The sequence below is a fragment of the Python bivittatus genome, unplaced genomic scaffold (genome assembly GCF_059951505.1).
Source record: "Python bivittatus isolate LINGU-HERP-01145 unplaced genomic scaffold, Pbiv_v1 ctg000840_np1212, whole genome shotgun sequence".
In the NCBI taxonomy this organism is placed as follows: domain Eukaryota; kingdom Metazoa; phylum Chordata; class Lepidosauria; order Squamata; family Pythonidae; genus Python; species Python bivittatus.
Genome location: NW_028277113.1, coordinates 48242571 through 48530928, shown reverse-complemented (window position 1 = coordinate 48530928; position 288358 = coordinate 48242571). Strand labels below are relative to the sequence as shown.

Sequence of the window (288358 nt, the reverse complement as noted above, 5' to 3'; positions counted from 1 at the left end):
TGAAATCAGAACATTTGAAGCATAGAAGCAAACTAAGCCTGTAGCAATACTGTATGTTGTCTATATACTGCCCTCTAGTGGATCCCTGTCAGAAACAAAATAAGGCACTGGCATTACTTCAAATGCATCATATTCATTCTGCCTTAAAAGCATCCAAAATAGAAGACATTATATAATTAGCCCATCTTCTTCTCCTTAATGGATTTTCTGTGATAAAGAAAGAGATGGATGGGTTTTCATCATTTTTCTAAATGCTAGGAGAATGAAAGCTAAATTCCGTAGCCTGGGGACAGAAAAATGCCCTCTCTTACATATTAAAGAGAAGCTTCTAGCAGTGAGGGGGAAGAGACGTATTCCAAAGGGCCCCTCCTGCTGATTGATGCAACCAGGCAGGTTTATAGTGGGAGATGTGGTCCCTCAGATAGGCACACCCTAAGTTGTTGAGGGCTTTACATTTTATTTTAAAGGCAACTGGCAACCCATGCAGATCTTTCAATAATGGTATTATATGATCCCTGAACCTTGCATCAGTTAGCAGCCTAGCCATCGTATTTTCGATTAATTGCAATTGCCGGATGCTTTTCGGAGGCTGCTCCATGTAAAGCACATTTGATTGTCACGATGACATGCAACGAAGGCTTAGTTTGACTGGCTCAGGAAAGGGCACAGTTGGCACGCTACCTGTAGTTATGGAAACATACTCTTTGCCACAGCTGTCAACTACAAATCCGGTGACAGCTGCTGATCAAGAACCATTCCCAAAATGTGAATCTGCTCTTTCTGGGAGAATATACCTCCTCCAAAACAGGCTTCACTTCAATCACCAAACTCAGCTTTCTCCTTATCAGCAGGTCTGTCATTGCTTCTGATAACAGCCTGGACTGGAAGCAATTAATTCCAAAATTATATTAAACTTGTAACTTTTCTAAAAAAATTTCAACTGACATTCATCTTTCACTCAGCCTGACTCTACCAGCTATTTCATCCCATTCTCCTGTTAATCCAGGGTTCAGCCTATTCATCTATTAATTAAAGGTACTGTAGGTCTTGATTAGTGCGGTTAATGAATCCCACAAAATGATTGCATTATTCGAATTCACACTATTCAAAGTGATATTTCTATGGAAAATATGGTAATTGGTTCCAGCTCAATGGAAACAGGAAATGAAAATTTTCAATCATAAATGTTTATATGTTTGTTAATGAAATATGACAGTAAAATATTAAAAGAATATACTTACAACTTAAATTTATTTTTAACAGTCACAGAACAGTTATAGAAAGCAAAATAAAAACAAGCAAAATCTAAATATTATTCCTATTTATCTTCTAGATAGATAGATCTCATAAATATTTAAAATAAATAAATCAAGTGAACGAAGGAGAAACTGGAGGATAAACTCATGTCCAAAACATACCTGTATCTCCTATATTCTGCTGTAGTTCTTCAAAATTAACCTTTTCTGAGCTTTTCTTGAATGGAACCTGACTTTTCTCCATTTTGCACACACAACTATTAGCTTCTAAAACCCCAATGGCAACTGCGCAAGTGTTAGCCTTGCATTAACTGAATTTTGGCTCACATTAAATGCGACCTGGCATCAAGTTATAATTCGCACTAAATCAAATATTGCACTATTCAAACTTGCACTAATTGCAACCTACCTGTAATATAAAATGTACCAGAATGCAAGGTTTTTACTTTGTCATCTGTTCCTCAACTGCCTTTATTTTTTTCTGAACATTTTTCTTAATTAAAAAATAAATAAATGGGAAGCTGGAAGCTTGCAAAGCAAAATGTTAGCCTTTAACATCAGCTTTATATTCCTAGAAATGAAAATTATAGATTTTGTACCAAATAAACATATTAAATACTAAGCACTAACTAAATCAGACCATTTCTGAAGTTCTAAAGTAGGGCTGTAAATTAAGCCCTCTGTTTACAAAATGTTGTTATTGTATTTTTTGTGTTTTGTGCCTTTGAGTCAGTGTTGACTCCTGGCGATTGCCTGGACCAAGCCCCTGCAGTTTTCTTGGCAGAAGTGGTTTGCCATTGCCTGTTTCCTAGGGCTGAGAGAGAATGACTGGCCCAGGGTCCCCCAAGTAGCTTTGTGTCTAAGGCAGGACTAGAACTCACAGTCTCCTGGTTTCTAGCCTGCTGTCTTAACCACTACACCAAACTGGCTCTGCTGCTACTGTGTTTGCACATTACTAATTTGCTTGACTAGTGGTATAAATGTAGATATATACTAAAAGCATATATATCACTTTTATCATATCAAACCTACAGACTAGAGAATAATAAAGAAAAATTAAGAATACACATGCGCATAAGTATTGTATTCCTTGTTTTCTTCAAGAATCTCACAACAGAGTGCAAAATGCTCTCCCTTCTTATTTTCATAATAACCTTGTAAGGTAGGTCACAGACAGCAGCCAGTCCAATTGACCAAATTATTCTTTAAGGCTATAGTACAAAACACATTTCCTTTTTTAAAAAAATTATTTAGAAGGCATATATTGTCAGATTCACATATATGTCACTCCAATCAAAGTCGACTCTAAATGATATACAATTCCCTAACTTTGTAAATTCAGATTAAAAACAAAACTGAACATAACGGTGTAAATAATAACCACAGGTCAAATCAACTGGAAAAAATGTAAAAGGAAAAAGGGAATGCCACATTTATGGATCAGAAATGAAAATGCCTGTTCGTTATCAGAGGGAGCTGTCATAGTCTCCACAGCCTAGGTCTTGGTCTCCATATTACAATCTTTTCAATATACTTCACTGACTGTTCAACAAAACATTACACCAGTAAACATCCCAAGCAACTAAAAACTAACACAGAGAGACATCCACAGGCACACATAAATAGCAAAGCAATAATTAACATCCAAAAATTAACTGTATCCATTTGGCTAGATGGCTGGTTAAGGAAAATGTGCACACCTTCCATTCTTCCATATCCTTACTTAGTTTGAAGGTGACAGAAAGATAAAAAGAAACAAGAGCTCATACACTGCGGTCTGTTGAATGTAAAATACCCTCAATTTAATTCTTCTGATATGTATTCACATACCTTTTCTACACATCCTTAAAAAAAACTGTTTTACTTAAAGAAGCCTCTGAATTGAGCTTGAATTGACTCAACTGAATTGAGGCTGGAGCTGATAAAAGAACAGAATTATTCCTGTAAATTCCATCTAAAATTTCTCAGCTTGCTCCCTAATAACATACATTCCTTATAAAAAAAAAAAGAGTAAAAAGGCTGTCCTACTTTTCAAAGGACACGTAGTGCTGCTTCTTGTGGTGAAATGGGTACTATAAATAAAAAGTAAAATAGTACAGATTCTGAGGATAGAGATTTGTTCTACTGTGCCTGGCCAAGAGAAATGAAATTAATAGGATAACCAATCTGAGTCAAAGCAGCAACTCCCAACTGATTGGAAGAAAATGTGATCAGTTATTCCCAACTGATTGGAAAAAAGCATACCCACAAGAAGATGTCCTTACCTACAGAAACTTGTTTTCAAAATCATATTCAAGAACAATTTTTTAAACAGCCTTTTATCTCTTACTGTTTTGTGTAAATTACTTTGGCATCCTTCTGCACCCTGGTCTCCTCCAGTATTTTGGGACTTTCTTCCAGATAATCCTAACCAGCCTGGCCTACAGTTATGCAATGGGATGGAATGTATCTACGAGGAGGAGAGTGATGTGGGAGATCAAGGCTATCAAGAGGGAAGGGAATCCCCTCCCTCCTGATAGTCTTGATCTCCCACATCACTCTCCTCCTCGTAGATATATTCCATCACATGCAAGCTGGAAATTCTAACAGTAAATAAATCTTATATATCTCAAGGCTCTTGTGTAAGTCACAATGAACAAGACTGATCATTATGAAAACCTTATTCCAATAGTTCATTATTAATCATAGCTTGTTTGTAGTCAATTCCTCTTTAAATACTTCAGTTATAAAACTTAATTTAAAATTAAATTAAAACAACACAATGCATAATTATCTCTATGTAAGCTTTATTTAATTCAATAGCTTTATTTGTTTCAGAGCAAACATTAATTGATATACACTATTCAGAAGACATCAAAGACCAATCTTCCAGTTATCTGAGATTGCTCACTCATGTGACCACAGTAGCAAACACATTCATGCTGGGGAGGAGAAACACAGAGAGACTGATAAACTTAGGAGGCTGGGCTAAGAACAACTGGTTTAGAACAATTATTGAAATTGAGAGAAGAACCTCCTCCCCTCTTTGCAACACAAACACACTAAAACAGCGCAGTGAGGAATTAATAAATTTAGTAGGTACAGAATACTAGCAGTTGGGGAAGGGAAAAAACTGAAAAGAGGGAAGGGAATAGACTACCTGGAATTTTTAAATTTCCATCTTGCAGTATTTTATTGCAAACTTTTATTACTATGAATTGCTAGTAGTTTAAATTTACATATAAATATTTCAGATTGAAACACAATTATTCTGTTTATATATAATGGTTAGATCTTTCAAGTATATTATAAAAATTAAAGCATCACTTAACACTACTCTTCTATACACTCAGAGATTTGTAAAAAAAAAATCAAATATTTAAAATTAGATTGGGAGAATAAGTAAATATTTCTCTATCTTTTGTAATCTTAAACTTCTGTGGTCAACCATCTTGAAGAATGTGAACAATGAAGTTTAAGCCATTTCAGTGCAAAAGAATGCATGCAAAATCCACAATATTATTTTCTTTCCATTTATAACTAAAAGTTAAATGTGTATTGATATTTACTTGTGAAGCCTGAAGCAAACAGAGTGCATATGTTTAAAAATGCAGATGGAGCTGTATTAGTGGAAAGCTGTCAAAATTATATGCATGCAATTGGGTTTCACAGTGGAAACATGTTGCATTTAAGTTTAGATTTTAGATAAAGTTCACTCAGCTCATAAATAGCTGGACAGTTTTAAAGTTCAAAGTACTTGGTACAACCTAGCAAAAAAGAAGTTTATTGTTCTCTTATAAATAGTCTAATACTTACACTCTGTGTTTTCCATTTAAACAGATTATTTCAGCAATGTAACTATTCCATTCATTACTGGACTAACAATCCAAAGTGATTAAACAATCAAGAATCTTTATGTACTGTAGTAACTATGAGCCTAGCAATGTTAGACATTAATTGGGCATATCCAAGTACAGCTGTGAGAGCTGGACCATAAAGAAGGCTGAGCGCCGAAGAATTGATGCCTTTGAACTGTGGTGCTGGAGAAGACTCTTAAGAGTCCCCTGGACTGCTAGGAGGTCAAACCAGTCAATCTTAAAGGAAATCAACCCTGATTGTTCATTGGAAGGACTGATAATGAAGCTCAAGCTCAGATACTTTGGTCACTTAATGCGAAGAGAGGACTCTTTGGAAAAGACCCTGATGCTGGGAAAGATTGAAGGCAAAAGGAGAAGAGGACGGCAGAGGATGAGATGGTTAGATAGCATCACTGAAGCAATGAGCATGAAACTGAGCAAACTCAGGGAGGCAGTGAAGGACAGGAAGGCCTGGCGCAATATGCTTCATGGGGTCACGAAGAGTCGGACACGACTTAACGACTGAACAACAACAACAACAAAGTACATGTTTGCTTGCATGGAGAGCCAATCTACTCCTTCAGTGAAAAACAAAGTCTGATACCAGATCTGACCATTACCAAAACAAGGAGCAGATGGCAAGGGCTCTGCTGCCCAAAAGACAGACGTTTCTAGCTCTTTACTTACAGCGGGTGGGAGAAAGAGGAGCAAGAATGTGAACATAGATTTCACTATACAAAGATCTCACATTTGATACACTACAATTGCTGGGATTATTTTAACAGCTTCTTAGGTTTTCTACAATAAATCAGAAGTTCTTATATCCTGGTGTGCCTATTTATCTGTTTCAGTCCAGCTTGCAGAAGAAACCAATAAATCTAGATTCTACTTCAAATACAATCAATGTCTGCTATAGCTGGACAAAGCCCATCCTCTGTATCCAAGACAACTATATTGTGAACATTCCTCTTTTTAATGGGATATTCTGCTACTTAATTATTCATAATTCTTTCAGAACTTCACTTACTGTATGTTCAGGAGCATATCCTCTAACAAGAGCTCTCATTGAATTCAAATCTTAAACTTCATATGACTTCAGCATAAAGTTCTGCTATAATCAATGATAAATGTCTTCAAATTCTTCTTACAATATATCTGTCTGCCATCCATAATTTTGTTCCATTTGGCACAGAACATCAACATAGCAGTCTAGAAATGCCTGAAAATTGCCCATGCCATATGAAAAATAATAATCCTACATATTTCTTCACCATTACTTCCACCCTAGGATAATATATAATATTCTTTAAAACCTGTTGTTTCACATGGTTTCTCATGAATGGTTGTTTTAATATATAATAACAGTTTACTTAAGTTGATACTAATGACTGGGGTAAATTATTTCCCCAAAACAAATGCAGTTATGGATATATTTGAAAATTTTGGATTGATTGGACTTTATGGTCAAGATTCAGTCAATGCTCATTTAGATCTGTTCAAACGCATATCAAAATTTTGATAAAGTTTTGCAACTGTATGAACTCAATTGTGCAAGCCTAAAACTCTTTTTTCTGACACTAGATGGCAGAAAATTACACTGTTTCTAACATAATTCTAATTTCATGCTTCTTATGAAATTAGAGAAAGCCTGCTCATAATCTGCTACTGGATATAATCCAATACTGAGCAAATAAACCACTGCTTAATGGAAGAGACGGTTTTTTCCCCCATACCTGCTCTGGCATATCAAATAATCCACTTAAAGATATTTGTAGGGCACTGTATGGAGGACCAGTTGCCTCTTATGACTTATAGAGAAAGCCATTTGTCAGCAAAAGAGGAATTATATTTTATTATATCTGCAAGCTGGCATCCCATTCCCACGATGCTTTGGAAACCTTTAGGGAAGGAATGAGAGGTGCAGCTTGGGGAACAGCGCGAGGTGGTGAAGGCCAGCAGTGTGGGGCTTGAGGGGCAGCGCTGGGGCTGAATTTGAGGCCTGGGGATGGTGGCAGCTGGCTGAGACTACTGAAGGCCTCGGACCTCTACTTCAGCCCCAGCCCCAGCACTGCCGCCAGTGAGTGCCACTGTGCAGGGTGGCCAAAAGGGAATAGATGGGGGGAGATACATGAGTGGGGGGAGTTGCAGTGCCCCTGCGATTCTAAACGTGGGTTGGCTGGCAAGTGCAAGCTGCAATGGCCATATTTTCAGGGACAGATCATAAGTCCATTTTTCCAGCGCCATCATACTTTCGAACAGTCGCTGAATGAGGACTACCTGTACATCAGGTTCCCTTGATCTCACATTTGCAGATGAATGACTGAACAGGATGCATTACAACCCACCCCCAATTAGTTTCTCTTCTTGCTATCCTACAGTTATGATTAATGATATAGCTATTTGTATATTAAATTGGAATCTAGCAGGTTGGAAGGACAAACTTTGTGATTTACCTGAATTTCTGTCCAATTTTGGTCTGACTGCAGTACAAGAGACTAGTTAACAGCTGGAGCTGAACAGATTTTGATACCTGGCTTTAAGTCCTGTGTCACCTTGGCATTGAAAGTAAAAGAGAAAGGCCAGGCAATAGGGAGGTTAGCCATATTGATCAAAGAAGAGCTAGGATGGAAGGGCATAGAAATGATCATAGGTGCCTCTTCACCTTTTTGCTTAGCTGTTGAATTCCAATATAAGGCCTCTGTCATTGTGAAGTTAAATGTTTATATACCCCTGCAAACATTTGCATATTATTCCCTGATATATGGGTGAACTTAGAGCAAACCTTGATAGAGTTAATCTCAAAATTTCCTAAAACAGTTATAATTGTTTGGGGAGATTTTATTCCGAGGTTAGGGCCTTCTATACAAGATCTTATCAGTAATATGAACATCCCCAAAGAATTCCACTCCCTGTTACCTTTATGGTCTTTTAGGGACCAAAGTTAAAAATAAACATGTAAATATTCTGCTTTATGCAGATGACATGGTATTGATGTCATACACTTAGGTAGGGATGAGAAGACTGCTGCGCAGGTTTAGTTCATACTGTGCACTCAACTACCTGAAATAAATAAGTCCAAGACCAAGGTAGTTGTTTTTGGGAAGAGGCAGACTAGGTATAACTGGGGCCTGGATAGGGAACATATAGATCAGGTTAAGTCCCATCTGTACTTAAGACTTGTTTTTACAGAGACAAGTTCCTGGCTGCCACATTTTAAGGAGTCCTTTTAGGGCTACACCCTGTGCCAATACCATAAGGTAGCTCACCAACCACCACTACCCAGGTTCTCTAATTCCAATCATAAAGGTATATAACAGCAAAATAGTCCCAATGATTATATATGGCGCAGAACTGTGGGGATATATAAATGCCTTCTTGGGGGTGGACCAGTTTACACCAACTCCAGTAGTAATGGCAGAGTTGGGTATACCCCCTATACAAAGCCATTTAGTAATTAAAGTATTCAACTATTGGCTGAAGATCTTATCTATGGACCCAGATAGATTACCCAAGCTTTGTTCTGAACAGCAGTTGCATAATATGCCTACACTTTGGCCTGGAACAATCATGTTTTGGCCCATGTCTGGACCAAACAGCCCCAGTTAGTTTCCAAAATGTGTGTGTTTTGGTTCAGATATAAACCATATGAAACCAATTGTTTCATGCACAGAATGATATGTGCATGAAATGTTTTGAACATCCTTATATATAGTCATAGTGTCTTTTGAAACTGTTCTCCCTCCCATTTCTTACATTTGAAAATAAAACGAGCCAAATTTATTAAATGTGATCAGATCTTGATGATGATGATGATGATGATGATGATGATGATGATGATGATGATAAAAAAAAATTTATGCCACCTGACTCCCAGTAAATGGCATGGTTTTTGATGGACTATGTAACTTTGGATGACATGGTAAAGCAGAGAATATATGAATACTTCCAGGTCTAAAAAACAAACAAAATCTCTACACACTTGTAAAATCAATTTGCATCTCTTCCTATGTCTTTTTCTATTAATTTTTCCAGTCCAGATTTGAAAGCCCTAAACAAAGTAAAAGCCTAAGCTTCACACAAAACTTTCCTTTTCCTCTGAGGGGTAGTTTAGAAGGGAGTAGCAGAAAGCAAATTGCAACCAGGTTGTAAATCCCTAAATTGTTTGCAAAAGAACAGCATAGATTTCTGGTTCCCAATTTTCTTTCAGTACTGCCATCTAGAAAACTTTTTAAATGAGATTGTTTCAAAGATAATTACTGGGAGGAAATTAATACTTTTTTCTTTTAATGGAGGGACTTGTGATTTTGATTCAGTTGGTGTCCATAAGTTTCTAGGTTGAACATATCTCTGCAGGCACTCTTATCTTTAATTCTTCAAACATACTCATCCACCTACATTACTAAAGTTTTGCATCTGGATCCAGTGAATGGATTTTAGGGTTCTAGTAAAATACAGAGTAGAACATGCAAGTCCAAAGTCTGTCCAAGGCTGTAGATCTGCTGTTCCTATATTTCTTGGATAGCGTATACAGGTTCAAGATGCCACATCCTATAAAGTTTCTTAAACTTTGCTAGTGTCACAGTCCTATGATGAATTTCTGCAACCCCTGCTGCGAGAAAAAAACTAATATGTTCATGGGTGTTAGAGCTCGGCAAGAAATAAATATACCACTTTTAATAATTAAATGTTAGTGTATTATTCAATTGAAATAATAAAACAATACAACTTTATAAAATAAAACTGTTTAATTGGAAACGTTTTCAAATATGTAGTTTCTGATGGGAAAGATGAGCTTGGGTAATAGTTTTACGGAATAGAGTTTTAACAATTGCAATTGACAAAAATCTCAGTTTTGCAGAGTACAACCAGCAAAATCTATTCATCATGTCCCAAACATTGTTGGACATTGGAGATCTGATGACACCAACCACCAAAGTTGGGTTTATCACTAAGCTAAAAAATAAGTGTTTTGCCATCCAGATTATGCCGTTTGGAAACTGAACAATGCCAAGATGCCAAAAACTTTTGTTAATGGAAAGCACACTCTTTTGTAAGCCACATGCTGCCAGCTATTTATTATTGTTGTTTCTCTACAAAGGCTTTGCAAAGCACGAACATGTGCTATTCTAGATTAACCCTGCTGGCACACAGGCACCCACCACATGAGGCACTGCCAATTAAACTGTCAAATGGCAGGAGAAAGCAATAGGTCACTCTGATGGTAAAGCTTTCATTTTCTTGTAATCAGGAATTCTTTATTTTTAGATAGTCTGAGTAATAAAGAAATCAAGGCCCACATCTTCAGATTTTTACAGGACTGAACAATCATCTCATGTTGTCTGTATTGCAGATTGATATAATCTGCATTACTGGTAAGGACACAGAATGGTTTATACAATCACTGGTGCAATTATGCTGCTATCTGATTAGGGCAATAGGAGTAGTCATCACTCTTTGCTATACCATTCATAATGTTTAAGAGGTACAGCCCTCATCAACTTTCTTTCTATTCTACTACCTTAGGATAAATTAGGCACAGTTCTAGCTACAGACAACATTTACTGTATACACAAATCAGTTTAGAAAGTTTTGGCTCAGATCCTTGAGATACTGGAAGGGTAAGTTAGATAGATATAGACAGATATTTTTTTAATTTATTTTCTCAGAGTGCATGCCTTTCTAGAGCATCATCACAGGCTGTAACATTCTTGGACCAGTCACTATCTCTCAGCCTAATATTTTTCCCTTGCAGAATTGCTGCAACTGCAAAATGGGAAAGAAGACTACATATACTGCTTTGAGCATACTGAAGAAAACTAGGGTAGAAATGTAATTTTAAGTTGTTTTCAACAAAATGCTCCAACATAGATCTCGCATAAACTCAATTTTTATCATGCAAAGCTCTATAAAAAGCCAAACTTTTATTTATTTATTTATTTATTTATTAGATTTATCTCCACCCATCTCCCTCTAATGGAGGACTCTGCCCAGCACACAATACAACATTTACTTATTTACCTATCTAACAATTTATTTACCTATCTAACAATTTAACAGTTTACCTATCTAACAGTTTAACTTTAAGTAGCACAGCTGTTTGGAAAAATATTCAATTAGATAATTGTAATGTTGTGTAACTTCTCTATTACAACTCTATTAAAACTTTAATATACATTGCAGTATTTCTTTCAGGATTATTTTTGAGATCTGAGTCCAAGGAGGAGAGAGATTTTCTACCTAAAATAAAGGTACATTCAAATCTCTCTTCTGAGACAATGGTTTGCTAACCTTTGCCATAATCAGGGCCAGGGGAACCTGAAGCAATGTCCAATGGCTTTAAAATGGCAGACACAATCATGCAACAAAGCTCCATCCCTTTTTACATGTATGAAATACCTGTGATGCAAGCTAAAAAGGGGTGTGGCTTCAATCACCCAGTCATACCCACCATTTTGATGCCAGTGTCACTGTGGATGCCCTTGACCAGGCTGCAGTCTTCTTTACAAACCAATATGAAAGTAAATTTAGCTATACTTTCACTTACAGCCTCAATAAAGTTCTTTAAAGTCCCTTAATATCTTCATTAACAAGTAATGAGGGTAGAGGTAGGAGCAAAATACTTCCTTACTCAAGATAGAACTCTCATCTATATGTCCCGCTTCATCCAATGGGAGGATGGCCCATTCAACAACTTCTTGAGAACATGAACATGAATCATCTTTAGTCCCCCTCCAGCTCACCCAGCTCTGCTGCAGAAGTTGCGTTTTCCCACTTTTTAAATTATTTTATTTTAAAATAGTGAAATACAAGGAAAAAACCCCACATCACCAACAGAGAAAAAAGATAAACAGTGATTACACAGTGAAAAAAGAAAAACTAAATATTATAGTAATTATAAGCAATTAAATATGACAAAAGAAAAAACTAATTACAGAAAAAAAGATTCATATGGTAACTATAAATAACAATATGTAAAGTTAATTTAATCCTTAAGTTTATCATTGAATCTAGACCATATACCAACATATTGTATCATATTCTCTTTTTAGAACACAGAGATTTTTCAAAAATAGACAGTGAACTTATCTCCTGGATCCCTTCCTTAAAATCAGGACAGCAAGTTTTTTTCCAGTGATATAAAATTATCCTCTTTTTCTTTGCCATGACCAGGCTCAATCCAAAGCTTTTGATGAGATGACAAATTCCATGCTCTAGGAATATAATTCAACATCACACTGAGATCCTTAACTATAATATTTTACTTCTGATGGCATAAAGTGTGCTGAGTGGTCAGTGTGTATGCAAATAGGTCTGAGGTACGTTTATAGGCAGGGGACTGCCTGTTCCCATGGGTGGCAAACACAGCAAATGGGAGAGAAGAACCATAGAAGTACCCAGCACCAACAGAGCCATTTTCACCACTGAAGATCTGTTTAATCGTAGAGTTGTCACTGGAGAGACACTTCCCCTATGATACAGCTCACTGCCACCCCATGCAGTTTAGGTGCTGTAGCTTCAAGGGTGCGTGTATTATACATGACCAATAGTCTACCAGTAGACAGCTGGATAAGTGCCATTTTGACACATGACAAAAAATCCCCTGGAGGAATGAGGAGGCCAAGTTGCTTCTCCCAGGTGCAAACTGCTCCTATCACTGCTGCCTCCCCACTGCCTCAGTGCTGCAGTATAAAAGCAGCAGAGAGTGTTGTAAGCCACTTGCACTTCTGCATGGAAGAAGATAGGCCCCAGAGCCATTTCCCCCAGTTGCAGGTTGCATCTGGGAAAAAAAGCTCTATAATCTGGACTCCTGCTATAAAGCATGAGAAACCTGCTTCCCTCTACCTTCTGTCTCCCACCTCTACTGCCACCCATCACAAGAAAAGCAGGGGGGGGAGAGGGAGAGACTGGGTCTCTTCTCTTTGCCCCTGCTTCTCTTGCCATAGGATGCAGGAGCATCAGAGGAAAGAGGCTGGAGAAAAGTAGTGGATAATAGTCTTCTATGATCTTGTACTGCCAATAACTAACACCAAGATTATTCCCTCTCCCAGGTTTTTATTGCAGGTAAAACCCCTATTCTTATTACAGGTAAAACCCCTATTGTGCTTCACTGCCCAGGCAGAATAGAGGTTGGAAGAGAGGTGTTTTTTTTTTAGTACAGAAGTTTTTTGCTTAACAACTGCCCTGTTTAACAACCATTCAAAATTATGACAGTGCTGAAAAAAATAACTTTACAACTCACACAACCACTGCAGCATCCTTGCAGTCATGTGATCAAGATCTGGGCACTTGGCAACCAGCAGGTGTTTACACCATTGCAACATCCTGCAGTCATGTGACTAGCATTTGCACACTTCACAGCTGGCTTCCTACAAACTTAACAACTGTATCACTTAGCCACAGAATTGCCAGTCCCAATTGTGGTCATTAAGTGAGGACTACCTTAAGTTGTTTTTTGCCGTCTCCTGTACTGGGTTATAGCATATTAGTGTTGCTGTGCAGAAAAGCACATAATGAGCTATTAATTGCAAAGAAGTCCAAGGTCATACTAGTATTAAGAAAGATTCAAGCCAGATTTCACAAATGTACAGGAAACGTATCAATGGTATATGACACCCCAAAGACTATCAAAGATGTATGGGACAATTTCCAACGTCTGTTGGAAATGTAATCAACAAGAGGGGTCATTCTACCATATGTGGTGGGCATGCAAAATTGCAAAAAAAAATTGGATTCAAATACAAATGTTGATGCAGAGCATACTACAAATACAGATTCCATTTAAACCATAATTATTCCTGTTGGGGATAATGGACTTTCAAATAGGAAAATATCTTACTAGAACTACTCAATACATGATTACCGCAGCAAGACTTCTTTATGCAGAATTTTGGAAAACTACCAACAATACAAGAATGGTTGTTAAAACTGATGGACATGGCAGAAAATGATAAATTGACTTGCTTATTAAAAGAAAACTAGAACAATTACTACTTTAAAGAATGGAAACCGTTGATGGACTATTTGCAAAATACAGGTAGGGTGAAGCTTACATGGGGATTTGAAGATTAGATTATAAATGTAATGGGATATATTAGACAAAGAATTATTCTTATTTAATGTACTAAAAACTAGCGCTTATGATAGCCTTATTATTTCTAAGACCAGAGATAGATTGGAAGTTATCTATTTTTCATACCTTTTTTTATTTTTACTTTACTTCACTTTTTCTTTTCTTTATATTTCGTATTTCAAATTTTCTTTTCTATTTCTAACTTTTAAATATGCATCTTTAAAATTTCAATAAAATATTATTTAAAAAACCCAAATGTACAGGAAACATGAATGACTCTTTATAATGACTTAACATGATAGATAAGGGTTGGATATAATCTAGTCCAACAATCTGCCCAGTGTAGAAATCCAGTGCAGGACTTGGATAAGTTCATCTGTAATTCTAGTTCTCAATTACTACCTGAAAACTCTGGGTAGATATAGCTTAATATCTTTACTGAACCACAACATTATTTAATGGTCTTGAGTAAGTCAGTAGCTTTTAGTCTATAATCCAGGAGCAGGCAAAATACTTGTGTATATTTCCCTTGGCGCAATTATTCTTATTGAAGCTTATTTATACCAAATTAATTTTTTAAAGGGAGACTGGCATCCTGCAAAGTAAAACATCAGCCTCTAGCATCATCTTGATTATTTACAAAAATGTGTCTGGGCCCCATACAGGCACCAGAGGCACTCTCAGAAAATAAAAGTAGTGAGTGGCTGTAGTCCAATGCTTTGCTAGGAGTGTACACCCACTCAGAAAAAAACAACAAAAATAATGTAAAATGGGAGAGAATATTCTGGGTGTGAGAAGAAATGGTGAGGTGCTACTTTAGCAGTTTGCTTTATGATCAACAGGTGCTTCGTGGCTTATCCTACCTACCATGATTGCCAATGAATAGGCAAATTCCCCAAGGTAGTCATTTTGTGAATATGCCCACTGCTTGCCTACTGCTGGCCTTACAGCCCCCAGAATTGCCTTGTACTGAGTCAAACCATCGGTTCATCTAGCTTTGTATTGTCTGTATACTGACTGACAACAGTTATCCAGGGTTTTAGACAGAAGTCTTTTGCACCCTTCCTGCCTATACTAGGAATTTCAAAAAGTTTCTTTCATATACAAAACATGCAGGTCCAGCTTTCTGAAAACCCATGGCTGCATTCCCATGACCCACAAGCAAATCTAATGTGTTATGCAAACCCAGCCCATGTCAATGATTTGGTGCATCCTACAAGCCCAGAAAACTCATTTCAGTATACAGTGATTCCGTTTATGATAGGTATAACATGCAAAAACAACTTAAGGGGCTTTTTTTGGAGTAAACATGCTTAGAATAGTACATACTTGTTTTCCTACTTTTCCTGTTTTACATATATCTGTTCTTGCCAAAAAATCTGTTACCATTCCCACAAAATTGGCCCCTAATTCTTCTAAAGCAGGGAACAAAGCTACAACCTCAATGTGAAAAGCAAACTGAAAACTCATTATCTAAGGCAATTGATACAATATTTAATCTATATTAATTAAAATAATTAATAAAGTATTACCATCTCTCTTTAATTTCTTTCTAAGACCACTGTTTATAATCCATGAAAGTTTATGCCATAAGACACTTGCTAGCCTTTAAAATACCACAAGATGCTTTGATGGTTCAGTTCTCAAAACTCTTAATCTCTTAAGAAAGTCCTTCCTTCCTTCCTTCCTTCCTTCCCCAACCTTGGTGACTTCCATGTTGAACTACGACCCTCATCAACCCCACGTAGCTTAATCAAAGCTGAGAATGATGGGAGTTAGAGTCCATTCAAAGCTGCTCATTTCTTTGACAGACTTTATCTGACGTGTAGCGCACGAACGGCAATTCCTCCTATTTCGCCCCCCCACACACACACACACACGCACGCACACACACACCCTTCTTCCCCTCAAGGGAAAAGAAGAAATCCCACTCCCACCCTCTGCTCCTCCCTCCCGTTCCAAACCTCGTCCTCTCGGGGTGGCTGGACACGTTTACACGCAAGACAGACGACGGTTCTGTCCCGTCTTCTCTCGGGATCCTGCGGCGGCGACCATGGAGCTTCCCCGGCGAGCACTTGCTTTCCTGTCCGTTGGGCTGCTCCTCGTCCAGCAGCGGGCTGAGGTGCCCGGGCGCACCTACCTTTACGACAACCGCTACGCCGGGTAAATCGCGGGCTTCGCTGCTCCGTTTGCGCGCGGTTTTTTATTGTGGGGTTTTTTTTGGCTTGTTGTTGTTTTTTCTACCTGGTTTATTACTCAGATTTCTTAACTGATGTTTAAACTCAGTTCCCGCTTATTCGAGAAACGCGCTCCTACTGCTATTTTTATTAACGGGACAAGTATAATTGAATATAGTAATACTATACTATAGTACAATAATAATATTATCGTTTAGTATTAATTTTTGGAACGGCATAGTGTCTCTCCTGCTGGAGGGAGGAGTTAGGAAACACTTTAAAATCCTGCAGGCCTAATGGAGCAAATGGTCCTTGGTACCTAAGAGGAAACATGCTGTGATGGTTGCATTTGTTAATCTTATTTACAGAGGATGGGTATGTAAGCTTTTCACAGGTGATGTCCATTGGTGTGGTGTACAAGCCCAGTAAAAGAAATAAATGAATAAATAATAAAATTGATAATGGACAAGTAGAGTTGCATTTGTAGGAATATATTAACCTATTCTGGGAGGTAGTCTTTCATTTTAATACGGTAAAAAGAAATGTGAAAGAACAAGAAAAATGAATTAGCTTTGAATAACTTCTAGCCTTTTAGAGTAATCATTTGCACATTTACTCAAAGAGGAGTTCCCCTGAAAGCAGGTGCGTGAAATTCCAATGCAAAGGTCATTACTATCATTGCAACATGAATTATGGCAAAGGAAGGTTTGGATAAAATGATATTGATCAAAACTTATTACTTATTTTCCTTAAGTTTATTTTAATTTTTTAAAGTATGGTGTTTTACTTATTGTCCATGGTTTGTTATTAGCTGTCATGTTTTGCCATTTTCCACGCCTCTTTTTAATCCTTTTGGCTTTTCAGTTGTCTTCATACAGCTTAGTTCTGTGCAGTGCAATTCTGATGATAGCCGGAACAGAATAGCATGAAGCTTTAATGGGTCTGCATGCAAAGCAGAAAATTAGGGGACATAGAGAAATCTAACTAAAAGAGAGTTCTATTATATCCACAACCCATTATCTATATATATCAGTTCAGGGGCAGTTATACTAACTGAATTCTAAGCTGTTCATAAACTGTACAGGCTTTCCAATTATTTATAAATCAATGCAAAACCCAAATCAAGCCACATATGCCCTCAATAAGTTAAAACTAGCACTTCTATAGAAGGTGCCATGGTATCAACCAGTGTTTCTCAACCTTGGCAAGTTGAAGATGCCTGGACTTCAACTCCCAAAATTCCCCAGCAAGCTTAAAGGTTGAGAAACACTGGCACAAACTATAGCTCATTGCTAGAAAGGTGTGTAGGTTAAATCCCTGGCAAATCCAATCAAAAGAATCAGGTATGCAGAACCTGGGCTTGGAACCCTGTGAAAAAGCCTCTGACAGTTAAACAGAAGCAAGTTACCTTGTCACATCTTAAAAAATAACAGATGTGGTGTACAGTAGCTTAATCTTGGGGTAGATTAATAACCATCTACCCTCTAATTAGAAAATATGTTTAAAAAATCAGAAGAAAGAAAGGATGAAGTAGTGAGTGGATCAGTTGAGAGAAACACCTACAGTTTAGGATAAATTAGGATAGAACTTTATTCGCCCCAAAATGGCTATTCAAAGGATCCCCATGTTTTCAGGCTGGCTGAAGAAATCATAGTATTATTAACTAGAAATATGATTTCTCAAATGGTTCACACTACTGTCTGCACTGCATACTTACTGTATCATAGAGTTTATTGCCTGGCTTTTGTTAACCAGATACAGACATGGTCCCATATTGGGAAGACCGCTGAACGCAGTTTAATTTTGGCCTTTGAAGATGTGATAGTTATTTCTCATTTTCATTCTGCTTAGTGAGAAAAACTCAAGAGTGATTGCAATATACAACATTATTAAAGATAAAAATAACATAAGAATATAGCTTTAGAAATTGCTTGCATTTTGCATCAGTGGAACTAAAATCGTACTTTTTCAGTTAACAACATATTCAGATTTTGTTCATAACTGTTCTGTACATGATTCAGGATAAACAGAAGGAAATAATAACTGCCTTGAGTTTTTCATTTTTATTAAAACAGTAGGGCCAAGTATGTACATACTGAAGTCAAAACACAACCATTCATTGAAGTTTAAAAAACATTCCATATGCTTTAGGAAAAAAGTACATGGAAATGGTAATATGATACAAAGCATTTCACCTCTAGGTCATGTAGCAGTGACAAAGCATTTAACACATGACAGCTGCTCTATGGCCTGAGTCCAATGCCTAATTCTATGTATCTGAATGAAAAAACAACCCCACAATTTTGACCCTTCCTGATGATGTCAAGGCAGGCCAAGAACCTAATGCATATAGAAAGAAAGTTACTTACAGTGTTCAGTGGGAATTCTAGGGCTTTAATTGTTGCTGGAAACAATTTGGGATTGTGGAATGATTGGGAGGAGCAGTCTTTGCTACATAACCAAATTATATTTTCAGTACTTTCTTTAAATTGCCAGTTAGATACCAGATATAGCCATGCAACAAAGGAACATGAAAGATCAGCCATACTGGAATAATTGATGTGTTATTTTAAATTGTTATGGGCTACTCTTCAGAGTCAGAGGCTGAGGAGCTTGATCCATCCAATGCCTATAATTGAGCCCTACCTGTATTTGCCATATTTAAGAACAGCCACCAGCTACTGGCCCTTCATTGACAACAACTTGGACAACCTTGGATTCGCATTCCTGTTTCCTTGCTTCTCTCTTCTGCTCCTTGCCTCTCGGCTTTTGACTCAGATTGGCTGACTAACCTCTCTGGTGTTTGAGTCAGACTCTCATAGACTACATTTACTTCTCTGAACCTGTGCTCTGTTCAACTTCTAAGGTTGACTATGACTCTCTAACTGCCTAACAACCAGGCAAGATCTCATTTTCTGATTTAGCAGCTCCTTTGCCTTATCTGAATCTGATGAAATAGAGAGATAGAGCTCATGTCATCAGCATACTAATGACATTTTAACAAAAATCTTAGTATGATCTCGCTCCATGATTTCATACAAAAGTTGAACAGAAGATAAAAGGAACCCTTTTGGAACCCTGCTATTTAAGCACCATGGATTTTAATAGAAGTCACCTAGCACCACTACCTAGAGACAGCTATCCAGGTATGAGCAGATCCATTTCCAAGCTGTTCCACACACATTTAATTTACTCAGTGGTAAAGAAAGTGTCTGTGAGATGTAGCAGTATCAATAGGATTATACTTCCCTATCTTTCTCCTGGTAAATATCATCCAAGAAAGCAATGAAGGATGTGTCAGTGCCAAAAGCCTGATTTTAATGGATCTGTAAGTTCTGTTTCATTCATTCAAGAATGCCTGGATCTGATCAAGCACCAAATACTCAAGCATCTTGCCCAAGAAGGAGATATTGGCCACCAATCTATAATTTTTTAGACCAGGATCCAATGGTGTGTTTTCCTCAGTGTGACTAAAGGAGACCATAGTGAGATCACTCCTTCTCAAGGTGTAAGAAGCCATGAAGATGACCTTGGAGAAACTATTCAGAAATTGTTACAACAACAACAGGTGTGAAAACATGTTTTGAACCTGGAAAACAAGGGAAGTATTAGGAAAAGACACAGACTGGCTCCTCCCTGACTCCCTGGGGTATAAGAAAGAGGGAAGGGAAAACACAGTCTTCCAAGATTCTTCTACTATAGCCCAGTATTTCTTAAACATTTTTCTTCACATTTTTATGGAAGACTCCCAAAAGAGCTTTTGTTTGTAAGGGTTATATTTATCAATATTTACCATATGAAAAATTAAAATTCATGCATTCACTGCTGCTACCACTTCTCATCATTGTTTGATGGGATTTTCTTCTACAATAACTAACAAACATAGCGTCATGGGGTGAGTTATAATGCTCAAAATGATGCAAAATGAAAGCATCAGCTTCAGCCAATCAAAGTAGCAGCAAGAAGACATGATTATCAACACTTCTTACTATTAAAACATACCATCTCAATGAAGAAAAAAATCCAAAATTATATAGTGTTGGAGTGTGCACATGTGACCTGCCAAATGTTGTTAAACTATGGTTCCCAGCATCCTCACACTGACTAAACTGGCTGGGATTGCTGGGAAGATTATTTTAGCAACACTTGAATCTCCATCCCTCATAAATCCAACTGGAAAGTATACATAAACACAGCATCTGTAGCCAAATACAATGATGCCAAAATGACAACATGCATAGAGAATAGTTATCAGGAATTTATCTCAGATCTTCACACAGCTAGCTTAAGTTTTCAAATGGTGCAAATCTTGTCTCATCCTAAAGTTTATGTAATGCACCAATCTTTTAAAAATCACAATAAGTCTTGAATGTAAAATAACAGATAAAAATGGCCTTTTAATGGAATCGGATTACAGGTGGTCCTTGCTTAACAACCACTTGTCCAGCAACTGTTCAAACTTACGACAGTGTTGAATAAGTAGTACTTATGACTCGTCTTTGTACTTACGGCCGTCACAGCATCTCCACAGTCACATGGTCGCCATTTGCAATCTTCTTTGCTGGCTTCCTAAAGCAAAGTCAATGGGGAAGCTGGCAGGAGGTCGCAGATGGCAACCACATGACATCCTCGCTTAATGACCCGTGGTGATTCACTTAACGGCAAATGGAAGTGCCAGAATTTCCATTGCTAAGCGGTGCAGTCATGTGACATCACACTTTACGACCGCATCGCTTAGCGATAGAAATTCCGGTCCAAATTACCACTGTTAAGTGAAGACTACCTGTATTAAAGGTAAAATATATATTGATATGAAAGAAATAGGATTGCACAATAAATGTACACAAGAACTATTCAGATTATATCCCAGGAAAGTTCATGAACGACCAGGAAGTGAAAGGTATGCTGTTTTATCACATAAACTAGCAAGCAATGTCAGACAGCATACCCATATTTACCATCAGCATTTCATTGGTCATTAGTCATCTCAGTATATGTACAAATCTTGTTCTAATTTTCCAATATCCATTTAGGTAAACTGCTTAGAAACCTTAGAATGTGACAAACTTAGTATCTCCTGAATGTCTGCCAAAGAAAAATTGGGTACCCTAAATAATCTCCACATGATCGTTGTGTATTTAAGCCTTTCTAAAATAAATGAATAGATCGGGGTGTGGTGGGGTGTAGGGTTAATACTTCACTGGATGGCGTGTTATTTTTTTCTATAATTAATAATTTGTTTACAAGTCTGAACAATCTCCTACCATTCCTGGGTATTAAATACTGAATATTAAACTGTTAATATTTGTCCAATTGATAATAGAAAAATATAGTTTGAAGTTTCAGGATATACCTTAACTGTGCCTCTTTGTCAGTTGTGTTTTCTTCTCCAAATATATCCAAATTTGCTCTGTGCCTGTATATTATGTGGCATTACAGTCAACTGTTCACTGTATTGGAGAAGGTAGGATTTTCTAATCATATCACAATTGCAAAGTACATACTTTATCCATTACTTTATCCATTACTAATGACTATCAGTAGAAACCCATTTTGAAATATTAGCAGAGTAAAGAGAGGTAAGGAATATACAGGTATACAACGAAGTGTAACATTACCTAGATGAAGACCATTTATTTATTTATTTATTTATTTATTTATTTATTATTAAATGTGTATGCCGCCCATCTCCCCCCAACAGGTGACTCTGGGCAGCTCACAGCTAAAATCAAAAACCCCATCAACAATTAAAAATACCCCATAAATAATAAAAAATTAATCCATTAAAAATCAAGTATAAAAAACAAACCCTGTACATAAATACTAAAAACATTCAAGATGACAGAGGGGGCCAAGGTCAATCACCCCACAAGCCACCTCCACTGGTGCAAGCCCCCATCTGGCCCCCAGGCCTTCTGGCACAGCCAGGATTTCACCCTTTCCTGAAGGCCATGAGAGTGGGAGCACACCGGACCTTGGGAGGCAGATTGTTCCATAGGGCGGGGGCCACAGCAGAAAAGGCCTTCTGCCTAGACCCCACCAGTCAAAATTCCTTGGCTGGTGGGGTCTGCAACATGCCCCTTCTGCTGGACCAAGTGGGGTGGGCTGAAGTAACTGGGGCGAGTTACTTCAAATATATATTTATTATATATTTGACAGAGAAGAGCAAAATAGATAAGATAAATTCAGTAATTTGTCCATCAGATTATGTCAGCCACAGACATCACTCCTTTTTTCAAATTTTCATTTAATCTGGTAGAGTTCAAACTTCAGTATTATCAATCCCAGACCAAGTCAGTTTGGACATGTTTGCATGCATGTGGTGGTGTTCAACATAGCTGACAAGCAGCAGCATCATACATGGGCTGTAATATGACATGAGTAGGTAATCTTTTTATGTTCAGAACTGGACACTAGGCCCAGACCAATAAAAACCACAAAGCTCTCTAGTATGACAGAAAAAAAGAAGGCATTCCTGTATATCTTCTGCAGTGTCATTGTCTAGTATGGGTTGTAGCTTAATGTTATGCATTTGAGCAGCTTATCAAGTGTAAACATGGCCATTATGTTAATGAAATTGTTTTTAGGGGTTGTTGCTTCACATTTCCTTTTTAGATACATATGAAAGCCTTCCTCAACCAGGTTTCAGCAGGTAGCAGTCAAGCCAGGAGCTATGTTGAAGACAGAGTTCCAGTGAGTCAGAGCAAAGGAACACATCAAAGCATAGCTGAAAGATTCTTGTATTAGGGAAAAGCTCAGTGCAAATAAGTGTGCTAGCAGCTGTAAGCAAAGCTGGATTTCCTGTTCCTTGCTCTCTCATGGTGCCATAATGAACTGTTCTAGTTAATCCAGGTTAATATAAGTGCTTCATAATAAATAATACATGCCGGAAGAAAGCATTTCCATTGCTCAGTCTGTTTTGGAACTGCTCAACATGTGCTGAACTTCAAGGCCAATATTTCCCTTTGATCATGCTTGCTGGGAATTAGGGTAGTTGAAAACCAATCCATCTGGAGCACAACAGGTTAAGAAAGTCTAATGTAAACTACTGCATTTTATTTCTGTTTCAAGGTTACATCATTTTTGGCTAAAAATAGAATCCTATTTAGGATTTCACTTTAATATTATTCTACAGGCATAAGGTAATACGGATTATACCAGAGAATGACCAAGTGGCAGAGACACTGAAGATCCTTTCTCAACAACTTAAGGTGAGTGTGTGCTTTGCGGTACTCTGTACTGTATCATAAGAAGTGTAGACTTTTCTGCCCATAATCAGGGGATCTGAAGTGTGATATTAAGCAGGGGTGGTTGTGGCTCTGCAGATATTGCAGAACTACAACTCCCAACAGCAATAGCCAGCATGACTACTGGCGAAGGATACTGGCAGTTATAGTTTGCAAATATTTCCAAGGCTACAGGTTCTTTAACATGGTGTAAAGGATTACCACAATACATGCCAGCAAGAGCTGAAGAATTTTGAATTCATATGGTTCTGGTCAACCATTTATAGTCTTTAACTAGTTGAAAGAGCTGATGGAAACAAGGAAAGTTGATTAAAAGGAATCCATAGCCTAAGAAACTATCTTAGATTATTTGTCCTGATTAGCCTGGTGTTATTCTAATTAGATTGGGTGCTCTAATCCAGGAACCCTAGCAAAGTCTTTCATATTATTTATAACATAGTTCTTTTGTTTGAAAATACTATTAAAGCTCTACCATTGAGCTTTGATCTCTCCAGAGTTCTATTTAATTTACTGCAGGGTGCAAAGCATTTGCTATAGGACATTTGCAAACAGAGAATTGGGCCCTGAAGAATAGCCGTGTTGGCTGCTTGAGTTCTAAGTGGTTGCCGTACTGTGAACTGATTATATTGAGATGTATCAAGCGAGCCTCTAACTGTATTACTGCTTTTTTAAGCAACATTCTTATTTCTTCTTAAGCAGTACCTATATGTAGTCATGAATTATTTTTTCTCCAAAGAAAAATTGTGCTACTTTTTTTAGCAGAGTATCTTTTGAAATATTATCATCCTTCCTTTTGTGTCTTTTGGGCAGCATGTATAACCATGCTTGCTGTTTACAGCTGAGAGTCTATAAGTCAGCTTTGTTGGTGTCCTAGGAACACCATTTACCCCTCACTATTGGTCATATCTGGACAGACTACTGCCAACAATCTGGAGAGGGAGGTAAGCAGCTAGTTCTTTTTAAGTAGCAGGTTAGGAAAATATAGCAAAGGGAGATTCATTTTAAGAAAGACAGGTTGCTCCACAAAGTCAGTATCCAGGCATGAGCAATGAAGTATCACCATATCACCTGTCCTGGAGAACATCATCTCAGAATGTTGGTTGGTGAGCAAGAGATATACTGCCAGACAACTCTTTCCAAGTCTGGTCAGATCTCATCACCTTCCTCTAGTTTGCTCAAGTGGTACTCAGTATAGCATTTTGCATTGCTAGCAGCACCTCTCTTCTTTTTGGCAATGCACCAAGCATGCTCTTGCAAGTTGAGCTTGATGCCCTTGTAACTGCCAAGGAAGATCCCATATCAGAACTTTGGCTCTGATTGCTGCTTCTAGGGAAGGAATGTCTTCTGGAAAGCTAACTCTCTCCTCTTGACTATGGTGTAATCTTCTCTCCGTCACCTGGGTCATTTACATCCACGAATTTTCTCCACCAGAGGAGATATCAGTACTGATATCACCCCTTCAACTTTGGATTGTGCAGGCTGGGTTTTGATCAAAACCCAAGGCTTTAGCTGCTACCTGGCTTATTGTGAAACTGGGCTGCCAAGGCTCTACTGTTGTTGGAACCCAGCTTTTCCTGGAGATCATCCAACACAAAAACAAAGAAAATGGATCAGTATGGCTATTTCTGTACTTCACAATGGTTCAAGTCCATAAACGTTCAGCCATACTCCCAGGAATAGTGGAGACCACTATTCCCCAGAGACGGGGGGGGGGGGGGGCACACAAGTAAAAAAAAGATGAGAAGAGACAAAAGAAAGCACTTATTTGCATAGGATTTAGCAAACTGGGATTTGTTATCAGAAGATATAGTGATGGTATTCTAACTTGGATGAATTTAAAATAGGATTAGGCATATTCATGGAAGATTATCTTCATTTTTTTCTGCTTGATAATGATTATAGAGCTAAGAAGGAGATAGATATATTTTAAACAATAGAAAAAGATAACAATGTTATCTTGTTCTGATTCAGAGATTCCTCCATTTCAAAAAATAATAGCATCTTATCATCTTAATAATAGTTTCGTATTCTGGTTAAAATACATAGAAATGGTTCAGACTAGAGGTGTAGAATCATTCAAATGTACAAGATTCCTTGAAACCACAGCATCTTTGCCAGTCAGTTACAGTATACAACTGCTTTTGTTTTTGTTTTTTAAATAATTGTGTTTTGATATCAAAGAGAAATCCGTAATGGGAATTTTTTTCTTCCAATTAAATTAAAAGAAGCACAAGGCTACTTGAGCTGTTGACAGCAAACTACCTCTATCAGTAGTGTGTAGCCTCTCTGCATACTACTACCACTCTGAGAGTTTTTAAGGTAAATTATGTTTTCACTTCTGTCACTTTATATAGGATCACATGTGTTTATATGCGATCTTATATAATAGTAATTATATTACTCAGAAACAAAGTAGACATTACAACACCAGAAACATGCATCAGGATGGTTCTAGAGACCAGGGAAGCTTAAAAACAAAGCATTTGAATTCTGCCATTACCAGCATTTTTCTGTTTAAATTCATTTTTCTTTAGGGAGGGAGTCATTTTTGTTCTGGGAATTTCTGACTGGAATTCCCTTCTGGAGAAAGACAGTGGCTTTTCGAAGCCATTTTGTGCAGAAGCTATGGGTCAGAGATTAACTTTGCTTCTGCCAGTCAAAAAAGGCTCTTTTTATTTTTCCTAATGATTTAGTCTTTTATATATTTCTATTTTTAAGTTTTACATCTTCTTTGCCTAAAATATATTATATTTGGCTTCAGCTTTTTTCTAATGTGTTTTTTAAGGAGTTGCATAATGCTCTTGGAAGGAATGTGTGGCTATATTTTAAAATATTTCTTTCATTTCACAATCCTGGTGAAAAATAAGGCCAAAAGCAAATATTTTATGTTTATAAAATTATATATATTATAATTATATATATATATAAAATAAATAAATAATTTTGAGGACATATACAGTGGTACCTCGGGTCACGAACTTAATTCATTCCGCGACTCTGGTCACGACCCGAATCAAATTTTCCCATAAGGTTCAATGTAAATACGGTTAATCCGTTCTGAACCATATGTATTTTTTTTAAAAAACCACAAAAATATGACACAAAGTACAGTACAGTACACTATGAAGAGAGAGAACACTAACCTTGCTTGAGGCGCGGAGGACAGGAAGGCGGGTGGGGAGGCGGTTATTGTTTGGAGGGACAGTCCCCCTCCCTACAGGAAGCCACGACCACGTGTGTCAGCAGAGAAAATGGCTGCGGATCCTGTTCGTCACCTGATGCGGAGTTCGCAAACGGAAGCAAAATTTTGCAAACGGTGCTGTTCGTGACCCGAATTGGTCGTGAACAGAAGCGTTCGTGACCCGAGGTACCACTGTACAATGTTTTGTGCTTCAGTAGGATTCTGACGATTTAGGAAGCTAAAAAAATTGAATTACATTAGTCAAATGCCTATTTAAGTTGCAGCAGCTTCTTTTCTTTAGCATATTAGACTTCTATACCCACTGGTCTGGGAATAATATTTAACTCAGTGGAGCTTCCTTCTGAGTAGAATACATAGGACTTTATGTCAGATTTGCATAAATACACTGGAGTCTTCCTCAGTTTGACAATCATCACTGTATTAGAACTACAGTTGCTAGAATTACACTGGCAGTGCTACCCAGGATTGTGGAAGCGGCAGTGCAAACCCACCTGAAGCATGCTAAATGGGAAAGTCTGATGTGCTAAGATTAAAAATGCACTTGAAAGCTAAGAAAAAAATATAATCAAGCTATGTAGTGCATATTTACAGGATTTATTTCAGCATTTTCTTTTAGGTAAGATAAGATACAGGACTGGGTTAAAATAATTCCAGTTTGGGTTGGGTTTTTATTGCATTGAAAATGAAATTATACAAATCCCAATGCTCAAAGTGTGTGTTCTTCTCAATTTGCAGAAAATATCAACTAACTATTCACTAAAAATTCAGCAATAATCTCTGCTATTTATTGTACAATATTAAGAGGATATGCTCTTTGATCTATTCATTTCATGGGTGTTTCCAATCTAGACTGAATAAATATGAATTACAGGTTGGTTCCTGCACTACAGGTGGACCTGTGGCAGCCAAGCAGCATCTCTCTCATCTCCAAGGGTACAGTTGCAGATGTACATCTGTCAAGAAACAGTTCACAAATTCTTCAGTACTCCTTAGAACAAGCAAACATCCAATATACGTAAGCATGGATTTTAGTTGCAGAAAGTTCTTTGTGTCACAATTTAAGGTCTCCTGTCTAAGGTTTACTAGAAACAATAATCAATATATTTAGCGTGCCCTTTTAATTAAATAATTTGAGAGTATCTTTTAAGTGTTATTTGAACAGAAGTAGGAAAGAGCACCCATGAAAAATATTTTAATTATATAGTCTTCTTTTTAACATAGATTAGTGTCTCCTTCATGCATGTAGGCCTGCTTTGTTTGTTAAAAAAGCAGTAATTGTCACTAGTACAAGCATATTGTAAATTCAAGTATCCACATGTTTTTAAATTATATGCTTCAATGTATATATATTGTGCTGAACTATGCCAGCCAACATCTGTCACATTATAACCGTTAGTGGCACGACTTAACAAGCATTTATCAAATTTCTCTCTTAGATGGAAAGGATAAGGATTTGTCTGTCAAAGAAATTACAATGGGTAAATAAATCTTACTTTATTCAGAAAGCTGATATTCAGGTTCTTAACTTTACTGTACTTGTCTTGTCATTACATATTCAAACTTTTTCAAAAGCTCCGATGGCTAAAAGGATCACCTTTGAGCACAAGGAACTGGCAAGATTTTAGCAAAACCTGAGCACAGAATCTATTTCTGGGGTGCTGATGTTTCTCTGGGCACCTTTCTTGACAGCCAACATCAAGCCCTACCTAAGAAAAAGAAATGTTTAATTTAAAAAAGGAACTTGCCATCTACAAACCAAGCAGGTTATCTGAAGGATTGCCCCTCTCAGTATGAACCTGCCCAATTGCTTAAATCAGCATGAGGGGCTGATGAAGATAACTGAAGAGGTAACTGTAGAAGGATTTAAGAAAAGAGAACAAATCCCTGTTTAAGTTTTAGGGGGAAAAAACAAGTAGGCAAACAACCTTCCCAAGCAACCGGCTAATCTTTAAATGTCAAAAGTATTCACTGTTTTCAGCAGCAGTGTCTGAGACTATTTGCACCTCCTGCCCATTCCTCTGCTTTTAGCTACTTATTGGGAGAATAATTTACCCATAGTTCTATAGGTAAATACTGTAGTTATTGTTTATTTAAGCATTATTTTATTATCAGTCACAGATAAAAAATATCCTTTTAAATGCTGGTTAATTAGTTTTTACTTGTTTCTTCAGTCAATTAAAACACATTGCCTGTTTTTTTTTTTCCAAATTATTGTTGCATTCCAAAACACGTTGTTTGCTTTACAACATGCTACGATATGTTCTTACAGGCAATTTACCTGGGTTTGTTCAAATGTCATAAATAGTCCGTACAGTGTTAAAATGCTTGATTTTGGCTTATATAATGTAACTTTCCATTCCTTTGTATTATACCATGCATTTATTCAAAGTGTTATTTTCTTTTTCTCTTTTTTGTTTTCTTTTTGATGTAGAGTCCTCATATCTGATCTGCAGAAAACAGTAGAAAAACAAAGTGATTCAAAGCCATTCAGGAATCGTAGATCATTGCCAGAATATAGTTATGAAATATATCATTCGCTGGAAGAAGTATGTAATATACATTTGCACTCTCATGTTCTTATTCTTAAATAAGAAAATGCCAGGGAAATAGCAAAATAACATTTTTGTTTGCTTGTTTAACAATAATTAATATTTGATATAAGATTTTAACATTTATAAATTGGAAAACCTAATAAGAGATGGAAAACTAGAACTTTTATTTTCTGATATACTATATAATTGTATTTATTCTATTTAATAATGCCAAAGGAAAATAATTCATATACATTTATATAATCTTTTTCTTCTTTTTTCAGATTCAAAGTTGGATGTATCATTTGAACAAAACTCATTCTGATTTCATTCACATGTTCTCTATTGGCAAGTCATATGAGGGAAGACCACTCTTTGTATTAAAGGTAAATTTTGACAAAACGTTGTTGCAATGAGGTAGTATCAAGATAAATGAATAAGGAAATACTTATGGAAACAAAATCTATTATATCTGCCCTATATCTGAAGTCACAAGCTGAGGCCCCAGGGGGTCACTTGCAGTCCCTGACAGCCTTGGGCATATATCACAGAAACCTGCCAAAAATTGCCACTAACTGATATTATTTTTAATGTATTAGAAGGGGAAATTATTAAATACATGAAGAATTCATATTAACTGTACTTAATTAGACTCACGTAACTTTTAGACTCATCTAACTTTTGCTTACTTCACTATTTTCTTATATGTAAGTCCAACAGATCACTTAAAGGCCATTTGTGGTCCTCTACCGAAAACATAGTTATTCCTACTCCATATACCAGTGTTTCTCAACCGTGACAACTTGAAGATGTGTGGACTTCAACTGGCTGGGGAATTCTGGGAACTGAAGTCCACACATCTTCAAGTTGCCAAGGTTGAGAAACACTGTCATATACACTTATAAAAACACAGGTTCATATTCTTTTTTCAAGATTCTCACCATTCTTGCTTTGCTTGCAAGTAAGAATCATAGGCTTGGAAGTGACCTTGCAGAACTTCAAGTCCTAGGAGATACAGAGGATCTATTCAAAGAACAAATTCCCGTCTTTTGCTCTAGCAGACATACCGCTTCTACAAGTTACTATGATTTGTACAGATTGCTGTCTAGAGGAGATATTCACTAAATCTTTCTTAATGGGAATCAGCTTATCAGAGTTTTGTTAATTAACCAAATTAATTAATTAATCCTTATTCTGTAAAAAGACAAACTCACATTAGCTTTCCCTCCCAGTCTTGGTAATATATATTTTTCACTTCTTTGAATGGCATTATGTAATTGTTTCTGGTAATTTCTGCATCAATACTTAATTTAGAATTTTCAGGATGGATACCAAAGGAGATGACAGGATGGCAACCAACTTTTGAGAAAGTTTATTAAATAAATGTCCCCAAATACACTCACAGCACCAGGGAGTTCTTCCTCAATCAGCTTCAGTGAGCCCAAGTGGTATAAAGTATAAAAATAGCCCTTTATCTCATTCCCCTGCCCTTAGGAATGTTTACCCCCAGTGCTGGGATAATTAAGAGGAAATTAGTGTTTGTGTGTGAACATACAGATAGTCTTTGGTTAACAGTAACTGAGACCGGGGTTTCTGTCACTAAGCAATGTGGTCGTAAAGCATGATTACATATGACCGCATTGCTTAGTGACGGCGGTCCCTCTTGCTATTAACCGAATCCCACTGGTTGTTAGAAAGGACACACCCCGATCCCTCCCAGCCCAGAACCTTGGTAAGACTGTCTCCTCTTGAACTCCCTCCATCTGCCTATCTCCCCCCATAATCTCTGCCCTTTTGGCCACCCTGCACAGCGGCACTCCTCGGCGGTGGCCTCTACTACAGCTCCCGCACCACCAGCTCCACCAGAGTGCCACCTCAAGCCCCGCGCCGCAGCAGCTACCCCAGCACCACAACACAAAGCCCCAGCTGCTTCCGCTGCCCTGTGCTCTGCTGGCCCTGCCAACCCCAGCTGACCTTCACCATTTTCTTCCTCCTGCTGCTGACGAGGCATGCCTGGCCTGGCCCTATGCGAGGCAGCTGCTGGCCACGCCAGGCCTTCTTCTCAAGGCCACGTGCAGTTCTCCAAATCTGGAGGGGAAAGCCATGAGTTATTAACTTATTAAGGTCAAGACAGAGATTTTGTTAGTTGCCAGCAGTGTGAGCCATGCTAGAGGTAACTAATTTATTTATTAAGGTCATGGAGTGGAGCTTGTTAGCTTCTTAGGAGCACCATGCCACAGAGAAAAGCCGCTCAGGAAGAAATAACTTGTTCAAGCAATCTCTCCACTTAGCGAGACGGGGAAAAAAGAAAGGAAAAAAACAGGTCAACCATAGGACAGTAATAGAGTATGTTGTTCTCTTGAAAGTGTTGTGATATGAAAGTACATATTTTTGTAACATAATAAAGTCAGAATTCAAAGACACAGGAAACTACATTAAACTAGAGGAATCCTTTCTTCTACTACAGTATTTCCACATTCTGTTTGGTTAAATGGTTTAGAATCCATTAAAATGGAACATTTCATTAAGTTGCCACCTGTCACTGGCAGAACATGTGTTTCAGATTTTTTCAATCCATCCATATTTTTCTTTTTCTCATGTATGTATCTTTACAATTGCAGCTAGGCAAAAGAACAAGGGTTTATAAGAAAGCTGTCTGGATAGATTGTGGAATCCATGCAAGAGAATGGATCAGTCCAGCCTTTTGTCAGTGGTTTGTGAAAGAAGTAAGGATAATTTTTAAAAACTAGTATTATGTTTTGAAATTAGAAAAGGTTCTGTCTTTTAACTATACAAAGTATGTTATCACAGCAGAGATGTACTGTTATGATGTTTAACTAGACTGTATATACCTTATCTGTGATGATATTTCAAACCTTACAGTCAGTGAAAATATTGTTAGCACCATGTTACTGCTGAATTTAAAGTCAGTCTTTGCAAATAAGGATAAAATAACTTTGTGCATCCTAGACTATAGCTTCCCTGTCTTAATCACATTTATAAATCTCAAATTTGACTAGGTAATGTTGAAAAATTCACACACTTGATTTTCTTTGTCCAACTGATTGGCCTGAACTGGATAGTGCAGAGATTGCAGAAACATAAATCTGTTTATTAAGGCCTACTTTATTTACTCTATCCCATCTTTTCACCAAAATGAAGAGGTGTGATACAGGATCTTACCTACAGGATAGAACTATTTTTAGTGTTAGGAGATCCCAGGAGGTATTATAAGTATGAATGAAAAGTGCAAAGTATTCTCTTGTGTAATATAGTTTTGAAGGACTAGGAGCAATTGGGATTAAGAACTGCTTTTTCTTATACTTATTTTTTATTTAGGGGAATTCCATTACTTGAGCATTGTTTGAACTCTCTGCCTCTGTTTTTTCTTAATATGTCCTGCAGAGTCCAAAGAAATATTAGATAGATTTGAAAAAATAAAACTTGTTGAGAACTAAGAAAAGCAGTGGCTTTGATATTGCACAGTTCAACATTATTGTCCACTCTCAGTTATCAAGATTTCAAGAATTTTACAAAGACATAGACGTGTTAGATGTGGAGGACATATAGCCCAGTAATATTTTATTTGGAAAATACTTGATTATGGCCTACAAAAAATCTCAAACATTTAAACAAAAGTACTCTTTGAAGAAAGTATAGATCTCACATAACTCATTTACCTGTTTTACCTGGATTTGTTGTATTTCCATATACACTTTATAGTTTGTTTTTTAGTTTATTTAGTTAGTAATCTAGATCTTATTATTCTTTGACTTATGTGCTGAAGTTCCTGCCAAGGAGGGTGGGGAATGTTGTTGTTCACTTTCTAGTCCTTTTCAGGTATATTAGATTAATATAAAGGAAATGGAGGTACAGATTTCTACTGTTGACAGGTGATCATTATTTCAAAGTTATTGTAAACAACAGGTGAAGGGCAGAGCATGACTTTCTTAGAGAAGGGCAAGGGAATGAATAACACATGATATGCTTGTAGTTCGTTAATTTATTACACATATTCTTTAAAAGCAGGGTGCAGTATCATCATCACCACAAGGAGGCATGCTAGACATGCTTATCTACATAATAACTATGGATGTTTGCAGTCCCTTTGAGCTACATTATGGGTTTTTGGGTTGTTGTTGTTTAGTTTTAACTATTTAATTGAACACTTTTGAAACTTGGAGTTTGTTGTGATACTAATTGGATGTCTGGCATAATAAGCAGCAGCCCAGATACTGTATAAGTACATCAAATTACATTATTAATCAAGTCACATATTTTCTATAAAGATATGCGATTTGTTGGAGGCTTCAAGGCAAGCACTGTTCCTTTCAGCAAATTGAAAGAATAAAACTGAAGATTCTTCCTCCTTAAAAACAGCTTGTTCCTGCCTTTCACTGGGTAAATAATGCTGCAGTGTCAGCTTCTGCAAGAGTACAATATGTGATAACTGCCAGTACCGTAACATTATGGAAAGTTCAGTAAGTGCCTTCACCCATTTAGTCTTTTGAAATGAGCTTGCTAACTCATGAACAGAAATACAGCAGAAGAACACCTACTTTGCTGAAAGTCCATTGGTTGCCAGAAGCTTCCAGGTCCATGTCAAAGTGCTGGTTATTATTCTTTAGTAATGATTCTTTATGGCTTAGATCTTCATTCCCTTTGGGACTGTCTGAGGCAGATGCTGCTTGCCCAGTCTGTGCTGGTTAAATGGGCAGATTGAGAATCCATGCCTCATAAGAAGTGAAGGGGAAGGGAACTGGAAACAGGTCTTCTTGGTAGTGATCTCCTCATTTTGGAATAGCATGCCTCTCAAGTGTAGAATGGTCCCTTCACAGGTATAATTTCATAAAGCAGTTAAGCCTATGCTTTTCCAACAGACCTTCAGTATGAAGAGTGCAATGTAATTAGAAGCATGTTGGGAAATGTAGTTTTACTTTAGTACTGAGGTTATATAACATATTTTATTTTGTTTGAACATGTTTCAGTATCACATAAAATGTTTTATTTTGAGCTATTTGGAATTTTTAGAAAAGGCAGCATAGAAATACATGTATAGCTCTTTTTTAAAGGTTCAAGGAGCTGGTTCCCTGTTAGCCCTGCGAGGTAGTCCAGGCACAAAGCACAACCAGGAGGACTAGCTCTATCTTCATTGTAAGATTACATTAACAGAATCTTGCAAGACTGAAAGTATTTCTCCCCTCCTTTCCTTTTACTCTCTGGAAAACTAGGGAGGGTCCCTTCTGAAATATTTCCCCCACATACCCCTCCTTCTATGGATTGAGATATCTTTTACACGCTGGTTTTCTAGTCTTCAGCTCTTCCTTCTGTCTCCCAAGGTCATTCCCACATAGCATTACACTCCTTCAGAGATACCCAAGTGTTAGCCCACCAGTACCATTCACTTTAAACAAGCTTGCTACCATGTCTCCAACCAGAGGTATGTGTGTGTGTGTGGGGGGGGTTCTAAGGGGCTACTTCCCCTTCCATTCTGGGGCAACATAAGTAAAAAATCCAACAACTTTATTGCTTGCATTAGAAAAATACTAAGACAATATCCCATAGACACATAAATAACTTTAAACAACAGTAAGCTGTTGAACTGAAAGGGATGAATCACCCTGTGTCTTGTAGAGAGGCTTGTTCAGTTTGTATGAAAGAGACTGCATAGTCTCCTTAAAGGTGTATGGTATTGCAAAAGCACACTGCTTATTGACTCAAACTGATTTTGCGCCTGTCTTGCAAAATGCCCACAGAAACATCTCTGTCTGCAAACATTTCATGTAGCAATTTCTCTTGCTCTCTTCTTGGCTGTTTGATTCCTTGTCCTGGACCAGTGTTTCTCAACCTTGGAAACTTGAAGATGTGTGGACTTCAACTTCCAGAATTCCCCAGCCAGCATGAGGACTTGAGAAACACTATCCTGGACTATACAGTAACTCCTTCAGCCTGGCCTGTCTGAATCCAGGCCACTTCTCTCAGTTCAGTTCTGAGGCTTGAGATGTCACCAGGCAGCTCAGCAATTTTCTCATTGGTGAAACTGCCAACCTCTTTCTTTTCCCATTGGCCAAGCTGCCAACCAATATTGCTTTTTTTAATGGTAATTTTATTAAAGATTATAATTACAACAGTAAAAACTAATACGAACTAAAAGAAGATAGAATAAAAAGAAAAAGTATAAGGTGCAGAAAAGAAAGAAGGAAAAAATGAAAAAATATAGAAATAAAAAAGAAAAGTAAGAATATAGTAAAGAAAAAGAAAAGAAATATATAAAGTGACTTCCCACCTTCATCAAAACAAGCGTAAACAAATTTAGTAACTTATCACCTCCTCATAAAATACAACAAATGATCACTTCTTCCCATATCCCATTTCTTATCCATAAACAAATCCATAAAGCATAATCATTTCAGACCTGGTATAAGCAAAAATCCATTAAGGGTTACCAGAAATAACAATATACTGTAACTGTTTCAACCTTGATCAAATAAACCAACTTTATATTCCTTTTACTTCTAACAATCTTAATCTTTAGTCCATTCAAATAATGTCGCAGAACTTGACTTCTTTTCATTTTTTCTTTGTCCCTTCTCATGAGATTCTTCAAAACTTTAACAAGACTGTTTTGTAAATCCAATATAGGAAAATTATCCAGACCACTCTCTCGGTTTATTGTAGTATATCACTTTTAATTAATAAGACATCATCTGGTTTCTTTTGTATGTCTAGCGTAACATCTTTTTCCATGTCATTCTTGTAGCCTACTTTCAACTCATCTCTGTCTTGTCAGGTAAATCTTGTTCCTGTTCCATAACATCTTTTAGACATAGTCACTCCATATAGGCAGATATTGCTGTTGACATTGTTAATATTAATTTCTGACTCGATGTTTCAAAAATATCCTTTAATATGTCCAATGTTAGAAAAATTTGCTTCATTCTGTAATTGTAAATCAAGTTTATGTATTCTTCTCCTTTATTTGTAATCTTCAGTTCCCTCTAGTGTCCAATTTTTAAATTATTATTATTATTATTATTATTATTATTATTATTATTTAATTCAAAACAAAAGCATTTTCCCACTGGAAGGATTTTTTATAATTAATTCCAAAATCTTTTTTTCAAATTTATCTGGACCCTTAGTCCATTTTAACTTTCTAACATCAAAGTTTTAATCATTCTTTTGCTGTTTGTTCCAAAAAAAGTTTTTTAAAGTTCTTAAACTTGTAGTTAAAACTTTCTTTTGCTGAGGATTGAATTAAACTCACCTGATGCTGTCAAACCTGTTGATCCAAAGGTTTCTAATAGCTGGACTTCTGGGGAACAAATAGCAAACTCAGCAGAGCTGACAACTGCAGCAGAATGAAGAGCCAGCAGGATCACCCACAAGTACTCTAGACAGTTGCTCCTCACGAGAAGACAAGACAGCAGTCTTCAGCAGGTTTAGAGCTCTGGGAGGGAAGGAAACACCATCTTTGCCCAAACCACGGTTGGCACCTTTATGGACATAGGGTTTACATACTTCCTTTTCTAATCGCTTTTGGAAATTGCTTGTTAACTGTTTTTCAGCTGTTAGGTACCTTTGGAATGACAAGTTTTACAGCATCGGGTGAGTCTCCTTCAATCCTTCACATAAGGAATTTTAAATACAGAATTAAACACTTAAAATTTTTCTTTTTTGGGAATAAACAGCAAAAGGGTGATTAAATGTCAGTTTTGGAAAGTTACAAACCGAGTAAGGGGCCCTATGGATTAATGAAATTAATGATAAGAATCCTTCCCATGGGGAAATGCTGTTGTTTTGAATTCTTAAAAAAAAAAAAAAAATTGGATGGAACTTTGAAGGTTGGACACTAGAGGGAACCAGAAGGAACTAAAGATTACAATTAAAGGAGAAGAACATTTAAATTTGACTTACTAATGCAGAATGGAACAAAATACTTTAACATTGGACATATTGAGGGATATTTGTGAACAATGGACCCAGAAATTAATTTTAAAAGTGTCTGGCATTATAGGCAGACTGTGTTTAAAAGATGTTATGGAAGAGCAACACGTTTTACAGGACAAGACTAAGATCTGAAAGTGGATTTAAAAATGACAGGCTACAAGAATGATATGGAAAAAGATGCTACACTGGATATACAAATGAAACTGATTGATGTCTTAATAATTAAAAGGGATATACAAATAACAAACCAAAAGAGCAACCTGCATAATCTTCCTATTTTGGATTTACAAAAGAAGCTTGTTAAAATTTTGAAAAACTTTTGTGAGAAGGGACAAAGAAAAAATGAAAAGAAATCTGGGACGTTATTTGAAGGGGTTAAAGATCAAGATTGTTAAAAGTAAAAGGAAGGAATATAAAGTTGGTTTATTTGATCAAGTTTAAAATAGATCTGCTGTTATCTCTGGTAACCCTTAATGGACTTTTGCTGAATAGGACTGAACGACAGGGTTTTAAGGATTTGTTTATAGATAAGAAATGAGATATGGGAAGAAGAGATAATTTGTTGTATTTTAAGAGTTGATAAGTTACTAAAATTGTTTATACTTGTTGTGATGAAGGGGGAAATCATTTATTTATATATTTCTTTTTCTTTATTCTTATTTTTTCTTTCTTTTCTATTTTCCTATTTTTTTATATTCTGCACTTTCTATTATTTTATTTTATTTTTCTTAGTTTGTATTAGTTTTATCTTTTTAATTGTAATGTTTAATAAAATTACTATAAAAAAACCAAAGGTTTCTAATAGCTGAAAAGCAGTTAACAAACAATTTCTGAAAGTGATTAGAAAAGGAAGTATGAGAACTTAAGTGTCCTTTCAAAGGCGCCAACCGCGGTTTGAACAAGATGGCTATTCCCTCATCTCCCAGAGCTCTAAACCCACTGGAGACTGCTATTGTGCGGTATCCTCACAAGGAGTACCTGTCTGGAGCACTTGTGGGTGAACTCAAGTCCCCTCCTTGTCTGGAGAGATTTCAAAGAGCTGTTCTACTTGCTGACTCTTCATTCTGCCGCAGTCAGTGGCTCCGCTTTTTGCAGAGCTGTCCTCAGTCTGCCATTTCTTCCTCTGGAAGTCCACTGCCAACCAATATTCCTGAATTGTTTGCACCCTCCCAGGTGGCCCTTCGCTAGTTATTAGCTGCAGGGAGTGGAATTCCATTTAAGCAAAGTGCTGTAGGGAGAAAAGCCCCATGTTTTCTTCCTTTTACCTCTTTTTTATTCATGAATAGGCTTTCTCTTACACTTAATTTAAGGATTTATTTCTTATTTCCTTTATCTCCTTATGTTGCCCCTTTCTAGATTAAGCTTTTCCTTTTCCTTTTCATTCTTTTTTTGCTAGCCATCGCTCATCAGGCTAAACCTTGTCTGCTCTTCTCCTTTCTCCACCCACCCCCATTCCTGCAGCAAGTGTATGTCTCTCAGTGTCAGTCTGTCTGTGCACTGACAGCTTCTTGGCTTTTTACACATTTCGCTAACTCCTCTGAGTTTTATTTCTTGCCTCTCTACTCTTTGTGAAAGATGTCCTCCCTTACCAGACTGGGATTTCTTTCACTAAATTATCCAGCAAGGAGCATCTTACTGTTTCTTTTAAGTTCTAATTCTGTGTGCTTTAACATACCTGCGGATCCCATTTCCCTTATTTCTGACTTCTTCCACATACAGACCTGTGCAACCAGTATCCTAGCATTCAAGTTATTTACTTCTCCTGGCAAGCTCCTGCGAGTCTGTACCAGATTTACTTACCTCTTAACTCTATTGCAACCAGCTGGGTTATACTGTAGAAATAAGTAAATACAGTAAATGGTTCCTTATCACAGTCAGTGGAACTATGAACAAAATCCTGCAGTGAGTGCAGATTGCTTTTGACATTGAAGCCATTGACGAATTCAGACCAGCTTGCATGAGCCTGACATAACAAAAGAAAAGGAGGGCCAGCTATGTTTCTGCTTTTCTTTCTTTTCCAACCTACTTATTTTGCCATTTCCCAATCCATTTTCTCTGCCTCTCTGGGTATTGAAGCTAGGAAGTTAGGAGTTTTCATGAACATTCTCTCTGCCCAAAAAAGACTGTCCAGGCCACTATTGAAATCATAGAGTAACAAACATTGTTTAAAATATTGATAATATTTTGTTGAGTTTCATCTGCAGTAACTCTTAGAAATTACAGTTGAATCTAATTCCAGATCAGAACAATTCACTAGAACAAATGTGATTTGGGAAAATAATTGCTCCTGCAGTCAGAGATTCTCACATGAAAGTTGCTAATCTCTGTTTCTCTGAAATTAGTAATCAGCAGGACATAAACAATTAATCAATTAATATTGCAGTATTGTTCATCAGAGTTTACTTGCACATGGAAATTTTTACAAAGAAACATACTACTGTATGCCATAAAGGATCAGTTCAGTATCCTTAACTGTTACTGATGCTCTGTAGTTTGTTAACAGACACCTCAGTTTTATTATTGTATGTTGACATAAGCCAGACTCAGGCATTCACTTAAGTCAGTGTTGTCCAACCTTGGCCACTTTAAGATGAGTGGACTTCAACTCCCAGAATTCCCCAGCCAGCCATAACCTTCATTATATAAGGTATAATGAAGTAAGATGACACTGACTTAACGGAATGGAAGCTGGTTCCAGGTAGTTTGATTCCATGCTTCCTTAGTAACACATGAAAATAGGCTCCAGAACTATGATGCTGAAGTGATAATTAGTAACATAATCAAGTCTATCTCAAAAGTTCTGTTTTCAGAGTAGTGTAAGACTTAGTCATGTCAAGCTGCAGGCAGTGATATAAATTTTATATTTTTATATATATATATATATATATATATATATATATATATATATATACATACATACATACATACATACACACACACACACACACACATATATTTATATTCATTCCAGTGATATTATATAATGTGGCAAAAATGTATGAGAATATATAACAGCTGTGTGATTAGAGTAAAACACATGGGCCTATGTGATCATTGAGATCTCTTCTGATTGTCTAGTGATTGGATGGGAATTACCAGCCTTTTTCAGTGCTCATATGTTTCATAGAATACAAGTGAAATTACTATGATGGGAAACAGAATTGCACCTAAATAGGATCTCAGTCTCTGGATCCTAGTAAATTCAATGTCAAAATGCCTCTTATTTCAATTGAAGTTGTAAAATGAAGCTTCATTTCATAAAGCAATTGCATATGTTGATTCTATTTTACAATCATTACTGTAGTTCATGTTTCTTCCTATCATGCCTAAAAGATTGATATCTGTGTACCCCTTCACAGGTTGTATAAGAAACCCAAGTAGACAATGCAAGTGTTGCCACTGACTTAATTGTTATTCATATCCTAGTCACCTTGTGGCTTGACTACTGCAACACACTCTACATGGGGCTTCCCTTGAAGACCACATGGAAGTTTCAACCAGTACAGAATGCCTTAGTATGGCCATATAAGGCCTCAGCTTCATGAGCTCCATTGGTTATCGGTTTGCTTCTGGGTACAATTCAAGGTGTTGGTTGTTACCTATAGATCCAACCATGGCATAGGGCTTGGTCACTCGAGGGACCATAACATTTGCCTGGCTAATTCGATCCTGCAGGGTTAGTGCACTCCGGGTTCCTTCAAATAAACAATGTCATCTCTCAGGATCCCGGAAGCGCACCTTCTCTGTAGCAATGTCTGTCTTCTGGAACAAGGCTCCCCCTGAGATCCAGATGGCCTCCACTCTGCTGTTATTTAGAAGAGCCATGAAGACCTGACTTTTCACCCTGGCCTTTGGCAAGAAAAACTGAGACCTCTCACTTCATCACACTTGCTATTTTTTATCTTTATCTTTATTTTTTATGTTTTATTGATTTTATTGTAATTTGTTTCTTTGATTGTTGTGAGCTGCCCATTGACGTTGAGAGTCAAGCGGCATACAAGTTTAATAAATTATTATTATTACTAATGTATAGCCATTTTCATGTTCCAAAAGACTTACAGGCATTAGAAATCCTTTGTAAGGAAAACAATTTGGACATGTAATATTAAGAATCATAAGTAGTAATAGTAGTATAACTTTATTGATTAGTCACTTGACCGTATCAAAAAACAGTGGGCGTCAGCCACAATAAAATAGAATAAAATAAGGTATAATGAAGTAAGATGAGATAAAATAGAGTAAGATAGGATAAAATAAAAGATAAGTGAAATAAAATAAAGATAAAATAGAGTACATAAACGTAAGTACTAAAATACAAAACAGTTTAAATGAATGTATCACCTCTACATGCTACCCCAATGTGTTCTACAAAATGTGTTCTCAGTTGAACAGTCCTGACTATAAACTTAGCAATTCTAATGACTACATATGTGTTTGTGCCCTGAAGGAAATAAGATAATCTTTTGTTACAGTCCCAATGTATAGTTCTGTATAGTAGTGCCTGTAAATATTGAGCCCTAGCTAGGGCATATAGTTGGCAGTCGAATAGGATGTGTGGAATGTCTTCTGTTTCTGGTACTCTACAAACACACATTCTCTCAAAGCACTTGGTGGAATTGTCCATATTTATCCATAAAATCCAGCTGCTCAAATCTGGCTCTGGTAAGGGCTATCTATGATACTCTGTCAGGTGTTTTTCTGTTTGAAAAGACATTTTATTCTTGGCCAGACATTTCAATGAATTGATGTTTGCAAGTGACTCAGTATCAGTTTGGGCATTAACATACGACTCTTTGAAGAGGCCTGATGTCTGGCTGAGAGTAGATATTGTGTTGAGAATCTGTGAGATGATTTTGAGAATTTGATTCATCTGTGTGGTGGGTTGAAGTGTGCCCATTTGTTCCTCAAGGCACATTTTTGGTAGCCTTTTGGGTCCTACTGGAAGAATCTTCCACCAGCAGTTAAAGACTTTAATTACTGTTAGGGTGTAAATGGAGTGGGTGCCTGTTTCAGCCCTGACTGCTGTTGCAGGTGCATTCCTATCGGTCCCCAGAATAAATCTTAAAAAGCAGGCTTGATTTTGTGCAGGGGGGCCTTTTATAGGCCCCACAATTCTGCACCATATGTTAGCACTGGTGCAATTTTTTCCTTGTGAACCTTTAAAATGGAGGTCAGAGTGCATGCGTGGTTATAACTGAGTAATTTAGTTAGCATTTTAGAGCTTACTGTGGCCTTTACTGAATTTAATTTGAAGTGGTTAGCCCAAGGCCCTGTATACATAAAAACCACACTTAAATATGAGAAAAAGTCTATTTGTTCTATAGGCAACCATTCCAAGTGCCAGTTTTCCAAAAACCACCACTTTGCATTTAGTCTTGTTAATGTTCAAAGAATTGCAGGCACCCTAGGAACTACATTTTCCCATCAATCTTCTCAAATGATGTGGTTCATCATCTACATACAAAAGGATGTTATGTCTGTTAAGGATTTTTGGCATGCATCAGTAGAATGGAGGAATACTGAGATATCATTAACCCAAAGGTTGAATAACATCAAGGCCAAGATGCATCCTTCCCTAACACCTTTATAAGTGGGTATGCTCTGTGTGAGAGAGCCGTTGACTCCAGTGTGGACTTTCACGCATGTATTTGTATAGAGGACCTTTACAGGTATAGAAGTCTGAGTTCCATATTGGCCTGCTTCTTCATAAGGTGTCTCTGTTTATGGAGTCAAATGCCATGCTAAACTCTATGAAAGATGTAAATAGGTGCTTACCATCTGTTGTATATTTAGTAATAGGATGGTGTAGAATGAAACAATTATCTATTGTAGAGCGCCCAGGTCTGAACCCAGCTCATTAGTTCTTCCACTAATATGCTCTTCTCAATCACCCAGTTCTCTATTTTGCTCAGGAGATGTTTTGCATATAACTTAGCTGTTATATCAATAAGGCTTATGAGTCTAATTTTTAGGATCTTCCTTGTCTCCTTTTTTGTGTATGGGAACTATAATAGAGTTCCCATCCTGCTGGGATATGGCCAGTGTTATCTACATAAGTACACCGCCTTGCCAGTAGTGGATCCCACCAGTTAAAATGTGTTCTGAAAAGTTCTGGGGGTAGGAGGTCTTCACCAGGTACCTCACTAGGTTTCAGTGACTGAATAATGTGTTTAATTTTGGTCACTCATTGGTAGCCAAGGAGGGAGGTTATCAAGGTCAGAAGCTCAGTAGTCATCTTTTCTGGGTTATACGAATCATACGGACAAAGATTGTTATGGGAAATAAGAGACTAATCAATTGATTGTTGTCTAAGCTTTCATTGACCAGTCATTTCATCAAATTAAAAGTGGGCTGGGATCCACAAAGTCTCTGAACTACACATATTATTACAACTATTTTTATGTACACTGATAGGCTCTTCAGACATATCAAAATGACTCAGCCATGAGAAGAATGCTAAATCAGCTGTATTTTTTTATCATGCCTATTTTTAATGTGGACGGATATCAGTTTAGCTGGACCCAGGTAAGAAATATTTCAACATTAAGGTATTAGTGAAAAATAATATTAATATTAAAGAAGTATGCTTGGAAAAAAGTTTAAATATTTAACTTCTCACTACCTGTGAAAAGATTTGTTTCAAGCATGTCATAGTGTTTTATCTGTATATATGTTGCATTTTCATACTTCAAAAATCTATGGCTAGGATCGATTTTGGAGGAAAACAAGATCAAGGAATTCAAAGTTCCACTGCCATGGAGTAGATGCTAATCGTAATTGGAAAGTGAAATGGTGTGGTGAGTCTAGAAATAGCCTGAGTTTGAACAACAGTTACCTTAATCTGTGTATAATTCAGGTAAATATACAGTAAGTATATGGCTGGCACTCTGATGAGTACTGTTGGAATTAAGTCAGGATCAAATCCCTCTTTTTACTTTTGGCTATAGATTCCCCTTGTCTCTTAATTCTGGCCTCGGAACCTTGTTTGAGTTTTGATCAGATTGTTATATGATCATCATGATTTCACAATATAGATAAATATCCAAACTTTGGCCTGTTTACAAATATTTATTCATATCCCAGCTAATTGTTGAGACTTTGAGATAGCTAAAAACAATAAATATAAGAATAATAAGAGCAACACTAAATGCTAAAAACAGAGATAGTTAAAAATAATTCTAATTCACAGGGAGAAACCATTGATTAAATCTTAAAAACAGGATGGGCTTTGGCTAGCTTGTAAAATATAGTAATGAAAACAGTAGAGATATATGACTCTGAAAATCATTCCCTAGTTTGAGTATCCTCTCCGCAGGCCTATGCCTAATCTCCAAGAAAAAGCTTAACAAACAAACAATTCATGTGGAAGAACATGGACCCCAGATAAAGAGACAGGATGGAGAGTGCCAAATTAATAACACAAATTACAGGAACATTCAGTAGAGAAAAAATATATTTTCCAAAACACAGCCTAAAGTAAGAACCCAGCTGAAATTAATTACAGTTCCTAACTTGTACAGACAAGTAAGACCATGGGACAATGAGATTTTAGCACAACACAGAAACAGAAATCAGAATCCATTTCTGCAGAAATAAAGGACTCAAAAAACAGATGTTTCCTTTGCTTCAGTTACCTGGAATTCCCCCAGAGGCATCAGGGAATGATGATAGTCCTAAGCATTTTCCAGCCTTGGTATTGTTTTAAACATCTGGACATTCCCTCTCTTAGCAGAGGGAAGGAGTTGGGTATCTGACTTTGTATGTGACCATTTTTCCCTTTGGAGATGTGTGTCAATAGTCCAGCATGAGTGGCAAGCTACATTCATAACACCGTTTACTCCAGGTCTTCTGATCAATACTTTTTCTTCAATACTTTATAGCATACAAACAGAAGAGAAAGGAAAAAATCTGTCAATGTTAAAGTCAATCACCTACTTAAAACATGAAAAATAAACTTGTATCAAGTGATACTTTGAACTATATATCATTTATTAAAGTTTCCAGTCCAGCCAAAAACTCTTTTCTCCTTTCTGTCCATTTAACTTTTGCTCAGATAGTACTGTACAGGTAGTCCTCACTTAACAACCACAATTGGGACTGGAATTTAGTTGCTAAGTGATGCAGTCATTAAGCAAATCATCACATGACTGGACCTGATTTTACAAACTTTTTGTGGCAGTCATTAAATGAATCACCATGGTCATTAAGAGAATGACATGGTCGTTAAGTGAATCACGTGATAGTTAAGTGAATCATGTGGTTCCCTATTGATTTTGCTTGCCAGAAGCTGACTGGGAAGGTCGCAAATGGTGCTCAAGTGACACTGGGATGCTGCAACCATCGTAAGCATAAGCTGGTTGCCAAGTGCCCAGATCATGATCACATGACCGTGGGAGTGCTGCGATGGTTGTAACTCTGGGCACCAGACATAAGTCATTTTAGTGCTGTCGTAACTTTGAACGGTCGCTAAACAAACAGTTGTTAAGCAAAGACTACCTGTACTTCTATTTGCATTTTTTCCAAATACAATTTTGCATAGAGTAAATTCATATAACTGTCCTTTCTTTTAACATAAATATAGCTGTCACTTCTTTTAATATAAATAATTTTAGGGGAGAAAAAGGGACACAACAGCAATGAATTTATCCAAAGGTAAAAAGAAATCAATAATAATGACAGAATAAAAGTTAAAAATATTTTACTCTGAATTCTATAGATGTTTGTCATCTTACATTTCCTCTCTCAAGAAAACATGAATAGAGAAGTTGTGGCTTCAGATTTTTAGATCCTTCAGAAATTTAGGTCTTTATTTATTTTAAATATATTTACTTTGAATTTTAAATGAGAAATCTTAGTTCAATTTGCAGATATTAAGCCTTGAAATTCTAAACGAGTGTCTCAGGGTAAATGTGCTTGAGCACATATCTAATTTTTGCATTTGGTCTGCCCAAGTTTGGCATTCAGTGAGCTTTTATTTTGCTTTGCTTTGCTTTTTTAATTCTTTAAGGCAACATTTTTCTGTCACCTCTGTTTTCTTTCTTTTTCCAACCTGAGTACCTTGATGCCACCCTTACTGTGGCATATTATTCTATATGGAATTCAAAAAGAAATATTCTCTCATGAGACAAAGTCTCTGGCCAATATTGGACAGTTGTTTAATTGTTCCTCTCTTTCATTTTACAAATGATTTAATGCAGGGCTCGGCCAAAGTTGTAAGTCCTATAAGACAGATGTTTTTTTTTATACAAAATTGTGAGAGCAAGAAGTTTTCTTTCTACATCCTGTTTTTACTGCACAAGGAAAACCTCACAATAAGGATAATATGGCTAGCCCCGTCTCTGGAGCTGCACATCTGTCTCTATCCCCACTTCTCACCCCCACCTACTGAGCAAAAATGTGAAGCTGGTATGTGGACCTTTGTGCACATGATCAGAAAATCCATATGACTGGCACTCCTAATCACATGGAATAGCACTCATAAACAAGACTGGCTGTTACATTGATTTTTTGATCAGCATATGAAGATTGGAGATGAAACAAGCAAGTTAGAATGTATGTTGGAGGTGGGGTCAGTGATATAGCTCTGCTTCCCTTTCTTAATTAATTAATTAATTCATTTTACTTATTAATTCAATTTATATGGCCACCCATCTCACAATTCTGACCCCAGGATGGCTAACGTAGAATACAAACTCAAAATACAAAATAAATAACAGTATAAAAATATATATAATGACAATCAAGACAAACCAATTAGCAATAAATTAACAAAATGTCATGGGCTTGACAAACTTCCAAATCTCCATTTCCTTTTTTTCCTCCATTTGTTCCATTGGTTAGAGCTGCTATAGTAAAATCTAGAAGTCACAGTTTCCTTATTCTTGAATGGAGTCTCTTTATGTGAATAATACATACGGGCCAGGCAAATCTAACCTACATCTTAAGTTATAAGTTGCTGGAGTTTTTCCTCTTGTAACAGTAAATGCTGCTTAGCTGAAGAGTAAAGATCAAGCTAATTTTATAATAATAATTACAATGATACTTCAGTTTTTTAAGGTAAATCATGGAATGTTTCATCTCATTCTTTTAATACTGAAGATACTCATTATATGAGGAATATTTTGACAAGAATGTTTAACAGTCTGCCACAATAAAACACAAGAAAATTTTGTGGTATACTATTACATGCATGTATTTCTCATGCGAAGCAAATCAGTTACTGATTATGGTTAAGGATAATCACCAAATCGTTCATAAAAAAGAATCACGTTGGCTCAAATAAAGGTCCATCCACCTCTGTTCTTTTAATTTACATGAGTGCTGAAGCTGTAATCAAAGTTTCAAGCAATATCCAAGTCAGTTTAAATTATGTCTTGGCCTGTTGAGAAAATAACAAGTTTTGACTCATACAGAATGCCTTTCTCCTGTTGAAAAAATTATATGCAAGTCATATTTAATACTTGAACTGTGCCAGCCCAATTTGTCCAATTAGAGGAATAGTAGACAACTAATAGTCACATGTAATCTCTGAATCTCTTTTTCTAGTTCCTGGAGCCTCCCATAATTGCACCATGGAATTAGGCAGCAAACTAAATAAGAGGAGCATAATTTTCCACTACTTTTTGTGTAGGAAAATAAGAAAAATAAATGTGTTGAGCTCTGGTACAATTAGTTTACCTTTAAAAGCCTTTTTAAATCCCAGACAGGAAAAGATTGGCTCAAAATCTTCCCTATTCCCATGAAATCATTATATCTCTATTCTGCCTCATCCTAACATCATCATCATCACCTTCAAGGCTGGCCACCTGGAATCAAAAGTATTTTCTGTACTGTTGGAATTATGTCATTGGCCAAGCTGGATTATTTTTCTTCCTTAATATGTTCAAAAGACAGAACCTCGGTCTGATACTATATGTGTGCCCAATGTCCATGACTGTGTTAGGTTTAACTTTGTGGGGATCATTATAATTTCTTTCCTTTCAACATGTAGATGAAGGTGCTTCCCTCCATCCCTGTGATGATACATACTGTGGTCCATTCCCTGAATCTGAACCAGAAGTGAAAGCTGTCGCTCATTTTCTTCGCAAACACCGGACTCAGATAAAAGCCTATTTATCCTTTCATGCATATGCCCAAATGCTCTTGTATCCATACTCTTACAAGTATGCAACTATTCCAAATTTTAACTGTGTGGTAAGTATAGAATTTGAAGAATTCTGCATGTTTGCAGGCCAATTATGCTTTTTAATTTAGTGAAGAAAATGTGCTTCTGAGTCCCCACTTCTCCTTGGCCAGTGAATAATTATAAATCTCATAGGAATCCAAATTTATGATGCCCTGTCCAAAATAAGAGAACAGAGTTGGGGGGGAGGGGGAGAAACACAATTATTTTTAGCTGAGCAAAAAACATTGAAAACTAGGTTTTTAAAATTATTTCATGACTGTATAACCTAATGTAATTTTTCCATCAAATACATTCCATAATGATTGAAGGGATAGTCTCTTTGAGACCTCAAATCGTATTTCAGGGAGGTAGGACAAATGAATGTATTTTAGCAATGGCATTGACATATAATGGTTGGTTCATACATTGCTTTAAGTCAATATATGGTTGGCTTGATTTTGGGTGTAATACAAGACTACAATCCAACTACTGTATCATGGTTGGTAAACCATGATTTTAACCCCAAATTATTGCACAGACATAGACAATTGTGGCTTGCTTAAAAATCATGGCTTAACATGATATGTAAATTCAGACACTGTAAATTGGCAGGATTAGAGAGGAGTAAAGGGAAGGAGAAAGAGGAATCTTATTCTGTATAATGGCCAATATGTTATAGTCCATATAGTATATTCACACATACGCACAAACTTACATACATATGTAGAACACAGATCACATCAGTCATATAGCATCCTGTCTACATTCCCAGAATGAAATGCTATTCCTTCTATTGGTAAAAACTGCACAATTAAGGCCCTGGAAGTTTAATTTTTTTTCACACCACTGATTTTGATTCTTTTTTATTATTGAAAGAGAGTATAAAGAGAAATAAAAGATATGTAAAAAAGAAGATAAAATACAAATAATAAAGTAGAAGTAAACAAGGGATCTACAGGGGCAAGGAGATGATAGTTTTCCAATATAGTCACCCTCTGGGGGAGATGGGCGGCATACAAATTTAAGAAATAAATAAATATCATTCATTACTTATGAGATATAAAATAGGTTATATCACTTTAAAAAAAGTAGGAATCACTGTTAAGGCTTTACCTAAGAATACATATTAGGAACCATGGTCAACACAGTATAAATCACTGACTAAAATTTTAAGCTATAATAAATTGAATAAATACTGAGAATCTAATATTCCATATAAATTAAAATATAGATTCTATACATTAAAAAAAATCTGATTTTGGATGAGGTAAAAATCAAGGTATTAAGGTATAGTCCAGGAATGGTTTTCAATTAGAATTGAATTCTACATCATATTTATTTTTAAGGTACAAAGTTATTCTGGACATTGAAGCATACTACCATAACTTGATTAACCATTCTTCCAAGGAGAGAATCAGCCTTTTCAATAAGAAGCATATTATATCCTTGTAGCAGCTGACATATATAAAGCTAGTTCAGTATACTTCGGAAGAATTTTATTAATTGATTGATTTATATGGCCACTCACCTTACTAATGTGACTCTGGATGGCTAACAAGATGTTAAAAACAAAAGAAAAACTAAACCATAAGAAAAAAAAATTCAACAAAAAGTAAAAACCTACAGTGGTCAATAAACTCAAACAAAATGATTGACAAAAACTTCTCAACAGGCCATTGAATGGCTCAATCCCCAGGCCCTGGAATATATCCAGATCTTCAGTGCTTTGCAAAAGGCTGACTGGGTCCAGGCCAATCTAATCTTGGGAAGTATGGCATTCCAAAAGACAGACACTTGAATGGAAAAGGCATGCTTCATAGGTTCCATAAGATGTCATTGTTTAATCGAAGGGACACGGAGTATGTGCCTCCTGTCAAACCTAGTGGGACAGATAGAAACAACCAGGAAGAGGCAGTTCTGCAAGTAACCTGGCCCCATGCCTTGAAGGGCTTTATAGGTGACAACCAGCACCTTGAATTCTACCTGGAAGCACACTGGGAGCCAGTGCAGCTTGTGGAGCAGAGGTGTAACAAGCATATTGAGGTGCATCCATAACTGCCTGTGCTACTAAATTCTGAACCAGCTGCAGCTTCTCGAAGGTCTTCAAGGGCAGTCCCATGTAGAGCGCATTGCAGTAATCCAATATATAGTTTAGTAAAATTCTTGCTGTTGCATCTCTATTACTGCATTCAAATTCTGCGTCATATTTCAGTCATACAGTCTATTCAGATTCTGAATCATATTTCACCAACAGTTTACAAACAAAACTCAGCAGATGTTCAGAATTGCATTTTCCATGATTCTGACTCTTTCCTGATGGGGAAAGAACCCAGATCATAAGAATTTACTGATAGTCAGAGCCACTATGAGCCCTTGATCTCCTTTTAAATTATAAAATTGGAAAAAGCAATGTATTTCCTAAATTTTCTTCCAAGCCTGGAGAAGTTTATAGTTGGGATCTCCCATAACTTGTACTGATGAATAAGGAAAGAAAGGGTAAGAAAACAATTCTTATTGCTTTTCAAGACTTTTCATGGCCTAAGACAAGATCAAGACAATATTCCACCTTCTCAGTATGTAAACTGTTTTCAGCTTCTTTGCAAAATCAACAGAAAATTCCTTTTCCAGAGTTGGGTCTCATCAGAATAATGTGCTTACCAATGCATTCCTTGTATAACAACATTTTCTCCAGTAACTAAATCACAGTACATCACTATGAATATACAACCTGCAGCAGGAAAGCAAAGCTCAAACATGAAAAAGAAAAAGAAAAAGTCACAAGAGCTTGCTACTCTAAGCCTTTGGGCAGACTAAAGGAAGCATGATGGAGAATAGATTAGTCACTATCCAATAATGATAACATTTCCACAAATAACAAATCCCTAGCTGACAACACATTTGTGTAGAAAACTCAACAAAAATATGGTTTCAACTTATATATGCAGCAACCTGCATTGAGCCACAAAGCAAGATCATAAAGATGTGTCTTCCTGTTTGCTTCCTTTGGGGCCAGTTTCACAAGTTCCTCAGATTTATCTTATATTGCAGTTGGCCAGGAGATGAAAGCTTTTCCATGGGCATTACTATCCAGCAAGGAGAGGATTCTTTAATAATTTGTGAGTTGAAGACAAACAGGCTTCTGTCCAGCTTACTACACAGAATTGTGCTGCCAGTCACTCTCTGAATTAATGGGTTAAATTATTTATGTCTTCGGAGCTAGAGAAAGGGATATACAACTCTCAGTATACAAGTCATGTTATCCAGTGCAGACGTGTTCTTTTGTTATTTCAATTTTTATTTATTCGGAACTTTTCCTTAAATTGCTACAGTCATGAATTATAAACTTACATTGGCCTATTTCACACAGTACACTACCTCACAATGTCATTTTGTTTGGTTTGGCCTTTAATGTGCCAGGTCAATGCAGTCATTGTGACCTAAGCCGTGATTGTTGGTTTGTACAATATGCAAACCAGCCAATTCAGTAACCCATGGTTAAAATAAACCATGGCTTAGCACAATATGTGAAGCCATTCTGTATACTGCAATTTAACAAAAAGGTGGTATTAGAGTTTCTTGCCAAAGTGTATATCCTGTCTCCTGATCTGAGATAAACTCTGGCAAGGAATCAGCAGCAATGGTATTACTGAGGTATAGTATAAAAAGCTGCTTCCCCAAAATAAAAGCTCTGGTAGTCAAAACTGAAAACAAGTTTTTGTTTTTGCTATATCAGTATCACGTTGTGAAGCCAAAAGCAGCATAACTCTCAAACTCCCTTTTATGAAAACCTGAGATTCAGAACAATTGCTGCACTATGGTTTCAGCTCAGCTCATCAGTCAGTATCATATGCATATACCCACTGAAGGAATGCATCCAAATTAAAACTGAATTTTGCATTTAGGTCAGTAATTTTTAGTGTACTTCTCATCCCACAGATGTGGAACTGCAGGCAAATCTCCATTTAGAAGCCTAGAATATATCTCTTCTTGAGAGCAAAATTGTTTCCCTGGAGCATAGGAATGGTTAGTAAAAATCATGTGCTATTTTTCTTCCCACTATATCTACATTTTAGTCCCCCTAAGTGTTTATATAGCTGCATCAGCATATTGTACTTTATAAAGTTTAAGAAGCCACATCTCTGCCCTGAGTATAATTTAGTAAAAGGGAGATAGAGGAAGGGAAAAGAAACAGAGATGAGAAACAGGGTAGCAGTGTATAGTTGCTTTACCTGCTTAGGGCTAGTTACAAGTTATTGTTGCAGTCTTTCATCCATTGATCTTAGGATATATGCAGTGAATTCAATGAAACGTTTTTCAGAGCAGATGCATAGGATTGCATTTTAAGATATAGTTGGGCAGGATGAGAAATCTTTTTGAGTTGGGAGACTGTATTGGCCCACTGGAATTTTTGGGGATTGCACAAGTGCATTCTGCTTGTAATTGGACACTGTTGCACAGATTGGTTTCACATATTTCACTAAGAAATTATGTACTTTTATTTTTCTTAACGTGACATTTGCAAATAGCCACTGAGGTTTGCAGACCATGGGGTATGGCTTATTTGTGTAGCAACTCAGCCAACTGAAGTTTATCCAATAGAGTATGATTAAAGAAACCATAACTTAGTATGTATTTACCCTAATTATGTGTATTCACCCAATTATAGACTGGATCCATTCTTTCACTATCACATTGTTTTAGGAACATTAGGAAAATATTTTTTACCATTAGTACTACCCAGTGATTCAAATGTAGGAAAAATAATTCTGCTTCTAAAACAGCAACAAAAGAACAACCTTAACAATTACTTCATAACAGTAATTATAGCATAACAGTGCTACATACTGGGCTCTTTTGGGAGGAAAAGCTATACAAAATAAAATTATTCTCATGAATAGTAAATGTTAAGATTTATATTTTATTTCATATTATTTCATCAGCATATTTCAATACCCTGAGCCCTCACATGACAATATATAAACATTAAATGGAATATAATATGCATATAAAATTACTATTCTTAAAACAGATACACAAATCCTTCAAAAATGAACAGAATTAAGAATCTTTTGGACAGGAGTTCAGACTGAAATGTTAAAGTGTTCAGTGCTTTTAAAAATGAATACTATGAAACATTAATGGTATTGGTTCTGGTTAATTAATGTTAGAATAGGATTCAATACTTTTTAGTTTTAAAAATGCAACAAATGTAAAAATCCTCTAGGATCAATACTAGTAAATAGAAGACTGCTCAATGAGTGGTGCGACCAGTTGCAAACTAAATCACCATTTTGCACTTATACATATTTGCATATTTCTACTGATTTTTTAACATAAAAGCCGGTACACCTATATTCACAACTTTCACTCTTTTAAGTAACGTATCTTGCATAATTAGAGCATCATGCTATACAAAATCCCCATTTCATATTGCCTAGCAGCCGATAACTATAAACATTTTGAAGTATTTCACACAAGTAAATTCTGTAACATTTGCTTTCAGACATTTGTATTGATTCATTTTAAGTATGTTCCATTGTAAACCCATTAAACCCTAGTAAAATAATGTACACACCCATCATCAAAAGTGAAGCATAAGAGCTGGTTCAGGCAAGTCAGAAATAAGCAGCCTGAAATATTATAATAACAAGGGACAGTTGTAAAGCATCTCTTCAGCCCAAAGAGGAGCTTCAACCCCATTGTGCTGCATTTGCAGGAGAAAAAAGATGCAAGAATCTGTACCTGGAATTCACTATAAACAGGGTTTGTATTTGATACATAGCAGTCACTGGAATTCTTTCATAATTGCTTCATTCAGGTTTTTTGCAATAAAGTTGTGTATCAAAAGACCTGCATCCTGGAATGCCTTCTTGGGCTTGCTTCCAGTTCTAGTGTTTGGCAAAAGAAGCCAGCCAGAAGAGTTCCCATACATAAGGTTGTCTATATATCTTGATGGCACCAAGGAAAAAATCAGAGGACCTGAGTCTTTCAGGCTTGTATTATTATGGTTGGTTGACCATAATGGACTGGATTTGGCATTTTTATCCACCTATCAAGTCCTTCCCAAGGACCTGGAATAGGCAGATGTTGGTGTTAAAGGTATCGTTGTAGAATGTAAGCTGTTCCAGGTAAAGCTGCCTTTTGCAATTGACTGATGGTGATTTTGTCTCCTCCTCCTCCTCCTCCTCCTCCTCCTCCTCCTCCTCCTCCTCCTCCTCCTCCTCATTATTATTATTATTATTATTATTATTATTATTATTGCCGAGGTGTATATTCTGAAAACACATCATTGCATGTGAAAATATTCTAAATCTGAGATTCTCACAGGTAGGGTGTTTCTCTTGTTAAATCTAGTGAGTGAGAAGATAACATTTCAAAGAGAGGTAGAATCCTAAGACAAGTGGCCAGCTTCCCCTGTAGCCAAACCAACTGAATGTGCTTGGCAAATGACTCTCATTGAGCAAATCAGTGTGGGTCAGTCATCCTAAAGTAATCTAAAAGAAGAGGGGATAGAAAAGCTGGTTCTGTTCTTCTTTATACATGACGGTGGAACAGAGATGTCCCCTCCAATACTTCCATTAATACTGGTGTTGAATCAATAATATTCCCATACACAGATCCTTATAATGAGTGATATGCATATAAACAGAAAGGTATAACTTTATGCAAGGATATTCATGAAAATTATTCAAGTTTGGTTCCAGAGGTAGGGGTAGAGGGCACAAGATATGATAAGCTGTGAAGGGTAGAACTAAAAAAATGGATAATCTTTGTCCTATATCATTCATTGATAGCAATTTCAAATGAAATACAATAATTAGAATATAATAATATGCATTTATTCTTGGGATGATTTTTCTTTTTTCTTTGTTATCTCCTAGGAATCTGCAGCTGTTAACGCTGTAAATGCCTTGCAGTCAGTTTATGGAATAAGATATCAATATGGTCCTGCCTCCAGAACTTTGTGTAAGTGTCTCTGACAAGTTGGCTTTTTTAAAAAATAATTTCTGTTGATGACTACTATAATAAAGCAGGCAGCAGGATTACTGGGAAAAGGTTTTAAAATACTCAAATTATACTAATATATTGAATGAAGAGCATAATGTAAATGCCAACTATAAATTACTCCGGAACCCTGAGTGGTAGCTGTGCATTTAGCCTTTCCAGAAGCATTTTGTATCAATATGTAACGAGGAGCACAGGTTGATGCTGGGAAGATGAAGCAAGTAATTAGTATAGAATTGCAGTTCTTATATTCAGTAAATAGATGTGTGGGAAGAATCTTTTTTTTTTTCCAGTCTTCCACAAACTGAGTGCTACTATTTCTATGCAAAAGGAATGTTTAAGGCTAAAATTCCATGTATGTTTACCTGGGACTCAAAACAGACATGGTTGGATTGTACAATTTAGTGGACGAAAGCTTCTCTTTTAAATTAGTGCTCCTTTTTGCTTTCTTTGACCTAGCCTTACAAAAGGATATTTGAAAGCCTTGAGTGCAATCCATAGAAACATCCAAAAGTTGTTACCAAACTGCAGATTTGTGATGTGTATGAAGAAGAATATTATTAAATATGTGACTGGAGAGTAATCAGATTATATTTACATGTAAATGAAATGAACTTGTATTTATTTTTGTCCTTGCCCCAACAATGAATATTTGAAATGTGACCTTCAGCAAGCTGGTCAAAGACTAAGTATAGTCCTTGGTTCAGAATCTTACTTGGAGTGTTGCTGTAGCTACCTCTGTTTTTGAACAAGACTATACATCTGTAAAACTGTATGTGAAGAGCAGGAGTAATGAAACTTATTGGATTGAAGTTAAACTAAAAATTGCTTCTTTCTGGCATATGGGTTGAGGACACTTAGGGTTTTTTCGTCTTTCTTTTAAAAATGCAACTTAAATATGACCTTTGGATACTAGTACAGATGAGAAAGCCACATGTGACACTCTCAGTGCCGCATTTGCAGCCTTCTAACAACCTTGCAATTCAGTGCCAAAGTAATCAAATTTTGACAGATCATTGTTTTCCCCAAAATTAAGAATGAGCGGGAGGTCTCTGGGAAGCTTCTCACTCCATTCCACATTTGCTCCAAGGCAAATACTTCAGGCTGTTTTACAGGGTTTGGGGAATTAAGGATGGGTATGAGAGTGGAAGGCTTTTCAAGATGATGATGATGATGATGATGATGATGATGATGATGATGACAGATTAAGAAGCTCTGCTCTTTCCAGTGCAGTCACCCCACTACTTGAGGGCTCTTACAGAAGATTGGGAAGCTGAGCTCACCCATCAAATGTTGCAGATCCTTGTACTAGCATATTGTTTCCTAAACCGCACATAAAATGTTTTCTTTTTTTTTTATTTCCAGATATGAGTTCTGGGAGTTCAATGGATTGGGCCTATAAAAATGGAATCCCCTATTCATTTGCCTTTGAACTGCGTGATACAGGTCATTTTGGATTTTTATTGCCTGAGACCCTAATCAAGCCAACCTGTACAGAAACCATGCTAGCTGTTAAAAATATAACCATGCACCTCCTAAAAAAGTGTCATTAAGAGTTGCAGCCAAGTGTTAATTTTTTAAATTGTTCTTAAAATATAGTGTTGAGTCAATCAGTCAGATGTAGAATATGGCATTTCCCACTAGTGGAACCCATTGAGGAAAAAAAGTGACATTTTCTACAAGTAAGATATTCAAATCTGTGATACATATTGTGGGCCAAGCATATCCCGGCATCAGGATACATGAAGGCAGAAATCCTTGATTATATCTGAATGATTATTGATGAAATTATGAAGACTGGAAATGAGAAAAGGTCTAAAGCAAAATTTAAAGTGAGAAGGGGACACCAAGTTTTAATTCAAGCTCATGTCTAGCAAGAAAAGGGATAAATTATGCTAAATTGTTTTTCAAATGTGCTTTATTTGCATAGTTTATACAACCCATGAATATCAGCTTGGCCCAAAGAAGAATCAGAATTATCTTGGCTCAAAATGTTGATTTTTAAACCACAGACAGTTGGGTATAGATCAAATATATACAACCTAAGCTAAATCTTCTGGGATAATAAAGCTATGTTATTTCCAACCTCCAGAGTCAAGATCATTTTTTTCTTTTTGGAAAAAAATACATTATGCAGCAAAAACATTGACAAGACCTGTGCATTAACCTCATGGGAAGAATATCCTGAGAATAGAGGAAGGACCTTTGTCTATATTCTTTTTTCCTGTATGAATATCACCAAAGAGCTACATTCCAAAATTAACCTTAAGATTGCAAACATCCTGATGGAATAATGTCCTGTTCTATCTTATCTATTGCATTCATTATATGCTCTATTTTCTCATGCCCAAATTGTAGAGGAATAATAGCATTTATTTTTACCATTGTGCTTTGAACCCTAGGGAACCTATTTCATTTAGATTATATTTTAGAATTCTCTTTCATAGCTAGAGATTGAATAACCTTTATTGCTATCACCTTGGAAATGTCAGTATGAGGTCATTTGATTCAGAGTAGAAAATGGATAGCATAAGATGTAATCAAAGGGTCAACTCACCCAATAAGTATAGCATTTCCCCAGGCACAGTGAAATGGAAGATCTACCGCTATGTGGAAAATAAGTAAATAACAGCCAAAGCAGACAAGCTCAGGTAAGCTTCCAGGCAATCTCAACATACAATGAATTGCTCTGAAACCAGGCCAGAATCAGTTATTATATAAATAGCTGGATAGGAACTAATTGGCTTCTCAGATCACATAATATTGATGTGCTGAAAAATTGTAAAGTATTTGTCATTTGCAGCATGGCACTGCATGGCTGCAGAAATCATAACAGCTCTCCCTGCAAGATACCAAGTGATGAAGAAAGCAAGGCATACTTGTCAGACTTGCTGGGTTTTGATCATGTATCACTTTCTAAGTACAGTATATATATAGCATGCAAGTACTGGCTATCTTATACTAAGTATGTACAATAATGGACAGCTATATAAATTGAAAAAATAAATGCCTATTCATACATACTCTACCTCCTAAAATGGCAACATGGATGCTATGCTAAAGGTAAACTCTGCATGCAAAAGAACACTCCACATAGTAAATATGCATTTTGGCATTGTGCATCTGATAGGTTGTACATGGTTAATCTTTTTAGATTTGGTACATATGCAGCTGTAAAAACAGTGTTCAATTTTGAATATAAACAAAATTAATCTGTTGATGACCAGGGTTGATTTGGCTGATGAAGCTATCAGGTAGGTGTTCCTTACTGCACTCTTCCATGTTTATTCTCCTGAGATGCATGCTTGGTGGAAGTGGACAACCATTTCAGATATAAATATTATATGAAGAATGATCAAGAATATATAACTGTACTCCTGTGCTAGAACCTTCAAACAAACTCAACAACAATCACCTTTTCATTTATAGATGACTGTTACTAATTGACCAGTATACTGTATTTATGTTTGCGCATAAGGCTAAGTATAAATATAAAAATTGGGACTACTTCCTATCTTGGCATTTTGTCTGGTAACACCTAGTGAGATTGATATTAGAGAATTTTTCAGTTATAGTTCTCTGAAAATATAGATGCCACTCAAGATTAGCTGTTACTTGGGAGACTCTTCACTTGGAAAATTAACCTTTTTTTAATGCCTATACAATACTAGGCTTTTCTTCCTTTTATTTCTTGTCTAGTTAGCTTCTCCCTTCCCCCATCTGATTTTATTTCCCCCTTTTCTTTTTCCTTCCCAGTGCAGTTACTGCCACCCCTTGCCTCCATTTGTTTATTTTTTTCCTTATTTTTTGCTGTTTCTACTGGAAAGAGGAGGGAAATGTATCTATGTATATAAGTAATTTCTGTGTGAGAACTCTAGGTTGGTAAGATGGGGAAAGTAGTTGTAAAAGATTTTTATCTATAGGTATGCATGTGACAGATGAGAGATGAGACAGAGAGTAATCTATTCTTACTTTTGAAGGGAAAGTAATCTTAAATTCAGGATCACTTCCTTTTGGATATCTGCAGTTAAAACATACTATTATTTCCACATATCTCTGTGTGTAAGTAGAACATGTTTCCCATAAAGTACATAATGCACATGAAGGAGCAGAATGGCTTATGGTCTGGCTATGGCATAAAGTGATGCCATATGCTACATCTTTAGAATGGCAGGCTAGTTTTGCATATCTTTATATATAAAACTGTTATAAGACATGATTGGGATTTACACTGTAACAACATAGGCAAACCACAGACTGCATATAGCTTCCGGCACCTTTTTGTAGCCCCTCGCCTCCATCACTCCCAAAGAGACCCTAAAGAATTGGGGCAAATTCTTGGTATCCTCTGCTGGCTCTGGGAGACCAAAACACTTAAAGTACAGGTCTGGCCACCAGAAAGTTGCCCACCCCTGCACTAGAATTACAGGCTATGTCTCTTATTGGACATATAGCACACTTGTCAAAAAAATTGCCAGCACTGAGGAGGATCAAAGTTATCAATGGCTACTAGTCCTGGTGGAGACTAATATTCTATTGTAATATATTGCCACCAGGGTCAGGATCTATGCTTCTGAATACTAGTTGCTGGGGAACCAAAGCAAAAGTGTCTTATTGGCTGTTGTCGTACTTGTGAGCTTCCTAGAACCATCTGGTTAGCCACTGTGAGAACAGAATGCTGAACTAGATAAGCCTTTGATCTGACATCACAGTTTATCTTAATTCATTTTCTATTACGCACCAGATGAGGATGTGGTCTGTAAATGTGATTTTAAATGTTACTAGATGGAAAATTAATTACTACTGCAAGAAAGAAGTGGTATAAATACCATGTGTGATTATGATGCAGATTCAAAACATTTTCATGCTTTCTCAGGATCTCACATAATTTTAAAATGATTGGGGCATCAGACTTATATCTGCATATCTGAGAGCAGGTTCCCTTAATTCAGTAGAATTTAGATATGAAAGTGATTAAAATACATTAACGTTATCTTAAAAGGTTTTAGAACAGTGGAACAATGCAACTGTAAAGAAATATGTATTTTCAGTTCAGCAAACAATACACCATTTAAACTAGGAGCTCCTTTTCCAGAACAGGGTAAAATGTGCAACTGCATGGGTCTTCAGTATTTCTTTCATATCTTTAGTATTCCTACTCTTAATATTTATTATTTTCTCCACCCTTATTGTGTCTGCAGATAGTCGTCCAGTGACCCTATTTCGGGTGACTCTCCCTCCTAGGAGGGAATAATACTGAAGGTATGGGGTTGCTGTGAGGAATATGCTGGACATCTGGCGGATAAAATTATTTGCATTTGCTCTATGTTGGAACCCAGTCTTGGGGCAGATCTGGTGAAAGTTACAGGGGCTTTGTCTAGCTCAGTTATCTGGGAGGAGTTTGAGCCTGTTGAGCCTGAGGAAGTGGACAGGGCCCTTGCAACTGCTACCTCAGCCACTTGTATCTTAGATCTGTGCCCCTCCTGGCTTGTTAAAGCTGCATGGGAGGGGACACATGGTTCGGTATGGCAGTAGTCAATTCATCATTAAAGGAGGGAGTGGTTCCACCAGCTCTTAAAGAGGCTGTGGTGTACCCCCTCCTTAAAGGGCCTTTGCTTGACCCAACTGATCTGGACAACTTTCATCCAGTTTCCAACCTCCCCTTTTTAGGGAAGGTGGTAGAGAGAGTGGTAGTGTGGCAGTTGCAGAGGACTCTGGATGAAGTAGATTATCTGGACCCCTTTCAGTCAGGGTTCAGGCCGGTGTTTGGAACTGAAACAGCATTGATCGCGCTCTTGGATGACCTCTGGCTAGAGCGGGATGGGGGTAGTGCATCCATCCTTGCTCTTTTTTATCTCTCAGTGGCATTCAATACCATCGATCATGGTATCCTTCTGAATTGGTTTTGGGAGTTGGGGGTAGGCGGCACTGTGCTCTCCTGGTTTTCCTCTTTCCTCGGGTTGATTTCAGTCAGTACTGATGGGGGGAGAAATCCAGCCCACAGCCCGTGGTCTGGAGTACCTCAGGGCTTGGTCCTCTCTCCTCTCCTATTTAACATCTACATCATTGGTTCTCAATGGGGGCGGTACCACCCCCCGGGGGGCGGTGGGAGGATGCTGAGGGGCGGTGAACTTGTTTTGGGTGGTAGAGGGGCGATGAGCATGTTTTGGCATTCGAACTTAATTTTAAAACTCCCAAAAAAATTTATTAAATCGATTATCCGGTTTACACCATTTGTACCAGCAATAAAACAAACATACGTGACGGCTGCCCTCACACACTTCTAAGACTGGTGAGACGAATTTATATTCTAGGTAGGCTGACCTTGAAGAACTCGACACTACGATTCTTCTCTGATCCCAACCAGCACAGCGCATGCGTCAGCTGTTTTCCTGCGCGATTAATCGCAGCGCGTGCATCAGCTGTCTTCCCGCGCAATTAATCGCAGTGCGTGCGTTGAGCGTCTTTTCAATATGAATGTTTGATTTGACCCGTGTTTCTTGGGTTGCTTTTCGTTCGCTTCATTTCTGTTTTTTCCCCTCAGTTTCGATTTACTTTCATTGTTTATTTGCCAGTCGGCTAGGTAAATGCGCTTATTAGTTCTTTATCGTGGTCGTGAATTATTAATTTTGAGAAATAGTTATCCTTCCCTCATCATATTTTGCAGCCGCCAACGATGTTGGTTAATAAAAAGTGTCATCAATACAGTTCCACGTACTTGAAGTTCAGATTTGTTCCTTCGCCATCGAACTCGCAACTACCCATGTGTTTACTTTGTAACAAAGTGTTATCTAATGAGGCAATGAAACCGTCTCGTTTGCAGGAGCATCTGCAAAAAATTCATCCTGACAAACAAAATGAAGATTTGTCGTTTTTCACGAACATCAGGGACAAGTTTCTGAAGGCACTGTCTGTCTCAGGCTTACTAGCAACCTCATCAAAAAAAATGCGACGATGGTTTGATAGCCTCTTATAATATATCAAAATTAATTGCTAAATCAGGGAAAGCTCATACCATTGGCGAAGAGTTGATACTGCCGGCTGCCAAGGAAGTTTTAGAAACGGTTTTACACCATCCAGCCGCATCCAATGTTATAAAAAATGTCCCATTAAGCAATGATACAGTGCGACGACGAATTGATGAGATGGCTGAAGATGTTGAAGCTTCCTTATGCAAACTTTTGATACCCACCGAATTTTCTCTTCAGGTTGATGAATCAACCTTGCCAAGTACTAATGAGGCTTACTGCTAGCGTACGTCCGGTTTGTGAAGGAAGGAAAAATTATTCAAGAGATGCTTTTTGCAAGAAGCTTGATTGGAGATACTAAAGGTGAATCTATTTTTAATACTGTCAAAGTTTATTTTAAAGAGAAAAATATTCCTCTTGCGAACATTATGTCTGTTGCCACTGATGGAGCTCCTGCAATGGTGGGTTGTCATCATGGGTTCATCGCCCTTTTGAAGAAAGAGGTACCAGGTATTTTAGCTGTTCACTGCGTGATTCATAGACAGCATTTAGTTGCAAAAAACCTCAGCGACCGTTTGCATCAGTCATTACAATATGTCATCTCTGCTGTGAACAAAATTCGCAGTAATGCTCTCAACAATCGATTATTCGGGCAGCTGTGTAAGGACAACGATGAAGAATTCAATCGCTTGCTTCTACACACCGAGGTTCGCTGGCTTTCCAAAGGTGCCTGCCTCAATAGGTTCTGGAATCTTTTCGACTCTACTTGAGTTCCTCGAAGAGAAAGATGTAGCTCTGAGAGACAGATTGCTACAATTTAAGATTGATGTTGCTTACATGGCCAATTTATTCGCAAAATTCAATGGAATTAATTTGCAGCTTCAAGGCGAAGAGCTCAATTTGATCACAACAAAATCTGTTATTTCTGCCTTCCTAAAAAAACTCACTTTGTGGAAGCAGAATTTTGGTCACAACGAGTTCAGCCAGTTTCCAATCTTGTCGGATCTGCATAAGAGCAGTGAAATCCCCTTCGATGAAACAAGTTTACTGTCAACACCTTGAGTCTTTGCCCAAGGACTTTTCTGAGCGTTTTGAGGATATTTTGTCCCTGGAAGTCCCTCAATGGGTCATGAACCCTTTTATGAATATTGAGACAGCAGAGGTTCAGATTCAGGAGGAATTGGCCAAACTTTCAACTAATGAAACTTTGAAAGCCAGCTTCCAGAATGGTGATCGTCTCACAGAATTTTGGCTTCAAAGTAACATCAATCGCCTCTACCCAGGACTGTGGACTATCATCAAAAAAATTTTTAATTGCCTTCCCTATCTCTTACCTTGTCGAGCGAGGATTCAGTGCTGTGACTGATCTAATTACAAAAAAGAGAAGTCAACTCCAAATCGTGGAAAGAGGGGACTTGCGCCTTCATCTCTCTAACAATATTGAACCGAACGTTCAGAAAATGGCTCTGAACCATCAAGCACAACAGTCCCACTGACATAATCAAGCATGTTTCATTGATATTACTCTTTTAGCGTATTTTTGCTGTTTTTTTAATTATCTAATTAAGAATAAAGAATTTTTAAACATTAAAAAAGCATTTGCAAAAAAAATTTAAAAAAATAAAATAAAAAATTTAAAAAATTTAAAAAACGAGCATAAAAAAAATAAACGTATTTACAGCATTTTGAAATAAACGTATTTACATAAAAGAGCATTTAAGCATTTTTTTTGCATTAGTCATTTTAATTTTAATAAAAGGAATGCAATTACCTTCCAGGGCAAAAGTATCAAGTTAAATCGAACAAATTTGGTGTGTAAGTCTACTGAAAAAAATTACTTAAAATGTTTGCCTTTTATAATTCAGTAACTCCCCCCGCCATACCCTAAATTACAGGATTTTCACAAAGGGTGGCGCTGAAAAATTTTCCGCTCCTTAGGGGGGCGGCAGCTTCAAAAAGGTTGAGAATCACTGATCTACATGAAGCTACTGGGTGATCTGACAGTTTGGGGTGAGGTACCATCAATATGCAGATGATACCCAGTTATATATCTCCACCCCAGGCCCATTGAGTGATGCCATGGATGTCCTATCCCAGTGTCTGGAGGCTGTAGGGGCCTGGATAGGGCACAATGGGGAGAACAATGGGTTCCGACTCAATCCAAGCAAGATGGTGTGGCTTTGGGTATTTGGTCCTCCTGGGGACAAGATTTTTCCACCTTTGGTATTGGATGGGGTAGCACTGCCCCAGACAGACCCGGTGCACAATCGAGGGGTCCTCTTGGACTCGTGGCTCCTGCTCAAAGAGCAGGTGGCAACTGTAGCTAAGAGGACGTTTGCACACCTTCAGGTTGTGTACCAGTTGTGCCCATTCCTGGACTGGGAGGCTCTCCTCACAGTCACTCGTGCCCTCATTACCTCCCGTTTGGATTATTGCAATATGCTCTACATGGGGCTGCCCTTGAAGAGCATTCAGAAGCTTCAACTGGTGCAAAATGCAGCTGCATGGGTAGTAAATGGTGCTGGATATATGGCCCACTTCACTTCACTTTCTAGAATATCTGGCTCTAGTTCCATCATATTTTGATTTTTGGATCTTTTTTATTCAGTCCTTCTCTATATTTTTATCTTCTTTCTCTAGTAGAACTTTGCCTTCTTTTATTGCGCTCAGCTTTGAATAAAAGCTTTTCCTGATTTCTGAATTTTTCTTAAACAAACATTTTGGTTTTCCCATTCAGTTGTTATCCTCAATTTTTTCTGATTACTTATTTAGATCCTAGCTTGTCTTCTTGTTCTTCTCTGAAATTCTGGATTGAGTTGGGCACATTTTTCTGTCTCTACTGCCTTTGCTTTCTGCTAACAGTTATTTGATCATGTCAGGGACAGCCATTTTGCCTTCTGTTGTGTTTTGCATTTTTGGATAGTTCTGTTTCCTTCATGTCACAAATTTGACTCCAGAATACTCTATTTGTCAAATCTAATCCATAAATTTATTCTTTGCCTTCACTGAGTAATCATACAGAATATCGTTGAGGCCATAGCTTGCTGACTGAATAGAGCTTCTCCAACTTTGCCTAGAGCTTCTCCAACTTTGCCTTAATCAATTTGATTTCAGTCTTGTTCATCTTGTGATGTCCATCTGTAGACCCTTTAGGGTGTTGGAATAAGGTACTGTATTTGCAATCAACACTGAATTTTCTTGACAAAATTCTATTAATCTATCTCCTGCTCATTTCATACACCAAGGCCAAATGCTCCTGTTATAACAGATGCTATTTTACTTTCAACTTCAGCATTCCAGTCTCTTTTAATTAGTATGACATCTCTTTTTGTGTTGTTTTAACCAGATATTACAGGTTGCCATAAAACTGTTCAGCTTCTGCTTCTTCTGTATCTATGGTCAGAGCATAGATTTGGATTATTGTAATATTTACTGACTTACTTTGGATTTGATATAATTCTGTCATTTCAGGGGTTGTATCCAAGCACTGACTTTGATACCCTTTTGTTAATAATAACAGATACTCCATTTCTTCTGATTTTCTTACCTGCAGTAGAAGTTCTGATGTTCTTCTGAAGAGATCTGATTTGTTTTGCCAATTCCAAGAATGTCAGTATTCAGTCTTGACATTATTGCTCTGCCAATCTTGCTTGCCTTGTTTCATGGTTCTGACATTCCACATAGCGTTCGTATACATACCTTTGCAACACTGAACTTTCCTTTTGTCTCTGGGCACATCAACAGCTATTCAGTTTTAATGCAGCCATCTCATAAGCATGAATGCTTATTTGCAGTTGCCTCTGCTCATGGCATATTTTATGTTTTGACCAGCAGGGGATTATCCTCCAGTATTATCTTGATTTAGTTCTGGTTGTAAATGTCCATGTTATCTGACCCCTTGTCTATCATCTGCCAATCATGGATGACTCTTCTGCGAGTTTACACTCCCAATGTATAGCGCAGCTATAGAGAAAGCAAGAAGGGATCACACCAATGAAAGCAGAGCTGCAATGTGTTCCTTGCTCATTTTGCACATTTGTTGTGACATTACATGCACACTCCAAAGAGTGGACCTTTGCAGTGCAATACTGCTTTTGTTATTCTGATGGAAGTAGTAAGATCCTGCAAATGCCACTGGTAGGGTCATAACCACTGACACGTTCAGGCCCATTCATCTCTAGAAGGTAATAATCTATGGAAGGGTAGAATACACTACACTCCTCTTTATTAAGTAAAACCTTAAGATTGTTTTGTTTTGACCTAATCCAACAAAGTATGCATAGGCTGTTTGTGTATGTGATCTGAAATTTTCACATTAGCAACTATAATGCAATAGCCTACCTGCATGGTAGGTACAGTTGCTACATGTAATTGTTGCAGTGCTTTTAATCTCATTTAAACAAAACAAATGAACACTAACTGTTTATGCATTCTATGAGTGTGTAAATGTGTGTGTATAATACCACAGATAGGAACATGGCCGGCCATATAAATCAAATAAATAAATACATAAATAAATAAAATATTTTATGTACAAAAACGTATGCCTGCATTTTTTTCTTTTTGAAAAATGTTTGCCCTGTAAGCTAATCAATCCAGGGGAGAATATTTTAGTTCTAAACAAAGGCACTAAAAGTCCCTTTTCATTCAAAAGGCAGATAAATTTGAACATAAAGTCATCTTCCCTGTTTTTCTTTGCTGATAGAAATAGGCAGAACAACGATCCAGATGTCTTCATGTGCAAAGTATCTCCCCTTGGGTAAGAGATATCAAGTCCCCTGTATGAATTGTCCCTCTATTAAGACATTACTTATTTAAATCGGTAATTGAAAGAATCCCATTGAGATACATGGATAGGTCCTTGTGGATAAAAAGAAAGAAAGAATCCTTTGTTCTGCAATGTGGAAAACTGCGTAACTTACATTGTTGCTCATTCAACATATACTGCTACTTGGCTGGCTGCATGTAACACATGCACATATAGTTAGGAAGACAGTCTTTAGACTACAGAGTCCATATAGTTCAAAACTATACATACATACATACATACATACATACATACATACATACATACATACATATATATATTTTAAATACTACATTACAATATACAACTAATCTTGATTCTTCAGATCCCTATTCAATGGACAAAATTTTCTTCAGACTTCACCCCCAAGCAACTAAAACATTCCTTCATTTTTGAAGCAGTCTGGACAATGTATGTAATTTGTGTTAATTGACATCATTAACATAATAACATATATGACACAAATGATGTAAAAATGTTAATTACATAATGCAAAAGACAAACTCTACCAATTGAGTAAATTTAATATGGTCTATTAAAGCAAGATTGCATGTGGATTTTGAATGAGCAATCTTTACAAGAGACAGTATCTGCTTTTGAGAAATAAAAGTAACAAAAATTGCATATTTTAAATACAACAAAATCAATGTATACGTTCAATCTTTCTGAGGCATAATCTATGTAATGTATATTTAAATATTGGAAATATTTACAGGGGTATTATTTCTTAATTTGGCATCACATTCTGAGATTCCACTTGACTCATTAGAATGAAGGTAAATGCTTTGAATGGAGGAAAATATTGATAACAACAAGGGATGATGGTGCTATTTGCTAGGAACACAATTGGAAGTGTGGCATTATGCTCATGTCCTGTCTGGGGGTTCTCCAGAGACAGAAAAGGATGCCAAAGGACTGAGCCCTACTACATTACAGTTTTTTCCCTAACTACTATACATTCCCAAACTGATCACATGATACTGATATTAAATTTGATATTAAATCTAAACACTTTGGTGTAGCAGTTAAGGCACCAGGCTAGAAACCAGAAAACTGAGTTCTAGTCCCACCTTACGTACGAAACTAGCTGGGTGTCTTTGGGCCAGTCACTGTCTCTCAGCCCTAGGAAGAAGGCAATGGCAAGCACTTCTGAAAATCTTGCCAAGAAAACTGCAGGGACTTGTCCAGGCAGTTGCCAGGAGTCAACAATGATTCAAAGGCACACACACATACAACATAATGCAAAGCCCTAAAAACACTACTTGTCAGCCTTTGAAAATCAGATGCTTTTACTCCTCTGTTCAGCTATGGATGAACTCATGTTCAGCAAGGTCATAATGTAGGTGCTTAGGTTGTATCTGGATAAAGTGTCTACCACACCTCTGACTCCTAGATCCATTTTTGTCCCACCCAACTCAGCAATATACACTCAAATGCTACTTCACTGAATTACTGTGCTCTGCGGAGTTACTGGGATAATATATTTCACAGGGTTTGCTGTCAGACCAAAGGGCTTTTTGCTTCTCTTTTTTATAAACAAATGAGGGAAGGTCTGTCTGTTAATTCATAAAGTACTGGATGTTATGGAGGCAGGGAAATAAATGCAACAACTGACATGTTCAAAACAGTGAGTGCAGATTAAGTATTGTCAGAGCTCAATTACTGATGATTAGCTGAATGTATCCTGTGAGCTCTACTTTCATACTAAATGCCTTTTGGATACACAGATGGTGAGGCAAAATGGTAAATCATGAGTTGGATTACAGCATGTTGGAATGATTTGCAAATCTGAAAGAAATAGGCTAGATTTTAAAAAGTGAGCAAATGATGTATCTTTCTTCTAATGTGCCCTGCTGGACATTACATACATCTCTACCATGGTAAACTATTCTGTTATTTCTGATATTTCAGTGGCTGTGCCCATTCAACACTAGATTAGAAAAAAGCGTACCAGATATATACGCACAATACAGTAAACTTGGTTAATGTTAACTGTGATTGGATTTTGTTTCAGCATATTGTATGACCACCAGCCTGTTTGGTTAGTTTATGATTCAATATACTGTAATGTACAAACCAGAAAATGAGTCAACCAGATTAACTATGTTGTGTAAATACAACTGATAGCTATACAGCATTAAACGTTATCTCCAGTTCTGTTCTATCTGTGTCCATCCCATTATAGAAATTGTGGTAAGCCACATTCAAAATGCACATGGATATTTTGGTATGAAGTCATGGTCTTAAAGGAAGTAACTGTGATGGTAACAGTGGGCATTGCAAAAGATGTAGCTGTTCCCAGTGATAAGGATTTATGTACCTGAGGTTGAACTAACGTCTTAACTTAAGGTCTCTCAGGATTGGATCACAGCACAAGGAAATTCGGTTTTACTGTATTCTTTGGAAATGTTAGTAAGCAGTTGAATGCATGATCAGACCAAATAAAATGTATAATACATTACTGCATTCTACTTCTATTTCCATTAATGTTTCAAAATGAATAGCTAACAAAAATATCTTCACTTTAGCAACATTAAAATCCTTAACCTGTCATGTTTATTTTCTCACATACAGGTGAAACTCGAAAAATTAGAATATCGTGCAAATGTTCATTTATGTCAGTATGGCAACTCAAAAGGTGAAACCAATATATGAGATAGACACATTACATGCAAAGCGAGATATGTCAAGCCTTACTTTGGTATAATTGTGATGATTATGGCGTACAGCTTATGAAAACCCCAAATTCACAATCTCAGAAAATTAGAATAGTGTGAAAAGGTTCAATATTCTAGGCTCAAAGTGTCCCACTCTAATCAGCTAATGAATCCATAACACCTGCAAAGGGTTCCTGAGCCTTTAAATGCTCAGGCTGGTTCAGTAGGAATCACAAGCATGGGAAAGACTGCTGACCTGACAGTTGTGCAGAAAACCATCATTGACACCCTCCATAAGGAGGGAAAGCCCCAAAAGGTAATTGCAAAAGGAGTTGGATGTTCCCAAAGTGCTGTATCAAAGCACATCAATAGAAGGTTATGTGGAAGGGAGAAGTGTGGTAGAAAAAGGTGCACAAGCAGCAGGGATGACCACAGCCTGGAGAGGATTGTCAGGAAAAGGCCATTCAAAAGTGTTGGGGACTTTCACAAGGAGTGGACTGAGGCTGGAGTTAGTGCATCAAGAGCCACCACACACAGACGGATCCTGGACATGGGCTTCAAATGTCGTATTCCTCTTGTCAAGCAGCTCCTGAACAACAAACGTCAGAAGCATCTTACCTGGGCTACAGAAAAAAAGAACTGGTCTGTTGCCCAATGGTCCAAAGTCCTCTTTTCTGATGAGAGCAACTTTTGCATCTCATTTGGGAACCAAGGACCCAGAGTCTGGAGGAAGAATGGAGAGGCACACAATGCACGATGTTTGAAGTCCAGTGTGAAGTTTCCACAGTCTGTGTTGATTTGGGGAGCCATGTCATCTGCTGGTGTTGGTCCACTGTGCTTCATTAAGTCCAGGGTCAACGCAGCCGTCTACCAGGAGATTTTGGAGCACTTCATGCTTCCTTCCGCAGACGAGCTTTATGGGGATGCTCACTTCATTTTCCAGCAGGACTTGGCACCTGCCCACACTGCCAAAAGTACCAAAACCTGGTTCAATGACCATGGGATTACTGTGCTTGATTGGCCAGCAAACTCGCCTGACCTGAACCCCATAGAGAATCTATGGGGCATTGCCAAGAGAAAGATGAGGGACATGAGACCGAACAATGCAGCGGAGCTGAAGGCCGCTATTGAAGCATCCTGGTCTTCCATAACACCTCAGCAGTGCCACAGGCTGATAGCATCCATGCCACGCTGCATTGCGGCAGTCATTGCTGCAAAAGGGGCCCAAACCAAGTACTGAGTACATATGCATGCTTATACTTTGCAGAGGTCCGATATTGTTCTATTTCCAATCCTTGTGTTATTGATGTCATGTAACATTCTAATTTTCTGAGATTGTGAATTTGGGGTTTTCATAAGCTGTATGCCATAATCATCACAATTATACCAAAGTAAGGCTTGACATATCTCGCTTTGCATGTAATGCGTCTATCTCATATATTGGTTTCACCTTTTGAGTTGCCTTACTGACATAAATGAACATTTGCACGATATTCTAATTTTTCGAGTTTCACCTGTACTTTGCAGAGGTCCGATATTGTTCTATTTCCAATCCTTGTGTTATTGATGTCATGTAATATTCTAATTTTCTGAGATTGTGAATTTGGGGTTTTCATAAGCTGTACGCCATAATCATCACAATTATACCAAAGTAAGGCTTGACATATCTCGCTTTGCATGTAATGCGTCTATCTCATGTATTGGTTTCACCTTTTGAGTTGCCATACTGACATAAATGAACATTTGCACGATATTCTAATTTTTCGAGTTTCACCTCTACATACAGAAACAAGATATTTCTGTGCACAATATGTTCTGTATGTTTTATGTAATGCTACAAGTGTAGTACATAACTGGCAAATCAATAAGATTATTATACCAAGTGTCAGTACTTTATACTGCACAACAGCAGATACATGACTTGGCTAATATATAATCCCTTATCATTCATACATAAGGTTTCCTTAATTCCATAAATTAATTAATTCCATAAATTACCTCAGTCATTGCTAAGAGACTGCCCTTTTTCTTTGTCAATCATAACCCGCTACATAAATACAAGCACTTTTTTCCATTGATGTCAAACCTTGTTATAATCCCAGGGTTAGAGGGAAGGTGTAAGAGAGATAATCACGCTATTATTTTGCTTTGCTCACTTTCCTTATATTGATGCTAGATCTCCCCCCACCCAGTTGCATACCTTTGGTAATGCCTTTGGTAAAATCTTCTGAATACAGCCTGCACCAATAGTTCAGCATCTTAGGTAGTTCCTGGGTTAAGAACGCCCAGTTTAAGGACAACCCATAGTTAAGAACAGAGTCTATTGTAGCAAAATTCAAGTTAAATACACAGTGATTCAAGTTAAATACACAATGGTTCAAGTTAATTTCACAATACTACTTATACAGTATTATATAATAATACTGTTCCGGCTTACATACAAATCTGACTTAAGAACAGACCCTGGGAACAGAACTCATTCTTAAACTGGGGACTACCTGTACTCAGATGGCCAATACTATTTTGCCTCTTTATTGGATGTTATTCTTGGTTTCATTATTTGTTATGGACTTGTTTCTAGAATAATAGTATATGTAGATTAATTTCACTCCATAATGTTTAATTTTAAATGTCTTAATAGATATTGATTGATATAGTTATTGATTGATAAACTGAGGTTTACTTAACTTACTTTGTGTTATAGGCATTACATAGAAACAAAGTGTTAAAGGATCTGATTAAGATCCAACCAGAATGTAGCAATTAAATCTCAAGGAATTGAATTAGTAAAACACTGATTTAAACATTTTATCAGTCCCAACCCTTTCCTTAAGCAGAATGAGGCAGATTCCTCAGGCAACTCATTTGGGTGTCATAAAAAGGCAATCAATTGATGGTTATTTACTGTTACTGTCATTGTTACTTCAGTGATTATGCCGAAATAATTTCATGCTCTTGAGCACTTGGTGGCATGTGTTGGAGAAGATCTTCCATCAGAGGCAGCAACATGTCTTGGCTCAGGTCTGCAAACTCTTCCTCAGAAACCAATTATACTGTGACATAATGTGATCTATGTGGCTTTGAATTAACTTACTGTGCAAATTCAGATTTTTTTATAAACCATGTTTTATGGCTTAGCATGTGATTTTACTTATGTGCCATACAGTAAATCATGGTTAACCAAAACATGGTTATTGTGATTGTGAGCCGAGTCAATAACGATCTTAACAATGGTTGGCTTGTGTCCTCTATGACAAATACAAGTTTATAATATATTCATTATACTAATTTAGCATCAGAAGTGTGAAGAAAAGAATGTTAATATTTTAAAGAATGGAAATATCAATACATTAATGGAAGTTATTTGGAGATTCTTATCTGCGCTGACAGAACAAACAAGGTTTAAGCACTTGAAAGTCACTGAAAATCAAAAATTGAAAGACAAATTTTGCCAATAAATTAAACAATCATATTTATTTATGAGCAATGAGAGATGAAGATACCTTCAAAAAGGTAAGAAAGCTAGTCAAATATATCATTTCTTAATCATTAGTTCATCTTTAAACGGAAACTCCAAAATACTTTTTAAAAATAGTATTTATCTTATTCCATGGCTATTCCAAGCAAGTTAATTTATGAATAGTTTAGTATGAAGTGATTTTTAAAGAATAAAAAGGGTTATTTAATACTGTGTGCTCTGGCATTCATGTTCTAATAGCGCACAATCAGTTACCTAATAGTTTACATGTCCTAAAGCACAAACAGAAATGAAATGAAATGCTGTTTATTCAAAGACCAGTAAAATTTGAAAATATACAACACAAAAGTAAAATCAAATGGGAGAGATAAAATACTAGTATAACAAGGAGTCTCTATACTAAAAATGTAACTGTTACTACTGTATAATGGTATATTAGTTATATGTGCAAGTGTATATCTAAAATATTACAATCTATGAGGTAAAGATTCATATTATCTGAAACAAGATAGCTAACACACAGTAAACCTGAAGTGATGAATAAAATGGAAGTAGTTATTTCTGTGACCAGTTATGCCTTATTTTCATCACGGCAACATAGAATTTGGCTATGCACAAGTGATAAAGTGTTCTGAATCTTCTAGAAGATGATTCACATAGAAATTGTCTGGCCTTTGTAAGAATTTACATATTAGGGGCAAAATATAAGTAGGCCTAATATCCCTGTAGAATTTACAGTGTAATAATATGTGAGAAATGGATTCAATCACAATGGCAGGTACGTTTGTTTAATGGGGCTTCGGAGTATTTGCCTTGCAGCAATGTGGATGGTAAGATGTTATGCCTGGCTTTGAAAAATGCTATTCCCAGCTTGGGGAAAGTTAGATTTTGTAGGTATCTTACTAGATCCCAAGTGCCCTTATTGATCCAATTTCTGCCATGTTGGGGCAGCCTATTAACTTCGATCTGAAACTTCATATCCCTTATTCTTTTTTGTGAGTTGTTTGGCTTGGTCATACCCTAAAGAAATTAGAAATGCTACAGAAAACCCATATAATGCCAACTTCTGCTCTACAGCCTGTTTCCAGGGAGAAGGAAAACTGTCTATTAAAACTAGAGGGGCAGGCCAATGGAAAGAATTGGATCTTCAGCCAGTAGTCTATCATCATCCTCCAGGCCCTTACTTGGATTGCAGGCATTCCTGTCTCAAGCCTTAACTGAGCATTTGCTGTTCCACTGGGCACAGCAAGGATTGATCTCAAAAAAATTGTTTGTACTGATTCATGTTGAATAGCCATATCCTGCAACTACAACCATGAGAGTTGATCATCCTTTCAGAAACAATAGGTACCTGTGCAATGTAATGTAGAGGGGGAAGCGGAGAAAGAGGGAGTGGAGCATGCTAGGATTCATTTCTTGTCTGAAGAGTCACTGTATTTTTCTTCCTTGTAGACTTATAAAAGAACCCCCTCATATACAACACACATACAGCATAGATAAAAATGGTTATCCCAGTATCAGTCTACCCTGATACGGTTGGCTCCAAATGACAGCAGGTTTTCGGTGTCTCAGAGAATATTTTTCATTACCATCCAGCAAGTGTTTAAACTAAGGCTGAACCAAGTACGCATTGTATTGACAATATGCTCCCTACTTCAGATATGAGTCCTCAGGTAGGGGCAAATGCTAGAAAACAAGGTTTACATTAAAAAAAACAACCCATCATATTCCATGTCCATCCTGCCATATAAATAACTTGTTTAGATTAAGAACCTATTTACTCAAATCAAAGTTTTCAATGGATAAATAGGATTGACCAAGAAAGGCTGATCAATTGTTAGAGAGAAACAAACTCTTATCTAGCCAACTCCCAATCTATTTCTTCTAGGTAGCACAATTTAGCAAAAAGATGTGATTTCCTTCATTCCTATTTGCAATAGCTAATTTTCAGAGACAAATTAGCTTTTCTGTTGCAAATAAAAGGATGCAAACCTGTTGAAGAAGGTAGAAACATTGCTTTAATATTCAAGTAGTTGTGTTAGTCACTCTACTACAGTATACAGAAGAATATCACTGTTTATCTTTATAGAATACAAAACAAAGACATTACAGTATGTTTAACACGTTTGCATTTGAAGACCGGAGTCTAGTCCACAATATTCCATAGCTTCATTAATCTGTTAATACTAAAAATGCCGCCACACCTTTTTTGCGTGAGTTTGTATACACGTACTTGTGAATAAGGATTCAAAATATAAAACAAGGGTCCAAGGACTAGAAAAAGTATCCGCTTACAATCTGCAAGACATTATCTGCAGATAAACATAAGAAACAAGCTACGCAGCCGTTCCCCAAAGGAAGTACTTAATCACAAAAACACAATTTCCCCAGCTTTGCTATACTCATTTTGCAGCCGAAATTAATGAGGAAAAATCCCAGCCTGTTCGAGTCGAGTCCCAGGCGCCGGTAAATTCTTTTCCATCGTGTGGCAAATACGGGCAGATCTGCCTGGCAAGAAGACGCAAAGGAAATGGGGCTCCAACCGCTTGTCAGCCGGCGAGAACAAGCCTGCCCGGTCGGCGGAAGCCCTCAAAGAAATCAAAAATGGCGGGAGAAGGCTGGAGGCGAGCGGGCCCGGCCTCCAATCAGTCCCTCGCTCCCTTCTCTCCGAAGAGGAATCCCAGGCCCCGCCCTCCTCGCACCTGTTGCGCGCCGCCGGCAGCCAGTCTCAGCTACCCCTTGCTACCTTGCGCGACTGGTAGCGCCGCTATTTGCTCGCTCCCTCCCTCCCTCCTTGCGGCTGCGCCCTCTCTTCCCGGCCTTGAAGCAACAGCAGCAGTAGCAACCTCGACGCCGCTGCCGCTTCCTCCTCTGTAACCACTCGGCCCGGCCTTGACGTCGTTTCCTTCCAACATGGCGAGGACGGGAGGCTGCTGCTGTCGCCGCTGCCGCTGCTCTCGCTTCTACCGCTGCTGCTAATGGGGGCTGAGGCAAGCGGGCAGCGTTGCGTTCTTGTGAGAGCCGGTTCGTCCCTCCTCAGCGTCGAGCAGGGCCCGCAGTAGCCACCCAGTCAGAGCCCGGATTCAGTTCCGTTCAAGGAGGGAGACAATTTCCCGGAAAGCCGCTTCAGGTCTCAGCCGGCGGAGCCCTGAGAGTCAACCCCGCTCATACCCACTTTTCCCCTCACTTTCAGTGCGCCCTCATGTATGAGGGGAAGAAAACGAAGAACATGTTCCTGACACGGGCTTTGGAGAAGATCCTGGCCGACAAGGAGGTGAAGAAGGCGCACCATTCCCAGCTGCGCAAAGCCTGTGAGGTGGCCTTAGGTAAATTGGAAGGAGAGAGGGGAGGCAAAGGATGGGAAATGGGGTACCTGCGGCCGCCAGGCTGGGCCTTAGAATTGAATAGGGCGGCTGTCATTGTAGGGAGAGGCCGGCCTGGGGAAGAAAAGGCGACAGAGGCGGCGATGAGGGTTGTTTAGGGTGAAGGACTGCGTACGCGGATCGGGGCGACAAAGGTGCCCCACGGCCAGGTTTCGGGTAGATTCGGAGCGGAGCTGGAACGGGGAGGATGAGCTGCCGTGGCCCTTGCTGATGCGTGAGACAGGCCTTTGTGATCTGGCAATGCGGCGAGTCAGTGCCGAGGTGGATGTGGGGATGGGAGACAGGCGGGGAACCCCCGTAGGCTGTTCGTGTGTGTTTTGGGCTAGTCTTCGGAAAGAATCTTGAGTGTTAATGTGAGTGAACAGGAAGAGTTTGGTATTAACCATCCGCCTCTTCCCCCTCCCTTGCGTCGACGGCGAAATATAATCGGTTGCCTTGACATGGCTTTCTTTTACCTCCTCCCTCGCGCATAAACACACCCTGCATGAATAGGCAAGAGAAGGTGTGTAAAGAGTTGACCTGGAAGAACAAGGCCGTCTGGGAGGGAGCAGGTGACGGCAGCAAGGAGGGGGGAGAGGAGGACGGAAGCTGAAGACAAGATGATGGAAAAACAAGGGATAGCGATACCCTGGAAACATTTAAATTTGATACCTGAATTGAGAGGTTGTTGTGTAAGGAGAATGAATAACATCAGAAAAGGATGCAGTGATGGAAGAGAGCATTTGTTGTAGCATACAGAGATAGTTTTTAAACACACATATTTTGGGAGGATTAGTGTTTCTTGTCTTGCATAGTTATTTATGCCACTGTGAAAGGAAATATGAAACTGATATTTATTAAATGTGGGCTTAAATCCTTCCCTGCTGAACTCATTTTCAAAGAGCAATTGAATTGTTTTATTTTGAACAGGGTGATATTGAAATGCAAAGTGATTAGGTAGCATATGATGGAGAATTCTGATATGAGGACCAGCAAAGAATACCTTATCTTATTCTTCAATCATATAAGTGATCTTATATTTATTGAAAGAGTTGAGTGTAACTTAAGAACAGAAATAAATATTGTGTTTAATTTTAGAACAATTGAATAATCAATTTTCCCATTCTGGGATAATGGTGATATATATTATGATGAATTTAAAATTATGAATGTTATATACTGTAATGATTCTATTACATAAACATTAACCTTTGTTCAATATTGCTGATTTCATAAGCATGTGTATTCAAAGGTAATCATATATCTAAATATCTCTATTTAAGGCTTCTGGCCCAAAAAAGATTTTTATTGAAATGTTTTATGGATATATGTATAAATGTGGATATTAATCTATCATTTGCTTTCATTGCAATAAGCCTTGAGTATATAAAATACTTCACACACTGGGTGCAGCTAGTTTTATATAACTGCAATTAGAGCTGAACTAGACAATTGATATTTTTTTTGCTTGCCTATTAAATAGTTTTGTGATTTGGAAAAAAAAAACGTCTTTGTTTTTGACCAAATTGCATACTTTATGCACATTTCTAATTAACAGAATTGTAGTTGTAACAGAATTGTAGTTGTAAAATATTTTAAGTTCATTCTCTTTAATCTTCCATATTTTTGATGGTGTCAAAGCTATTGAGGTTCAGTGCCTCTGTTTTAAATTCCTAAGAAATAAATATTACAATTGATTTTTTTAAAAATTATCAGTTTTTTTTAATGGCATCACATTTCAAAAATAAAATCTAATAGAAAATGATTAGATCTTATAAAGTTAAAAGAGAGGGAGAAAAAGGAACCCTACATTAAATACTGGGGCAAATACTAAATAATAGGATGGATCTAAATACCTCAGTAGCGTAATAGTTCACCATCACCATGTACATATACCCAAACAATCATAGTTAGCAATGATTATAGTATAAAGGTACTATATTGATAACATTAACTTGGCAGAATTAACTCTTTTAAGTTAAAATTGACATATGGGGCCAGTGAACTCCTATGGTCCTTTATAATGGCTTTTGCTCTGTGAGTAAGAAAGTACATACAAGAAAATATAGAATCAGAAAAAAGCAGTCCAGTGCAATTACATAAGATGGAATTTATGATATAAGCAAAATTCATCCATTCAAGCAATCCTATTAGTTTAAGAAGCCTATATATTATAGTAGTTAAAATGTTTTGTTTGACTAGGAAACAGATGTTAAAATCCCCACTTGGCCAAGGAACTCACTGGGTGATTTTGTGCCACTCTCTTAACCCAACTTACCTCATAGCATGATTGTTGTGATTATAAAATGGGGGGAAACCCCTGGGTAGACAGTTTGGCATTCCAGAGAAAGTTGGGCTATAATACAATAATAAATAGCTTTGGAGAAAAGATAATGAAATTATGACCTGTAATGTAATTTATAGATTTGCCCTTAACTCTAATTTATAATAATACATTTAAAGTAACTCATAGAGAAATCTGGAGGCAACAATATTATTCATTTGTATTTCAGTTCAGGGCTAAATCCGTAAGAATCTGTAAGAATGCATTATTCTTACAGAGAGTTGTGTGATACCATGAGACAATTTTGAGATGCAAAGTATTGTTCTTCATGTATATGTACTAGACTGTATATTGTTATGAGCCGCCTAGAGCTGTGTTCTAAGATGGCAGCTATACAGATCTTTTAAATAAATGAATAAATGTATGCTTTTTAAAACAAAATCCTGACAAATGACAGTAAGCAAGTTTGAGGACATTGGGAACGAAGGCTGGAAGTAGTCGTTGAATTATATGCTTACCAAATATTTAGTTACATTTAGTTACACTTCACTACTCCATGATGTGCTTGGCTTGGTTTTGTTTTAGCACACTTGTAATTTGTAAGCAACATATTCCAGGAAGTGAAATGTATTGAACTTGATGCAGCTAGTGAATAAGTGTGTTAGTTATATTAATATATTTCGTTAAGATATTGTTAGCATAATATCTTATAGGATGACAGTATCAGTTTGATTGATCCAAAAAGGTTTTATCATCAACCATATGATAATCTTAGGTACATACATGAATAGTATCAGAGGGTACCTGGTAGCAAGTTTAGCTGTGCATATGCCCCATTAATAAAAAAAAGCCTAAAGAATATTATCCAAATTTCTGCTGTTGTACAATATGACTTCTTAACACGTTAGAATAGAATAGTATATATCATTCAGTATGATTGATTGATTATGTGCCATCGTAACTTTTGACTTCTAGTGACTACATAGATAGATTTTCTCCATGACGATCTATCCCTAACCTGGTCTTTCATGTCTTCCAACATTGCACCCATCGCCACTTTAACTGAGACCATCAAGTTTGCTGCAGGTCATCCTTTTCTCTTTCCTTCCATCTTTCCCAGCATTAGAGCCTTTTCCAGAGAGCTAGGTCTTTGCATAATGTGTCTCTAGAACTCTGAGTTGATTTGTTCCCACTGTTTGGTTTGGCTGTCCATGATATTATCAGGAATCTTCTCCAACACCAAAATTCAAAAGCGTTAATATGCTTCCTATCCTGCTTCTTCAGAGTCCACCTTTTGCTTCCATAGAGTGTCACAGGTAAAAACTATTCCCTGCACAATTCTGATCTTTGTAGATATAGATATATCACAGCATCTGAATATCTTTTCCAGGGTCTTCATTGTACCCTACCAAATGCTAGTCAGTGGCATACTTCTTGACTGTATGTTTCTTTACTGTTGATAGTTGATTTGAAGAGGCAGAAGCTATCCACCATTTCATTGTCAGTTCTGAATCTGGTTGCCTATTGTCATCAATTTGATCTTCATTATATTTAATAGTGCCTTTTTTTCACTATGCTCTTTGACTTTCATTACTAGAGTTTGCAGATCATTTGCATTTTCAGCTGAGAGTAATGTCATCAGCATAATGCAGGTAACTGATGGTTCTTCCTCTAGTTTTAAAACAAAAGTCGTCATCTTCCAATTTAGCCTTCCTCAATATATATACAGCATGTAGGTTAACAAATAAGAAAGAGTACATAGCCTTTTCCTTACTCCTTTGCTAACCTAAAGTGTTTTGCCGTGTTCTCCCCAGATCATGACTTCTTGTCCTGTCCATAGGTTTTGTGTGAGGATAGTGAGATATTCTGAGATTCCCATTTTCTTAAGGACATTCACAGCTTGACACAGCTTGAAAGAATTGAAGGCATTTCTATGGTCAATTAAACACTTACTGGCTTTTTCTTTTTCTTTTTTTAGTATAGTTTAGGCTTTCTCAAATATCCAGCATACATCAGCAATAATGTCTTTGGTCTTGAGACTTTTCTAAAACCATATTGAACATCTGGCATCTCCCTTTCTGTGTAGGGCTCTAATCTGCATTGGATGATCCTAAAAATTATTTTGCTAGCGTTAAAGATAGGGGGACGCAGTGGCACAGCGGCTTAATGACGCTGAAAGTTGCTGGCCAGAAATGGTCAACGCTTCAGCGGTTCGAGTCCAGCCTTTGCGTTAGCAGGGTGAGCTCCTGTTTCCTCCCCAGTTCCTGTCAACCCAACAGTTCGAAAACTCACGTGAGTAGATAAATGGGTACTCTCACTCCGGTGGGAGGAAAAATGCTGGCAGCGCCTTGCAAAAAGGAGTCGGGAGCAGTTGCTGGTAAACGCGAAAAACCGTGCACACCCGAAAAGGGCGCGAAGCAACGGAAACCCCGCCTCCTGCGCTCGCCAGCTGGGCTCTGCCCTAGGAAGGAGCCTCTGGCAAACCACTTCTGAAACAATTGCCTTGAAAACTGCAAGGACTGGTCCAAGCGGTCACTGCAGAGTCGGTAACAACTGAGCGCAGATTAAAAAAAAAAAAGCGTTAAAGATGCAAAAGTTTGAACACTCTGTTAAGTGTTCTTTCTTTCATTAGTTTCTGACAGATCTCTTCCAATCTGTTGGCCACTATGATATTTTTCTTGTAAAAAGGGAATATCTTCTAAAGTCTCTTGGGTATTGACATCTGTACTGTACAGATTTTCAGTATATTCTGTCCATCTTTAATCTCATTTGAATCAGTTATTATCTGTCCATTGACATCCTTTGGCATATCAACTCAAGGTTGGGACCTTCTCCTGAGTTTGGAGATCTTTCAGATTTTTCCTTGTTTTTCTGTGCCTGTTTCCATCTTCAGTGTCTTTGCAGATGTCATTGTAATACTGCTTCTTGTCTCTTCTAATAGCTCTATGAAATTCTTTGTCAAGTTCCTTGCTAAGATCTTTTTCTTTCTTGGCTTTGGCTTTCTCTCCAATTTCTCTGCTCTGCGGGGGGGGGGGGGGGTGCAAGCAATTTCTGCAGGGAATTTCTCCTTTGTGTGATACTTCTCCACATACACACGCACACACACACAGAGCGGAGAGATTGGAGAGAGGTATTTCAAGAGAGTAAGGTGTTTGCATAGCATGCCTGCAGCTCCCAGCCCCAAGCTGCAGTGCAATCACATTACTTTCAGTGTGTACAAGAAAGTAAACAGGCACTTGAGCATTCTAAAGGGTGGGAAGTGTTTAGGAGACAAACAAAAGCCAAAGGTGTGAACCTGAGTAGTCTTGTCTCTTTCTAGCCAGAAAGCACAGTGGCAGTCACATGATTTCCCATTTAGCCACCGCTTCGCTTAACAGCAAGGTGCTGGTCCCAATTATGGTTGTTAAATGAGGACTAAATATATGGTTCTTTAAAACTGGATAATAAAGTGAAGGCATGGTAAATGCAGTAAAGCATTCATGTAAGTTTTGCTGTAAATCCTTGTTGAACTGAGATTAAAAAAAGGAAAAGTTCTTCCCCCAGTTTGTTAGGATGAATCATCTTGATTTTCACGGTTCTTATCATTAGATAATATCTTAATTGTTAACATATATTTTGTGCTCTTTTGCTTGTGCCCTGTTTTTCTTCCTATGTGAGCTCAGTTCCCTGTTTCTTAACCACAAAAGCAAGCTCTAATAGAGGCAAGATTAATCCAAGAAGTATTGAAATTATACCTAAAAACTGGACCTCATGCTTCTCTTGCCCTGCCGCACTCACCTCTGCTTCAACTCCCCCCATCTGCCTATCTCCTCCCATCTCTGCCCTTTTAGCCGCCCTGTACTCTGCCGCCTACCCCGTTACCCCCAACTGACCTTCGCCAAAAGGGCCCCTGGAGAACCAGTCTGTGGGCTTCAACGCGTTGGAAGCTGCTGGACCTTCACAAAGCTTTGCAGGAGGAAGTCTGGACTGAGAGTGAGCAGAGGCCCTGCAGGTAGGTTCTGTCAGCACTGGGCTCGCCTCCATCCCTCACTGAAGCACTGCAGGCCAGTTCTCCAGGAGTGCTTCTAACATGAGCTGCAGAGCGCACACCAAAAGCACCCCTGGAGAACTGGTCTGCGGGCTTCAGCATGTTGTAAGCTGCTGGCCCTTTGCTAGCCTTTGCAGGAGGAAGGCTGGGCCAAGAGTGAGTAGAGAGCCTGCAGGTAGGCTCTGCCGGTGCTGGGCTCACCTCCACCCCTTGCTGAAGCCTGCAGGCTGGGTCTCCATGAGTGCTTCCAATGCAAGCTGCTGTTCTGACTCAGGTTGCAGAGACACAGACACAGTTGCTAAGGAGTTGAGTAATTTACTACAACTAGGCAGATAACAGTAGACAAGATTGTAAATCAGGGTCTTTGCAAAGAATGCTTGCCTGAATAATTCCATTTGAAGTTCAAGTAGCAAGAGAATGGTCCACATTCATTCCAGGAATCAGAGCTGAGTTGGGTAGTCAGCCAGTCCAATAGTCAAGGATTCAAGAACAAAGAAACAGAAGAACAAGAGTCACAAGCTGGAATTCTGAACAGTTGATTCCAACAAAGGCTGAAGGCAAAGTGGCTACATAAATCTATCTGCAGGCAGCTGGCTGCAATTACTCAGGCTTCACCCTTTGCCTAGCAAGGAGCCTCATTGAGTAGCATTGCTCTACTCATTGCTGCATGAATTGAGACCTGGGGCTTGAGGATCATGCCTCTTCATCCAACTGCTCCAGCTGATCAGGAGATGCCTATGGTTGATCAGCCTCATATGAATCATGGCTTGATGACTCCTGAGGTTGACAGTCCACAGGCTCAGCTGGAACAACATTGTCAGAGTCAGGTTCTGAATCTGAATCATGGCCCATAACAACTGCAGAGCTTGCACTGCACCTCTGGGAAGCCCTCACCCCTCTGTTTACTCCAGTTCTGCTGCCACCCTGAACAGCACCTCCCGCACAGCCTGCATCTTTACCCAGGGAGCTGCTGCCTCTCCCACTCACCTGGCAACGGAGAGTGCCACATCTTGCCATCCCATCCCACTGCCTCCTCTCTGGCCAGACCCACAAGCTCCCTTCAGCAGATGAGGCTCCACCACTGTTCTGCGCTCACTGTACGCATCCCAGCGCCTGGATCCAGGGCCAGAAGCAGGAGGAAGAAGATGAGGAAGGTCAGCTGGGGTGGCAGCAGGGGTATGCAGCAAAATGCAGGGTGGCCAAAAGGGTAGAGATGGGGGAATATAGATGGATGGGGGAGTTGGTGGTCATAAGTACAGGCAGGCTGCCAAGCACCCAAATTTTGATCATGTTACCACAGGGGTGCTACAATGGTCATAACTTCAAGGACCAGTAGTAACTATCATTTGTTCAGCGCCACCATAACTTTGAACAGTTGCTGAACAAATGATCATTAAGTGAGGACTACAGGTAGTCCTTGACTTATGACCACAATAGAGACTGGAAAATCCATTGTTAAGCAGTGTGATTGTTAAATGGGGCATCACGTGACCGCAACCAATTTTATGACCTTTTTTGCCATGGTAGTTAAGCGAATCACCGTGGTTGTTAAATGAGATATCATGTGACCGTGACTTGTGACCTTCCCTGTTGGCTTCCCCAATGATTTTGCTTGTGGGAAGCTGGCAGGGAAGGTTGCAAGTGGCGATCATGTGACTGCAGGACACTGTAACCATCGTAAATGTGCAACAGTTGCCAAGCCCCCAAATCACAGTCACGTGACCATGGGGATGCTGCAATGGTCATAAGTGCGAGGACCGGTCGTAAGTCACTTTTCAGCACCATCGTAACTTTGAATATCACTGAATGAATGGTTGTAAGTCAAAGACCACCTGTACCTGTAATTAATAAAATTATTAAAGAGTAAAAGTTCAAGACAGAACTTTGTAGTGTCCCATACAATACTTTATTCCAATTTGATGAGAAAACATTGATAAGCACTCTCTGAGTACAATTTTCAAGTATGAATTTATTTTAGTTGTTATGCCATTCAGCTCACACTTAACTAGCTTGCTAAAAAGAAAGAAATAGAATATCAGATACTTTTCTGTGATCAAGATGTTTTTATCTCTTGTTTTAATAACAAAATATTTTTGTTATTAAAGGTAATACCTTTACATATCCGTTCTTAGGTAAAAGTGTTTTCATTTTGTAGAATAGGATTTTTGCCTACTATTATTTCTACATAGTTCATAAATGTTTACCTTGGCATTAGTGATCATTTGCTGTTACAGTCCTTTCTTAAAAGGCTATGATAAATGTTTTTAGTCCAGTGCTGATTTAATACTCTCTAGACTGTAGACTTGGCCATGAAGAAAGATCTAAAATCCATAGGAATAATGTTTTTACTGTGCCTTCTGAAGTTGTATTGGTGTAATTCAAACACCTAATGAAATTTCTAATTACCAAGTTTAAGGCTTGTTCTATAGTGATCAACGGATATATTCAGTTATGTCTAGGTTTGCAGATGTGGTGTCGGGCTCTTTGGCAGCTGCTTAAAACCAAAAGAGATTCTTTCCCAAGCCCAATTCTTCCAGGGTTCTCTTAAACGAAAGTTGCTGGGATGGACTTATAAGAATTCCAGCAACTGAGCTATTACCAATTTGGAACCATTATATTCCATTTAAACTATTGAGTGTGCTATCTGCAGAAATCAGCAAGATACCCAATATGAAAGATGTTTTTCTGCCGCATTGAAGAAATATTATTCAAAATATTAATGTGGTTTTCAGGTTGTTCAGAGTAAGGAACAATTGTTTAGCAACCAAATGACATATGGCATATTCTTTGCCTGTCCTATCAACACAATGTGGCATAGGACTCTGACCTGTATAAAATAGTATTTTGTTATTCTGGCTGCTTTAAAAAAATAAAAGGAATAAATCATAGAACATAGTGTCATTTTGTGGGGGTAAAGTGTTCATTCCATCTCTTTCTTTTACTTACTGTCATCCTTTCTTTCTGAAGGCCTCAGAGAGCTCTTTCAGTCTAGGCGTGGCGATACTACTGCAACAACAAAGAGCAAATCAAACTAAATGTCTGAGGTTTGAATTAAATAGGTTCCTCCCAGATCCTTTCTGACAATGTTGTAATCCTTTGTACCTGATCTGGTGCAGCAAGTTCTAATTTTAGGTATTTGAGGTAGTGATAAATGTAGGGGTGTACTGACTTTTTCCACATGTGAAATTTGCATGTATGTTTAAGTTACACAATGGACTACAAAATGTAAATGATGCATGGTATATGTTATATTATATCCCCTTTATCAATATTGTTGAAATGAAGATCAAATGTTGAAAAAGTCAAAATTTCAGTGGGGTATACCTCCTTTTTCACATGACTCTGTGTGTGTGTGTGTGTGTATAAAACAAAATTTTGAGCTTTGTGTGTGAATACATTAACATATATGCCTATTCACATACACAGAGCATACAGTACACACATATATACGCAGAGAGAGCAAGTAGAAGCAAACTTTCATTTTACAGAAAGTAAAACAGCTTGGTTAGCATGCCTGTCTGTTAGCACATTGTTGTAAATGACCTAATCCAAGGATAGCAAATAAAGCAAGAGAGGATGACAGCATTTAACCAAGTACTGTATGGTGTTGAAGATAGAACTAGAGAAATATTGGGATTGGATTACTGTGGCACATGGAGTATCAGAGTGGTTGTGAAAATGGAAGCAAAGAAAGGAATTGATTCAGAGAAGAAATAGAGCATGAATAAGTTATAAAGAAGAGGGAACACAGAAGATATCACCTGCTGGTTATTTGTGAATTACAAGAAAGAATTACTATGTATAAAGTGTTCTTTAGAGCAGGCTTTTTTCCAATTTTGCTGCAGAATGCTAGGGTTCCACAAGAACATGATGGAGTTTCATGAGAGACTAAGCCAATTTTCTATCAGTAGAGCTTTGCCTCTTAATTAGGGGTTCCTGGATTTTAAAAAAAAAAACCTAACAGGTTCCATGGCCTGAAAAAGTTTGAAACGCTTGTTAGAATATCAGTGTGCACTTTTTTCTGGCTGTACTTGGCCTTTGAAAACAATTACATTTTATCTTGGTGTGAAAGTCCTTTAGATGTTTAAAAATAGATACTAATATCCTTCTTAATTTTTTTCAGGCTAAAATATCCAGTTATTTTGGCAACTATTTTTAAAACTTTGTTTTCAGACTCAGCTATAATCTTGGGCATTAATTTATCAATGATCTTCTTAAAATGGGATCCAGAACAAAACACATTCAATAAAAATGTTGATAGACTTCTAAGTTAATTCTTCTGATCAATATCATTTATTTCTCCATTGGTTGATAATTTTTTCCATACACAGGCTAATTTTAGTAAAAGAAAATATGAGCACACTATTTTGAAGAGGGTCAGATGCTTGCATTGTTTGATGTATAAAGGAAGACAATCACTTGTTTGTCTTCAGACATGTTGTTTGTGGCCTTTTACTTTATGTAAAACGATATCCGGACAGAAAAGGGGGGGTTTAGTATTAAAGGAGCTTTGTCTTTGCATTTTCTAAATGTCTGTTTTGATCATTTGCCAGTTTCATGTAAGTCTAGCTTGTAGCCAACCTTGATTTCTTTTTTCTGCAATGAAACTCATAAATCAAAGAGTTTGCGCATTTGTATGTTACAATTTTGGGGTAGGGTTGTTAACCATACAGCATTTAATTGAACAGTGAGGACGTAATATCCTAGATTTTAGTGACAGTTGTGAAAGTACCAAATTCCAAATTATCACTCCTGTTCCTCTCAGAATGCTTTACAAGTGATAAATAAAAAGTTTTTTCTTAAGTTACATTTTTCCCTCAGTATGTGTGTGTCTACAGGTAGTCCTTGCTTAATAACCATTTGTTCAGCGACCGTTTGAAGTTACAACAGCACTTAACAAATGGTGGTTACAGGCAGTCCTCAAAATTATGGCCGTTGCAGCACCTCCATAGTCAAGTGATCAAAATTCAGGCACTTGGCAGCCTGCACACATTTATGACCACAGCATGCACTTCAACTTCCCCCACCTGCCTATCTCCCCATCTCTGCTCTTTTGGCCACCCTGCACTCCGCCTCTTGCTGCCCCCATCTGACCCTCACAGTCGTCTTCCTCCCACAAGGCACAGGCAGCTGTTGGCTCTTAATGAGGCCCTTGCAAGGCTTCCCCAAAGTTGCAAAGCCCTTGCGCAGCCTTCATGAAGCCTTGTGGGGGCCTCACAAAGGGCCAGCAGCTGGCTCAGCTCGGTGCACCTTGTCAGCAGCAAAAGAAGACAGCAAAGGTCAGCTGGGGGGCCGGAGGGTGGCAGGGTTAGGCATCAGCTGAGTGCAAGGTGGCCAAAAAGGCAGAGATGAGGATAGGTGGGAGGGAGTTGAAGTGGAGGCGAGCGTGGTAGGGCAGGAGAAGTGTGAGGTCCTCACCTAACAACGGCACAGTCCTGGCCTAACAACCACAACCGGAATTGCCATCGTTAAGCAGTGCAGTCATGTGATGTTTCGCCTAACAATTGCATCACTTAGCGACGGAATTTCAGCTTATACCTTTTTATAAAATTTGTTAATTCAGAAAAAGTGGTACCAGACTTCTTCTGAATTTTTGCCACTATAAACTAACACATCTCTCCTCTTCCAAAGATATGTGGCGTTGCTTATCATTTTAAAAGCTCTTGCTTGTAATTAAAAGTCTTTTAGAACTGAATTTATGCAAATAAAATTGTAATAAATGAGGTGAAGCAGAATATGCCATAAACATTGAAACGATGTTAAAAATAAAGCTGTAAGGGATCAGTCTGAGTCTTCAGTTTCAAAGGCTGTAGGGCTTCACCAGTCTAACCCTCAGCCTGCACCACAGAAATTAGATGAAGAGAACATACTTGAAATGACACAGGTACAGGCTAAATAAACTAATCCAGATCCTGAGCTAGGAAAGGTCCCAAGGCCAGCAATATGTCACAAATTAAGAGAAGAGCAAAGAAAGTCAAGCTATCTTCTTGAAGGAAAGAGTCATGGCTTGTCAAATTACTCAAGCTGGTAGTAACAGCTATATGAAGAAAACTGCAGTTTGGCTGTTTGTGGTAATCAATGTTCTGTGCTTCCCATTCATCAGTTGGGCAGAAAAGCAGTCAGAAGATAAGGAGATTTCCATTTAGCTCAGAAATAAGTTCAGCACTCCATCATATCAGCCAGATGTCCTGCACTAAACCATAATGCATTTGATTTGGGTTTGGCCTGGTACAATGTGTGAATTGTTTTGATTTAGGGTTATATAAGAAACTGTAACATAAGTATTTGTATAAAACGATGGGCCTTTTCTTTAAAAATGCACAAAACATTCAGGTCAGATAATCTCAGTATAGACTATGTAGTTGTTTACAGATAGGTCTCTTTATGCTGTTTATGTGTGTGTGTGTACACACACATACATATATACACATACATATATATACGTACATACAATTTGCTTGCAAATTCAATATTTTATTGTCTGTTGGAGAATAGCTGAAGTTTTGCTGCTGCCCTAGAACCTCTTTTTATATTGGCTTTGGTGGTGGTGTTCCTTTCTGGTTCTTCACTTTTGTTTCCCAAACATTGTGAGATACTATGATATCCTCATTTTTTTAAAAGCCCACTATTCCTTTTTTGCAAAATGTACAACCCCAGTAATTTTTCTCACTTGTAAAGCAGCAAAATAATACCAAGCATTTAACCAAAACATCAGAAGTAATTACATAATATAGGTTTTCAACAAGAAAGTGCATAAGTTGACAAAATTACTATGGCTGTCTGACTATACTGTATTAGGGAAGCCAAATAATTCTTTAATGTGGGCACACTTAACATCTCATTATATATTTAAGGAAATTCTAACAGGTTCACTCCCCATGACTTATCAAACTTGAAGCATTAGCTGAAACATACTTTTAATGATGATGAAAGGAAGGAAACTGATGTATGATACTTTGAAAGGTTTTTTCATTCTGAGTTTGCATATTTTAAGTATTATGTCCTTTAATACAGGTAGTCCTTGAGTTATGACCATTCATTCAGCAACCGTTTGAAGTTACGAGGGTGTGAAAAAATGGACTTATAACTGGTCCCCAAAATTATGGCCATTGCAACACCCCTGTGGTCACATAATCACAATCTCAGAGCTTGGCAATTGCCAAGTACCCCGCGATCACATGATTGCCATTTGCAACCTTCTCTGCCAGCTTCCCACAAGCAAAGTCAATGGGAAAGCAGGCAGGGGAGGTCGCAAGTCACTCTGGTAAGTCTCCCCCACCCACATTGGCCTTTCTTTGCTCGCTCGCTTGCACACACCACACCCTCGTTCCTCCCTTCACTCGCATGCACTCACTGTGCCCTCCTTCCCCCTTTGCTTACTTGCATGCACCAGTGCCCTCCTTTGCTCACTCACATGCACCAGCACCCTCCTTCGCTCACAGGCATGCACCACACCCTCCTTCCCTCCTTCACTCACTCACAGGCACCAGCACCTCCTTCCCCTCTGCTCGCTCATACACACCAGTGCCCTCCTTCCCCCTTCGGTCGCTCACTCACACACAAGCACCAACACCCTCCTTCCCTCTTTCGCATACATGCACTGCACCCTCTACTCACTTGCGTGCACCAGCATCCTCCTTCCCCTTCACTTGCACATGCCCTCCATCTCTTCTTTACTTGCACACATCAGCGCCCTCCTTCCCCTTTCACTTGCTTGCACACACTGTGCCTCCCTTCATGCTATGCTGTGGCTCTGAGGCTTTGCAGGAGGAAGGAGAAAGCCTCATTAACAGCCAGCAGCTTCCAACATGAGCTGCAGAGCACATGCCAGAAACACCCCTGGAGAGTCCTCAAACGAGTGAAGGAGGGAAGGTGGGTACAGTACATGTGTGTGAGTGAGCAAAGAGGGAAGGAGGGTGCTGGTGCAAGCAAGCAAAGGAAGGAAGGAGGACGCAGTGCATGTGTGTGTGCGAGTAAAGGAGGTAAGGAGGATGCAGTGCATGCAAGCGAAGGGAAAAGGAGGACCAAGAAGCTCCAGAGTCGCATGGTTCTGGGGCTGCTTGTCACCCTGCAGGGTGGCCAGAAGGGCAGAGATGGTGGGGAGATAGGCAGGTAGGGGGAGTTGGAGGCAATCCCTTACCTTACTGAGGCTCAAGGCTGGAAGGGACCAAGGCCAGAACAGCTTGGATTGAGGTGGGTCCTCAGCTAATGATTGGTGGAATTTGCTTAACGATGGCAATGGGGAGTGTCAGGGTAGAATTTGCTTAACGATGGCAATGGGAAGTGCCAGGATTGCCATTGCTAAGTGAAGCAGTCACGTGACATCTTGTTTTATGACCACATCGCTTAGCGACAGAAATTCCAGTCCCAATTGTCATAAGCCAAAGACTATGTGCTATATAAATACAATAAATAAATATTGTTTTGAATCAATAAAAGATGGCATTTTTTCATTATTTTTTATCCATAGAAAATGTCCCATTTTAAAATGCAGTTGAACAATCAATAATGTAATGAATGTGAGTTAGGCAATCAATCTAATGCCAATCAGATCTGAAAATTTTATAGTTGACAATCCCTAGGAAAAAGCATTTATTTATTTACACATATGAATGTACTATCCAACTCCCAAGTTTATTCTTAATATTAGTAAATGTTAATCTTTGCATCAGGCTTGACCCCTGAGATGTTCATGCAGTTTTTTTGGAGATACTTCGGGAGTGATTTGGCATTACCTTCTTCAGGGTATTTTTTTCAAGTCCCCCAATCTAGTGTATAGCTCAGGGATTTCCTGATGATAAGTAAATGCACTGTGATAGTATCACCTGAAATGTATTTATATAATCCCCTCTTCTTTTAAATAAGGATAATATAATAAATAAGAGTTCAGTATAATGTAAAATGCAGCAAACTGGTCTGAACTGAGGGCTTTCAGGCTTGGGCTGCTTGTCTTCTACTGTAACTTTTATTCTAAATAATCTTAGGTGTTTTAAGTTTTATGAAACATAAAAATTATTTGAAGCAAAAAATATACAAAAGATTAGAGACAGGACCAATATCAGTGTGGTTAATAAGCATCAGTATGATTAATAGTCAGAATAAATGGGTATGAAAAGCAGGATGAGTTCCTTCCTGAAATGGAAATCATCTGCAAGATTTGGGGGGGAAAGCTTAACATTTGCATTGGATTATCTCTCAGGGGAAAAGGAATATTGAACATTGTTCTTTCTCTAGCTCTGAAGAATCTTACTTCTTGTTCCAGGCTTAAAGCTGATGAAAAGAGCAAGACATTGTGACTTCGATATGCATTTTGGAAGTGTCATTGTTCCTTAGCGGAGAGTCAGCCTAATAACCACACATTTTTGGTTGAACAGGCAAATTTTGTGAACTCTTGATAATAAATGTTGACCCAAAAAATGTATAAATAAGATGAGGCATAATATACAGATGGAACTTTTGCTGTTAATTCTAGGGATTTATTATTACCAACATTTATAGGTGACTACTTTATGTTTTATGCTTTTTGTTGTTTCATTTGTCACTACCAGCTGTACCTCTTCAAATTATGATGTCATCTGTGAACACAGAGAATCCCAAACTGTATAAGCATCCCAAACTGCAGAAACTTTCTTAGATTTTTGCAAACTTTAGAACTATTTGTTGTCATGTATTCCTAGATCTTCACAAATATGTAAAAACTAATATGAGGAATTGTACTATGGATGCCATTGGATTGATCCTCTTTCTCCATATTCCCTTACCTTATAGGATAATTTGCTTTTTTATTTTATTTTATTTTATTTTATTTTATTTATTTAGTAATTTTTGGGGGGGTAGTATAAAGCTAAGTTTAGTTTCTTAATTTGAAATGTTTTGCACTCTGGATTACTTAAGTAACCTTTGGCAACCCTTTTCACGAAGCAAAAGTTACTGGAGACAATACCATAATCAGAGGTATATCCCCAACCTCTTTCCCACCTCCCTCTGTCCCCTATGCCCAACTGGCTGATGGCAAGGCCCAACGGGTGAGCAGCAATTGGCTGCTTTGGAAATGAGGCAGAAATTTGAAATCTCTTAACAGTGATAGATGTTGAGGGAAGGATGAGGAAGCAACTTGGATGCTTCCTGGCAAGATAGGGCTGGTTGGGGGGCACCTTTGGTCAATGGGTGAGCCCTCTTCCTCCCTCGAGGGAGGGGGCCCTTGGGAACACGCCAGAATGGGGAGCGAGGGTGCAGTTTTCCTCACAGTCCAAGGCTCCCTTTGTTCCACCTCCCCCCAGCAAAGTGGCAGGCAGTTCCATGGGTCAGCCGAGGAGGGAGGGAGGGAGATTTCTGACACTCCCTGCCAGCTTCCCACAAGCAAAGTTAATGGGGAAGCTGGCAGCAAGTCATAAGTCTCTCACACTCCCACTGTTTTTTTGTCCTTGGTCATTCTGTTTCTCTTTTTAGGTAAGGAAATATCTCTGAAACAATGACCCAATGGGTCACAAGTTGTCTAGTGGACTAGAAAATTCTCATTGCTAATCTGTTTAGCATAAAAATGAATATCATGTGGATAGTATATCAATATGAAAAGTAATAGATTATCTCTGTTATGAGTATTTCTTGTAGATAAGCACAACTGAATGCACTTAACTTTCAGAGATCAGAAAACACTCTGTTCAGAAAGAAAAGGAAACTGTGTCTATCTGAATTTTGTTTTATCCTGACTTCTTAATTAACATAGTACAGATTCACTGCACTTGATAAATATAACATGAAGTTGATTCCATTACTTCTACAAAAGCATATGTCTTATGAGTCGACTGGGTTCAATCCTTATTTATTATCTATAAAAGTGAGATCAGTTTTTTATTTATTTTACTTACAGCTCATGAATGATTTTGGATTACATTATACTCCAGGAGGACTGGATTGTACTCTACAGGAACCCCTTTACGTAGATTCTGATATGTTCTGTGGTCTATCAATATTCTATCAATATTGGAAATGTAACATTTGATTAAGAAATATATAAATATATATGAGATGTGGGAATTAGTTTTATTTTAAAGTTTAATAATTCTTATAAAACAGGTTTTATTTGCTTTTTTCCAGAGGAAATAAAAACAGAAACTGGAAAACAAAGGTAATTTTTCCTTATTAAGTATGAATACTTAAGTTTATGAGATGATTATAAGCACAAATATCTGACTTCATATGGAGATTAAGTCTGCCTTTCATTCTACTTTTTAAGGAGAAGGATTCACAAACTACCTTTTCAGCACTATATTATTATGTCTAAAGTACAGAAACTTCATGAGACAGGCCTGGCCTAGTACATATATAAACAATAACCCATAATGTGATTTTTCTGGTTTAGTATGATATGCATATCAATCCATAATAGCTTGGATTCTGTGGCTTCTTTCCCAAACCATAGTTAAAAGTCCTGGCTTAGTTTATATGCGAGTTTTGCTGTAAGTCAATTGAACCTTTCCAGTTCTGTGAAAACATAAAGAAAAATATTTAAAATTTCAGAGCATATAATTTTTAATAGCTTTGGCTTCAGATTAGTTAGGAAAAATGATCAAGCATGTTAGCTGTGAGTGTCCTAATTAAGAAGCACAAAATCTTTGAACACATTTTTCATTTTTCCACAAAAAATCAAGCATGGTTAAAAACAAAGGGAACTACAACCCTTCCCCATCCTGCTACCAGAAAATTACCTAAAAAAGGAGATACTTTTTTATGGGTCTGTCTGAAGGAAATCCTGTATTGACCTGGTTCATTTATTTCCTTTATAAAGTTATAAAATTACTTAAGACAAATGAGTCTCCTAATGCCTGTAGGTACTGATCATCATGAAAATCATTATTTTTGCAGTGAACTAAATGTTACATCTCATTCATTTTTACATGTGTCTTGAACATATGAAGCAGCATTCTACTTTTTACGGAGGATTTACAATTTTATTAATTAATTTTTTTCTATCTCATAAATATTAATACAACACACATTTAATTCTAGGTTAAAAGACATTTGTATAAAAGTGAAAGCATTTGTTTTTCTTTATCAGTATTCCAAAACAGAAGCTCTCCCGTATTCACATCATTCAACACAACAGTTCAGCTATGTAGCTGGCTCTAACTAATGTTAGATAGTCCTCAGTAAATCCTTAGTAAAATCTGTTTCTCTATTTGTTGCAAAACATTACATTTACTTTTGTCAGTGACTTGAAGTGTCAGTTTTAATAAGATAAATGTTTTACAGTTTAAATGTACAACTGAACATAAAGTATTATATGATAATAGCTGTAGCTATATCTGTGTTCATATTTAACTCATTTATTTTACTGCCATTTTATTTAGTCCACCTCATGGAGAAGCAAAACCTGGTTCAAGCACTCTTCCACCAGTGAAATCAAAGACCAGTTTTATTGAGGCAGACAAGTACTTCTTGCCATTTGAATTGGCATGCCAATCCAAGTGTCCCAGAATTGTTAGTACATCGTTAGATTGTTTGCAGGTCTGTATGGATCTATATTTCATGAAATATATGCTATTAAATTATTGGCTATTTTTAATGTTATTTTCTTATGGAAGTTTTTTTTCCTTGATTGATTTTATCCTGTTATTAATGTAAAAAAAATCTGACTTAAACATTTTATAAAAATTAAATTTGGGGGAAAATACATTTTTGTCAATTTTTTAAAAATATATATTCTTAAGAATTGAGTGGTATAGTTGGGATCTGTAAAGATAATTGTCTAGTTCACAGTGAAGCAGTACTTTTAAGTGTTGTGAACTATCTTTTTTTTCCCCATACATAACAGTGACTTTATGGTTTGTGAGCGTATTATTATGATGTCAAAAGTCAGGTAAATTATTATTACTGTTAATCATAATTTTGTTTTCTAGCTAGTTTTATGAACCCATTTCAAGCCAATATCTGAAACATTAATATGCCCTAATTCAGTTGTCTGAAAAAGATGATCACTGAGAACTGGGGAGAAGAAAATACACAAGGTCCTACTTATTCCTAAATGGCTCTGATTTTTTATTTAAAAATGTGAAGCTTACTGTGGTATTTAGATAATTATTTCCATGGCTGCAAAACATAATATATAATCTATTAGCTTTGCTTGCTCACTGTTGTTCATTTGCTTTACTCCCAGAAACTTATAGCCTATGGGCATTTGACTGGTAATGCTCCAGATAGTACTGCTCCTGGGAAAAAATTGATTGATAGAATTATTGAAACAATATGTGGCTGCTTCCAAGGTCCACAGACAGATGAAGGTGTTCAACTACAAATTATAAAGGTAATTTGGCATTAACACATAGCAGACTTTAAATGTACTAAGAGCTGAGGTTAAAATTATAGATAAGCAATTGTACTTTATTAAATATGAGAGGTTGTTTCTCCATAGTTATGTTGTATTTCTCAAAAACAATTTACAGTGAACAGAAATTATGAGTCTAACAAATATTTTTCATCCGTATTGAAAAGCTTCAATATTTTATATTGAATGTGAACCAGCAGAAAGTTGGCTGTCATGGATAACTCTATTCTAAGCAATCACCAGGTTGGAAGATATGGGAATTAGTTATAAAAATCTATCTTGCTTCATTCTCATCAGGTGATTAATGCATTTGACATTAATGACATATGTCATATGCTCAGAATTAGTATAAGAATTAATCAGGTGTCCATAGAAAAGTTTCTTGAGTGGAACTTTTAATTGCACTTGATATTTTTGTAATGAGGGCCACTAGAATGTTCAAATGAGCTAGTCACAGTTCCGTACCTGAGCAATTCCTTAAGATGAAATAATGTATGATATAAATACACCATTGTTAAGCAGAAATTGATTTGGATATTCTCTGTCTTGGTTTTCACACTACAATATTTTATTCCTTATATTAGTTATGCACTTTCCTGTCTGCCATAAACTATGACATTTTATTTCATTTGTTCAGCATTTCTAATACCTGAACTGCTTTTTATGCAAAGGAGGCACAGAGATTAATGTTTTGAATAAAATTTCACAATACACAATAACTTATTAAACAGGTGCACTGTTAGGCCATTACATCCATTAACCTTACAAAAATCTAAAATGCAACTAAGACCTTAATTCAACAGTGGCCCTTTGCATACTACCATTTAACGTCTACATAACTTAAACAAATGGTTTGTGCTGCTAGTGAAATAAGAGTATATTCACAATGTACCCTCATTAAAATCAGGAGAAGGAAAATATAGTTTTCCTTCATCCAAACTGAACTGAGAGGTAACCTGCCTCTTTTCAATATATTTCACACAGATTGATAATTATAGCAAGCAATATAAAAGATAATGTGATAAATCCTCAGTTTGAAAATGATCACAAGGTCAGAGGCTTTGTACAATTGGAATCTGTTGAGCTAGAAGCTAAATACATAGTTCTTTCAGTCTTTTTCAATCCACCCTAACAAAGCAAGAACTTAGTTGTCTCCATGAAATTCTTAATTCCTCTTAGCATCTAAATTATAAATCAACTCTTGCAGCCCAGTTCAGCTTGCAGAACGTTGGTCAGATTTCCTCTGGGGATCCCACTAACCTTTTGCAGAACTGATTTAATATGATTTCCAAAGACCTTAGATAATGGACATTCCACCTACAGATATCTATTTCAAACAGTATTTGCAGGATAATTTTCCCACAGAACCAGTCCAGATAGACATCTCGCTTTAATAGTTGTATTAGAATAGCTTCTGCACTAAATACAGTGGGGGAGATGGGCGGCATACAAATGTAATAAATAAATAAATAAATAAATATGGTAGATACCTATGTCACCATTGGCTAATCTTGTTCATTTCCTACATCTGTTTACTGAATCAAAAGCAGCAACCGAATCAAATGCTACATGCAAATATTTTGTGGTACTGCTCATATATTTGGAAACAAGATAAACTATTAAACTATCTAAAGAAGGAAAAAAGTGAAAAACCCTAAATTAAAAAAAAAACAAGATAACAGAACAAAACACCTAAATATCTAATTCACCTATTTTTATAAATATGTATACTGTATGTGTATATAAAAGTCCACTTTAAAAAGTAGATGGATACATATATAGATGGGTACTAAAATTATACGACTTTCTTCCATTTTTTCCAAATGATGATTCAGTTTTTAAATAATGAATTGAATCTAAACTGTATAGAATCATTTTGTCCTATGTTGCCTGTCCACTGATACAAAGCTAATTCTAGGTCTCAGAGTTGACAGATTTTAATAAGTCATAGTTTAGGATCAGGGATACAGATGCTCTTCAGTGAGTACATAATTATTTTTGTTGCCGATCCATACACTACAGTTCTTCATAGATTGAAAGTTTCCAGATTTTGGGGATATAATTTAACAAAATATTGACTTTTAAAATTCTTAACTGCAGTTGAAGAATGTGGTTCACCATAGAAATAATGTCTAATATTGAATTACAAGTGGACAAGTCCATAAGATATGTACCAAAGTTCCTTCAAATTTATTAAATCCCCAGCATAAAAATAATGAGATCCAACCTTTTAAACATTCTCTGAGGTGCCAATAGACTCTAAAGACAATTTTTCTTGAACCAGCTGAATTTTTTAGCCATAAGAAATATATGTGCTATTTTTTTTAAAGCTGCAGCCATTGATTTTTATAGAACACTCCACTATTCCAAATTGTTTGGATATTATCCAAATTTATTTTTGCTTTTTTTAAAATTTTGGTAATAAAAAAGTATTGATTTGTTTTCCACAAAAGCCATCTCCAACAACTTTAAAACTCTGGTGTTTCCGAGGCTGCACAGGCACGAATGCTGAATGAGAGAACATTTTTAACTGTAGGTATTGGAATTCAGTCTTTCTAAGTAAATTATATTCCTTTTGTAGGATTTTGAAAATGTTAGAAGTATTTTTACATAAAAACTGATTTACAGTACTGATTCCATTATGAGCCCATGTTTCATGTAGGATTTTTATTTTTTCACTTATTTTATTATTTACTTTTTTATTTATTTTATTTTGGGGGAAACTTAATAAATTAGGTATCTATTCTAACTATAGATTTATTATAAAATAGTGATATCATATTACTGTATTGCTAATTAGTTTTTTAATAATACAATAGTTTGTTAAAGATTAATTGTAATTTTTTTGCAATTAAAATAATATAAAATTTTAAAAACTGGCAGACTTTGAATCTTACTAAAATGTATTTCTGTACTATAAATCATTTCATTAATCTCTATTCAGTTACCTAATTTATCTAATAGCATCTTGACATAAAGTTTAGCAGAAATACCTAGAACATTAATTGGTCAATAATTCTTGGGTTCTTATTTCAATGGAGGCGAATATGTGTAGCTCAGGGTTGAACTGTGGAGTCCTTGGGGTTCTCTGAGCTTGGTTCTTTTCCTGCAAATGTTTCATTACCCAGCTAGGTAACATCTTCAGTGCTGGAATGGGATGGGATTTGCTCTCTGTTTATATACACTTGCATGCCCTGCCAGTGGTGGTGGGGGGGTTCTTGTTTATCTGTCTAACTGTCCAGACATACATGCACGCGTGCGCATACACACACACACACACACACACTATTATACCGAAACTCCAGGCCCTCTGAATACATTTCCCTTTTGTTAATACAAGTAAACCAGTTGTTATAACATTTGTATACCTCTGCAGAGGTTATATCAAATCCAGTTGAAATTTTATTTATGATCCAAGACCAAACACAAGAAAAAGGCCAACAATACAATAACTATAAAAAGGAATTTTTTAAAATTGCAAGAAAATCCTGAAACAATTAACAGCTAATAATTAGTAACATGAGGGAGGGACCAAACAACTTCTAACTGCAATAGCTATTAATAAAAATTTTGCAACCTTCTTAAAGGTTTCTGAAGAGTGGTCATCCAAGAAAAGGGTAATGGCCTCCTGATCACAAGGACAGTTAGAGTTGTTGGGTGTACAATGGGCATCTTAATAGCACATGTGGGACAGATTCTTGTTTATTTATTTACTTATTAAATTTATATGCCACCCATCTCCCCGAGAGGGTAACTCTGGGTGGCTCACAAAATCAAACATCAAAAACAGTAAAAAAATATAAATATCCACATTAAATTAGCTTAAAAAATCATACTATATAAAAAGACTATATACATAAAAAGACTATAAAATTCAAGATGGGGGGGGCAGAATCTATTAACCCATGAGCCAATTCCAATGATGCGAGCCCCCATCAGGCCCCTAGGCCCTCTGGCATAGCCAAGATTTCACACTCTTCCTGAAGGCCACGAGAGTGGGAGCACAACGCACCTCAGGTGGTAAGTTGTTCTACAGAGTGGGGGCCACGGCAGAAAAAGCCCTCTCCCTAGACCCCGCCAATTGAAATTCCTGGTGGGGTCCACAACATGCCCCTTCTGCTGGACTGAGTGGGGCAGGCTGATATAATGGAGGTGAGACGGCTCCTCAGATAACCTGGTCCTGTGCCATGAACGGCTTTAAAGGTAATAACCAACACCTTGAACTGGATCCGGAAGCAAACCCGATCCTGTGCCATGGTCCTGGTCCTGTGCCTAACCTGGTCCTGTGCCATGAACGGCTTTAAAGGTAATAACCAACACCTTGAAATGGATCCAGAAGCAAACTGGCAACCAATGCAACTCGCCTAACGGATGTGCTCCCCTGGGAGCATTCAAAACTGTCCGCAGTGCTGCATTTTGTGCCAGCTGTAGTTTCCAGATACTCTTCAAGGGTAGCCCCATGTAGAGTGCATTGCAGTAATCCAACCAGGAGGTGAGCAGGGCACGAGTGACCATGTGGAGAGCCTTCTGATCCAGGAAGGGGCATAACTGATGCACAACACAAAGTTGTGCAAAGGCCCTCCTAGCACAACTGCCACCTGCTCTTCGAACAAGAGTCATGAGTCTAGGAAGACCCCCAGATTATGCACCAGATCTGTCTGGGGTAGCGCAACCCCATCAAGAACCAAAGATGATAAACTCCTAGATCTTGAGGTTCCCCGTACCATAGCCACTCTGTCTTACCGAGATTCAGTTGAAGCCTGTTGTCCCCCATCCAGGCACCTACAGCCTCCAGGCACCCCGAAAGGGTAGCCACAGCATCCCTTAGGTCACCTGGGATGGAGATATATAGTTTAGTATCATCAGCATACTGATGATACCTCATCCCATGGTGCTGAATGATCTTACCCAACGGTTTCATGTAGATGTTAAATAGGAGTGGCAAAAGCACTGAACCCTGAGGCACCCCACAAAGTTACCTATCTCTAGTGCCCCCAGTTCAGGCTAGGATAAATAGTCTCTTATGATCATATCTTCATATGGACCCTCGTTAAACTGGCACTCCTGAAGTACATTGATTTAAAAAGGTCATTAAATGTTTACTTACTGACCCACTGACTTTCCATATTGTATCAATGATTTTACTGAAATGTGAAATTCATTCCTCCAAAGGATTCTTAACTTCAGTGAGAGGTGTATAACCACCTGTTCTAAATCTAACCAGTTTGCAGAAATGGGTTTCCTTTATAGCACAATCAAATTCCTCCATTGTACTGTAATTCAACAAATGCATTCTTCTTTAACTTTTTAAAAAATAATCTGACAGACCTTTAATTAAATCCTCTAATACTCTTGGGATCTTAACTGAATATGACATTTGTGCACCAGATCTTTACTTCCCAGTTTATAGCCTTGATCAAATCCTATAGGGTTATTGTTGTTTATAAGGATTCACATGGGTTAATACTGATTTCAACCTGGACATGACCTGAGTATAATAATGTATATTTACATCAGATTACATGTCCTGGAATCTTAATACCGACTCTGAGGGCAAATAAAATAATTCAGTATAAATTCTATAACTTAGATGTGTTCATAGGAAAAGGATGAGGTATATTACCACGTGTACAAAGCTTGATTTAAATGCATTACAGACTTTGGTAAACAAAACATTTCTACGGAGCTCCTATCTACTTTAAAACTTTTTGTGCCTGCAGATTGGAATACATAATATACTGGCATATTAACTCTATACTTTATGCATGTACGTATATGGATCACCATTACACAGTATATTCATGAATTTGAGCAGGTGATAATTACACCTAAAAGACCGGGGAAATGTACAAGATTTCTGAGTTAATACTTGTAGCTCTAACTTTGTAAATAAATATAATGTATTTTTAGGCTCTACTAACAGCAGTAACATCTCAACACATAGAGATACATGAAGGGACCGTGTTGCAAGCTGTAAGAACATGCTACAATATCTACCTTGCAAGCAAGAATCTCATAAATCAAACCACAGCCAAGGCCACTCTCACACAAATGTTGAATGTAATATTTGCACGTATGGAAAACCAAGCAGTAAGTATCTTTCTATCAGTATAAAGAGTTGTTCCAAATGCCTCTTTCAGCTCTAGAAACAGCAAGCATTTAGATTTGGTTTGCCAAATGAATTGTGCAAGGGGTATAAGGGAGAAATGTTCCAACTCTGAAACATCCCATTCTAACCCTACTAGGAGTGTTTCAATGTTGGAACAAGCCTTTCCAAAAACATTGGAAATCATTTGACCAAATATGAAGAAATCCAATCTTACCAAAAATGTTCTGACTTTTGGCTTTGACCTTAAAATAACTGAATACCCATTTGCCAGATGTTACTTTCTTTTGTTTCATACCAAAATCATTGAGGAACTAAAGGATTGGGCCTGAGGAAGTGAACAGGGTCCTTATGACTGTAAGCTTGACCACCTACTCTTTAGATCCATGCCCCTCCTGGTTAGCAAAGGCTGCCCTAAGGGGGTGATGTGTGAATGGGTTCTAGTGGTGGTGAATTCTTCCTTGAAAGAGGGGGTTGTTCCTCTGCCTCTTAAGGAGGCACTCGTTCGCCCCCTCCTCAAGAAGCCATTGCTAGAACCTACCATACTGGAAAATTTTCATCCAGTGTCGCCTTTTTTAGGGAAAGTTGTGGAGAAGATGGTCATGCAGCAACTTCAGCAGATTATCTGGATCCCTTTCATTCAGGATCCAGGCCTGGATACAGGATGGAAACAGGACTGGTCATGCTTTTGGATATGTGGTGGGAGCAGGATGGAGTTAGTGCATCCATCCTTGCTCTACTTAACCTCTTGGCAGCCTTTGATACCATCAACCATGGTATCCTTCTGGAACAGCTCCATGGAGTGGGAATCAGTAGCACTGTATTGTGTTGGTTCTCTTCCTTCCTGCAGGGCTGGTACCAGTTGGTGTTGATTGGGAGTGAGAGATCCCATCTTTGACCCCTGCTATGTGGGGTTCACAGGGTTTGGTACTTTCTCCACCCCTGTTTAACATCAACATGAAGCTGTTGGGTGAGGTACAGCAGTATGCTGATGATACTCAATTGTACATCTCCACCCCTGGTGAACTAAATGATTCCGCTGATATCTTGTCCTGGTGCCTGGAGGCTGTGCGGGTCTGGACAGGGAACAACATTTAAAGCCCTACATAGCATGGAGCCAGGATATTTGAGGGACTGCCTCTTCCCGATTTCATTTACCCATCCCATCAGGGTAGGCAGGAAGGCCATGTTACAGTCCCATCTGCTAAGGAGTTCCATCTAACAGGGCCCAGGAGGCGAGCCTTTTCTGCCATAGCACCTGCCCTTTGGAACATCATCCCCCACAAGGTGAGATTAGTCCCAACCCTATTGGCCTTCCGGAGATCTCTCAACACCTGTTTTTTCCAGCAAGTCTGAGGATTCCTTAGGAACAGGGAACCTGCAAGATGGTTTTATTATATATATGTTTTTAAACACTCTCCCATATTATATGTATGTTTTTTGTTTTTTACCGTTATTTTAAAATGTGTTTTTTATTGTTTTGATTTTACTGTACACTACCCAAAATCACATTTGTGAGAGTATATAGATAAATAAATAGTCAGAAGATCTATTATTTCATAATTAAATATATAAATAGAATTAACTGGCTCTGAATATGATTGAACCATGAGAAAAATTAAAAGAAGTTCTAAATTTACATCACATACACTGTTTTTCAGAGAAAGGACAATTCTTATCTTCCAAATAGTACGCTGAGAGTTTATTTGGAAGATAAGAATTGTCCTTTCTCTGAAAAACATGTATACAATGTAAGTTTAGAATTTGTTTTAATTTGTATGCTGAGAGCTGTGATCATAAAGTGGGTAGATCCAGGTCAAAAACTAAATTGTATTGAATTAAGATAATTAAATAAACCTAATTGCATTCTTCATATATTTAAATTTTGTTCTTGTGTCACAATAAAATTACAGCTCTGTGGTAACTGTTGAAGGGGCTCCAAGTATGCAAAATAGTATCATGTTTATCAAATATAACATGTATTCATTAATAACATGCTTTATTTTTGCGTACAAATAAATACAATTTGTTCATAGCTTCAGGAAGCCAAGCAGATGGAGAAAGAGAGACATCGACAGCAGCAGCATCTGCAGCAATCTCCTTTAAGCCATCATGAGCCTGAATCACCTCAATTAAGGCATCTTTCAGAGGAGACTGTTGATCAGTTATCCCAGGATCATGAAGGGGATTTGGAGCATCATACAAATGATGTGGACAAAAGCCTTCAAGAAGATACAGAAGGAGAAAATGGGTCTGATATTTCCAGTGCAGAAAATGAACAAACAGAAGCTGACCAAGCAACAGCAGAAAGTAATAATGGATGGATTAATCAAAATGGGATGGTAGAGGGCATGTTGGCATCTTATTGCCATATTGTCTTAAGATAGAGGTGGCAATCTTTTTTCCAATTAGGAGTTACACTTTGTTTTTTGCTTGTTTGTTGCCTCTGAAGGTGCAGGTGGTATGCCCTGTGATGTCTCTGGAGAAAGGGCTCAGGTGATTTTAAGGAGTAAAATGGAGGTTTTTTAGAGGCTTAGCAATCCTATTTTGCATTAAAATGCCAATAGGTATGCTGCTGAAAATTGGCATATTTGCTGTTATATTTCACTACTGTGATTTTGAGGTGCTCTGGGGGCTACATAAAATTGAGTTAGGGGGACCATGTGTCATATTGAGTTGCCTTTTTCTATAAAAAGGAGTAATAATTTCAGTTGGCTAAAAACTACGTACAGTTATCAGCAGCTCTTGATATTAGGGTTATGATTTTCCTTTAAAAAGAACTTCATAATTCTTTTTGAAATGTATTTGCTAGAAGCTCATAAATGCTATGAACAATCATAAAATAATAATGTGTTTAAAGAGCATTTATAGATTAGAAATATAACATTGACCAGACTGGACTCCTGATAATTTTGAATAATACATTTTCTGTTTTTGTTTTGTAGCTCTAACTAAAAATGATGCAGGATCATATGATGGAGAAAATAATCAATGTGAAGAAACAGCTCAGGATGTTGTACAGACTATAGTCCAGGAAATGGTGAACATAGTAGTAAGAGGTAGCACATTTTCATTAACCATATTGCTGAATTGAGATTAATTATAATTTATAATCATTATTAAGCATTTATTGTAAAAACTTCTATGAATAATCTACAAGTTGACTGTTATTCACCAGAAGAATATTATAAAATAGTCTTAGACAATTTGCCTTGATATTTCAGATATAGCTAAATAAATTTTGATTCTTATCGTCATGCTTCTGGTTGCCCTAGTGAACAGTCATTACTTTGATGTAGAATGTTTATTGTCTTTACACTAATTTGTAAAGGAATGCTGAACAAAATCTGATATGGCACCAAGAATAGCACACTGATAACTCAATCTGTGGCTATATACATTGAATTGTTTTGTTTGTAATATTAGCCCAGTATACTTTAATTGTATAACCAATTACTTTTAAATGCCATGATTTTTCTTCTTTTAGATGTTGGTGAGAGATCTGCTGAAAAGGTTCTGGTTGATGGACCAATAGGTACTTCAGAGGATGGTAGTGATAGTGAAAATATCCAGGCAAATGGAATTCCCGGGACACCTATTTCTGTTGTTTATACACCATCGTTACCTGATGACAGGTTATCCGTCTCTTCCAATGATACTCAGGTACAAGAATTAATGATTATACAATATATTTTGAAAATGTGGGAAACTATAGTTTTAAATTGATTTGGGGATATTTACAGTCAACTGATGTACATAGCTTGTATAATATGCAAACAAAGCTTGCATAAGGCAGCATCTTTTGTGCAGGTGCTTTGATTTGGAATTGTTTATGTGAATCAATAGAAACATAGGACACAGACTATTTTTATGTTGTGGGCCAATATTATATATGATATTGTAGCAGAACAGCACAGTTTTGATGTTTTTTTACTCTTACAGCAGTTTCAAAAGATTCATGTGCATGAATGAACATTTGTTCCTTAAACTATTTCTGTACTTTTATGACTTCCTTTGTGCTCTGCACATGGATTTAAAGCTCTATATGAAATTCATTGCTGCTTACTGATTTAAAAACATATATTAAAATGTATATATTTAGCAGGGTTGCTCTTTTCTGTCAGTCATGTTTTGCTAGTGTGTGGCTATTGATGTTGTTTTCACTGGAGCTAATGCCTTTTACAATAATAACTGACAAATATTTGCTTTCACAGTTGTTTGGTACATGTGTAAAATGCATTCCCTGTATTGTTTGAAAATCTGTTCATATTCTGCAGGCATATAATTTCTAATAAATAAAGGTTCTGTCCATCAGTAAATTATCAGTATGACAGATGCTCTGTGTTCAGGGTCATTTTAGAATAGATAATTGTCAGGTTTCTTCTTAGAACAGATATAGCACTAGCACAGTTAACAAGCAGAACAATGCCTTGGGAAATGCTCATACTATTCTTATAACAGATTTATTTTAATAGAAGACTGAATATTTTAAAAATCAGTTCATGAGATGCATGAAGTGTTACCTTTAACAGTTGCATATGTGCGTGGAACTCAGTTAAAGGCTCTGATTTTATACCCTATTACACTTACATGTGTCTGCTTCTCTGTGTATATAAATAATTAAGCATACAGGAATGCATCGCATACATATACATATAGTGTTGTAAAAGGAAAATATTGTGTATAGTGGAATTGGAATTGGAATAAAATGGAAGAGGTTTAGTTTATGACAAATGCATTGAAGCTTAAAATATATGCAGATAAAAATTAAGCATATTTACTATTGCAAAAGTAGTTAATTAGTAATAACAAGCATCCTAGCGTTGCTGAGTTTTTTTCTATATTAAATGTGATTGCCAAGGCTATCTAAAGAGTTCTTTTTTAAACAAAATCTGGGTTCTGAAACACATTTTCACCTCATTTCAGACCATGAATTAAGAAAACGATTGTTAGTTGACTGGAAATACCAATCCCACAAAACATTAGTCATGTTTAAGAAGGGAGAAAATAATTTTCATTCTGAAAAAGATAAATCTTCAAGGTAGAGGACTATGTAATTGCAAGGCTGGCTTCTGATTTGTTAAATTCAGGGCTCTGGAAGCCATCATAATTTCTGTCTGATCATTACTATACAAATATGTGATGCTGACTGGTTTTGACAAAATAACTAAAATATTAAACATGCAATTGTAGGAAAAATGCTTATTTTTCTAAAAATGATTTTTAGAAATATATTTTGTACTGCAGTTCACTGCTTAGAGTCCATATGGGTTAAGGCAGTCTATAAATACTGTTAAAGTTTCATTGTAATTTTGTATATCCTATTTTCTATCATGTAAAAATTATTATATTGTATTTTTATTACATAAACCGAAAATGAAAATATTTTAACTTCAGGAATCTGGAAATTCTTCAGGACCTACACCTGGTGCTAAATTTTCCCACATTTTACAAAAGGATGCCTTTCTAGTATTCAGGTCACTGTGTAAACTCTCTATGAAGCCTTTGTCAGATGGACCACCTGACCCAAAGTAGGTTGGCACCATTCTTCTATATTTAAGAAATAAAAATATGAATAAACAGTGGTTATAGCCTGCTGATTCTCCTCCCATTTCCAGTGTAGTGCAGTATATTAATATGGAATATTGTATTTATATAATTATTTTAAAAGGGGTGTTCATGTCACTTAGTATATATGAGTCACAGTTATATTCTTAATTTGATGTTTTATGCACAAAATGCATTATGCTCTACAGTAATGAACACAAGAATGTCTGCTAAGTCAGTCATAGTTTATCAGTAATGGCTATTGTCTAGTTAATTTCTTTTGCTAATTGAATGGTTTATTATTATCTGCTCTGCACTAATGGTTAGATAATTTGGAATTTATTTCTTAAAAAGAGAGATTTCTCCATAAATTGTTTCTCATACTGTGATTATATCTTTCTAGGTCTCATGAATTGCGGTCAAAAATCCTTTCATTGCAGTTGCTTCTATCTATTTTGCAAAACGCAGGACCTGTTTTTAGGACAAATGAAATGTTTATTAATGCCATTAAACAGTACCTTTGTGTAGCACTGTCTAAAAATGGAGTCTCATCTGTTCCAGAAGTATTTGAACTTTCTCTTTCGATATTCCTGACTTTACTTTCAAATTTTAAGACACACTTAAAGATGCAGATTGAGGTAAGGTATATTTAGTAATTTAAATAGTGTACTTAATGTACTGTAAATGACATCCCTTTGACATGGCTTATCAACTGAAATGCCTGAAGTATAGAAAAAAATTCAGAAGAACATCTAATCTAATCTTCAATTGATTAGACTTGTTTATATTCAAAACGTTATCCTGAATCAATATTAAATAATATAAACTATTCCCAAATTACTACAATCATAATAACAATAAACTATAGCATTCAGTAAGTAGAAATGTTATCTTGGGCAAACATTCAGAGCTACTCAGAATGAAGAATTGTTTTGTTCTTTCTTCTCCTGAATTCCCATATTGAATTTAAATTTTGCTAGAGTCTTCATATATACAGATTGGTTTATCTGGTGCTACTGGTCTGCATCCACATATTAGATTATATGGATAAAGCATATACTAGGGTGCATAATGGCAAGTTTCTGTGTAGAAATCTGTGCAGATTTGAAATCCAACACAGGAACATTAGATGAGGCCATTTGTTATACTTTTGCATTTTTCTATTAAATTGATACAGTCGTAAACCATAAAATAAAACATTTTGTATTCTGCATTTTCTTTCTGGAGAAAGTGAGATACAAATGTAAACAATTAAAAATGGTTAAAGCAGAAGACAACAGTACTGTATCTTCAGTTATGTAGCAGGTTGTGCATTAAGTTTCTTTAGCAACAGTAATGAGAAGAGTGTCAGGTTTTGATTTTGTGAACAAATTCTAAAAATAAAAATTATTTGGAACCTTATGTAAATATTCTAAAAAGTCATCAAGTGGGTCCGTGAAATTTCTCTTAAATCACAGTTTCTTATTCAGCATAGTAAGCTGTTTTGAAATTGAAAGGAGTTCTTAATACAATTTGTGATATAAGTGATTTATATATGTCTAAATATCAGTGGTGTGCAAGCTTTTTTACATAAATGTAAGTAGTTCTTTGGACTCCAGCCAAGAAAAACTTAGATAATTGACACTAAAATTTTATATTGATCTGTCCACCGTTCAGAATAGTATCTTGAAAGCAGTTGTTTTAATAATTATAACTGATCCATCCCATTACTGACATACAAATTCCCAGAAATTATACACCATGAGAATGCAAAACTCAGTAGAAAATAATCTTAACTTGTCATAATATCATTCAAGGAATCTTTTCCTAAATGGGGGGAAAAAAAGATGCTGAGGTAGTTTTTGTATAATTTTGCATTGAATTTGAAACTGAGAACGAGAATTTGGCAAATACACCCCACCTTTATCCTTTTTTCTTTTATGAAGCAGCTTTGGCATATATATTTTTGTTATTAAACCAGATTTTGTAGGTTTATGTTCATTGTACCTTCTTCAGTTTTGTTTAGCAAGACATCAAAATCAATTGAATGGAATTGTGGAACATTAGTTATTTAAGTAAATCCAAACACTGTTTAATATCAGACTCTGTATGCTCCTTGGCCATGTCTAATTAGGAGTTTCTGTATGAATCATTTGTTTGAATCAGAATATCACTGTACCTCACATGGTTGCCTATTATTCTGATAGAATAATTTTCATTGTACAGAATTATAAAGTTATGAAACTAGGTAAACTTAAATAGCAGTTTATATTCTTCCCAGGAAGAATAGCATGCAGTATTATAAAGTTCTGGTGTTGGTGCCTCTGTGTGTGTGTGTGTGTGTGTGTGTGTGTGTATGAGTTATGCTGTCTCTTGGGGGAAGGTTCATAGGTAGTTTTCTGTATGTCAGATGTTGATTTATAATGGAGAGTTAGAAGGAAGTATTAATGTACAAGGCAAAAATTTTCAAATAAGCAGGTAACATCTCTATTTTTCCTAGGTTTTCTTCAAAGAGATTTTTCTGTATATTTTAGAAACCTCTACTAGCTCCTTTGATCATAAATGGATGGTTATTCAAACACTGACACGGATATGCGCAGGTATTACTCCATTGGGCATGTTATAGGCTGTAGCATGGCTGTTCAGATATCTTGCTTGCTTGAGGATTTTCAGTATTATGCATATCTCTGTACATGATAAAAGCACTTCAATGTAAATTCTGTTTTCTTTACAGATGCCCAGAGTGTAGTAGACATTTATGTAAATTATGACTGTGATTTAAATGCTGCAAATATATTTGAAAGACTAGTTAATGATCTATCTAAAATTGCTCAAGGAAGAGGCAGCCAAGAACTTGGCATGACCAACATTCAGGTAGGAACCTTGCCATATTTTCCAGTTGTAAAATTTAATAATTATTAAAAATTACTAACAATCTTAATATTTTATAAACACAACTTCTTACAGGAACTAAGTTTGAGAAAGAAGGGTCTTGAATGCTTAGTATCAATATTGAAGTGCATGGTGGAATGGAGTAAGGATCAATATGTAAATCCCAACTCTCAAACAACATTAGGTAAACTGTTACTTCATTTATTATAGTGACTTGTTGACCGTAAATGAACTGTTTCCTAGGATTTCCATCTTACTTTGCTGAAATAAGTAAATTATTAGTTCTGCAAGATTATTTTATGGTGCTTTTGTATAGTCTGTAAATATGCTACTCCTTCATCTAGAGGTACAGCTGTAGAATAAATTATTGATGATAGCATTCTGCAAGCTTGTGCACAATCCTATGCAATGTTTTAAACCAGAGTTTTTCAAACTGTGTTCCACAGAACCCTAGGATTCCACAAGAACTTGATGGGGTTCCACAAGAGACCAAGGGGAAAAAAGTTCACAGCCGATTTTCTATCACTAGAACTTTCCCTCTTAATCAGGGATTCCAGGAATTTTTTTTAACTATGGCCTGAAAAAGTTTGAAAACCTCTGCTTTAAATAATATGAATATAGTTAATATACTTTATGATTTATTTTGTATACCTTGTGCAAAATGTTGAATGTCAATTTACAGTATGCTATCAGAACTATGCAACTTGTTCAAAATCTTTTACTTCACATATATTTAACATTAGTACTAATAAAATTTAGTGTGCTGTTAGCCAATACGTACACTTTAAAACATAATTTTATTTTACTTCTCTTGAACAGGACAGGAAAAACCCACTGAGCAAGAAAGTACTGAAACCAAACATCCTGAGACAATTAACAGATATGGGAGCTTAAATTCTTTAGACTCTACAGCCTCCTCTGGAATTGGTAGCTACAGCACTCAGATGTCTGGTACAGACAATCCAGAGCAATTTGAGGTTCTAAAGCAGCAGAAAGAAATAATAGAACAAGGAATAGATTTGTATGTTTTATTTTTTTCATTGTATGATGAACTTTCAGAACTTTCTGTTTTTTTTCTGCAATCTCTTCTTTATTTTGCTACTTTTAAATATCTTGGCAGAATACCACAATACTAATCTTAAAAATAAACTTCATTTTCTTAAACTTTAACACTACAAGGACTGTGAAATGGTGTAACACAGACTTCCCATTACTAGAGTTCCACTTAGAAGACAATCCAAAGATCCTGATTCAATAATATGATTCCTGCAGGGAGCATTGCAAATGTGACATGTAACCATGCAATCAAGGCTCTCACCCATGCTCCCAACAAGCTACAGAATGCCAAAGAAAACTCTGCATGCCATTTTAAAATTTACTAAAGTTTATTTCCTTAGCTGTATGCCCCAAGGCAGCAGCTAAGTGGTTCAGCTTGTTTGCTAGACTTAAGAAATAAACTCTAATGCAACTGCAGTCTGTAAGTGCATCTCTTGCCTGTATGAGAAAGAAGGTAGACCATTGTCAGTGGGAGCAAAGTAGTGAAGGGGGTAACACAGTTGAGAGTAATGGCTATTAGGAAGGAAGAGGGAGGAAGAATAAGGTAGGGAGAACACAGAGCCAGTAAAGAGAAAACAAAATCTCTGCAACTAAGCAGCAAATGCCAAAGATTTCAAACCATTTTCCTGGGATAAAATTGCAAGCCACAAAACTTGCCTATAATCTCAGTTGAAAGAGTTAAAACTGTTTTTTTTTTTGTTTGTTTTTTTTTTGCTGTTAAAAGTTGCAGAAACAATGATTCACCTCTTTCACTGAGGTTGCTGTTTTCTTAGTAAGACTTCAGAACTGCTCTGTTTCTCTCTCTAGACCAGGGATTCCCAACCTGGGGTGCCCGCACCCCCAGGGGGTACAAGATGGAATTTCAGGGGGTGTGACAATTTAATGCACTGAGTTAAAAGCTTATTTTTTTAAGTTCAATTTGTTCACCCGCATTAGAAATTAGACTTATTCAAATGTAGGTTACTTTTGTAGAGGGTGCAAACATTAATCAAACATTTTCTAGGGGTGTGGGACATAGAAAAGGTTGGGAACCACTGCTCTAGACAATGCATAGGAAACCATTTTGAACAGTGGGTGGATTTTTTGTATGTGTATGTTTGAAGGAGGGTACATGCTGTTTTGCCTGCCTAGTCACTTAATCTGCCTTTAGACCCACATGTTTGCTTTTGTGCTAGAATAATTAATTTTCATTAATTAAAATCATCCATTGCTTTTTGGGTGGTTGAAAGATCTTCTAGAGTAGATTTGGGCAAGTTAGATAGAGAGCTAAAAGGGAGAAAGAGGAATCTGTAAAAATCTTTCAAGTGCTTCCAACAAGTCTAGATTGTAGCCCTTTGAAATATACTTTCTTGAATCAATAAAATTAATAATAAATTAAATTCTGCAGAATTCCACAACCTTTTTCGCTAATACAGTGATGTTAGATTTCAAGTCTAAATCTGGAAGTGATGCTCTTCTGGTCTTCAGTTAATATTTATAGGAAACATAAACAATGATAGTATACATTGCATACTATAATTGCACAGAGGCCTATTTTGAACTAGAAATAAAGGGATATATAGTCCAATCATATTATTCCCCTGGGAGAAAAATAATTTTGCCGCACTTTTCTGCCCCATATGTTTCCAGTATGAGGTTTTGTTTGTGAAGGTGGAGACATTGAGCCCTGGAGAAAATAAAGAGGGAAGATATAAATCAGTGTGAACCCAGTCAAAGACACTATACTTGGGGACTATACTCACCTCAGTTTAATTGTAGTAGTCAAGTAGCGTGATTGTTTGTTAACAGTGGGTGTTTATTTTTATAAATTAATCAGTAAAACAAGACAAAGCAATAGAAATTAAGTAATAAAAAAATTAATCTAAATGACAGTCTGATTTTAGAGCAGTTCTTACTCTAGAGATGCCTAAGTGAAAAGTTTCTTAAGTTGTTACAAAAACTAGACAGCCTGAAGGTCAGCTGTATTTTTCCTGGCAGAGAGTGGCCCAGTTGGGGCATCACCACTGAGAATATTCTACTCCTAGCTACCACAAACACTGATCAAACCAGATTAATTTTGGTGACTAAGAGTAGTGTCCCCTTCCCCAGCTGATCTTAATGCATGGCTTAGATATAGGGGAAGCACTGTTCTAAAAAATTGTGAGTTAATTCATTTGGAGCTTTATCAATTAATGTCAGCATTTTGAACTGGGCCCTGCAGCTCTTAGGCATCCAAATAAACATTTTAAGGATCAGTATTACATGGTTATAGTTAGTTGTCACACTATATTAATTGCAGCTTATGGATCATCTTCAAGGGTAACCCCTTGTAGAGCAAACCAAATTGGGTTAAATCATCGTCCTTTCTGGTGATTATTTTTTGGCTATGCAAGTATTTTAAGCGCTATTGTATTTGATCCTGTGCAGTAGGGAAACAATAAAAAAACATCAAAGCATGCTATGATGGAAAAGTTTTAGTTTGGCATTAAAATTCTCTATGAAGCTCTATACATTTCTCATCTGTCATGTCCTTCATGTAAATCATCCCTCCCAAATATATTCAAAAATTTTAACAATAAGAAAAATGGAAACTGCCATTATCACAAAGGTACCCTTTGGGATGCAAGAGCAAGAGTAATTTAATATTTATACTGTTTTTAAAATAATTATACTATTCTGAATGCTCCTTTGATATGCAAATGTATGTTTTGTATAAGTGATTTCCATTGCTTAATTAACATTCTAAATGCAGATTTAATAAGAAGCCAAAGAGAGGAATTCAGTATCTACAAGAACAAGGGATGCTTGGTATTACTTCTGAAGATATTGCCCAGTTCTTGCATCAAGAAGAAAGATTAGACTCTGTAAGAAAACTAGCTGATTTTCAATATATTTAATATTTTATACACATAATTACCATCTTAGTAATCTTAGATTCCAATGATTGGCTTATTGCTGTAATTCAAAGAATTTATGCAGGTATACCTGAGGGCACCATTTATTCAGAGGGATTTGTGACTGAACAAATTGAAGCAATGTCCTATGCTAAATGTCCTCTTCTTTGAAACCTCCTCTGAATTATAAAAGCATTCTGCCATATAGGGAAAAGAAGCTTATTGGCTGTGTGAAACATGCATTCGTTTTTCTGTTTTTAAGGGATTCTATATGAATAAAAGTTGCCTCTTTTTATTGTATTATTTAACAAATTTGTTTCCCCTTTCTAGGTAGCTATTCCAAATAACGCAGGACACTTGAGAGGGAGAGATAGCAACCATTCTTTCGAAAGTAGTACATTAAATAGTATTAACTGCAATGTTCTTTTTGTCAAAAACAATAGCCTGCTTTTTGATGATATGCTGTCTTCTATTCTGCTATGTTTCTGGAATCAGAATTCGTAACTGAAGAAATAATATGGAACCTGAACGGTCACACACTTAAGATTTATATATTCTATATTTGAAACAGAAAATCATGGCGGTAGTTTGATTTAACATTTTTCTTTCCTTTTGAAAAATAAGTCTCTGCATTTAAATCTGTAAGGTTTAAATATGTGTGACAATGTCTCCTGACATTTCAGGACCCAGAGAGGAGGTTGAGTGTCCTTCAGTGTCCTTAGTTAAAACTTGTTTCTTCTTTTCCTGACTAACAGAATCAGAATGATCAGCACAGAATTCAAATTTTGTTCATATAGTGATCTACAATCCTTCTTTGGAACAAAAAAGTTTTATTTGCATTGAGATAAGGAATGAGTTAAAGATAGGTAGTATTATGGGAAGATCTCTTGAGATATATGAACTTGATTTCTCTAGGATTTTAAATTTCAGAACTAGAAGTTTGTAAATCAATTAGCTGGCAGAGCCTAGTACTCTCAAATATGTGCAGTGGCTCACAGAATGGAAGCCCTCACAGTAAAAAAAATACAGTGATATGCTCCTTGTTATGGCTATCTGGAATTCACTATTTTCATTTCATTTTAGACTCAAGTTGGAGAGTTCCTAGGAGACAATGATAAATTTAATAAGGAAGTTATGTATGCTTATGTGGATCAGCATGACTTTTCTGCAAAGGATTTTGTTTCTGCTCTGCGCATGTTTTTGGAAGGCTTCCGTCTTCCAGGAGAGGCTCAGAAAATTGATAGATTAATGGAGAAATTTGCTGCTAGATACTTGGAGTGTAATCAAGGGTGAGCATTTTTCTCTTACTTCTATTTTTTAAAAACCAGATAATGGGAAAAATGTTTCTTAAAACCAGATAATGGGAAAAAATGTTTCTCTCTCTCTCTCTCTCTCTCTCTTTCTCTCTCTCTCTCTTTCTCTCTTTCTGCCCTGATTTGTTACAGGCAAACTCTCTTCGCTAGTGCAGACACTGCATATGTCTTGGCTTATTCAATTATTATGTTGACAACAGATCTCCATAGCCCACAGGTATGTTACATACACCTCTTAAAATGCCTTTCTAATGAAGAATTGAATGTATAGACATTACAGTTGCTTTGCTTTTCTTTCCACTTGGTCATTAATACTACCTATAGACAAGTATTTGTGTTGTGTCTTATGCCATTTTGTCCCCCTTTAATTGGTGCTCATTTTCAGTAGCAAATAACTTTTACTTCTGGGTTTCAGACCTATTTTCTTTATTTTCAATTACCTGTTCTTTTCATTATTTTTATCTACAAATTCTAAGTAGATTGTCAGAAACAGAGAACTAGGTAGAAAATAATGGAAAACTTCATTCTAAGTCCTCCTAAAAGAAGAAAACCAAAATTAATATAGTACCTAGATAAACTGATGCTACCATAATATTTATTTATTCATTACATTTCTATATTGCCCAGTAACTTCTTATGGCACTTCACAAAATTAAAGGTGAATGTCCAAAATTCCTAAATAATTAAAAAATGTAAAACAGAGTAAAATCAAAATAAAATGAACAGAGGAGGACACCAAAATTGCCAAGATATAAAAAGCATAAAATATTTTTAAAAATGAAAGAATAAAAAGTCTGGAAGAAGAATGAAGTATTCAGCTGGTATCAAAAAGATCACAACAGGATTGCAAGGCAAATCTCTGGGGGAGAGAATTCTTTAACCAGGGCATCAGGACTGAGAAGGATCCTTACTGGTAGCTTTTCCTGCTCTCATTCAGCAGGAACTTCTGGCCTCTGAAAATGATTTCAGGTCCAGGTAAGACAGTATATAAGAGAAAGGAATCTCTCTCTATATATATATAACCTGTCTCCAAGCTTTAGAAAACTAGAAGTACAAACAGATTAAAGTAATATTCAGAAATAGACTGGAAACTAGTACAAACCTCAGAGAACAGGCAGAATATCATCTCCAGCCCTGGGTATCCTAACCCAGCTGTGAGATATCCAAGAGTATATGTAACTAGCAAGACTGTCTCTACTCAGTTGCAATTGGTATATCAGCTGAAAAAAGTTTTTTTAGCCTAGAGACCAGTTATGCAGTTTATATTCAATAGCACTTCAAAACTAAAATCCCAATTCTTAAGAGATTCTCTAAAGGACTGTGCAGAGCAGTTTAAACGCAATGCAGATGGTAGATGACAACTTCACTAATAGAAACGTTTTGTCCAGATTGAATCAAAATGTCCTTAAATACTCTCTAAACAGATATGGGTACTGCCATAAACATACTAATTTGATAGCCACTTTCATGGTAATGTGGATAATGAGGCTAAAAATAATGGCAGTATGTGATAAATAAAAAAGATACTGAAATGTGTAGATTAGCTACCATCCTTCTTTGGATCAAATTCATCTCAAACTAGATTTATCTTTTAGTAGATTCTGATTAGCATTCATGAATTTTAGTTTAATGAGTACCAAACTTTTGCTTTCACCTATAATACCTGAATGTTACTCCTAATTTTTAGGTAAAGAATAAAATGACCAAAGAACAATATATTAAAATGAACAGAGGTATCAATGATAGTAAGGATCTCCCTGAAGAATATCTGTCAGCTATCTATAATGAAATAGCAGGAAAGAAGATCTCAATGAAGGAAACAAAAGAACTAACAATACCCACTAAAACAAGTAAGCAAAGTAAGTATCTGCAGCAAACCAACTTTCACAAGATAGTTGTTGGTTCATTCTTTTTTTTTTAATAACTGTAATCTAATAAAGCTGTCTAAAGTTACAAATTCCAGTAATATGCAGATATATGTTAAATATATTCATCTACTGTTATTTCTTTTAAATTGCGGTTTATGGAGAGAATTTAAATATGCACTTATTTCATCTTTTAGATGGGCATTAGTAGATACATTCAACATGATAGCTAAATCTCTTAGTTTTGCTCTCTAAACCTAATTAGATACTTAATTGCATAGACAAAGGTATATTTAAATACTTAACCTTTTGAAACATGAAATCTGTGACAGTTCATATTGCAATCACTAGCTTTCATTTACATGTTAAAATAGAAAAATTTGGCAAGATCGTTTCTAGAGAAATAGGCAATTTTGTCAGAGTAACAGATTTTTCTTGCATCTTTTGTTTATCAAAAACTCAGTGTTTTGTAATAAGTTTGTAATGAGCACATGTTTAAGTGCTTGGCTGAAATACACATAAGAAATCTCTCTAATTTATTTCCAGAGTCAATATTTAGATAACCACACCCCCTTTTATTTTATTTTTTAAAGTTATTACAGGTAGTCCTCAGTTTATGACAGCAATTGGGACTGGAATTGCCACCGCTAACTGACCTGGTTGTAAAGTACAACGTCACATGACTACACCACTTAGTGAGGGCAGTTCCAGCAGTCTTGGTTGCCATAGTTAAGCAAAAACCATGTGGGTTCTTAAGCAAAGACCTCACATGACAGCAATTTCCAACTTCCTGCTGGCTTCCCCATTGACCTTTGCTTGTGAGAAGCTGGCAGGGAACATCAGAAATCACAGTCACATGACCGTGGCTTGGTGCAGCATTGTAATCACAACCTGGGCGCCCAGATCACATGACTGCAGGGATGCTGTGACGTCTGGAACTCTGAGGACCTTGAATTGCACCTAGAAACTAACTGGCAGCCGGTGAAGTAGTAGTAGTCTTACATGGGCAAACCTTGATATACCCATACAGTGGGGCAAAAAAGTATTTAGTCAGCCACCAATTGTGCAAGTTCTCCCACTTAAAAAGATGAGAGAGGCCTGTAATTTTCATCATAGGTATACCTCAACTATGAGAGACAAAATGGGGGAAAAAATCCAGAAAATCACATTGTCTGATTTTTAAAGAATTTATTTGCAAATCATGGTGGGAAATAAGTATTTGGTCACCTACAAACAAGCAAGATGTCTGGCTCTCACAGACCTGTAACTACTTCTTTAAGAGGCTCCTCTGTCCTCCACTCATTACCTGTAGTAATGGCGCCTGTTTGACCTTGTTATCAGTATAAAAGACACCTGTCCACAACCTCAAACAGTCACACTCCAAATTCCACTATGGCCAAGGCCAAAGAGCTGTTGAAGGACACCAGAAACAAAATTGTAGACCTGCACCAGGCTAGGAAGACTGAATCTGCAGTAGGCAAGCAGCTTGGTGTGAAGAAATCAACTGTGGGAGCAAGAATTAGAAAATGGAAGACATACAAGACCACAGATAATCACCCTTGATCTGGGGCTCCATGCAAGATCTCACCGTGGGGTCAAAATGATCACAAGAACGGTGAGCAAAAATCCCAGAACCACATGGGGGGACCTAGTGAATGACCTGCAGAGAGCTGGGACCAAAGTAACAAAGGCTACCATCAGTAACACACTACACCGCCAGGGACTCAAATCCTGCAGTGCCAGACATGTCCCCTGCTTAAGCCAGTACATGTCCGGGCCCGTCTGAAGTTTGCTAGAGAGCATTTGGATGATCCAGAAGAGGATTGGGAGAATGTCATATGGTCAGATGAAACCAAAGTAGAATGTTTTGGTCTAAACTCAACTCGTTGTGTTTGGAGGAGAGAGAATGCTGAGTTGCATCCAAAGAACACCATACCTACTGTGAAGCATGGGGGTGGAAACATCATGCTTTGGGGCTGTTTTTCTGCAAAGGGACCAGGACGACTGATCTGTGTAAAGGAAAGAATGAATGGGGTCATGTATCGTGAGATTTTGAGTGAACACCTTCCATCAGCAAGGGCATTGAAGATGAAACGTGGCTAGGTCTTTCAGCATGTCAGTGATCCCAAACACACTGCCCGGGCAACGAAGGAGTGGCTTCGTAAGAAGCATTTCAAGGTCCTGGAGTGGCCTAGCCAGTCTCCAGATCTCAACCCCACGGAAAACCTTTGGAGGGAGTTGAAAGTCCGTGTTGCCCAGCGACAGCCCCAAAACATCACTGCTCTAGAGGAGATCTGCACGGAGGAATGGGCCAAAATACCAGCAACAGTGTGTGAAAACCTTGTGAAGACTTACAGAAAACGTTTGACCTCTGTCATTGCCAACAAAGGATATATAACAAAGTATGAGATGAACTTTTGATATTGACCAAATACTTATTTCCCACCATGATTTGCAAATAAATTCTTTAAAAATCAGACAATGTGATTTTCTGGATTTTTTTCCCCATTTTGTCTCTCATAGTTGAGGTATACCTATGATGAAAATTACAGGCCTCTCTCATCTTTTTAAGTGGGAGAACTTGCACAATTGGTGGCTGACTAAATACTTTTTTGCCCCACTGTAACTACCTGGACCACTGCAAGTTGCATCAGCTAAAGCCTCCACATATTCAAGAGCAGCTGCTTCTTCTGTTGTTGGTCACATAAACAGCTATCAAAAGAATGTTAAACAAAAATACAAAACACAAAATATTTAATGCAGTTTGTGTCAAAAGATTATCTTTGTTTAAAGTATTTGGATGTGCAATACAGTTAAATGACTTCAATATTCTTTGTGATGTGGATGGTGAGTAATTTAATTAGAATAATTTCCTACAGGTGTAGCTAGTGAAAAGCAGAGACGACTACTTTATAATTTAGAAATGGAGCAAATGGCTAAAACAGCTAAAGCTTTGATGGAAGCAGTGAGCCATGTTCAAGCTCCTTTTACAAGTGCAACACACTTGGAACATGTAAGACCCATGTTCAAGGTAAATCTTTTCAAGTTTCTCATTATCTTATCATTGCATGCTTCATATAGGGAAGTTAATATTTTACAGTTTAAAATCATCTGGAGAATAGATTTTTTTTGTTTCCTAATAACTTTTCTAACAATGTTAGCATTGCAATTTTAGGCAAACCAAAACGTGTTAACAGTATTATAAGGTTTAATAATATGAGTAAGATTGTATTTTTAATACTATGCAGTTAAAGAAGCTTACATTTCGATCAGCCTTGCCATTCATACAAACACACATACTCCCATGTATGAATCTCTAAGCATGTACATTAGGTGAAGCCTTCCTGTCTTACCATCATGGCCTAGCTAGAGGCTCATTACTTCCCTAAAACTTTTTCTCATTACCAAATTGGTTTTGATCATATAATAATGAGTTAAGGAGCAAGATTCCATCTGTTAATTTAATCTATCACTCTAGATTAAGTTGTCCTCTAACTATTGGAATAATAAGGATTCCTCATCACTACTCTAAGCTTTTGAGCAAATGTTGTCTTTTCTGGTTGTCATTTAGTCACTTCCAACTTCCAATTCACTGTGAAAATCACCAGGAAAGCAAGTGTCTTTATAATTCTAGTTGAGGTGAAGGAGATACTTTATAGTACAGTAACTGCAGAGGAGTGGCAATGTGTAATAAAATGTAATAAAACCCTAACCTTAACCCTCTAGAATACTTTTTTGAGACAGTAAACATGTTTCTTTTTTTTTTCTTCTTGTGTAGAAGAAAACAGCTGTTTAAGCTATGAGTTATGCAATGAATAGGATCTAGTTGAACTAGGAGTGGGGATACCCAGTTGCAAATGTCAATTTGCTGTGAAGTTCACTGGCAGCCAGTTTATCTCACAGAATCCTTTTAAGAATGAAGTGAATGAAAGATCTCACATAATCACCATTAGCTTTTGTGAGAAAGAACGTATATAAATAGCCATCTCACTATTCACTTTTGAGATAAGCAGCATTATGCTTAGCCCAGAATAAGAAATAGTAAGCCAAATAAATAAATTGCATGATATCAGGGGAGGAAAAAAAAGGGAAGTATAGCTGAATAGAACATGTATCAAACAATGAAAGAAATATGTAAATCATCTCATTTCCATATTTGACTTTATACATTTTGATTGAATGTTAAAATGTGACATGCAGTTTTTAAAATTCTGTATTTTAGTTAGCCTGGACACCATTCTTAGCTGCTTTCAGTGTGGGTTTGCAAGATTGTGATGACACAGAAGTTGCCTCTCTTTGCCTGGAAGGCATTCGATGTGCAATCAGGATAGCATGCATTTTCAGTATCCAGGTAATAATTTTAAAATTTCATAGAACAAAAATTGGTGAAATTAAGCACAGTATAGCAGCATTAAAAGTAATTTTACAAATTGAATGTAATTTTTAATTTCCAACTTCAAATAAATTATGCATATGACTACAAAGTAGTAACAAGGTTGAATTTAGGCAACAACATAACTTTATATTGTTTGTGTTTATTAAAATATTGTTCATAAGTAGACCAGATGGAAAGTGGTATTTTGAAACTTAATTTTGAGTTCAGTTCAAGCATTCTTACATTTTTTAGTACAGGAAAAAATGCCCTTAGTTAAACATATTATTTATTTTATTAGCTGTAAAGATCTTAAAACTGCTACTTTAATAAGTACAGAACAAATGTGCATATCAATTGCATCATATTTTTTAAGAAGTGCTCAGATACAGCTTTTGAAAGAGTTTGTTTTCCTAATAAACTGATGTCAGTGGAATTATACTAGTATAATACGTATGCACAACATTTGTCAATGCAAGAACAGACATTCTGAAAAACTTCCCAATGTTCCATTTTCTTTTGGACCATACTAAACCTCCTCCTGGCTGATGCCATTCTGGACAGTGTTTGGTGGCTTCCAGAAATCCTCCAAACTGGAAGTGGTATGAGATGGACTGGGATGGTCTAGCCTCCAATCAGGCTTCTTTGTTTTGGAACACAACATCTGGAACACCTCACTTTCCAGTTCAGAGAATTTACTTCCGAAAACCATCAAACTCCTGCTGGGCTTCAAATACAGGAAATTTGGCCTAGTCCAGAGAGAGAATATTCATGAGTGCTCAAGAACATTCTGTTCCTGGATCATCAGCTTTTGCATATCTCTACAGAATAAGTAATAACATGTACTTAGGTTTATAAACTTGCTACTATTTTATTTGCAAATGAAATGGATACACAACAGTTATATGCTGTTACAGTGTATCCCATCATATGTATGCATGTAATAAAAAAGGTGCTTTAGACCAATTGGAGATATTCTTTTGAAGCATTTTATTAGTTATTATTGTACACACATTACTAATGAATTGGAGTGCTTGCTAGCAAATAATTTAAATGGACTCCTTACTTCTACAAAATTATAAAAACTGGCAGAAGTGAAAGACTCCTGTTGCTTAAAGTGGAAATATGTGAAGCAGCACATATTGTTTTAACAAGCAAAGCACCAACAAATGTCCAAAAACATTTTGAATTGATTAGAAAAAAATCATACTTTTGTCTACCTTTCCAGGTTCTGTACCTGTTCATTAGGGAAAGTGACTGTCAGTAGACAGTAACTGAGGAAAGTAAGTTTTTTGAGAAAAGCCCAAATATTGAGTATTTGCTCCATATTGAAATATTGATATTTGTACTTGGATATCTCAGTATCATCCATTAAATGTATGGTATGGAAAGAAGTAACAAAATTGCAATTAGTGAACATATCCAGCTGCATTCTTCTGCGGGTTACCTTGCCCTTATTAAAAATTAGTTTGTAAGTTTCTTGAGGATTGTATTACTTATGCCAAAATATTGTGCTTGTCCCTCAAAGTCTCTGTAATAGCCAACATATAGAATAATCTAAACATAATCAAAATATGAGGAGTACTCTGTAGGATCATATGAGCTGCCATCTTAAGCATTTTTGCAGGATTTTTTGCCTTTTCTCAATAACCTTAATACTTAAGAATCAGCATTTAACCATACTAAACAGAGTTCTCGTTGTAACTAGAGCTTATATCAATCAGATCAAAATTTTAAAGCATAATTAAAGGTATCAGGAGAAACATTTCTTCATGACAGAAGTTGCTATGGGAGGAGGGTTTGTGAGTTTGAACAGCTGCTCTGATTTTTTAATCATACACTCTAATCCAGAAAATATACCATCTAATCCAGGAAAAAGGAAGGCATGCAGAGCACAAGGTTTTATCTTTCAGAATATTAAGTAACTTGATACCTAGGAATAGAGAAAATTGTGAATAAAAATAGGGGACTGGAGGTGATAAAACAAAAAAGAAGAGAGAATATTTATCTTGAATGAAAGGAGCTGAGATGTCAAGGTAAATGGTATAGGAAATATTTAATTTTGGCAGTGAGGAGACTTGTTAATTTAATGAGAGTAATTCAGTGAATTGCAGAGAATGACAAATAAATTATCATGGGTCAGGAGAGGACTGAAAGAGAAAGAACCAAAATAGGGAGATATGACCTAGGATTTGACAAGAGGTTATTTTAAATAAATAGACAAAATATAATGCATTTGAGTATAAATGAGCAGTCAGTTTTAGTTCACCCACTTTTCTTAATATGCTCGCTTCAGTACTCACTTTGATTTCTATGTATGCAGAACTATTACATTTAAAAATTATAACACAGAATAAATATTGATGTACTGAAACAGATTGTTTCTTTCTTCCTGTAGCTTGAGAGGGATGCTTATGTCCAAGCGCTAGCAAGATTTACTTTACTTACTGTGAGTTCTGGTATTACTGAAATGAAGCAGAAGAATATTGACACAATAAAAACACTCATTACTGTGGCTCATACTGATGGAAATTACTTGGGAAATTCTTGGCATGAGGTAAATTATCTTTTGAAATATATGTAATAATTGAAATTGCATAGTATTCAAACCTTTTTACACTCCAGTTTATTTATTGCATTATGTATGAAGAGATTAATGTAAAATATTAATAAACATCTATTGTAAAATTAAATTACATAATGAAAATGTGTAATACACAGCACCACTGTCATATGTTTGCTTAATATTGCATATTGGAGAAGAAACTCCAAAAGGAAACTGGACAATTAATTACAGGTAGTCCTTGCTTACCGACCATTCGTTCAGTGACTGTTCAGAGTTATGACAGTGCTGAAAAAGGAGACTTAAAACTGGTCCTCAAAATTCCGGGCATCATAGCACTTCTGCAGTCATACGATTGCAATCTGGGTGCTTGGCAACCGGCTTGCACTTATGATGGTTGCAGCATCCCTCTGTCATGTGATTGCCATTTGCGACCTTCCCTGCCAGCTTCCTACAAGCAAAGTCAATAAGGAAGCCGGCAAGGAAGGTCGCAGCTTGCTCTGGTAAGTTGCTCGCACCCTCCCCCACCCAACAGCAGCTACCCTGGCCCTGCTGCGCTTGCGCCACACCTCCCAGGCCACTTGCACCCACCCCCAGCCCCCAACAGCCATGCCCTGCCACACTTGCAGGCCACTCATGCACCCTCCCCCACCCAGCAACAGCCACCCCTGGCCCTGCCATACTCATGCCGCATGCCGTGCCTTACCTGCCCGCTGGCCTGCTTGCAAGCCACCTGGAACTCTCTTAATGACCCACGATCCTCACTTAACGATGGCAATGGGGAGTGCCAGGATTGCCATCACTAAGCGATGAGGTCATGGGACATCACGCTTTATGACCGCATCACTTAGTGATGGAAATTCTGGTCCCAGTTACCATTGTTAACTGAGGACTGCCTGCAGTGCTTAGGCTATAATAAAATTAATTTTAAAATATGGGCCTTTGTGGATTGTTTAGTTAATTTGTAGCATTCTTTTCTTAATTCAAGATTTTGAAATGCATCAGTCAGCTTGAACTAGCGCAATTAATAGGTACTGGAGTAAAACCACGTTACATATCTGGGACCGTGAGAGGCCGAGAAGGTTCATTTACAGGAACAAAGGATCAGGCTCCTGATGAATTTGCAAGTCTGGGACTTGGTGCGTATTGTAAATACTAACTATTGGGTGGAAGAATTACTTCAAGAACATAATACTTATCTTGTTTTTGGCATAACTATGTCAGTGAATTTTCTTGGAAAGAATAAAGAGTGGAAGAATTATGATACTTAAAAATGCATGACCTTAATAAATCTCTGAATTGTTTTATTATTGCCTTTTTATTTTAGTTCTGTACCTGTAGGGTATGTTGTTAGAATCTCCATCTCTAGGTCCTGTTTAAAAAATGGTGAAGTGGAGCCAATTCATATTTCCTTTTACTGCTTCCAAACTGACATGCCCTTTGCATGTACAGTTTAGCTTTAATCCACTTGGACAATTCAACAGCTGATACTGTTACAAAATACTGAGGAATGATTGTGCAAACAGAACATTCAGGCAGAAACTTTTGGGGGTTATGTTAGAATATCTGCATAATATGAAAAGTGTTTGGTAAAAAAATAACACACATATCTCATGAAGGAATCGTTTTTAGGCATGGATGGAATAACTGCTTTTTGTTTATTCCCCTCTGCTGTTGAAATTACATTATGTAGCTAATCCCAACCACCAAGCACATTATCAGCCCCTAACAAACTGTCCTCGGGGTCATGCTTGTCAGATTCTTATGTCTCAACCTTGAAAGAAGTGGTCAGTCATCCTTCCCTGTTGGTAGGCTGAGGATTTCCTCATCCTCCAAGCACTGAATTTCAGAGAAAACTTCAGAGGGGGGGGGGTAGGTAGGTAGGTGTTTCAGGACTGATAAGAATTGTTTATCCTACAAGTCTTCATAGCGTAGCAGGCCCCTGTATCACTGCAAGGGACAGAAGACCTTTAATTAGTCTGGGTGGTGGCTGGCATCATTCCCCTTACTCCTGACAGCCAGCTTCATTGGAGGAAAACATGGTTCCTTGATTCTGTTACTGCTAGCTCTTGTGACTAAGGGTATTGTTCACTTTGCTAGTCCAGCAGTGGAAATAGCTTTATTTGTCAGAGTGAAAAAAGCTGTATCATTGATCAGTCTACTTATTTGCCATCAGTGACTCATTCCTTCTGCTCTGCTAGTGATTAATGTATAAGTAATGATAAATTAGATGGAGATAAGTTCAATATATCCTTTTAGTCTTTATTTATAGTATTGCCAGCCAGCTGCATCCAGCAGTAAACAGACAATATGGGAGTCATATGCATCTCTAAATATATCATCTCTTTTGTAAACAGTTTTTGGGTAGCAGTCATTTTGTCAATGCCATTTTAGTAATGCTAGGAAACATACCTTTAATATTTACAGAATAACTTTTCTTTCTCATAGTCCATACTCTTTTTTTAATGATGTATTTATAGTTGGAGGAAACGTGGACTGGAAGCAGATTGCAAGTATTCAAGAATCTATTGGAGAAACTAGTTCACAGAGCGTTGTTGTTGCAGTGGACAGGTAATTTACATGGTGTCGGAACCTGTTACATAGAAAATAGCATTCTTTGTTCATTAGTACAAGTGGTAGCATAATCACTTTTTTAAAAGCATTGTAAAAAAATTAAAATGGAAGGAAAACTAAGGCATTTGGGTGGTTTCCTGTTAGATCTGTATGTTTGCATGCTTATCAGAGTGGTAAAATGAAAATATTCTTATGCCTTCTTTCATGTCTTTTTTAACCCTGTACCCATTCTCAGAGATAGAAATTGTAATCTTCCCTTCATATCTAGTAGTAGAACTCTTTTCTGTAATCTAAATTTGTATTAAAGAAAACATGTTACAAAAAAGTATTGCACAATTTTGTTTTATTTGGCAGAATATTTACAGGATCTACCAGACTAGATGGAAATGCTATTGGTAAGTATTGGTTTAGATGTGGTAGAATATAAATACTGTAATAAATTAATAAAGAATTAATTAATTAACGTTTTGAAAATAATAGTAAGTGGATTGTATTTGGATTTAACAGTGGATTTTGTCAGATGGCTTTGTGCTGTTTCTATGGATGAACTGTTGTCTGCAACTCATCCCCGGATGTTCAGCCTACAAAAGATAGTAGAGATTTCTTACTATAACATGGGACGAATAAGGCTACAGTGGTCTAGAATCTGGGAAGTTATTGGAGATCATTTCAATAAGGTATGTTAGAGTATGTTATAACTTTTATATTAGCTATTCTTATTGTTATTACCTTTTAATTAACCCTCAGACCCAACCAAATGAAGATAATCAGGAAATATAAATAATCAAAACATACTATCCTCACGGGAGTCCTTCCACACCAATAGTCCCTAAAGCCCACTGGAACAGAATGGTGTTTAATGTCCTACAAGAGCTAAGCAGAGTTGGAGGTTCCACATACCTCAGGAAAAGTATTCTATGACGTGAGCCTACCACCAAGAAAGAGGACCTCTGGAACCCATCCTTTTCAATTCATATAGGGTAGGGACCTTCAGTATACCCCTTAGTGGTATGCTGTGCCCCCAGCGGCCTCTTGGATTTTTTAGTTGTTTATTTTTCTAATGTTTGGTTTTATAACTTTTAATGGTATTTATGTTTTTTAGTGTGTTGAAAGCCGCCCAGAGTCCCCCATTGTGGGGAGATGGGCAGGGACAAATTAAATAAATAAATAAAATTTCTTCTTGGGCTGCATCTGTACAGGACAGACTATCTCCAATTGTGACAGACAACTTTATATGTTAAAACAAACACTTTCAATTGGATCTAGAAACCTACTGGCAACCAGTGCACTAAGTGTTGCATCAGTGTTACACTAAACCTCCCTGTTCCTGTTAAGAGCTGGGCTGCTGTATTGTAAACTAGAATTACTTACTGAAGGTTGTACAACAACAAAATTACGCTACTAAAAATTGTTGCTGAGAAGAAATTCTAAACATTGTGTTGTTTTAAATAATTTTGTTTTGTTTTTGTCAAAAGTATACTTAACATGTAGACTGTTTTTGTTATAGTAGGCTCTTTTCATTTTTTTTTCACAGTTAACATGGTGTATCATTATATTTTCTAATTTGGCTTTGCTAGGTTGGTTGTAATCCCAATGAAGATGTAGCTATTTTTGCCGTAGACTCCTTAAGGCAGTTATCAATGAAATTCTTAGAAAAAGGGGAACTTGCTAATTTCCGATTTCAGAAGGATTTCTTAAGACCATTTGAACACATCATGAAGAGAAACAGGTATTTAAAATCATTCTGGAATCTAAATGCATGGATTTTTTTTCCTTTTTATCATATTGTTATAAATCTTGATATATTGCTTCAATACAATTATATTTGTACAGTTTTAATTAAAATATTAACATTTTATTGTTTAGATAACATGGAGTATTGAAAATAAAAGAGAAATATTCTATTAATATTAATTACAATTTAAGATATATTAGAAGCATAAATTATTTTATTTTCTTCGTACAAAAATACAGTGGGGCAAAAAAGTATTTAGTCAGCCACCAATTGTGCAAGTTCTCCCACTTAAAAAGATGAGAGAGGCCTGTAATTTTCATCATAGGTATACCTCAACTATGAGAGACAAAATGGGGGGGGAAAATCCAGAAAATCACATTGTCTGATTTTTAAAAAATTTATTTGCAAATCATGGTGGGAAATAAGTATTTGGTCAATATCAAAAGTTCATCTCAATACTTTGTTAAATATCCTTTGTTGGCAATGACAGAGGTCAAACGTTTTCTGTAAGTCTTCACAAGGTTTTCACACACTGTTGCTGGTATTTTGGCCCATTCCTCCATGCAGATCTCCTCTAGAGCAGTGATGTTTTGGGGCTGTCGCTGGGCAACACGGACTTTCAACTCCCTCCAAAGGTTTTCCATGGGGTTGAGATCTGGAGACTGGCTAGGCCACTCCAGGACCTTGAAATGCTTCTTACGAAGCCACTCCTTCGTTGCCCTGGCGGTGTGTTTGGGATCACTGTCATGCTGAAAGACCCAGCCACATTTCATCTTCAATGCCCTTGCTGATGGAAGGAGGTGTTCACTCAAAATCTCACGATACATGACCCCATTCATTCTTTCCTTTACACGGATCAGTCATCCTGGTCCCTTTGCAGAAAAAGAGCCCCAAACCATGATGTTTCCACCCCCATGCTTCACAGTAGGTATGGTGTTCTTTGGATGCAACTCAGCATTCTCTCTCCTCCAAACACAACGAGTTGAGTTTAGACCAAAACGTTCTACTTTGGTTTCATCTGACCATATGACATTCTCCCAATCCTCTTCTGGATCATCCAAATGCTCTCTAGCAAACTTCAGACGGGCCCGGACATGTACTGGCTTAAGCAGGGGACACGTCTGGCACTGCAGGATTTGAGTCCCTGGCAGTGTAGTGTGTTACTGATGGTAGCCTTTGTTACTTTGGTCCCAGCTCTCTGCAGGTCATTCACTAGGTCCCCCCATGTGGTTCTGGGATTTTTGCTCACCGTTCTTGTGATCATTTTGACCCCACAGTGAGATCTTGCATGGAGCCCCAGATCAAGGGAGATTATCCGTGGTCTTGTATGTCTTCCATTTTCTAATTCTTGCTCCCACAGTTGATTTCTTCACACCAAGCTGCTTGCCTTTTGCAGATTCAGTCTTCCCAGCCTGGTGCAGGTCTACAATTTTGTTTCTGGTGTCCTTCAACAGCTCTTTGGCCTTGGCCATAGTAGAGTTTGGAGTGTGACTGTTTGAGGTTGTGGACAGGTGTCTTTTATACTGATAACAAGGTCAAACAGGTGCCATTACTACAGGTAACGAGTGGAGGACAGAGGAGCCTCTTAAAGAAGTAGTTACAGGTCTGTGAGAGCCAGACATCTTGCTTGTTTGTAGGTGACCAAATACTTATTTCCCACCATGATTTGCAAATAAATTCTTTAAAAATCAGACAATGTGATTTTCTGGATTTTTTCCCCCATTTTGTGTCTCATAGTTGAGGTATACCTCTGATGAAAATTACAGGCCTCTCTCATCTTTTTAAGTGGGAGAACTTGCACAATTGGTGGCTGACTAAATACTTTTTTGCCCACTGTACATTACGTTAGAAAAAAGAAACTGGTGCAGATTACATCAAAGTATTAGAATTGAGTCAATTTCAACCAATAAATGTATTGATTTGTAAAAATTGTTTTAGATCACCAACCATTCGTGACATGGTTGTCCGTTGCATAGCCCAGATGGTAAATTCCCAAGCAGCAAATATACGCTCAGGCTGGAAGAATATTTTCTCAGTTTTTCATTTGGCTGCATCTGATCAGGATGAAAGTATAGTGGAACTGGCATTTCAGACTACTGGACACATTGTCAGTGAGTACTAATATATAATTTATAGAATATTCCCAAAAGGTATAGTATTTTGTTGTGGGTCTTTTTAGCTTTAGAGCCAGTTTGGTATAGTGGTTAAGGCAGCAGGCTAGAAACAGGGAGGCCAGGAGTTCTTGTCCTGCCTTAGGCACAAAGCCAGCTGGGAGACCTTGGTCCAGTCACTCTCTCTCAGCCCTAGGAAGGAAGCAATGGCAAACCACTTCTGAAATCTTGCTGAGAAAACTGCAGGGATTTGTCCAGGCAGTCACTAAGAATCAATGCTGACTCAAAGGCACAGTAATAATAATTTTTAGCTTTAGTAGAACTTTAAAATAATATTTTTGTTATAGATATTTGATTTCTTATGTTTATCTTATATGTTATCAATGCATCATCATTTTGCTTTGTGATTATATCTTCCTTTAAAAATGAACTTTAAAAAAAAGAATTTCTCTCAAGTCAAAGGACTGATAATTACACATATTCTTTTTTTTAGCAATTGTATTTGAGAAACATTTCCCAGCAACCATAGATTCCTTCCAGGATGCAGTGAAATGCTTGTCTGAGTTTGCATGCAATGCAGCTTTTCCAGACACAAGTATGGAAGCTATTCGCCTTATTCGCCATTGTGCGAAATACGTATCAGAAAGGCCTCAGGTACAGTTTATAGGTATTTAGTAGTGGTATTTATGTATTCATGTGTCAAATGTTGATTATATTCTGTAGCGGAAACTAAATTTGAGCAGAGTGTAAGATGGCATATATGTTTGAAACTTGAACCATTGCCAAAGATATATTAAAAAAACAACAACAACTGTGATCTTTGACTTTGTGGTCCTTCCTGAAATAATAAAATCTGTTTTGAAAACTTCCATTGTGCAAATTTACACTTATCTACCCAGAATTAAAAGTTGCTTTCAAAGTGGCTTGATACCAGGTAAATGGATATAGGATTGCAGCATAATAGAAATAGATCTTAAAGATACACATTATATTTTATTGTATGTATAAAGTTTATTATTTGCTTTTCAATGATACTACAGTTCCTAACATTTTACAATCAGATTTTAGAGTAAAAACCTCTAAAAATTTCCACATCTTAAAAATAGCTAAAAACTCCTAACAGGATGGAATAATGAGTAATAAACACCACCAATAAAAGTTATAGCCACACATGTTTAACAGAACAGACATATTTTGAGCTTACAGTGTTGTTTGTGAGTGGTAACTGAACAAGAATGGAATTCTACAATTAGGGTGCTTGTAATCTAAAAAAAAGTAATTATGATATGAAATAAGCATTTTGAAATGCACTGCAACTTTTTATTGAAAGTTTGGAGAATTGAAATTTTATCTCCTGTATTTTAAAATTCTAAAAATAATACTGAGGGAATTGAGCCAATAGTGATGTAAGACTATTTAATAAAAGTGTTCTAGGTATAATACATAATAATTTTGGTAAATTTGCAGGGAGAGTTTGTTTAATGCATTAATAAGAGTGAAATACAACATTTTCTCTTAGTTAATTACTCTGGTCCACCATATTGTCTATGTTTAGAAGAAACTCCTTGTGTGTAAAGCTTGGGCCATATTGTCTATCCATGTAGAAATGCTACAGCTAAAGAGGACTTGTATCTAACATATATGATAGTATTCTGCAGTACAGGTATCATTTCTTTTGACAGAACCACCTTTTTTGTATAGTAGGTGAACATATTCCGGGCACTGTAGTCTTTTTACACAGGTGACAGTATCAGTCAAAATTCCTGACCATTGTCTTTTCCTTTCCACCTCCAATCACAATTCAGCCATGAACTTTCTTGATTAGCATCTCCTATCCAAATCAGTGTTGCGGCAAGCCAGCCCCAGTGGTTTATTCAGCAACAGACATTTCAGGCAAACCTTGTTAGATGATACTTCCACTTATAAGTCAGAAAGCACATGATTTGTAACAGATTGGGTGGAGGGATCATCAGGTATATTTACAACTAAACAATGGTTGGAAATTGCCATATCAAGCTGCTGTACACAAAAAAGTATTTAAACCCAAGCCTGATATCTAGTAGCTTTAATTATTTAATGTTACTATAAATTGATGCAGCCCAATTATTGATTTTTTTTTAGAATAGGTAATATACATTGCACCTGAGGTTTCTAATGTTATAAACTTGTCTTTGCTTTTAAAGGCTTTCAGAGAATATACTAGTGATGATATGAATGTCGCTCCAGAAGACAGGGTCTGGGTGAGAGGCTGGTTTCCAATTCTCTTTGAGCTGTCCTGTATTATCAATAGATGCAAATTAGATGTAAGAACCAGGTAACAATCCATATTTGTAATTCAACATTATGAAGAGTGTATTTTAGTTGTAAGGCTCCTGGGAAGTGATAGATGAGAGGTGTTATTGCTACATTTGTTATAACCAATCTGACGGTCAGCAGGAGACCGCATCTTGCAAAGAAACAAAATAATGGGATTGCATGCCCCATTAATAAGCATATAATAGTCCCATGTACTTGCTTTAAGGACACTTTTACCTTAGTAAATTGTTGGAATGCTATTGAATAGTGTGTGTGTGTGTGTGAGTGAGAGAGAGAGAAAGAGAGAGAGAGAGAGAGAAATGTGTGTGTGAGAAAATTGAATAATGTTGTGAATATATATGATACATGGGTGTGGCTTTCTAGCTGTTTTTATAAAAAAACCAGGCTTATCCCTAAATTTAAATCTAAACCTAAAATATGCAATAGTACTTTAAAATTAGGGTTGCTAGCAGAAAACACACTGAACAAGATAGTATCTTCAGACTGACACAAAATCTCTAGGGTGTACTTGATAATTTTCTATCTAAAAAGCTAAATTTCTGAAGCAGCATGTTCTCATGCATATGGCATATAGACAGCAATGTAAGCAACCCAGTTCAACATGAGTAGCATATTATGAAGTGAACAGTAATTGGGATTTGAGAAGTCAGCTATTAAAGCTTAACCAACCCATGATGACAACCTTGTTCTCTTTCTGATTCCTTTTGCATATAATATTGTGGAATTAAAATGTTGCCAACTCAGCAATAACCTATATATACAGTCAGGTCCAGAAATATTGGGACATCGGCACAATTCTAACATCTTTGGCACTATACCCCACCACAATGGATTTGGAATGAAACAAACACAATGTGCCTTAACTGCAGACTGTCAGCTTTAATTTGAGGGTATGTACATCCAACTCAGGTGAACGGTGTAGGAATTACAACAGTTTGCATATGTGCCTCCCACTTGTTAAGGGACCAAAAGTAATGGGACAAGTGGCTTCTCAGCTGTTCCATGGCCAGGTGTGTGATATTCCCTCAGTACCCCAATTACAATGTGCAGATAAAAGGCCCAGAGTTCATTTCAAGTGTGCTATTTGCATTTGGAATCTGTTGCTGTCAACTCTCAAGATGAGATCCAAAGAGCTGTCACTATCAGTGAAGCAAGCCATCATTAGGCTGAAGAAACAAAACAAACCGATCAGAGAGATAGCAAGAACATTAGGCGTGGCCAAAACAACTGTTTGGAACATTCTCAAAAAGAAGGAACACACCGGTGAGCTCAGCAACACCAAAAGACCCGGGAGACAACGGAAAACAACTGTGGTGGATGACCGAAGAATCCTTTCCCTGGTGAAGAAAACACCCTTCACAACAGTTGGCTAGATCAAGAACACTCTCCAGGAGGTAGGTGTATGTGTGTCAAAGTCAACAATCAAAAGAAGACTTCACCAGAGTGAATACAGAGGGTTCACCACAAGATGTAAACCATTGGTGAGCCTCAAAACCAGGAAGGCCAGATTAGAGTTTGCCAAACGACATCTAAAAAAGCCTTCACAGTTCTGGAACAACATCCTATGGACAGATGAGACCAAGATCAACTTGTACCAGAGTGATGGGAAGAGAAGAGTATGGAGAAGGAAAGGAACTGCTCATGATCCTAAGCATACCACCTCATCAGTGAAGCATGGTGGTGGTAGTGTCATGGCGTGGGCATGTATGGCTGCCAATGGAACTGGTTCCCTTGTATTTATTGATGATGTGACTGCTGACAAAAGCAGCAGGATGAATTCTGCAGTGTTTTGGGCAATATTATCTGCTCACATTCAGCCAAATGCTGCAGAACTCATTGGACGGCGCTTCACAGTACAGATGGACAATGACCCAAAGCATACTGCAAGAGCAACCAAAGAGTTTTTGAAGGGACAGAAGTGGAATGTTATGCAATGGCCAAGTCAGTCACCTGACCTGAATCCCATTGAGCATGCATTTCACTTGCGGAAGACAAAACTGAAGGGAAAATGCCCCAAGAACAAGCAGGAACTGAAGACAGTTGCAGTAGAGGCCTGGCAGAGCATCACCAGGGATGAAACCCAGCGTCTGGTGATGTCTATGCGTTCCAGGCTTCAGGCTGTGATTGACTGCAACGGATTTGCAACCAAGTATTAAAAAGGGAAAGTTTGATTTATGATTATTCTGTCCCATTACTTTTGGTCCCTTAACAAGTGGGAGGCACATATGCAAACTGTTGTAATTCCTACACTGTTCACCTGAGTTGGATGTACATACCCTCAAATTAAAGCTGACAGTCTGCAGTTAAAGCACATTGTGTTTGTTTCATTCCAAATCCATTGTGGTGGTGTACAGAGCCAAAGATGTTAGAATTGTGTCGATGTCCCAATATTTCTGGACCTACTATATATGGTGAGAGAATAGGTCCAGTTCTTAAAATTATGTGTCTGCACAGAAAATTATAGTTGACTTAGACAAATTACCTGGAGTTCGTAAGTGCCATATATAGTAATCACTTTACTAGAAGTATGGTAATTGTGACAGAAAATGCCTGAATCATTGTGTGGTTTCTATGAGTGTATGGACTACTAATGGCTTTGTGTGACTGCATGCAAGAGTCCAATATAACTAGGGACTGTTCTACTAACTTTCATTAGAGAAAGTTTCATATATCACCTGAACTTTGTATTGAATGAAGCGGCCTTGCCCACACAAAATGCTTCAGTCGGGCTTTTAAGCTTTTGGGCTTTCTTTTTTGTTGTTCCTAGGAGATTATATACAGTGGTTTATTGTAGATAAAGCAAATTCCATCAACAACTAATGTAACAAGAAGATATATTTTGCAAACCAAATAATGTTTCACTTTCCTGAGTTCCATTAAGTCTTTGGAACATCAGTTCAAAATTAGTAAATTTATAGTCCTTTGATTAAAGTTCCTCACTGTTTATTTGGATACTTCTACTTTTCCTCATAAGTTCAGACATTAATCCTTGGTCTTTTTTTAAAATACTGAGTACAGTTCAGTTGCTTTTGTACTGTTTCTTAATGTGTTTCATTCAGGATTAAAATTAGTATTAAATGTTTTAAAATGGGCTTCATTGTGGAATATAAGTAACATGGCTTTTGGAAATGAATTACTAATCTGATCTTCTAAATATATTCTAGTATAAGATACTGTTGTCCATACTTTGTACTTCCTGCCAGTTTAAAAACTTTTGGTTCTTACTTTGTATATAGTGAATGCCTTTTTCTTTTCAGTTGTTTTAAATACAGCTAATAATTCACAAAACTGATTTCTTTTGCAATCCTTCATGAGAATTTTCTGTCAGTTATCAGAAGATAATCATGTTGATAGACTTTATGACCTCGCTTTAAAGGGTTTTTTTCCAGTTTTGTCTTTTTCCTTTCTTCCCTATGTAAGGTCACTTACGCAGATAATTTAACCAGACCCTGTGTACCTTCAGTTTGTTTATTGCATCATATTTGCCTGCCTATTCTGATCATACTGATTTATGTTTAACAATAGTTTAAAAGTAAAAGCTGAAAGATGCTAGTTGGTAGTTCTTTCTTATACTTATTTATTTTTATTTCAGAGGTTTAACGGTTATGTTTGAAATAATGAAAACATATGGTCACACATACGAAAAGCATTGGTGGCAGGATTTGTTTCGGATAGTCTTCCGAATATTTGACAATATGAAGTTGCCAGAACAGCAAACAGAGGTAAATACTACATAAGAACAGTTCATATTTTACTACTCTTATGCCTTTATGTTCACATTTCTTCAGATAGCATTTTATACCTATAAGCTGAGCATAGAATTGTCTGTAGCGTATCCATTTTTTATTGTTCTTCATGCTGTCTTTATTGGCATACATTATATAAAGCTCTCTTCTGCATAACGAATAATTTTGAGTACAGACAGTCATGTACTAAAGCTTTTTCTAGATTAAATTGTTGTAGGACTAATCACTTTATTCCTACATTGTGCTAATCCTTATGTGATTCATGTTTTCTTCTATTATGATTAGTTACTCATGCTACCAACTTAGATGTTTTTACAGAACATCAAGCAAAAAGAATCCTCAGGGTCTTTTAATATCTCTTTTAGCATCAAAAGACTTTACAAGGAAGTGAAGGATGAAGATAGACCAGGTTAACAAGGGCCAGTTATTAAGAGATGTAGATTTTTATTGTTAGGCTATTTCAGATAAATGTTGACTAAAGTGTTGAGTGGGAATTTAATAAAAATGATATTTTGAGAAGATACTTAAAATTCCCTCTTGATTGTTTTCATAAACATAGTATGCTATTTCACAACTGGATGCTTATTATTTGGCAAAATTTCCATGTGTAACTGTCCTTTTGTAATAGTTTACAAAGATAATGGGGTTCGTTTGATAGAAAATCTAATTTACATTAAAATTAAAATTTAAAGCTCTGCTAGCAAAATTATCTCTATATGAGGTTGATCATTCCAACAAAGTCTGAAACTTCATAACTGTTTACTTTTTTCTTTGAGCCAAAAATATCCCGGAAGTATGAACAAAAAATACTAAATGGCTCACACTTCCCTGCTTTGTCTGCCATTGTAACAGCAAAGTTGCTGTGGTAGTGCTGAATGAAATTTTCACCTTGGGTTCAGAGTGCTTCATTACTTTGCATACTTCAGTTGATATCTGATAAACCAAATGACATTAAACGTTCATATAAATAATTAGCACATTTGCAAAGATATGTAATTACACGGAGGCAAGTTAGAAAAAACATTTTTATAGTTCTTTGCGATAGTTATGACCTAAACCCAGTGCTTAAGAATGTAAAAGGAAGCTGCCTTGCCTCTCATGATTTCCTTTATGTTGCTGTTATGTTAAATGAAGATCCGCTTTGGGCTTCTCTAACTTGTTCTCAGCACTCTGTTTAGGCTTCTGTTACAGAGTTGTTGTTTTTAATATTCTCCAAGCTTCCTGAAGGACTTTGATGCTCCTCGCTGCCTTTCAGTGTAATTAACACAATTATTATTGAGAAAGTCTCTCTACTTTTTTTCCTAGAAAGCAGAGTGGATGACAACAACTTGCAATCATGCACTTTATGCGATTTGTGATGTATTCACACAGTATTTAGAAGTACTTAGTGATGTTCTTTTGGATGATATATTTGCTCAGCTGTATTGGTGTGTTCAACAAGGTAAGATTACACTAAGTTGTTACAGACAATGCTTACAATTTACTCTGTATAATATGAACAAACTAATGTCTTGTTTGCATTTCAGACAATGAGCAACTAGCACGGTCTGGTACAAACTGTTTAGAGAATGTTGTCATTCTGAATGGGGAGAAGTTTACCCTTGAAATCTGGGATAAGACTTGCAACTGTATGTTGGATATCTTCAAAACCACTATTCCCCATGCGTAAGATATTTTTCCTTTTGTAAATATTTGGGAGGAAGTCTACATTTATATTTACATATATATGATATAATTAGCATGCACTAGCTATGCTTGTTTTGATATAGTGAACATGTGCTAGCATATGTTTGTTTTATGTGACATTGGGCTTAGTCACACATAAGAATGCTGGACTTCTTGCCTCTTTCTGTCAGACCCTTGACTAATTCATGCTCAGGGCAGCTCAAGTCCCACACCTGCTTATGGTTTTTAATAATAGAGTGAGATGGTTTGGGCTTCTCTTCTGCTTTTTCTCAGCCAGCTGAACTGAATTTGTTCAGATGTGTTTAGTGACTGATGATCTTGTATAACATTGTTGCTTAATAAGCTAATTAAGATCCTTCCTTCCTGAGCAGCTTCTAGTAATTGAGGAGCATTAAGATAACATTGCAAAATCTAATGGCCGCACTTTTTTTCCTTGGGGCTAAGAAAAACTGTAAATTAACTAAAAGAGGTGAACATACGAGAAAATATGCTATATTCACTTATAATCCAGGAAGGGTTTTTTATATAATTTTTGACCCATTTTTGTTGAGAACATTACTACAGGTTTATAACTGTTTTTATCTTAAAACACTGAAATATTATTTCTGTTTTAGAACTAAAGAATGTTTCTTTCTCTTTTCAAGGCTTTTAACTTGGCGACCAGTGGGGGGAGATACTGCATCTCCATCTTCTGGAAGAGAGAAACAGTTGGTATGTTTGCAAAATAAAAATGGCAGAGATAATATATTGGAATGCATCAATTAAGTGTATCTTTTAGAGTTAAAGAGGTGTATATTTAGAAAGAAATGTTGATGTAAATTAAATCCTGAATATTTTTGGCAAGTTGTAGACTTCTGAGCATTTTGTTTTATTTATTTTTTGGGAGGAACACAAGAAAGAAAATCAATATAACAATATAAATTCCAAAAATAATTGTGATTAAAAACAGACATTGGTGTCAACAGGGCTTAGCCCATAGGGTGATAGGTTTGAGGTGTCAAGCCTACTCTCCCAGAACCCCCTGAGTCTGCACACCCTGGACCTGTATCTTCCTGCCTTAGTGTAGCTGCTTGGTTGTCATTGCTGCCACTAGTTATCTTCTGGGGTCACCTCACCTGATCTTTTTGTCTTCCCACTAACTTTGCCAGGTGAGAGAGAACAGGTTCCTACAATCTGTGTCCTTTATTGGTATGTAAAAAGAAGATTATAAAAATAAATAAATTCTATAACAGCACTCCTTGGCCCTGTAGCATTGTGGTGTGAGACTAATAAAATCAGCCACAAGATATAAATAGAATCAAACATTTAGCCATGTCACAAGATATAAATAGAATCAAACATTTAAAAAATAATAAATAAATAATATTGCTATTATTCTCCTAGTTAGAGACAATTCTGAAATAAAGAGATTCCAAGTTGCACAAAACCATACATTGACAGAGCTTGTATGGGGCAGTAGAATTCAGAAACAATAAGGCATTAACTAGCAGACACAGAAAAGGAATTAAATTTAGTGCAGTTCTTAGTTACCTTTTCCATATTCCTCCAGAGAATAGTCCTTGAAATAAAGGTTACATCTATGCCAATTTGTTTCCTGGAAAGTTCTTCCTGAAAACCTCAGCTTAAAACCGAGGTTAAGGTGAGATGTTAAATCCCACTGGTATCTAGCCTCTTGTTCATCAACAACTTCTAGATTTTACAAGGATAAAATCTTTTCCTAAGTAGCAGAGAGTGGTTTGGGGTGATCTGCTTGTGTACACACCAAAATGCATGTGATTCTGTTTGAGTTGAAAAAGATGTGTCTGTAGATCTTGTGAATGCTAGATGGTATCAGAACAGATGGCCATCTATAATGACACAGTATGAGCCAAGGCCTCACTGAATTAACATTTTAAGAGCCTTCTAGAAAGCAAGGTGTGTTGGGAAGTGGCATCCCTCCAGAGGCAGCGTGTTTCATACTAGGTAGGTTGCTATTGAAAAGGCCTACCTTTCAGGATGGATTCTTTATATAAAATGTTAATGAAAAACAGCTTTTCTGGGAGCACTTAACATATAAATCAATTGTTGTTTAGTCGTTAAGTCGTGTCCGACTCTTCGTGACCCCATGAACCATATCGCACCAGGCCTTCCTGTCCTTCACTGCCTCCCTGAGTTTGCTCAGTTTCATGCTCATTGCTTCAGTGATGCTATCTAACCATCTCATCCTCTATAAATCAATACAGCCTTTAAAATATTTAAAGGTATGTTGAGAACGTGACTATAATGAAACAAAGGCAATGACCTCAAAAAGAATAGAGTTTTAACTGGATTAGTCACTGTGTCACAGAGAATGCTGGATTAGATGAATCCACGGTCTCCTCCAGCAGAGCTCTTCTTGTATTCTTATAATGATAACTGATTTATGTTTCAGTGGTATGCATGCTAGAAAACACATTAATACTTGCTAGGACACAATATCTAAGCAAATATACAGTACTGTGCAAAAGGTTTAGGCAGGTGTGAAAAAATGCTGTAAAGTAAGAATGCTTTCAAAAATATATATTGTAATTGTTTATGTTTATCAATTTACAAAATGCAAAGTGAGAGAACAGAAGAAAAACCCAAATCAAATCAATATTTGGTGTGACCACCCTTTGCCTTCAAAACAGCATCAATTCTTCTAGGTACACTTGCACACAGTTTTTGAAGGAACTCGGCAGGTAGGTTGTTCCAAACATCTTGGAGAACTAACCACAGATCTCCTGTGGATGTAGGCTGCCTCAAATCCTTCTGTCTCTTCATGTAATCCTAGACAGACTCAATGAGGTTGAGATCAGGGCTCTGTGGGGGCCAAACCATCACTTCCAGGACTCCTTGTTCTTCTTTACACTGAAGATAGTTCTTAATGACATTGGCTGTATGTTTGGGGTCGTTGTCCTGCTGCAGAATAAATTTGGGGCCAATCACACGCCTCCCTGATGGTATGGCATGATGGATAAATATCTGCCTGTATTTCTCAGCACTGATGACACCATTGATCCTGACCAAATCTCCAACTCCGTTTGCAGAAATGCAGCCCCAAACTTGCAAGGAACCTCCACCATGCTTCACTGTTGCCTGCAGACACTCATTATTGTACCGCTCTCCAGCCCTTCAGCGAACAAACTGCCTCCTGCTACAGCCAAAGATTTCAAATTTTGACTTATCAGTCCAGAGCACCTGGTGCCATTTTTCTGCACCCCAGTTCCTATGTTTTTGTGCATAGTTGAGTCGCTTAGCCTTGTTTCCACGTCGACGTGATGGCTTTTTGGCCACAATTCTTCCATGAAGACCACTTCTGGCCAGACTTCTCCAGACAGTAGATGGGTGTACCTGGGTCCCACTGGTTTCCACCAGTTCTGTGCTGATGGCACTGCTGGACATCTTCCAGTGTCAAAGGGAAGTAAGCATTATGTGTCTTCAATCTGCTGCATTAAGTTTCCTTGGCCGACCACTGCGTCTACGGTCCTCAACATTGCCCGTTTCTTTGTGCTTCTTCAAAAGAGCTTGAACAGCACATCTTGAAACCCTAGTCTGCTTTGAAATTTTTGCCTGGGAGAAACTTTGCTGATGCAGTATAACTACCTTGTGTCTTGTTGCTGTGCTCAGTCTTGCCATGGTGTATGACCTGTGACATGAAACTGTCTTCCACAACCTCACCTTAGTAGCAGAGTTTGGCTGTTCCTCACCCAGTTTTAAGCCTCCTACACAGCTGTTTCTGTTTCAGTTAACGACTGTGTTTCAACCTGACTCTAATCCTACAAGATCCCTGACTTTGTGCAAGTGTACAAAGTGTGCAAGTGTAAGAATTGATGCTGGTTTGAAGCCAAAGGGTAGTCACACCAAATATTGATTTGATTTAGATTTCTCTTCTGTTTGCTCACTTTGCATTTTGTAAATTGATAAACATAAACAATTACAATATATATTTTTGAAAGCATTCTTACTTTACAGCATTTTTTCACACCTGCCTAAAACTTTTGCACAGTACTGTACATAGGTTTATTCAATTTGCAGTCTTTTTGTTGTTAATTAACTCCATCCAGCATGGCCAAATATCAGATATGATGGATATTATAGTCCAGCAACATATGGACAGCAAAATGTTCCTATGCTTAAGATAAATAATTATCTAGTTTGATTGCAGTGGCAAACAATGCCATTTTGTTGAAGAAAACGAAGGAGTACAAGAAGAGTAAGACACCCTACGCTTGTGGAGTTTAAGGCTTTTTCCTACCATGGCTGGCACTGAGTTGTGTTACTGTAGGGAATTTAAAGGTTAAAAAATGAAAAGTTAATTTTACCTAATTTCAAAGGTTAAGAATTCTCCTCAAAGCAAAAACCAAACTCTTTTACCTTTTATACGTTTATTTTGTTTAAGCCTTCTCATCATTTTGTATGGATGTTGTTATTATTGCAGTATAATGAGGGAATTAAATGCAAATAGCAGTTTTCCTACTAACTGTTTTTCAACTTTGGTTTTCACCAGAAGTCACAGCTTCAAGAAATATATATGAGTGCTATGTACATTTGCTGAATGTTGATATGCTTAACAAGACCCATCTTAACCTAAATTAACAATACAGGTCACTGTATTAAAACTAGACTGATTCACAATATAGAAAAGCTTAACTAAGGTCTTGTGCTCTATGCAAGATGATGCAATCCCTTGTTATAACTAGTTACAGACAAAAGACATGCAGGTAGAACACATTGGGCCTTCTAGTAAATCAGGGGCACAAACCCTGACTGAATCAAAGTGGCCTTTATAACCAATCCCAAATCAGTCCCCTCACCACATCTTCATACAACATGTACTGATAGGGGCATACTGAAATTACAGCCCCTACCCTTTGTTATACATGATTAAGTAGCAGTATGTGTGATCAGGTATGTGATGCAAACATAGGAAAATTAATTGCTCTTTCCAGATGAAAAGGACATGTTGATCCAAAAAACGCATCAGAGATTTTACTTCCTGCCTAGGGTGGAATAACATTGTTGAACCTCACCCAACTGAAAACTGTTACGCATAAATGCAGAATTCTGTATCACCCTATGTTTTGTCGGTTATCCCATTGGTGCTTTTTTGGATTATTATAGAATGGTCAAGAAGCATCTGTTACTTTCCCCCCCTATTTAAAAGTAATACTGGAAAAGATCACATGTTGAAATACCATATCATGTAGAATAAAGAGGGATATGTGGCATAGCTTTCATGTTTACGTAAAAGAGGAAAAAATCTCTTATATTTACCAGGTTAGAAGATATATTAGTCTCTTACAGTATTCCCCAATCTTCCAGAGCTGAGTGGGAATCTGTGCAAATGAAAGAATTTGTTCCATTAACACTTGGCATACTATCAGCAAACAGAATATAATATATGCCAAAGATATTGATTTTTAAATGTATAACTGCACATTTTGTAGTGTTCTGTCCTTACCAAATGAAATTAACCGAAAATCCTACTCCAAAGCAGGTTCGGTTTGTTATATTGAAGTGCTCTTAAGAAGTTTATTTCTTTGCCAAATCCATATCAGGTAATGTTTGTCTTCTATTTTCAGGATGCCATATCACAAAAATCTGTAGATATTCATGATTCTGTGCAATCAAAATCTTTAGATAGACGTCAGTTTCAACCTATTGTAGGGTTGCCTGCAAATGAGGAGGTCAGCAAAAACAAGCCTACTGCAAGTAAGAAGAAATTTTCTTAAGCGGTTATTTGACAACCTGCATTTGTTTCTATGTTAGTTGTTGCTGTTGTTTTCCTTTTGACAGGTAGCTGCTTATTCTGTGTCAGAGATAACTCAGTTCTATAAACATTGGGAATTAATATCAGGTGCCACCATCACAAAAGAGTCTGGCTTTCTAAGGGCCTCCTGTTTCATTCTGAATGCCTTAGTAACCTAATTACTAAGATTTCTGGTTGTTGAAAAAAGATTCTCACTTGTGATGTTCTTTACAGTTTCTAATTATAGTGTGCATTCCTTCCCATTTTATGATTGCTTCCCACTTTCAGGTTTTTAGAAAAGATACTAAAAAAAAATTCCTGCCTTCCTTTTAAGTTCTTTTCAGTGGTTTGTTTTTTTATACTGTAACTTTATTAATTTTTACTGTTTCTGATTAAAAAATTAACCAACACAAAGTAATATTATATAAAGAATAAGAAAAAGAAAATTGAAAAAAAAAGAAGATAGTAAATATCAAAAGTGCAGAAAAGAAAAAGAGAGAATCAACAAAAGAAAAAAAAAATTGATTTCTGACCCTCCTTGCAACAGATATAAATTACAATATACATCAAACTCTTGCTCTAAGTTTACAACTTAACTCCCATTGGCTGGTGTGGGTCTTCCGGGCTGTGTGGCCGTGTTCTTGAAGTTCTGTTTCCTAACGTTTCGCCAGCACCTGCCTTCGACAATACATTAACTCCCATTATTTCTATTAACCTATGCTATTTCTAATCATCAAATCCATACAACTCAATTTCATTTTTTTTCTTTCCCACAAAAAAAAAGGGTTCCAATTTGCATTAAAATTACACAATATCTTTTCTTAAATCCATCAATTTCGCCATATCAACCCCTCCATAATGTCGTATCTTTCTACCTTTATACATATAAGAACATTACTGCTGTTATCGTATATAAAAACAAAAATTCCTTAAATTTAGTAACAAATATTTTTAACTTTAATCCTTATACACAGATCCTTAAAACCTCGTCATTGAGTCCTAGTTAAAAAAAAAAAAAATCCCATTAATAACTACCAAAAAACCTCAATATATGTATTCACCATAATAAAATAAATTCACTTCGTAAACCTTCTGTTTACTTTTAAAAAGCATAATCTTTAATCCTTTCAAATAATGTTCCACAGGTTGATTCTCCATCTTTCTCTCCTTATCCTCTCCCAAAAATAGCCCCAGTAGTTTCTCTTTGTTTCTTCCCAGGAACAGCCTCTCCAATTCATCACACTCCTTTTGCAAATCCAAGATAAAAAGTCTTTCCAAGACGCTCTTCTTTTCCATTGTTTGTATATCCAACATCCTTTCCCACATCACTCTTGTCCTTTGGCATTTTTAAATCCATTTTCAAATCCACAGCATCTTTGTTTATACCACCTTCATAGTCTTGCATTTTTTTGAACTCCAAATCCACTTTCAAGTCAGTCTCCACCTCCGTTTCAAATTTAACCATCTTATCCAATCTTTGCTCTATCTTTTTTTCAAGGGACTTAAATTTAGCTCCTAATTAATCAAACATTGACTGAAGTAAACTTAAAAGAGTTGCTTTATCTTCTAATGGCTGCTCAAGGGACCTCTTCTAGACATTTTCTTATTATTTTTTTCCTACGCAAGCAACCGTAGGTATTATATAAGTGAAAGTAAGCAGACAGTTCACGCCCTCTGGTGCCTTTCACACTGTAATTGCAGGCACACATCAGAGGAAACACATAAGGATCAAATTACAATCTTCTTCTGTTTTAAGAACTCAGCCAATTAACAGGCACCATCTAGCAAAACAAGAAACTTTCCTATGGAAAAGGCTTACCTCGTTTCTGCAGATGGAGTTTTGTAGAAAAATAAACTTCTAACAAATCTTTCCTTTTCATAATAAACCTTCACATCTGATGCAGATTTCCTTATACATTATTTTTAAGGGTTTCTATGTGCCTTTCTCATAAAATAGCTTGGGAGGTAATGGTACAGATTTTTAAGAGAAAAGCGTTTCAATTCCAATTTTTCTCCTGCATTTTGCGAATTAATCAAATTCACATTAAAGTTCTATTTCTTCTTTTAAAAATAGAGTCACAAAAATAAAGATAAGCCCCAAGAGAATGACTTACCTGTTGCAAAGGAAGGTCTCTCTTAAATTAAAAAATAGTTACAATCCACAGTGTTTAGAAAGGAGGTTTGGTCGGCTCTAGTGTCCATAAAAGGCTGCAGTGCAGCTTCAAAGATGGATCCCCGGCCTGCTGGCTGCTTGAATGGAAAGCTGTTCGCTGAAGCTGCCATCTCCACGATTAGCATTTGAGGGTGGGTTAATTACCTCGCTTCCTCCTTAATCCAGAGCAAGTTGGGCGGCCAGCACTTGCTACAAGCCACCGATCCCACTGTGGTGCTGTCTCCCCTCTCGCAGAGAGATGATTAAGCCACCATTGTCACCACCGGAAGTAGTGGCTTATTGTTTTCAATGTTTTATGTGGTTTCTTTTATATTGCTTTAAAGGTTTCTGTGAAAAGGTCATATAACAGTATTAAAAGTAATATAGCACACTTCCATGTGAATTTGGAATTAGCTCAGGACCCATTCAATTTCACAATGTCAGATCACTCCCCAAAAGAATGTTACACCTTTAGAGGATCATACTTTTAAACATTATTCTTGATGTTTTAGTGTTAATCCAATTTTGAACTTAAATTAGCAGCTGAAATTTAATTTAACACACTTTAGTTTGATTGTACAGCTTTGACGTTTAATTAAACAATATACTACTATGATCTTTCTGATAAAGATAGAGATGGGCAAGATTTAGCTCTTCAGAAATTATTGGATTGCATTTCGGTAATTCCTTATCACTATCTTTGGTGGCTAGGGCTCGTGGAAATTTGTCTTCAACAACAGTTAAGGCCCTTATATTGATTATCATTAATTTTACAAGTAGCATAGGATACTTTATATCAGTAAAATTAGGATAATACATTTGGCAATTGTATTAGTATATATTCAGGGCAAGGAATTTGGCAGACAGTAGAATGTTTCTAACAGTTACATAGATCTTTAGTAGCTTGCATGATTATTCCAGTTACCAAATTTATTTTACTTTTTTCTTGTTTTAAAAGAATTTCCAGATCAGAAACTGTTTGGTGCACTGTTAATCAAATGTGTAGTACAGCTGGAACTTATTCAAACAATAGACAGCATTGTATTTTTCCCAGCAACCAGCAAAAAGGAAGATGCAGAAAATCTAGCTGCAGCACAGGTAAGGAGAATTTAATAGTATCAATATTTGTGTAAGTGTTTTCTTTTTCCAGCCTTGAGCTAAATGGTCTGTTTCATAAATTTTGTAATTTCTGGATGAAAATTCCTGGATTCCCAAAAGATATTTCTATAAGCATCCAGAACAAACTATGACAATGTAAAACATGGAGCATGCATCATAACATCAACCTGGCCTCTTGTACTTGGGTGCCAGTGTTTGGATGCAAGTATGTCAATTGTGGTTTGAATGGTGACATCAGAGAGTATATTTTGTTATTTGCACCCTTGACACCCAAAGATCCTTAGAATATTTCTTATTTAGATACAAAAAAAAAAAAAAATACAAGTGAGACTTAGTTTCTTGCTTCTACTGTAAACCTTTTGAGTGCATCCTGTTTAATCAAACAGTGTACTTAGAGAATATCTTTTAGATACAAATATGCTTCGCATCTGATGCAGATTTCCTTATTTATTATTTTTAAGTGTTTCCGTGTGCCTTTCTCATAAAATAGCTTGGGAGGTAATGGTACAGATTTTTAAGAGAAAAGCATACGGTTTATCTCATCACTGTGGCTACATAATTCTCATGCTTCAGAAAGAAGCCGCTTCCCACAGATAGTGGCTGCTTCTGAAGGATGCCAATTTTTGTCCTTTGGATGTATAAAATCATTAAGTAATTTAAATAAAGTAATCATTAAGTAACAACATCACTTAAATTGGTAGGTTTCACATGTAAAAAGAAAGACTTGTATAGTGTAAATACCTTTTACCATGTCATTGCTCTGATTACTCTAAGTAGAGTAAAAGCTCGATTTAACAGGTTCCCCATTTTGCAGACTTCAGATACAGTGGGCAAAATCTGCATGCAGGCATCACTTCAAAATAATGGACTTCTCTTGTATCTGATGACTAAGTAATGTTGGTTGCATTAATTTACATCATTTGTGTGTTTTGCATCAATGTATGTAATAATATAATTAACTAATGGCATAAATTCAGATTTAACTAATATTTGGGATTTACTTATTTATTACGTTGATATCTTGATGTAATCAATTTGACTCTCAACTGCTGGAAACCCTATTGAGATTTATTGTGACACCCAAAAGGCTAACTATATTAATCTTAATATAATCTTCCTTCCTTCCTTCCTTCCTTCCTTCCTTCCTTCCTTCCTTCCTTCCTTCCTTCCTTCCTTCCTTCCTTCCTTCCTTCCTTCCTTCCTTCCTTCCTTCCTTCCTTCCTTCAGAGAGATGCAGTAGATTTTAATGTTCATGTGGACACACAAGATCAAGGAATGTATCGTTTTTTAACATCACAGCAACTTTTCAAACTGCTGGATTGTTTATTAGAATCTCATAAATTTGCTAAGGCTTTCAACTCAAATAATGAGCAAAGAACTGCATTGTGGAAAGCAGGTGAGTCTTTCTTGCCAATTGTAAGGACTTTCAATGATGAATATTACAGAAAAATACAGTATAGATAGTCTTCAGATTATGATGGCAGTTGAGACCAGAATTTCTGTTGCTACATGATGCAGTCGTAAAGTGCAATGTCACAGGATCACATCGTTTAACGATGGCAATCCCACGGTCCCAGTTGCCATGATAACCCCAGGACCATGCAGGTTGTTAAGTGGGAAGAGGTGGGAGTCCCAGGCAAGCAGGCCAGCAGGTAGGAACTACAGAGCACAGGCAGGTAAAAAAGTAGCAGGAATGACTTCCAACTTCCTGCTGGCTTCCCCATTGTCTTTGGGGGACACTGGCAGGGAATGTTGGAAATTGCAGTCACGTGACTGCAGCTTGCTGCAAGGTTGTAATTGCGAGCCAGGCACTGAGCACCCAGCTTGCAGTCATGTGACCACAGGGACGCTGTGACAGCCAGAACTTAGCGGACTGGTTATAAGTTTCCCTTGTTCAGCGCCATTGTAAATTTGAACGATGGCTAAAGCGTTCATAACCCAAGGACTACCTATACAGTAAGGTATTTTAATATGGCACAGTAAAATTATAGATAGAAAATGTAACAATGCTTTTGGTTACAAGTTGTTTACTGATAACAGAAGCAATAAATCATGTCTTTTAATGCTTGGAATCCAAATTTCTTTGTGCTGATATTTTAGAGGAATATGAATTCTGGATTGCCTTTGGTTATTCACTCACTATTTCTTCAGTGACTGTGATCCAATCATTTTTTTTTTTTTTATAAAATTTTTTATTTTTACAACAAACACAAAACATACATGGACAAACAAAACCATAAAAAGGCATAAAAAAAGAGCATCTTCCATTTTATAGCGTGTGTCAACCAGTTACCAACTCGTTGATGCCCCTTTCATAATCTTAAATTCTCATATCATCTATTCAAAATATACTTGTATACTTATCAATTAACAATTATTAATCATTCATAGCTAATCTATAAAATCATTTATTACAAGAAATTTTAACTTTCAATAGGATTAGTAATACATTTCCATCTATCGATTATATGTGTATATATATAATAATTAATATCAAATTTCTATTATAAAGTTTCCTAATCCATTACATTACTATATTTTCTCATCCAATCATTAATAAAAACAAGTTACTTATCTTCTTACTCTAATTTCAAATCTCAGTTTAACTCATCTCTGCACATTTCATAATTTTCAATAACTTCCTCCTGCATAAGTAATTTTTAATTTTTCCAATTCTTAAAAGTTACAGTTCTAACCAGTATCAGTTACAATATCAGTTACAGTTCTAACCGGGTTACAGTTCTAACCAGATTCTTCACTACATGTTTCAACAAAAATATCTCTAGTTTAAAATCTATATGTTACTGTATTCAACCATATGTAAATGTCTAATCTCTTTAAAATCAAATACAATTTTTAACTATATATCTCAGATTTATACTTTATTCCAGCGCTTGCATAATTTTGAGTTCACCCTTTTCATTCAATATCCCAAAGTATCTAGCTGTTTATTCCTTTTTCTATATTATTGGATAAGAGAAAGCAATAATAAATGTCCTTTCAAACATTCTGCTTTTTGAAGCTTCTGTCAGTTCCATCATTGTTGTATTCCCCTCGTTTTTTCTTTAAACATCTGAAGTAGTTTCTTTCAATATTGTTTTACTTCTTCTTTTTGTGCATTCTTTTAGTACGATTTTCCATTATAATCTTGTATAATCTTTTTCTCACCCTCAGTGCCAAGAACAAGTCTGTCCCTCTTCATTTATCAGTTAATTAACCACAATAATTCTATTTAATGTTTCTGATTTCTTGTGCTATTTCTTCCTTTTCCATTGATCCCGTTTTATGTTTAATTAAGTCCATTTTAGCTTTAGTATCTTTTTTTCTTTTCTTTTTTTGCGGAAATTTCTGCAGCTCTTCTTCCAGTTTTTTATAGTCATCTTCAATAGTTTAGAGATCTTTTTCTGCATTGTGTTTCTCGTATAGTTTATTATCTTGATAAACCTTCATTGAATCAAAGGATTCTTTATCTTTGTTCTTGCCAAAAATAAGAAAAAAAAAAAAAAAGCAAGAGGAGAAAAAAAAAAAAAGAAGAAGAGAAGGGAAAAGACTAAGTCTCTTTAAAAAAAAATCCAACTGAGGGGGGAGTAGAGAGCAAAGCAGAGCTTCTAGCAGAAAGAAGAGCTACTGCCACTAATCAGGGCTCTTGTGACTAGCTCAAACTTTCCATCTTGATATTTTCAAAATCGCTTTCAACTCCACTTTCTTGTTTATAGTTACGGATGGCACCTGTATAAACATGCACATCCCACTATCTTTTTAGAAAGCACAGGGTCCTTGAGCATGCGTCACAATAAAAGAAAAAAAGCACTATGTCGAGCCTCTAGATGACAGTGCAACTTTCTTTCATTTACTTTCTCTTAACTCCACTTTCCCCATTTCAAAATCAAAAAGTATAAATTTCTTACAACAATAAAGAAATCTTAGTCAAAAAAAGGCTTAAAATAAAAAGTTATTGAGTATTAAAAAGAAAAAGCCAATCCAGTTAAAAATATATTTTTTTTAAGAGAAAAACATCTTGCCAAATCCACTAAAAAGGGAAAGTTGAAAAGAAAAAAAAAATTCCCCCCTTTTTTTATAAGGCTCGATCTCGCCGCTTAATCCACTTTTCTTCACTTTTAAAAATCTCTTTAAGTTACTTAAGGTGTTCTCTAAGAATAGTTAAATAGTAAAAGTCCATCTCACCCAGTTGACACCCTTCTCTTCCTTCTTCCTTTGGAGCTGCCCCGGCTTTCGCAGCCATTTTGGCTGGCTCTCCTCCGCCGGCTTCAAGAGCTTCTCCCCGGATCAATCTGGGACTTGCGGCGTCCCTGAGATCCGCGGGACGTGCCCTTTGCGATCGCCATCTCTACGGGACGGCTTAGGTCCATCGGGACCGTCCGGGGGAGGAGATATCGGCTGCCATCCTGGGAGCCCAGGATCGCCCGCCGTATCGCCGCGACGCCAGCTCCGCCCTCCCATCCAATCATTTTTTAAAAGGTTAAAAAATTCAAGATGGGTAGCCATGATAATTTGCAACAGCAAAAATGATATTATAGCATCCTGAAGATTATGCTGTGTCATTAGCATTTTCGGTCACATGTGCATGCATGGAATTTTGAGATCACATTATTGGCACAGTCACAAAATGGATGCCATGGAGTGGGAGTCTGCTGATTCACAAAATAGTTATGGCCTTCATTATAACCTATCACAAAACTTCCATTTAACAGATGGCAGGGTTTCCTTCCAATCCGTGCAAAACCTCAGAATGTTTCCTACTACCCTCACCTTACTTTTGTCTTTTTTGTCTGGGCAGCCAGGCATTTGTTCAAATAAGATAGTGGGCTGCATCTCTGTATAATCTAAGAATACTTAAAAGTCTATATGTGGCCCAGAGAAATTCTTATACCTAAAGATTTTGTTGGAAGTTGGTGATTTGCTCCATCAGAATGATAGTTCTTCTTTTCCTTTTCCTTTTAATTTACAAAATGTTTTGTTTGTAAGAAGAGCAGGAACACTGCAGGCATTAAGGAACATGCTATGAAGACAGAGGTTCCCATGGGCACCACAATGTATAATCCAGATATAAACTTTATGGAGTTATATCTAAAAATCTGAAGTGTTGTTCTGAGCATACTCAAGGGAATACTTAATGCATCTTATGAAGATGAGCGTAATCCATAAAAACATAGGCATAATCTTTAAGGCAGCACAAGACTCTGGGTTGTAGGTAGTATTGTCCTAAACAGGAAAGTGCAAAAGATAGCATTGACTTTCTACTGGTTGCTCAACCTTTAGTGGAATAACTACAAGCAATATATAATGTAATCATGTCATAATTGTGCAGGCAGGCTCAACAGTGGCTATGGCAGTTGCACAAGGATGAAAGTGGAACTGAGACACATGAAAGAAACTTTGCCCTAATGGAATGAAACTATGGGGTATAACATTTTGTTTAAAAAAAACATGATGTTAATACAGATCCAACTCCCACTCTTGTAGGATGTTAGAAGCATCCTGATCAGGGATCCTGGATGCTATGAATATCCTATGCAATAGCCTTTTTGTGCCCATTTCATTACTCAAGTGCTGATTTTCAGATAGTCAATAAAATCTAAAGAATAATATTGTTTTGGCAGGTTTCAAAGGGAAATCTAAGCCCAATCTGTTGAAACAGGAGACTAGCAGTCTTGCCTGTGGGTTACGTATACTGTTCCGTATGTACATGGATGAAAGTCGCAAAGATGCCTGGGAGGAAGTGCAGCGGCGATTACTAAAGTAAGACTTGTTCACAGCTTTTATCTGGCTGCATAGTATTATTTAAAATTTTAAAGACATACTGAATAGGTTGATTGTCACCAATTACCTCATGTCACTGATGATTTCATTTAGCAAGATCCTTCAAAAGAAGAATTTTGAGAGGTAGATCTAACCCTTCTTTTATTGGGAATGATTTCTATTATTGCTGTTGTGGTTCAGTAAACAGGCATATTATCTCATTCCCTCCTTCTCCTCTTACTACCTACCAATATCTGAAATAATTGACTGCTAGCTTCTGCAAGCATCTTTATTTGAGATGAGACCATCCATTTAATAATCAGTGAAACACTCAATTGCAGATGTACCATGACAGCTTTACAATATGTTAAATTGTTTTGTTCAACTTTTAAGTATGCTATGTTGAAACTACCTCATACTTGGTCTTACTAAAGTGCCTTTAAATGTGTTGGTGTTGAATGGGACTATTGAATCATCTTTCTCAATGTGTGGTTTTTCTGATAAAGATTCTGTTTTGAATATAAGCAATTAAACTTTGGTTTCATCTTGGCATGTTGCTTGTAGCGTCTGCAGGGAAGCTCTCAGCTACTTCCTTACTTTGACCTCAGAGAGTCACCGGGAAGCTTGGACTAGCCTGTTACTTTTATTCTTAACAAAGGTTCTAAAGATAAGTGATGATCGGGTAAGTAAGCATTCTGAACAGGTAGGGCAAGAGTAGGCAATTGTAGTGCCTGTGGACTGCAGTGTACTGTCAGGCAACTTCTGTATTGTCCTCCAGACTCCATCTGATGTTAATATTTTATTAGAAGCCTTTTATCTGAAAGCAAGGCGGGGAGGAAGGGTAGCTGGTGTGCTGTGAAACAAAGCATCAAACTTTACCATGATCTTTATTTACCAAAATGCCTCTGCCCCCTCATGACAACCATTTTGTGATCGTGCCATTGCTATGTTCTCAAAATTTTAAATATGCCCACTGGCCCAGAAAATTCACTTTATCCTGGAATACCTGATGTTGACAACTGATTCTAGGTTTTTTTGTATAAAATTCTTTAACATTGCAAACTGTGAGGCTGAGGAGAATTGGAGTACACAAGTCTGGTTATGGATGAATGTAGAAGTCCTGATTTAACTGCAGATTAAATCACCACATCTGAAAGTTCTAGTAGGTTTGATCTCTGAGCTCTATAAGGTTTAATATTATTTGTTCAATATACATTGATCTCGATCTGTGTTATTTTCTGGAAGATCATTTGATTTGATGAATACAGTGGGGAAAGCAGATAGGGACAAAAGCATATATTAGGACCCATATCTTAGGAATAAGGTACTTGTGATACAGTCATGTGAAAAAGTAAGTCTGCCTCATGTAAAGTTTTTTTTTCTTTTTTAACATATGTTGACATATCAATATTTTACCTTCATTCAAACAGTATATAAAGATAAAGGGGATGTAACTGAACAAAAAAACTGTGAAAAATTGGCATTGCAATCTGTTCAACAAAAAATTTCCTTCTGTGGAAAAAGTAACTAAGCCCTTGCCTCTAATGTCTGGTATTGCCCCCTTTGGCAGAAGCAACCTCAAGTAGGCGTTTCTTTTAACTCTCTGATAAGTCTCTGATATTGACTGGGAGGATTTTTTTCCATTCCTACATGCAGAATTTTTTCAGCTGTGTGATGTTTCAGGGGTTTCTTGCATGCACAGTCCTTTTCAAATCACCCCACAGCATCTTGATGGGATTTGGATCCAGGCTTAATTTGGCCATTCCAGAACTCTTCATTTCTTTTTCTTTTTTTTCAGCCATTCCTTGGTGGATTTACTGGCACATTTGGGGACACTGTCATGTTGCAAGGTCTGCTTTCAATTGAGTTTCAATTTTCTGACAGAAAGTCTTACATTATCCTCAAGCACCCTCTGGTACAATGAAGAATTCATAATGGATTCTGTATTGTTAAGCTTTCCAGGCCCTGATACAGCAAAGCAGCCCCAAGCCATAACATTTCCACCACTATGTTTTACAGTTGGTATCTGGTTCTTCTGGTGAAATGCTGTCTTTGGTTTTTGCCAAACACGTCTTCTGGTACTGTGGCCAAATAACTCTATCTTTGCTTCTTCTGTCCAGAGCACATTGTTCCAGAAATCCTGGGGTTTGCCTTGGTGTTCATGGGCAAACTTTAGTCTTGTCCTAATGTTCTTTCTGGACAGCAAAGGTTTCCTCCTGGCACACCTCCCATGTAGATCTAAGTTGTGCAGCGTCTTTCTAATGGTAGACTTGTGCATTTTGACATCAGTAGTGGCAAGAGCTACCTGTAGGACACATGATGAGATTCTGGGATTCTTAGAGACTCTTTCAGCATCTTGCATTCTGCTCTCGGGCTGAACTTGCTGGGATGGCCTGGCCTTGGCAAGTTGGCAGTTGTTTGAAATCTTCTCCATTTGTAGATGATCTTCTGGACAGTGGAATGATCAATACCCAATGGTTTGGGAATCTTTTTAAATCCCTTCCCAGACTCATAGGCATCAATAAACTTCTTTCTGAAGGCTTTAAAGAGCTCTTTCCATCTAGGTATGGTGATACCACTCACTTCAACAACAAAGAGCAAATTAAACTAAATGTCTGAGTTTTCAATTGGAGAAGTTCCTCCCAGATCCTCTCTAACAATGATCTAATAATTTGTAACTAATCTGGTACACCTGATTATAATTTTAGGTATTTGAGGTAGTGATAAATGTAGAGGTGACCTTGCTTTTTCCACATGGAAAATGCATGTGTATGTTTATTTAAGTTACACAATGGACTATAAAATGTATAAATGGTGCATGATATTTGCTACATTATATCCCCTTTATTTATCAGTATTGTTGAAATGAAATTCAAATACCTGTATGCTGAAATAAGTTGAAAACAAAAAATTTCAGTGAGATGTACTTAATTTTTTCACATGACTGTATGTTAGACATTGTTGAACTATTGTTGCTGAACTACTACATTGCAGAACTACTGTACAGTTCCCAGCAGCACTAGTCAATATGACCAATAGTGAGGAATATTAAAATATCTAAAGGAGTGTGTATTCCCATTTCCTACCATATTCTAGTATCATGTATGCATAATGCATCCAGGTTAATTGGAAAAATGGGAAATGCATTTTCATGTGTTTCAGTTTATGCTCAAGTACCCTGTCTGAAGCCTCTATGAGAAATCTTATTCTGGCCTTTTTAAGAGACACTAAATAGAAAGGATCTCACGATTCTTTCTCTGGGAAAAAAGAATAATGAATAGCAAATCTGAACCAGTTTTTGTAGGTGTTGGAGTATTGGGCTTTTTTTTTTTTTTTGCATTTGAAATATAGCTATGGTACATCCCTTGTTGTGATGGAATGTGAGGGTGACCTTGAAATCCAGGGGGAGGTGGGAAGAGATGCTGCCTAGGGAACGATCAGATAAAAGAGAAAGGAGTCCGCAACAGAGTAATGGCTAGAGAAAACACTTAGAAAGGACCCACCCTAACTACGCAGGCAGTAAATCGGGAAGTCAGGAGATTGGTACTTTCAGACTTGCAAGATTCTGTTAATGTAGTCTTACAATAAAGTAGAATTAGCTCATCTAGTCATGTTTCCTGTCTGGTTTACTTTGGGAGGGCTGACACTTGTAGATTCTTCTGCGTCACTAGTAAATCAGTCCTAGCTTTTTAGTCAAAGCTCCAACGTTGGTGGCCACAAACCCCTCTTGAGCTCAAGCTAGAAGGAATGAGGATGGACATTTTCCCTTCTTTCCAGGGATGGAGGCCATTTTTTCTTTCTTTCATTACAAACCACAGGTCAGAATTGTCATTAACTAGCTTTAGGGCTGGCTCCCCTCCAGTGTTGGGGAGTAAAAGCATTCCAAACCATTCATGCCATTTGTCCTTCTTTTTCCTCTCCTGGTATCAGTACTCCAGTGCCAGTAAGACCATACAGTTTTTTCTTCAGGAGATGAGATGAGGGTTCTGACATCTAAACAACTCTTAGTGTAGTGTTTGATTTGGTGTATTTAGTCATGCCAAGAAGTTATTGTCTAACAGAATTCTTTTTCCCCCTCTCAGTTCAAAGCCCATGCATCATTCTACTATCCTCTTTTGTGTGAAATAATGCAATTTGAACTGATTCCTGAGCTCCGGGCTGTTTTGCGAAGATTTTTTCTACGGATTGGAGTTGTTTTCCAAATATCTCAGCCAGCAGATCAAGAAGAAGATGTAGCCAAGCAGTAGAAACATAGCTAAGGAAACAAAGAACCAAATCAACTTGCACTGGATATTCATAATGAGGGTCTCTATACAGCAGTGTGTGCATCTACAGGTTCACAATACAGAGTAAAGCTGTAACTTAGGCTTGCAAAACTTTAATACTCCAGTGGATTTTTCTTCCTCCCTTTCCTGGCTTATGCTGAGCATTGAGCCAGTTTTAAACAGTCTTATTGTCAGCTTGGGCTGTGATGTCTTCTTATTCAGACATACATACGTATATACATACATAAGTGTATGTGTGTGTGTATGTTTATGATGGCTGTGAACTTAAGATGTGTACCCAAAGAACTAACACTTAAAAAGTTTGAACTTCCATAGGAGTACAACTCAGGAGAACTGTATTTGAAAGAAAGGTTTGTACTAAGAGAAGAGAAAAATATTGGGCAAGGGAACAGATCTAGCAACTGTGTGGAATTCTTATTCTGGAAAAAAAAAAAAATCTGCACACTCAGACTGTCTGAGATATAGGTAATCATTCTTCAGTGAAAAAAACATAGAGTGCAGGTCTGTAATATAAAATTACAAACACTATATAGTTCTTCCTGCATTCTTTTATTACTTCATAGAAACCCATGTTTGTTTACCAAATGCACTAGTCTGAGGTTATGTTGTGATTGATTTGGTCTGTATCCTAAAAGTTAGTCTTGCTAACTTTAGTGAAGGGCAGAGATTGAAAAAGTCACAACTGGCTTAACTGTTTGTAATATACCTGTGATAGGGCTTTTAAATATAATAAGCCATCGCAACGATCCTTCTGGACTGGAACTTGAATCACTGCAAATGAGTCTAGGTTTTATCTTCTGTCACCTTTTTGGGGGTTGTTTGATGTAGATTTCACTCTGTGTACAGAATGTAATGTTAAATATATTCAAGTAACAAATCTGGCATGGTTTAGGGATGGTTTTAAATTTATTGGAAATGTATTCATACTGTGAATTGTGCTCTGATGGTTAAAGAAAAGATTGTCAAGCATTCTGTCTTAAAGTGGATGTAGAAAATTTTTTCAGATGGAAAAATGTATATGGTACAGCTCTGTAAAGTTTTCTATGTAAATTCTGTACAACTTTCTGTACAATATTGGTTCTCATCTGGCATATTCTAATCAGGTTATAAGTCAATAAAGTTTTTGAATTCTTTCATCGGTGCAATGAAAACCAATGCAATGTAAAACTACTTGTGTTAATGTTCCAAGAATCTTAAAAGTTTAACAATGATGGTTAACAGTGTCTGCTGAAGCAGACTGCCTTCAGCATCTTTGGAAGTAATTAAAGAATTTAACTTATTCAAGTATCATTCCTTCTATTTTCAGTTCAAATCTTCCTATGTTGGAAGAGCTGGAGCCAGATCAAGATCTAGGACAGTATTCTGTGCCACACAGGGGCCCAGTTGGATGCATTTGGTAAACTAATCCCCTTCCACTTCTGCTTCCCAGCAGCCAGTACATAAAGCGTGCCAATTATAATTTAGAAACTAGTAAGCCCAATTTATGTATGCTGGGATGTATGCTATTCAGTCATTTGCAGTGGGAGCAGCATAAAAGCCTGCAGCCACTGATAACCTAATCCTCCATAAAACTGTCCAGTCCCCTTTTTAAATAATCCAAATTGGTCACCATTAAAACTGCAGGCAGTGAATTCTGTTTGTTTATGTGCTGTACAAAGGAGCATTACCTACCTTCTGCCAGTCCAGAATCTCCCTGCATTGAGTTTCAGTGGATGGCCCCAAATCTGAAGACTCTGAGGGAGTGAGAACTACACTGCCTCATTAACTATGGCATTCATGAATTTATATAACTCATATTTTTCTGTGGCCTTTTTAATAATTCCAACGATGGGTCTTTTTTTCCACCACAGTAGCTGTACACTGAGTTGACATTTTCATCTAGCGGCCCATTGTGATTCCAAGATACCTCTTCTGATGAGGCACTGCCAGTTCAGAACCTTTTATTGAAGGTACTGGGGTGGGGGGTGGGGGGTGTACCATTTTACACCACTGAGCTGCATTTGCCATTTTAAATCAACCCAGTTTAGAGTGATCCTTTTGGAGTGCTTCACAATCAGTTGTACATCCTCAGAAAATATGGTCATTTCATTACCCAGCCCTAACTACAAATCATCTCTATACAAGTTGAAAAATATCTGCCCCAACAGAGATTTTTAGGGAACTAGCTATGTATTGCTGATCAGTGGAGAATTGCCTCTTTAATCCTTTTTTGTTTTTGAACTAGTTATCAATCCACAAGAGTACCTGTCTGATACAGCAGCTGGATTTGCTGTTGTTGAAAATCTAATTATACTATACTTCCTGAGTCACACATGTCCACATGCTTGAAGTATCTAGGGTAATGAGACCAGACTTACTGCTATAAGAATCATTTTCATGCCTTTTAACAGTGCTTGTTCTAAGTTTGCTTATTTTTTTCAACCATTTTCAACCATTTTCCCTAGAACGTACGTTAACTGGCATGTAGCTTCCTTTATTGCACTACATTGTTCCTAATCCTCAAGAGCAGATAATTATGTTGACTATTGAATTGAAAAGGAATTGTTAATTGAAACGGAAGCTCAATATTTCTGGGGGGGGGGAAATCAGAATTTATTTTATTCACACATGTTCTTTAAGAACTCTTGGGTCATCCTGAAGAACATGGTATTTTCTTAAGAAGAATGAATCCAGGGATACACTAATTACCTCGTATCATTTAGATATGCAGCAGCTGTGAATGAAGGTTATTTTCTACCTCTTCATTTGTACCTTATGAATCCGGATGGATTCTGACAAACACTTGGAAAATTTGTTAGTAATCTCACGAGCAACTATTTCTACCCTCTGCCTTCTAGAAAGAGGCAGGGACTTTCCTGTCTGCTTTAATTTGAGGATCAGTGGGAGAGAATCAGCAATATAGAAAACCAACTCTCAGGAATTGTACACAACTGGTTGGCCTGCTAATAGCAGGCTACAGCAGAGAAGGCTGTGTAGTAGCCAAAGAACAAAAAGACCATGGGAAGGAGCAATACTGGGATCAGCATGATTGGCCATCCATAAGGACTCGGCTCAGTGAGGAAGTGATGACTTCCACAGGTAAATAAGTAGAGCAGATGAGGCAGTAGTGATGCCAGCAATGAGCCCACCTACAAAATGGCAGGACTGAAGGCTGCCTTGAACTGACCCCCCCCCCGCCCCATGCAAAAGTCTCTCCAATAGCCAGACAAGAAATAAGACCACGCCAATACTGCAACTCTCTGGCAGCTGAGCAAGACTGGTAGCTTCATCATCAGATAAGTTGGCTTATTTATCATACAGACCAGAAAATGCAGTGCAGCAGCTTTCCAGGCTGTGATGAGAACAAGACTGCTGGATCTTTGTTGGCAGTGTAGTAATAAGAAATCTAAGGGATTTCAGATGGGACAGAAGAGTGACCTTACTCCGAGAAAATACTAAGTCCCTTGAGAAAGCTGTAGTATCTCTGCTCTATATCAGATGACTGAGACTTGCTATGAAGTACTTTTTGGCCCCCAAATGAAGGACCCAACAATCCTACCCTATTTGGAAGGGAAATGATTTAGCAACCAATGAACTTGCCAAGGATTGAAATACAAATTACTGTATTTTGCTATGGCATTATTCTTCTGTTCCCCTGTATTTTTTACCAATGACAAGTGTTTGTTGCTACAATGAAATATTCAATAAAGGAGAACTGCATTCGGGTGAAAGATGGGGGGGGGGGATTTAAGCTTTGCCTAGAATAGTTAACACTTTTTTACCCAGGTCCATCTTTCAGTGACTAGAAAGTTACTTCATGGTATCTTTTTCTACCCATCCAACCTTCCAGATTCCACAGTTGGGAAACTGATTCTTGTTGGGAAAGAACCCACCTTAATAGTATGTTACATATACTATTACAGTATTATATAGTATATGTAACATATAGTAAAATACCTTGCAGAGTTACAAAACAAAAAGGAATTTCTGTTGATCAGGCACTGCAGCTTTGCCTTCAAGCCAGTAACATTTCTATTTTTTTCCTTCCAAATAAATTTGAAGGGGTTAAGGAAGCAGTAAATCAATACATTTGTACTGGGTTTAATACATTTCAGCCAAAAATTAGTCCCAGAGTGAAACTCAGCCCACATGCCATTTGTACTGCAATAAGAGAGAAGCATCATCAAGGAAGCTCCAGAGCTTTCACTATTAAAGGCAATTTATTCATTTCACAAAATACCCATCTTCACAAATACTTCATTAGAATCCTGATAAAAAATATAATTTATTTTGTCATTTTAAGTCATGACCATAAATACATTTATAGAATTCACTATTGGCATTTGAACACACACATATACATATAAATATAAAACAGCACTTTAGCAATTTAGAACAAATGATTGGATAAGACTTGTGGGTTAGAAGTAAAGCAGCAATAAATTTAAATCTTGGGTAGTCCCTAAATATCTATTACATGTCTAAGAACTCTAAGCCACAGTATTTTATTTGATTACATTCAGGTCATATTTCTCAATCTTGCAGCAGTCTGAGGTAATTTTTCAAAGAAAAAAAATAATCCAGAAATAAACTTGAAAATGTTGCCCCAGTACCATTAAATGTACATTAAATTGTACATTTAGCTATATTCTGAAGCTGTCATGGAAATTTACTATAGGAGTATATTTCCAAATTCAGATCCCATCAGTAATGTATTGACAATTGAACAAAGATAGGAACTGTTTTCATAATCACCTATGAATATAAAAGTGCAGCAGTAGAGAAACTCTTGAAAGGCACAAACGGCTTTAACACAGGTTTATTTAACCATGGGCAGTTGACAGCCCCTGCCAATTGAATGTTATGCTCTTCTCAGAAGTCGGTTTAGCTTGACTTGACTGCTCAGCCATGAATCTTTTAAGGGTTTCTGATGTCCCAGGTCTAAGCCACGGCTCAGTTGCCACAGAGTCAACCGAACTGGATCTTCTGCCATGTTTAGGAGGTAATTCCTTCAAGATGTCAACACCATTCCCCAGTGAAATGTCATCAGCTTCAGGAAGAGAAACTAATTTTAGTATATGAAGTCATACTTGGTATCCTAACATGTATTTCAGTAACCAAATTACTCATTCTGAAGTATTACATGAGGCTTCTGTAGAGTAAAAATGGAGCAGGTCCAGCGCAACTGTTGCCCAATTGCGATACTTCAGATTTCAAATATTTCCTTATTCAGGAGTCACTGGTGAAATAACACGTTATTTGACACAGAGAGATGGGAAATTGTGGCTTCTTCTAAGGTAAGTATGAGAGTCATTGAGACCAATTGCATACTGTGCCCTACACAGCACCAGAGGAAGCTACTCCCTTTTTTGCCATATTTCTTATATTAGATATACAGTGGTACCTCAGGATACGAACGCCTCTACTAACGAACTTTTCAGGTTACAACCAGCTCCGGCCGCAAAAATTTACCTCAATGTGCAAACTCCGCCTCGGGGTACGGTCATTTTTTCGCCCTGACACGTGGTCCACGGCCATTTTTCCGCCCCTGACACATGGTCCGCGGCCATTTTCCTGCCCCTGACACGTGGTCTGCGGCCGTTTTCCCGCTGCGCTGCACCTGGCCGTTTTCCCGCTGCGCCGCCCGGCCGTTTTCCCGCTGAGCCGCCCGGCTGTTTTCCCGCCACGCCATGCGGCGCCCAGCCGTTTTCCCACCCCGCCGCACGGCGCCCGGCCGTTTTCCCGCCGCGCGGCACCCAGCTGTTTTCCCGCCGCGCCGCGTGGCGCCAGGCCATTTTCCCGCCGCACGGCGCCTGGCCGTTTTCCTGCCGCCCTGCGCCTGGCCATTTTCCTGCTGCACAGCGCCCGGCCATTTTCCCGCCCCTGACGCGTGGTCCACGGACGCCAGAACGGATTAACGGTAATTACATTGAACCTTATGGGAAAATTAGCTTCGGGGTGCGACCAAATTCGGAGGGCGGAACGGATTAACCGGATTTACATTGAACCCTATGGGGAAATTTGTGTCGGGTTACGACCAACTCGGGATATGCCCAGAGTCACGGAACGGATTAAGTTCGTATCCCGAGGTACCACTGTACTGCTGTATGCAAATGCTTAGGCACTCCTGGTCATGTAAGTACTTCATGGTCAACTTGAAAGAATGTTTCAGATCATTGACTTGCTGAAATATCCAATTCTTTTCAGCTTTCAATTTCTCGCTGATTGTGGTGAAGACCAAGAAAACTTCTGCTTGAATGGCCTGAAAACTGGTCAGATGTACAAAACAAAATAAGAGATCACCACAAATGACCTGCTGAAGTTTAATTGACACTGGAATCACTGTCCATAGAACAATATTGCTTATACAACAATGATCTACATGGGACAGTTATCAGAAACAACCTTTTCTTCAATCTCATCATAAACGTTATTGTCTCAAGTATGCAAAAGAAAACTTTTACAAGCCTGCAATCTTTTGGACCACAGTCCTTTGGATTGCTGAAACAAAATTTGCACCTTTTGACCACAACACAAGAGACTTTTAGAGAAAAAGAAGTGAAGCATTTGAAGAAAATAACACCTTACCAACAGTTAAATATACAGTGGGGCAAAAAAGTATTTAGTCAGCCACCAATTGTGCAAGTTCTCCCACTTAAAAAGATGAGAGAGGCCTGTAATTTTCATCATAGGTATACCTCAACTATGAGAGACAAAATGGGGGGGAAAATCCAGAAAATCACATTGTCTGATTTTTAAAGAATTTATTTGCAAATCATGGTGGGAAATAAGTATTTGGTCAATATCAAAAGTTCATCTCAATACTTTGTTATATATCCTTTGTTGGCAATGACAGAGGTCAAACATTTTCTGTAAGTCTTCACAAGGTTTGCACACACTGTTGCTGGTATTTTGGCCCATTCCTCCACGCAGATCTCCTCTAGAGCAGTGATGTTTTGGGGCTGTCGCTGGGCAACACGGACTTTCAACTCCCTCCAAAGGTTTTCCGTGGGGTTGAGATCTGGAGACTGGCTAGGCCACTCCAGGACCTTGAAATGCTTCTTACAAAGCCACTCCTTCGTTGCCCGGGCGGTGTGTTTGGGATCACTGTCATGCTGAAAGACCCAGCCACGTTTCATCTTCAATGCCCTTGCTGATGGAAGGAGGTGTTCACTCAAAATCTCACGATACATGGCCCCATTCATTCTTTCCTTTACACAGATCAGTCGTCCTGGTCCCTTTGCAGACAAACAGCCCCAAAGCATGATGTTTCCACCCCCCTGCTTCACAGTAGGTATGGTGTTCTTTGGATGCAACTCAGCATTCTCTCTCCTCCAAACACAACGAGTTGAGTTTAGACCAAAACGTTCTACTTTGGTTTCATCTGACCATATGACATTCTCCCAATCCTCTTCTGGATCATCCAAATGCTCTCTAGCAAACTTCAGACGGGCCCGGACATGTACTGGCTTAAGCAGGGGGACACGTCTGGCACTGCAAGATTTGAGTCCCTGGCGGCGTAGTGTGTTACTGATGGTAGCCTTTGTTACTTTGGTCCCAGCTCTCTGCAGGTCATTCACTAGGTCCCCCCGTGTGGTTCTGGGATTTTTGCTCACCGTTCTTGTGATCATTTTGACCCCACAGGGTGAGATCTTGCGTGGAGCCCCAGATCAAGGGAGATTATCAGTGGTCTTGTATGTCTTCCGTTTTCTAATTCTTGCTCCCACAGTTGATTTCTTCACACCAAGCTGCTTGCCTATTGCAGATTCAGTCTTCCCAGCCTGGTGCAGGTCTACAATTTTGTTTCTGGTGTCCTTCGACAGCTCTTTGGTCTTGGCCATAGTGGAGTTTGGAGTGTGACTGTTTGAGGTTGTGGACAGGTGTCTTTTAACAAGGTCAAACAGGTGCCATTACTACAGGTAACGAGTGGAGGACAGAGGAGCCTCTTAAAGAATTTTTTTTTCTCATTTTGTCTCTCATAGTTGAGGTATACCTATGATGAAAATTACAGGCCTCTCTCATCTTTTTAAGTGGGAGAACTTGTGCAATTGGTGGCTGACTAAATACTTTTTTGCCCCACTGTACAGGAGGTTCTATGATACTCAGGGATTGTACAGCAGCCAGTGGTACAGGAAATACTGTATGCGTGAAAGGGGGAATAGATTTAACTAAATATCAAGGTATCTGAAAAGCAAATCTGTGAAAGTCAGTAAAGAAACTGAAGCTGAAAAGAGTTTGGATGTTTCAGCAAGCCAATGAACTGAAACATACTTCCAAATCAGCCATGAAGTTCTTACAGGAAAGAAAGATAAAACATTTCAGAAAAGCCCTCACAGTGCCCAAATGTCATTATTATTGAAAATCTGTGAGGATATTTCAATCCTGGTGTGCATGGAAAGCTAAGATTGTTTGATTATGCATCTGCATTTGTATCCACTGCAACCAAAGAAACATTTCATGTTTATAACAGTAACATATAAAATTAACAATTACACAGACAAAAGAAAGACAAAAAAATTAAAACATCCGCAGTAAGGTTAAAATTTCAGTGTAAAATTGTCAAACTAAAATAAATAACACTAACAGATGTCCTATCATTCACCATGTGTCCTGAATAAGCTTTTGAAAGTTTCTAGAAGGCTAAGACTCTAAACGCCAGTCTAATTCTACTCTCATGGACTTCGTAGAAACAGGAGATTATCTTCTCCCATAATGTGCAAGTTGGGCAGATCAATTCTGAATGCCGGAGCTAGTCTTTCAAATACCTCAGAGCTAAGCTACATACAACATTATGAATAATGACAAGCACTTTTGAGTAACACCCAGAAGTTAAGAGGCAGCCAGTCAAGACCCACAGCACAGATGCAATATGCAAGTGGGAATGAGCACCAGCTAATAACTGGATTGATGCATTCTGGACTAAGTAAAGCTTCCTAGTGGTCTATATAGGCAGCCCCATATAGAGTACACTGCAATAGTCCAAGTGCATGGTGATGACAGCATGAATTACTTTTATGAGGTTCTCTTGCTCCAGGTAGGGGCGTAACTGGTGCACTAATCAGAGTTGGGCAAAGGCCCTCCTGGCCATGGTCTCCACCTCTTGCTCATGAGGACCCCCAAGTCATAGGCACCTGATCATTCAACTGAATTGGTCATAAGATTACCAGGAAACTTTTTAAGTGCTCGCCAGAATCCATCCAGTTCCATAAGACACCTAGGGCAGCCCATCTTATTTGGTCTGTTCATTCTATGAAAGTGACAATCTGTGACCTGACCACATCAAAAGGCTAGATCTAATCACCACCATACAGTATTGCCAGTCACCCTTCTCCTCTAAACAGCAAACTTGGTGTCTCCTACCAAACCTTTTTCAATCTACCACAACTGGAATGTATCTGTTAACTACTTCACCCACAATCTCTGCTCTCTAACATCCTAACATACATTCCTTCACCCAGGTTGCAATCTTATACACATTCCACTATATAGTCAAGGTGTCAGCAATTTCACAGTGCTACTCACACCGGCACCTCTAAAAATACACATTCGCATACCAACTATTAAGACATAGCAGACAATCATAGACACATGGAGAAACAATACAACTGAGAAGTATCCTCCCACTAATGCTAATTACCATGGGTTTCCCTTATTCCCTTTTCTCTCCTTCCAGCAGATGGCAGGTCCTAGTCAATTTTCTCCTCACAGCCAAACTGAGTGCTCTAGTCTGGTCCTGCAACAGGGCCCACTAGCATAACTACCAGTCACTCGGATTATGGTTGCAATCACTATGTACTGGGAGCTGCTCAAGGGAAGCAAAAGCAAAAGCCCCTACTCTCAGTTCCGTCCTTCCCTTCTGCAAGAATCCCACAAATACAAATATCCAACAACAGCACCACTTCCAGTATCCTCTACCAATCACAATCAGTTTGGAAGATGGTAACATCACATTCCTCTCATTTTCATCTGTCATTGGGGGCTCCAGTTTGCCATTGGAGCTACTCATCTGAGGTTCCAAACCTCAGAGGACTTCACCTTCAGCCATCCCTTCTCTTCTGCTCTTTACCTTCAGCCATTCCTTCTCTTCTGCTGGACATTCTGTTAACAATGGCAACCCACATGGAATCCCAACATCTCCCCATTGCCACGATGGGATCCCAACATCTCCTCGTTGCTACAATTTCGACAAGCAGCCAACTGCTGCCTTCATTATTGTCATGTTAGCTCAGTTAAATTACAGTGCTGGAGAACACCAACCAGATAGCTTCACTGCTCTCATCTCATCTCATTACCAATAGCTAAATTTCCCCAAGTTTTTCTGGTCTCTTATCTCCAAATCTCTCATCTCCACAGCAAAACTACCCCCTGAATGCCCAATCTGGCTCTATTCAAGCCAATTTCAGCTCCAGGAGACCAGATCTAGGATCACTCCAAGCACTACATTCACATCTACAAACTTTCTTCTCAATCTCCAACACTGGTACCAAAAAACCAATTCAAAGACCAAACCCACCAAGAAAATGATCCTCATCAGATGCCATTTCTGAGCTAGAAGAGCTCTGCAGGGAGAATGGGGGAAAATTCCAAAAGCAAGAATAGAGAGATTCTTATTTGGCTAAAGGAAATGTTTGGAAGCTGTTATTTCTGCCAAAATATGGTCTAATGTTTGCAGCTGCCATATTGTTTTCCAACTCTGAATCTGTAAACAACTGCATATAAACTGTGCATATACATTCCAAGTTTGAAGAAAGATGACATGTCTAATTTTGTATGATGTAGAGCTGTGTTCATTTAGGGATTCCCTGAAACATATAATTCAACCAGAGTGCCTATAGTTTGCAAAAAGTTGTTTTTAGAACAATCTGCACTAGGTTCATAGGATTATAATCCAACATTTCTGAATGGAACCAAGTTAGGGAAGACTACTGTAAAAAAGGGGGAAAGAGGAAGACAACTGGCCCAGGATTTTTACTGAAAGCATCTACTGAAGCTAAATGCAAAGGTGTAAACTTATTTTTTACTAAATTGACATGAAATTTATACTGACATGCAATTTAATGAGAACAACCATTATCAGAAAATTACTCTATTGCTTCTTTGCCTTTTTAAAGTATTCTGTTTCACAAAAACTGCTTCTCAGATTATGCTGAGCATAAAAGAAAGTGATTCTCACCTTCTGTGGACTAGCATAAGAAGCAACAAATCCTCCACCAACAGCAGCAGCTATCCTGGTAAGTATTTGCTTTCCCTGCACTCATTCACTTATGAAAGATTGAAAGGGTTTTTTTATAGAGGAAAGAGCTGTCTTATCACCTACTTTGATAACTACTGTAGCAAGAATTATATTCTGGATAGAAGATATGAGATTTGACTTTCCATGCTTTGGATACATGCCTTTGGACAGGAAGTTGTTTTGATTCTGATCTTGAAGTGTGGACAGATTTTTAATACTTAAATGTAGGCACCACTTGACTCCAGCTAACTTTGGGTGTCCCACAATATAATACCATAAAAAAACAAGACAAATTATGTATTTCTTCACTTTCCAAAGCACACACAGTATAATCTACAGTAATGAAATATGGACACCTACAAAACGTATTAAAAATTTGCCATATTTTCAGTAATTCTGCACAAATCACATACTAATTTCAAGTATCATTAAAGAAAATGAATTGCAGGGGAAACTAGATTAAAAATTTACATATGCATCAAACAATGCATACTTTTCTGGATACATTCAGTCTTTCTAAAATAAATAATAAAACACATGGGTGGAAGTTCTGGTGCAATTTCTGTGTACAGATAATCCCCAGTTTAAGAACAAGTTCCATTCCCAAGGTCTGTCCTTAAGTCAAATTTGTATGTAAGCCAGAACAGTATTATTGCATAATACTGTATAAATAGTATTGTGAAATTAACTCGAACCACTGTGTATTTGACTCAAATCATTGTGTATTTAACTTGAATTTTGCTACAATAGGCTCCGTTCTTAACTATGGGTGGTCTGTAACTCGGGTGTTCTTAACCCAGGGACTACCTGTATATCAAAGGCAAGAGTCACATTTATCTTAGGGCCTAAAATTACATTATCTAATTCATGAAAAGGGAATGTATAAACTAAGTTTAATTAAGCCCAAACTTAATGATACAAAAAGTCAAACTACAATAAAGATTCTTCTTGAAATTGCAGCTTCAGCAATAAATAATTATGTCAACTTAAATTTGAAAACAGGTACAGCCCAATATTCTAGGAGGCTTTAAGGACTCCATACTGTACAGAATTCCACCTAGGAGCAATATATGGACACGACACTGAGGTTCCAAAGAAAGAATGATTTTCTGGGTGTGCAGAAGCTGGGGTTTTTTTTCTTTTCTTTTTTTTTTAATGATGTAGCAAAATCAACTGTGTGAGTAGCATATGGTAGCATTCACCAAAAAAAGCTTCTCTGTGCACCCAGAACAGCTTCTCTATGAACAGAAATCTATTTTGGCATTGGCTGCATTGAAAAACTGGAATTCAAAAAGGATCTTCAAATATCTATTAGTCTATCTAAAAGACACAAGAAACCAAATTTGGCCAATTACTCACCCTGACCATCACTTCCTTTCTACAAAGAAAATGTCAAAAATCAGTCCAGATTTTGGTGATGGAATATGCTAACCTATCAAGAAAGAATATATGATATTTGCAAGAAAGTCTTTTTCAATTCCTCATTAATTCCCTTATGGTGATAGTACCTGTGATATAATGCTTCCAGGTGAAGGAAAATTTTAACACATTTGTAGATGGCATAAAGCAGGGGGGAAAAAAGATCAAAATGATCTTAGTAGAATGGAAAACCTGGCTCAGAAAAACCCAGGATGAAATTCCAAATACTGTAAAGACATGCAAATTTGCATTTTGGCTGGAGGTGGACAATTAGGGAGTTTAAAGAACAAGTTAAACAGTAAGGCTATTTGTAATGCAGCCAATGATAAGTTGATTATGAATCAAATGTATACTGCAGCAAAGGGCTAAGATGGTTTGACTTCTTGATCACAGAATTCCAGTGAGAAATTCAATTTATGGTTCCACTAATGGTAGGCTAGGAAGAAGGCCATTCCCCTACTTTCCTGAAGCCTCATAGAGAATTATATTAAGGAGATTTGGGGAACTCTAGGGTGCTACAGGGGAGAGAAGAATATCCTATTGTGTGAGCAGGCATCAACTCAGATGACTCTGAATTTCACCCATTATTATTAACATTATTATATTTCCTCCCCCCCCATGGTTTTTAAATCCTGGAAAATAATAGTTCTACTCATTCTATGTATACAATGTGTTCTACATCATTAGTGTTTCTACTCTTCAAATCTTCAGATCCAAACTCACAACAACTCATGACTGTCCCCCATCATAGCAATTATTAGCATTCATCAGAGCCAACTAGCTTTTCTCAAGCTGGCCAGTGAGGCAGCTCCAAAACTGTTCTACTGCCGCAGCCTACAGTCTAATAAACAAACTTTGAGTCCAAAGGAAGTGTCAAGACTTGCCATACTGACTGTCAGACATGCAAGATTGATGTCAGCCTTGCAAGGTAGTCCAGACAAGAAGCACAACCAGAAGTACTAGCTTTATCTTTACTGTAAGGTTACATTAACAGAATCTTGCAAGTCTGACACTGCTCCTCCCTTCCTTCACTTTTACTCTCCCAAAAACTAGTGAGGGTCCCTTCTGAGACACTTTCGCCACCCTTCCTCCTTCGAACTCAAACTTTGTTTATCAGACCATTGTCTAGGCTGCAGCTCTTCCTCCTGTCTCCCAAGGTCATTCCCACATACCATTACATCCTGTCCCCCTCCCCTGGTCCTGTCCTTTGCCTTTTCCTCCCCCCCCCCTTATTGCAAAAACAAAAGCAAACAGCCCTGTGCCAAGTGATGAGTATCTGGGAAGCCAAGTGGTGAGCCATCTGAGGGTGGGAGTCTGACACCCATAATCTCAGACCGCAAAATTGAAGCTAGGGGCTGCAAAGCTGAAGAAAAGCTGCTCATGGAAGCCTGTGGACATAGTACCACGGCAGAAGTCACACCCAAGTTCTGTGTGGAAATGTTATTAGAGCATTGACAGTATCCAACTCTGAGCATCACACTTTGAAGGTGTAGGTGAATTAAAATATATGCATGGGAATGGAATGAATATGACTGGCAAAAAAAAAACAAGGCCTACAAGGACAAAGTTGATGGAACTGGGTATCTCTTGCCTCAAGTAGAAAAGACTGAAGAAAAACATGGAGGTACTCTTCATAGTCTTCAAATATCTTATACAGAAGAGGCCAAGTACTGACCCAGTATTTGGGTGACTCAGATGACCCAGAGGTGAGGAATCAATCTAACAGGCTTAAATATATGTTGGTTGACAACTATTAAGAAACCTCTTAATATTAAGAGCAATCTGGCAATGAAATCAATTACTGGGAGAGGCTCTCCCTCACTGAAAGCCCCTATCTTTAAATTTCCTTCATCAAGTATGCAATTAGACTTAAGACCCCTTAACTTTGTGGGTTTAATTCTGAAATACAGATTTGTAGGTCTATCTGTGATATAAATATAGACAGGGGCTACATTCAAATGAATCTAGCTATGTAAGAGATGACTACAATAACTTGTTGCCTAGGCTGAGCTGTAGCTACCTCCTGATTCTTTCTCCTTTTGTCTTTTCTCCCTTTAATCCCAAAGCTGCAAAGTAAACAAACAAGGGAAAATCTAGAGTCTAGCAGCAATTTTAAAAATGGGCACAGATCCTTGAAAATGTACCACCCCCCACTCCATTTTTAGACTAAATGTTAAGATACCTGTATGTGTTAAAAATCTGAACGTGGAAGGGTAATGACAGTGCAGTGCAGTGCAGCATAGCATTCTCATCTGCTATGCAGTAGCTCAGCCCTAGTAGCACATTAGCAGTATATGCTGAGCACTTCTAAGCACCAGTACTTTGCCCTTGGCCAGCCTTTCCCAACCTAAGTGCCATAAATGTGCAGATCAACTTCCAGAATTCCACATCTAACGTGGCAATTCCTGAGAATCCTGCAAGTTGAACTGCAAACATCTGAAAGACACCAAGATTGGGGAAAGCTGCTCTAGGTAAAGTTTGCTCACGTTATATTTATCAATCAGTTCTTCCCAATCTAACAAATCTTTAAATTTTTTGAACAATTTCTGTCCTAACATTCAATAAAGAGACTATACCTATATGAATGGCCTTCTTATGTAGTTCATTTAATTTTTGCAGCCTTTCTTCATTTCTGGCTTTTAATTGATCTATATTGAGACTAGAGTTCGAGTGCAGAGAGCTGTTGTCAAACTGTGGTGGTGGAGTCACCCTATGGGAAGCATCATCCTACAGATAAAGAGAATTATGTTAGATTAAACTATTATGAAATACTTGCCAAGTCAACATTACTGGAATTGCCAAAATAAGCACATCTTCAACCCAAATAATTTGAATACAATACAGAAACATTACTAAAGAAAGTGCTAGTTACTTCATGAGTCTGTCAGATGCTCACTTTCCCTAGGTTACCCCAACATACTTTCATGGTTGATTTTTATAAGTCCTCACTCCTATGCTAATAATAAATTTGTGAGAGGCTGATACTGGCTAATAGCTGGTATTAAAACACCCTCATTTTGCTTACTATCTAATACCATATATTGGGCTGGAAAAAAGGACAATAATTTTAATTAATTTTTTTCAGAGTTGTGGATTAGCTCAATAGCCATCAGCCTTGTAACTCTATACTCAGAACTCTACTGTCAGTAAGCATAGAATGAAAAAGATAGATCACAGAAACACACACACACTCTTACAGAATCTAACTGAATAAGGTTTGTTAAAATGGATGGTAGGATTTGATTTCAGTAAGAATTAGGTGCACAAAGCTTCAACAGAACAAAATCCAATGGATTCCTTTACCTTCTTCTTTTCTCTCCTCCTTTCCCTTGCAGACACAGGCGGTGAAGGAGATATATTCATATTGAAGTTATGCTCTTCTAAAATTGGGTAGGTTTCACCATCTGTATCTAGGAGAAGAATGTTTCAAAATATAAGTACATACTTGGATTTTTAAGCAATATTCATGAAAATATAATGCACCCAATATGCTCATGACTTCTTCAAGTCTATTGAACATCATTCGTGCAAACCACAAACATTTATGCATCAAAAAAGTCTTCTCAAGGTAACATAGAGGACAAGTCCATTTTTTCTTTTTTTTTCTTTTTAATTTAAAACATTTTTTTTAAAAAAATAATGTCTATAGATGGACAGATTGTTTCTAAAATTGTACAACTGATGTTCAATATAACATTAATAAAAGATACCAAGCAAAGTACATTAAGTTGTTTTTATATTAAGAAGGAAAAAAGAAATAAAATAAAACAAAAACAAAATCTCCATTATGTCATTGTTTATAAATATTTAAAAAGAAAGGAAATAAAAACATCCCTAAAAACCATATAGATATTTGATTTCTGACTTCCGCTTTCTTTGTTCTCCAACTGATTTTCAGCATTTGATATAAACTTTAGAAACCATGATCTAAATGTTTGTATTTGCCTTGCTGAATTATGTGTTTTATATATATGGAAGCCACTTTGCTTGAATTTTGTTAAAGTTCTATTTTGTATGTATTCTGTTAGTCTTGCCATTGCTGCATATTCTGCAAGTCCATTTCTGAAAGCAGCATTCATCTGCTCATACACATCCAAGAAATATCTGGTTCTCCACTGGGGAACAGCAGAACTTTGATTCCATCTCTGTGATCCACCCACAGAACAATGTTACTGATAGTCCTTCGTTAACGACTGTTAATTTAACAATGGTTCAAAATTGCATTGGCCTCAGAAAGGCTGTTTTACGGCACGTAAAGCACTTCTGGCTGTTGTAAAATATCGTAAAACGTCCTTAAGATTTGAGGTCTGTGACTGTCCAGCACTGAAGGAGGAGGGGAAAACTCCTAGCACTGGGCAGTCACGGAGCGCAAATCCTGGAGATCCGAAGTCCGCAACTGCCCAGCGCTGAAGTGGGAGGGGAAGTTGCTGCGAGGTTTCCCCTCCCCCTTTGGTGTTGGGCAGTTGCAGACCTCAAATCTTCAGGTGCTCCGTTCACCACTGAGAGGGGAAGGGAAAGAGGATGGAGTGAAAGGGCTTGTCTGGTGAAGGATTTCAGCTCCATGTGGAACTGAAATCCTTCAACAGACAGCTTTCACTCCATTCGCTTAACACCCTGGGAGATCACTTAAAGATCGCAACTGGGAGTGCCCGGATTGCAGTCATTGAGCGAAGCAGATTCCAGTCCCAATTGTGGTCATTAGGCAAGGACTACCTGTATTGTGTACTCAGAATATATACCATAAATAAAAATGAAGTAAGATCTAAATTCCAAGGAGGTTAGGATATCAGGTCTAAGGATTCCAACAACTTTAGAGAACACCCACCCACCAAATATTATGCTATACATAGATCTCTTTTGCCCAACGTATCAGAAGAAAGCACTTAAAAGAAGAATATATTTTCCTGTCCTATAGCAGGCTAAAATGCAGTTGAAAGTTGCATCCTCATATTAAGGAAGACAGATAAATAAATGTAAGTAACATTAAATAAAATAGATCTTACTTAAAACTATTTTCATATGTAAATCGTATAAATTATTTGCAGGGTTTAACTTTGGGTTAAGAGATGAGTGTTAAGCCACGTTTTGCACAGCGGCCACATGTAATCATTCTTTATATCAAAATAGTCTTAATAGTCTGAGAACCAATTACCAACATACTTCTGTGCACATTACATTCACCCCTAGCCTCTGTTTTGGACTTGCTCCAACTAAGATGGCCAAATATCAAGGATTATGGAATATAGGATAAAGCATCTGAAAAGCACAAAATTGCTGATTCCTTGTAATTTCTAACTACAACTATTTGTATTTTAAAGATAGTTGGAATTCATCCAAATGACTTTCTAGACCTACAATTTCCAGACCTACAATTCTAAATTTGAAAGCTAGAAATAATCCTGATGTTTTTGATAGAAATATCAAATAGGAGATCACCTTTTAAGACTGAGGGCATACCTGTCTCCATTCCAACACTTATCCTACAAAAAATGTTTAAGCTTATGGAGAAATTGCAGGGCTAGTTTCTGAAGCAAAGTTAACTATATATTATGGGAAAATTGGGTCAAAAAAGTCTCCAGTAACTTCATTCAGTGAAAACCCTCACTTAGAGGACTCTGGTTTAGAAGATGCTTTAATACACTACATTCAAACTGCTATCACTGTATTTCTGAATACTGGAAAACTGGTAAATGTATCTATAGAAACCCAGAAATCTTAAATTGCTGAAAATCAATGGATTCCTTTCCTACTCTCCCTTTTCAGAAATGTAGGATGATATATGCCTTTCAAACAATAAATATTAGCTATGGATGAAATGCCACATAAACTTGGAGGAAAATGCAGTGTATATACAAGATCTATCTACCAAATGCAGAAATATTAAAAAGATACATTTACCAATAAAAGCACTCTCAGATTCCAAGAGTGAGGTTTTCATAAATCCATCTGAGTCTTCATCTCTAACCTACCAATGGAAAGCAACAGCAATGCCAAGTTAAATCAATAGGTTGTTTTGTTTTGTTTAACAAACACGTACAATATTTTTCCATTATTCCCACTTGTTCCTATAACAGCCTTTCAGAAGTAATGGTTGCATGATGCTCCGGGTCTTGACTTAATACATTACTAAATAAATGTCATACTGAAAATTTACCTTTAAAAAAGCAAGCCACAATTTCTCTTCCATGTATTCTACAAGTATATAATCCTTTGACTACCCTGGAAATATCCACTCATTCAGAATAAATTTTACTAAAGAAAGGAATAAAATAAAATAAAACCCCAATGAATCACAGCAAAGATCTATTTATCTAGTCCTGTCAACCAGATGCCTCTGAGTAGGCCACAGGAGTGCGATAAAATCTGTCCATGTTCAGTTGGCACTGAAGGAGGAAAACCCCTGATAGTGGAGGTAATATATAGCTATTGAGACTACTAGCCACTGAGAGTCTTATCTGGTCATGTGCCTAATCTCTTTTAAAGGATTAATTTATCTAATCTCTTGTCTAAATTGGCAACTATCATGTCTTGTAATAAATTCCAATTCAACTATAAACGGCTAAAGGAACACTTCCTTTCCATTACCATTCAGCACACACAATGACACTGAATTATAGTATTGTGAGAAAGATTTCTTCCTATCCAATTTCTACTTACTATTAGAATTTTATCTTCTTCTATAATGTCTCCTTATTAAAAGTAAAGAAAATCTGAAGATCTGCTTCAGCCCCTGGATCATTTTGTTTCTTCTTTATGCAGTTTTTCCTGTTCTACAATATTCTTGCAAAGTGAGATGTCTATAACTGTTTACATGGCTCAAGTTATCTGATATTCACATCTCCAGTTTGGAAGAAATACAAAATAACTTATTGTCTGAAACCAATAATGAACAAATTATTTTGCGCATGTTCAACATGAGAGTTAAACATGTCCAACTCTCAAATCTGAGGAAATGCTTTAAAATGTTCTCTCAAATAGTTAGTTTTGAGAAATTGTTTCTTAAAAGATGATTTAAAACACTGTTCCAAGTTTCAGTTTTCTAATTATGCTGAACTGTGTAGCAATTACACAGCTATTCAACACTGTCAAAAAGTGTTCCACAATGTGAATCCCAGTCCATACTCACTGTTGTTTTCTACAGAACTGAAGTTCCCCAGAAGCCTTTGAAAATTATACTACTGTACATACCACTTTAACTTAGACAGCATTAGATAACCATTAAAGATGCTACAGAGATAACCTAGATGGGACCACCCAGCACAGAAAAACTTGGAGCTACATTCCTCACATAAGAAGGGGAACTCTCTGACAAGACACTGAACATAAAAAGGCAAAGGTTCAAGGATTATGAATTAGTACATCCACACAAGTTCACAAAGTTATTGCTTCCCACAAGGAATGAAAAATGAGTAACTTAATTCTATCGTTGCTCACCAATCCCTTGTTTCTTGGTCTAGTGCTAGATACAGGATCATCAAAATCTAGGGATCCTAATAAAGCAAAGATATTGAGGAGGAAAACAGAATTAAAAACCAAAGGACACTGACAGTGTTTCATAACACTGGAATTCAGGAATATAATAAATATTATCCTTATCAGAGCCATACATTCAAAATCACACCAACAACAATATAATTTTACTGAAAAGTGGTTGGATTAATAATTACAATTACATGCAAATAAATGAAAATTGTTAGTGGAAGAGGAATAAAGTAGAAAACTGAAGAAGTTATCACAAAATCCTGCAATCTATTAGACATTTATTGATGAACTTACATAAAAATAGGATTTTCTTTATAAGTTCCTCAAAGTATTATGTATCCCTCTTCACTCAGAAATTTCTTCCCTTTTTTAATAAGTTGTTGGTCAATATTCAGCCCAAAAGTTCTGCAAACCCCCAAAATATGGGTATTGTATTGTTAACTTTTATTATATTTTTATATATTTATTCACTCTGCAGTGAAACAACTTTTTGTTAAATTTCTTTTTTATACTTTGTGCAACAAAAACTAAAAACACTAATGGAACATCCCCTTGTTAATTTTGAGCTTCTAGACATCTATACATTAAAATCATCCTCAAGATGGAGTCTCCCAGAAACATGACTTAACAGAATGTAAATAACTATGAGAAAAAAGAATGCCAGACTTCTGCCCTCCCATCTTGGGAGACGTCCCCTAGAGATGTAGGGGAAAGCCACAAGCATCAAAGGCAGAAAAACAGTACAGCAATTACCCACATTGATATGACAGAACTCAAAGCTAATAGCAATAGGTACCTACTGATCTTCTATAAGATAATGAATATTTATATTTGGATTTATGCAAGTGCACATACCAAAGCAAAGATTACTGAGCTAAATTAAAGCCATGAAAGACACATCTAGTTTGAGCAGCCCTAGCTTACCTTCTGCGTTTCTCAATTTTTTAAGTTTCTTTTTTTGCTCTCTTAGCAATGCTAGCTGTTGAATGTCCAGAGTATCATTATTGGTGGGAGGATCAGGATACATATGTCTTGTTTCTAATCGTGTTTCTGAATCTATTACATAAAATAAGGCATTTAGAAGTCTCATATCTTTCTTCAAACACACACAATTTGTTTAAATAATTCTCAGCCAACAGTGATAATGGATTTGAACAGAAACATTCAGGGGGACTAAATATTCATACACAGGAACTATATACACAATGACTTTCTTATACAATTACTATTTGAGATAATTTGTCTTACTTTTTTTATATGTGCGTTTTCAATTGTTTTGCAACAGTCTAAGCTGTGAGCTTTTGGGGGGCTTCCCAACCCCTATGTTAGTTTTTTTTCTCAAATTCCTCCATTTTTTGTTTGTTTGCCTGCTTTACAAAGTTTGGAGCTTCTTGCTCTTGTTTATAAATAGTCCTGGTTTGGGCTATCTGTTTTTGACATCTGAAACAAATACTGCAGTGTGTTTTCCTTGTATACAGTTTCAGCCACTCCATTCTATTCCTTCCCTCGATCCCAATACCATCCTTCTTTTTTCTTTCTCAACTGTCAGGCAATATTCCATACCCACTGAAAATGTTAAATGTCCATTGGACTCTGTTGTTGTTGTTGCTACACTGGGTGGGAGCTATAAAAATATTTCGTATTTTGCAAGCCCCAAGTTTCTACGTCTGCTGATAACTTCTCTCTGTATGTGATTAGCATCATTTTAGCTACATGTAGAGTAGCACTTAAAAAACTAAGATCACAATTCATGTGTAATTTGTTTTTACTGTGGTACACACAGAAATGCTGAGAAAGTGATTCTGAAGATGCTTGTTGCTTGGTTCTTTGACACCATTTCAGAGTTCACCAACTAACCTTTGTATTTAAGTTCATTAAATTCACGGATATTTTGTAGATTAATAGGATCAGCAATATCCTTTGAAGATGGCCGCCTTACTGGAGCTTGCATGCGAAGTCTAGCCATTTCAAATACATCCAGATTCTGTTTATCTTTTCTCCTACAAAAGTGATCAAAATCATGCTGAAAGGTAATCTAAATTTCAAAAATATACAAGTTCACTTAAAATCAAAAGGGAAATAAGAATTAAACAGACGATAAAAATGAGTCTAAAACAAAATGAAAAAACGTTCCAACTTTGTGAACTCTAGAAAGCCAATTAGAAAAGACATGCAGAAGCCAAAGTTAACAATTTACTAATTACAAACACTACATACAGTAACACCTGGGACAATATACATTACCATTAGTGTAGATTATTTTAGGTTTTAGGTTATTTTAGACAAACAGTTTCCATAGAAAAAAATACATGTAGCTCAGGGTTGAACTGTGGAGTCCTTGGTGCTCTCTGAGTTTGGTTGTTTGCTTGCAGATGTTTCATTACCTGGCTAGGTAGCATCATCTAGTGAGTGTGGGGTTTGCTCCCTGTTTATACACAGTAGCTTGCCCTGCCAGTGTTGGTGGGAGTTTTCTCTTTGGTAATTCCTTGATTAAGTAATTGTTTTCTACTTGACTGTTTGTCTAGCATTAATCCTTGCTTATCTGGGTGTTGCCTGCTGGAGACCAAGCTAAATCCAAAAACACTAGGGAATTCTTGGAAGCTTGGCATTCAGACATATCAACCATCAAAAGACATACAGAGATAAACCACATTTACACACCATTCAAGAGACAATAAAAAAGCTAAGAAGGAAACCAAAAAAAAACAACAGAACACATCCTCTCCAGCAGCAGAACCTCTTTAGATCATAAACAGTTTTAGAACCAGAATCGTCAAAGCCTTATCTTCTACTCCATTGTTGTACTCAGTGAAGCTGGGCTATCAAGCTTATAGCTTGGAAGACACAATGCAATGAGAAATTCTTACAATGAAGCCACAATTATTGATACTGATATGTGAAGACACATAAAGAAGAGTATGGTACAATGCTTTTCATAAAGTAACATCTGAAGATATATCACAATGTCTATGGGACAGCTCCAGAAGAAAGAATCTATAGGAAGGAGATTTTCTGTCAATTTTACATAGAATGCATTTCAACTCTCTCCTAATGGGAGGACACCAGTTCATATACAAAAGGTATATTATGTATGATAAGAAAAGGTAGCAAACCAAAAGACCCAATACTGTCTTCAAGTACCTTTTCATTCTAAAATGTTTAACTCCTTACAAATATGTTTACTGCTAGCTGAAGTATGTATTACTGTCCCAAAAAGAGGTGTGTATTTCAGCAAATGACTTGTGACAAATTAAACTCCTTACCCTTTCACTGGCATTTCATCATCATCACTGTGCACTTTTAACAACTGCTCCTGTAGTCGCCGCTCTTCACTGCGGAGCTGCTTTCGCATCTCTGAAAGCTCATTTATCACATTCTTTCTTTCTTCTGCAAATTCAGTATTACAGTAATTAGATGCAGAATGTTTTCCTTTTAGAACTATCTGTTTTTGCCACCAGCACAACCAAAGTATAAGAAGACTTATAGATTTCTTACCATATGCGCGTAATTGGTTTCTTCTAGCTGGTACTGGAGGAGACTGAACTCTGGGGACATCCTAGGAAAACAATAAAATCAACATTAATCTAGGAAAAAATCACATCCATAAAAAGAGAAATAGCTCATGTTTACTGGCTTTGCTTTCAGGCTAAGGCCTGATTACATATGATACTAATAATATAACTAGTATTCATGTTATTTTTAAATTAAATATGAGATATTGAAGGTGGAAACTACAGCACCCAGGGAAAAGAGATTTAATCCTTCTCTTCTCAATTACATTGTCAATAACCATGATCAGCCATGCCCCTTCCAGCAACACTGAGTATTAAGAAAGAAATTTCCATTGGTTCTAAAGGCAGATATTTTCTTAATTTTAAATGCTGTACTGGGAGGACATTTGTGTTCCTTTTTTAAAAAATTACTATCTGTGTCTATCACTTCCCCATTCCTATCTGCATTTAATTTTTAAAAAGTTATTATTAACCACAATGTTAGAACAACACTTTCTTAGCACCTCTAAACCATGGAACGTATGCTACAAGCTGAAGAAGGCAAAATCAGACTTGATTTTCACAAAACAACTGTCTCATCCTACTTAACCAACTGCTTTTAGACTGAGATTTTTTTAAAGGAGCACACAAAATAGCATGGAAGTCAACTGTTTAAAGAAGTACAAAGCGCTTTTGGAATCTACTGCAAACCAACCTCTTGTATTATGTCACCTTGTAATACAATAAATGAGCTGATGTTAAACACTTTCTACCAGAATAATGTCCTGTAATGGGACTGAATAAACCAAAGTTAACCTGCAGTATTTCTTTGTAATAAACCAACCCTAAGTACAGAGCATGTATCTTCTCTTGTTCTTTCTTCTTAATGATGTTGCCCAACATTTTTTCAACATGAGAATCATTTAAAGCATTAAAGAAATTGTAGCTCTCCTTCACAGTACTCTTATTAAGATTACTGTGTCACTAAATTATCATTTTGGACATTTACTCTTCCATAGAACTATCAGAAACAGAGAAATGAATCCCCATTTGTATAAATATTAAAACACTTAAGATTACTATTAAGTCTAAACAGTGATCAAATTCTGATATTCAGAAATTGTAAAAGTCTTTGTTTCACACCTCTTTAATTTACTGATTTTTACTAAATTTAATAAATTTAGTAAACTAAATTTAATAAATTTAGTAAAAATCAGTAACCACAATCTTTTCTCATAAACATCCCAAGCAAAATTGACTTCTTTTAGTATTAAACGTGTGCAGATTTTGCAGCTATATACACTGGAATCCTTGCAAAATTGCAATCTATTGAAATTGAAATCTAATGAGCTAAACACTTTAACAATGTTACATTTAACTCTGGTATCTGGTAACTTTTTTTTTAAATCCAGCACATCCCTTCAGCATATGTCTCAAACATATACATATTTACTTGCAAAATTGAATTTTATGAAAAGGTCTAACATAAAAACTAGTTTTTGTTGTATTTTACTGTAAACTGCTTTGACTATTGGACAGTTTAATTTTTTTAAAAAGCCCTGAACTTTCAGCAACTTAGATAGTTTGTAGCAGATCTAAAGCATGGTGGCCTAGAGGAGGGGACAACCCATAGTCTCTTTCTTGCTGCAGTTTCCATTAAAATGAAATCTAGTGAGTTTTAACAATGTTAAACAATGTTACATTTAACTCTAAATGCATCCGGTAACTTTTTTTAAATCCAGCACATCCCTTTACCATATGTCTCAAACACAACCCTTGTCCCCAAAATCTTGAACATCTCTGGTATATACTTTGAGCTTAGAATGTTCAAAAATAAGAGTGTTGGAAATGCTGCATTTGGTTATATGGCAACTGAGACTTTTTCTCACAAAACACTTTAGAGACAGGAATGGGACTGTAGGCTTAGCATCTAAACCAGTGTTTTTCAAACTTGGCAACTTTAAGATGTGTGGACACTGGTCTAAACAACAGCTAAGATAATGTCAACAAAATTATTAAAGATCACCAAGGGGAATAAATATATAAACTTATATCTTGATATGGCCTTACCCCAAGTAACCTACAATCTTTCAAGAATACAATTAGGAAATACAATACTAGAAAATAATTCATGAATTATATCTGAACAATAAGCAAACATACATGTGTATAATAAGACAAACGGCTCTCCGTCAGAAGTGACCTTTCTTCTTTTACTAATGCTTTATTCTGAAGAGTTGGTATAAGAGGAGAAGGGTATCTAGAAATCTGAAAAACAACATAATGGGCAGATGAAAATGTGCACTTTTAAAACTGACCTCAACAAGTACAGTATTTACACCATAAATTAAAAAAAACATATTTATCATTATAATTTTCTTTTGTTTCAATATATTTTAATTCATAAATGTTCTGATTTGGCTCTATCTATTTTTAAAGTGGAAAACAGGTTATTTTTTAAGCAACTTATATTTATGAAGACAGAATCACTGTCAGAATAACATTACAGCATTTACATTTTTGGAAGCAAAAAATAATATGGATTGTGACATTTACAGTGGGGCAAAAAAGTATTTAGTCAGCCACCAATTGTGCAAGTTCTCCCACTTAAAAAGATGAGAGAGGCCTGTAATTTTCATCAGAGGTATACCTCAACTATGAGAGACAAAATGAGAAAAAAAATCCAGAAAATCACATTGTCTGATTTTTAAAGAATTTATTTGCAAATCATGGTGGAAAATAAGTATTTGGTCACCTACAAACAAGCAAGATGTCTGGCTCTCACAGACCTGTAACTACTTCTTTAAGAGGCTCCTCTGTCCTCCACTCGTTACCTGGAGTAATGGCACCTGTTTGACCTTGTTATCAGTATAAAAGACCCCCTGTCCACAACCTCAAACAGTCACACTCCAAACTCCACTATGGCCAAGACCAAAGAGCTTGTCAAAGTAACAAAGTATTGAGATGAACTTTTGATACTGACCAAATACTTATTTCCCCCCATGATTTGCAAATAAATTCTTTAAAAATCAGACAATGTGATTTTCTGGATTTTTTTTCTCATTTTGTCTCTCATAGTTGAGGTATACCTCTGATGAAAATTACAGGCCTCTCTCATCTTTTTAAGTGGGAGAACTTGCACAGTTGGTGGCTGACTAAATACTTTTTTGCCCCACTGTACATTCTCCCTTGCTAATACCAATAGAAGTTCAATAGAATTTCTATTGCTAATACCAATAGAAATTCAGGTGAAGTGAATTCAACTGTATGGAGCTTTTTGCGCATTTTTTTTTTTTAAATGAGAATACACAAGACCTAGGAATATATGGAACTGTGCACTGCTGAAGGGAAGAAGTTCATCAGAAGATTAGGAAGAGAGTGGCAAAAACCCTGTTCTGGCATAAAACCCAACAAAGGTAAGCACATTTATGTAGAGGTGGCAGGGCCATATACAGGTAGTCCTCAATTTACAACCATTTGTTTAATGACCGTTCAAAGTTACAACAGTGCTGAAAGAAGTGACTTACGACTGGTCCTCACACTTACATTTGTTGCAGTGTCCCCACGGTCACGTGATCAAAATTCAGATGTTTGGCAACTGGCATGTATTTACTACAGCTGGAGTGTCCTGGGGTCATGTGATCACCATCTGCAACCTTCCCAGGGGGCTTCCGACAAGGAGAGTCAATGGGGGAAGCTGGATTCACTTAACAATCATGTGATTCACTTAATGACTACAATGATTCACTTAATGACCATGGCAAAAAGATCATAAAATTGGGTACAACTCACTTAACAACCACTTCACTTGGCGATGGAAGTTCCGGTCCCAATTATGGTCATAATTTGAGGACTACCTGTAATACTTGCCTGGTGCTCTCAGTCCCCAAATTTTTCAGACTGAGTGGCAATGTGTATTTCTATTCATGTTAATTTGAACATAAACAGAACTATACCCAATTAGCACACAACATTATCAGAAACCTAGCACTGTAGATTTATATCTGTGTTCTCTTGAGCCCTCTCTTTCAGAGAAGAAGCGGCCTGTGCACCCAGACACAGGACTAGCGTATGCATTTCTTCTAGCTGGGACTGGAGGATACTGAAGTCTGCGGACATCCTAGGAAAACACGGTTTATCTAGAAAAAAATCACATCCATTAAAGGATGTCCAAACTCTGTCCCTTAGTCATCTTTAATTTCCCTGTTCAAGTTTTAATGTCTGATGGGTAGAAGGTAAAAGGATATTGATACAAATTATAGTGAGCAGTATAAGATTTCTACAGGTTTTTTTGTACTTAGGACATTCACTTTGTAATATTTCTGTTTATATTAGTTTTCTATTATAACTTGGCTAGTTAAGTTTACTTTTTGCTATCATCTGATTTTAAATATATACTTTCCCAAAATAAATCTCCCTCACACTATGTAATGAAAATGATAACTGAAATTTAGCACGTTAAGCCAACTATTATTTTTTTAACACAAATGTACTCTACAATACTAATAAAAGAAATGGAAATCACAATCTTTAGCCCTGAGCAGATGGGAAAAGGGGGGCTAAGGAGGAGGTAGAATTATAAATTAATTATATTATAAAGCTGTGACAAATGGACATTTCTTTTTTTCCATTTAGCTTGCAAATTTTGGCCAATACATAAACAGTGGCTGTGTGGGCTCCAATAATCCATTGCCCAGACCACTATACACAGATTTTATACATACAAAATGCATTAAAATACACATTTGCAAAGCATATACATTAACATGACATCTAACCAGTAGAATATTTAGACAAAAACATAATGCTCTAATATGACAACTAACCAGAGGACCTGACAACTAACAGAGCTCGCTGTCCTTTAAAGAAAACAAATCCCATCAGCTAAGTCTCAATAGCAGAACCCTTTGAAAGCTATATCTGTTGAAAGGTCTTCTGCCTCTCCCCTTCTACTCTTTGCAAACCCATGTCTGATAACCAAATCTTGAATTCAAGATTTAAATTTATATCATGAATTCATAAATCTTGCTATTTAATTTAAATATTTAAAATTTAATTTAAATATTGTAAATTAAACTTGCAAACACCTATACAGACGCTCTCCAATTTATGTAACTAAATCCACTCCAGAAAGTCTTGTTTAATCTGGCTTTTATGTTAGTCTGATATTTATCCATGCTCTGTACTACTTTGCACTCCATGAGTTAACACAGATTTTTATGCACCTTAAACATTTTAGATATGGTTTATGAAAACATTTGCACAAAGTTGAATTCATGTAGTCAGATCTTTATCTAGGGAACGTCTATACTAATATCTTGGAATATTTTAATATATACCCATTTGAATGTTAATGGCAAGTGAGCTATTTTCATTTCAATATTCAGCACAAATAGAAAATGGAAGTGGAAAAAAAATCTTTTATATTACTGCTACCCATTTAAAAGCTCTGTCAACAACTTTTAGACATTCCTATGGTCTATGCCACTGAGGGTTTGGTTTTTTTTTATTAACCTTGCAAGTATTTTGCAATTTCTTTTACAATAATTATCAGTGCTTTCGATTCAAACATCCAAATTAGGAGGTATTCTTATTGATCTCCTGGAAGGCTATGCAGTCTCAAGGTTGAACCATTCTGGGATGTGCTTAGAGCTGCAATTCTGGGTTCTATGGAGCAGCAGACAATCCTACTTGGATCCAAGCCAACAAAGACAGAATTCAAGATTTTTTTTTAATTACCTTCTCTTCAATCAAATGTTTTTCAGTTTCAATATTCTGTTTATCCTTTTCTTCTTCCTCTATCTTTGTCTTTTCAGCTTCTTTTCTTCTTTCTTCAGCTAATCTGTATAATTCTTCATTTTTTAACCTTTGCTATAAAGATAAAAGTGGAATAATGCAAACCAAATTTAATGTTGATGTTTTAACAGCTGATCAAAATGCATCTTTGAAGTCTTTTCTAGCACTGCGGAGAATGGGAAAACCTATCCATGTGTAAAATTACCAAGTGCACACTGGAATATTTATAAGTGAGAGACTTGTAAATCAAACTGATATATTTAAAATATTTCCATTTTAAATTAATTACATTACATTTATTAATTAATTAGTTTAATTACTTGCTGGGGCCTTTAGGCCACTCAACAGGACTCCTCCAATTAAGGAATGGAGATAGACACTTTCTTTCTTTACCCACATATTAATTAAAGGAAAGTTGGAGTGCTGGTCAAAAATATATACATTTTGCATAATAATTAATCCGCAGAAATATACAACCAACTTTTGACAATCCCTTTTGACAGAAAAAAATAGTATTTGACTTTTTTTTAAACTCATGATTTAAGGAATCTATTAGAGAAATAGTAGAATAATTTATTGTCTGATTTCTGGGGCAATAAAAAGAAGCCACTGTTCTCTTCATGGCAAGAATCAATCAATTCTAACTTGTAATTATACCTCTTCTTCTTTCTTTCTCCTCTTTTCCAGTTCCTCTTCATATTCTCTCTGTATTCTAGCCCTCTGCTCAGCTAACCTTCTTTCTTCCCTTTCTTCTTCAAGCCTTCGTTTTTCACGTTCTTCTTCTTCTCTTTTTCTTTTCTCCTCCATCTAGAAAGAAAATACCCAAGAAGTTTTTTGCTGTTTTCATAAAACTACTGTAATTAGACCTGGCTAGATCATTATGATCAACAATTGATCAGTGAAAGCCTTTTATGTTCACAGCAATCTTAATCACTAGATGATGCCTCAGTACTACTCACTCATCTACCATGAGAACTATAGCACCTCTTAGTACTTTTTATGGAGGTTACTAGCTATAGTAGACTAACTTTGGATACTCTAATAAAGAAGAGGAGAGGCAGTTGGGAGCTCATGACCAGGAAGTCAAGCAGGAACTGTGGAATTTCATGAGGAAGATTAATGGGGGAGAAAGTCAAGGTGAGAATACACTGATCACATCATGTAAGTTTAGCTACTGGGTGAGGAAACCAGAGCTCCAAATGGTGAAAATATAACGGTTCCTAAAGAATATAAAGGTAGCAACAATAGCTAGTATGAAGATCCTTTCTGAGGATACTATTCTATTTTCTTTCCCACTTGTCAGTTTTTATATTCTCTAACACTGAGCATTCTGTGACCTCTGACCACATTCATCCTCACTGAGATTTTTCAAAAGGTTCTATTGATGAAGAAGTGATATATTTGCAATTTTTGAATGAACCTAAGCTTCCTTATTTCAGCCTCTTACATTACTGGATGGTGCTTTTTGGGCTGTGTAAAGAATTTGGAATTTGCTATTACTAAATAAACACACTACTATTTAACCTGAACAAAACACCAAGCATAGCTCTACAGCAGCATTTAGAAAATGGAAATAAGCTAAATCAGAAAAATATTTTGCTTTGTTTAATATTGTTACAAACATACTTACTTGAAAACGAAGGAAGTTCTTATATGATTCTTGTCTCCTAAGCTGTTCTGGACTTGGGGGTTCTCCAAAAACATTACCACGAGCGAATGGGGAAGTTTGTGTATATGTAAAGCCTGGTTTTTAAAAAAAGGGGGAGTTGCAAGCATTGGTAAATCTGTCCTATTACAAATGATTTTAAACTGATGCTAGGTATCTTACTCTAAAGAATCTATAATTATGCTGTAATTGAATGAACTGCTACTATCCAATTTAATATATATTTGCAATTGAGAATCCAAAAGTATGTAACAAAAGCTTTTTAAAAAATCAACTGGATTTTTCTATATTAGGCACTATCTAGCTCCGCTGGGAGTAAAAACAAAAGCTACAGATTTAAAAGAACTAAAGTTTTCTCCATCTATACTTCGTTGCATATTCACAAAGATTACAACATAGACCACTAAGAGAACTGGAGGTCAAGACATAATGTAGTATATGCCCTTCAGAGCATAAGAACCTTACATAAGGGAGAGGGGAGAGAAAATGGCTGATAGAAACATGAATATGCACATCCCCCTCCCTCAAGGATTTCTTTATTCATTCTCTAGATACAACATACATGGACACATTGACAAGGGAAAAGAAAAAGAAAACAACCAAGCCTCTAATTAATCCATTGACATATTCTATATTCAAGGGCTATACTGTGATGCTCCGAGTTGTGCCTAAAATAATCTCAGCTTTAGAAAACATATGACAAGCGGTAGAACACTTTTAAATTATTTAATATGATTGGCGGGGGAGGGAAGGTTTTCAGGAAAGAACTATATCTGGCATATTACTCTATGTCAAGTTAATTTCACTGTTTGTTTTCTGATTCATCTTACTTGAAATTTAAAAGACAACTGTGTTTTTTAAAAATTATTACAAAATTGAAAATGCTAAAATCAATAGAAAAAATCTACTATCACTGGTTGGTTTTGAGGGTGTCAAAACCTTGAAGGGAAGTCTAGTATTCTGACAATTTTTTTTTCTCAAAAAACTAAAAGTGTTTTACATTTCTCATATTCCTTCTCATTTCCCATGTTCCTGTACCCTGATAGAGAATCCTGGGTGTGATTTCTTTTTTAGAAAATAAATTTACTGTGATTAAGATAAAGCAGCCCTAGAGCAGCATTCTGCACCCACTGCATATCTGTATACACCTGAGCTACCCCAATTCTCTTAAAAAAATATGCATTGATTGCAATCATGTACATCAAAAAAAACCAACCTGCTTTGGCTTCTATAACATCCACTTTTCCCCTTCAAAACCAAGAATGCAACATATTTTAAAAAGCAGTAATTTCTATTTCTTCACTCAGAACCATACAAAGGCCCTGAAACTGAGCTGCTTCCTCCATTCTGCTAAAATGGAAATTGTGTAAAAGATGTTTAAAAAGCATGAAATAAAAGGGGCACCTCCAAAAGGAATCCTGAAGCAGAATCGCATATATCACATTAGGCAGGTTTTTAAAGTTTGTTTTCAAAGAGTACAGTATGGTGGCTATTACAATATCCCACCAAGTTGTTTTTTTTTAATTGTAATTTGTGAACATGCCACTCCAGATTTGTTCCAGATGAACAAATTCCTGCTTTGATTTCTTTCCTGTTTTAGCTGCTCATCTTGCATCTTTATGACTGCTTAAAAGCTTCTTGTTGTTGGTTCTCATTTTTCATTTTCATTTTGTATTATTATATTGACATTTTTAACTGTGGTCATCAGAGTCACTTATGCAAAATGGGCGCCCATATGAAAATAAATAAATAAATAAGCAAGCAAGCAAACTTGAATTGGGCTCAAAAAACAAACCAGGAATAAATCAAGAAACCACAAACAACCCAACTATCCCCATTTGCCTATTATGCTAGGCTACATTTGCAATGAAACATTAAAAAATCATGGTTTTATTGCCCTAAAATGATGGTTATTCATTGATTCATTTATCACACTAAACAAAAACAAATCCCACTCATTATGCCTGACCCCAAAATATGAATCCAGCCTGTAAATGACTGGAAAACCCCCTGCATGTGCACACAGTCCATTTTGGTGCAGATCTGGAAGTTATAAGGATGTAACAACTTTTATTAAGGTAATAATACAGTGTTAGTACTACTTAACTTTATCTGCTTTAAGAGGATTGAAGGAAAAAAAATAGAGGATTGCCTTCAGTGGAAAGCACAGCATAGGAAGAATGAACAATAATTTTGACCAATGACATAACACAGTTGCAACTGAAAGTATATTAGCATTTAAACCTGCTATTTTATTTGTAGATTCATCTGTATTCTCAAGTCTTGGTGAGGCCAAACTTAGGTCAACAGATACTATAGCTCTTTTATCTTCATATGCTCGTGCCTCTGGATTATGATACGCATCTTCATTTTGCTTGTGCATCATATTCAAGTCCGCTGAAGAAAAGGGGGAAACAGCCATTTATAATATTTTATTCCAACAAGTGGCATGTTTATAATAGTTTCAAAAAATGTTATTTTAGAGCTACAGTTAAAAGGATGCACAAAGGCCTCATTCAAAGACAGAATTACATGTGTTGTATACAATATTCTTTATTTAAAATTCTACTAAAAATCAAGTAATTTTTAAAAAACTTTTTAAAAATTAAAAATATTATCATCCGGTTTAGCTGTAAGAGTGCAGGCTTCTCAATTTGTAGTACTCTATTTCAATAATGTTATTACATTTTAGTTTTACCTAAAGGGTAATGCAAGATTTACTTCAAAACTTATGTATTTTAAAACTTTATATATGATGGGTTGGACTGACAATCTGCTTCCTGTCAACAGAATGGTGTCTTCCCTTTACAAGAAGGCTTTTAATTCAACAGAGCATTTTCAATGAATGGAGAGAAGTCAATTTTGGTTAATTTCCCCATCCTCCTGCATTTCTCTGAGAAATGTTTCTGAGAATCTGCTTCAGAATATTTCAGACATGGAAAGTGCAGGAAAAAGAGAATTAACAAAAATGGCTTTTACCCCTTTCTCCCAACTTGAGCACAATGAGCAGAATTCTACCCAGGAAGCAATCTACCCAGTGAAAAGAAACAATGGCTCCAGCCGAACATTTTTAAACATTCAATGTGACTTTTATAATTCTGATTAAATTATTATTAAAAATATTATACAAATTATAATCTCTACTGAGTATATAGTTGCACCAAAAGGACACATACAACTTATGTGAATAACAATTAACATTAACTGAGTTTTTCTTTATTTTAAAAAACCAGAACTTCTAACACAGGATGGTATGTGCTAAGAAATGACACTTCAAGCTTTCATAGGTATATTGTGACTCAATTGCCTCTTTTTTGAGAATATATAAAGAAAGGCCTACAAGGATTTTTTTTCTTGGTCCAAGTACTTAAGATCTCACAGAGCTCCCCCCTTGCTCCAACTACAATTTCTTATTGCATTTTGTCAAATCTTTTTAAAAATCCTCTTAAAGAAACAGTTCCCACTGAAGCAAGTGCAAATATTTTTCAACCACACTATTTAACCAGGAAAAAAAATCCTTCTATGCTGTAAATTCGCTGTAGTACATCCATTTTACTCTTCTATCAAGATGCCATTTAGCACTGAGTATATATAAACAGCTATAAATCTGACTAAGTAAAAGGAAGATGATCAGACTTCCAAACATACTTATGAGATTTCCTTTTTTATCTCTGAGAGGAGCCCCGCCACCTCCTTTTCCCCAAGGGTTGTAATTTTTCATTTCAGCTTCTAATTTGGCTTCATAGCGTTCTTTTTCTTCCTTTTCTTGCCTACGACGTTCTTCTCTTTCCCTTATCTACATAAAATATACATAAAATAGCGATTATTTTTAACTAATACTGAACTTGAACAAATTTAATATTGACCTATATTGTCCTATCACAATATATAGTTAGAAATTAAGTTAAACAAAAATGTCCAATTCTTTCAGTGCTGTATAAAAGGATAACCAGTAATACACAGGCCAGCACTAAAAATAATAGGCCTGTGTATTACGGGTTATCCTTTTATACACCACTGAAAGAACTGGACATTTTTGTTTAACAATTTCTAACTATATATCATGATATATAAATATACATGCTTATTGATAAATCACATGGCATTTTTGGAAAGCTATGTCAATGTTTATATTTTGTAAGTATTACAGGGGTTTGATCTTGTAACAATGGTGTAATTAATATTTTGAAGTTGGAAATATACCACAGACCTTATTTACCATAAATAAACACAAACACACAAATGAGAAAAGTAAACTAATACAGAACTATCAGGTATGTTTTTTGATTCAGAATGTTACACAGTTTTATACAGCAAATATTAATACTACTATAATTGATTGACTGATTGCTGCCCACTCCAAAAGACTCTGGGTAGCTGACAACATATTGAATGTACAATTAAAACAATTAAAAACATAACAACAAAACGTGACAGCCCAGATAAGAAAACAGACAACATACTAAAAAAACACAATAGGAGCTCTACAACACACTAAACCCAGGCCTGGGACAGAGCCAGGTCTGAAGGGTCTTCCGGAACCCTAGGAGAGTGGGTGCCATACATAACTCTGGGGGGATGCTGTTCCATAGGGCAGGGGCTATGACAGAGTAGCCACGCTTCCTCAGTCCCATAAGATGACAATGTCTAATTGAGGCACACCCATTCTGCTTGAATGTACAGACAACCAGAAACAATTAGAGACAGGTGGTCCTGCAGATTACCAGGCCCTATGCCATGAAGGGCTTTATAGGTGACAACCAGACCCTTGAATGGCACCCAGAAGCCAAATGGCAGCTAATGCAGCTTACGTAGCAGCTAAGACACACAGACATAATGAGAAATGTCCATTACTGCTCATGCTGCTGTATCTTGGACCAGATGTGGTTTCCAATGGTCTTTAAGGGCAGCTCCATGTACAGCACATTGCAACAGTCCAGCTGCAAGAAGACCAGGGTCTGTATAACTATCAAAAGGTCTCCTGGTCAAGTAAAAAGTAAAACTGGTACACAAGATGAACCTGTCCAAAGGCCCTCCTGGCCACAGCTGCCACCTGCTCTTTCAGCAATAGCTACGAGTTCAGGAGGATCTCCAACTTGTGCTTCCAGTCTCAAATGGGGAAGTGGAACCCCAACCAAGACTAACATGAAAACTTCCCAAACCCATGTGCCCCAAACAGCCACAACCACTGAGTCTTGTCAGGATTGAGATGAAGTCTGTTCTTCCCCCTCCAGACCTAAACAGCCTTCAGACACTGAATTAATAGTTTTACATGCGCAGCCCAAGGTTCAGATGTACAGTTGGGTATCATCTGCACACTGATGATACCAAACCCTGAACTGACTGATGACCTCCCTCAACAGTTTCAGGTAGATGTTAAAGGGGGGAAAAGAGCGTCAAGCAAGGGGCTGCATATGGGATCATTTCCCTCCTATCAACAACAACTGGGAAAGACCACCGAAGGAGGTGAACCACTGCAACATAGTGCCCCCCACTCCTAACTCCCACAGCTAGTCCAGATGAATATCCTGGATAATGGTATTGAAAGCCACTGGGAAATCAAAGAGCAAAAAAATGGAGGCACCACCACCATTCAGCTCCACCAAATGTCATTGATAAGCATGATCAGCACAGTCTCCATACTATACCCTGGTCTGAAACCCGACTAAAACTGGTCCAGCTAATCTGCTTCCTCCAAGATCCTCTGTAGCTGCCATCCAAACACCTTTTCCATAACTTTCCCACCAAAAGAAGTTTGGAAACTAAAGGTAATTGTCCAGGATGGCCTCTTGAGAAGCGGGTGCACCACTGCCTCCTTTAAGGCTGGAGGGACCACTCTTCTGTCAAAGACGATGCTACCACCCACTCCCTGGTTACCTCCCAGGCTGCCTTGATAACTCAGGAGGGGCTAAGATCTAACAAACAGGTGGCCAACCTGGCAGTTTGGAGGTTGGCAGAGAAAGTTGAGAGGGGACATGATAGCTGTCTTCAAATATCTGAAGAGCTGTTACACTGTAGAGGTTTTGGATTTATTCTCACTTGCTCCAGAAGGTGAGACTAGAACTAATGGGCTGAAACTTCAAGGATACAGATACAGATTAGACATTAGGAAGAACTTATTGACAGTAAGAGCTGTCAATCAGTGGAATAGGTTACTGCACAGAGTGCTTTCTTCCCCTTCATGGGAGGTTTTCAAACAGAGGCTGGACGGTCATCTGTCAAGGATGATGCAGTGAATCCTGCAGTGTGCAGGGGTTGGACCTGATGACCTCTTAGGTCACTTCCAGTTGTATGATTCTATGACCTTGTCCACTTCCTCAGAAATCACAACTGAACTCAGTTCAGATATGCTCACGAGACTGTGCCCTGGGCAACTCACTTGGACCTGCCTAGTCAGTCCAACTTAGAATGAATCTGAGCAACTCTATTCACCAGATAGTATGAACACCCTTCACCACAGCTCTGAACAACAGGGAACAGGCTGTCAGGTGGCTATCAGTCAATGCAGTAAGGGCAAGAAATATCTTATTGCCACAGTGTAGACCTAAATATGGGCTCTCACTCATGTTTGGTTGGATTCACTCTTTGCCTTTCTCCAATGGTGCTCCAATGGCACTTCATCTTCCAGAGCTCTTTGCAAAACCAAGGTGCATCCTGGGATCAGTGCACAAAGAGAGGCAGCATAGGAGCAATCTGGCCCAGGGCCTGAGTCACCTACCTATTCCAGGCTGCAATCAAGGCCTCAGCCAAATTGCCTGCCAGATCCTCAGGGAAACCCCAAGCTCCCTCTGGAACCCAACCCAGGGCCCATCAGTCACCTGGACAGGCCAATCTATAGGCCCTGGTTAACCCCAGAAATTAAAAAACTACATTAGCAAAATGTGTTCATTTTTTTTTAAAATAAATTATATAAATACAGGATTAGGGATTATTTTCCTCAATAAATAAATGAACAAGTATAATGTTTTTGACTCATTTGTTTAACTGAGTTCTCATTATCTAGTTTTAGGACTTGTATGGAGAACAGATCTTGTTTCAGGTCATATTTATCCAGATATACTGAAAATTCAAAAGTTCACAAACTTTTAAGTACCACTGTATCATTCTGCTCCCTTTAAACCTTACCATCTTGCATAATACTTCCATATACATGGAGAGCAAAAGGGGTGGACAAGAGGGGGAAGAAGAGAGAGGGAAAGAAGAGGGCTCTATTTGTATTGGCAATGTACCCAAAGTAGCCTGGATCAAGCTGCTTGTTTTAAATGCACTGTGATTTCAATGTTTATCTAGAAATTCAAAGTGTATAAATATAATATCTAAGTGTATCTCATGCTTTGCATCACAAATGGGACATATTAATAAAAAATGATAAGTATTAAATTGTTATTTCTCACTAGAAGATACAAAGATCATTTGGATTACTCATGAGGAATTACATAGCAGAAAATATTATTTACTCTTAAAATCTCTCTTTTCCCTTATGAAAATTTCTTTTAAAAAACAACACCTCAGTTCAAAATACAAAAATAATTTCTGGAGAGATTTCAGCTTCCCACCTGCTGTTGTAATTCTTGCTGATAAGCTAAGGTAGCCTCTCTTGTGGGTTTTGGTTTTTCTTCAGGAAATATTCCCAAACCTTTTGGTCTAATACTTGCAATGCTTGCTTCAATTTTACTGCTGTATTAAAAAGATTAAAAAAAGATGCAATATGATTTTAAACAAACTGTATTTTAAGTGAAGTTTTCATAATTTTCCCCGTATAATCTTCTCAGCTACAAAAGTGAAGTCTGTTTTTTATATTATGTTAAGTTCTGAAAGCTGGCAATCATTTCCAAACTACATTCATAACTAGAAATAAACAAACAATATAAACTAGGCTTAGCTGTACTTACATAGGCACAGCAGGAGGTTTTTGAGTAGTATCAAGAGGTGGTGGTGCAGATGAAGGCTGTACCCCCATTGCACCTGCACCATCTAAAATAGCAAAAACATCCAAAATGTAAATCCCAGACATAAAGCAACATAAAATATAAACATCCTGAAATAATAAATATCAAATATTATCATCAGAAGCATAAAAGTGAAAATACTGTTAACTGTAAGATCAGTTGGCAAATGCTACCAGGATTACAAAAAAAAAAAAGATGCTAAAAAATGAGAAGTTGATTATGTGCATGCCTGGGCAGCCAAGGGAATGCTGTCAATATAATCTATATTGCTTTCAGTAAAGCTTTTGATTAGATTCAACATAATATTCTTACTGACAAATTGCTAAAGTGCTTTTGATGGCATTATAGTAAGGTAGGTCCACCACGGACTAGTTAACCAGAGAGTTAGCATTAATGGCTCTATATTGAGGGTGGTCCTGAAGGGATCTGTCTTGGGGTCAGTATTATACAACATTTTAATTAATAGCCTGGATAGTAAGACTAATGAGTTGCTTATCAAATTTGCAGATGACACAAAACTGGAAGGTCTGGCCAACACCCCAGAAAACAGAATGAGATTGAAATCTACTAGACAAGCTGGGCTAAGAGGAACAAGAAGTCTTTCAATAGGGAGAAATGTAAGGTATTATATTTAGAGAGGAAAAATATAGGGCATGCATTACAAAATGGAGGATATGGGATTTGGAAGCACTGTATCAGAGAAGGACTTAGGTGTGGTCATTGGCAACAAGGTAAACATGAGCCAACAATGTGAGGTATTAGAAGAGCCAATGTAATTCCAGACTGCATCAGAAGCAGCACTGTATGAGACATATGAAGTCCCCATTACCTTCTACTCTTTACTAGTGAGACCATATCTGCAGTAATGTGTATGATTCTAGGCACCACATGTCCAGAAGGATATTGACAGGTTACAAAGGTTCAGAGGAGGGCAAAGAAAATGATATGGAGACTTAGGATATGCCATACAAGGAGAGGCTGAAAGATTCTAAAACCCTAACCCGGCCCTCCCAAGGCCTCCCCCGGCCTCCCCCTCTCCCCACAGCACCCCCGCACTCCTTACCTGGGACTTCTGCCTCTTTCTGCTTAACGCCCCGTGCATCCTGGGGTTATGAAGACAACTGGGGCTGCTGGGATTTTCATCACTAAGCAATGTAGCCATGTGATAGCACACTTTATGACCACATCGCTTAGTGATGGCAATCCCAATTGCCGTCGTAACCCGAGGACTACCTGTACTATTTTTCAATTCCACCAGGTCAAATGAATCAGAAGAAAAAATACACTTCCCAGAATGCACATGGCAGAAATAATTTTAAATAGAGGAACAGTTTAAAACAGCTGTTTTTCTTTCTCCCATTTACTTCTGATGTTGTGGGGAAAAGGGAGGGTAAAAGAGAAAGCTGAAAGGGTTGTCATCCAAGCTGTTTCAAAGATATCCAAGATTTGGGATGAGGTAAGCACTACTTGGGAACTTTTGACCCATCTTGCATCTCCATATTTCCATAATTCTTCACTATCCCTCATTCAGTAATATTTATCCATAAAAAAAAGCTGTATCTTAATATTTCAAACTTATCACTCTAAAAAAAGAATAAAATAAAACTTACAATATGCAAGGCTGGGATCCAAAGGATTTCTGGTGCCATAGAAGTAGTAAGCATCATCATATGGAGTTCTATAGCTATCAGTCAAAATTGGTGGAGGAAGTGGTGGTGGAAGGGGTGCAATTCTAGATAAAAAGAGATGAGGCAACTTTTTAAAATGGTATAGAAGTGTTGTTCATCCATAAACATCAGTTCCAGTAAGCTCTAATTGGAGTTGCACTATCCCTGAAAGAACAGATCAGTGAGTTGGGGGTTCTTCCAGATTTGCCATTACCACTAGAAGAGAAGGTAGAGGCGATGGCTAGGGGTGACTTTGCCCAGCTTAGGCTACTGAGCTAGTTATAGTTCTGCTGTGGCAGGAAGTTCTGATGATGGTGAGCAATATCCTCAACATCACATACTGTAATGGGGCTGCTTTTGAAGTTGACTTGGAAGCTATAGCTGAAAGAATGCAGCAGTAGACTGCTGGTAGGTTAAGTCTGACTGCTGCAGTATTACACCTTTTTTTAGTTGCTGCACTGCTTCTGGCCCCAAATCAAAATGTTAATTATTGAATTATTGGAAATTTAAGAAATCTACACAGTAAACTCACGGACAGCACACAGAAAATGTTCAAAGGATATACTCATCAAATGTATATATTTAAATACAAAGGATGCAACATTGCTATTAAAAAGGGATGACATTCCTTTAAAGCTTGGAGATATAATAACATTCTACCAGATGCCCCTCTGGATACACTTAGAAAGCAAATTACATTTTTAATTTTTGCTCAAAAAAAAAAAAAAGATTAAATATAGTGGGCTGTGCCATCTTGTCTGAAGGTTTTTATGGATGATGGTAAAGCCTCCTCTTACTCAAGAGAGGATGCTAATCATTAACAGGAAGAAAATAAGCCTCCCCCCCGAAAAAAATCCAGAACAGACAGAAGATCAAACATTTGATTAAGTAGCAGCTCTTTTTCCACAAATTTAATTAATAACTGAGCTCATGGATCAAATCAAAATATTCTCAACAAGTATTAATGGATTGAATAGCCTATTTCAAAGGAAACAGATATTTCTGAAATTAATCAAGGAAAATGCAGATATTATATGTCTACAAGAAATACATATTAAAAAAAAGACAATGCTAGACCATAAACATTTAGATAAAAAATGTAGGAAAAATCTGATGGAAAAAAAAGAATAGAGTAGTTACATACGTCAGAACTATCATGGAATTTGAAAAAACAGATAGAAGATGAAGTAAGGAGATTTTTACTATTACAATTTCAACTGAATATGAGAAAATTACAATTGCTTCAATTTATGCTGCAAATGAAAAAAAAATATAGAAAAAAGTTTTAAATGCTTTTTGAAATTACGGAGGGAGATGTTTTGATTCTTGGAGATATGAATCAATTTTCCTGCAAATCCTGATAAATCTGGTAAACTTTCAAAAATGTCCTAGACCATATGTCATTACTTTCAGAAGCATGGAGATATAAGTATCCTTTAGAGAAAGAATATTATTATTCTGTCCATAAAACTTAAGAAGTGACATACGTACATTAGTTGTCTAGCTTATTTTTAACTGACATGGAATTTACAGCATTTACTTATTCATATCATGTACGAATGGTACATGTACACATCAGTAATGGTAAGACTGCACAAAGGAATCTGACTCAAAAGGGTGGAGATTGAATAATTTATTATTATTGCAAGAAGATATTAAACTGAAGTGCTAATCTGAGTTAAAGAGCTTCTTCCAAACTAACTTCTGATATTTGTTTATGGTATATGGAAAATGTGTACAAGAGGGACATTCATTTCTTTGGCATGAAGCAATCAGAATCAACGAACAAGCAAAATCCAGTGTTTGATCTAGAACAAAAGATTAAAGTGATGTGTAATGAACTAGATTTAATGGAAAATAAATGAACTTACAGAAACCATAATTTAAACCTGTTAATGGTTACCTAAAACACAACTTCACATTAAAAGAAACACAGAATTAATACCACTTTCTCCCATGTTTTCCTTCTTCTCAAAGCAATGCCTAGATTAATACAATACAGGAAAGGAAGCTATTACACAATACATTTTCTATATGTGGTTAATGCAACAGTCCAATTCGGATACAATATACAAATCCAACTTAAGAAATGCATAGGTTCCTGGACACTTTGTCCTCTTAACTCTGCTTCATTCCTACTTTCAAGCATACAAAAGGATCCACATATTTTTGAGAAGTTTATTTTTTTCTAACCCTTGTTAATTATACCTTCTCTGCATGTATTGGGAAAGTACGGTTAACCAAAAACTTATTCAGTTAATCACAGTCACCAAAAAGCACTAATGTGAGGACGAAGTTTATGGGCAGAAAAATTACATAGTTCCCATTTCTAACCATTATCTAATTTTAAAGTGAACACTACTGAAAATCACCTGGGAGCCAACATTTCTCCAAGTGCACTGGACAAGCCTCTATGGTAATCTTCATTCACTGGTGACACAGGAGGTGCAGATATGGAAGTAATTCCAGGAGTGGGAGTATGGAAAGCTGGTCTTGGTCTTTCAGGTGGTATTTTCTCCTCAGGTATTTGTGGCTTTAATCCCAACTCTTTTAGTCTGTTGGGCTATGAAAGAAAGTTGGTTTATTTATTGCTTAGTTTCTTACGTTACTCAAACTGTTTCAGGTCTAAGAACACTAGGATCTGGAATGGAATATTGGATACTTACCATGAAGTTTCATTCTGTTTGGTATGACAACCAACATAAGGTTGTCTCCTCATACCACTCAGAAGGAAAATATTACAGTGGGGCAAAAAAATATTTAGTCAGCCACCAATTGCACAAGTTCTCCCACTTAAAAAGATGAGAGAGGCCTGTAATTTTCATCATAGGTATACCTCAACTATGAGAGACAAAATGAGAAAAAAAAATTCTTTAAGAGGCTCCTCTGTCCTCCACTCGTTACCTGTAGTAATGGCACCTGTTTGACCTTGTTAAAAGACACCTGTCCACAACCTCAAACAGTCACACTCCAAACTCCACTATGGCCAAGACCAAAGAGCTGTCGAAGGACACCAGAAACAAAATTGTAGACCTGCACCAGGCTGGGAAGACTGAATCTGCAATAGGCAAGCAGCTTGGTGTGAAGAAATCAACTGTGGGAGCAAGAATTAGAAAACAGAAGACATACAAGACCACTGATAATCTCCCTTGATCTGGGGCTCCACGCAAGATCTCACCCTGTGGGGTCAAAATGATCACAAGAACGGTGAGCAAAAATCCCAGAACCACACGGGGGGACCTAGTGAATGACCTGCAGAGAGCTGGGACCAAAGTAACAAAGGCTACCATCAGTAACACACTACGCCGCCAGGGACTCAAATCCTGCAGTGCCAGACGTGTCCCCCTGCTTAAGCCAGTACATGTCCGGGCCCGTCTGAAGTTTGCTAGAGAGCATTTGGATGATCCAGAAGAGGATTGGGAGAATGTCATATGGTCAGATGAAACCAAAGTAGAACGTTTTGGTCTAAACTCAACTCGTCGTGTTTGGAGGAGAGAGAATGCTGAGTTGCATCCAAAGAACACCATACCTACTGTGAAGCAGGGGGGTGGAAACATCATGCTTTGGGGATGTTTGTCTGCAAAGGGACCAGGACGACTGATCTGTGTAAAGGAAAGAATGAATGGGGCCATGTATCGTGAGATTTTGAGTGAACACCTCCTTCCATCAGCAAGGGCATTGAAGATGAAACGTGGCTGGGTCTTTCAGCATGACAGTGATCCCAAACACACCGCCCGGGCAACGAAGGAGTGGCTTTGTAAGAAGCATTTCAAGGTCCTGGAGTGGCCTAGCCAGTCTCCAGATCTCAACCCCACGGAAAACCTTTGGAGGGAGTTGAAAGTCCGTGTTGCCCAGCGACAGCCCCAAAACATCACTGCTCTAGAGGAGATCTGCGTGGAGGAATGGGCCAAAATACCAGCAACAGTGTGTGAAAACCTTGTGAAGACTTACAGAAAATGTTTGACCTCTGTCATTGCCAACAAAGGATATATAACAAAGTACTGAGATGAACTTTTGATATTGACCAAATACTTATTTCCCCCCATGATTTGCAAATAAATTCTTTAAAAATCAGACAATGTGATTTTCTGGATTTTTTTCCCCATTTTGTCTCTCATAGTTGAGGTATACCTATGATGAAAATTACAGGCCTCTCTCATCTTTTTAAGTGGGAGAACTTGCACAATTGGTGGCTGACTAAATACTTTTTTGCCCCACTGTATGTAGTCTAAGTTTCAATACAAGGTCCTCTGTTACGTGACTTCTCCTTGATGGACAAGCTTCGGACAAATAAAATGAGACTATAATATACAACCTGAGAGGCATATTAGGTTGTATAAAAAACTAAGCAGCGGAACATGGTTTGTATATATTTTGAATCAGTCAGCTAATCTGACTAGAATGTGTTTTAAATACCTCCATCATAGCAAACCAAAAGGAGCTTTCATCGTTAAGTACTTAATATTTCATTTTCCTTTTAGTGGAAGAAAGCATATAATGAGATGTACCTAATATAATACCTAGATGTAGAAGGTGCCTCTACCAGGTCTGCCCACCCAACTAAGATAGTCTGGGGTGATCCAGAATTATTGCCTTTAGCTGTTATTTTCTGCCACCATCTTCTATTTCTCCTTTCAACCAGGATTACAGACACAGGCCAAAGAAGAAAAACAGCTTTCCCTTTTCTGCTGAGAGCACAAGGGCGCCATAAGCCCATTATCTGTTGCTCAATCTGGAGGACCTAGGTTTCCAATGCACATTATCAGGCTACAACCACAAAACATGAATACCTGTTCTGAATAGCATTTGGAGTTTTTAGGGAACACAGGAAAGCAAAAAAGGCTGGATAAAAAAATATACTTCAAAAGAGGAATTTTGTACAAAGAAAGAAACGGTAGGTTCAGCTAAGATAGTCATTATACTTTAAAGAAAGCAGCCTTGAAGACAATCAAATGCCTGCCTTGAGCATGTACAAAATATAAAGAAACTCTAATGTCACTCCCTCGAACTATTCACTGAACCTAGATGTCTGGGTTATATTCCCCCAGGCATCTTAGAAGATGTCATCCCTCAATGGGGTGGGGTGGGATATTAGATTCCTTTCTTTCCTTCCCCACAGCCAACCTTTGTTCCTGATTCAAAATAACAAAAGCTTCCATCAAACTCCTCTTGTGCTATTTAAACTCAAGGGAAGATGAACTGTTCTTGCTCAAGTACTGACCAACCAGCCCTCACACATTTATCTTACTAAAGGTAGAAGGAATTAGTCTAGAGATCTACTGTTGGTGTATTTTGTTTTAATAAGAATCTCTAAAAGCTCATGTTGCTAGAGGTACCCATTAAACAAGGGAAGGGTGAAAAGTGATGGAGACTGTGAAGAAGCAAGCATATGCCATAACATTCATATCTCTCAGTTCTTTAAGTATCTATGAAGGATGAAATGGTGTAACAGGCTGTGAGCTACAGATGGCACAGAATAATTTGTGATGCGGCCCAGCACAGGCATAGGCTAGAAGTGGTTTTTTTCCTTTAAGGACTGAACTGAATGGAAACAAATCATTGTTTTGCATGACAGTTTGTATTTGATAATATGCAGACCAGATGCCTGTGGCATGTACCACTGCCTATTGTTGCACAACATGCCAACCTAAAGATGACTTAGGATATCTTCACTTTAAAAAAGAAAGGCAAAAAGTTATTATTAAACAACCTAGAATTGTACAATTTCTCTTACAGAATTCAATTGTTTCCCTCTCCCCTTAGTCTGAGGGATAAAGGAGAAACTGTTTGGAGGTCAGAAGGCCCAAATAAATAACTATTTCCTTCTTGTAGCCTAGGAGGAAAAGTTCTCCAATGAGTTGGCAAACTGCCTCATGGCAATAAATGGAGATCAAGTGATTTTGCAGCTGGTTCCTATGGAAATTGGAAGAATTAACAGACTAAATCTACTTAGTTGTCTTAGATTTGATGCTCTTTTTTCCTCGAGGGGAAGAGAAGAAAGATCTAAGGACAGGTCAGAGGCAAAATGGATACTTTTAAGTATTGCAGAAATATAAGGCAACTATTTCTCCTTTTATACCTCTAAAAATTTCCCAAATAGTGTCTATTCCTACTCAGATTTGGAGTGGAGCCCTTGACATGTCTCACAAAGCCTAATGGAAGCTGTAGACTCACGACCTAAAGCTTCAACCCCATACAGGAAGGTAGGCTAAAGAAGTTGTAATATTGATTGCCAGAGACTTGAGAATAACTGTTCATTCAATCAGAAGAATTCTGCCAAGTTCAAGGGTTTGCTGGGAGTTGGAATTATTTCTCCTGCTTTTCCTGCTACCTGGTGGTTAGAGTAAAATATCCTCTGAACCACATTTTGAAGGGGGTTAGGTTAAAATGCTGCATTCCTTCTGTGATGCATTACTACTCCATTTATCTGGAGTAGTATCTTTACTTGAGCATTTTTGACCAAATTTGCCCCAATGGTAGCAATGAGTGGTATGTACAGGCTCCAAGCAGTATGAGCAAGAACTCATAAACTCCATCAGAACTGCATGGATACATGTGATTGTAGTAGGAATCTCTGAAATATCTGATGCATTCATTTAAGCTTAGTACAGGAGCACACTGTCTTCTTTTCCTGTGACTTTCACAGCAGGGCATTTTTCTGATGAAACTACAGTTTGGAGGAAAAGGGGATAGGCAGTGGCCCAAAACCCAGAGGAGTTAAACAATGAAGAAAAGGAGAAAAAAAAGAAGAAGAAATTGCATTGAGAGAAAGAGAACTGAAATTGAAATTAGCGAGAGAAAGAGAATAAAAGCAGTAAACTGTAAGAGAGAAGATGAAGGAGAAATTCTATCAATGAAAGGAAAAGTACACAGTATTGGAAATAATATTGAAATATAGCATAATCCATGCTTTTTGGGATAGTAAGAGACAACCCACTGCAATATGTTTCTTCACATCTGGGAATAATGTTTTCAAAAGTTGTACTATGATCCCTGAAATACAGACGCAGAGTAATTTAGTGTCAGTGATTTTCTGAACTACCATATTTTTTGCCATTTGCTAAATAGGCTAATAATAAAGAGAATTAGCTCAGTCACTATAATCAGCATGCTTGTTCATTCAAAAAAATTGGAAAAAAATATTTTAAAGAAGAGTAACATCTTAGAGCACTTAATCTGAAGGAGGTTGAAATATTTTCAATAAACATTTCTAAACATTAGCAAGCCAGAATTCAAGATAGATAGGCAGATACTCATTTAATTACTTAAAACTAATAAGAAAATTTAACATGTTAGAAATATTTGCTAGATAAAAATGTTTACTGAACATTCTAGGAGGTTGCAAAAAGAAGTGATAACAATGAATTTAATCCAAAAAGCATGCAGATTTCAAAAGCATCCTAACTATTCCAGATTCCATGACAACTACTTTTTTTTTTTTCAGTTCAGTTTTATAAAACTGAGAGAAACATGAAAGTATAACACGTTTCTGGAATAAAGCTTTTGCATCTCTATATAAGTTTTTAACTGCATCACTCTTGTGTTTGACCAGAAAATTGTTAATAGCTCTGGAACGCTATATGCTTAAATACTACAATCTCATCATGAAGAACAGCCATTGACAATATAGCAGTATCTTAAAATGTTTACCTTTCCTTCATTTAGTTGCAAGAGAGCGTATACAATAATGTTAGTACTTATGACTACAAAACTCCATAGATCACATACAAATTATGTTACACTCAATTTGTTACACATTTTTAAGGTTGCATAGTTGGTTTCAATACAATAGGAGAGTTTGTCTAATGGAATATTTTAAAAGTTATTTTGGATCAAAGAACATCTTGAAAAGGAACATTTGCTTCCCACTTTGCCATTTCAGAATTCAGTCTTACGTAACATGTTATCTGGAGTGCGTTCCACTGAATTCAATCAGATCTACTTCTGAGTTAGACATGTATTCTATAAATTCAAAAAAAATTTCAAGCTGTTTTTTGGGCTTAGTAGAATTTAGGAGATAGAGTGGGATAACTCAAAGGGCAAACATAAATACATCAGCACTTTCATTCTCTTTCATTAAATATATAATAACTACTGTATATTAACTCTAGTGAGAGCCAGTTTGGTGTAGTGGTTACAATATCAGGCTAGAAATGGGGAGACCGGGAGTTCTAGTCCTGCCTTAGGCACAAAGCCAGTTGGGTGACCTTGACACATTCTCTCAGCCCTAGGAAGGAGGTAATGACAAACCACTTCTGAAAAACCTTGCCAATAAAACTGCAGGGATTTGTCCAGGCAGTCTCTGAGAATTGGACATGACTGAATGGATAGGAAAAAAAATTAACTCTAGTACTTTCCCTATGCTATGTCCCACTTATTTCACTGGACTATATCCATGTATATTAAAGTATAGCAATTCTCTGAATCTCAATTAAGAGGTAAATTTAAAAATGATTTCAATCTCCTTAAGATAAGTACTCATTAGTTAATCAGACCATATTGTTACATTAGGAAGAAATCCCAAGTAGGTAGTATGCTCAAGTGATTAAATTGTGAAAAGTACTATCAGCTTTCAGTCAACTAATTCATTATTAATATAGTTTTTATTTTTTCCTTACGATATTAGCTATACCTACATTCATTCGTTCTTCTGTTATAGCTTATTTTGAGATACAGATTGTCCCACCATAAATTTTCCAAGGTAACTATATTCTGTTCTATGTACCAAGACAGTCGTATGATCTGCCTCTCGATAATACACATCACTGAGAACAAAGGGTATCTCCAGAAGATTATCATGACCCACAACTCAATAACCTATTTGCCAATAATCACCCAGCTAATATACCTGAAGATTATAGCTATTCTTGATAAGACAATGCAGCCTATTCTTTATTTTAAAAAAAAAAAGATTCCACTACATAATGACAGTTAATGATGTAACAAAGTACTATCCTGTAAGTATTCATAACATTTGTATATAAACTTCTGCCCAGCAACAAGCTCGTATCAGTCATTCTATTAAGGTCACGGGTAGGGGACAGAAACAAAATGTCACAATTTACATACAGTGGTGCTTACAGGTTTGTCAACCTTTTTGAACTTTTTATATTTCTGCATAAATATGACCTAAACCATGATCTGTTCTACGCACAAGTCCTAAAACTAGATAGAGACCGCCCAATTAAATAAATGAGTCAAAAACATTATATTTGTTCATTTATTTACTGAGGAAAATCATCCAAAGCTACATATTTGTGTGTGGCAAAAGTATGTGAACCTTTGCTTTCAGTAACTGGTATGCCCCCTTTGGGCAGCAATAACTGCAACTAAACATTTCTGGTAACTGCTAATCAGTCCTGCACATTGGCTTGGAGGAATTTTAGCCCATTCCCCCTTACAGAACAGCTTCAACTCAGGGATGCTCACAGGCTTCCTTTCATGAACTGTCTGCTTCAGGCCCTTCCACAACACTTCTATAGGATTAAAGTCAGGACTTTGACTTGGCCATTCCAAACATTAACTTTCTTCTGCTTCAATCATTCTTTGGTGGCATGACTTGTGTGTTTGGGTCATTGTCCTGCTGCATGACCCACTTTCTTTTGAGCTTCAGTTCATGAACAGATACCCTGACATTTTCCTGTAGAATTTGCTGGTACAATTCAGAATTCATAGTTCCATCAGTGACATCAAGCCATTGTGGTCCAGAGGCAGCAAAGCAGGCCCAAACCATGATACTGCCACCTCATTTTACAGATGGGATAAGGTTCTTACGCTGGAATGCAGGGTTTGCCTTTCGCCAAACATAACACTTTGGTGAAAACAAAAGCCAAAAAGTTCTATTTTGGTCTCATCCATCCACAGAACATTCTTTCAATAGCCTTCTGGCTTATCCACGTGGTCTTTACAAACTGTAGACGGGCAGCAATGTTCTTTTTGAAAAGTAGTGGCTTTCTCCTTGTAATGCTGCCATGCACACCACTGTTGTTCAGTGTTGTTCTGATGGTGGTCTCATGAACATTGCCATTCACTAATGCAAGAGGGGCCTTTAGTTCCTTAGACATTATCCTGGGGTTCTTTGAGACCTCCCAGAGTATTACACACCTTGCTCTTGGTGTTATCTTGGTTGGTCGACCACTTCTGTGGAAAGTAACAATGGTGTTGAATTGCCTCCATTTGTACACAATCTGCCTGACAGCGGACTGGTGGAGTCCAAACTCTTTGGAAATTGTTTTACAAACTTTTCCAGCCTGGTGAGCATCAGCAACTGTTTTTTGGAGGTCCTCAAAATTGTTCTTTGTTTGAGCCATGACACACTTCCACATCCCTGTGTTGTGAAGATCAGACTTAGATAATGAATACCCAGAATTCAGTTCTTTAAATAAGGCAGGACCTCCCACACTCACACCTAATCATTATACCATTGATTGAAACGCCTGACTCTAATTTCCTTTTCAAATGAACTGATAATCCTAGAGGTTTACATATTTTTGCCACACACACAAATATCAAAAAGATATTTAAAATCCTTTTCCTTTAATGGTTAATTTTTCATCAATATACTGGGCACCTACAATGCAACTTTTGCAACTTCTTTGTATCAATCTTTTTTTCAAATCAAGATTTTAACATCTACAGCATTACCAGTAAAATTGTACTGTTGCAGCAAAACAGAAAACAATAGAGAGTGAGATTAGATTTTCTGTTTAGCCACAGGAGTAGTTCAGAGAACACTGAAAAAGAGGTATTTGTCCTGTATTAAGGACCCTGGGGAAACCTAAGCCAACCAGAGGAAGTGTAAAGACAAGTAAACCACTTCTAGCTGGTAACTCAGAGCACAAAGAGCTGCCCATATTCCACAAAAAATAGATTTAGCTTTACAAGTAGCTTTCACTATCTTCAGGTTTTCTGAAAAGATACTATTTGGTACAGTCACCAAGTCTGAATATAACAGAGATAGGCAACCCTTAGCCAGCTGAGTACATGCAGCCCCCAGACTAATTTTCTTGAAGTTACGCAATGAAATGATTGGCTTTAATGACATTTTTGCATTTTTTTTAAAGGCAATAAAGCCTTAATAAGGTTTATTGGCTTACTGCACAAATCATGCCTTAAATCTCTCTCAACCCTTCTCCAAAATTCCAAATGCTTAAGTTCATGCCTTCCAATAACATCACCTTACCACTGTCACAGCTCTTTCAGCCCTCAGAAGCCCAATTTTTAAAAAATTAAAAACAAAATGTGACCTCCACCTGAAAAAAATTGCCTATCCTGATATAACTAAACAGTGCAGACCACAATCTTGACTTACAATTTTAAAAGCAATAATTTTCCATAAGCCAGGCCTTTGGATTCTGAAACAAAAAGTGCCTCAGATGCCTGTGAGTGTGCACAGAGCACCTGCCTGCAATTCTTTAAACCAAATACATTTTTTTTTCTGGACCACTCTACAGTTGTGGAGCTCAGCAGTGCAATCCCAGGAAAAGATCCAGCTACTTTAAGGAGTCACAAACATGTGCTTTGTGAGTGCCTTGTGCATATTTTTAAAATTATATCAAGGCTATGATGCAACCCTTGTTTGCTACTTTGGTAAAGAAAAAATCTTACTGCCTTCTTATACTGCTGAATTATAGAAATGCGCTCCCATATTGTAACTTACTTCTATTCCCAACTGACTAGTATTTGAACTGCTACACAGAAGAAGAATTATCTTATTTGGGTAAGTAACAATCCTGTATAACATGAACGGGATAGAAGATTGTGGTTAAATAGTAAGTATCAGCAGTCCTACTAACCATCTGATATGAGATGGAGCAACTTAGATAGGTATTAGCTCTATTTAAAAATGTCTCACACACACTTTAAATCAGTTAGTTAGACTTGAAAAAGAACTAAATAATTCATTCACCTTTTTCTCAGGATCTACAACTCCCGATGCAGCAACAGGGAGGTCAAGCTCCTTTTCACTATTAAAGAAAAAGAGAGAGAAACACACCTTCACTGATGATTAACACACAATATTAGCCTGAGATATTTTATTTAGCTAAGGCAATTCAACATGATATACAGATATTGTAATCCAGATCTTTCAGATCCAAGCTGAACCATCAATCCCAGAGCTGGAAAAGCTATAGCTCAAGCCACTGTAATCAGTTCTCAGATACGATGGAAACCAACAGATCCACCTAATGATCTGGAGAGCCATAGATCTATCCAATAAACTAAATCCCTCAATTCAGAGAGGAGACCTCCATAGCTGGATGATACTTTTATCAGAACTAACCAAAATGGCATTAAAGAGTATGAAAGCATCAGCATTCTCCAAAACATGTCAGCAGACAGATCTCAAAGGATAGGAAGAAGCAAAAAAGTCCAAAATTTACCACAGATGTTTTCAATCATGAGGTCTGTATTTTGGACATTTCCTTCATCTCAACCTGTATCTACTGTAGCTTTTTTTAAAAAAGCATATAGCATTTTGCTATAAATTTTGATTAATTTAAAACAAAGTTCATACATTTAAATCTAGAACAGAACAGGCTTGTAGAATCAAATTTGCTTTTGCTATACATCTGACTTCCACAAACCAGCACATGAATACTTGTATTTTTGCATTAGAACCTGTTTCATATTTATGAAAATTCTTGTCAAAATGGTGGCAGATTTTAAGATTCCTATAAAGGAATACATGCTGTGATGAAATAAAATGTCCAAAGTGATTTTACTACAATCAGTTTTGTAAAAGCCCATCCAACTATAGTATCATCCACAAAATGTGTTGCATTATTTTTGCACTTATTAACATACTGAAGTCTCAAGAGAATATTCTTCTCCAGTATGTGGTTCGAAGATTAAAATACAATTCATACAGAAAAAGAAGTTACACAATTATCATGTAGATACATTATTTTATATACAGGTAGGTCTCAATTAGTGCAATTAATGAATCCCACGAAATGATTGCATTACTGTATTCGAATTCACACTATTCGAAGTGATATTTCTATGGGTAATTGCTTCCAGCTTGATGGAAATAGGCAATTAACATAAATTTTATATGTTTATTAATGAAATACTATAAAACAGTAAAAGAGGATAAACATATATCCAAAGTGTATCTGCTATCTCCTAAATTCTGCTGTAGTTTTTCAAATTAGCCTCTTCTTTTTTGAGCTTTCCTCAAGTGGAACCTTCCTTTTCTCCATTTTGCACACACAACAATTAGCATCTAAATCCCCAATGGCAAATGTGTATGCACTAGCCTCAACTGTGCCATGCTACCCTTGCACTAACTGCATTTCGGCTCACATTAAATGTGACCTAGTATCAATTTATGATTTGCACTAAATCGAATATTGCACTATTCAAACTCGCACTAATCACAACCTACATACAACCTTTTTTATACAACCTATAAAAAAAAGTTTTATGACTAATCATTCATCAAATAATTTTTAACCAATAGCCTTCTATTACCGTCTCTTATTTCTTTGCTGCTCAGCCATTTGCTCCATTAATTCCTGCCTATATTGTTCTTTTCTTCTCTGAATAAGCTCTCTGTCTTGACCTCCTAAAAAGGAAATAACACAGAAGCAAACATCTTTCTCTTCAGCCAAAGATATGCCATATATATTTCTACTACATAATTCCATTAACATTCTAACCATGGTAAAAAACATCCTTATATCCAGAGCCTGAACTACAGCTTACTCCCTAGATAACAAACCAGATAAAACAGGTATCTGCAAATCCCACTGGAATTAAATAATAAAGTACAGTCATGTGAAAAAGAAAGTACACTCTCTTTGATTTCTATGGTTTTATGTATCAGGACGTAATAAAAATCATCTGGTCTTTAGCAATTCTCAAAAATAGGTAAATACAACCTCAGATAAACAACAACACATGACATATTACACCATGTCATCATTTATTCTACAAAAAGACAGCCAAAATGGAGAAGCCATGTGTGAAAAACTAAGTACACCTTATGATTCAATAACTTGTAGAACCACCTTTAGCAACAATAAGTTGAAGTAATCATTTTCTGTATGACTTTATCAGTCTCTCACATCATTGTAGAGGAATTTTGGTCCACTCTTCTTTACAACATTGCTTCAGTTCATTGAGGTTTGCGGGCGTTTATGCACAGCTCTCTTGAGGTCCTGCCACAGCATTTCAGTTGGGTTGAGGTCTGGACTTTGACTGGGCCATTGCAACACCTTGATTCTTTTCTTATTCAGCCATTCTGTTGTAGATTTGCTGGTGTGTTTGGGATCATTGTCCTTTTGCATGACCCAATGTTGGCCAAGTTTTAGCTGTTGGACAGAGGGCCTCACATTTGACTCTAGAATACTTTGGTATACAGAGGAGTTCATGGTCGACTCAATGAACACAGGTCCTGTGGCTGTGAAACAAGCCCAAATCATCACCCCTCCACCACCGTGCTTGACGGTTGGTATGAGATGTTTGTGCTGATATGCTGTGTTTGGTTTTCGCCAAACGTGGCGCTGTGCATTATGGCCAAACATCTCCACTTTGGTCTCATCTGTCCAGAGGACAGTGTTCCAAAAGTCTTGTGATTTGTTCAGATACAACTTTGCAAACCTAAGCTGTGCTGCCATGTTCTATTTAGAGACAAGAGGCTTTCGCCTGGCACCCCTTCCAAATAACCCATATTTGTTCAGTCTTTTTCTAATTATACTGTCATGAACTTTAACATTTAACATGCTAACTGAGGCCTGTAGAGTCTGAGATGTAACTCTTGGATTTTTTGCAATTTCTCTGAGCATTGCAGAGTCTGACCTTGGGGTGAAATTGCTGGGATGTCTGCTCCTGGGAAGATTGGCAACTATCTTGAATATTTTCCACTTGTGAATAATCTTCCTCACTGTAGAATTATGGACTTTAAATTGTTTGGAAATGGCCTTATAACCCTTCCCAGATTGATGGGCAGCAACAATTGCTTCTCTAAGATCACTGCTGATGTCTTTACTCTTTGGCATTGTGTTAACACATACCTCAATGCTCAGACCAGCAAACTCCTAAAACCTCAGCTTTTATAGATGAAGTCACACTTGCTGATGAACAATTGATCAAGGGCATTTGATTAGCAGCACCTGGCTGCTACTTAGCCTCTTCATACCTATAGAAACAGTAAGGGTGTACTTAGTTTTTCACACATGGCTTCTCCATTTTGGCTCTCTTTTTGTAAAATAAATGATGACATGGTGTAATATGTCATGTATTGTTGTTCATCTGAGGTTGTATTTACCTACTTTTGAGAACTGCTAAGGACCAGATGATTTTTATTATGTCCTGATACATAAAACCATAGAACTCAACGAGGGTGTACTTTTTCACACGACTGTAAATTGCACTCAGTGCCGTTTCCAAGTGAACCATTTTTCATATTACTGAAAGATCAATAATAACAATTCTCAGGGAAGCAACAGCACAACAATTATATCGTACTTACTAGGAGTCATACCTGCAGATGGTCTCTAAAGTCAAACAAGAACAAATTCAGGAGATCCAATCCACTATATCTCAGCCCTTGAGTTAATTTTTTGTTTTCAAATTTCAAATGCACCAACCAATAAAAGTACTAGAGGATAATGCAATGTTTAATCAGCTTTATCCAAAGCACCTATTATTTTTGGAGGATGAGAAAGCAGAAGAAAAGAATTTATATATTCTAATGTTTTTAAAATATCTAATATTTATAAGTTGCTCCCTCAGAATAGTGGTTCACCTGAGAGTGGCAGAAGAGAGAATGTTAGAGAATGTTGGAAGTTTAAGGAAATGAAAATGAGAGAATTGCTGTTTGAATGAAGACAAATGTGACAGATGATCTGAGAATGAGATCATGAGCTGGGCAATAAAATGCAAGAAATTTTGGACTGGTGAAACCAGAAAACATTACACAGAAATTAGCACCTATCTGCCAGAAAGCTGCTACATAGGAGGCCGCATCACTGGAGAACAGTAATATATCTGGCAGTGGGAGGTATCTATGTGGATGGTGCCCCCACCATGGACAACTGCTTGAGGAAGAAGAGTTGCTGCTGCCATTAACATCAGAGATGAGATGCAGAAAGCAGCAGCTGGGGTTCATGTATTTGAAATATACGTAGTCCTCACTTAACATCCACTCTTTCAGCAACCATTCAGGACTTACAATGGGTCCTCATAGTTGCAGCCATCACAGCGTCCCCACAGTCAAGTGATCATGATTCAGGCACTTGGCACCAGTGCGCAATTACAAAGTTGCAGTGTCCTGCAGTCACATGATCACCATTTGTGATCTTCACTGCCAGCTTTCAACAAGCAAAGTCAATGGGAAAGCCAGCAGGAGGTCGCAAATGATGATCACATGACCACAGGACACTGCGATTGTTTGGGATTCGCCTAATGACAGTAACTGGGACTGCCAGAACTGCCACTGTAAATTGGTACAGTCACATGATGTTGCACCTTACTAACGCGTCACTTAGCAACAGAATTCCCAGTACCAGTTCTGTGGGTAAGCGAGGACTACCTGTAGTAGGGCCTTTGATGGCTGGAGGAAGATATGACAGGAGGCTCTGGGTAGGAAGTTGTATAAGAAGGGAGACTCTCAATTAATTAATTAATTGAATTTATATAGCTGCTCATCTCACTTGCATGTAAGTACAGGTCCCTCCTCCTAAATCAGTTGCCCCTGCCCTGGGCCCAAGTAACTGAATTGGTTTCTGGCTCCTGTTGGTAAATGCCAGGTCTATGTGCGATAATACTCTGTCTGCTCATAAAGTGTTGATAAAGCTTGTGGACCTGGTGTGTATTACTGAGATATGGATGAACAGTGATATGGAGTGGGCCTATCAAAAATCTGGTAAGCTGAGTTTCAGATCCTACAGCGATTGTGATACCAAGGTAAGGAAAGAAGGTTTGCAGTAACTGGACTGCAGGTGTATGTGCATGAAATTGGGCTGTTCGGACAAGCTGAAGCTGCTGATGGGATACCAACTGTCTGTCTCCCTGACAGTGGCCTCCATAACCTCCTGGATCTCAGGTGCTGGCAAGAATTCCTGATAAGATTGCTCCAACTGGACCTCTTCCCAGTCATCAATCCTAATTAGTTCCTTGGTTTAATGAAGAGCTAAGGAAAATGAAGCAATTGAAAATAACCACTGCATGTACTATCAGAACATAACATTTTTCAAACATACCAAGTATGAGTCCTGTGGCATATGGAACTCTATCAACAGCAGTCTGTACTTGCTCAATAGGAGAATTTCCTTGACTTCTGAAATGAAAGAAGGGATAAAGAATAAGCCATACTAAATCATTTTTTTAAAAAAATATGGAAAGTTTAAGCAATCTTGGATTAGGATTTAATGATAAATCCTAAAGTATCAAAAATATAATTTAAAGGAATAACTTACAGAGTTGCAGAAGTGTCAAAACAGATGCTGATAAAAATTGTTTGTGCTAGTCCCAGGGCTACACTCATCAATCATTCTTGAGCAGGAAAGAAATTATAAGACAGGTAGTCCTTGCTTAACAACCATTCATTCAGCGACCATTTGCAGTTATGGTGGCACTGAACGAATGGTACTTACACCTGGTCCCCGAAGTTACAGCCATTAGTTACGCACGATGTTTTTGGAAGGCCTCAGAAGCTGCCTCACATAGGGCCAGGCTGGGCACGCCTCATCAGCAGCGGGATGATGATGGTGAAGGTCAGCTGGGGGTGACAGGGCCTGCAGAGCGCAGGGTGGCTGGGGCTTTGCGCTGTGGCACTGGGGTGGCTGGCTGCAGCATGGGGCTTGAAGTAGAGGCCCAAGAGTGGCAGTGGCGGCCAGCTTCTGAAGGCCCCAGGCTTCTACTTCAGCCCCAGTGCCACTTCCACCACCAAGGAGTGCCACTGTGCAGGGCAACCAAGAGACGGGAGGAGATAGGCAGGTGGGGGAATTCAAGAGGAGGCAGTCCCTCACCTTACCAAGGCTCAGGGGTTTGGGAGGGACCAAGCCAGGAATGGCTTGGATTGGGGTGGGTCCTCGCCTAATGACCAGTGGGATTTGGTTAATAATGGCAATGGGGACTGCTGGGATTGCCAATGCTAAGCGATGTGGTCATGTGATGTCACACTTTACAACCACATTGCTTAGCAATGGAAATTCTGGTCCCAATTACCGTCGTAATCCCAGGACTACCTGTATTAAAAAAGAAGCCATTAGTCAATCGTGTATTATTCTCTTTTTTAATTTGTCACTGATACCAATCCATATGGGAATAGCTAAATAATTGATGAAAGCATATCCATGTTTTAAGATTAGTACTTTGTAACTGCAAAACTGAACCATTATTTCAGGGGATTTAAGCATAATTTCTACACATTTTTAATTTCCACAAAAAGAGTTTATTTCAAGGGAAGAAGACAATCTTTACTGAATACAGTACTTAAGGCTGAGAAGTTAGGGAAAAGCCAAAGTGCTGGAGTTACTCGGAAGAGAAATATCTGGCACCTGTTTGCTAAGCATATTATGATGGGGGTTTATTTGGGGTCTTCACTTCTAGGGCATTCTAATGCTCTTTTTTTTTATACAAAATACTGATATTTAACATTATTCTGATTTCATGATCCTCAGATCTTGGAACAAAAAGTCTAGGTATCAGAGTGGAATAATCTCAAGGGAACATATTCTAAGATTAATATTTATTCATTTTACATTCACTCAAATATATGTATATATTTCCTTCAAAGCTTCTGGAAAACAGTACTCAATGTATAAATATGGAATTAGTATGGTGTAATAATGTTCTGAATAAAGAATGAGATAACTGAGAGCTGATAGGTATTGTACAACTACTGGCCTTAAGACAGTTATCCAGGATAGAGAGGGCTAGCTTGGGACAGTTTAACTCAGGGAGAAAAATGCTACCACCATTCACCATAAAGTACACTAATAAGGAAGGTAAACTTACCTTTGGGCATGAAAGACCCGCAATGGTTTTTTGTCATAATCGCTTTCATATCGAAACCTGGGATCCATTTCATCATTTATTTCAGGATCATGATCCTCACACTTGTGATGCCTTTGGGAACAGTTTTCAGGTTTGCTATCCAGCTTTCCTTGCTTTCGACTGGAAATGTTCAATTTTTCATCAAGTGTTTTATTCAGTAATGAGTTCCCAAATCCAGTTTCAGTATCTGGTTTATGTTGTTGGTCTAGCAATAATTTTATATTTGATAATCCTTGATAGGTATCTGTAGATGTATAAGCATCTTTCTTGCAGGATTCTTCATCTTTTTGAGAAGACGCATTTGGAGCATATAATTCTGATTGGACTCTGCTAACAGCAAAATTTTGCTTATGTATATCTGTGTCATGCTGTTAATACAAGACAAATATTTAAAGACTAAATACAACAAAATGATTTTAGTTTATTTATTTCAATTTTAAACCACATTTCAATTTTAGTTAGCCATTTTCGCAATCAATTCAAAAAGGAAGAGGAAATAATAATGGCAGCTTTAAATAACCACAATGAACTGCTCTCAATATAAGACATGCAATACAAGATACACAATGGAAGAAGTCTTATATTTGGTAATGCCATGACTTTAAAATGCCCTGTCAAGAGAGATCAGATTAGCACCCTGTATTTGTTTGGGCACCAACTTAAATTTTTTTCATTTTGCTAGCTGTTTAACCTTTTACAAGTTTAATCTGTTGGGGTGGGTTGGTACCTAGTTGAAATGGCTCTATATTTCAGGGTTTTTTCACCCACTTTTATAGCAGATATTTTATAGCTTTGAGACAGTTGATGTGTCATTTTATCAGTATACCAATTGTACAAGGTGATAGATAGCCTAGACATTTTTTAAATAAATACAGAGAGAAAAGATGATATGATGGGAAGCATCATCATTACTTTTCCTTTTCATTCACATATTTACAGACAGCAAGCAAGGTAAAAGAGGTAAAAAGAGCAAGTTTAGATGATGTCATACACACACTTCTTCCTGATAAAAATCTAGAAACAAAACAGCCAATATTACATTGCCTCAAACTATGTTAGTCCACCAATTCCTCATAAGTACACAGAAGTCTGTATTTACAAAATAATGGATTTATACTATATATAGGAACAGAAAAAAGATTATGATCAGTCTCCAATTAACCTTTCTTATAGCTTAATCATAGATATCATTTCATTGTTTCTAGCACGATAGAAAAAATCTGTGGTTTACCTCTGTTTGTTTCTTCCCTACTCTTCTTAACCTTTCATTCCATTCTTCCTTTTCCCTGAGATACTGATTGTATTCCTTGTTTCTTTCAAGTCTTAACCTGTCCTAGAACAAATATCAGAAATTGCACAAGAGCAGCAAAAGGTTTTAAACCATAGGGACATGATTTTTCTATATAAGAAGCACGATTGCAAAAAAGCTCAGTTTTCATTAGTTTCCATTTTATATGGATGATCTGTTAGCATACAAAAACACTGTGACTTTAAATGTAATTAAAATAAAGGCTTCCAAGGGTGGCTGGTGTGGGTCTTCCGGGCTGTGTGGCCGTGTTCTGGAAGTTTTGTTTCCTAACGTTTCGCCAGCACCTGTGACCGGCATCTTCAGAGTGCAGGAGCACAGACAGGAGCAGTTCTCTCACTGCTCCTGTCTGTGCTCCTGCACTCTGAAGATGCCGGTCACAGGTGCTGGCAAAACGTTAGGAAACAAAACTTCCAGAACACGGCCACACAGCCCGGAAGACCCACACCAGCCATCGTATGCTGGCCGTGAAAGCCTTCGACAATACAAAGGCTTCCAAGGTTTATTTAGAATTTCATATTCCAGAGACCAGTATAATGCAAAATGTATTTTTCCAAAACAAAACAAAGCTTCACCAGAACAGGGAAATCATAATCTGATCTTCATTTTTGAAGGTACAACAGCTCCTGCCTTTTTAGCATTAAGAACATAAATCAGTAGGAAGTAGTCTGAACAACATTTTCCCTAAAACTTTACTATGTGATCATTTCTGTATGCCAGCAGGAATGCAATAACTACTTATTCAATCACATGGGAAATTATTTTGAAATCAGGAGTTGGTAGAGTAACATGTAGACTAGTTTTAAGAAAATGGCCCAGAAAGAATTTGAACTTAAATCTTACTTTACACTACTCATCGCAACACATTAATTTTGACTCTTAAACTTTATTTTCTAACTTGCACGCCCATTGGGAAAGGCGCCAATCCTCTCAAGAATTATAAAATACAACATATAAACACCTTAACCACTACACTACTGGCTCTCTACAAACTACAAATCTTTCAAAGAGAAATGTAAAGGGACATTCTAATTACTCAAATTTCTGTTTGGAAATGAACTGCCAAGCTTCATACATCCAGGCAATTTCTGACTTTTGACTACTTTCTCCTTCAGAGAGTACTGTAGAGGAAAGCACAATAGAAGCCACTTTCTTTGACTTGATCCTAACTAACAGAGGAGACTTTGTAGAAGAAATAGAACAGAGTGACTCTGGGAGAAAGTAACCACGTAATATTGAATTCCTTATATTAAGGGAAAATAATACTGAATATAGACAAATAAATGCCAGGGGTTTCAAGAAAGGTATTAAGCCTAATGGGCAAAGGAAAATATGGATCAATTCAAATTCCTAAAAACTGAACTATGAAAAGCACAATTGCAAATAATTCCAACAAGAAAAAAAATGAAGAAATGAGAAGACATCAATGTGGCTACACAAAAACTTTAATGCAAAACTGAATTCCCCCCCAACCAGTGATACACATATTCTGTACAGAAGGTGGAAAGAGGGAGAACTCACCAAGGAAGAGTACATACAGATAGCCCAGAACTGTAGAGGAGAGCTAATATTTATAATGAGCTGAAGCTAGCTAACGATTCCAGAAACAACAAACGGCTTCTTCCAATATTTTCAAACGCAACAAGAAAAGTCAGCATATCAGCTGCTCAGTGAAGACAGCAAAATGCTAACAGGTGATAAAGAATAGGTGGAACTACAGTACTCAGTTCCTCTTTCGGCTCAGTCTTCTTAAAGAAGAGAATATATATTTCACCAGATAACTTGAAGAACCCCTTGAGGAAGCTGGTAACACAAAACTCTATGGAATAGCCAATACCCCAGAAGACAGAAATAAATTCAAAATTATCTTGATAGGTTAAGGAAATGGGCAGAAAATATCAGAATTAAATTTAATAGGGACAAATGCAATGTTGTTCACTAAGAAAAAGAAATCAAAAGCATAGATGTAGAAAGAGAAATCTTGGAAAAGTAGAGGACCATAAGTTGAAAATTAGTTAGTTGAAAATGCATTAGCGGGACACATTGCTAAAAAGACAAATTCTAGTTTATGGTGAAGCAATGAAGGGATATGTCACTGCTCAAGGAACACAGAAATTAGGGCACAGAGGATGCTGGAGAGCCTTCCATTCCTTCAGATATGACACTGCCACATACAGAAGCCTCCCCAATTGACGTGTCAGGAGACCACTTCAGTTCAAAATCCCTGAACTCTGCAGAAGCAGGCAAGTAGATGACCCCACCTAGACCTGGCAGGCTGGCTGCCTCATCAGCACTGGCTGCACAAAAGGAGCTAGAGCTATGCACACACAGCCACAGCTCGTCAGTTGCTAGAAGCAACTTCTGCAACTTGCTCCATGTTCTAAGTCTCTCATTCCTATTACCCTCTTACCCCCAGTTTATTACTGAGCTCAACTCTGGCTAACCTCTTAGCATTCCAAGACTTCACTATGCTCTCCAACCTCAAATTGCTCAATCTTGCTTTACATCTCTTCTTCAGCTCTTGGCAAACTCAGGGTACAGATACACATCCCATGCTCTCCTTCCCAGTAACTCCATCTAAGACTCATGTTCTTCTTTCCTTGCCAACTGCTACTTGCCCTGTCTGCATACACACACACTGTGAATCCAGCTCTTCATCATCTTGCTGTTAACCTCCAACCTAAGCACACTCCTGTAGTTAGCTATGACTCCTCAGAAAGCCCTGCATGCAGATGCACAGACTGCACATGCACTGCACCCTATGGCCAAGTGCTCTGGCATTCCTCCCAGTTCCTGAAGTCAGCCTCTGAAAGTATAATTTCACATACGTACAGTTTCCAAATGATGGAACTAATAGTTCCACTATCATCTGTATTGGTCAGACTCCACCTCAAAGTGCTGTGTTCAATTTCATGGCATGACATATTACAAAACAGGGCATAACATATTATGAAACATTCACTGAATAAGTGGAAAGAACAGCAAGAATGATCAGAGAGCTGGAAACTAAATCTTATGAAAAGATACTGAGAGAACTGGGTATGTTTAATCTTAAAAAAAGAAGGATTACTTGAGAAGAGACATATTAGGACTTCTGAAAGTCCAGTTTTGCTATAGGCAATGTGAGGCAACCTGGCCACTTTAGGGGAATGAAGGGGGCCACGGCTTGGAAATGCCAATTTTTTGTAGTGGCATCAGTCCTTTAGAATGGCCTCCCAATGGACATCCAATTGGTTCTGCCTTGGATTGCCTTCCAGAAATAGCTCAAAATTGAGCTCTTCCAGAGGGTATGATACCATCATTGGCTTTGGCCAATGATATATACTGGCTTTGTTATTGAATTTGTATTTTATGTTTATTGGCTTGTAGATCTGTTTATTGTGTAGTGTTTATTGTGTACTTTATCTTGTGAACTACTAAGAGTACTTTGGGATTGTGGCAGACTGTAAATGTGATAAATAAGTAAAGAATGCCAAGACTTGTTTTCTATTACTTCAGAGCACAGGATACAGAAAAATGAGCTTAAGCTGCAAGAAGGCAGATTCTGTTTGAATGTTAAGAAAAGATTCCTAAGGGAACAGCAGTTTGGCAATAGAAATAGCTACCAGGGGAGGTAGCGAGCTTCCCTTTGCTCAGCATATTCAACAAAAATAGATTCATCTCTTTACCAATAGATTCTTTGGTCTAGAATCCAAATACTGCAAATTACTGGATTAACATGGAGTAGTATCATGAGAGTTTTATCTCAATGAAGAACACTATATATGGCAGTCTCACTGGTTTTCTGAACTAATGTGGTTATCAAGAAACACAATAAAATTCTGTTATTATATATGTAGATTATAGCACAGCTCTGATAACAGATTATCAAATATCATGAAAAAAAAAAGATTTTTGTATGCAATAAATTCCACACAAATTGAGAAAAAATATTTCATTTCTGTATTTAGTTAAATGCTGTTTTAAGCAACTTCATATAGCCCACAAATTCAAAAGAGATGTCTATGGATATGACAGGAGACAGTGTGGAATGGCTGATATTTCATATCACCAACAAAAGTAGAGGATTTCATTTTGTGGTTGTAATACACAAAAATATATAATTTCCAACTCACAACAATTTGTTAAGTTTCCATAAACCTACCTTAGCGGACCTTCTGTCACAAATAGGAAGAGAAAGTCCCTGAGTATATGGGTCAACTTCACCTGATGTTAAGTATCTTTTCTACAAAAAATAAAATCAATAAATATTTAAATCCAATGTTCCTAGACATTGTAAAAATAATAATTTAAAATAAACATAAACTTATGTTCTAAACTAAGTAATAAGAATTTAAGCAGCACATTTTCAAGATTTTCAAACATGTTTAATTGTATAATCTTTTGTTTCAAAATATAATCTCTGTGTTCAACAGCATTTACTTCCTTAGTAGTATGCATAACACTACAGTTTCATTTCTGTTTATCTAGTCTACATGCCAATATCAGGTAACTAACATGACATTATTTTCAGGTTACTGAAAATAATTTATCATTTATATATATTTAAATCGAAAGTTCCTAGACATTGTAAAAATAAGAATTAAAACCAACATATACTGACAATCAATTTCAGCATGTCTTGTATTCATTATATTAAACGTAACATAGAATATCAATTTTGCAGTGAAATCAAATACAGGAAAGACCATCAGTATGGTAAGATGATATGAACAGAAAATTATGAATAGTGTGTGAAAATCAACTTTTTAAAAGGCAAGACAGCCACAAAACACAGCCAAGCACAAAGACTGATTTTTCACCCAAGACTTTTTAATAGCACATTTAAATAAAGCGAAATATTAATTTGAAGAGTAGCATAATGCAAGCACCATACCTTCTTTTTTGCCTCTGACATACCCTAAAAGTTTGAAAAACAGACTTCATCTTAAAGAATATTCTGTCAATAACAGTTCTGAATCATTTTCCTCCCTTAGACAGACATGTGCAAATTTAAAATGATTTAAAGATGCTGATCCTTAAGAAGTGCAGTGAATAGTATTTAATATATTAATTTACACTATTAAACTTAACTGCTACTAAAAATATAAATACAAATTTCCAATTCATATAATATTGGAGAAAACTGTCACTGGAAATTCTTTTATATATATTTGGATTATGATCTTTGCTACTGTATCATCCCATAAGCTCAAGCACATACAGAAAATTCAGCACAAAAGGATTTAAAACATGTAGAAGTAGAAATTTTTTAAAACTGTAATTGTTAAACCAAGTTTGTCCTTCCTGCCATTACCTTGTGAACCATCACATTTTTATAATATATTATCTTTATCGCTAATTCATCTTTTGATGCTAAGCTTAACTACATGTAATAGACTAAAATTGTTTTTTCAATTTTTCTAATCCATGTTTCACTTTTTTCTATTAATCACATAAATATTCTTCTGTTCTTTCACCACCTCTGTTTTTCAGGCATTATCCTCTCCTTTTATCTTCTATTCATTTGTAAAGCAAAATCTCTCTAACATATATATTTTTTTAATTTAGATAGATAAATCATTTCTCTCAGTCTGTTTGCATTTTTTGAATGATGTTGGATGAACCACAACTCCCCAAATATTGTCAGATAACACATCACAGTGATATTAACTGAATATCACTGAAAACCTGTCAGTAACTAAAAATTTTAAGTGTTTTAAGCTTATCTAGGATCAAGCTTGACACACACCAAAAAATACCAAAACATATCCATCCACAACAATTAAAAATATATATATAAATAACAGCCTTGCTCATTTGTGTGACATTGGTGTCCTGCTCCCCATGCCTTCTGATTGCCCAAGGAAACAAAATGAAAAATATGCACCTTCTGACATAATTTCTAAGCCATATCCAGGCATATCCCAAAAACTTGCCCTGTAACACAATTGTGAGCTGTTTATGTTGTGGTTTTAGCTGTGGTTTTTCTCCCCCATTCCACAACACACGGTTCACTTTTCTAACACCATCCACCTCTTGTAACAATGATAGCATTAGCATTCCCATTGTCATAATTTATGGAAGCTCAGTTTTCTGGGTTACAATACAATGCATCATAAACTAATCATATGGTATAGGTTTATAGAACACACTAGTCCAGTGATGGTGAACCTATGACACACATGTCAAAGGTGACACACTATGTTTTGGGTGACACGCCAGCATTCACCAATATCTGACAACTATTCTCCCTGTTTGAGTTGCCAAAGAAACTGAGTTTGTTTTATTCGTATTTCATTTTTGTAATTATTTGACATTTCTTTATATAATACATATAAAGATATACACATGATTGGACTGTATTTTTTAAAAATAAATGAATATGTAAAGAATTGTTTCTCTTTGTTCCCGGGGGGGGGATGACATGCCAGCAGAGTCAAGTTAGGCATTTTCCAAATTTTTGACACGCCAAGCCCAAAAGGTTCACTATCACTGCACTAGTCTAACATACATTTGGCTAATTAAATGTATCATGTAAATTAAACCAGGAATTCATCTGTTCATAATATAATTTCTTCCTCTGCTCCTCCTACCAAACTCATATGAAAGCCTCCTCCAAATCTATTTCCAATAATTTATTGTCATGGATATTTTACATGGCATTTAACATTAACCTGACTCTACACAGCAACAAATTCAAGAAATTAATGTCTTCAATTCTTAAGAAATTTAGTTTTAATGTACAGTGGTACCTCGGGATACGAACTTAATCCGTTCCGTGACTCTGGGCGTATCCCGAGTTGGTCGTAACCCGACTCAAATTTCCCCATAGGGTTCAATGTAATCCAGTTAATCCATTCCGCCCTCTGAATCTGGTCGCACCCCGAAGCAAATTTTCCCATAAGGTTCAATGTAATTACCATTAATCCGTTCTGGCGTCCGCGGACCACGCGTCAGGGGCGGGAAAACAGCCGGGCGCCGCGCAGCACAGCAGGAAAACGGACGGGCACTGCGTGGCAGGGCAAGAAAACGGACGGGCGCCGCACGGTGGGGCAGGAAAATGGCCACGGACCACGTGTCAGGGGCGAAAAAATGGCCGTGGACCACGTGTCAGGGCGGAAAAATGGCCGCAGACCACGTGTCAGGGCGGAAAAATGACCGTACCCCAAGGCGGAGTTCGCACATTGAGGTAAATTTTTACGGCTGGAGCTGGTCGTAACCCAAAAAGTTCGTTAGTAGAGGCATTTGTATCCCGAGGTACCGCTGTATTTTTACTTCATGAACCAGCATTAAAGATTTAATCTGATACAGTTTCTTACCTGTGAAAGATATCGCCTGTAATCCTGCCGAAGTTCCTCCTTTAGTTTGTGTTTTTTATGTTCATATTCTTCCCCAAGAGGCAAGCTTAAGCCATAGTCTACAAAATAACAAGACCGTTCTTATCAATGATCTGTGCAAATAATATTCAAATGTAAGAACCTTGATATTCAGAATTTATTCAAATAAAGCAAATTTAATATTTCTATTACCTTGTAAAAGAACTGAATTGAAAAAGTTCTAGTTTTAAAAATTATGATTAGGGATTTAAAATGCACTCTTACTGCAGTGAGTCCTTAAGGGCATAAACTAAAACATAGCCTTGTTATCATTAAAAAAAAAGGAAAGAGGATCAACAGCAGTTTCTTAAGCAATACAGTACTGTATCTAACCATCATGTAGGCTTACTTCACTGTGAAGATGCATCTGACATAATTTCCAAGCCATATCCAGGCATGTATATTTTCTGCAGTGTGTTCAGAAGCCTTCTTGTCATAATAGATATAAAGGATCTTTGGCCAACTAAATTTTTTGGACTACATTACCCACCATTTGAAATAGGATATAACAACTGCAGGCAATAAGATCTCAATGCAATCCAATTCCAAAGGTCACAGGATTCCTCATCTTTTTCCTGTAGTGCACTTAACCACATTCTACAGAGAGAGAATCACTGCTCAGTGGCAGAGCACATGCCTTGCAGAAAGTTTTCTGCTCAATCCCCATCAGAATTTGATGTGAAATATCTTTGCCAAAGATCCTGCTGAGCTGCTACAATTCTGTTTTATCAAGTGGCAAAGAGACCACAATGAGTTAGACCATGTTTGTACTATGGATCAGGTAATTGTCACTCAAACTAATGACCAATTTGTAACTATTACAAGCAGCTGTTGGTCACTGGGATGAAGAAAATAATACATGCACAGCGCATCTAGATACCAGAAGCACCGATTTCCCCTCAATTCTATTTTGTTTAGCCTTTCTTATCCAACAGGGAACAGAAAGAAAGAAAAATAAAAATATTTGTCCATTTAAGAATAGATTCCATGTAATCCAGCTATTTAAATAAAAAGCAAAACCCACAATTAACAACTAAGAGCAAACCCTAGTATCAGAACCTCTGATGTAATACTATGGGACTAGCCATAAAGTCACTACAACATTAATGGCTAAATCTGCATCTTTTTTTTAATTTTATTTATCAGATTTATATAGCCGCCCATCTCACAATGTGACCCTGAGTGGCACACAATAAGCAACCAGTTAAAATTATTAAAACAACAGTTAAAACAGTTTAAAATAAATAAAAATAAACACTATGTATCTTTATATAAATAAATAGGTAATGTCTCCTTCAGCTCCACTAAACTTTGTGGATTTGTCTTGCAAATCAATATGAGACTGACTAGACTTCATAATGTCGGTGATTTTTTTTAAGAAGCAGAGGAATTTTTCTGGTATAAATAAAGAAGCAAATGAGTAAGATGCTTATCACATTAATATGATAGGAAGATACAGAGTATCTCCAAGGTCACACAACATTTAAAGTTTAGGCATGTTTGTCAAACTGAGTTCTAGCTTATGAAAAAAATATACAATTGAGATCATTTATTTGGGAGCAAAAAATCCTTTTGCTGAACCTCATAATGCATTATATACCATAATAAGCATGTAACATAATAAACAGCATAAGAATATTGGTCCTCTATGACATCATTAAAATATTTTCAACAAAGATAACTGTAAGATATCACTACAGCTTACTGGAAAGCAGAAATCTAGATCCACCTAGCAATAATGCTTGATCTTTTTTCAATGGCAGTTGGATTTCACAAATTCCATGATCAACTGTTTGGTAATATATACAAATCTCTACACAAATACTTTAGGAAATTGCCTGTCTGTACTATTGTCAATACACTGCAACTACAGAGAATGCCTTAATGAGCAATGTAAAAGTTAATTTAATTTGACAGCCACAGTCCTGTATTAGTAAATAAAACATGCTAAATTTTATATGCAAATAGATTAATAAGAGATATACAGTATGCAGGTGCATCAGCAGCTACTACCACGAAAGAAAATGGGAACCTCCAATGATAGAGGATTTTTTTCAAATAGTAGAACAAGCAGGGGAAATGTTCACTAAATTATCATTATTTATGAAATTTCCAAATTCATCAAGCTAGCAACTGCTAGTGTGGTAGACCAGTCTACAGCTAGCTTGACTCAAAAAGGGATTTCTACCTTCTAAGATCAAAACATTTATAAATCAAAATTCAAATATGAAATACATACTCTTTTTGGTGTTGTCATGATGTTTCCTCAAAAGGCCTCTGAGGGTAAGCAACACTTAATTGTTATTTTAGGTCACTTCTAGTGATGTCATTTTTACCACTGCCAGATTGCTGTCAACACCAAATACCTCTAAGCATACACATATTCAACAACAGTATACCACAAAAGTAAGTGTTAATTTTGAGTTTTCTTTTAAGAACTGTATCTGTGACTTTAGTAGAAATGTATTTGGAACCTTTTGGTATAGAAAACAGATCAGTTCATAAATGTAATCTTCCAGATCCTTTGAATTATCAATTTTTTTTTAAGAACAAGAAAAATAAGCAAGAGAACAATTCTGATCTTAATTATACACCAAATTCCTATTAAGATAAAAGTTTTATCATAATAAGTTATAATAAATATGGAAGTATGGACATTCCATACGAACTTTGTTTCAAGATGCTAAAATGCAAGGATTTGCACATTTTATGGCAAAAAGAAAAAGCTGGGTGAAGAGGAAAGAGGAATGGCAGAGCAAAAAAGTGGCATTAGGTGAAAAATTAAGCAGGCTTTTTTCCCTACCAATGTTCCACTGAGAAATCCAGCCTCTTGAGTATAATTTCTTGTCAATGTTTTCCCCCCTTCAATTAAACAACATTATGTTACAAAAGTTACATCAATAAAATTGTCATTGGTGGCAAGTCATTCTCACTTTTAATTATCTAGTATGGATGCCTTCAAGGTTACACAGGACAACACTAGTGCAAGGTTGTTGTTTCCAGTGATCCAGTAGGAGTAAAAATAATTGAGGTAACTGATCTGCAAGAAACTATTGAAATAGAGACAGGGTATGGAGATGCAAATGTCTGGGTAGAATGGGTCAAATATACAGTAAAAAGCTTAAACAAGAGCAATTGCTATGCATGTGTCTCTGGTAAATCTGTAGCCCAAGTGGTCCCCTTTCCCTTGGGATGGAAACAGAATTTAAGAGGAAAATGCCACCCTCATTCTCTGCAGCGTATGGGAACCACACGGCATGCCTTACCAGGTGGGGTGTAGGATTCACCACAGCTGTAGGAGAATTAGAAACATGCACTGATATTCTGAATGTAAGTAAAATAATTGGTGAATATGGGAATTACTCTAACCTGAAAATTCCCAGGGCTGATTTATGGTGGTATTGTGGAGAAGAAATTTAAGATCCACACTTCCTCCCTTCTGGACAGGCACCTGTGCAATTGTATAATTGGCTATTCCATTTACCCTGACATTTGAAAAGGAAACAGTAGCTAGATAGGAACTTAAAGAAGAGATGCCCTAGCAACATCTTTTGATGACAGAATTTATATTGATGCTATAGGGGCACCCAGGGGAGTTCCTGATGAGTTCAAGGCTAGGAATCAAATAGCTGCAGGATTTGAATCATTCTTGTTTTGGTGGGTAACCATAAATAAGAATGTGGACTGGATAAACCACATTTATTACAACCAGCAACCGCCCCTGATGGGACAATAACTAAAGCCTAACAGGGGCTAACCACTTAGGCAGCAGGAATAGTCACTGGTATTGGTATTGAAACTTTAGACATTGTCACGAAATTTCCAGAGTGGTCTGGACCAAATAGCACAGAGTCTGGGGGAACTGCAGAACCAACTAGATTCAGTGGCGGCCGTAGTTCTCCAGAACAGGAGAAGATTGGACCTTCTCACAGCTGAGAAAGGAGGTCTATGCCTCTCCCTTGGGGAAGAGTGCTGCTTCTATGTCAACAAATCTGGAGTGGTTCCACAGGTAGTCAGGGAACTAAAAGAGAAAGCTTCTGAAATAAGACAACAAATCACTGACTCCTGACAGCAGATCTGAGAAAACTGGTATGCGTACCCGTGCAGACTTGGACAGGAGTCTTGGATTCCAAAGGAGTGCTCTGAGGAATATTTAATAACTGGAAGCAAGCCCTAATGGTGGGTGCACTTATATTCTTGGGCCTTATATGCCTCCCGTGCCTGATTCCCCTAATTAGGAGTATAGTACAGAGTATTGTAGAAGGAGTGATACAAAAGAAGGGGAACATGTACCTGGCCATGAGGGCACAGGGTCCCAGAAATGTTTTCCGTCCAACCAGACTCCCCAGAGACTCTTTTGACCCCTAGGAAGCATCCTAGGCAAATTAAAAGGGAGGAAATGAAGGGTTATGTGTAAACTGAATAACTATTGAATGAAGGATTATATGATTATTAAGAAAAAGGTATATGCGTAAAATGTTGAGAAAAGAGGCCTTGTGTAAAATGATAGCCAGAAGGTTGAGAAGGGGGCTTTGTGTAAACTGATACCTGCTGAGGAGAGGTCAGGGGGAAAGGAATGCCAGGAATGTTTAGTAGGTGACTGACCAGAAAAGGAGAACCAAACCATATAAGGGCATAAGAAAAAACCTCATCTTCATTATAATGTTAATTAGTTCTGCCCTTTTAAGAATACTATAAAAGACTGTGTTTTTGTCTCCAAGGGTGTGCCACCCTGCTCTCTCTTGGTGCATGGTGTGAGCACCCAGACTTTTGCTTGGCCAAATAAAACGCTGTTTAGAGAAGTCCCTGCTTGAAATCTTTTGTTTTGTGCTGATTGATTGATTTCAAGTTTTCTGGGTAGCTGTGAACCTTACAATCTGATTATAAATTGGAAAAAGCAGTAAAGAGCTCTTGTACAACTCACTGTTTCTTTACTTTAATTCTTCCATATGTAAAAACATCATATGCTATCATTTTGACCTGGCAGCTAATTTTATGCATTTTCAGTAGCCAATTTTCACAGATGTCTTCATATTTATGAAACAAACTTTGGAGAAGTATTATTTATCTAGAACTTTTAATTTTTGAAATATTTATAGATTCTTGCCTTAGCATTCTGCAAGGTAGCCCAGCATTTTATCAGATGATGAAATTGAGAGAAACAGCAATTTGTAAAAAAAACACATTTACTGAATCCAAGAATGACAATATGAACAGAAAGCTCTGCAATCCATGTCACTGAGTGGCACTGACCAGTCTACTTTAACATTAGTTCTAAAAATATTTTACATATTTAGTTTTGAATTAGTTCAGTACAGGTTTCCAAAATAATTCCAGTTATAATCTCAAGTGTCATTCTCAAGAAAAAAAAGAAATTTCATCACAGATGGCAGCTACAAAAAATACCGTATAGAAGAATAAATTAAATTTAAACAGAGAAGAGGCACACATGAGAGGAATTGCTGTTGCTAAGTAACAACTAACCCTCTGTGACAGTATCTATCACTAATCCCAAGTTGCGAAGGACCCTGGAGCATATATAGACAAAAATTAAAGTACTCCAAGAAAGGCCATCTCTGGTGAAATGAAGTAGCTATCCACGCGCGCGCATATAGAGATGGCCAGGAATAGCCAAATGAGTCTGGAAAAACAGAACTGCTTGAATCATTCAGAGATGCTTAACTGGCACTCCTGCAGTTGTAAATCATCACTTTCAAAGGATTTGAACAGCCTTCACAATATTAAAGCCACAGTTCATACATCACAGTATACCCTAAGGTTGTTTTTTGTTTTTATTTATGTCTTATTTATTTTACAGAATTCACGTTCTACTTCAACCCAGAAATTCTGGGTAATGTACCCAAACTATAGCCTTCTTAGCCCATTTAGAAACACCTCATAAAATATAAAATTAAATCTAATGAGGGATTGTCATCCACAATCCCTCATTAGAGACTGAAGGCCTACTGAAATGAAACTATTTTCAGTATCTTCTGACACATCAAAAGAGAAGAGACCAAGTATACCACTGGGAGGAATATGATCCACAATATGGGGACTACTACAGAGAAGCCCTGTCTTCTGGCTTACACCTATCTTATCTGCTCTCAAGGTGGGACTTTGAGCAGGTTCTCTCTAGATGTCCATATAGGACAGGCAGGACTGTGTTAGTAAGTCACGTTAGTCCCTGTCTGATAAAACCTAGTAACACTTTTTAGGGCTTTCTAGGTAATAATAAGCATGCTGAACTGCACACAGAAGCCTACTGGTAGCCAGTGCAGTGACCCCCCAAAAACTAAAACTCTACAACAGCAGGTCTTCCCTGATAACAGTCTAGTTACTACATTCTGAATCAAATGCAGCTTCTGAGTCATTTTCAAAGCAGCCTCGTGTACAGCACATCGCAACAGTTTTGTTGCATGGTGATCAAGATGTGAGTTACCATTGCCAAGCCTCCCTTGCTATAGTTTCCATTGCTATTCCAGCAGGAGCTGTGAGTCAAGTCATAGACCTGCTTCTTTGGGGAGACTGTAACCCCATCTTAGAGCAACCACTGAGACTGATATTTCTGTCAAAGTGTTTACAAACTACCAACACTTCCATCTTGCTAGGGCTTAATCTGAACTTGTTTCTCCTCATTCAGTCCATTAGATCTCTGACCTGATCTGCAGCAGCAATATACAGTTAAACGTCATCAGTATATTAAGGATATTTTACTCCAAAGCAATGGATGACCAGTAATTTCATACAGACATTAATTAATGTGGGAGAGTCTCACACTGAAGCAACTGCTCTTCCCGCAATGACTACAGACTAGAATCACCTGCTTGAGTAAGTTTGGAATCACCAAAGAACAGTGCCCTCTGTCCTCAGCTCTTACAGATGGTCCAAAAGGATACCATGGTCCAGTTTTAAACATAACCAAGAGTTTAATAGGACCAGGAATGGGGCACTCACCCCCATCCAGGTCCCAATGAAGATCACCCACCATGCCTAGGCCTGAATCCTGACTGGAAGTCACTTAGACAATAGCTTATTCTAGGATATTCTGTAGCTAATCTATCTTCTCTAAAAAGGGACAGTTGGAGACAGGGCAGGAACCCAAATATGGTTGGGCTGAGGGATTGAAGGTGAGAGGGTACACAGTGGCCTCTTTTAAATCAAGTGACATCACACCTTCCCTCAAAAAAGCATTAACCACCTTTGACTGCACTGCTATTCACTATGCCTTAGCATGAAGTATGAACCAGGCCATTCTGGCTTAGTCACCATATCATGTTTAAAAACCTAGCTTAATATATTTTGAACCCAGCCATTCTGTGATAGCATAACAATTCAAGGAAGCACAAACAAGAAGCTAACTGCACATTGCTTATCTCTCTAACTGAAGAATCCAGCTTCACAGCAATTCAATTATATCACAGAAACATGTTTTTAATTGTTTTCCAGATATACAGAAACATGTATATTTTATGTACTCCTCTCAGATTTGGGGGAAAGGTTAAGACATATCATTCTATATATTTAGATACAAGGATAAATGCAACAGTCAATGTAATCATTTTCCACTAACTGCAACACAATAAATATTAGAAAAAAAATTAATACCATGCAAAGCAATATGTTGACTGTTTGGTGGGATGTTTTCTTTAGCCATGGAGATTAATAATTCACTAGCCTCTGAAAATTTCTCTGTACTCTTGTTCTGAAAATGAAAAAAAAAATGGTAAGGCACAACCAACAGATGTAAGCAGAAGGTACAAAAATGTGCTATTCAGGGTGAAAAAAGCACAGCTAGCACTTAGAATTAACTTTATAGTACAGTAATTTCCCTCCCTCGCCCCCAATTTAGCTTGATAGCCAGGGTTAATGGAGTAGCATGGAGAACAAGTTCAGTCTTTCTCATATTTTTGAACAGGAGATTGATCCAATAGAGCTAGGTAATCAGTTCTGTTTGCTTGATGCTCTGTTTTTTTCTAAAATAAATTAATTATGTAAGTTTCTGAACTGCATAATTTTTAAAACATAAGAAGAGGAGTCAGCTAACTGTATAGAAAAGAGGGATATGTATATGGGTGAGAAAAAATAGTTACCTTTTCTTGTTCTTTCTCTCTGTAAAGTCTGTAACTCTAGATATAGTGGTCTAATTTGGACTTAACAGCAAATCACAATTTATATGATCATTTGGACAGAAAGATCTGTAAGAGCCTTTAACCTGAACTATAGAAACAGAATTAAAGGAACAGTGTTCTTCGTGTTCGTTTATTTATTTTAAAATAAAATTTTACCTGCATTTCCATGTAAGGGGGATCATTTTCCAGTTTTGCTTTATCCTGTAACAATCTGGCTTTGTGGTCTTCAAGGAACTTTTCTAGGTTCTCAGCCATCATTTTTAGTTCTGGAAATGACAAGCTAACTGAAGATAGTACCTAATGGATAAATAAAAGAAACATTATTTTATTACTTTCTATTAGGTGCCTAAATTCACTCTACCAATATACAGACTGTCTTTTGAATCCCATAGTAATTTTGGGAGGGAAAACAGATTGGGGATAAATACAGTGGTACCTCGGGATACGAACTTAATCCGTTCCGTGACTCTGGTTGCAACTCGAGTTGGTCTCAAGTCGAGGTAAAGTTTCCCATAAGGTTCAATGTAAATCCGGTTAATCCGTTCCGCCCTCCGAATTTGGTCGCAACCCGAGGCAAATTTCCCCATAGGGTTCAATGTAAATCCGGTTAATCCGTTCCACCCCCCGCCCGAATTTGGTCGCAACCCGAGGCAATTTTCTCTTCAGAGCCTTACTCCTGCCAAGCCTGCTCTGCATTTTCTTTGGAGCCATGCTAACACGCATACCAAAACCTTCGCAAAACACCACAAAACACACCACAAGCCTCACCGAACGTCTCCTTGCTACCGTGACCTCGCCCACAGGAAGCCGCGACCACGTGCCAGCAGGGAAAATGGCCGCGGATCCGGTTTGTAAGTTGAGGCGAGTTTGTAACCCGAGGTAAATTTTTCCTGCCGAAGCTGGTCGTAACCCGAAATGTTCGTTAGTAGAGGCGTTCATAACCCGAGGTACCACTGTAATTTGCTCTACTAAATAAGAATCAGGATTCATCATGATGCAATCTATACCTTAAAGGGAAGACCCATGGGAAGTTTCATTCTGAAAACTATACCCATTTTTAGACTTTCAGAATACTCTTAAGTACTTCGATGCAAACAATGAAGGGAAGGGAAGGACAAAAAGAATTGTACCCAAATTAGACAACTTATAAGTGGCTCCTCTGAAAGGGAAGCATATCCATACTTTGTCATTAAGTAAAAATTATATACCTCAGTTCATATGTAAATTACTTGTTACAAATGATTCTAGGGTCTGATGGTACAGACTTAATCACGTCAAAGAGAGATTTACTGAAAGCAATCAAAGAAGGCAATCATAACTACTTAAGTCCCACTGAATTGATTGGGTATATTCTAAGCATGACTGAACCTGAAGAAACTTCAGTCTCTTCTACTGCTTCCTATGTAAGGTTGTATCAAGGTCAGTAGGGACTATGTTGATCGTTGATTTCTGGGGCAAAATGTAATCTGATTCATACCTGGCATTTCTGTTCTCACAAGAAATTAGGAAGCATAGTGTTGATGCCAAAACTTATCAGATGCTAATGACAAAAATTTCTCACAACGAAGAGGATATACAGCCTGCTGTTATATGCAATTCTTCCCTATACTGAGGTCCACAAGACAGCTATTTTTGAGTAATCAACCAAAAGCTGAATAAGTGCCTGATCATACAGAACTGCACAGAATGAAACAAAATCAGGATAACCTTTGACAGCAAAGGCTTCTAATGTAGCCCAGCCTAATTACACTGTCTGCCTCAACAAACTCAAAAGCTAGAGGCTAAATATCCTCTTTATCACCTCATCAGTTATCCAGCTATCCTGCCTCCTACTTAATGTCATGTTTGCAGGAAGAGGTAGGGAGACAGTTCTAAAAACAACACAGACATATAAATACAAGACTACTACTTGAAGGAATACACCTCAGTTCAAACATTATCATTTCTGAACTATAAATGAGATTCTGCAAATTATTCCAATGTGAAAATTGCTTACAGAACTCCATCTCTATAAATCTACAAACCCCTTATTACCAAGACAATTACCTATTCTCATCAATTACACAGCATGAATTAAATTGCCAAATTCCAAGTGATGGCTTGCAAATCTGAAAGACAGCACAGAATATGTATCACAAACTACCACTTTACTATTTATTCTCAAATGAAGTTTAATAATAGTAATAACAACACCACAGACATATTCTAGGACATCTGCTAGTTTTTCTTCTAATTCAAGGAATTAATGCTAAAAGTAAATACCCATTTTTCTTTCTTAAATCCTTAATTATATAAGTTCACAGAATGAGAAGGGATCATTTAAGTCATTGAATCTCAGTGCTGTAATATAAATTAAAGCATCCCTGTCAAATGACTCTCCAGTCTGCTTGAACACATCCAATGAAGGGAAGGGAACCTCACAATTGCTTCCACCATCAAACTACTCCTATCATTAAAACCTTTTTCCTAATATTTGACTGGAATCTGCTTTTCTTTAACTTAAAATAATTATAAATTCTCCTGCATTTGGATGATAATGTGTTCTCTAACTCTAAATATAACATTTGTCATATTTTATTAAGGCTGTACATAACTGCTTCTGTCAGTCTCTCTTCATAAGAATTGGTTCAGTCTCCTAACCATTCCTTTGTGCCTGTTGTAGCAAATCTTAAAATAATGCATAAAAATGTTGATAAGTAACAACAGGCCTAGCATTGGCACTGCACACAATATCTCATTAGTTGGACAGGGAAATTTCAATGAGCACTCCTTGAACATGGTTTTCAAGCCAGCACTAAATCCACCTATCAAACAGGCCATCCAGCCCATGATTAAGTACAGTGGTACCTCGGGTTACAAACGCCTCTGTTAACGAACTTTTCGGGTTACGACCAGCTCCGGCCGCAAAAATTTACCTCGGTTTGCAAACTCCACCTCAAGTTACGAACCGGATCCGCAGCCATTTTCCCTCCCGTGACACGGTCCGCGGCCATTTTTCCACCCCTGACACGTGGTCCACGGCCATTTTTCTGCCCGACACGTGGTCCGCGGCCATTTTCCACCCCTGACACGTGGTCCGCGGCCATTTTTCCACCCCTGACACGTGGTCCGTGGCCATTTTTCTGCCCCTGATACATGGTCCGTGGCCATTTTCCGCCCCTGACACGTGGTCGTAGGGAGGGGGACTCTCCCTCCAAGCAATAGCCGCCTCCCTGTCCTCCACGCCAGAACGGATTAACGGTAATTACACTGAACCTTATGGGGAAATTTGCTTCGGGTTACGACCAATTCAGGGTGCGACCAGAGTCACGGAATGAATTAAGTTCATAAACCGAGGTTCCACTGTACTTGAATCAGAGTTTTATGGGATTCTTCTTCAAATTATTTGTTAAAATCAAATTATGCACATAATACCCATAATCTACTAAGGCCGGGGTTCCCAAACTGTGGGTTGCAATTCCCCAGGGGTCATAAGCAATTTAGAAAAGGGTCACATTTTTTTTTTAATGTTGATCAAGTTTGTGCAAATAAAGTGGGAGTTCTTTCAAAACTTTTTCGTGCTTTCTCTGAGCACACCCACTGTGGGTTTGTTCAAGCAAAGCAGGAAGCAAAGCCCAGAGTTAATTTTAAGAGATGGCTAGGCTTAAGGGTCTAGCTTCTGTCAAAACTATCTGCCAATCACAATAGTTTTGTTTATTTTTTAGTTTTATTCATGATGGAGTTGCACAAATTCATGTATTATTTTAGAAGATCACAGTACTGCAGACTTTGAGAGAACCCCTACATTTACAGAAGATACCAAATCAAACATGAGGTAAAATTAGTTTATCGAGATGCATTCTTGACAAACCCATACTTATTTCTAATAATTATTCCACTGTTTTCAGTATGTTTACAGATTAACCACTTGGTGATCTCCTCTAGAGTCCTCCAAGCAACAGCAGACTGAATGGTCTGTACTTTCCTAAGGACAATATTTCCCCTTCTCTAGTACTGTACTCCCATAATTCATCCATTTTCCAGGATTTCTCAAAGATAATGAACAAAGGTTTGCTCAGATCATCAACAAGCTCCCTCAGTACTCTATATTGCAAACAATGCATGGGAGATTTGAATTCGATCAAAGTCAAGAGATAGTTTCTGCTTACATTCTTTGAAGCTACAGTACAAGGCACAGTAACTGAGTAACTCTCATTGCACTATATAGTGTTTTCTTAGAAGGAAACATATTTAGAATTTCATGATAACATTGTTTTGATTATTCATGACACAAATTCATGAATCTTGATCTTAAATGCATCGTGTATTGTGTGTGTGTGTGTGTGTGTGTGTATACAGACATATACATACATATGTGCATTTGTGTGTCTATAAGCATGTTTTTATGGCCTTATAACTTCATAAATCATCTTCCTGTATTTTTCTTCTTTAAACCCAAGCATCACATAAAAATGGTCTATCCAACCACTCTAGTACAAAAGTACAAACTTTCCCTCAAAATGTTTTGATGATCCCACAGGCCTATGAGGTGAAAGGGGCAAAGCCCTGCAAACAATATTTTCAATTGCAGCTGCCGTTTTATGGGATTGCTTCCCTCTCAAGATTAAGTTAGCAAATTCACTATTAGCCTTTGGAAAAAGGTTGAATGAATTTCCCAAAAGAATTCACATTTGGAGAATGACGACTATCACCACTGTATTTGCATTTTTGTATTTGTATTTGCATTACTTGTATTTTTACATCTGATTCATTTTATCCTGATGGTCTTATTGCTAAATGTTTTATAGTTTCATGATGCAACTCACTAGGAGTCAACATGGATTCCAGCAGTACAGAACTACAGTAAATAAATAACCAGAAGCTACAGATACCTGAAATCAGAAATATCTTATAAACCCAGAGAAAACGATACAGACAAAGCGAGCCACTCGGAGTTGAAAGAGAAGCTGAAACAACAGCTTGAAGTTTCCACGAGTCTGTCGCTTTAAGAAGCCGGACGGCGTTGTTAGGCAACCAAAGTACAACAAAACCTGCGGCCTCCAAAGAGCCTGGGTGAAAGCAGACCACGCAGTGTCTCCATCGGCACCCCAGTTTCTTAGGCGAACGTTTGGACTTAAAGGGGCAATTCTACGCCCACCCCAACCGAAGGGGTCCCTCGGGCGCTTCTGCCAGCCTTCTCCAAACCCCTACGGGATATGCAAAGGAGCTCCCTTCATCCCCGGGCTGCCTGCTACTTCGGGTCGATATTTAACCCTTCCCCATGCGGGGGAGGGGGTGGCGGAAAAGAGAAACGGGCTTTCTCGGCGCACGCTTGCACCCGCCAGCCCTCGTCAGCATGAGACTTCCCCGGGGCTGGAGCAGGACGCGTCTCGCGGCCAGTCTTCGGAACTGTCCTCGCCCGAAGCTCACCTCGTCTGCCGCCCGCTGCAGAGGCCCAGGCGCCCGCGGGTGGTCCAGCAGCGGCTCCCGCCGATTTTCCCCGGTCTCAACCGAAGCCTCTCACAGCGCTCCGCCCTCTCAGGGAGGAACCGAAAAAGCAGGGGGGTATGCTGTGTGCCAACGGCGCCCTCTACTGCCTGGAGTCAAAAGGGCAGCCGGAGTTGTGAGAGGTGGCAGAGGAAATACTGTCTCGTGTTGTGTTACGGAAATGATGCGTCTTTTGGGCAGGCTCTAATGTTTGCAGCTGTCGCGTACTCTGTGCAAGCTCAGAAACCCCCCCCCCGCCAAAACGCAGAGCAGACCTCCCAACACCTCTTTTGGGTGTGTCTGTTTGTGTCTTCGAGTTAGTCTTGACTCCTGGCAACTGCCTGGATTAGTCCCTGCAGTTTTCTTGGCAAGATTTCAGAAGTGGTTTGCCATTGCCTCCTTTCTAGGGCTGAGAGAGAGTGACTGGCCCAAGGTCACCCAGCTGCCTTTATGCCTAAAGTGGAACTAGAACTCACAGTCTCCTGGTTTCTAGCCTGCTGCCTTAACCACTACACCAAACTGGCTCTACACTGGCTAGATGAAAGTGAAAAAACAGTGTTTTCCTGGACACTTCATTAGCCAAGGACTTTGTGAGAAGAGTGGCTACCACTGCTCAGCCTATGGTCTGTCACCTCAAAGCGCTGCAGTGCTACTGTAGGATGTGAGAGTGGGTTGCAGACATGCAATGTAGGCTCTGATCAGGCGCTGAGATCTTCCAGATTGTAACCAGCTGGCACGGAGAAATATGTTGATTCCCTTCAAAAAACATAAATAAAAGCAAACAGGTTCCTTGGAAGAAAGCTGAAAGCCAGGTCCGAATGTGTTCGATTTTTTTTATCTTAAAATAAATGAGGCTGAATACACCAAGTGCTAACAGCAGGGATGGTGCAGACATAAAAACCTAAGTCAAAATATGATAGTTATTATGATAACAGGAAGAAGTTAGCTGGCTTATTATATCAAAAAGGCTAGCTTATTTTGAGGCACTCTGTATAACTTAAAAAAAAAAAAAGCTAAGTAATTATCTGGGATAAGGACCAGGAATATTTTAGAGCAGAATAAGTGGAAACATACTCTCCATAAGTGTTAATGCACTTATGCACCTAATGCATCTACAATGCACAAATTCCACCCAGCAGGGCCAACAATTCTTCTAGTCTCAACACATCTGGAAGGCATCAAATTTGGGAAGACTGTTGTCTCATTTAGATATCGATATAGCTAAAATGTATAACAATTACCAAATCACATTTGCCGCAGCTTTTCGATGACGTATGTGACGTAAACTTTCAAAGTCCGTTCCGCGTGTGTTCTTTCTTCGCCGCTATGCCGTCATCAGCCAGTCCGGTATCTAAATACAGTGGGGAAAGGCTATCACCAGAGAACAGGGATCTCCTAGATCAGCGTTTCTCGAATTCAGCAACTTTAAGACGTGTGGACTTTAAGTGCCGGGCTTCCCCGGAAATGGCATGCTGGCTGGGGAATTCTGGGAGTTGAAGTCAATACATCTGAAAATCGCTGAGGTTGAGAAACACTGTCTTGGGTGGCCTGGTGCTTCTCCCGGACAGACGCTTGGCGCGCGGAGTAAACGAAAAGGGAGGACAGCCCCGGTTCTTGGGAGGCTAATTCCACCGCTTCCCGTGAGGGGGCAAGCTGGCTCGAGGCTCCGCGGAGCGGGCGGAACCATTTCCCAGGAACGACTGCTCCCTCTCACTTCCGGTTTGCGCTGTCCGGCGGCGGACCGAGAGGTTCCTCCTGCCCGAGGCGCTTCATCGGGAACCAGAGCCTGCTTTGGCTCGGCCTCCTGAGAAGCCGGTGAAATGGCGACTGCCGGCCCTTCGGGGAGCGGGATGGCCCAGAAGACGTGGGAGCTGGCTAACAACATGCAGGAGGCACAGAGCATCGATGAGATTTACAAGTATGACCGCAAACAGCAACAAGAGATCCTGGCGGCCAAGCCATGGACCAAGGAGTAAGTGGGTGTGTGGATGATAGGAAGACCCGCCGCCTCTGCCTTCCTCGCTCTCCGACTTGGTTCTGAGAGTTCGGCCGGGTGCCGAGCCTGCTGCCTGGTCCCGCGGCTAGGAAAAGGGGCCGGTGCAGCAGTGATGGTGCACTTGCCCCAGAGGTGGCCTGATGACAGGCGGATCTGAAGGGGTGGGGAGGTTGGAAACCCGGTCCCAGAGAAGATTGCATTGCTCAGGGCAAGTGATTAGCTGGGTATAGGAGTGAGGGATTTAAACTTAAGTACGGAGATGGAAGTTTGGATTTTGGAGATCCTAGGGAGGTAGAAATAATAGGGCTTGGCACTCACATGGATGTTAGCAGATAGCAGAAAATGATACCAGAGATGAACCCAAGGAAAGTGAAGTGAAGATGGAATTACATTGGGTAAAGAGAGGCATGCATACTAGAGGATTGTAGTTGTCAGCATCGAGCAAATGCTGACAACTAATGGTATGTCTACTATGTTTTAATAATGTGTAGTTTTTTACTTGCTAACCCATGTATTTGGGTCTTTCCCCTCTTGTCTGTAACCATGGCGCAAACATGCCCTGGCAACCTCTTTGCCTGTTTCTGCAACATTTCCTTCATCTCATCCCTTGCCCGTGAGTGAGACAGGCCTAAGCTGTCCTGTTCCTGTTATGAAGTACTATTTTCTTCCTTAAGCCAGCAGCAACCTGCAGCAGTTCCAAAGTGTAGAAAATGTGATGCACTTTGCTGATTATTCTGTCTGCAGAGCATCAGATGACTCACAGAGAGAGGCTCTTTCAAAGTCACAGTTCTCCACAGTCTTCTATTTCTCCTTAGGCACGAGTCTTTAACTCAAATAGCCATGAGTGCTGAATTAACCCAAGGGCCATAGCACTGAAGCCATTTCATACATTCATACACATGCCTCTAGTAATTTAAAAATAAGGAAAATGAAGGATACTATAGCATGCCGTTAGATATAAATTTATTAAATAAAAATATTATGAAACAGAGATATTTCATTTAGACAGCTGACAGTGTCTGTCATTCACTGGAATAATATTTGGTCATGATGATTGAGTTGCTACACAATATTTTTTCAAGTTATCTAGCATGATATAATCTAGGAAACCCATCCTATTAAGAATGCCCAAATCCTGCTTTTCTCTTTCCTCTCTCTCCTTGCTGAGCAGAGAGGTCTTCTTCGGAGTTCTTCTCATTTGCTTTCCCTTCTCTTTCACTGCTTTAACAGTTATTCCTTTCTTTGCCTCTCCTTCCCTCCTTGCCCAGCATAGAGACCCTTGCAGAGGGGCAGCAAACCCTGATCTCCTTCTTATCTGCCTCTTCCTTTTCTCCCTAAAGCAGCTCAAGCCTTCTGGCCAATATTTCTTGCCCAAGCTTCAGATCTCCACTGCCTCTGCTCAGAGAGCCTGGTGCCACCTCAGCAGTAGCACCCTGTCATAGAGTTCAAGGCTTTTGATTTAACTTGAAAGGCTTCACACACTTTTTAAAATAATATTCAGATGAGCAGTTAAAGATTCCCAGAGTATGTTCAGCACAGTCTGGCCAGCTGCACAACTTGGCCAACCAGACCCCACTTTTGCTGAGGGACTCATGGTGTTTCGCTCAGTGGGTTGTGAGGTTGCTGTCAGGCCACACCTCTTCTTAAAGCAACTCATGTAGCCTAGCCTACACATTTACACAATGCTGCCAGCAAGCACACTTAGAGATCAGCAAGCCAAAACAGAGGCAAGATGGGGATTGGCAATAAGATTGCATACTTTATGCCTATATAAAGTCATCTTGAGAATAGGACAGAACACTTTATTTCAGCAGTGCAAAAAGACCTTTATTTAATATGTTTTTGGAGGTAATATACACAAACATTTTTGTATGTATCCACATATAATATGAAGGCATAACATATTAATATATAAAAGACTGCAGGATATGGCCTGTGTTGGGAGGAAGGAAGGAATTCACAGTTTTTTAGAGGTAATTCTATAGGTTAGGTATCTGAATAGTTCTTAAATTAAGCAGTGCTTTGAACCAAACTTCCCACATCCACACCATGCACAATATTATTATATAGCTTATCTATTGAATTATGAGACAAAGTTATTTTGTGGTGTTGCAATCTAGTTCTATTTTATTTATTTAAAATAAAAACCTGCAGCCTGCATCAATGTTGTCAGCATGCTTACGAGAAAGATACAGACTACAAATATATACAATATAGCCATAAAATGTGTTACAGCCTATATGAAATTACTTAAGTGAGGAACAGTAAAAAGGCTAAGGATAATAAAAAGATACTCATTTTATGAAAAAAATGACATCAGTGCTGGATCCAAACATATTTCCAGAGAGCACATTCAGTAGATAGGGAGTTGTTCCAGGGAAGACCCTGCTGCGTCCCATACATGTGAGCAGATGGTAAGTTAAATCATTATATAATCCATGGTCAGGTAATGCCGTTATTAGGACTATGTAAATATACACAAAATGGCTTATCTTGGGATCATCACCCAAAATATTACAAAGGGGGAAGGACAGGAAGTTTATATAATGTTGAAAACATGAACTCTGCATAGTTAGAGTCTTATGATGGAGTGAAAGAGAAAGGCTTATATGTAAAATAGGCTAGGCTTTACCAGATGTCATACAGATTTTAGGCTATACCAAGAGCTGTTGGGACAAACAAATACATCATAACTGATTCCCTGTTTTTAGGTAGATAGAGTTTAGATATTATTCAAATTTGTCTCCAGCCCTAGGTAAAGCATGCTGATTCCTTGATAAATAGAGAAGAAAAATATTAACACATGTGGCAGGGTAATAACCCTCAGAGAGTAAAGGTGTTGGTTATTTATCATGTTTATAATTTCAGAATTGTCAGACTTCATTTTCTGAGTGTCCACCTCCAGTTATGCTATCTGTAACACCTCAACTATCAAAGTATTCTAGAGATTTCAAAAGCTTGTTCACACTTTTGTGTATGTTTAATTTGTTCTCTTAATGGTGGATTTTTATTTTTTCTTATGACCTAAATGACCTAAAATGGGTTGATGATTTTATGTCTAATTGAGCAGTTATGCTTAAATAAAGTATTTGTATTTTTCTTATTTTCTTTTCTATAATAATTCCATTGCATTTTTAAGATCTTTGGTCTTTTCCTTGTAGCCATCATTATTTCAAGTACTGCAAGATCTCTGCTCTGGCTCTTCTGAAGATGGTCATGCATGCTAGATCAGGAGGCAACTTGGAGGTGATGGGCTTAATGCTTGGGAAAGTAGATGGTGAAACAATGATCATCATGGACAGTTTTGCTTTACCAGTAGAAGGCACTGAAACCAGAGTTAACGCCCAGGCTGCTGCATATGAATACATGGCTGCATATATTGAAAATGCAAAGCAGGTGAAAAAAGAAGATAAGCTTCCATTTTAGCAATTTAACATTAACTAAAGTCATTTGAATTCAGTTGTGGACCTGGAGACACTTGGATGATAATCTTTAAATTGAGCATGCCTTGCCCTTGAACTCAACCTAATATCAGGTCAATCAAACTGAATTCAGAGAAGTCTTTTCTTAGCTTCCTCATAAAAGAGCTATGCAATTTCTTATATTTCTGTTATCTTTTTAGAGATGTTCTTTCCACTGATTTTCTCCTTTTTATGTATATCAATTGTTCTAGGAATTTGGGAAAATAGGCATCAGTTTTTCCAATTAATTTCTGTACAGTACTTAAATATAGTATCATATATAACTTTGCTGTGCTTTGAAGATTCCTGGAGGCATTTGCTTGGCTATCTGCTTTATGGGGGGAGGAGGAAGGGAAAATGCTGAAATACATGAACATTTTTCCTGATTTCACATGTCACACTAAGCCATATGGTTTGTTTGTGCCTTAGCCATAACACTAAACATTGTGGCTTATGACCAGTGGTTTGTGGCTTAGCATGTTGAGCATGGACACAGTCGTAATGGTTCATCAGCAGTCATGTTTTAAATAAGTTCTGGTTGTGTTTGAGCCAACATAGCTCTTACTCACAATATACTGTATTGCCATTTTGGAATAAAATCTGCAGTTTGCTAACTATCCAAAAGAGGGAGTGGTTACATTGATTAAATGTCTTCTGAACAATGTGCTCTCTTTCCTTCTCTCCCTTTTTGTACTTTTGATTAGGTTGGCCGTCTAGAAAATGCAATTGGATGGTATCACAGCCACCCTGGCTATGGCTGTTGGCTTTCAGGAATTGATGTCAGTACACAGATGCTTAATCAGCAATTTCAAGAACCATTTGTAGCTGTGGTTGTGAGTATATTAGAACTTGTGAACTAAACGCTAAAAAGGGTTTGACAGCCAATTTCTGTTGTATCGTGTAAACAATGGATTTTCTTTTTGTTTTTATGCACTCATCTGAATGTTATTTTAAAAAGTCAGTGAAGCTTTTCAAATTAAATCAGTATAAGAACTAGAAACGTTAAACTGATTGTATTCAACTCAATACAGTGTTTGTTAAGATTACTTCCTAATGCTGGAAAAGTTATAGTTCAGAGTTAGCTAAGGTTAATGAAGATGCCAAGAACACAAGACTTCGTTAGCTGTAACACCTTGATTTCAGCAAAGCATGAATCAAATGTACCCAATGACACTATGATTACCAAGCTAGTTAAATATGGGCTATATAGAATAACAATTAAATGGATATACCCCTGGCTCAAAGATTGCACTCAAAGAGTGATGGTTCCTCATCAAATTGAGCTGAAGTTTCCAGTGAGGTGCCATAAAATTCAGTCCAGCGTCCTATACTCTTTAACAATTTTTATTCATGATCTGGATGAAAAAGTGAAAGGAATACTCATCAGATTTGCAGATGACACAAATTAGGTGGGTCAGTTAATACCCTAGAACACAAGACAAAATTCAAAACAATCCTTATCACTGTGCAGAAAATAACAATATAAAATTAAACAGACATACATTAACAGAGAAATATAACAAAATTCTTCACAGAATTCACTGAAACAGAATTAAAATGAAATAATTATTTTTGGAATAATAATTGATTACAAACTAAAGGGCTACACAAAAGGTTAATGCAACGTTAGGTTGCATCAACTGAAATACAACAATTTCCTAGGCATAACATATCTGAACCGCAAACATCCAGATGGCAACAAAGAAATATAAGGAACTCTGACTCTTCTCTGCTTTCTACTGGTCATCCAGATTTTTGCAACCCAAATAATCCCTGTAGCAGTTAAAGTAACTTTTTTCTCATTAATGGCAGCAAAAAAGCACCATTGTTTCATCAGGATTGCTGAGGAATGAGGTTGAGGCTTTCTTCTTAGTGATCTTGCTGCACTGAAGCAGCGCTTCCCAGGGGCCTCTCAATAAGCTGTTTGCAACCTGCCAAGATTTATTTCCCTAACAGACCATAAAACATTTGATAGTAGGCTTGCCAAGGAGTAGTGTTCCCCAACACTACTGTGATCTCCAACAGCCAGTCAAATGACTAGTTATTAGAATATTGAAAACATGATGGGCTATGGAATAGCACTTCATGGCAGCCATCAAACAGTTGAGCTCCTGGGCATATGGGTAAAGCAGGAATATTGGGGAAAATTGGCTGTGAGAATAGACAAGCATCTATGGCAGACTGCAGAGGAGGCCACAAATATCTATCCATGAGTTACTTATCTCTGATTTTGCAAGCCATATTCAAAGGAATAGTTTCATGGCTTAATAGGCCATGAATATAAACATATTCATGTTTATATTAAATAGTACAAAAGTTAAAAAAAATACTTGGCTTTCTATTAAAAATACAGTTTCCTAATTCATAGTAATATTCCTTTCCTAGTTATATCACCTCCTCCAAAGAATATATAATAGCTACTTCCTCTATGCAAAGCAGCACCAAGAATAATTATTTGTAATTCCTCTCCCTCCCTATGATTACATTGCAATTCCCCTGAAGGGAAAAGGTTTTGTTCTTTTCGCTAATATATGTGAAAAGATCAAGAGGCAGACTGCATTGTTTCATATAAAGCTGTTTATATAAAAGCTGTTAGTGTGGGTCAGTATGCAGTTTGCAGCAAATAATGTCTGAAAATGGGCTTTCAGCAAAGCATTTTTCTCAAAGTATTCTGCAGTCAAATAACAGAAGTAGTTTAAATGTCTACCTTTTATATTATTATAAGCATTCAGAGTTGATAAGATTTTAGCTCATAATAATGGGAAGTAATTTTTGTTCATTTAGTAAATTGAATATTCATTTGTAGCTGCAATTAAGATTACTAATTTCATGTTAATACAGAGAAGAGAATTTTAAAAGGGAGATTTCAAACTTGTATTATGCGAATAGAAACACATGGCATTTATCATTTAGCCATTTTTCACTGCTTTGTGAATATCATAATCTAAATAGAGAGTTTTTTATTTTCTGATTTCTTTTATGACATTATACTTTTTATTTTTGTACTTTTTACAGTGTATATATCAAAATGCATAGACATATTTTGGACAACTCTTGATTCCTTTTTTTTAAATAAAATTATAAATTATATGTAAAAATAATATTTAACTGCTTTTTAGGAATGCATTGTATATATTAACTTCTGAATACATTTTACAGATTGATCCAACAAGGACAATATCTGCAGGAAAAGTAAATCTTGGAGCTTTTAGGACGTATCCTAAGGTAATAATAATATAAGCAAAGTTACATAAATTGGTAATCAAGTAAATGAATGGCAAATACTACAAGTGCTACAAAGTTATATCATATCCATGGTTTAGCAAGGCTTTGAATCAGTAGTTAAACTCATACAGTTGAATACAGTGAGATAATTCTGCTGATGAAAAGCCATCTACCAGCGGAACAAACGGATAACCTACTCATTTCCTCTATTTGAAATCCCAATGCATAAGCAGGTTTGCTTATATAACATTGGATTTAGCCCATAATAAGCCATTGTTTTTATTTATATTCTTAAGCTTCCAAAAGTACAACATTATATTGCAGAAGGAGATAATTATATAGAAGTTTAGAATAGAGCTGTGTAACATTTTCACAGGATAATCTATTTGGGACCACGACACATGTCAGTGGTATGTGAATAGTGGTAGGGTCATAGCTGAAAGTGACTAGTCACCATTCTCTGCTTTTTCTGTTGCGATTACCTAGCCTGATTTAGGAAATTTGTTTCTGTATCTAAAGTGTTTAAAATGTTCACAGAGGAAACAAAGATGTCCTCCTTAGAGGAAAGACAGATCAGACAAGCTGATGGAAAATCTGACTTACGTATTTAGGTTTTTGTTTGTTAAAAGTAGGTCTTTTTAGCCTTTTCAAATACATATGGTTTCTGCACTTGAGGGAAAGCACTTTGTCACTTAATTACTAACAAGGGCTAACACGGAAATTACAGAAGCACTTCTTTGTTGAGAGCAGTTGCAAGAATTGGGATTCTATCAGAATTTTCATACGAAAGAGAATATTCTTGGTCAGGAAACGTTGAGTGAAAATATCTATGCATTAGTATAAGTGTTTTAATTATAACATTCAAGTTGCCTCCTGAAAATATATAAACCTTCAAATGAAATAGAAATTGAACAAAGAATTAATACATTTATTTGATAGGGATTTGCTGTATTTCCGTTACTTCTTAGTATCTTTTATCTTTCAGGGCTACAAACCTCCTGATGAGGGCCCTTCTGAATATCAGACTATCCCACTTAATAAAATAGAAGATTTTGGAGTGCACTGTAAACAGTAAGACATTATCTCCTTATATAGTGGCTTTAGAATGTTCTCTAGTTTGGAAAGAAAAGTACAGCTGCTTGAAATTATCCAAATCCTGCAAATATATTGTGCTGTAGGTATGTGCATTATGTCTTTGCTTTGGAACAAAAAAAAAAACATATATGCATAATCAGTATGGCTTTCAATATGTTCAAGGAAGCTCTTTTGTCTAGGAAAATCTGATTTGCTGTGGTATGGTAGAAAATTTGGCCCAAACAATTTTGATGAAAAAGTGTTCAAGATCTTCCTCAATGACGATTTTGCTTAAGACTCCTATCTGTCAAGCAAACTAACCTCTCCCCTCCCATCCAATCTCTGGATTTTTCTGTAATTATAACTGAGCAACTGTGCACATGCACGCACGCATACACACACATACACACACACACACTTCCCTTTTTAAATCTGGGTATGATGCTACTTCAGTATCATTTTACAGAATATGATTTTGTGTGTGTGTGATTTTGAATATAAGCCTATTGAACAGAGTTTTGTGCAACTGTGGTGAAGGTGAAGAAAATGACAAAACGTAGAAAAACACATTTTATTTATTTCCTGTTTATTTTTTGGATTTTTTTCCTGATATATATATTATTTGCTACAAAATTCTTTGTATTTCCAGCAGGCTCTGGAATCAAGAAATTCCTCGCCTTTCTTTCCTCAGTTTTACCTAACTTTCCTCAGTCTCATGAAATGTTATTGACTCCATTAATAACATTTTTCTTGATCACATTAATGTACTCAATATTTGTGTATATAGAAGCATTTTTAAATATAATAAATTACCATCCATTCATGAACGTACTTTGAAAAGTGTTATATGTGTTTCTGTATAAACAATTTTTTTTTTTTATGAAACAGGTATTATGCCTTAGAAGTGTCCTATTTCAAATCCTCTTTGGATCGCAAGCTGCTTGAGCTTTTGTGGAACAAATATTGGGTGAACACTCTTAGTTCATCTAGTTTGCTTACTGTAAGTATTGTGGTACACCTGAATATATACAAGCAGATTGCTACCGAACTTAACACATAATCTTTGAAACACTCATCTGTGCCTATAAGCAGAAAGATAAAAGGACAAGATAAGGGGTTTCCTAAAATAGACTACAAAATATAGTAAGGTTTCAGTAGAAGAGAATATGTGTAGCTCAGGGTTGAACTCTGGAGTCCTTGGGGTTCTCTGAGCTTGGTTGTTTTCTTGCAAACATTTTGTTACCTGGGTAGGTAACATCTTCAGTACTAGAATGGAATGGGGTTTGCTCTCTCTTTATATACAGTGGCATGCCCTGCCAGTGTTGGTGGGGGTGTGGTTTTTGTTTTGTTTTATTTTTTTCCCCCTCTGGTAGTTCCTTGATTAGGGTATTGTTTACTGCTGATTGCATGTCTGGTGATAATCTTGGTGTTAATCTCTGCTTATCTGGGTGATGATTGCTGGTGAGGAGATGTTCTGGTCTTTTGTTTTCCTTTTTATGGTCTCTTTTGAATAGTGTGTAGATGTTGTTTATCTCTATGTGCCTGTTGATGGCTGCCTTGTCTGGATACCAAGCTTCCAGGAATCTGGAACCTGGGTCTTTTGGTTTGCTCAGAAACTACCAACAGACTACTACAACCACGTGGCATCTCCATAGCACACAAACCAACTAATGCCCTCCAAAACATCTTAAGCAAACCAAAAGACCCACTAGCCCAAGAAGAAAAAGCAGGAGTCATCTACAACATACAGTGTAAGGACTGTATCAACCACTATGTAGGATACACAGGCAGAAGGCTAGCAGAGTGCATCCATGAACACCAACTAGCAGTCAGAAGACACTATGAAAACTCCTTAATCTCACAACACGTGGACAGACTTAACCATAGGTTCAACTGGGAAACTGTCAGCATCTTAGACCAAGCTAAATCCAAAAATGTGAGGGAATTCCTGGAAGCTTGGTATTCAGACAAGGCAGCCATCAACAGGCACGCAGAGATAAACAACATCTACACACTATTCAAAAGAGACCAACAAAAGACCAGAATATCTCACCAGCAATCATCACCCAGATAAGCAGAGATTAACACCAAGATTTTCACCAGACATGCAATCAGCAGTAAACAATACAGTAATCAAGGAACTACCTAAGGGGGGAAAAAATAAAAAAATAAAACAAAACAAAACCCACACCCCACCAACACTGGCTGGGCATGCCACTGTATATAAAGAGAGAGCAAACCCCATTCCATTCTACCACTGAAGATGTTACCTAGTCAGGTAATGAAACATTTGCAAGAAAACAACCAAGCTCAGGGAACCCCAAGGACTCCACATACTAAGGTTTGGGGTGCTGCAGACCCATATTCATCAGTGCAATACAAAGTAGCATCAATTATGGAGAAAGCTCTGGAGAACACTTTTATATTGAACAACTGCCTCCCTTTCTAACATTCTGCATCTTTTCTTTGTTTAAGAAAGATTAAAATTCTGTTCTGCCCATCTATGCCAGATACCATCTGCCCTGCAGAAAGTTTTCCATCCTTTTCCATTAACTTTCTGCAACTCACAAAAAATACTCTGGAGAATTAGGAGACCCACTAGGGCAGATTTTTGTGGGGGGACAGACGTTGTGAGAGAAAGGAGAAATCAGGTCAGTTGTTCAAGTAGAATAGGTGAGGTGTGCAAGTAGAAATCCACTTGAATAATGATGGATGTAGTCTTCAATATTCCTGAATTGCCATGCAGTAATATAGCTGGATTTTCCTGAACCAGAGTAACTCTGAAAGAAATGAGTCAGTACTTGATTCCTATGAGTAACTGTTATTACCACTAAAGAAATACATACTGTAGTTTTTAATAATCTGAAAGTAAAGTTATAGTTTAGAAAGCTACTATAGAATAGATTAGGAAATTTAATGTTCTCATAAACTTTTACATTAGTTAAAATACTCAAATAAAATTCTATTTCAAAGAGGCAATACGGTACTGAAGTACCTCAGTAAAATTCAAAGCCAAGATGAATTAAAACAGTCTGGCATAGCATCCCTAGACTCAATACTCAATACCAGTTTATGTTACAAGAAGAAAACAAACATTAAAAATGACCATAATCTTGATAGCCAAATCCCACAAATTCACTGTGTCACAAGATTAAAAATAATAATACTAAAACATTTCTACTTATGACGTCATATGAAATAACATTATAGTATCCAATACTTGAAAAGATTATTGAGCCTTGAGTTAAAACATCTAAAGCAGGAATGGGCAATATTTTGGTGGTGAACAACTTCTTTTACCAATTTTTGGAAGGGTGAAATTTGAAGTGGGCAAGAATGATGCAGTGTGGATAGTCATAAGCCATGTACATGGGAGAACCAGGATTTTCTGGATAGTTTTACCCATAGGCTTTGGGGAGGCATTTGGAATTTTTCTTTGTTTTAGCACAGTAAGATTATTTGGGAAATCATGCTACAGTTTGATCCCTGTCTCAGGATTTGGGGGTGGGGGGCATGAAATCATGCTACCAATTTTCAGCAGCTGTGATTAGAATAGAGTAGGGGTTACCCCAAAAAAGTTCAGGCTTCAGCTTGCCCATCCTTGATCTAAAGCAGTGTTTTTCAAACTTGGCAACTTTAAGATGTGTGGACTTCAACTCCTAGAATCCCCCAGCCAGCATGAAGTCCACACATCTTAAAGTTGCCAAGTGTTAAAAACCCTGATCTAAAGCAAAGTAAGGCTACTGAATATTCTGTGATCTTAACCATGTTCTTTGATAGAAAAAAACAAACTTTGTCTCTCTAGTCAGTTGTTAATTAAATTACTCATTTCATAGCCAGTGAATAGTTCAGATTATATGCTTAATTTGTTCAATATCACCTTAATTTCCCTGACATGTACACACAAACATATTCTAATAGCATAAGTTTTAGCTCATTTGTGGTTACCATTAAATACAGATATGCAACAGTTTGGATCCAAAGCAGAAAAGGTGCTTCAGGCGGGGTGGGGGTATGCTTGCTTCATCTGTCAGCACCGTGCTTCTTTAAAGAGGTGCCAGCAGGAGCAGTGGGTGCCCCACACCTCCTCCAAAGCACCCTTCTGCTTTGGATCTGAACAACTGCACATTACTACCACTAAAACATGTAATTCTGTATTTAAAATTGGCTACTTGCTCAGCCCTAGCAGCATTTAATCAGCTTTGGTAGATCTTGAAAAAAACTGTTCAGGGATAAACCTGGTTAGAATTTGGATGGGAGACAATCAGACTAAACAGGATTGTAGCTTAGGCGGTGAAGTTGAAAAATACCCTGAAGGAAAGCAACGTCAAACTCCTATTGTTGCCAAAAAAATCTACATGGACATACCATAGACTTTAAATTTCATTAGCTTCTTTAGTATGGATTGTATTAAATAGCAGCATAGATGGAAGTTCTGTTCATGTTAAATATTTTTCAAATGCAGAATGCAGATTATACAACGGGGCAAGTATTTGATCTATCAGAAAAATTAGAGCAGTCAGAAGCTCAACTGGGACGAGGAAGCTTCATGCTGGGTTTAGAATCCCATGACAGAAAATCGGAGGACAAACTAGCCAAAGCAACAAGGGACAGGTGAGGTCATCTTTGAGGTTTTGGGTTAGGGATAAAATGCTTATTGTTAATTATGCCAGTTCTGTAATAGTGATGTTTGTAAGTTAAAAGATGATTGTCCTGCTTTCATTGTTGGGGGTAGAGTTAAGATATGAGCTATCATCTAATCAGTAATTTAAAAATTGTATGTAGATTTCATACTGTAATATTTAAGATAGGCTCCTGTGCATTTCTGCCAAATAGAAATTGCCAATTTCAGTGGTTATTTGTTTTTCTTTTTCAGCATTTGGAGCTCCTAGATATGACTATTCCATTTTATTTTCATATCAGCATGGGTTATAAAGCTAAATATATATGAAGAGAAACTGATAAAATAATTTTAATATTAAAAGGTTTATGAAAATAGGTTTATATATTGGGGAAATTGAGCCATTTTTCATTTTGGCAGCAGTCTGTGTTTCATGAGCTTTTGGGTGCATAGCTGATTGTTAATCCAAAAGGGGAGCTGAAAAGCCACTTCCGATGTGGAGTACTTTAACTTATTAAACTAATCATTTTTTATTTTAATATGAAGGATAGGAACCATCTCCAGCAGTTGTATTTTTATTTCCAATAGAGCTTTGAATACTGATTCTAACTTTCATGTGGTCTCAAGGCAGCTAGTACAGTGGTACCTCTAGTTACGAACGCCCCTCCTTACGAATTTTTCAAGATACAACCAGCTCCGGCCCCAAAAATTTACCTCTACTTGCGAACTCCACCTCTACTTACAAACCGGATCCGCGGCCATTTTCCCTGCTGCCACGCGGTCGCGGCTTCCTGTGGGCGAGATCGCAGTAGCAAGGAGACTTTCGGTGAGGCTTGTGGTGTGTTTTGTGGCGTTTGGAAGGTTTTTGTGGCGTTTGGAAGGTTTTGAGGTTTAAAAATAAAATGCATATGTTTCAGAACTGTTTAGCCGTATTTACATTGAACCTTATGGGGGAAATTTACCTCGGGGTGCGACCAAATTCGGAGGGCGGATTAGCCGTATTTACATTGAACCTTATGGGGAAATTTGCCTCATGGTGCGACCAAATTCGGAGGGCGGAACAGATTAACCGTATTTACATTGAACCTTATGGGAAACTTTACCTCGACTTGAGACCAACTCGAGTTGCAACCAGAGTCACAGAACGGATTAAGTTCATAACTAGAGGTACCACTGTATATGGATTCCATCCAATCACATGGTTTTAAGAATCTTAACTGTATAATGTAAACATATGCCTGACTAGTGTATGGAATGAAATTCCTGCTTTATCTAGCTTAGTACTGTCCATGGTCTAGCAGCAGCTCTCTAGACTTAAAATCATGTTTTTCTTAGTCTTGACTGGAAAAGCAAGTAATTGAACCTGGAATTGAACCTTTTTGAATGCAGCACATGTGTTCAGTATCTGAATTATAGCTCTTCAGATCTTCTCTGAAATATAGAATGTGTAGAGTATAATGAAAAGAAAATATTTGACATTTCAAGTAGTTTTTCACTAAATCATAATGTGGCTTGCTGGGTTTTAGTTTGGCATTATGTGTGAACCTGCCAATGTGATTTCTAAACCATAGTTGAAGTAAACCATGACTTAGCACAATGTACCTAGGCAGTGTACATAATGGTTTACAAATAATAGGAATCTGCCCCTATTACAAGGATTATTCATTGCAAATTTGACTTAAGAAAGCAACATCAAGGAAAATGAAAGAATGACTAAGTAGAGGAAGAATGTGATTATGTTGATTACATGTATTCAAGTTTAATTACAGAAGTTTGTTGGGACAATACTGTGTCCATGCATCTACATTAGGTACCTATATTATTATTCTAATAGCATAGTAGATAGAATGTTTTCTATATTGTAGTTTAGATGAGTCAGGTCCACAATATCTAGTTATATGTCTGCTTACAAAGAATGTTGAGTTTACCTTTTAATAGCTTTTGATTGTAAATACTGTACTTGCCTTTTCATAACTAGATGGTAACATCATTTATGGGGTTATGGACATGCTCCTAGGACATGTGAATAATTTGCAATATAATGACAGAAAACTGCACTCAGCCATTTAAATTTACTTTTTATTTTTCTCTCAGCTGCAAGACCACCATAGAAGCAATACATGGACTGATGTCTCAGGTTATTAAGGACAAGCTTTTTAATCAAATTAACATTGCCTGAAGTATATCACCAACTGATACATATCTTCAGGATAGAAAAGATATGTCTATTTGGACTAATTTCAGAACTGGAACTGGAGCCAGAATGGAAATTTTCAGTTGATTTGTAGTACTTTAAATCATCCTTGCCCACTTCTTTGCCTAATTTTAAGAACAAACTCTGAAATTTATTGTAGCTCTGTTCTTTACCCTAAGATTTTGCTGGTTGCTTCAAAAGAACAATAAATATATCTGTTTCTAGATGGTAGAAGTTTAGAATTTATCTTTGTCAGTCTGCAATAAAGATCTCTTAAAATGGCCAGCTGCTCTTTTTCTTTTCACTTTAATGTTATCAGTGATTTTCATTCCTTGTGGTGAATGTTGTGCTGAGCCAAAAACAAAACAAAAAAATAATTCCTCAACTGGGCCTACCAATCTGTACAATCTTCCCTGCAGTGCAAATCCTGCTCTTTCAGTGAGTCTATGACTTGGTTCACAGTTCTTCCTTAAAGTCAAACTTTTCTAATATATGCAGGTGGCAGCATATACCTGATTGTGGCTTATCTTGGAAACTGTGCAGGACTGGTCCTGGTTAGTATTTGGAAAGGAGAGCAGGTGCCTAAGAATTCCAGGGTTCTTGACTAGAATAGGAAATCAAAACAACATCCTGGAAGAATGCAATGGCATGAACCACTTCCATAATACTCTCAAGAAAACTGCATGGATGCAGTAACACGAATCAAGCTTAATTTGAGAGCGTCTTAGTCTATGTACACAAAATATAGGTGTTAAATTTGTGAATGCATTTTAATTGTGGTTTTCCTTGTAAGCTTGTGACATTATCCTGAATTTCTAGGCTAGTATTTCTGTGATAGCATTTAGTCACATCTGATGATTCCCATCCTCTGATGAGGTGTAGCACTCTGATTCTAATACTGAAATCATTCCCACACATCAAAATATCAGTCTATTTTTTGGTTCTTAGCACACCATGAACATAAGTAATTTCAGAACCTAAGGTGATATTGGTTCAGGAGAATCTCTCAATAAGAAAAATCCACATCTTGATTCAGCAAAGAAAACCTTTTCATAAGAAATGTTTAAAGGAAACAATATTCTTGGGGCATATGATCAGTTAAAAACCAGTATTTTCTTTAAGTTCCATTTTGCTTAATGAAAATGGGAGGAGTCATTTCCTAATATACAACTACTGTATTGGGAATTCAGCAAAATTAATGTATTTATCTTATTAACTGGTAAAATCTGTTGTATTATTAAATGAACTGATCAGTGCTACTTGAAAATGTAAAATTAAGTACAATTTGATTGGAGCATTACAGTGAAAAGAACCACCATTTTACATCATGGGTGTGATAGTTTTACAGTACATTTTCATAGACTAAAGTCATTCCTTTAAAATATGTTGGAAAAACATAAGAAGATTCCAACTTGAAGACTGTTCAAATGAAAAGCAGGGTACACATTATATAGTTCTTAAAAATAATCACAATATTGCTCAGTGCAAAAATATACTGTAATATAGTACAATCTTTTGAAAATAAACATAGAAGAAAGCCCCAATATTTGATACTCTCCACCAGAACATTTTTTAGTTTAAATGCAGTATGATGTAGAGGTAATGCACTTCAGGAAAACTGAATGATAAGATGCAGACATAGGAGTCCATAGTCTGCGCCGTGTCTAAATTCATTGTATAAACTTAAATTAAAACATAGTGTTTACCTTTTGGCATTCTTCTATATTTCTGGAATATTTAAAAGTTGCTTACAGTGCAATGGCACCTTTTGTGAACAAGAAGGTTGATGGGGGTGGAGCCAAGTAACATAAAACAGAACATTTTTAAGTATTAATGCAGATTCTTCATAGATTCATACTCTTACTCAGGAGTTATAGCTCCACTGATTTACTCATCAGGATTAATTTTACCATCTTGTCAACCCACCCCAATGAGTGTATACGTTAATTGCTTGATACAATTTCACAAGAAACTAGTTTCTTCGTGGTCTAGCTTATATAGACAATTTTATTCTAAGTTTGCATTGAAAATCCTATAGTAATTGTTTGTTAGTTCTAAAATATTAGTGCAATTTTTTTGAGAATGAGATGTTAAAATGCTTAAAAAGTTTTTTTAAAATGCCACCTCTTCTCCAACAAAGAATTAAACTGCGAAATAAATAAAGAAGCTAATATATGCAAATAAAAGAAAAACAATTAATTTAATTATTTCTTACAAATTTGCTTTGAGGATGAAAATATATTGTACTTTTGGAAATTATTATACACATTAATATAAAACCATTTTAAGACTTCCTATTCCTTTTTCCTTGGCTTAATTAGCAATTATAGGATTGATTGAAGTTGGCCCACTAAATTGCTGCGTACTTTGTGTGAGAGAAAACAAGAGCATCCATGTTAAAGCAGACCACAATGAGATCTTGTAACTTACAAGCAAGCCTACTAAATATGCAATCTTGACTTAGTATCTGATGTTTCACTTGAGTCCAGATTTAAACAAATAATTTTACTGGTTGTTATGAAAGAAAGGCATTTTCTGCTATACCACTTAAATAGTGTCAAGAAGAACTAATGAAGATATGTTTTGGAAGGGGGGTTCTTTTTTAAAAAATTGGGCTACGCATATATAAGGCTAATTGTACAGCTCTTATATAGTTTCCATCTCAACATGGCAAAAAAACTACTGCCAATTCTCAGAAGCAAGGACAGAAATCAAGAAGTGCAGAAATGGGACTACGAGGAACACCACAAAAATGAGCTGCAGGCTACTCATCCCCTTCATGAAAGGACAGGGTTATTAACATCTACAGTCATGATTACAGAAGCAGGATATCATAATTACATTTATCTGATTTTGAACACTCAAGCCAATATTCAAACTAAAAATCAGTTATCCTTTGAAATGTACAAGAATATATACTAGCAAAAAAGCATGTATGATGTAAAGGTGGGCAAATGTGTACCTCAGGAGAAATTCACACAAGATTTTTATTACCAACTTTAAATAAATTCTCCCAAACTTAAGGCATGAAAACAGAAAAAAAAAACCAATCAAAATTGACAGTTCCTTCCTTAATTATAATGGCTTATGTATTACCACCAAGGTACATAAAGTTATATGGTGCATTGAAAGACATACTTCTCAATAAGGTATGTAGCATGGGGAATGCATGTTTCTCATCGGCATCTAATTGGCCACTGTGGAATCAGACCCTGGACTATATATGTCTGATATAGCAGAACATTTACTGTGTCCTTAACAGACAGAAAATCACCTTTTACTGAGCCATGACTCCGAATCATGCAATTGAGAAATGGGCCTGGTCCCTGATCATCCAACCTTACTGCCTTGAGAGGCAAAGTTTGAAGGTGATAGGTTGTTTGGGTTTATTTGAATGTAAGCAGAACTTGATATTATTCAGGATCTTGCTTTATTATGATCCTCATTGATGAGGAGAGTTCTGCTTGCAATTCAAGGAAACGCTGAAAAAATCATGCCTTGCTAATCAATGGAGCAAATTCAGGGAACCTGGGTGGATGCCAGTGTGATTATGCATGACTCTTTACTTGTAAATTCAACTTACATGGCACTCTACTTCCAATGATTCCAAGCAGCTTGCATTAAACATAGAATCAAAATATAAAAAATCAATAGCATAGCCATAACCGCTAAGCAACCTGATATGTCACCATTTGGGCAGCAAAATATAAATTGACTAAACAAATAAATAAAATCTTCAGGTGCACCTGATGGAATATTATCTCATTCTAGGAAAAGGTATGCAAGCACAGCTTGCGAAACAGAGTGGGCCCCTCACTCCCATGAGGAGACCCACATCCTCTGCCCGCAATTCTGCATGCTCCTGGAGAGAAGCTGTTTTGTATACTATCATCATTCACCCTATTCCAGAACAAACCTCCGCTCTGTGCTTGCTTCAATTGCAAAGAATGGAGTAAAACATTTCTTCTGACTTCTTTTTCTCAGTATCTTGGCCTGACAGTATGCTAAAGTTAAAGACTCTTAGAATGAGTGTGCTGATTCAGTAAAGACAGCTGTACTTTTGTTATGTATATTAAGATTACAGAACTAAATGAGAATTGAAAACAATGGAAACAGAGTAAAAGAAATAACCATGACTCCTGCAGACTTTAACTCAGCTGCTAATCTACTAGGCAGGAATATATGTTCAAACACACACAAAATATATGTAGAACAAACAGGACTAAGGATGCAAAGAAATACTTTAGAACCAACCCATAAAATAAATCAAAGAAAAGGATCCTAGCTGCTTCTAGCTGTACATTTCCCCAGAGAGTATGGCTTTCTCATCTAGCTGAAGCCAGGCTGGGAAGAGATGTCCTCTCCTCTTGTGATAGAAGGCAGAAAAAAGCCAACAGCAGAATGGGATTTTCCTGTCCTCTTTTGAAAGCCCACCTGACAGGTTAATTTTTCTGCTCCTGACTGGTTCTTCAGAATTTGATTTTCCCAGACTCTTATGGTCCTTCCCCTCTATCTAGATTGACAGGTCAAGCTTTCCATTAACTCTTTTGTGTCTTAATTCTTTGGGATTTCTCTTTCTTCCTTACAAGGCAATAACCAGTTCTGAAATAATTCATCATGATAGTCTTTCAAAATGATAAATGTTATAATAATCAGAACATTTTTAAAAAGCTGCATTTATTTCAACAAAGATTAAAAACACAGTGAGTGACAACACCAATTGCAACTTAACAGAGATTCTCAAACACTGAAATCCTATGAACCACTTTCAACACTTTGATATCCCAAATTCAGGAATCTAATTTAAATAATACAATTTAAAGTTAAATTGGAACCCTTCGGAAATATAGTAGTTTGGGAATGTAAGACTGACAGATTAAAATGCTGGATAGCATTTCTTAATAATAAACAGAAAACTTGGTCCTGTTTGCTTACTCAGAGAACTCCTGGTCATGTGATTAGAGCATACCCTATGTAGCTTCCCTGTGCTTCTGAGGGCATACACGTAGTCCTTGCTTAGAGACCACTCATTCAGCGACCATTCAAAGTTACGACGGTGCTGAACAAGATTTACAGCTGGTCCTCAAAGTTGCAGCCATCACAGCATCCCCACGGCCATGTGATCACAATTCAGACACTTGGCAACTGGCATGCAATTATGATGGTCACAGTGCCCCCCAGTCACGTGATAGCCATTTGTGACCTTCACTGCTGGCTTCCAACAAGCAAATTCAATGGGGAAGCCAACAGGAGGTCACAATTCACAGTCATGTGACATCGCGGTTAATGACCGCACATGATTCGTTTAACGACCATAACCAGAAGTGCTGGAACTGTCATCAATTCGCAGTCACATGATTTTTTGCTTTGCTTAGCAGTGGAGTTCCTGGTCCCAATTATGGTAGTTGAGGACTTCCTGCACACACAAGCAAAGATACAACACAAAATAAAAATGAAACCATCTATAAATGCAACATGTCAGTAACTTTTTACACAGAAGATATAGGTACCTTCTATGACCACTGTTGGTAAAGAACTTGGAAAGAATTCCAGGAGCTGTGCTCTGCATACTTTAAGAACACCTTTCTGTTCTTAGAACAAGCTTCTTTGAATTAAAAAAGCCATTTTTTCTCATCTCTCTCCCAACAGATCCTCAGAGCAAACACTCCTTGACATGGCCTCACTGAATTGAATATCACTTAGTCTACTTGAATATAGATATTCAGCTATTCACTGAATTGAACATCACTAATTTCGTATAGGATTGTAATACATATATTTTTTCTAATATGAGCTTGCACACGTTTGGCTCATTGTTCTACCCCATAAAGTTTAGCCCCTAAAAGTGAATACTTTGTTGACGAATAGAATTTGAACTGTCTATAATGTTTAGTGTTCTGCTGCAATTAATATATATATTATAATTATATAATATAATTATATAATTATAATATATATATTATAATTATATAATATAATTATATAATTATATAATATATAATTCTCTCTCTCTCTCTCTCTCTCTCTCTTTGAATTATCATTTTCGGGGCGAATACAGGACGCCAGCAAAAAAATGAATCAATCTCCATGGTCGGCTTAAATGATCTCGCTGCGAACTCAGGGATTCAACCAAACAGCGCAAACCGCCCCGCAGCACGGAAAACACAGCCGAAGAATATGCTAAACTAGGGCCTAATTATGCACGCGCACATTGCCTTGGTCATAAGTGTTCTCCACTTATCCCGCCCCCCGCCGCCCACAGAAGGATTTTGATAGGTGGATACTTCTGGCGGCTTTCTGTCTCTATAGCAACCTGTTTGCCGGGTTCGCTTTTTCTTTGCTTCAAGTGACTTTCGGCGCCCATTCCCCCTCGAGGCCAGGAGCGAGGAGGGGCGCGCTCATGTAGGTGGCTGGATCAGACGTGGTGGCGGGCTCGGAGGGGCACGCGCGCTTGGGAACGTGTGGAAAAGGAGGCCGCATTGGGATGAAGTGTAGGCTTTGACGGCGCAGGTTCTTAGGAACAAGCTTCTCGGAGCCAACGGTGCTGTTGCCGCTTCTGCCGTTGACCTGCAACTAAGACCGCTGGCCTGCTCTGAAGCAACAGCCACTACCGTTCTCGCCTGAGGGCCCGGGTTAGGGTGAGGGAAGACGGGTCGCCTCGCGAGCCTGTAAACTCTTTTCATTCTGTCCCGAAAGATGAAGACAGAAGGAAAAAAAGGGGGTGGGGGGTGTTGTGTACTAACATACCGAAACTGTTGAGCTGATTTGCTGCGCGCTCTTTCTAAGCATTTCTCTCCCAGCCGTAGCTCACATCTGAGGTGATGCTCTGCAGAAAAGCTCTTGGGGGGGAGGGCTGCAGGGAGATACCCTCCTTTGGCGTTCGTTTTTGCTCTAAAATTGGATCCCTCATTCACGTCCCTATGTCTACATGTTGCTTTCATGCACTCTCATATTTTGTCTGATATATGACAGTAAAAACAAAATCCCGTTCCTACACCCTAATCATTGATAATTTGTGTATGCATCACTTTTACTTAAAGGGGTGTTCTAAAAGCAGCGTGAATATTGGTCAGTCTTCAGTATTTTGCCACTGAGAAAATGCAATTTTTTGCACCATCTATTAGCATTTGGTATTGCTGAGAGCAGGGCTATCATCCTCATAATGCTGCTTTGGAATAACATTAAAAGCCACACAATTCCCTTTCATATTTGGAACTTTTTGTGCTTAACTTCTTAAAGCAAAACAATCCCCCCCCAATAAATATAATCAAAACTCCTCTCCATCCCAGTAATCCACCATTTCATGAACCTTCTATTTTCTTTGCACTGTTTCAAGCACTGAAATATGTATCTCCTTGTTTTATTTATAGAAGCGTTGAATCATATATTTCTTGAATTGTATACAGTAAGGCTTCCCTGCATTCATAATGGGGGTAGTGGGGTAACAGGTCTGAAACTGGAGCAAGATTTCTGCAGTACAGATTTTAATAATTGTTTTAAAATGCGTTAGAATGCCTTACAGAATTTGAGAAAACTGCCCTAGTACAAAAAGCATAATGATTGTTGGAATAGTTCTGAAAAATGGCTCAGCAAGCAGTTAAAAGGGGAGGGGGAAAAGACAGAAAGATTGAAATGGTTCTGGTCTCTCCTCCCCCCTTTAATGGCTGTCCAGCCGCATCTAACAAACCACAAATTACCCATAACAATAGCCAATTTGGTGAAAAATACTAAGATTTTAAGGTTTAGTATGTACATGCAGTATTCCCCTATTCTTTAAATTACAACAACAACAAAAACCAGTGTGGTAGGAATAATTAATCAGGAAATTCTGCACCTGATAGTGCTTATGTATGCCTACCCAGAAGTAAACTTCATTGAATTCATTTTAACTTAGGTAAATATATGAGATTGCACCCTATTATAATACACAAAGAAGCAAAATCAAGACACTTGTAGAACTAGAATTTGTTTTTCTGTACATCAGTGTATAGTCTTCTAATAAAAGTGTGACTTTGCACTATTGTAACTATAATAATGTGATTATATGTCCAAATAAGATTAGGGAGAACAAATGAGTCCCTTGAAGTACAGATTGGAAGTAATATTTGAGTAATTAGCAATACAAAAAAATCTTCTACTGGATCAGGCCAAAGGTCTGTAATCTAGCATTATTTGTCATATGTAGATAAGCCAGATGCATTGTGGAAACTTAAAAGCAGAAGCAAAACATGAGAGTGATACCCATCTTCCACTGTCACACCCTAGCACCTGTTGTGGAGCATGCTGCTTTTGATTCTAGAGGAAATATATAACCATCAAGACCACTAGCCATTGATAGACCCATTAGTGGGCTAGAAAAAAATAAATCAGAATTCCTACTTACATATAAAAAGGTAATGAAAATCAGGATGATGTTCACTAGAATAAATTTGATTTATACAGAAAATGGCTAATATAGTTGAGTGAAAAGGAAATCCTATTCTAGTTAAAACATACAGTGTTTAATAGAGCATATTGCAGATAGTATGTGATAATCTAATGATGTGGCAAAATACTTTATAACTATTTATTTTTATTTTAAGGCAGTGGAAAATTGACTTTATCACAAAATTATGGTGCGATTAACGTTGGAGCTTATTGGTAAAAGCCTTAATCCAAAGAATCGCAGAGAGGAATCTTTCGCCCAACATCTGAGGAAGCTAACACATCTGAAATTATCTAATAAAAATATAGATGTCATTGTAAGAAATCTTTCATTATGTGAAAACATAGCTTTTATTTTATATTTAAGATTTAGCCAGTATTAAATTATATTTAATGTTTTGTTTAATATAAGTTTCCAGTTGGAAATAAATTTCTGATTCTATTTCATGCCCTTGCCTTAATTAGTTTGTGTGTATGTGTGTGTATGTGTGTGTGTGTGTATACACACACACACACACAGTATATATATATTGTATTAATGATAAGTTGTTATTTAATTATTTTCAGGAAAACAGTTTTGGACAGACATAGTTTCATATATAGTAATGTTTGGTGCTGGTAAGTAAATGTTCTCTAGAAATGGGATGTTGTACAAATGTAAAATACTTCATTTAGGCATGAGTAAGAGTTTGGCACATTGAGTTAGGTTTTTTTCCTTTCAAACAAACCAGCACAGAAGTACTTAGGATAGCTTATTGTGTACAAAAGTGATGTGCAGCACAGCTGTGCAAGAATCATATATTTAATGCACCATTAGGTTATGTGGAATCTTTATCATGCATCCCAGACTAATAAATACATGAATAAGATGAATAATCTTATTAAGATTATATTATTAAGATTAATAATCTTAATAAGATTAATAATCTTATTCATGTACTTAGGACTGTACTTAAAATAGTGAGTTTAACATGATTTTAGGGCTTATGAAATCTTGCTGAAGCAGTAAGAATTTTATGAATTTTACCAAATAACATATTTTAATTTTTTCTTGTAGGATGATCTTTCTTTGTGTAAAAATCTTAATGTCCTATATTTATATGATAATCGTATTAGACAAATACATAATTTGGACTTTGCGACAAACCTAAGACATCTGTACCTGCAGAACAATTGCATTACACGAATTGAAAATCTAACATCATTAATAAGACTTGAAAAATTGTAAGTGAAAACTTATGATGTTTCTGTTTTTATTGATTCATGTGTAATTGTGATGGAAGGCATGAGCAGGGAGGATTCTGGAATGGAGCTTCAAGGTTACAGGGAGGGGGGAGAGACATTCCAAGGAAAGCATCTCCTCAGCCCCCAGCTGGACTGGGTGAAGGTCAAGAGAAAGAGACTGGCCCCTCCCTAAGGGCATAATGGTTATAGTTGCTGTTGTTGGGGGATTGGAGTTAGTCTGGAGAGATTCTGTCTTTTAGGTGCAAGCTAATAAAGAAGCTGAGTTGATTTCTGGATTGTCTCGTTGTGATTCTTGGGCTGAACCTGACAGTAATAATCTAAATTTAAAAATATTAAATAAAATGGAATAAATATATATTTCATATCTGATAATATATTGTACAGGCTTCAAACAAACTCTGTGCTCAAAGACCCAAGCAAGGTAGACTTTAACATATAAGGTATGAGTTAATCACATTTTTCTCCTATAGAAATTAATGAATTTTTATTTGGTTATTGGTACAATCTGTTATGTTTTATTGAATTTATTTCCAAATTCAAAGAGTTAGATTATAATTCAATGAGATCATTAATTTTTTATGTTCTAGAAAATATGTATTTTAAAAAGAAATTGTAAAATGAAAGACCTTTCCATTTTGTTTTATTTCCAGGTATTTGGGCGGTAACTACATCACTGTAGTGGAAGGCTTGGAAACTTTAGAGGAACTGAGAGAATTGCATATTGAAAGCCAGCAGCTTCCCTTAGGAGAAAAACTCTTGTTTGATCCAAGAAGTCTTCATTCATTATCAGTAAGAACACTGTACCTGAAAGTCATTTGGTGACAGACATTAATTGTTAGGAACAGTTAAAAGCTTCTATTGAGTGCTTATCCCCATATAGCATAAATCAGGTTAATGTGTCATTTGTTTCATTTAAAATATTTTAAAAACATATTAACCAACAGTAGTAAATTCTAAAAATATTTTGCTTAGTAATCTGGTAATCATATACTATAATTATTTCACAGTTTGAATAACAAAGCCTTATTATACTTTCTCTATTCAGAAGAAACGATTATATAAATAATATATGGAATGCAGAATATTTTAACATTTTTAGCACTTTCCTACGTGACTGCAGCTTTATGAATAACATACTATTAGCATATATATTTGAAAACTAATCTTCTACAAAACCTATCTTAAATAATTTTAACCATCTTTCTTGTCCCCAAATTATCACCTTTATCCCATGAATACTCATTTGTCTGCTTTTTCTGATTGCTTTTATTTTCAGTACAGTACCTGCCTGCGGCAGATATGATTTGACCCAATCAACCTGACAGCAAAGAATTGTAAATTGATTGTGAGAAGTTTTTTTTTCATGGTTTCATTCTATCACAACCATTGTGTTGATGAACAAGTAGCTAATAATGTAGACATATATGGATTACAAAGCTTGGAGAATTTACTATGTCCACGCTGTAAAAACATACTGCTTTGGATTCAACAAATTTCTTTTGACCCATACCCTAAAGCTTCTGTGGAATATCTAAGAAGAACTCTCCTCTAATGCCATACTGCACCTTAAATGCCCTTGTGTTTCAAAATCAGTTTGTCTTGTATACTTAAGATTTTCCTTTCAAGAAACAAAATGCCACAGCCTCCACAGGTGTATAATATGAATACCATAATATGTTAATTCTTATACAATATAGTCACTTTTCTTTGGAGACTGATCAGCAGAACAGTCAGTTATTGGGAAAAATAGAAATTGCCATCTCTTACAACTTTTCACACGATATACTGATAATTGGAAGATACTGATAATATTTTTTATTTAAAAAGTTATTCCTATTATATTTTGTGTTACTGGTATTTTTTCTGAGACTTAACTGAGCCAAAGTGTTTAGATATTACTTTGCCTAACTTCCTTTCTAAGAATTGAAAGTCAGCACTTTCTTCCCCTTACCATGCACTGCAAAATAGGTTACATAAAAAAGTTGGGAATGGATTGTACATTGGTTTATGTTTGAATTGTATGGATTTTTAACAGACTTTGAATGGTTATTTACTTCTACTGTTTTACCAAGTTATTAACTATGAGTTTCAAGATTATTTCAAAACAAGATGCTAATTAGAGATGTTTTTGTTTGGTACAGTTTAATGTTTTGTACGCTTATGAAAATTTCACTGTTCAATCAGGTTTTCTCTCAAGTTAACTGCATACAGTTGCTGCATCTAAATATTGGTTTTGTGTTTGGGTAAGTATTTGATTTGTTTCATTACAGAAGTCTTTATCAGTTTTGAATATCAGCAATAATAATATTGATGAACTAAGTGACTTATCAATTCTGGAAAATATCTCCCACCTTATAGCAGTTGACAACCAACTTCACCAAATAAAGGTAGTAAAAGTAATGCAAACTGATAAGTTTCATAAATGAAATTGAGTATTAATTATCTCAGTAATTTGCCAATGGTCGAAATTATTGTTTGGAAATAATTTATTATTCTTATGGCCTTTTCTGTCATCTACTCAATCATCGTCTCTTTTTATGGCACAAGTTTTTATCTACAAATTTATGAATTTCAGAGCATTAGACAGGTTAATGGCAGATGAGGCTAGTAAAGTTGTCATAATAATGTGCAGTAATTTTATTGGAGGGTGGCTTAAGCACTCAGTGATAAATCCAATAACTTAAAATAATACATTTGGATCATAGAGATTTCTAGCAAAGAAAATTTGAAAAAAGACCCATAATGCATAGACAATAGAACATTGTAAACAAGATAACTCTGTACATTGTAATCATCTATTACCTCATAGATTAGAAAAGCCTGTAAAATGCCAATTACTGGAGAATGCCTGTTGGAGGAGGGCTATTGTCTTCATGTAGTGCTTCTGGGCTTCCCAGAGTTATCTTGTTAGCTTCTTTAGGATACTGAAGACTGAACCAGATAATAGTACTATATTGTGTTCTATAGTTATTAAAAGTTGCTACCAAGAGGGAAATCCTCATATGACAATTCTGTGCTAATTACAGACAGCTGCCAAACAGATAATTAAGGCTATCTACTTTGACAGCACTGATAACATACTGGAAGAGGAAGAGATTAATTTAAATCCCCCTATTCAGCTTTTTTTTTTCAATAATCGAGTGAATTCGAGTCAGTAAATTTTCATTGAAATGAATAGATACTAATTTTAACTTTGTGCATAAAATTAAGCTCTTAAATTTATAACTAAGAGGAACAAAAAAGTTATAAAACTTCAAACAAATTGGACTAAAACTAATTTGTTCAAATTGACTTTGAACAGAAAGTATATTTTTGTTTCCCAAATTGTTTTTCATTTCTGGCTTGTCTTGGAGGTGTTTTAAAGCAATAAATGTTCTTGCTAATTCTGTAGGCTTTGAAAATTACATCTAAATACATTTGCTATAACTCAAAATGTTAGCTGCTTATGTCAAACCAAAGTGGGCAAAGATTTCCTTTATTCTTGAGTAAAAAGAAAAATATGCATATGGAACTGGCATGCATCTATGCATAATAGAATGTTTTCTCTTTATGCAGTGAATTGTGGGTCCTAGTCTGAGCACTGATGGACTGATGCACTTAGCTCCTCCTTATCATCACAGATTTCAGAATCACAATTTATTGCTAAAATCCAGTAGCAAAGTTTGTCATTACTGTTAAGTCAAACTGTACAGTTTGGGGGATGATGGTGTCTACTTAAGTGAATTTTTTAAGAAGTGTCATTTTTTGTAATGTTTGGAGAAAGGTTCCATTTCTTTATGTTTTAATTTCTTCTTAATTCCATTTACAATGATGTCATGTGTGGTGTGTGATGTCATGTATTATTACATCATGGCACCAGAGGACTGGATGAAAGTAATTACATGCCATAGGCATTTGGAAGTTGTCTACCTATGGCTCATAAGTCAAGGTTATCTTAAAATATCTCCAGCAACACAAATCGTATTTATTTAGGAAGGCTTATGCTGGTTTGGTGTTTTGAAGATTTGGTTGTAAATCTTTAATGTATTCAACCTTTGCCATTATTGATTATGACACTAGATATCAAAAAGATGGATTCCTTCACTTCACAATTCAGTCAGGTACAAGAAAAAATATATAGATTTTCTGAAAGAGATAATGACAGACCGTCAGAATGATGACAAATTGCTATCTGCAGATGTAGTTAAGCTATTTGAGCTAGACATAGCCAATAAAAATTGGAGTGCACTGGTCAAATGCAGGTTTTTAAATGACCATCACTAATTGGGAAGAAGGCTATAGTTTGTGCTATGGATGACATCTGAGGCTTTTACCCCCACCCCACCATCATGTGCCTAGAATAGAATTTGCTCTTTAGTATTTTGTAGCAGACCTCTAAGTGATAACATGACATGATCATTTATCAAATAGAGACTGCCCAAAAAAGTGTCTAGTCCCTTTAGTATAGCTTATTGAAAGGGTGTAAAGTGAAAGCACTTTATTAGAGTCAGGAAGACAGTGAACAAGTAGAGCATATCCAAAGGGTAATATCTCAGCATGGGATAAGTGCATTCTTAGATAGATATAAACTAGAGTGAGCATGTCCTGAATAATTTATCAACTGAGCTGTAGTTAACGAAAATCTAAAAATTCTGTATATTCTTCAAAGTGAAATGGTTTTTAGAATTCCAAGCAATATATATTGTTTTGAATTTTCAAAATAATCTTTAATTGAATTAATTCTTGAAGTGCATTTTTAAATCAAATATATAATGAGGATGAGGATGATACTATTATAATGCATTTAACAAAGGCTCTGTCCCAAAGGCTTGGCTAAATTTGTAAAGATAGAAACAAAGGGGATAGTTTTCCTATATTAAAAGCTATTAACTGTCAGTATTTACAAACATATATTTGCAAGACTTATAGGGCCAGAGAACAGTGCTATTAATTTTTGTGGGTTTTTTGGTTTACATTTATATTTAAATTTTCATTAGAAAGTAAAAACTCAAAAACTAGATTACAGTTATGAATAAGTAAAATAACTATCAAAATATAATTTCTGAATATTGTGGGTAAAACATGTATTTTTTTAACTACATGAATATTTGATCTTGTTAAATGTAATATCAATTGGAATAAATGGGGCATTTTGCAACTAATTAAAGAAAGATTTATAATTAAGTTATGTAGTATTTGGGCTAGATAAATTATGTTTTTCTTTGTTATTTGCAGGACTTGGAATTTGTTCTGAGTATATGGACTAAGTTATACAAAATAGAGCTGAATGGGAATCCTGTTTGTCATAAGCCAAAATACCGAGACAAAGTAATACTGCAGTCAAAATCTCTTGGTAAACTTTAGAGATTGCTCTTCTTTCATTTCAGATGTATTGATATAGTAAACCATAGGTGCATAAGCTATAGCCTGGGAGTCAAGTGCATTACCCCAGAGTCAAATTCCATTGTTTTCCTGTGAATCTGCTTCCCAGCACTTTCCCCCATTGAAGCCATCCAAGCCCACTTGCACTCAGCTCTGCTTCCCATGGCCGTCCAAGCTAGAAGAACAGAAGCAATTTCATTTTATTCCATGCTTATTAGCTGTTGTACAAACTATGTAGCTGTCCTATTATCAGACATGTCTTTAAAATTATCTGAAAGTTATATATTATTGTACATCCTGCACTTTGATAAAACCACTATAGCTTAAAATCAAGGAAGTTAATCCAGTTGATCTTCCATAAAATGAAACACCTCTTCATACATGGGACCAGGATCAAAGCAGAGCCAGTTTTAGAAGGTCCTTCGAAAACCAGATTTAGGGGTCTTTAAGGAAGAAGAATTGGCCAAACTTGTCTCCCCAATCTTCTTTCCTCAGAGAGTTCTACTGTGTGCAACTCTGGAATAAAACTAGAATTAAAACATAATCATAAAACCAAAAGCACAATAATTTAAAAATGTGTTACAATAGGGTGTCCAACATAGTTATCACAGGCATCAGTGATACCTTCCTTGGTATATTACACTAACCTTTATTTTGCAACAGGAGAATATTTGTGAATGTGCAAATCTATGGATTCACAATATACTTTCATCATCCCAAAGTGATCACTAGCCAAAAGGGTTGAGGATCTTTAGTGTAACATTAAAGCTACGTATATAGCGACAACATGGGGGGGGTGCATTAAAAATTAAATGCCAAAAAGCTCCCACTGAATGTGAGACAAAATTCCCTTGGAAGGCTGTTCTAAGTCTCGGATATGTTAATGGAAAAAGGCATTTCCTGAGGGCTTTACACAAATTATCTGTTTGTGAGAGCCAGTATGTTCTGATCATTAACATTGGACAGCACCATTGAGACACAGTTTGAAATCTTCCCTCAGATATAGAACCTAATAAAATTCTCAGTAATAATTCCTTATTAGAGTCCTAATATGGATGAAACCAGTTAAATGTACTACCTCCTGGTGTTTAATGTAACTGAAACACCACACAGGATATACATTGTTTAAAAATAGAGAAAGGGGTGGTTGTAAGTAATGTAAAACCTTGTATACAGGAGCATGACATAAGGTAACATCTGTATCTGTCTGAGAACTCAAGGGAAGGTGGACTGTATAGGATCTGAGTGGCTTCTAAACCTAATGCAATGTATATAGTACTCTAAAGTGTAGTGATCCATGAGTTCAGTTCCCAGTAGAGTGGTGTTTGAATCCCCTAGAATAAGATCTGGCTATCTAAGTCTGATGATTCCTGGTCAAATGTACTGCCTCCTGGTGATCAGCATAACTGAGAACCTTGCTGGACGACTTTGAGCCATTTACTTCCTCTCAACCCAATCTATATTACAGAGTGGTTGTTGTAGGAAAAATGGAAGGAAGGATGCTATATATGCTGCCTTGATCTCCTGAACAAAGGCAGGATATAAATCAGATAAATAATGATATCTACCAGCAGTGAATGTTGCTAACATAATTGCTCCATCAGCTCATATTTTCATTTATTTGTACAATTTGTATAACTAAAGCTGTTTTTAAGATTATAAATAATGAGTAGAATTAGTATATTTTATAATGTGTCAGAAGATGAATTAGCAAATACGTTGAATTTTAGGAAGACAAATTTTTGTTTCAAAATGATTGGGGAGAACTACATCCTTACAATACTGATAAGAATAGAAGCTGTGAACCCTTATTAGCATAAGGTACCAATGGATGAAAACTTCTGTGCTTCAAAGTATTGTTGCTTTACTTGAGAAGGTTGCCTATTGAATATAACCCTTTTGTAACTCCTTTTTTTCTTCTACTTCCACTTCTTTCCCTTACCTCATTTGCATCCAATTTCATTCCTCCTCTTTTCCTCTTTCTTTGCCCTCTTTCTTTCTCATCACCATCATTTTTCCCCCTTTATTGTGTTTCTGCTAGACATACAGCAAGGAATAGGGGTGTATTGTGTATTTCTATGTGTAAGATTAGTTAATTTTATAAATTTGATATTGTATTTTAAAAGCAAATAGTTATTAATTCAATAAATAATGCATTTTTCGTTATGGCTTTATCCTTGGAGTATGGCTTCTGGCAAGCATATAACACATACATACTGAGAGAGAGAGAATTGCCTATGTATATGCAAGCATGTTACTTACATTAATTGTATGTGTATTGGGAGAAAATCTTCAGACTGAAGTTGATAATTCTAGCTTGACAGTTGCTTGACACTGCAAAGACTTTTGTCTGCATTTGTTTTTAATATCTTAAATTCGGGATCATCTTCCTTTCCATTAATGCTATATTATTGAAAAATTGGATTATATAACTAAAACTATATCATATAAAACTTATTGTTAGGGTCTTTGTGTATATAGCAGCTATCAATTTCATTGACCCTGCATAGTAATTATAGATATCAGTCCAATGAGCAGTAGAAAGATTCTGTTTTACTTGTCTGTCTTTTTTGTTACTGTAGCAACTATACCAATTTTACAGGTCTATCTATCCTTTTCACAATTGTGCTCTAACAATCTACCTGTCAGCTGTCCAGCTCATACATACTCATACAGTAGAATTAAAGCCCAATGGTCAACAATTTGGTGGTGTTTCAGGTTTAATAACACTGATAGAAAATTAGCAATATCTTCTGCAACAAAAAATGCTCTATTGCCTTCCTAAGAATATAAAGCTGTTTGTTGATTTACACATTACAACATTCCCTCAGAATTGCTGGATGGAAAAGAAATAAAAGAAATGGAAAGACAGTTCCTGATGAATTGGAAAGCATCTAGAGATGCCAGGAAGAAAAACAAAGCAGAAAGCTTCATTAATGAGCATGCATCGTATTCACATTTGGGTAAAAAAACTATATCTTCTTAATCAATTACAGCATCAACATTAAGAGAAGAATTAGCTCAGGTGAAATTGTCACAACGAGACAATGTTTTGAACATTTGCAGAATGCTTTAATGTAGAGTAAAAACATTATTTCCCAATAGTTTAATAATAGTATAAAGATGAATGAATAGCTTAAAAGCCTTTATTAAAACATTTTGAAATAAATATATGTGGTATTTTAAAAGTGTATGGAGTATGGTTGCATGCTTTTAAATAATATTCCCACTGGTGGAGAGTCATAAATTCAGTTATTGCATGAATGCGGTTTTTTATTAGTTTTTTTCCTGACTTACCAATTCATGTCAGTTTTAACAATTTAACTGAGAAAATCAGTAACAAAGCCTTTCTTTTTCCTGTCTCCTGTTTTTCTGCTTCTTCCAGTTTTACTGATGATCCTGCTGGGATAAAATTCTCAGGGACCTTGTGACATAAAACATGCAGATCAGTGATGTTTATAAGAGAACATTTTTTAAACTCTACTTTCATATACCACCTATAAATGTATATTGTTACAGTTTACTAAGATTTGCATGTGCCCTCATGTTAATTATTTTGTATAATACTTTGGGAGAAAATGAATAATAAATGCTTTTGTATCTTTACATCCCCTAGATGATAATGATGCGGAACATCTACATTTTCCTATTTTCCACTTCCCAGTCTCCAGAGAAAAAGCAAATTTTGCTATTTCGTCTGAAATACACAAACCTCCTCATAATAAAGAATCCCAGCCGACAGTATATGAAGAAAACAGAAATAGTGAAAAAATCAGGTATGTTTCCTGTGAAATACCACTGGAATCCAACTTAAACTACATATCATTGTGTTAAATAACTAGTGAAATTTGGTACATTTTGAAATTGAAAATAGTTTTTGTTTTAAAACAATATTAAAAACAGTGCACACTTCATATGTATGTATGTATTTGTATGGAAAGCATTCAAAAAGTTGCTTTACAAAGTGTGCCAGCATGCGCAAGCAAAAGCATTGGAGGGCTCACTCAGCTGCTTTGAAATCTCTAGTTATCCACCTGCATTTGGGTTTGTTTCTGTTGGAATCACCTGTGGGATGAAAGGGTAGGGAGGCACAGTGAACCAGGGAGGCACAGTATAACCACTTGCAAGCCTTTCAAAGAATGCAGCTAATTTAATGCTTTGCTTGCATAGTTTTGCAAAACAGCTCTTATAAATGCTTTGCACAGTCCTTGGCTATGTGTGTGGGTATGTGTGTGTAATGGATGGCATGAGGGGGGAAGATTCTGGAATTGAACTTCAAGGTTGTTAGGAGGGGGGAGAGACATTCCAGGGCAAGCACCTCCTCAGCCCGCAACAAGACTGTGGGAAAATGAAGAGGATGAGGCTGGCCCCTCCCTAGAGTCTCACGGGGTATATTCACTAGTAACTGTGGATAGGTTTAATCTGGCAAGATTCTGTCTATTATGTATGAGCTAATAAAGGAACTGAATTGTACTGGATCGCCTCATTATAATTCTTGTGCTGAACCTCAGAGTGTGTAAGAAATGGAACAACTTTAGAAATAAGAATTGTTCTTACAGTATCAAAAAAGAGGCTCTGTATACTACTGCGATATACAGGAAGATATATATATTTCACCTTCTTATATATTGCAATGGTGTACAAAACCTATTTTTGATTGATCTTGGTAGTCCTCAGGTTACGACCATTCATTCAGCGACCATTCATAGTCACAACAGCACTGAATGAATGGTACTTCCAGCCATTGCAGCACCCCTGCGGTCACATGATCGTGATCTGTGTGCTCAGCTCATGATTACAATGTTGCAGTGAGCTGTAGTCACGTGATTGTGATTTCCAATGTTCCCTGCTGGCTTCCCACAAGCAAAGTCAGTGGGGACACCAGCAGGAAGTAAGACGTTGCAGTTACATGAGGTCTTCGCTTAATGATCTGTGCAGTCCTCAATTAATGACAGCAACCAGGACTGCCGGAATTTCTGTTGCTAAGTGGCACAGTCACATGATGTCGCACTTTACAACCACGTCATTTAGCGACAGCATTTTCAGTCCCAATTGCTGTCGTAGGTCAAGGACTACCTGTAGTATATTTTTGAAGCTGTTTTTTAGTTAATAATTGTATGATAAAATTCTAACATTGAATACATTTTGTATTATTTAAGACAAATCAAGATGTAATTTTATTTCTCTAGCCTTTTTTAATTGGGAAAGCTGTTCTTATGGTTTGCTCAAAAGTGTGGAAAGGATAATCTCTGACTGGATCTTCCTCAAAGAGAGAAGTCCTTTAACTCTTTCAAGGCCTGGGGGATACTCTTGTGAGAATGATAGGATGGTAACCTTAACGTTTTTTTTCCCCCAGAAGTAAATATGCCCTGTTCAATATCTCCCAATGTATGTAGAAATTAACAGAAACATTTTGTCATGAGATGAATAAAAGTCATTATTGTAACTAAAATATTTTTATTCTTAAAATACTGTTTTACAACATTTTGCTATACAGCCATTCGGCCTTGAAAGCTTCTCAAAGTGTACAGAAGCAGCTATTTGAACCTCATCTCCTTAGACAAATGCCTCTCTAAGCAGTTACTAGGAAGATGTACTTTTGTATTATCATCAGAACAAGAGAAGTACTTCAGAGCCAAGAGTGAAGAAAAAATGAATCCAATGGAAGTTTTTTTTACCGCAAACAAAACAATATTTCACAGTACAAAATATTTTGTATTATAAATCCAATGTATCCATGTAATTAAAATTAAAAAAGTTTAAAATAAGATATGTAGACCTTATGCAACTATATTTTGATATTGAAACTAGTCGCCATCTTAATTAAACCATTGGTTAAACTACCATTTTATCTAAAGGATGGGTGGGCAATCATGACCCTTCACAGTAAAAACAGCATTCATGAAATATAAGCACATTTACTGGAGTTTACAGTTGCTGATGCTCAGTCGATTAATAAGATCTGATAGCAAATTTGAAATGGCACTGCTGGACGTGAAGCCAACAGGGTGACCTTGGGCCAGTCACTCTCTCTTAGCCCTAGGAAGGAAGCAATGGCAAACCACTTCTGAAACCTTGCCAAGAAAACTGCAGGGGCTAGTCCAGGCAGTCACTAGGACTCAATACTGACTCGAAGGCACACGAACACAAGTTATCTAATATGGCTCTCGGTTTAAATTATTCTGAATTCATATTGATTTGTATCATAGTCCTCAATGTGCTTTGGAAACATAATTCAATTATGTTAAAGGGACATAATGCCAAATAAATGTGTTTAGAAAGAAGTGCCAGTTGGCTTGAATTATAATTCATCTCAAACCAAAAGTCCCAACACTATTCATCTTGAAAGAATTAAAGTTGCAGTACTTAAATTTTGGCTGGGAGTAATGGTATTGAAACCAGCAAGTAACTTTATGAGGAATTAGCATGAGAACAATGTGTCTTTAGGTTCATAATATTTTCACATTATTGTGCACTTTTGAGTATGCCTTTTTTTCTCCAAATCCCTCTAGAAATTATACTGCAAATTTAAACTTTCCTTTTTCCTGGCTACGTAAAGGTAGCTAATAATTCAGTCCTTATTTTTCTGTCTTGTTAGGACAAAGATTTGATTTACTGTGTGTGTTATATCATGATCAAAAATTCATTCCCAGTGTTTAGTTGGTATAACTATACCCTGCCTATTTATTTTGAATGTCTCTTCTCATTAATGTCTTTGATCTGTAATTCCCAGCCAACCAAATGTAATTTTTCTGACTGTCAGATAGTCTCATAAATATATGTGGTTGTGGATCATTTACATGTGTGTGTGTGTGTGTGTGTGTGTTTGTTTTAATGGCAGAATCCTAAGTCTATATCCTAAGTGAAATTTGCACAATTTCAGGTAAGTAATCCAGACAAAAGATTGCTATCTTGATCATTCAGGTATGAGTATGGAATCACTAAAACTGGCTGGTATGTGATTAAATTTACTGACATTCTGTCTGAGATAAATACAAATGACATTGCTATATTAAACTATAGTTAACTCACTATTGGCTATTTTGATATCATTTTTATTGGGCAGCTTAAAATATTCCCTATCTTATTATCTAGATTTAAAATATTAATATTTATTAATTATGGGACAACAAGTGAAAGTTTGCAAGAACCAGCAAAGAACTATAGCCAGTTTGAAAACACAAAGGTCAATACTGGCAAATTCTGAAAATAATTATAGGGAAAAAACACTATTGTTTAACCTCTGACTCCAACATTTAAATTACTTCCCTCCAGCAAAATGGTTACTATATCCTAACCTAAATAATTTTCCTAAAGAGTAATTTGAAAGTCTGTATCTAGAGAATACTGCATAGGCATTGCTTCCATTGTGCAAATGCCTTCAAGGCTTCAAATGGAAAGATGATTAATTCACAGTGCTTGCAACTATTTCCTAGTGGAGAGTGAATTAAAGTGCCAGTTAATGGCTTATTGAGAGTGCCCGTTCACATCTTGTTTTGCATGATTAGGAAAGCTTGGCTCATTGCCAGTTTTTGAATTTATAACAAGTGTGCCAAGAAACTGCATGCATCTCATAGGTGGGATATAGTGAACTGTACATTAGCTTGCAAAATAGCTTGTCCTTTGCGTAGAATAGCATCAACACATGTGGGGTAAAAGTAGACTCTGATTTTGCTTGAGGCATACTAGCCCAAATGTGCCAAAACTGACTCATACTGGTGTTTAGGGCTGAGCAGCAATTTGGATTCAAAGGAGAAGCACGTGTGAGGATGCGCGTCTTGCTTATCAGCAACTCCTTAAAGAAGCTGATATGCCAGTCTTCATACCAGAGACACTTAATCAGGAATAGGCTTTCTCAACAGAAGACTCTAATAAAAAGTCTAATGTAGCAAATGTAACTTGGATAAATTATTGCAAACAAGAATTAAGCCACATAGACGATTTATTATCTACAGTGCAAATAAAACATAACCTCTATATAGCTCTGGGTTCAGAGTTTAAACTCTAGTTTTTTTCCTCATGCCTTACCAAATTAATATTGGCAGACTTTGGTGATTTCAAACATGCTTATTTAATACTTATCTCTAGCATGGAAACAGCTGGTGGCTGCCGCTTCAGATTCATCCCAGAGGTCATTCGTATGCACAATCCCAGGAAAAAACACATTTGATTAAAGACAGGTGCAACACATTTACCCACGTATGCTCCAAATCACACTTTTCCCTTTAAATGTGGATCATCACAGCCCTGCTGTCCTTACCATTAGCAAGGAATGTACATGTGGCATGTATGACTAAGGCTTATGACTCAGTTCATAATATCATTAAAAACACTACATGAAAGCCTCACTTGGTCAACGATATGATGGGCAACAGCAGTTTATGGCTCTATTCATGGCAAATGAAGGATTGGAACTTAGAATGTAAGCTGAGTAAATGGTAAAGAGTATGAATTAACAAATGAAAGAAAATACAGGAAAATAGATATAAAGATGGAATATCATACCTCAATGAACACATCAACAAAAAGAAAATTAATTTGTGTATCTTGGTAGAATATTTAACATGAGAAAATGGATGGAGGGCTTTTAAGATGCTGATCAAAAAGTAATGGGTAAAATTTATTTATTCATACATTTATACACTGCCTGCTTCTGTAGACTAAGCAGTTTATAAACAAAAACAAAATAAATAATACTGTTAAAAAACAACAGTATATCTAATCACGTGGGCAGCCCTTACATCATCAGTGCCCAAATGCTCTGTAGGTCTTCAACAATTTTTTAAAGGCCAGGAGGTCAAGAGCGTTGTGTATCTTTGGAAGCAGCGTGTTCCAGAGAGTTGGGAAAGCAACTGAGTCATGCTGACAAGATCCCACCACCGTTATCTCATGAGATAGGAACCCTCAACATATTCTATCTCGGCATGCATAGGGTAGGCCCAATCTAGCTGAGAAGGATGGTCCTGAAGGTACCCAGATGCACTGTAGAGCTTTAAAGATAATCAGCAGCAATTTTAATTGGACCCTGAAGCAAATTGTCAGCCGATGTAGCATAGTTGTAACATTGGTAAATCTGGTACTTCCTGCAAATGTATACAGCATTTTCGACTAGCTGAAACTTCTGAGTCACCTTCAAAGGCAGCCCCATCTAGAGTGGGTATGTGAGGTGATGTGATGGAAGGAATTATGAAGGCCAGGCTCAGGGAGATAAGTGTGTTCTTAGTTCACCAGAGGAGCATGGGAAGTTCAAGAGGATGAGGCTGGCACCTCCCTGAGGAATTCACGGTGTTGTGGCTAGCTGGCTTGGGAGCTAGGTTTCAGTCTGGGGAGATTTTCTGTCTAGAGGTTGTAGCTAATAAACACAGTAGAACTGGATTTGCATTGTCTCTTGGAGTTCTTTGGGCTAAACCTGACATCAATCTCCCCAGCCTGAAACCTAGCTCCCAAGCCAGCTAGTCACAACACCGTGAATTCCTCAGGGAGGTGCCAGCCTCATCCTCTTGAACTTCCCATGCTCCTCCAGTGAACTAAGAACACGCTTATCTCCCTGAGCCTGGCCTTCATAATTCCATTCCATCACAGGTGACATGGGAATGAGATGTGGTTGCCAGTATCCTAGTCACCAAAGGTCTGCACTGACATAATGGCAAAGCCACTCCTCCCCTCCAGCCCTGGCTTCCAGGAAGAACCCCAAATTGTAAAATTGCTTCTTCAGGGTGAGTGCAACCCTGCCTAGAGGCAAAGTTGAAACTGGAATTGAGCCTGTTTGGTCACAAACACAAGCTTTTATGTTATGTGATTTTAAAAAAAACAAAAAACAAGCCTGTTTTGGTCCATCCAGTTCCTCATAGCCTCTATGCACTGAAACAGGACTTCAAGAGTATCACTTGGGGTAGCATGTACAGCTAAGAATCATCAGCATAGTGATGTCATCTCACCCCAAACTGACAAAATTATCTCCTCCAGCAGCTTTGTGTAGATATTAAATAACAGGAGAGAACTGAGCCCTGTGGAACCCCAACTGGAGTAACCATGGATGTGATCATTTTTCTCAAACTGAAATTGCCCATTTAAGAAAAAGTGGACCTGCTGCAAAATAGTGTCTCAAGGCCCCATTCTTCACAGACAATCCAGAAGGAAACCATGATTGATGATATCAAACCAGAACAGGAGGGGCACATTCCTTCCAAGCTCGACAGGTCATCTATCTGGGTGACCGCTGCTGTTTCCATCCCATGCCCAGGTTTGAATCCTGACTGCAAATGATCCTGAAAGTCTCTGGATTGTTCCATAACGTTCCCTAAATAAGAAAGACTGGGCTGATAGTTTCCATTACAGTATGGCTGGATCAAGACATTACCTTTTCAACCCAGCGAATTGTTCAAGCACCCTTGGAAAACCCCAAGCAGTTCTGAATGTTCATCCACCATATTGTAGAGGAACAAGTTCTTATTGCATGTGGATCTGGCATTTACCAACAGCAGCCTGAGGATGTGGTATGCTGAAGTCCTCTCCCCTGGCCTGAGGTTGAAGGGCTGGAGTGAAGACCTGCACCAAATTGCTCTTTTTCTTCAACTGGAATGGCTCACTCAATGCCTCCTGTCATACTTCCCATGGCCCACCACTGTGGGGAATATACCTCCACCTCATATTAGCTTCCTGAAACTCCAGATGGGTCACAAGAATGGCTGCTCTTTCACTTGGGAGGGGGGAGGTCACTTTGTATTTTCCATCCATAGGGGAAACCACTTCTCCCAATCCTTTCCTCCAACACAATGCAACCAATTAACTCTCCCTGGCAACCAGTGGGTTCCTATAAATCCACCAGAAAGTTGGCAACAGTGTTTGCATCCCTCAGCTGCAGCACTCAAACAGCGGCCTTCTAGGTACTGCACCAAGTCCCAGCCCCACCAACTACAATAGTAGTCGGCTGCTGTTACACTCTCACCAGTCCTTCACCAATCCTTCCTGATGGCCCAAGCAACTCTGATAGTTGTCACTTCCAACAGCTCACCAAGTCCACTGGGATTGTATAGGAGCCTTCCAGGCCTTCAATCAATTTCTACTACCTTGCTGAGGCCACCCTCTTGCTACTGACATATTTCCAGATGGCTGTCCAATGACAGCCACCATAGAAAAAGACTGTCAATTGCAAATGTAGCGTTGCTGATGATCCAACAAGCTGCCACTACTTCTCACTCACATCTCTTACCACTTGCTGCTTGCTGACCACAGCTGCAGTTCTTCCACAACCACTTCTTTGTGCCACTAGGTGCTATACAACTTTTCAGTGTTTCTTCTCTGTCTCCATCTCCTCCCTTGTTCATCTCACCATCCAACATTGCATATACATCTTTGTATCCCAAACATATTACCTCTTTTCCCTCTACAGGAACCACATACATGTTCACTTCCCAACCTACTTAATCCTTTCTCAGTCCAATTAAGCGCCTTCCAATCATGCATTGATGGTGGTTCAACTTCTAAAAAAAGTGTATGTAGCCTGTTAGGAGGAATGGAAGTTGAAAGAAGCAAAAATATCACTGTAAGTTGAATGCATTTAAGAAGTATGTATAGCAAAAGGAGAAGAAAAGTCAAGAATGAATGGGTGGTGAATGAATGTGGACTGAAGACATTAGTAACTAGTAAAAGAAGTATGTGAGTGTGTTTGGTCACAGAGAGAGTGAATGAGGTCTGAACCACAAAATGGGACACGGTGGCGCAGGGCTTAATGACGCTGGAGTTTGCCGGTCAGAAATGGTCGGCACTCCAGCAGTTCGGGCCCAGCTCCATGGGACAGGGTGAGCTCCCGTCCATTCTCCTAGCTTCTGCTCACCCAGCAGTTCGAAAGCTATTCCATCTGCAAGTAGATAAATGGGGACTCCCGTTTAGATGGGAGGAACTGGTGGTGCTGCGCGGGGGAGCAAAATACCGGTGCTGGCCGAACTCCGAATGCAACCGGCACGAGCGATGATCGATGCGAGTGGCGAGAAAGATCTTCGGAGGCGGAAAAAGCCCGGATGACCCCCTAGCGACCACTGCTGGTCACATAGTGTAATATATATAGCACTGTAGGATTTGTAATTGTAAGATTTGTCACTGTTATGACTATATATACTGTATTTTTCCAGCAATAAGATGCCCCCATGTACAAGACGACCCCCACTTTTCCAACCCAAAATTAAGAAATCAATATTTTAAAGATAATGGAGAACACATTTTTATTTAGTAATTAGGTAACATTTATCTGATACACTCGGTGGGAGGAGGTCCAAACCGTCTCTCTGCAGCTCTATTTCCATGCTCTTTTGCATAACTGATTACATTCAATCACGAGTGAAACTGCCGATAGCTTGTCTCTGCAAACAGACTTCCTCTAATTGGTTTGTTCAGCATCAGCTGATGTCAATTACATAAGGCTCGTGACTGGAGGAAGTCTGTTTGCAGAGACAGTATGGGCAGTTTCACTTGTGATTGAAGGCTCGTGATTGGAGGAAGCCTGTTTGCAGAGTCAAGCTATTTCATTCGTGACTGGAGGCTAGAAATAGGAGGAAGCCTGTTTGCAGAGACAAAGTATGGGCAGTTTTGCAACCGCGCGGTTCTCTCCTCGGCTTACTTCCTTGAATAAGACGCCCTTCAATTTTTAGCATAAGGATTTTAGAAAAAAGTATCGTCTTATAGTTGGAAAAATACGGTACTTTGTGAGCCGCCCAGAGTTCCCCATTGGGGGGAGATGGGCGGAGAATAAATCGAATGTATAAATAAAAATAAATAAATAAAATATGGGAAGGAAAAATGGATGGGTTACAAGGAAGAGGAAGAAAATTGTGGTTAGATGGAGTTGATGAGATCCTTAAAAAGGGAAAGGTGAGAAGTTTAAAGAAAGCTGGAATTGTTCATGGTGGAAAGAAGAATAATTTGCAACAATAGAAAGGTATGGAGAGGTATAATGAATGGTGCAGGTATAAACTAGATTTAGCTATATTTTATTTTTCTTATAACTTTAATTTCTTCTGCTTATTACTTTTTCCTCCTTTTCTCTGCATAACATTGTTTGCCCTGAAAGTGAAATGCATTATGGCATGCATACACACACACATAGGCACACACTTTTTTGCCCTCAAAATTTGACATCTTATTTATCATGCTACCCAGGCAACTGACTAGTTCACCTTCATGGATCATCCACCCCATTCCAACTAGAATATTCCATTCCCAAACCTGAGAATGTTGCATGTGCCTTCAAAAAAATTATATGGCTATGTCCATGAAGTCACAGGAGTTTAGCATCATTCACTTATTTTAGGCATGCATCGGATTGTGCTATTAAGCATATAGTCTTCACTGGAATCAATGAGATGTAAAAATACTTAACTGGTTGAATTGTGTCAAAGTGTCAATTATTTGAACGTTTACAATATTTGCACAGTTATTTTAATAACTTTGTTCTGACATTCCAATAAATATTTAGATAGCATTATATTTCAGCTCAATAATCTCAAATTAGATTAATTTCTGCTTCTCTTATTACTTTTGGTTCTCAGTTTTACATAAAAGCAATTATACCTAATGCAGCTGGGATTTTGCTGATCCTGTGTCTAGTAGCTTTTTTTCATATGGATAGGCAACTATAGACAATGGATGCCAACTTTTTATATAATTTATCATAATACAGCAAAACAAAAACAAAGATTAAAAAAAGTGACTTTGGGCCAGCCACTCTCTCTCAGCCCAACTCACTTCACAAGCTTGTAGTTGCAGGGAAAATAGGAAGAGGAGGAGTATTAGGTATGTTCGCCACCTTGAATTATTTATAAAAATAATAAAGGCAGGATAAAAAAAATCTAAAAAAAAGATTAAAAGATACACAGATGATCTCTAGAAGATACAAAATCGAAATATGAATTTGCAGCAATTAGCACAATACTTTTCCTCTTTTCCATTTTGATACCATTGGTAATATAAAAAGAAGCACTTTAGAAAATGGGAACTAAATGGAATGAAATTATGCTTACAAGAATGAATTATTTTTTAAATTTTAATTATTTGCTGTGAATATCACATTCTTACTCTAGGTTGAATGACAACTTTTTAAAAATCACCCCTGAAAATATGTAATAGAGTAATATATATATGCTTCATTAATCCATTAAACAATAACAAAGTAATATCCTTTTTTAGGGTATAAGATTTAAGACAGTAAGATTTATTGAAGTAAACATTTTGGAATTTGAAGCCATAAATTACTTTGTTGTCTACATACATTATTGAATGAAAAGCTGATTTCTAATTAGAGGTTAGTGAAAATGAAGTTGGATTTTTTTCCCCATCCAAGTTCATGGATCCTTGAAATCCATCCATGAACTCCTAAGAGGTCTGTGGACCTCAGGTTAAGAACACCTGCTCTACATTGTCTTCCATTACCTGCTTTTGCTATAAACTTTAAAAAAAAAAAAAAAACAGCTGTAGCCCCTAGGTTTTGGTTACCTCTTTTTTGCATCTTCTGTTGTTCTGCAATATCCTTTTTCAAGTGTGGTTGCCAGAATTGTACATGATATTTCACGTGTTTCACAATTTTTCATAAGGGCATCATTAGCTACAGTAGGGAAGAGGGTGTTGTAAAATGGAACAAGGTTTGAGTCCCACCTTGGGAAATCACTCACCCCATAGCGATTGCATTTCCCGAGGAGCAGGAGCGGAGCCAATAGTGAACTGGCTTGGTTCCTCAAGTTCCATGCAAGCCCCATGGCAACATGAAGATATAAAGGCAAAGTCCTTGCATATGGAGTGAGCCTAAGAATCCTTAAATGAATACCATTTAGACCCTGGAATGTATTTATCAGCTTGGCTTACAACCATGCTACGTACCTGCATGCATAGTTCATACCAGTCTTTTCTAAGGACAGACTCTATTTTTGGACTGAAGTAGAGACCTATATACTAATTCTATGAAGTTCCATTACGTTACAGTATGGAATCTTTTCAGTATAAGCTTTATACAGAGAAGGAAAGTATTATATAGTAGGTAAGGGTAGCATAAAGTGTTATCTTGACAATATGGAAGTGATTTGCCATTGGTTTTTTTGACTTTTCATCTTGTGTCCTGGCCAAGGATTTCCAGAGGATTTTCCTTCCAAATGTGCTTTTTCAAGATTCACTAGGTTTGCTAAGTGCTGCCACCTGCTACAAGGAAGCTACAAAGTCCTCATTGTAAGACTAAAGTTGGTTAGCAGGCTACCTTAACAGTGGAAGATATAGATTCTATTAACTTATAATTATGTGCAAAATTATTTTTGTAGGCTAAGTCCCCCAGAAAGTCAATCATCTAGAGAATAGATAGGATGGTCTTGACTGAGAGAAGGGAGATCCATTACCAAAGCAACGAGGAAGGAAACATTACTTAAGCCCAAACAATGAAAATGGTATGCATAAATGTCTCAGACAGATACCCCCTAATTCTCACGAGTATAAGAAAGTTAGGAGGTAGAACATAATCAGACTTGCAAGATTCTGTTATTATAGTCAATCTTAACAAAAATAGTTTTAGTCTGAATGTGGAATTGATTTCTTGGTCTGTTCTACATCTTGGGGCTGACAATTGAGTAGTGAGACTATCTTCTTCCCAAAGTAAGGCTCAACCTTGTGTGTTTCATTACATTGCTCCCTCCCCAATTGTGTTGACATTTCTTTTTCTAATGCAAAATGTTTGTTTCTGCCAGAGAGGCACCAATGCAATGCTCATAAAAGGGACTGTTCTGTCAGTCATCCAGTGTAACAAGAAGTCTAGAATCCTTCTCTCAGGTACCCCACAGAGTGCTCTATCCATTGTGTGATGTGCTGGGGGTTTGCATGGGGGAGGGGGAATTACTGATTTGGCTGTCTGTTGAGTGTGCAATGGCACTCCTTCATCTACCATTGAACCCTAGCAACGTGCCTGGAAAATGCGTGTTGCTTCTGCCAAAGTCCTGCCCGAGGGGACCCATAGCATTTGTCTTCACTGTACCAAGGGCCTTCTGAAGAGAGAAGTGAAATGGAACTACGCATGCTAAGTTTTCAAAACATTCTGGGAAGATAATTTTATCCCAGTGCTTAATAAATCTAAATCCTTCTTTCTGCTGCCACTACCTTATTACAGTGGTACCTCGGGTTACGAATTTAATCCGTTCCGTGACTCTGGTAGCAACCCGATTTGTTCGCAACCCGAAGCAAATTTTCCCATAAGGTTCAATGTAATTACCATTAATCCGTTCCGGCGTCCGCGGACCACGTGGCACGGGCGGAAAATGGCCGCGGACGTGTCACGGCGGAAAATGGCCGCGGATCCGGTTCGTACCCCAAGACGGAGTTCGCAAACCGAGGTAAATTTTTGCGGCCAGAGCTGGTCGTAACCCGAAAAGTTCGTAAGCAGAGGCTTTCGTAACCCGAGGTACCACTGTATACGGTGATTCTGCTTTGCCTTATCTTTCATGTTGTGCTTAAGGCTGCTATTACATTACAGCAATACTCACTGCTGCATCACCCAACCAGGCAACCTAGCAGGTTCATAGATTCTGTGGTTTTGTTTCAACTCATTATAACTGCAGCTACAATTAGAAACAAATTCCACTGAATAAATACAGTTAATGAGTGGATAACTAGGAGTGTTAATTCCATGGATTGC

The 288358-nt window shown here is 37.2% G+C and overlaps 5 protein-coding genes across 13 annotated transcripts; 4 read left to right on the top strand and 1 right to left on the bottom strand.

The window, feature by feature from the left end:
• The first annotated feature begins 16215 nt into the window (after positions 1 to 16215).
• On the top strand, positions 16216 to 56991 carry CPA6 (carboxypeptidase A6). The gene is made up of 11 exons (XM_007423168.2): positions 16216 to 16325; positions 23475 to 23550; positions 27679 to 27803; positions 29220 to 29334; positions 29604 to 29705; positions 31941 to 32045; positions 43684 to 43794; positions 43976 to 44066; positions 48260 to 48462; positions 55315 to 55399; positions 56804 to 56991. The coding sequence occupies exons 1-11, from the start codon at positions 16216 to 16218 to the stop codon at positions 56989 to 56991; spliced, it is 1311 nt and encodes a 436-aa protein (XP_007423230.2).
• A 19057-nt stretch (positions 56992 to 76048) lies between these two features.
• ARFGEF1 (ARF guanine nucleotide exchange factor 1) lies at positions 76049 to 159404 on the top strand. 2 transcript variants are annotated; one of them, XM_088131016.1, is made up of 39 exons: positions 76049 to 76674; positions 94119 to 94149; positions 95372 to 95528; positions 96178 to 96324; positions 102256 to 102435; positions 104488 to 104761; positions 105397 to 105510; positions 105939 to 106114; positions 107849 to 107982; positions 108402 to 108636; positions 110478 to 110577; positions 110712 to 110851; positions 110945 to 111053; positions 111689 to 111890; positions 114657 to 114768; positions 115882 to 116087; positions 116244 to 116328; positions 117799 to 117970; positions 120856 to 121007; positions 122199 to 122327; positions 124747 to 124905; positions 125900 to 126050; positions 127392 to 127482; positions 127840 to 127880; positions 127993 to 128162; positions 129063 to 129214; positions 131159 to 131331; positions 131825 to 131985; positions 133515 to 133645; positions 137240 to 137369; positions 138699 to 138834; positions 138920 to 139058; positions 139724 to 139790; positions 144662 to 144791; positions 147939 to 148078; positions 149327 to 149495; positions 153721 to 153859; positions 154424 to 154541; positions 157942 to 159404. In XM_088131016.1, the coding sequence occupies exons 1-39, from the start codon at positions 76551 to 76553 to the stop codon at positions 158104 to 158106; spliced, it is 5541 nt and encodes a 1846-aa protein (XP_087987142.1). In that variant the 5' UTR covers positions 76049 to 76550; the 3' UTR covers positions 158107 to 159404. The 2 variants fall into 2 exon arrangements, with proteins under 2 accessions (XP_087987142.1, XP_087987141.1); XM_088131015.1 differs by having other exon boundaries at positions 110478 to 110580.
• A 2992-nt stretch (positions 159405 to 162396) lies between these two features.
• CSPP1 (centrosome and spindle pole associated protein 1) lies at positions 162397 to 241619 on the bottom strand. Of its 8 annotated transcripts, XR_015794101.1 has the most exons (32): positions 241339 to 241617; positions 240041 to 240853; positions 234788 to 234928; positions 234108 to 234204; positions 226443 to 226540; positions 224018 to 224041; positions 223286 to 223366; positions 219067 to 219168; positions 217797 to 218203; positions 216038 to 216114; positions 212304 to 212397; positions 210736 to 210793; positions 201200 to 201390; positions 198771 to 198892; positions 197104 to 197185; positions 196768 to 196888; positions 192860 to 193007; positions 191456 to 191608; positions 189176 to 189288; positions 188203 to 188352; positions 187489 to 187620; positions 183913 to 184017; positions 181754 to 181814; positions 181522 to 181645; positions 180116 to 180258; positions 179183 to 179314; positions 178211 to 178266; positions 176675 to 176741; positions 174080 to 174186; positions 173353 to 173503; positions 170717 to 170789; positions 163059 to 163174 (listed from the first exon to the last, which is right to left on the bottom strand). XR_015794101.1 is itself a non-coding variant. In XM_088131005.1 (31 exons), exons 3-31 carry the CDS (start codon positions 234887 to 234889, stop codon positions 162948 to 162950), a joined length of 3525 nt encoding a protein of 1174 aa, XP_087987131.1. In that variant the 5' UTR covers positions 234890 to 234928; positions 240041 to 240853; positions 241339 to 241611; the 3' UTR covers positions 162397 to 162947. The 8 variants fall into 8 exon arrangements, 6 of the variants coding, with proteins under 6 accessions (XP_087987131.1, XP_025023324.1, XP_087987133.1 ...); XM_088131005.1 differs by lacking the exon at positions 170717 to 170789 and having other exon boundaries at positions 162397 to 163174; positions 241339 to 241611; XM_025167556.2 differs by lacking the exons at positions 170717 to 170789; positions 240041 to 240853 and having other exon boundaries at positions 162397 to 163174; positions 241339 to 241612.
• Positions 241620 to 241792: 173 nt separating this feature from the next.
• COPS5 (COP9 signalosome subunit 5) lies at positions 241793 to 256951 on the top strand. The gene is made up of 8 exons (XM_007429620.4): positions 241793 to 242069; positions 245255 to 245489; positions 246259 to 246387; positions 248714 to 248779; positions 249765 to 249850; positions 250742 to 250853; positions 254319 to 254467; positions 256569 to 256951. Exons 1-8 carry the CDS (start codon positions 241918 to 241920, stop codon positions 256651 to 256653), a joined length of 1014 nt encoding a protein of 337 aa, XP_007429682.1. The 5' UTR covers positions 241793 to 241917; the 3' UTR covers positions 256654 to 256951.
• Positions 256952 to 265280: 8329 nt separating this feature from the next.
• PPP1R42 (protein phosphatase 1 regulatory subunit 42) lies at positions 265281 to 277274 on the top strand. Its single transcript, XM_025167554.1, has 8 exons — positions 265281 to 265409; positions 266150 to 266316; positions 266988 to 267126; positions 268608 to 268724; positions 271552 to 271669; positions 274530 to 274661; positions 275315 to 275474; positions 277196 to 277274. The coding sequence occupies exons 1-8, from the start codon at positions 265281 to 265283 to the stop codon at positions 277272 to 277274; spliced, it is 1041 nt and encodes a 346-aa protein (XP_025023322.1).
• Positions 277275 to 288358: the final 11084 nt, after the last annotated feature.

Coding starts and splice junctions, on each gene's coding strand:
- CPA6 (XM_007423168.2), top strand. CDS start 16,216: ATGGAGCTTCCCCGGCGAGCACTTGCTTTCCTGTCCGTTGGGCTGCTC. Junction 29,706..31,940: donor GACCACTCTTTGTATTAAAG/GTAAATTTTGAC, acceptor TTACAATTGCAG/CTAGGCAAAAGAACAAGGGT. Junction 55,400..56,803: donor TCCTGCCTCCAGAACTTTGT/GTAAGTGTCTCT, acceptor TTTTATTTCCAG/ATATGAGTTCTGGGAGTTCA.
- ARFGEF1 (XM_088131015.1), top strand. CDS start 76,551: ATGTATGAGGGGAAGAAAACGAAGAACATGTTCCTGACACGGGCTTTG. Junction 110,852..110,944: donor TTGGCATGACCAACATTCAG/GTAGGAACCTTG, acceptor AACTTCTTACAG/GAACTAAGTTTGAGAAAGAA. Junction 137,370..138,698: donor TGCCAGAACAGCAAACAGAG/GTAAATACTACA, acceptor TTTTTTTCCTAG/AAAGCAGAGTGGATGACAAC.
- CSPP1 (XM_025167556.2), bottom strand. CDS start 234,889: ATGATGGCTGAGAACCTAGAAAAGTTCCTTGAAGACCACAAAGCCAGA. Junction 226,541..234,107: donor TCAACATATTGCTTTGCATG/GTATTAATTTTT, acceptor GTTATTTTGTAG/ACTATGGCTTAAGCTTGCCT. Junction 212,398..216,037: donor TGCCACAGGACTCATACTTG/GTATGTTTGAAA, acceptor TTTCCTTTTTAG/GAGGTCAAGACAGAGAGCTT.
- COPS5 (XM_007429620.4), top strand. CDS start 241,918: ATGGCGACTGCCGGCCCTTCGGGGAGCGGGATGGCCCAGAAGACGTGG. Junction 246,388..248,713: donor AACCATTTGTAGCTGTGGTT/GTGAGTATATTA, acceptor TACATTTTACAG/ATTGATCCAACAAGGACAAT. Junction 249,851..250,741: donor TTTGGAGTGCACTGTAAACA/GTAAGACATTAT, acceptor TTTATGAAACAG/GTATTATGCCTTAGAAGTGT.
- PPP1R42 (XM_025167554.1), top strand. CDS start 265,281: ATGGTGCGATTAACGTTGGAGCTTATTGGTAAAAGCCTTAATCCAAAG. Junction 274,662..275,314: donor TGCATCGTATTCACATTTGG/GTAAAAAAACTA, acceptor TACATCCCCTAG/ATGATAATGATGCGGAACAT. Junction 275,475..277,195: donor AGAAATAGTGAAAAAATCAG/GTATGTTTCCTG, acceptor TTTGCTATACAG/CCATTCGGCCTTGAAAGCTT.